Source organism: Artibeus jamaicensis, unplaced genomic scaffold (genome assembly GCF_021234435.1).
Source record: "Artibeus jamaicensis isolate MK-2021 breed Jamaican fruit bat unplaced genomic scaffold, CSHL_Jam_final scaffold_916, whole genome shotgun sequence".
Classification (NCBI taxonomy): Eukaryota; Metazoa; Chordata; class Mammalia; order Chiroptera; family Phyllostomidae; genus Artibeus; species Artibeus jamaicensis.
The window spans coordinates 51,855,419-52,143,776 of NW_026522059.1; the positions used below are offsets into that span (position 1 = coordinate 51,855,419).

Sequence of the window (288,358 nt, forward strand, 5' to 3'; positions counted from 1 at the left end):
CAGACAGCTACCTGCGGGAGAGAAAAAAAATGGCACAGACAGACTCAGTCCCTTGTCAGAATTCACCATTCAGGGAAGCCATGCCTCCTTTGGGGATAGTGAGCATGGGATAGAAGCAGAGCCAGATGTTAGAGTGATTTTAGTAGAAGAACCCCATATAAACAACCAAGGCATGAAGAACCTTCCATGGGGTTTCATTTCCTTCAACAGGCTAGTGGCTGATTCTGGATAGAAGAAATCAACAATTTTATGTTTTCTTCATCATCCTTGCTCCAGCTCTCAGGAAATGGGTGCCCTGACATCCAGGTTTGCCTGCATCAGATATACATCAGTTGTACCAGCATAGTTATTCACTGCATTCCTTCTGCTCTAGAAAAGCATTGCTATGATGATGACAATTCTTTTCCTATTCTATTCCTCATCCCTGGTCTTGCCAAGATATGTAGTCAAGTATAGATGTCCAGACATAGTACATTATAACTGAAAAACCAACTAAAATATGCCTATTATACAATGACAGCAAAATAAAAATGTTCCAACTTTCATCATTGTGAGTTCTTGTGTATTAATCCTTGAAGAAAACTGTCAAAGCAAATGGCAAGAACCTGGCACACCTCTTAACCACAGTGAAGTGGGATTTAACTTGGTCCTAGAAACAGACATCTTCTCCTGCAAGGGTCTTATGCACCTGATGGTCATGGCTTTGAAGAGTGTTTAGTCTTTTGTTAGGGCTGTTGGGACTGCGTGCTGCCAGAAGAACAGTGTTTCCATTATTAGTAGCTGCCATACCCCCTTTAGAAATACCAGAAGACATGGTGCAGCCTAAGGTTGGCAGTCTTAGGGAATTGAGGTGAATGATTTCTTCTTAGTTGAATATCCAATAGTTTATTTTGCTTTCCATAAATTTTTAGCAGATTCTTTGATTCAGCTATTGTGGTTTATACTTAATCAGAATTGAAAAATGAGGATAGAAATCATCCTCTTGAATTAAAACGAAGAAGGTGGCACCATCTGAGAGTCCTGCATCCATCCACTGGTGTGAGCACAGGCTTTGCAGAAGTGTTATGTAACTGCCATGGACTGAATTGTGTCTACCTGTCCAAACTGATATCTTGAAGCCCTAACCATCAGTACATGAGAATAGACTGTATTCATAGATAAGGCCTATAAAGAGGTAATTCAGTTAAGATGAGGTCAGTGGAATGTATCTTAATCTAATGTAACTGTTTTCTTATAGGAAGAAGAATTAGGACACAGAGACATCAGACATATGCACACAGAGGAGGAAGACCATGTAAGAACAGGGGGAGAACATGGTTATCGGCAAGCCAAGGAGAGGCTGCCAGAGAAATCCACCCTGCTGAAACCTTGGTCTCAGAGGCCTAGCTTCCAGAACTGTGAAAAACATATCTCTATTGTTTAACTCATCCAATCTGTGGCATTTTCTCATGCCAGCCTTAATAAATATTAATAACCTAAGCAGGTTCTCAAATAATATTGTTTTGTTTAACATTATTTCATTATGATGTTGATGAGGTGTTAGGAGAATTTAACTCTTGTTTATGTTAATTAACATATGTTAAAATTAGTTTCCTTTTAAGTCATTTTACTTAAAATGCCAGAAGCTATCAATTATGTTAAGTGAGGACTTCCTGTATTAAATAAACTAAATAAACACATACATTTAATTTTTACTTCTGAGTGGTATTTATAGTTGTTGTATTATTCTTATTCTTATTTTTTATCATTGCTGGTTCTCTTCACTTATTCCTGCAACTTTGAGTTACCATCTGGAGTCCTTTCCATAGCCCCGTACAGCTTCTCTCCCACCTGCCTCCTTTGTGCTGATAGCAAATATATTACACTTTTATATATTGTAGGTCCAGCAATACAATTATATGCATCTTGTTTTTGAAAGTGCTTTTAAAATCATTTAAGAGAAGAAAGGAGTTTGAATATACATTTATACTGTCTTTTATAAATACATAATTACCTTTATCAGACCTCTTTGTTTTTCGTGTGGACTTAAAATACTGTCACTTGCTCTCAGTCCACAAAAACTTTCTTAGTATTTCTTGTAAGTCAATTCTGCTCTCAACAAAGGCTCTCAGTGTTTGTTTATTTGGGAATGTCTATGAAGTCTGTCTGGAAAAAGTAAGGCCATTGTTAATATGAGAATGGTTTGCATGACATCGATATAACCTGGCAGCTCAGTAGGGTGGACTGGAATGCACATGTGTGGATAGTGACTTCACTGTATTAGTGGCAGTGGTAGACACTATTGAGTAAGTGTGTGTACTGTGTGGCCATTGCATTCAAAATGACTGAGCAACTAGACCAATGAATCTGCATCAAATTTTGTATTACATTTAAACATTCATCTGCAAAAACGATTCGGATGATTCAGAAGGCCGCAGCTATGGGCAACTGGTGAGTGGCAGCTTCATCGTGACAATGCTCCTGCTCATGCATCATTTCTCACAGAGATTTTTCTGAAACAGCAAATCACTCAGGTGACTCAGTCTCTCCACAGCTCAGAGTTGGCATCCTGTTACTTCTGGCTTTTCCTAAAACTAAAATCACCTTTGAGAGGGAAGAGATTTCAGACTATCAGTGGGATTCAGGAAAATACAATGGGGCAGCTGATGGCAACTGGGAGAACTGTGTGAGCTCCCAAGGCACCTGCTTTGAAGGGGACTGAGATAGTCCCAATAGTTTTGGACTATCATTGTCCTGTGTACAATGTTTCTTGTATCTTTTATTGTGTTTCTTCTTCAACAAATGCCTCTATTTTTTATATTACATGGCTGGATACCTTCTGGACAGAGCTTGTATATTTTGCCTTCATTTCTAATAGCTAACTTTGTTGGATATAAGATTCTTTGTTGACAGTTTTTTTCTTTGAGCACTTTGAAAATATCCAACTTCTTTTTGATGTTCATTATTTCTGATGAGAAGCCAGCTATAATTTTATTAAGGTCCATTTTAAGAACAATTTTTCTGTTTTCTTTCTGATTGGCAAAGTCAGCTATGGTTTTCTCAGTTTGCCTATACAGATGTGGAACCTCTGCCCTATAAGCCAAGATGGGCTGAGGGCATTCCAGGCCCCAGTATTTTCAGTGTCTGCAGCCACGATACAGTCTGCATCCCATAAATGAGGACTGTGTGAAAGTGGAGAACCCCTGTATCTTGGCTGTGCCCTTGTGGAACGTAGAAGGACAGAATGAGAAAAGCCATGATTTTACCCCTTCCAAGAAGATTCCTTAATCCTCCAACTGGTTGCTGAGGAGAGAGGGATCCCTGGGTTCTTGGATACACCCACCTGGAGTGAATTTTCTATTATAATGGGAAGGGAAATAGGGAGGAATGGGTCATAGTTTAAATACCATAGAATCTTGCTGTTTTTACTAAGTTTTATCAGGTTTTCATCAATAAATGTTTTCTCATTCACTGTTTAGCTTTAGCACTACTTCCAAAGCTTTAAATGGTTGACTTTTTGTAATTTTGACCAGTTCCTCTATGGTGTAGGTCCATGGAACTCCTCATCTTTTCATGCCAAAAGTGGAACTCCTACTCACTTTAAGTCTTCAATCTTTATTAAACCTCTATTTATGAATTATATTATAATTCATTTTAGACAACTGTTATGGACTTAATTGTGTATCCCCAAAATTAATATGTCGAACCCCCAACATTCCACAATGTTTCTATATTTGAAGATAGGACATTTAAAGAAGTAAATTTTAAGGTCAAATGAGAGTAAATGGGTGAAGCCCTAATTTAATGTGACTGGTGTCCCTAACAGAAGAATAGACACAAGGATGCTCGTGCACAGAGAAAAGGCCAAATGAGGACACAGCAAGAAGGCAGCCACCTGCTAACTAAGGAGAGAGGCCTCAGGAAAAACCAAACCTGCCAACACCTTGATCTTGGACTTCCAGCTTCCATAACTGTTGCTTAAGACATATAGTATTTGACATTTTGTTATAGTATCTGTAGCAAACAAATACAGTAACTGTAATGACTTTTCTTTCTGATATTTTTTCTTCAAAAACCTGAGCCATTATCTTCTTGTCCTCTCCTATTACAACTCAAAAATTCAAGGACACATCTTGGCGATTTTCCAGCCTGCAGTAGAATTGGTGAGCTTACTGCAGTGATGGTAGTCATTTCTACTTTTAAATAGTTTTGGACTATCTTTTTGGACTAGCCCCCAAAGAACAAAACCCTGTTAGCTCACTTTTCTGCAAATTGGGTGGTATTATTAAGATTTAGGAAGATTAATTAACTCGCCCTCTATCCCCCTAAACACTGTTTTTCTGGGTTAAGAAGCAAGATTATTAGCTACCTAAAAATCCTTAGTATATTTGTCTCTACTTATTTAATGTTGCCTTTTCAAAGATAATAAATAATGCAAAGTCATGCCCGTTCCTTTGGTGGAAGACTCCTGCATAGTTTTCATTGATTTTCAGGTTTACTTTGATCAGTTTCAGAAAAACAAGGTGTTGCTTCCCAGCTTCATTTTGTGATTATTTCATTATTTCACTGTGTCCCCTTGCTTCTGAAAAGCTTCTCAAATAAAAGAAAGATGATGCAAATGTGGGGCTCTTGAAAACCATCCTAAGAGGATTTGATTCTGTCCAAGGCAAACCTAGAGTTCTGAATTAGCTTCCATATTTCTGACAGTGGTCCCATGCATGTGTCACAACAGCCCCCTCTCCTGCCGTATGACATGACATCAAGAAATGTGGCCTTGTGAAAACTCTGCTGACCAGCACTAGTAACATAATCTACCCACCATGACTTAAATGTCTTAATTGAAATGAACAGTCCAAGGGTGGCAATGGTGTTAAATAGCACAATTGTGCCATCTGTTTCCACACCAGAGTTGTGGGATTTCCACATGATATATTGAAAGATTATTTTAAGAGGTGCAGTTTATGATGAAGACTCCTAATAGTGCCTCTTTACTAAACCAATTTGATATTTATAAATTCCCAAGGGGACAAAGCTACTGAAATTGCATCACCACCTTCAGAAAAAATTTAAAAGGGCTTCTTTAATATTAATGTGGTGTACAATTACTTTTGAGCTCTTGCCAAGAGTGCCAGGGTAATATAGGATATGAATGTCCCAGTGTGCCTGAAAATTATTTTAATTTACAAAACCCTACTCAAGCTGCTGTTTGTAGATTTAAACTTGAGGGCAGATTCTGCAAAAGGACCAGAATGTTTACAAAAGTATGCAAATATGCTTCAGAGTTAGGCCCCAGGCTCACAGCTCATGAAAGCACCTGAAATCACACAGCTTGGGGGACACATTATATAATATTCAAAAGGACGAGATCCTTTAAGACACTGCAGATTTCACAGGAGAGTTCAAAAATGGCTGTAGGATAAAGGGGAAATGTATTGTCTAGATGGCACTTCCTCATGGAGTCCCTGCATCCTTACCTTTTCTCTTGGTCTGTTTTACTCAATTTAGCTCTTATTCTTACTATCGTTTTTATAAAATTAGCTTTCTTTGTTCTCCATCTTCTTCCAGATTGTACCCTAGGGACCTTATATTTTTTTCCTAGAAAATATATATTTTTCAACAAAAAGCCATCTATTCTGAAATGAAGTATATATCTTCCCTAGTGTTTGAAATAGCATTTTTCCTTATATCATGACACCATATTTTCATGTTTAATGAGAGGTTTTGCATTAATATTGTACAAAAATGCAAATTATTATCAGACTGAAAGAAGGAAGTATAACATTTAAGATATAAATATGCACAGTTTAAATTTAAAACTCTGAACTGGAATTATTTTATCTTTGTTAATTATCTTTTGGATTATGCAGATAGCTTTTTGCATAGAAGCAGCAAAACTTCAATTGTCTCTGATGTCCTGCCATCTATTGGCTAATTAATGCAACAAGAATTTATTCTAACATTAATTAAACAAACAACCATCATAAAAAGTCTTTCTATTCATGAAATAGAAAATAGGTGCATTCCTTGTAAAATTATGTAATATTTTTTCAAAATCAGTTTCTACAATGAATAGATGAATAGAGATTTTAGTGCTAGTAATTAAGTACAATGATCTTTATTAGAAATATTTGTTTTCATAAAAGTAGTGCACAAAACTAAAGAAAAACTGAATAGAAGCCTGATAAATTACACAAGATATAATATCTGACAAAAATATAATATTAATAGTTATATGTGTATTATTATTCCCCATTTCACAAAATGGAAGCAGACTGCAGAGAAGTTAACATCCAAACTCACACAGGGAAACCAACAGAGCCAAGTCTTCAGTCCATGTTTATCCAATTCCAAAGTTAAAGGTCATGCCAGTGGAAAAGTACTTACTTATAGGTCCTATAATCTTAGTGGTAGTCAAAATAGTCACTGTAAAATATATGCACATCTAAAATGTATCCTGTGGGAGGCTATGAGTTCTCATTTTATGGCTGGGTAACTGGCCTCTTACAGTAACTCACAAACACCTATTGAACAGAGCCCATGTAATCACCACTTCTACCATCCAACAGTGGACACACGGGGGGAGAGGAAGACCCTCTGTCTGAGTCTCAGTTGTGGGAAGAACAACTGAAGAAAAAGCTTAGTTGTTTAGAAGATAACTCAGTGTTATTATTTTATTTAGTGCTCATCATAAGGCAGTGAAGCAATGTTTCCCATGACAATGAAACCTGAAGCTAAGGGGCTGGGTCACAGAACTAGTGTAGCAGAACTGGACTCTGATTCAGGCCCCTAGACTAATATACCTGTTTATCAGTCCAGTGAATGAATAACATTTGACTTCAATTCTGGGTGAAAAGGAAGAACTAGTTGGTAAAATAAAAATGAGTGGAGGCTTGGGAGAGTGGTTGTTAAAGGATATCTGTTGCTGCAAAACAAACTACTTCAGATCTTTGAAGTTCACATCATAATTGTTTTATGTACCCATGATTCTGTGGTTAGGAATTCAGACAAAGTTCAGCAGAGTTGTTCATCCTGCTCCATGTGTTCTCTTCTATGATGTCTTCATTCAGTTCTCATTCCTCAGTTAAGATGGCTCAACTACGGGGGTCTGATTGAGACCACTTGAGTGAAAGGGTATGTCTAGGGCTTTATAAGCTCTTTGTAGGTGTCATTCCTCAGTTCTCTGTATAGTCTCAGGGTTTCTCTTCTGCTCTTTTCTGCTTTCCTCCCCTCTTCTCTCTCTCTTTATCTCTCTTACTCCTCATTTCCCATGACTTCTGTACATAATCAGTCTCGCACAAAGTCTCCTCACATGGTTTTTCAGCAAAATTCTTTCACGGAAGCTCAGGACTCCCACAAATGCAAAAATGGAAGTTTCTAGAACTCAAGAGTAAGTATAATATGGCATGTCATCTTTTCTACCACATCCTTTTTTGTAAATCAAGTCACAGGCCCAGCCTAGATTCAAGGGGAAGTGTGAATACTGTGAGTGTGGTATTAAACATAAGTACTGGTTCAACAGACTACCATACTTCATCTCCTGACCCCTAATGATTCATGTCTCAGTCTGTGATATTATGACTTATAGAAAGAAAAATATATTTTGTCTAAGTCCTGTAACTGGCACAGAGCTCCTAAAACCCTGTGATAAGAGCCATAAAGTTGTCTTGTATTAAAATACTGAGCTGACTTTTGGACCCCACCTAAAGACAGGGTTGGTTACCTGCCAAGTACACCATGTGATTACAAGGTAGGAACTTTCAGTCCCCTCCACCCTAACTAACCTTCAGGAAGGGAGAAGGGTCTTGGAGATTGAGTCCAGTCACCAATGGCCAATGATTTAATCAATCATGCCTATATAATGGAACCTCCATAAAACACCAAAAGACTGGGTTTGGAGAGCTTCCTGGTTGGTGAACACATGCAGATGTATGCTGGTGAGGGCTTCACGCTGGAAGAAGGCTTGGAAGCACCATTTCCCTTATCACACGACCTTGACTTACACATCTCTTCCATCCGGATGTTTCTGAGTTACATCTTTTTATAATAAACTGGCACTCTAGTAAGTAAAATGTTTCTCTGAGTTTAGTGAGCTGCTACAGCAAATTACTGAATCTAAGAATGGGGCTATTGGAACCGCTGATCTATAGCAGGTTGGTTAGCAGCACAGGTGGTCACCTTCACTTTAGTACAGTGTCCAAAGTCGGGGAGCGGCAGTCATATAGGACTGAGTTCTTAACCTGTAGAGTCTGATGCTATTTCTAGGCATTGTAGGTAGTGTCAGAATTGAGTTAAATTGTAGGAACTCAGTTGCTGTTGCAGAATTGCTTAATAGTGTGTTAAAAAAAACGCACGCATTGAATTGGTATCAGAACTGTATTACCATACACACACACACACACACACACACACACACACACTCACTCCTGTAATGACTTCCAAATATATTATTCTATTATGACACAAGACTCAAAGTTTAGGCCCAGAATCTCCTTATCTAAATTAGGTTCAGGTTCAGATGAGGCCTCTTAAGAATAGGCCTTCTCCATCTGAAAGCCTGTGAACTTAAGATTCAAATCATCTTTCTTCTACTCACCCAATACGCATTGGTAAGATAGTAATAGAAAAATCAGATATCTCTGCTCAGAAAAAGAGAAAATAGTATGACCACAGCAGTCACCGATCCATAACAATTCTGAAATACAGGAACAAATTGCCGGTTCCTTGATTAGGTCCCAGGTCTATTCTTTTGTAGTATTTCTGCATGTCCCTTGGCTCTTCTCTCTGACTCATATTTCTTTTCTATGAGAAATGGCATTTGTTCAGAGCAAACTACCTTTCATGGCCTGTGTGTCAGGAGTTCCCTAGGCCACCCTCAGGTTTGATGATTCACTAGAAGGACATACAGGGATTGGGAGCTGTTGCACTCATGGTCGTGGTTTATTGTAGTGGAACGATACAGACTAAAAACAGCAAAGAAAAAATGTGCATGAGTGGTATCCAAGAGAAAGCAGTCACAAGTTTCCAGATATCTTTTTCCAGTAAATACACATAATACATTTAATTCTCCCAGCAATAACATGTTACAACATGTGTAAAATGTTGCCAGCTAGGGAAACTCATCTGAGCTTTGGCATCCAGTGTTTTTATTAGTATCAGTCATGCAGGCACAAAGCACCTCAGCTACTCAGACTCCAGCCCCTCAGAGCAAAAGCAGACATTCATCATAAGTCACGTTGTTAGCATGAACTCTCTCATCAAATTGGTGCAGCATGGCCCAAGACCTCAGGGATAGAGAATCACTCTTATCAGGCAGAATATTCTAAGGACTCAGAGTTTATAACACAGGAGCCAGTGAAGGCCCAGTTCTAAAGTGAGACCTTTCTTGGGAACGTACATGGTTTGAGACAACAGGGTGGATCTGCTGAGTCCACCAAGTTCTGCTCAGGCCAACCCTTGACCTTTGCCCTAAGCTCTCTTTCAGAAAAATGTTTATATTTTTATCAGCATGTATATTTAGTGTAACATCTGTGTGACAGATATAACAGTAGTATCTATCATATATTTGGAGAGACCAGTGTGGGATAGGCATAGGCTTAAACAAATATCTATCATGTAAAGCCATTATATAAATTTGCATATTGTTCTTTTGAGATTTTAAAAAAAGATTTTATTTATTTATTTTTAGAGAAATAGGAAGGGAGGGAGAAAAAGAGGGATAGAAGCATCAAAGCATGGTTGCCTCTTGAGTGCCCCCTACTGGGGACCTGGCCTGCAACCCAGGCATGTGTCCTGATTGGGAATCAAACCAGCAACACTTTGGTTTGCAGGCTGGCACTCAATGCACTGAGCATTGCACATTTTTGTTATAATTTGATTACTTGCTTTTCCTTCTGATCTACTATTATTTGTACCTTGTGATAAATTTGTGCAGAGCTATTTAAGATAGAAGTCAGCTGATGGTCTGCTAAATCTAGCACTTCCCCAGGCCAGTAATTTTCCAGTGGTATTACATCCTGAGGAGGCTTTAACTTGAATTCCCAATATATATATGATAATCAGTATCAATATTATTCTATCACTTATTATGTACATAAGGTAGTTGGGTTCTATCAACAATTCCAGTGTTATACCATATTGTAGTATCAATTTCATTACAGGACAAATCAGAAAGAATTATACAGGCAATTCCCAACAGAATTATTTCTTGCTTATATATGACATATCATAATAAACAGGCCTTGGTACAAATTGGCCGTGATTTTTTACTTCTGGGTCCCAAGTTAGCTGAGGGCTAAGATAGTCATCCTTCTTAGTTTATTGGCCTGTACTGAGACCAGTTTCCACTGTGTGCTATTATATAATGGGGACTATTTCCTACCTACAAAAACAATGCAGGTGGTATTCAGAATATTTTCTAACCCTGTTAACAGTACTACAGGATAGGTCTTATTCTGATTTATTTTAGGGGCGAAGGCAGTCACAATGCATTGAGGTTAATTACAAGTGCCCTCCCTCAAATAAATTTCCTAAGTGGGAATTACCATAGATTTAGTGGTCTATAAGTTTCCCACAGATGGTCCCTTGGGCCTCAGCTGCTAGGCTAGAGGTACATTGTCCCTTAAGGAACTAGCCTTTGTCAAGGCTGGGTCCTAGCTTCATGCATCATTGTTTGTTGAGTTTGCCTGACTCATTTCACTAAAATCTCATTATCTTTCAGGCTGACTCTCATTCATTTCCTACCTTCTTGAAGAGAATTCTGCCTAATGTGCTTATTCTAGTTAATAAAACTTTTTTTTGAAATGCTGCTCCTCATTAAAAGCAAAGTCAGCTTGACCTTGGATATCTAGACAAGCACCAATCTTCCCCTAAGTCCTTTTCTATCTTGTGAGACAGTATTGTTTACTCCATTATGCATGTTGTTGCCATTGTGTACTTGTGTCCTGAGAGCACTTGTTCTGTGTCCAGAAATGTTAGGTTCCCTCTACTAGGGTTAGGAGAGTGGTAACTATACTTAAATGTAATTTAATTTCAGTATTTTATAAGGCCACCCACAATCTTCCTTGTCTCAGGGTGAAGCCATTTCTTAGGGATCCACCTAAGATCCCTTAGGGTCCATCACATGGACCCACCATGTGATGCCTATGGCTTAACTTCCAATATTATCTTCTATTGTTTCATAGCTTTTTATCCACAGAAAAGCTGGTATATATTTGTGTAGAGCACATTGCATCATGCCAGACATGTAGCTGCTATGCTTTATCCATTTAACAAGGGACCTTTTGAGGCATTTGGTCACCAAGGTTTGTATTTACATAGATCAGTCTGCCAAGGGTTATATACTGCAAGGTCCAATGGCTATACGCAGGGTAGTTCCCAGAAATTCCTTCCAAAATCAAATCCTCTATAATAGATGTAACCTGAACCATAAGAGTCAAAAGATATTGGCCCATTACTAGAGTCCCATTATCATGCCTAGTTCATCATCATATCGTATGATAGAAATGTATCCCAGAGTGATGCCATTCAGGTTTTCAAACTTCCATTCAACTTTGTCAGATTCAAAACTAGGTGTCATCTTGGAAACATAAGGCTTCATCCTTTCAGGCATCTGGCATAAATGAACTAAAAGATGCTACCATTCTTTGCTTTGAGACTCTCTTGAGACAGAAATGTAATATTGGATTTCTCTTGTTTCATAGCTCATCTATACAATCCATAGCTCATCTTGTCCATTTCTTATAGATTCTTACACAAACTTCTTCAACTTTGAAAGGAACATTAGGCACCACTACTGTGCTTGTTCAAATTTCTGTCACTGATACTTGTCCAGCAAGTGCCTCCCTTCAGTCTCCTTCATTGATACGGAGGAAGTTTACATAGATATGGAAGTAATGGACTATCTCAACAACAAGGTGACACAGTTGTGGTACTATAACCTTAATTTTGCCAGATATGGTAAAGGCACAATCCACCCCATAAGGGCCTTAGGAATTCTACTATAAGTGTTTAAAGGCAAAGATCATCTTTAGGGATTATTTCTGCTTCTAGCACCATACTAGCAGCTCTGGTCCTGGAAGGCTGAGGTGGTGTGAGGAAGAATTGTGCATATTCTCCCACACCCTTTCCCCCAGATCTTTCAGAAAAGTATCAATCCAAACATGCTTCTCCATTCTACAATATTCAAAGTCAAACAGACTATGCCTAAATTAGTCACTTCAAATTCTATTTTAGTAAAGTTCTTTAGAAAGTTGATAGTATCAGTGGTTTCTTGGCTTTGCCTTCCCCCCACCACCTAGACTACCTTCTTGGTGATCAAAGGTCCTAGAGGCACTCTCTGTCATTCTGGCACACAATTTCTCTTTGGCAGTGGCCCTGAGACTGGAAGCTGTAGCTCAAACCAGTTAAAATCTGAATTTGGCACAGTGACAGGATCAACACATTTCTTTTAAACATTTTGCTATCACAAATTTAAAACAACCAACAATTTGTATATTTAGGTTGTTTTTCACTATTTTGCATTTCCTTATGTATCCAGTGATTCAATTGCTCAGGGATTGGGTTCAGACATTTCCAAATTCTATTGTTAGCTTTTACCCCCAGTATCTGACTGCAGCGCTACAGCTGTCTCATTCCACATGAATTAGTAGGTATTCTGGCAACAAATATTTGTCATCTTTCATCCTAAAATTATGTTTTTCCCAAACAATGCTTTTACCATGTTTCAATGAGTAAGGTAATCCTAACGAATCACATTTTTGATGCTCAACGTGTCAAAGGTACCCAAAACTACCTACATGTTTAATAATTTGTTAGAAGGACTCACAAAACATAGAAATGATTATACTCATGGTTCAGCTTATAATAGTAAAATGATACAGATCAAAGTCAGCAGAAGGACAATACCCAGGAGAAACCAGATGCAAGTTCCCAGGCTACCTGTCCCAGGAGTCATATGGGCAGACTAAATTCTCTCAGCCATGATGTATAACAACATACAAGAAGTGTTGACTCCCAGGGAAACTCACCTGAGTCTTGATTTCATGGTCTGTATTGGGGTCAGTCATGTAGGCTTGTAGTGCCTGCATAATTTACTTTAGCTATTCAAACTCCACTCCATCAGCAAAAACATTCACCATAAATCAGAGGTGTCAAACTTGTTTTCACTGGAGACCACATCGGCCTCATGGTTGCCTTTAAAGGGCCAAATGTAATTTCAACTTAATAGTTAAGGAGTAGTTACATTCATACCACTGTAAAATTATTTTGGCCTTTTGAAGGCAACATCAAGGCTGATGACGGTGAAAATGAGTTTGACACTCCTGCCATAAATCATATTATTAGTATAAACCAACCAGTCAAAAGAATACCATATATTCCAAGGCTGCAAGTATTCAAAATTATTCTTATCAGGCAGAGAATATCTGAGGGACACAGAGCTAATATCTCAGGAGCATGTTCTGAAGACAGGCCTTTCTTGGGGACATGAAGGGTTGAGTGTACCTCAGGTCTAAGTTAACCTCTTCTTGCACAACTTGCTCTCTCCTGTAGGAAGCTGAAGGCCTAGAATCCTCTTATCATTTTGAACAACCTTCAACCTTTTTAGTCCATATGGTATAAGCCCTTTAAAATGTTTAATAGATCATCTATGTATCAAATTATAAATCCACTCTATTAAATGAAAGCCAGGATGATGTGGGATAAATTAAGAGAAGCCCCAGTGTCCATTTGAGGAAATCAAAGAGGTACACTTTTAAGATACTTAAAAGTGATAGAAGATGATTTGACTTTGGGTGGTGGGCACACAATGCAATGTACAGGTCACGTATTGTGGAAATGTGCACTTGAAACCTTGAAAGCTACATGATCTTATTAAGCAATGCCACCCCAGTAAATTTAATAAAACATAAAAATATAAGAGCATTCTAATGTTAAAAAAAGATACTTAAAACAGAAACTTTTTGTATTCCTGAGAGAGTGTTTGTGGTTTTGTCTTAACTCTTTCTGAAGTCTTGATTGTGTCTTACAGTTTTTTCCCCCGGAGGCTACTTATTTATTTTTTACTGGTGGCTCCTAAATTTGATCTTTGCTCTGAAAGAATTTGGAATGTTCAAAATCTTTTACTACAAGACACTGAGGATGAAAAACAGTTGTACTTTGAAACCCAGAAAGTCCTGGTTCTTTATATTTCTTCTAAATTTTGCTTGAAAATAAAACAGTTCCTTCTTTAGCTCACTTTATTTCTCTCATATTTTAACAAAAGCAGCTAAAAAGAGCCAGTTGCATTTTGAACATTCTGCCACAGGAATTCCTTAGCCACATCTGTAATTGTATTAGGAATCTTTTTTATCATTCTGACCATACATCAATCAGCTTCCCATTGGTTCAGTGACATTTCAGCCTTCACCATCTTGTGAGGCATCCGCAGGCTTGTCTCACTGCCTGTCCCTGAAACCACTGTGGCGTGGCTTAGTTTGTGCTGCTTGATCTATCTGTCTCTAATGAAGATGTGTTACAGTCTCTTACCATGATGGTAGCTTTGGTAATTTTCTTTAAGGTCCCACAGGGTCTGGAGATTATCTGTCATCTCTATATCTCTTACCTCACAGGACTATTTGTCACCTGCATACAAGTTCATGATTTCATTATATCTACTGGTTCAGTTGTTCCTTTTCATTATTATATACCATCTCACTCCATCTGTCTTAATGCTTCATGCTCTATCCTCAAGCTTCTCTCTCTCTCCCTTTTTTTTTTAGCTTTTTTATTGTTGTTCAAGTATAGTTATCTCCATTCTCCTGCCACCACTTTGCCCCGCCCCACCCTCAATCCTTCTCTGTTTTGGCTTTGTCCATGGGTCCTTTATACATGTTCCTTGATGATCTTTCTCCTTCTTTCCCCAGTTATCACCCTCCTTTCCCCCTCTGGTTACTTTCAGTTTGTTCTTTATTTCAGTGTCTCTGGTTATACTTTGCTTGCTTGTTTGTTGTGTTGATTAGGTCTCATTTGTGTGTTATTAATATCTCTATACTATCTTCTAGTTTGCCTGGCATATCTTTTCCCAACTTTTTAGTTTTAGCTTTTCTGTTTCTAAGCTTTACATAAATATCCCTGTGTTAGAATCTTAAAAATCTCTTTCCAACAGTAATGATTACTGACAGATTTGGACACATTTCTAAGATTTCATTTGGGGCTGTTTGCCATCTCTGAGGACATGACATTTAATCTGAGACCTGAAGGATGAGACCCAAACTTCCAGGCTTGGGATGGGCCCTTTGCAGGAGGTCACTGTGGCTGAAGTGTAGCAGAGGAGTCCTCTGGGGGACAGTAGGTCAGGAACCCATTGGGAAAGGGTGTTGTAACATGCTGAGAATCAGGAGAGTCCTGTATCCCTGTGAAGGGAGCTCTCCGTAGGGAAATTCTCCTGCCTGCTTTCCATCCAAAGGGGACCCATGAGTTTGCCAAATGGTGGGACTGGGAGAAGCAGCAGAGCCTTTCTAGGCTCCCTCTTTGTTGGGGGAATACACCTGACACAGAAGGCCAGTGTCACATCTGTGCTGTCATGTAATGAGGTCTGCCTGCTCTTATCACAATACCTGTGGTCATCCAGCAATGACACTGTCCCAGTTCAGGGTTTTAGTGTCCATAATCCCACTTGATCCACACGCAGAGGAGCATTCTCCTAACAGTGTTAATGAAGTGAAGAATGTGCTTTCCCCACTGTATGCCTACTCCTACGTTTAGTAGAACGCGAAGATGCTATGCAAAAAGCCCATAGAAAAAAACCAGCATTAACAACTTAGTTTTTCAAATGATAATGGGAAGATTTTGAATGGTTTAAAGTCAAGGTTTAGTAGTGCAATGATCTAATTTTATGCTCTATAAAGATCATTTTGGATATAAGAGCAGAAGGGAGTATACTGGTCAAAAATAGAACCTTGTTAGTTTTCCAGCAGAGAAGAAAAGTGGGTTAACTTGAGATTTGTTTAGTTTGGATGTAGGGGATGGCTTACAGGGAGGTATTTAATGCTCTCCCTTGGTTTTTAGGTTTAGTAGTTGAGTGGAAGGTGCTGCCAGTTACTGAGATGAGAAGTCTGGGAGGATAAGATCTTTAGGGGCTCATATATAAGTTCTGTCCAGAAGGTATCTAGCCATGTAATATAAAAAATAAAGACATTTATTGAATAAGATGCAAGATACAAGAAACATTGTACATAGGACAATGATGCCTCAATCTGACTTCAAAATCAACACCTTGGGATATCACACAGTTTCCAGTTATCATCAGCTGCCCCATCGTATTTTCCTGAATCTCGCTGACAGGTCTGAAATCTTTTCCTGTTCAAAGGTGATTTTAGTTTTGGAAAAGCCAGAAGTTGCAGGGTGCCAAAGCTGGGCTGTAGGGGGGCTGAGACATCTGGGTGATTTGATGTTTCACCACAAAACTCTGCACTAGACATGATGCATGAGCAGGTGTGTTGTAGTGATGAAACTGCCAATCACCAGTTGTCCATAGCTGTGGCCTTCTGATTCATCTGAATGGTTTCCATGGAGAAATGTTCAAGCTTAATGCAAAATTTGATGCAGATTCATTGCTCTACTCATTCAGTCATTTTTAAATATATTTTATTGATTATGCTATTACAGTTGTCCCATTTTCCCCCCCTTTACTCTCCTCCACTCTGCACACCCCCTCCCACCCACATTCCCTGCTTTAGTTCATGTCCATGTGCCATACGTATAAGTTATTTAGCTTCTACATTTTCCATACCATTTTTACCCCCCTGTCTATTTTCTACCTACCTTCTATGCTATTTATTCTCTGTACCTTTTCTCCGTCTTTCCCCCTTGCACTCTCCTGTTGATAACCCTCCAAATGATCACCATTTCTGTGGTTCTGTTCCTGTTCTAGTTGTTTGCTTAGTTTATTTTTGTTTTTATTTTAGGTGTGGCGGTTAATGATTGTGAGTTTGCTGTCATTTTACTGTACATGTTTTTTAACTTCTTTTTCTTAGATAAGTCCCTTTAACATTTCATATAATAAGGGCTTGATGATGATGAACTCCTTTAACTTGACCTCATCTGGGAAGCACTTTATCTGCCCTTCCATTCTAAATGGTAGCTTTGTTGGACAGAGTAATCTTGGACATAGGTCCTTGCTTTTCATGACTTCAAATACTTATTTCCAGCCCCTTCTTGCCAGTAAGGTTTCTTTTGAGAAATCACCTGACAGTTTGATGGGAACTCCTTTGTAGGTAACTGCTCCCTTTTCTCTTGCTGCTTCTAGGATTCTCTCCTTCATTTTAATCTTGGCTAATATAATTATGATGTGCCTTGGTGTGTTCCTCCTTGGGTCCAACTTCTTTGGGACTCTCTGAACATCGTGGACTTTCCAGAAGTCTATTTCCTTTGCCATATTGGGGAAGTTCTCCTTTATTATTTGTTCAAATAACTTTTCCACTTGTTGCTATTTCTCTTCTCCTTCTGGCACCCCTATAATTTGAATCTTGGAATGTTTAAAGATGTCCTGAAGGTTCCTAAGTCTCTCATTATTTTTTTTAAAATTCATGTTTCTTCATTCTGTTCTGGTCGGATGTTTCTTTCTTCCCTCTGGTCCATTCCATTGATTCGCATCCCAGTTTCTTTCCCATCACTATTAGTTCTCTGTACATTTTCCTTTATTTCACTTAGTGTAGCCTTCATTTTTTCATCTAATTTGTGACCAAACTCAACCAATTCTGTGAGCATCTTGATTAATAGTGTTTTGAACTGTGCATATGATAGGTTGGCTATCTCTTTGTTGTTTAGTTGTATTTTTTTCTGGAGTTTTGATCTGTTCTCCCATTTGTGCCATTTTTTTTGTCTTGATGCCCTATTACATAGTGAAGGGTGGAGCTTTGGGTGTTCACCGGCCAGAGCAATCCGGTCACTGGGTTGTGCTGCTGTATGTGGGGCAGGGGTCTGAGAGGGAACAATGCCTCTTGCTCTGCTCTCTGCCAGCTTTCAGTCACTTCCCCCAAGCAAACTGGACCTTTCTGGTGCTGATTCTCATGTGCGTGGGCTTGTGTACATTCTAGGATCCTGTGGGTCTTTCCAACAAACTCTCCTGTGGGGCTGGGAGTTTCTCCTGGCACCGCAGACCCCCACAGGTATTTTCAATGGTTGTTTGAGGCTTTATTTCCCGGCCCTGGGACCCTGGGTTGCGCGGTCTCTCTCACTCCCCAGTTTTGCCTGGTTTATCTGTGGGCGAATATGGGACTGGTCCACCAGCTGCCTTGTGTGCCATGCCCCTCCACAATCCTCTGCCTTGCTGGGTCAACCCGCTGCCACCTGCGCACATGGGGTCTGCCAGCTGCTGCCTTGCTGTGAGTCCTCTCCACCTGGCTGCTCGATTCCACCTCTTCTATTGGTCTGAATGAATGTGTCTACTTTAACTCCTTGGTTGTTGGTTATCCATACAGTTCCATCTTCTGTCAGTACTGGTTGTTTTTTTTCTAAATTGTTGATGTCCTTATTTTGGTTGTGTGAGGTGGCAGTGTGTCTACCTACTCATTCAGTCATTTTTTAATTCAAAGAACCACACAGTTCACATGCTCAGTCAACAGTGTCTACCACCCCCTAGTGAGTAGTACAGCGAAGTTCTCATTGTTCACGCTTGGGCATTCCAGTCCACTCTCCTCGGCTGCCAGGTTACCTCAAGCTTGTGTGGGTATGGTCTTGTTATATTAGAAATGGCTGGACTTTGTCTGGACAGACCTTGTATAAGAACTGTGTTTGGGACTTGTTGAGTTCGAAATGCCCATTAGATAGTCAAGAATTGATATCAGGTATACAATTGAATTTGATGCTGAAGCTTAGGGTTACATCAGGACTAGTGGCATAAATTTGGGAGTTATCAGTGAAAGGTGCTATTTAATGCTTCTGGATTCTGAATAAAGCATGACAGGTGTTTCATAACTATAATTATGTGCTGGGTGAATGTGATGCCATAACAATACAAGGTAGGGCTTAAAGTAAATGGGAGAGCAAGTGTCACAATCACCAGGTGTAGAAATAGATGCTTTATGAGCTTAAACACTCTTCTCATAGTTGAGACATTCAGAAAGGAGTTATGGCATAAAGCTGGAAAATAATATCAGGAATGTTATCTGTAAGCAAGAGGATGAACCACATCTCTGATTTTAAAATTATTTCATTCTTTTATAATTGTTAGTATATAATTTTATAAAATTTCAAAAGACAGAAAAGTTTATATTTAAACCAGAAAGCACATATTTTATTTTGATGTTTAACTGAAAAAAAATATTCAAAATATACTGGAGGAAAAAACCCTAAAATCTAAAAGAGCTGAAGCAGCTGTAAAATTCCACAGAAAATATGAAATTTTTAATTTTATTATTAAAGAAAATTTTGACTCACTTATTATAATGAATAAAGGTACAAAGAAAATTTCCCAAAGTCTTTGCCATTATGAAATTGAAAGTTTCTGAAAACCATAAAATATTAGCAACTTAACAATAACATAAAATGATGAAACATTTTTTAAGTGATGCAAAGTGGACTAAAAGCATGGTAACTACAGCCAGAAAATTTTTTAATCAAAACAAATTGTGCTCCTATAATTAGATTGGTGTTAATAATAATGCAGGCGCCAAATAGCATTTTGGAGAATTGCTGAAAGACTTTCAGACAAATTCTTCCATTTGAGACATTCTGGGACTAAGAAATATGTGGAATTAAATTAAAATACTGGTAAAGCCACTTGTTTTCTCTTCTCCATTACAAGTAAGTTTATCTAGCATTTTGTTTGAGCCTCATGGCTGGAAGGGAGGGGAGAAAGGCAGTTGACTCTTACCAAGGCAGCAGGTGACCACCCTTATTCAGTCAGGGAGGATTCAGGGGAGTGAAGGCACCACTGTGCCCTCAGGGAGCTCTCACGGCTACTCTGTCTCACAACAGTTCCCTAGACAAACGCGATTGCTGTGGTTGGATGAGGGCACAAAGGCTGGGTGAGAGGATTCAGGATGGTGAAGGGAATTGAACACAATCTCCCTCAGTGTGAGCTGGCAGGGTTCTCGCCCAACCAGGCTGGTGGGACCATAGGGCCAGATGCAGCAGACACTGAAGGTTCGTGATATGTTTTATGGGTGGAAGAGTATCAAGAAGGCATTGTTATTCATTGGTTCATTCGTGTAACCAATACAACGAACTGTCAATGTCGCCTATTACTAGGCATATGGAGGGAAACAGAAGTATAGTGAGAACAAATATAGCCTGTCTTAAGAGTTTAAAATATAGTGGGAAATAATAATTATGTTGGTAAAGTGCAGTGTAGGGAGTGCTGTGACAGGAAATACCATCTGTGTCCACACTTCACTCCTTCACAACCTACTTCAGTAACAACTGCAGCAAAATCCTAGGCCCTCTCAACCTCATTCATCAGACTGAGTGAATATGGACTGCCCAGGGCTTATAACTGAACTTTACTCAATCAATAAGTCGATAAATACATAGTTGGTGGGTTATTTGGGGATATATATACATATGTACATATGTATATCTCAAATATAAATATATTTACTCTTATTCTAGTTCACTTACCATAATTCTCTAATTTTGTCAGGAACTAAACTGCTGAGACTAAACTTGGTAACTCATTTTTTTTTATGTATACTTGGTTAAAAAAAGAAGATATAAGAATAATATTTAAACTATCTCAGATTTCAATTTTTCATACCTTTGTTGGTTTTTCTTTTTGTTTCTAAAGAGGTTTATCTGCCTTTCCAATAATTGTTCTCAATGTTTTCATGGAGTAGGTACATTAACAGTCCTCATGGCTTCTATAAGATGAAATTGACTTGAAAGTTTTAAAATTCATTTTGAATATATAAAAATAGAAGTTTAGGGTATTAAAACTTAAAGTCCATATTAAAAATATATAAGTATATTTCAACAGTAATTTCACCAACCAGTAATAGCCATTGGTAATATTTTGTTATATTTTTAAATTGTTTTAAAGCTTACAATTTTTGCTTAGGAGAAATCTTTTCTATGTTAGTGCATACAATTGCAAATTATCTTTTAATGGTTAAAGCACCCTATTCTATGAATGTGCCATAAACAATCCTCACTTAATAATGAAAATACATTTTTTCTTAAAAAATGCTGCAATTAACATCTTTACAAACATTTTTATTTAATTAGGTCTCATTTTTAGAAATAAAATTGCTGAACCTAAAATACAAACATTTTTAAGGTTTTTTTATACAACTTGCTAAATTTTTCTCCAGACATGTAGCAATTTATGCTTCAAATAGCAGTATAATAGAAGGCATAGTTCCAAAAACCTTAGTGAGGACTAGTTTTAACATTTTTATCCTTATCAATATAATAAATAAGTTACAACTCACTGTTTTTCATTTAAAATATTTTGAACATTAGCACATTAAAATTTTAAGCTATAATCAAATATTTTATTTAAAAAAATTAATGCAGATGAGCACAAGACAGGAAAAATTAAACTTTCAGTATAAGCCCCAAACATGCATGGATTTAATTAATGACTTGAAGAAAAGATTTTTATTTGATTTTTATACAGAATATGAGGTGAGAAACACTAAGGATTAGGCTCACCAAGGCTGAGTAAAGGCAAGTAAAGGCAAGTAAAGGATCTTCAGCCGTGGTCCTCTTTGGCATGGGGCCTGTTTAACAGGGGATTTTTGTGAATAAATAAATTTTTGGTAAATCCTAGTATAAATTGCCAAGTGGTGCCTGAGGAAGTGGAATGGAAATGAGTGGAGACAGAAACATAGGATGAAAATCCAATAGGATATTATTACAGAGACTAGCAATAATGCTATGATAAAAACCATCAGAGGTTAAAAGAGAAAAGTGAACTGGTGTCTATAATCTTAGTCCTTTCTTTCATAGCTCTAACCATTGTCTTCCTACCTCCTTCATAGACCTAAACCACTGAGATCTGTGAAGGAAAGAGTCATTGGTACTTTATTTTTTGCTTATTTAAAAAAAGTACTATTACATAAACATCTTTAGATTGCCATTAATACAGGTTTCAGTGTACATACAATGCACCTAATAGAAGGTGGCTGTCCCTACTGAGATAGGAAAGGAAAGAATTAAAAATGGAACTTCCTCTTGACTTAGCAATACCACCTCTGTGAGTATAGCTTAAGATTCCCGTAATTGTATCACCATTTTGAAAGAATATAGGCACATTTATGTCCACTGCAGCATTATTTATAACGGCCAAGATCTGGAAACAGCCAAGTGTCCATCAGTAGATTAGGGGATGAAAAAGCTGTGGTACATTTATACACTGGAATACTCCTAGGCTGTAAGAGAGAAGGAACTCTTACCTTTTGGGACAGCATGGATGGACTTGGAGATTTTATGCTAAGAGAGATAAGCCAATCAGTGAAATACAAGTCCCATATGATCTCTCTTATCTGTGGGATCTAACAAAAATTATGAACAAACTTCCGCCAAGATGGAGGTATAGGTGGATGTGCCGTGCCTTCTCACAGAACCAAGTTTAGGGACAACTAAATATTATCACCAGAGAACACAGCCAGAACACGGAAAATTGAACTTTTCGGAAGTCCGTTAACAACAAATTCTTCAGCCCGATGGTAAGGGGCGAAACCGGCGTCTCGTGAGGAGTTGCACGGGAGGGCTCCGGTGGGACGACCCAGGCGCGGAGTCCAGACGCACGGGTTCCAGGCCCAGGGTTGGACCTAGTGAGCGACTGAGCGACCCACCAGGTGAGCGACTGCTGAGGAGACGGTGGGGAGGCGGTGCTGCGTGTTGACTGCGGTTGCCTGTCTGCTGGCGAGTGGACGGGCGAGGGAGTGGGCGGTTGGACCGGCCGCGGCGGTAAAGGGCGCCGCCATTTCCCCGCTCTGACCACGCCCCCACATACAGCGTCACAACCCAGCGACCTGGGAGTCCAAGGCGCCGCTTCTCACATTTAAAGGGCCAGAACAGACCAAAAATGTCGCAGGAAGACCTCAAAGCCCCAGAGATAAATCTAAGCGACGAAGAAATAGCAAAACTCTCAGATGCACAGTTTAAAACACTGGTCATCAGGATCCTAACAGATCTGGTTGACTATAGCCACAAATTAGAGAAACATATGAAGGCTAAACTAAGGGAAATTAATGGAATTCCACAGGAAACCCAAAGAGATGAAAAGGAAACTGGGACTCAAATCAATGGAGTGGACCAGAAGAAAGCGAATAATGGCCAAACAGAAAAGAGTCAAGGAGCAAGAATTCAAAGAAATGAGGAGAGTCTTAGGAACCTCCAGGACATCTTTAAATGCTCCAATATCCGAATTATAGGGGTACCAGAAGGGGGAAAGACACAACCACCAGTGGAAAAATTATTTGAACAAATAATAAAAGAAAATTTCCCCAATCTGGCAAAGGAAATAGACTTCCAAGAAATCCAAGAAGCTCAGAGAGTACCAAAAAAGTTGGACTCAAGAAGAAACACACCAAGGCATATCATAATTACATTAGCCAAAATTAAAATGAAGGAGAGAATCCTAGAAGCAGCAAGAGCTAAGGGGACAATCACCTACAAAGGAGTCCCCATCAGACTGTCAGCAGATTTCTCAAAAGAGACCTTACAGGCAAGAAGGGGCTGGAAAGAAATATTCCAAGTCATGAAATCTAAAGACCTACAACCAAGATTGCTCTATCCAGCAAAACTTTCATTTAGAATGGAAGGACAGATAAGGTGCTTCTCAGATAAGATCAAATTCAAGGAGTTCATCATCACCAAGCCCTTATTATATGAAATGTTAAAGGGACTTATCTAAGAAAAAGAAGTTAAAGAAACATGAACAGTGAAAGAACAACAAGCTCACAGTTATTAACAACCAAACCTAAAACGAAAGCAAACTAAAAGAACAGCTAGATCAGGAGTGGAAACATAGAAATGAAGATCTCAAGGAGGGTTAGCAACAGGGGAGTGGGAGGAGGAGAAGGGGGGAGAAGGTACAGAAAATAAGTAGTATAGACAGTAGATAGAAAATAGATGGGGGGCAAGAATAGCATGGGAAATATAGAACCTAAAGGACTTGAGACACATGGACATAAACTAAAGGGGGGTAATGGTGGGGATGGGGGGGCAGGGTGGAGGGGAATGAAGGGGGGAATAGAACAACTGTAACAGCATAATCAATTAAAAAAATAAACTTAATAAAAAAATTATGAACAAAATAGAAACAGAGGCATGGACACATGGAACAGAATGACAGCTGTCAGGGGAGAAGGGAGAAGAAAACTAGATGAAAGAAGTGAAGGGATTAGCCAAAGAATGTATAAGTATAACCCACAGACACAGACAAAAGTGTGGTGATGGCCAGAGGGAAGTGAGGATGGGGCTGAGTGAAGGAGGACAAATGGGGAGAAATGAGGACATCTGTAACAGTGTCAACAATGAAAATAAGCTGACTATGGAGAATGAAGAGGTCCACAGGACAAGAATAAAGAAGTTAAATGAACACCTATTATACTTGTTCATTACCAGGCAGTCTAGATTGTACATAGGAAGAAGTTTAGTCCAGGGCAACAGGGGCAGAAAGGCTTAAGTCAGCCTACGTCCTAAGTCAGCTTACATACTACAGGAAAAACACAACCACCTTTTGGAGAGGCTTGCCACTGCCAACCAACTAATAAAGAAATATTGACGAAGATGTAGTTATGGTTGTTCATGGATTTGTAGGTGGAAAACACACACACACACAAACCCTAACTAAGAGTAAAAATCGCTTCTCATCCCTCCTTTTTCTCCTCACTGTTTCCGTTCATCAATGACAACACAGGTAAAAGTCTAGAGTACTCTAGAGACTTCTGTAAACATGATTACTTCCCATTCCCTAGGAAAACAGGTCTGTGGGGTTGGAAAAAAAGGACTGTTATCTATTATCTTTAAATTAATCATATTGACATGTATTAACACGTTTCTCTGAAATATTTTTTTATTGTCACCTAAGAATGTATTTATTAACTTTTTGGGGAGCTGAGAGGAGGGGAAGGGAGAGGAGGGGAGAGGAGAGACCCTGCCATCTAGGTACGTGCCTTGATTGGGGGTCCAACTTGAAATTTTCTGGAGTGCCAGAAGACACTTCAACCAACTGAGTCACCCAAATAGGGCTTCTCTAAAATATTCATTGTGCATATTACAAAAATCTGTAATGCTTGTGGCCTTTTAAATATTAGATAAAAAAGGACTTGCCTATTGAACACCAATCAAATGTAGAACTATTAGTTGTACAGTGGCTCATCATTCTAGTCCAGGAGAGGTAATAGGGAGTGTTCAGAGCACTCTAAATGGTCATATGGTTACATCTTGAACCCTCTGTTGTGCTCTCCAAAAGGGGATGAGACTAAGAACCAGTTTAGATTTTTGAGAAAAAAAAACACAAAAGAAGAAATATCTCTAGCAGATGGCTTAATTGAGCCCAGCAGAAGGCTGAAACTAATGTAAATATCTAAATGTTTAATAGTATTTGGGATAGAAGATAAATGGGTAATATGAAAACTCTTGATGAGCTCAGTCTTTTATTGGTGTCCCAGAATGTCTATCTTCTAGTTTGTTTTCAAAGTAGCAATATTTATCTTAATTGAGAGAATTAAGATACAATTAATTTGACCAATACTAAAGGTGTCTAGCCATAGAACTTAAAAAACAAATTTATGATAGTTGAATTACAATATAAACGTTACTTTTTCTCTCCATAAATAATATCATACAACATAATTTTTTACTCATAGTAAGAACTAGAAAAAAATACCACTTGTTAAAGTTTACTCATTCTAACATTAGAAAATGCCCACCTTTAAGGAATTTCAACACACATTATATTGCCTACTGTAAATATGATATTCTACTAAAATCTGTCATTATCATAATGACTTCCCTTAGGCGATCTTAGAAAAGTGGCTGCAAATTCTAGAATGAAGCTGCTGATTTGATGTGTTCTGCTTTAAAAAGCTTTCATATGGCTCAGCCCCAAACCAAAAATGATATTAATGTGGAATTATTAGATTAAATAAATTTACGAGTTTCAGAAAAATTTTCTTGATAAACATAGAATTTCTTTTGTTTGTTTCAATGTTTTTAAAGCAAACTCTAACCTTTTAAATTTCATTTTGATTTGACTTATTTAATATAAACTGTATCCTTGACTAGATGACTTCCTTTATGAGTATTAGCTTCTATTATCAGTGCTAGTGTTAAAGAGGAGTCTCTTAGGGAAAAATACAAGAAACAATAGAGTAAAAATAAGATGACTGCAGGGGTTGAAATTGTTTCAGTAGAATTTTAATAATATAATTTTAGAAGAAAAAGATACCCAAGAGATCATCTAATTCAACCTCTTATTTTATTGTTATAGGACATCATGCCAGAGAAAGTAAGAAGCTTATCCAATGTTAGTTGCAGATCCAAGCCTAGAATATATGTTAATTAAATTTAATTCAGTTTTATTTCTAATCTGACTGATATCAACATCACCTCTCTCTCCCTCTCTATCTCTCTGTCTTTCTACAGCTACATCTACAGCTACATCTACATCCACAGCTACAGCTACATCCACATCTACAGCTACATCTACATCTACAGCTACATCTACAGCTACATCTACATTACAGCTACAGCTACAGCTACAGCTACATCTATGTATATGAAATTGTGGCTCCTTTTGTGTATGCATAATTTTGTTCTCTGAAAGTATGTACTTTTGAGAAGAAGTTTAAGTTCTCCCTAGACTTTATGACCTTGAGCTCTGACATAAACTAAGATTTTGAAATAATATGTAGCTTATAAAAATTTATTGAATTATTCTAAATGGGTTTTGAATTTTGTATCACCCATATTAACATATTTATCACCTTTATAAGTGATTAATTTTCTATTAATTTAATATTTTGTTGCAAAATCACCTAACCTGACAAAGAAATGAGGTTGTGACAGAACGATTGACTAAATAAACTACCTGTAGGAAAAAACGATTCAGGTTGAGGTATACAATAATATTAAGATTATAATAAGCTAATGATAGATTAATAAACCTTTGTTTAGCTCATATGTGCATTTCTCTCTGGCACAAATTAAGCTTTATTAATATGTTTTTATTTCAGATTTTATAAAGAATTTACTTCTCAGATCTATTTCCCTATGACATTAATAGTAATAAAATATCAATAGCCAAAGTACGGAGCACTTTTTTAATTACAGAATCAATTAAATTAGGAATAATAGAGCCTATGTTACTTCTTTCTGTTCCCCCAGCTTGATTGAGACATAATGATACATAACATTGTTGAAGTTTATGTGCAACATAATGATTTGATATATGTGTGTGTTGCTGAATAATCACCACAATAAAGTTAGTTAACACCTCCATCCTTTTACATAATTTCTTTTTTTGGGTGGTGAGAACATTTAAGATCTACTCTTTTAGCTCTTTCCAAGTATATAATACAGTGTTGTTATGTATAGTCACCATGCTGTATACTAGGTCTCCAAAACTTACTCATCTTATGACTGGAAACATGTACCCTTGACCAACATCTCCCCACTTCCTCTACTCCCCTGGCCCTGGAAACCAGTAGTCGACAATTCACTTCTATGAATTCAAGCCTATGCTACTTCTAAAACTCTGCTTTTAGCCGAGATATAGCTGTTTAGTTCTATTTTAAGAAAAAGCCCGTCTATGCTGGGTCTGCACCTCTAAGTCAGTCTATCACAGTCATGCATCCACCCATGGAGCTCTCCTGGCTTGCTACTTCATCGCCTTTCTCTTCTGATCTCATCTCCTCATGTTCTTCCATAACCCCACTCTCACCACTTTGAACACAGCATTGGATGCTTCTGGTGTGCTTAAGGATTTTCCTATTGCCTTACAAGATGCTCACTTTGGTCTGTGAAGAACTGCACAGGTCAGCTCTGTGCAATTCCTCCTGGCAGCATGTTAGTTTCATGCAAGACCCAAAGACTTGGAAAGCTTCAGTTAGTGGGTGATCAATGGTGGGACTCTTTCGGTTGCAATGAGAGAATCCCAACTCAAATAAACTCAAATAAGGATAAAATTAATGACTGGGGAGAGGGTTCTGGAAAAACCACAGAGATTTCCCTTTCCTATGTTTATCCCTGAATTGTGCATCTTCTCAGGTCTGTGGCTACTATAACTTGCTGAGCTTTTGGTTTGAGATCTTGGGTGCTACTGAATACACCTTGGCAATTAACTGCATAGTGACAAGCTAGGAAGTCAACTAGCTTGAAGTGTAGTAATAGGGACTGGAAGAAAGAAGACGCTGGGAGGATCTTGGAATAAAGGGATATGCAGGCACAAGGGGGAGATTGACATCAGCCCAGTGTAGTAAGTCTTTAAGGCTGGGATAATGCATGGAAACCAAAGAGTAACAAGCCTGGCCACTGGGGGCATCAGGACAGCAATGACAGTTTGCTCTGCACCAAAAACAAACAGTAAGAATGGCAGGGAACAGCATACTAGTGAGCCCAACTGACCAACTATTGGTTCAGGGAAGGGCCCAAGTAGAGTGAGGAAAAGTCTGTGGCAGGCATTCCAGGAAAAGCAGCCTCGCTCCTATGGGAGTGCCATAGAAAGAAGCCAACTGTCTTCATCATCTTGATGACAACAGGCCTGGAATCATTAGGAAAAATGATGATACTAGGAGAGCAGAGCGGAGAGGTGGGAGAAACCTGGCTCCTGGTAGAACTAATTGAGCCAATGAGCTAGCCAACCCTGAAGTTTGCCACATCTCTGCCTCTAAACATTGTGTTTTGTGAATAGCTTGTCCTTATGGTCTAATATAGGTGTAGCCAGGGCACTATGATCACAGCCCAGTTCAACCCAACTGATATTACTTGATATTGGATTACAAAGCAAATAAATTAAATGAGATGATTTAACTATAAAAGTAAAAGATGAAAGTGGAGAGAGAAAGAAAGAGATGGCAAGAAAATACAATTATATTAAATGAGAGAGAGGGAACAGAGATGGAAATGGACAACCTATAAGTATTTGTAAAAGTGGAGAGCATTAACAGCATGTACTTAAGAGAAATCATTAAAAGTTATATAGTAGAAGCATTATGCTAAGTGAAATAAGCCAGACAGTGAAAGGCAAATATCATATGATCTCACCTATAAATGAACATAATCAACAACACAAAAAAATTGAAAAAATAGAATCAGAGCCAAGGAAATAAATAATGAACTGACAATAACCAGAGGTGTGGGGGCAGGGGGATAATTGGGGAAAGGTGAAGGGACAAGCAAAGAAATAGAGGACTCATGGGCACAGACAGTGAGGGGGGATTCACTCTGGGAGTCAGGGGAGGATGGGGTAGAGGTGAGCCGTGGGGAAGAAGGTGGGACAACTGTTAAGTGAACAATAATAAAAAGAAAGAAAAAATAGTTATATAGTGGAATTTTGGAAAATGCGTACCACTAGACTCTAAAATTACTTACGTATGACACTTTACCAAAGACTATAGGGAAAAGTACCACTTCTTGAGTTACTAGTGATATTCTAATCTGTATAAAGAACATTTTTACATATGATACCTCTTAGTAATTTACTTTAAAATCTGCTTAGTGTGAAAATAATATGCTTAATAATAATTTTAATAGCAAGAAGAGGTGATTACCATATCTGTAACCAGCATCCAGTAAAATGGAATTTAGAAAAACTAGAAAATTTCAGCTTCTTAGTGAATCTTTTAGTATTTATTAAAATGTATCGCATTGAGGTGCATCGAGTGAGAACACCATGAATCACAAAATAGCAGAGCCTTCACTGTTTCACATTTTTAGATAATCTAATGATTTTCAATACTAGGATGAACTGATTTATTTCTCCCACTGGTTTTTAATAAGTTTGTCAAACAGGCATTTTTTTTCCACCAAAATTGTTTCTTGTACATCAGGCAAGTTTTGTAAGTTACCCAGAATTAATCAAATGCTCTTTTATACCGACTGAGAAACATGTGCTTTGTATATGCGTTCAGAACTGGTGCCTGGTGCTGACGCGGGGAACATTCAAACCTGTTACTGCTCCTGGCACTGCTGTAACACCCAGGCACTGATCTCCTCCTGGGGTGTTCAGTAACAGAGGTTACTGGGTGAAACAGCAACTCCGTGTGAGCAGTGCACAGATGTTCCTCTTAAACACTTTAAAAAATAGAAGCAGTAACATAATAATTAGTTTGTCACTTGCTGCTTGTCTCTCATATAATAATCAGCTTTAGAACTTTAGATAACTATTAACTTCAGGACTAACTTAAAGATTAGTTTAGAAAATCAATATGGTATAAGTTACACATTTTAAAAGTAAATGCATTATGGTGAATAAAATAAGCCAGGCAGTGAAAGACAAATACCATATGATCTCACCTTTAACAGGAACCTAAACAACAAAACAAACAAGCAAGCAAAATATAACCAATGACACTGAAATACAGAACAGGCTGACAGGGATGAGAGGGGAGAAGGGAGAGAATTTCAGGGGAAAAGGGGAAGGATTCACAGGAACAAGTATAAAGGACACATGGACAAAAACTAAGGCGGGGGGAGGGAAATGGAAGGAAGGTAGGGAGCACTGGGGGGGCCGGGATGGGAGTAAAGGGCAGAAAACTGTACTTGAACAATAAGTAAAAAAATTTTAAAAATGTAAATGAGATATTGTATTAGTTAGGTCTGCTACACCTAACAACCCCAAACTGGGTGGCTTAAACGATAGTAGTGTATTGTGTCATAGTTTTGGAGGCCAGAAGTGTCAGATGAAGGTGTTGGCAGGGTTGGCTGCTTCTGGTGGCTGCGAGGGGAGGATCTGTTCCAGGACCCTCTCCGTGGTCTGCAGGCCTTCTTCACATTCACATGGAATTCTGTTTGTGTGCCTGCATCCTATCTCCTCTCATAAGGACACAGTTGTACTGAGTTAGGGCCCACCATAACAACCTCATTTTAACTAAATTTTCTCTAAAGATGATTGTCTTCCAAGATCTAATCTCCAAATAAGGTCACATTCTGAAATAATGGATATTAGAACTTCAATATATAAGTTTGGGGTGGGGAGGATTTGACTTAACCCATAACAAGAATAACAAGCATTTTTATGTTGTAATTGGTACATGGAATGCAAAAAGAAAATTAAAATGTGGGCAATACCAGATTTAACTTGTTAGGTTAAAATGAACTTAAATTTCATGAGAAAAAAATATTACTGAAGTAATTTGGATATTTTTTCAGTAATTAGAAACTTATACCAAATAACAGATGACAGTAACAGTTCTTAGATAATTCAATACTGCAATATTTTTCCTTGAGATGTGTAAGAGTGGCCTGACGGAGTTCTCTGCTGAGCTGCATATCATTATAAAGCAGATAACTGCATATTCCCCCAGACGATCTATAAGTACCACAAACTCTTCCCCAAATCTCAGTTACAGACTTTGCTTGTATATCTCTGCCTCCATTCAGTGACACCAGACAGAAACCAGTGGTTATCCTAAAGGCTGTCTCCCTCATACCACATTTAATTATGCCTACTTACTTACTATACATTCTGTGTGACCTTGTCTCTTCTCTCTATTCCCCACTTGTATTCTGCCTTAGTTCAATGTCTTCACTTCTCATCCAAGACAGCAGTTAAGACTCCTATTCTGGCCATTTAAAATCTACTGGCACATAAAATACATCACGCTCACACCTACATGCACCAACTGAATACGGTCCTCAGTCTTTTCCCTTAATGCTGGTTAGTGAAAGTTAAAAAAGATGCTACATTATTTTTAAAACTGACTTTATGGCCAAGTGAATAAAAATTTGTATTAAATTATTTTCTTAACTTCAAAGATGGTTGTCAACAGTTATATTTCATCTAATTTTAGGTGGATGCTTTATTACATAAAAGTAAAATAGAATTCAACAAGTCAGCATAGTTGGTCTTTCATAATATAATGACAATTGCTGACTTGAAAAAATAAATCTAATCCAAGTGATTTAATTTTAAGAATTTTTAACAATGGTAGAAATGTATCACATCTAGATTAATTACATTCCTGAGATGATTATCAGTTTAAAAATACTGAATATTTAATACAGTTCGGTACAAGGGCTCATTCATTGAATGTATGCAAAATGTTTTGAATAGTAGTCTGACATCCAAAATTTTACATGTAATACGGTAATTCACAGTGTTAGAATTCCCTCCCTGGAAAAAAAAAGTTATGCCACTCAGGCAAATCTATCAAGCATATTTTTTCAAGTCTTTCTTGAGGTATAATTGGCATAGAATAAACTGCATATACTTAAAATATACAATTTGATAATTTTCACATTTTTATAATGTATGAAACTGTCACCTCAATCAAGATAAAGAAGCTATCCATCACACTGTGAATTTCCTGTGCCCCTTTAATAATCCTTTCCTCCTGCCTTTCTTCTCCATCCTCACCCCTAAGCCCAGTCAACCACTCAGAATTCAGGAGCACTTGAGCCCTGTGCTCCTGAAAAAAATGGCAGTGGTTAAGAAATTCCCTCATCCTTGTGTTTTCCAAAATCTCCTCACTATTTTGGATTACATAATGAGTGTAATTACCGTTAGGGTCTGCCTGCCCTTGTGTATTCTGAGATAAGACCTATACCTATTCTTTCTTATAATTTCCATCAGACTCTGGATGAATCTCTTGACTACCAATCGTCTCCATAAATATCCAGTGTGTTCTGCACAATACTTGACAATGTGGTAACAATTCCATATGACTGGATCTCTCCTGTGATTCCCATTTATATGACCTAGATCAGAAGGCATTCCAAGAGCCCCACTCCTGATTGGCTACCTACAGACACCACGGAGTGAACAACTTCTGGTCCTGTACTTTCACTCTTGTCAGAACTCTCCACTGGGGAGTGGGTTTGGCTGCTGCTTCTTGTGTAGTCACTTGCTCTTGGGTGCTAGCTTCTTTTGGTTTTAGGGGCTACCCATTTGGTAATCTCTCTAAATGAACTGTTGCTTTATAGAGCTCTTATGTCTGTTGGGTGAAATATAACAAAGAATCTGATTCATTAGTTTGTTGGCTTGGTCTATGTTAAGTTCAAATCAATTAAGGATTCAGACCCTTTGGGAAGAGAACAATTTTTTGATGTGAATGAGTGAGTCTGTAATTATGTGTTTACCTTTGACCCACAGTTGATATTCTGAGTAAAGCTGTAAGTGTTCTTTCTCTGGGTCACATGTCTTATTTGGAAAAACTTTACTTCTCATTTGGGAATGTATAACATTTTCTTCCTCCAGATGGTACTAATAAATTAGATGATCAAATCTCTTAAATGAAAGAAACTATACTCTGATTAGCTTAGAGATAGATAAGCACTTATATAAATTTCAAGAAATTAAGAAGATGTAACGCAGTTCTTTTAATGTTTTCAAAATTGAATTCTTATAAAAATTAATTCAAATAAACAGTATCCTTGTTGCAATAGTCTCAATAAGATCACACTGTTCATTGTCTAGTGGATTTTATCCTTGACACCACTTACCTACTTTCTGGGACTATAGATTAGTTTTAATTTGTTAGAGTTGTATATAAATGGAATTATACATAATGTACTCTTTCTTTTTGGTCTGGTTTCTTTCACTCACCATAAGGTTGTTACATGTATCAACAGTTCACACCTTTTATTGTTGAGGAGTATTTTATTGCATGAATGTACCAAATTGGTTAATTCATTCACCTGTTGCTGAACATTTGGGTTGTTTGCAATTTGGGACTATTACAAATAAAACCGTTATGAACATTTATGTTGAAATACTTTTATTGACATATGATTTGAGTTTTCTTGGATCAGTACCTAAAAGTGGGAAGCCTTGTTCTATGTAAATTTTAATCTTTAGCTTTGTATTAATCCTCCCTTGTGAGAACTTTTTGAAACTGTAAGACTAAGATCAAGATTTTAGTCAGAAACATTTCATGTAGTTTTCCCAAGCTAGTGAAATTACTTTAAAATAGTTTTCAAAAAAATAAAATAATAAAATTTAAAAATCTTTTTGGCTTCTTAAATTTTTGGTTTTTAAAGAGAGAAAATTAATGTTGCCTATAACATCTATAAGTTTCAAGTAATAGTTTCAGTAGCATAACATTATTATAATGAGATATCACTAAAAATTATACTAATGATTGTGATTATACACAAATTAATAGATCAAAAAGTATAATTGATGCAAGAAAACAGTCTTGTGAGTGTGATGGTAAGAGATAAGAAATAAAGATTATTGAAAAAAGATAAAAGAGGATAAAAAGGAAAAGAATCTAATGACATTTATTCAAGCATATTTCTTTGTAGATAATATGCAAACTGTAGAAACTGGTGTTTCTTACCAGTTCTTTTCCATCAGCCTATAATCATAGTAAGCTGTTTAGTGAGAAAGAAATTGAAAGGACTTGAACTTGCTTGCCATTCTAGCTATTGGCCTGTGCTCTTTCCTTTTCTCTTCTTCCCACAACTCTAACAGTGCTAATCCTCTGGAAAGGTCCTAAACAACCTATAGATGGCCTTATTCGAAACACAGACTTCAATTATGATCTTATTTGACCTGCTTGCTGCAGTGAATATTGTTCATCATATTTTTCCTATTTAAAAATTTCTGCTTCCCACCCTGACTGGTGTGGCTCATTTGGTTGGGCGTCCTTCCACAGAGTGAAAGGCCGCTGGTTTGATACATGGTCAGGGCACGTGCCTGGGTTGTGAGTTCAGTCCCAAGCCAGGGCTGCAACACATCAAAGTTTCTCTTCCTCTCTTCCCCTCTCTCTAACAATAAATTAATAAAATCTTTTTAAAAATGTTCTGCTTCCCTGGATTTTATAATACTGTTTTTCTCCCTGTGCTTCTCCACATTTCTTGGTCTTTTTTTTTTTTTTTTTTGTAGACCTCTCTCACCCGCCCCTAAAAGTACAGCTTTTTCACTGTTTATTATAGCTTTCCTATTTCGTCTCTTTAAGTGGATGAATTAGAAAAAGATGGCCATTTCCTCTCTGGCACAGCCTGTCACAGGGCACAGGTTCCTGAAAACTAGGTTGCACCCTTACTTATTGCTTTGTGGGCACCCTTGAGCCAGGTCACAAATCGCATAGCTGTGCGGTTGCTTCCTCTCACTGGGCAGTGTTTCTCACACTTGGGATGTTTCTTTGCTTTTTGCCAGGTCCCTTTCTTTGGGGAAATGCAGTGTAAAAGACAGAGGTAGGGTAAACATGTTTAGTTGCTTTTCTATTTTAACAGTTTAGTTAAAAGGTTTGGTATTGCTTTCTTGTTTTAACTCATCATCCTTTTATTCTAATCTGATAAATGAGATTGTCAACCATAATTAAAACAAGATTCACATCCACCTTGCATGTTATCTGAGAATAGCAAGATGTACAAAAGTACATAGTAATGTTTTCTGGATAAAATTACAGGTTTTTTTTTTTTTTTCTTCAGAGTAGTTTATCAGAAAGGTTTTAGCTCATACTATTTTTAACTCATTTATCCAATGATAAAATGTTTATGACATATAAATATTATGAAAATTATTGGGAAAAAGGTGAGAAGAAGGAATTTTTTAATATATTTTTTTATTTTATTGATTATGCCATTACATTTGTTCTATTTCCCCCCTTCATTCCCCTCCACCCTGCACACCCCTCCCCCACCATTTCCCGCCCCAATTTCATACAACTGGAAATGACTGCAGATGAGTAGTATGTATTTAAAGATTAATATTGGGGTGTAAAATCTCTTTAACATTTCTTTGTATTTCTCAATTTTTAGTACAATTTAAAAACATTTACTGTCTAATGTATTTGAATGTCAATGAAGACTAATTTGCAATAAAAATAGTCATATATTAAATAAATAATAATGAAACCATCATTATTTCTACTAGAGGTCAGACAAAATAAACATGGAAGACCCTTTCTTCCTGTATGCTTTATGAAATACAACAGAGCAGAGCTATTTCCAGTGTACATTAAAACATAGTCACACATTTTGCATTTCTCTCAACTTTTCCAGAAAGTCAAGGAAAATAAATCTATTTCTGTACATTATGTGGTTGATATTATATCAGTTTAGTACTTTGATTTCTAAAATGAAATGAATAGTTTATGAATTAGTAACAAAACTGTAAGCATTTATGTTACATTTTTATCCAATTATTATTAATGACTTATAAAGATAGATGAAGTATCATATATTTGAAAAAACAGACAATGTGAGTCAGAGAAAGGAATTTAATAAAATTCTTTTATAATAACTACATATATCTTAGTAATAAACAAATTATACAAATTATATTATCTTCTTCAGAAGATTTGTTATACATTAAAATTCAGTAAAATCTTCTACATGTACCAGGGGCTGTCTCTTCACCCACCCCTATTTTTCCCATTCCCTGTTCTTACATCCATTAATAAAAGATGGAATGGATAAGCTCGGGGTCAGGAAGATGTGGCTTTCATTCTGGAAAATGTGTGACCTCAGGTTAGCTTATTAACTTTTTTGGAGGGTGTGACTGGTGTTGGCAAGTGGAGGAAGTCATGTGGAGCAAAGCCAGCAGTTGGGACTGCACTGAGTGTCAACCAGATTTCATGCAAGAAGCAATTTAGAGTGAGAGGTCACCAGAAGAACTCAAACCCCCCGGGAATCCTAGTATGTACTGGAAAAGGTGCTGGAATTTCCACAGGATATGGGGGTCGAGACTTGCCACAGTTGAGATGGAAAGTCAATTTAATAAAGGCTGGGTTTCTGTCTCCGGTGCTTTTAACCTCAAACATGTTTAAAATGCCTGGGGAGCCTGCCAAAGCCGGCAGGGTAAAGTGGCTACAACACATCCTAGTGGACTTAGCATTAAGCATTCTGAGAGCAGCTTCATGGAACTCACTATTTCCATGTTTTTCTCTGATAGGGTGTTGTCATGTATCTCTTGACAGCTTTGTGGGCCAACTGTATGAGAGGAATTCTCCTCACTGTTTTAGGTGGAAGAGCAAGAGGGGAAATGGCTCTTCCTTCTGTCTTGAGAAGATACCCTGCAGAAGATTATCCTGGAGGAGGTTGAATAGTGAGGCAACGTCTGTTTGCTGATCCTTGGGACCAATGGGTTCTACAGTTGTAGGTTAAACTTTTGTCTGATCACTTCTTTGGATTCCCCAAATCTAATAAAAGTAAATTTTATTATGGGTATATTTAGAAAAAGCATTCAAATATTTTAAGGACCATTAAAGGACATTGTTAAGAGAAAATGTTTTGGGTCTACAAAATAGAGTGGGTATCAATTGATCATAAATCTACTAACCAGAGCTTTTGACAAAATTAAATCAGAGAATAAATTAGACTAATTTCCAAATAGAATATGATTCAGGCTTGACTGGAAAAGAATTATTAGAGCAAAAGAGGTGGAAGAAAAATAAATTAAAATGAGTTTTTCTTTTTTTTTAAAAGGAGATGAAACTACATCATTGTTGTTATGTATTTTATGATACATATAAATTCCCCTTCCCATTTTAATGAGTTCCTCGCCAAGGATCTTGTAAGGCAATCCTTTTACTAACAAGTAAACCATTTACGTCTACGTGACATAAGCCTTCCTCACACTGCGTGTCCTAACTGAATCAGGTGTTGGAGGAATCAAATACAGAAACAGCTTCAGAATCATGAGGGAACATTTAGAAAAATGATATACACTGTGATAGGAAATGAGTTTTGAAATTAAGAGCATCGTGGGAAATGTGTATAATTCAGTCATACGAACATGCTAAAAAAGGCCATTGAAAAGTTGATTTACTCATTGTTTAGTGCCAGTACCAAATATGACTGCAGTGGCAAAATTAGCATTAGATTATTGTGTAGCAGTTTTGAAAAACTGCATATTGGCCAATTTGTTTTTCTAAATCTATATAACATTAGCTAACATGAGTCAGACTGTAATATTTTTCAGGTTCTGTTTACTTAGTGCCAAAACATTTAAATGGGAAGAAAAAACTATTTATGCAAACATGAGGATGTTTTTACTTCTATACCAAACAGCATCTCACTTAAGTACCTTACAGTTTTTGGTAATACAAATCATAGTTTTACATGTTTCGGTTAAAAAGAGAAATAATAATTTTCCTGTTAAGCAGGACTTTACAAAATGTAGTGTAGAGGGTGACAGTCATTTAACTGGGCTGCCTGTGGGTGCCTCGCCCCTCTGATAGCCCCAAACTAAGAAGCCAGACATAGGCAGGACTGTGAATAAAACTTGTGTTTGGCCAGGTCCTACCTACCCTGCAACCCTTACAATTGTTCTTCTTATCCTTGTGGTGTCCTACTTGGGTCTTACATCCAGAAGTCACTGGTACTAGGATTTCAGTGAGTATGATATTAGGAAGTGTATCCAGGAAAAATTAGGGAAACTGGGAAAGGAGATGGGCCACCCTAGGGTGATATCAAGCAAAATCCACAGACCCTGGGGCTGCATCGCAGGTCCCAAAGGTCGCCAGGCTTGTGCAGAAGGCTGGAGCAGGTTAGAGGAGCCTCTGGTCATACAAACCTGGTGGTCACAGTGAGAGGTCGCTTAAATCCCAGGATACACATTTGGTCAGACTCAAATTCTTTCTTGCCTGCTGAGACCTCTGTACTCATTACCATCCCCTTCCTACTGGCCTCAGTCTGCACATTTTTCCGGAACTTTAAAATATGTATTTTCTGTATTTCATAGGAGAAAGAATTATGATGTCGACAAGATCCATGTTTTTTTTTCTCAAAGTTCACCTAGTATGATTATGGTGGAAATAGAAAGAAAACCCAGAACTTATGACTATATCACAAGTGTTAGGTATATGTCATACATGTTAAATAATATTTTTCAGGATGCCTCAAAGATTTCTAAAACTAAAAAGAATTAAGGTACTGAAAATTACTGGTAATCATAATTGCTATATAGTATAGTTATAATGTAATATAGCACCATATAACTTTACTTTTTAAATTTTTCAGGTATTCTCACATCTATTATCCTCCAAGAACTTGAGAAAAACTGAGTCAGATACTATTTTACATTTGTGAAAACAGACACAGCGAAGATCTAATGATATTTTAGATGTGGCTCATTCACTCAGTTATTCACTTATTCACTTATTCTTTTAGTCAGTTACTTATTCTTTTGGCAGGTTGCTTATTCCTTTAGTCAGTTACTAATACTGTTTGGGGACTATATCTTGCCCTGGGAAACAATAATGAACATAGTCTAAGTCTGAGGCCTCTATAGCTCACATTTCTACCACGTAAATAGTCATGAATTAAAAAGTGCCTGGTGTGTCTGATATGGCAAAACTTGTGCTCTTCCCATAGATGGGAATTTTAGGATGAGTGGAAAATGGAAGCCTGTGAGGTTGGTATCTGGAGAAAATGGGCTTTTTTGTCCCCTCAAACTGAGTCATATCAATAAGTGCACATCAATCTTTGGGCATATGCAATCCATTTAATGTGTCCAACAGCAGCGAGCATCCATTTTTTAGGAAGGAAAAAGATTTATCTGAATTTAAAAATAATAAAAAAAGGACTTCCGGCAAAGGTGGAGGCAAAGGTAGGCACACTTTACCTCCTCTTGCAACCATGAGAAGGATCACAACTAACTTCAAAACAAAAAACAATCAGAACTGCCAGGGAACAGAACTGTATGAAAGTCCAACAACCAAGGAGTTAAAGAAGAAACATTCATCCAGATGGGCAGAAGGGACAGAGATAGGGAGTTGGGGCTGAGAGGCCACAGTGTGACAGCAGCAAGGAAGTGGCAGAGAGGCAGTGGCGTGGTGGCCAGCCAGTGGAAGAAGGGTCCCATATTCATGTGTGTTAAATAAAAACCTGGAGGGAGAACTGAGTGAAGCACTGGGGAGCGAGTTATCCCAGCCCCAGGCTAGACCAAGAGCTCAGGGTTCCAGCACTGGGAAATAAAGCCTTATAACTTCTGGATGTAAAAACTAGTGGAGGTTGGGCCACAGAAGAAACTGCTGGTTTCTCAGGATAGTCCTTTTAAAGGACCAGCATGTTCTAGAGCATATGTGAACCAGCTCACTCTGGATTCAGCACCAAGGCAGCAGCTAGAAGGGCACCAGTCACGCATGGGAAGTGGGGGAAGATACTGGAAACAAGGTGAGAGCTAAGCAAGTGGCATCGTTCCCTCTCTAAACTTTCTCCCACATACAGTGCCACAAAGTGGAGAAGGGAATTTCACCCTCTCTGAACTCTCTCTCACATACAGTGCCACAAAGTGGTGAAGGGAATTCCACCCTCTCTGAACTCTCTCTCACATACAGTGCCACAAAGTGGTGAAGGTATTCCTGGGAAATACCTAAGGCCCCACCCTTTACAATGTAACAGGTGCACCAAGACAAAGTCAAAACAGCTCTACCTAATAGACAGCAAAAAAACACAGGGACTGCCAAATTGAGGACACAGGAAAATATGGCCTAGATGAAAGAATAGATCAAAACTCCAGGAAAAGAACTAAGTGAAATGGAGATAGTCAACCTATCAGATGCAAAGTTCAAAACACTGATGATAAGGATGCTCAGAGAACTCACTGAGTATGGCAAACACATAAGGGAAGAAATTAAAGCTACACTAAGTGAAATAAAGAAAAATACACAGGACCTAACAGTGAAGGGCAAGAAGCCAGGGTTCAAATCAATGATGTGGAACATAAAGGAGAAATAAACAGTCAACCAGTACAGAATGAAAAACAAGAATTCAAAAAACAAGAAGAGAATAAGAAAGTTCAGAGACATCTCCAAATATGTCAACATCCGGATCATAGAGATACCAGAGGGAGAAGAAGAAGAGCAAAAAATCAAAAACTTATTTGAAAAAACAATGAAAGAAAACTTCCTTAATTTGGCAAAAAAAAAAATAGACATAGAAGTCCAGGAAGCACAGAGGGTCACATAGAAGTTGGACCCAAAAAGGACCACAGCAAGACATATCATAATTAAAATGCCAAAGGTTAAAAATAAAGACAATATTAAAAGCAGCAACAGAAAAGCAGGAAGTTACCTATGAAGAAGTTCCCATAAGACTATCAGCTGATTTATCCAAAGAAACCTTCCAGACAAAAAGGGACTGTGAAAAAGTATTCAAAGTAATGAAAAGCAAGGACCAACAAACAAGACTACTCTATCCAGCAGTGCTATCATTTAGAATTGAAAGGCTGATAAAGTGCTTCCCAATGTAAAGCTAAAGCTCATCTTACCATGCCCTTTTTATATAAAATGTTAAAGGAAATTATTTAAGAAAAAGAATATCTAAACTATGAACAGTAAAATGACAGCAAACTCACAACTATCAACACCCAAATCTAAAAAAACAAAAGCAAACTAAGCAAACAAGTAGAAGAGGAACAGAATTATAGAAATGGAGATCACATGGAGGGTGTTCAGTGGGGATGGGGAAGGGGGAAATGGGGGAAAAGGTACAAGAATTAAGAAGCATAATTGGTAGGTATAAAAATAGACAGGGGAATATTAAGAATAGTACAGGAAAGGGCGAAGCCAAAAAACTTACATGCACAACCTATGGACATGAAGTAAGGGAGGGATTGCTGGAAAGAAGGGGGTACCCTATGGAGGAGGTGCAAAGGGGAAATATTGGGACAATTTTAGTAGCATAATCCATAAAATATACTCAAAATAATAGACAAAATGAGTATTTAAAATGACAGTTTAAAAAACTGTAGTGAAGAACTTTCACCCAATTCCATCCTGGATAAATGAGCCACACATCATTCTCAACATCATGTTGCTTCAGTAGCTGAGAACAAGAGGGGCCAACTTCAACATCTGTTCTCTTCCTACTGAGTAACAGAACTCTGCACATAATTATATAAAATAAAAGACTTCTGTAGCATTAGGTAAATCCATATGACTTACTTATTCAGGCCAATGAAGTAAGTACAAGTGTTATATGTAGTGTATGGGGTTGCCAGTTAAAGGGACCTGGCTAATCTCTGTGAGTCCCTTTGTTGCTCTTTTGCTGGCTTTTTTTCTTTTTTCTTTCTTCTATTTTTTCTCTCTCTCTTTCTTTTGCCATCCTCCTCTTAGCCTATGATGCAGGTGAGATGGCTGGAGATCTAGCAGCCTTATTGGTTCATGTGATTACCCTGAGGATGCAACCTAGTGATAGTATGATGATTAGAAAGACAGATAAAACTAGAGCCACAGTGGACTGCGTGCCATCCAAGATTTTGGAGAGAAAGAGAGAGAGGTCAAGTTTAGAGTTCCTCTTACAAGTCATTAAGACTCCTTAATGGAGTCTTACTGTCATGTTCAGATGAACCAAATCTGTCTAGTACAATTAAGTGTATTATTTCTATTAGAAAATCCTAAAATGATGATCAGCCATTAAGGTGATTGATATTATTTAGCGGCCATGGAAAGAAGTTCTGTGTATTTGGATTCAATATGGATCTAAAAGTAGAGGTGAGATTTCTCTCTTGCTACTAATTTCAGTGCTTCAGTGGAATTAAGGTGACAAATACCTCACACAAAACTCAGGTTTGTTCATTTGGACAAGCACTCTGAATAGATTCTTCATCCATTCCTTGGTTATATATGTTTATGAAAGCATATTAGAATGTATTGGATCTTAGTATAGTTTTTAAATATATCCAACAGTGGATATATCCATTGATTTCTTTCTTCACTGAGTTAAAAAAAATATCAAGTTTTGTGGAAGAACTTGAGGTGATCAAACTGTTTGATGATTTGTAGTTTACTCAGAAATTCTGCTATCTTTTCTTCAACAATAAAAAGTATAATATTTTGGCTTTAAAATTACAGGTTGAGCATATTTAGGACACTGAATATCTTTGAGATCCAAAACTGACAAAGTTGCATGAAATTTTGGAGATGGTTATAACAGCAATATAAGGTAATAAAGGAATAACAGGGGAACGAAGGGGAAGGGTCATCAAGGAACATGTATAAAAGACTTGTGGACAAGGCCAAAGGGGTGTAGAATTGAGGGGAGACATGGGTGGTGAGGGGAGTGGATAGGGCACAGGAGAGTGGGGGGGAATAGAGACAACTGTAGTTGAACAACAATGAAAAAGAAATATCTTTACTCATTTTTATTTAAAAATTATCTTGAATAGTAGTGACACCTTATCTTAATTAGAATATTTCAGGGTAAAAAAATACAAAGAGTGCTAAGCACATGTACATTCAGTGGCCCAAGATAATTATTTCAATTTCCACTATTTCCTTCAAGCCAGCACTGAGATCAAGAGGCATATTGCAATGCCAGCTGCTCCATGTGAATGAAATAGTTTGTGGATTGGCATTCGGGTTGAACCAGTTTTATTCCGGCACGAATGCCTTTCTTTGTCACACTTAGCAGGTGCTTTATTAGTACTGATGCTAAGTTTAAATTATGGCTTAAAATTTCTCATTAATTCAGCAAAAAAGAAAAAAATCTTACAGATTTTGGATGCTAATAGAACAAATCTCCCTTTTTAGCTGTGTGGCCGTGTATCCCAGCACTTACACTGCAGGCCCCAGGTCCTCAAAGGCAGTGTTCAAATCCAAGTTCTGTCACTTAAGAAGGTTGGAGCTTGTAATCTTAGCTTAAGAAGTCATTACATGCCTTAGTTTCCTCATATATCATTGGGGAAATCATTAGTATCTGCCTCATGGGAGTATGTCTTTCTAAGTTGGAATATTTGTGTTAGAATTGTCACTTCTTCATTTTCACTTTAATGAATCAATTTTGAGCCCTTGATTCATTTGTGTATCAACAAAACAAGGCAATGAGAATTTAATCAGCTTAAAGATAGGCACAACAGGCATGAAATTATGTTCGCTGAGATGAATTGCACCAAACAAACAACATTTTAGCTTGTAGTCATATAAATTAACCCTGACCATCCTATAACTTGCTTGCAATTCTTGTAAACTATGATAATTGGAATTTTGGTGAAAATAATAATTTCAAGTATATCAAATTTGTAAAATGCATTTAACAAATTTGTTTTTCTCGTGTTCTGAAACTGTCACACCTCTTACAGATTATGGTGCTGGCCTCCCGGCCTCTCTGTGGCCTGCTCACTATACTTTAGAAGTTTAGATGGTCTTATACGGTTAAGCTTCAAGGTTTTTGTTCACTTGGGGTTTAAAAAAATCCTAGCTATTAAGAGTACAAAGGAAACATAGGTGTCAATTTTCTCAGCTAATCTAAAAGTTCAATAGTTCTACTTTTTGAAATTTTTCCTCGACTTTGGCCTTCCTCCTAATTTTCCATAGAATTGCCTTTGCTCAGGCCCTTGCCATCTTTTCTGCTTTCCAGCTGGTCTTTCCAACTTCAACTCCACCACCTACTTCATCTCCCACCAGGTCTAGTATTTTTCTCTATCAAGTATCAGCATCAGTATGAAGTGGCAAGTGAACTATAACATTTGGAGTTAGATAAACTAATTTTTAGCTGCTTCGTTAGCCAGCTGGATGATCTTAGACAAGCTACTTACCTTTCTGAGTCTTTGGTTGAAAAAAATTATCAGTGTGGCTGATCAGTGTGGCTCAGTGCATTGGGCTTTATCCCACAAAGCAAAAAGTCCCATTTGATTCCCAGTCAGGGCACAGCCTGGGTTGTGGGTTTGGTCCCAGGAAGTGGTGTATATAAGAGTCAACTAATCAATGCTTTTCTCTCACTTTGATGTTTCTCTCCCTCTCTTTCTCCCTCCCTTGCCTTTTCCCTAAAAATAAATCAATAAAATCTTTAACAAAACAAAAAACAAACACATGCCTTGTGGTGAGAGACTTTCTAAGATCACTTGCATATGCTCAGCATTTGGCAGTGTTTGCTTTACACCAGACCTCTTTCCTTTGGTTTCTCTCCAGCCCTCTGCTCATCCATTTTGCCCATTTAAGGCACATGTGTCTATCAGCTAAGGGCAAGGGCATTGCGTATGCTGTCTGATTAGTCCCTTCCCAGATACATGCAGTAAAGGAGTGTTGATAGCACTGTGGTGTCCACACTGATACTGTAGTTACTAGCAGATAATGGGCTTGTTTATGCCATGTTTTGAGAACTGGTTCTGTCTCCATGCCTAGGAACTCCTGCTGACCCTAGCTACTGGGTCCTCACACCTTTTCTAAATCCATCCCTGTCAGCTCAAAAGCCTTAGGATTTCCTCAAGTCCACAGAAAAATCTCTGCAAATTTATCCTGGAAAGGAGAAACTATTTACCCTACACAGCTTACCATATAAAATATAACTTTACTATTATTGTGTCTTTATTTACACGACTTTATCATTGGAGAAAATTCTGCTCAGGAGGATAAAACTGTGAACAAGCGTATTGTTATTTCAAGATCTTCCCCAAAGTCCTTTTGAATGAATATCAGAACAGTCATCTTTCAATAGATAGCTTCAAACAGCTGTTTACTCTCCCAAGTCTCCCTTCCAACATCTCACCTCCAAACCTGTGTCCACTGCTCGTAAGCTATTGCATCACATTTCTAATTAAGACACTGCCATTGAAGGATCTGCCCTAAAACAGACCTCACAAACTGTGCGTAACCCACCACTGCCCTTCCCCTTCAGGAGGTGATGCTGTCCTTCCATGACAACAATGAACTCCGGTTTCCCTCACAACTGGAGATCTCTGTTGCAGAAAGGAAATCTATGTGGTGTTTTTGGTTTTCTAATTTATAATAGGCTCTCTGTTTCAGCCTTGTGTACTAAAACAATCATTCCAACTATGGCAATAATCTTTTGAAACAGAATTTGGTTCTGTAGATTGGTTATTATAAAAATAAAAAACAAAAAGCTAAAACGAGTGGATTCCAGAGCTCTGCAAGCATATTTGATGTGTTTATGGATTTTATAGTGTGATTAGCCATTTTGTTTTCTTGTCTGAACATATAAACATTATAATATCAATAGTTCTCAAATTTTGAGGATTTTTCCCCTCACGGAACAAGAAAAGGAGAAATAAAAGCATTGTGATTTCTGAGCTACATGTTCACAACAATAGCAAAAAAAGATTGCTGGAAATATTTAGAATTAAGCTTTTAGGTTTTCAATGATTGAAAATTAAGCCATTTATCTATCTGCTTACTGGAAACTGAGGATCTGGAAATATATCATGTCTGTGTGCAGCAATTACTTGGGTCTGTTGAGTGCTGCTTCCACAGAATATAGACAAAATAATCTGTTGATATACAAAACTAAGTTCAACTTGACAGAGCCTTCACATATGTGGAGAGGGGGCAGGCAAAGGTGGGATATTCGTGTGGCTTGGGAGTTCTGATTTAAAGGGGGCCTTGGAATGTGGGGGTGTGGTTAGAATTAGGCAAGTTCATAACATAACAATTTAGAAGAGATGAACACAACATAGCTGGGCGTTCAAGGTGAGTCTCTAAGGGAAAACAATCATTTCAGAGCATGTGGTCCTGAGGAGAGGTGTTTAGTCTGAGAGTACATTGAGTAGTTACCATCCAGATCAATGTACTTATAAGAAATTCCTGTAACCAATAATGAAGGCATTTTCAATTTTTCTTCCTAGGAAAGAATTTCCTGGAATAGTACACTCATGTGAATGAGGATAATCTGATAGGCAAGCACGTCAGAGGAGACAGCATGCTTGGCCTGCCTGCTGCCAGCTGTGTGTTTATGAATGCTTTCGGTCCTCAGGGTTTTGATGAAGCACAATGCTGGAAAGTTCTCTCAAGTACAGTAGTCTTGGGGATAAATATTCACAAAGATTTCCAGTGGTTAAAAGTTTGATCCTTTAAAACATTATGAGGGTGTCACATCCCCAAAGGACCATTCTTACTTCAAAATATCTAACCCATCCATCCAATACTGGATTTCATTTCAAACAGTAAGGTAATCAGTCACAGAAGGGAAATGACTACATTTACAGATGATCATACATATTTGAGTGGGAAAGTCTAAAACAACAGCTGTTTCTTAAGCACATATCTTCAAATCTTCTTCATGTTTTTAAGTATTTAATGGCCCATAAAGGTCAGCACTAAGTGTCCTTTTATTCATCAGAGGCCAACCTAAAACTGTCAAGCTCACACAAAGTAGTTAATGATAGAAAAACAATTGTGTCCTTTTGTTCTAAAAACAACAAAAAATGGGTTATTTGCATTTTTCTTTTTCTGCCTGTTATTACAACCATACTAAGATTTTCAGTACCAATTTGTCAAATGAATTATTAAGATGTCACATTTTTATGATATGACTTCACAAGAAAAATATATCATATTAGTGTGGTTTAAATGTAAAAATGCTTCTTTAAAGAACTTTATCTAGAGTGGTGATTAAACTGACCGCCTCTCGTCCAATGACTTTACTTGAGGCAGGTTAGGGTGATGGTCAGCAAGTCAGGGGTTGGTCAAAGATGGCAATGCTGGTTTGCAGCAGGGACAGAATCTTTACTCTGAGTCAGAACTGGGTTGAATCCTGACCCTGGCATTTAGTGCTGATGCTTGAGCCAAATCTGTATTCTCTCTAACCTTTGGTTTCTGTCAGTGTAATGCTGATCATAACACATTCTGGTGTGGCAGTCAAGTGAATGAGAGCAAATTCAGGGGCTCAAGGGGCACTATGAGGAGTAATGGGACTGGTGAGGAGCTCACCAGCAATAGGAGATGACATTGTTATTGTCATGATTTAAGAATGTTGGTATGTCTGGGCCCTAGTCTATATCTTAATCTTAACTACTCCCTGTTTTCTTTCCTCCAGGTGAGATGGTATCTGAAAGGTGACTAGACCGATTCCCCTGGATTAGACCTTAAAAATAATGAAAAGGGCTCAAATCTTAGCTGTACCTTTTCCTACTGTTTTTATTTTTGAATTACAGTTTATATTTAATATTATAATTTGTATTCATTTCAGGTGTATAGCATAGCAATTAGACAATTACAAAGTGGTCCCCCTGATATTTCAAGTACCCACATGGTACCGTACATACAAGTAGTTATTACAATCTTATTGATAATATTCCTTATGCTGTAAAATCCCTGTACCAATGTGTATACCTTTTAATCCCTTCATCTTTTTCACCCAGCCTCCCATTTCCGCCCCCTCTGGCAACCATCAGTCCGTTCTCTGTGTCTATGAGTCTCATAGTCTTGGGCAACTTAGTAATGTTCCCGAGGACCAGTTTCCTCATCAGTTTAATTGGACATGTTGATATTTGCTCTATAAATTGTGGACTTCATTAGATGAAGCATATAAAACATCATTAATTAAGTCTAACAATACAGACAGTTATTAGCCAATTAAATGTGATTACTTTGGAATTATCTGCTGAGTAATGCAAAGGCAGAGCAGGGTAATATTCCCAGACTACAATAAAATGGGCATAATGTATAGAGACAGAGAACATTAATTTTATGAATATTAATAAATTAATTATGTATCATAAATTAATTTTAAAACCTTTTCTCATGAGACAAAACGAAGAATCATTCACCCCTTCTTTTCAATCAGGACATTGGTTCAAGTAGAAGTATTTTAGTTTTGTGCCTTAGTGCTCCTTTCATGGGATAGTGACACTAGTTTCTATATAGGAGCCTGAACAAGATCACAGCAGAACTCAATGTCAATTTTTATTTCCTACCATACAGTAAAGGTACATCACTGAACGAACTTGTTGCTTTGATGTAAGAACTATTAATTGTTCGAATTGCTAGAATAAATGTTCTCTAATAAAAATTCGATCCTATAATTCTGATTTTAAATCTTTCTTTGGTATTCTAAAGTCTGCTTACGGAAATTAGATCTCTTTACCATGGCTCTTTATAAAATGACTTGCTCTCCCACTCACCTGGGCTTTTTACCTCTTATCTTCTCACCAGTTTTTCTTTTTCTCTTTTGTATTTTAATTACCTTACACTGCTTGGATTCGTCTCATCACCATGACTGTCCACATAATGTATCTGTTACCTGCAATGCCTTTCCTCCAACTTGCCCAGCTCACCTGTACCCGGCACTTCCCCCAGGAAATCAGAGTGTATAACCCTCCACATTGTTTCCACAGGACCCCATCTGTCTGTACCACAGTCATAACACCTACCACTCACTTTATAGTCCCCCCCAGGCTGAACTTACATGGAAGTCAAGAAGTGGGCCTGGCATAAATAATACCCTTGTATTAATCTTCTGTTTTGTGAATGTATGATTCTTACTCATTGTTCTCTTCTCATTTCCAATGGAACTGGTACTGTTCTTCTGACATGCTGGGTGATAGAAATGAAGACACTACTCATTGATGTAAAATCCCAATCAGTGCAAGATACATGTATTCTGCAAAGAGTAAGCTAAGAAGCTGGCTGAGCAGATTTGCATCTTGTGATCCAATTCACAGGATGCACCATTTGCACATGTCGTACAAATAAATTTGATGACCGGAAGCAAGCTATAGTGTGAATTGACTGCCTTGTGCTACCCCTGTTACAATAAAGGTCCATTCAAGTATCTTGCTCTCCTCTCGGGACCTGGGCTTCCCTTCAGCTGTTGTTGCTTTATTATGTGAATTATATGGGTTTTGCCACATTGAGTATGAATGGCATCCAGTCCTAAAGATGTGTAAATCGGAGCACAAAACAGAAATTTTTAAAATTAAATGTAATGGGAAACACTGGTTAGTAACATTATATAGATTTCACAAGTACAGCTTTATAATAGGACATCTGTATACTGTATTGTGTGTTCACTCTGTCATCTTTACCCTCTTCATCCTCCCCGAAGTCCCCTTTCCTCTGGTAACCACCATTCTGTCATTTGTATCTACAAGCTTGTTTTGTTTGTTTATTTGTTGCTTTTTTGTTTATATCCCACACATAAGCCACATTATACACTTCTTGATCCTTCTGCCTGACTTATTTCATAGTTTGAAATTAAATTAAAATGACTGATATTAAGTGAGAAAAATGCATAAGTAAAGCAGGTGCTATCAAGAATCAATCATTATTTTTTAAAATTTGAGTCCAATGGACTTGTAAAATATACAGCTATGACCCTAGCAATTTTTGAATCAGGAGGGTGAGGCCTGCATCTTATTGTTCACTAGACCCAGACGTATTTCCTGCCAGATGCAGCAAAGGTGCATCTTACACTACAGGCACCCATCTTTTCTATAGGTATGTGCTCAATCAAAGGCTGTGACCACTTTGTCAATGAGGAAGAAGCCCTGTCTACTTGTGATGGGAGGACAAGCCAAGCAGACGGGTTAGCAGAAAAAAGGCACATCAGAGATGCCCAAGGGCTCAGGGGTATTTGACCAGCAGAGGTCCTCTGGGCAGTGCTTTCCACGGGATGGTGAGAATGACATTTGTATAGTAGTCTGAGGAAGATCACAGCAAAACTCGTTATCAACTTTTATTTCCTACCATACACCAATGTACAGCACTGAACACAGTTTTGTTGCTTTGATGTAAGAAATATTAATTGTTTGAAGAAACAGTATACAAACAAACTACTTGAAATTAAAAATATGCATACACCATTGCCCTTTTGTTGTTTACAAAAGACCCAATTTACAGTGTTAATTAATAGAGCTGAAAGAAAAAAAAACTCAGTGCACATTACAAAACACATCAAGTACAAAGGAGGCAAATAAATATAAATGTACTTCACAAAACGTACTGCTCAAACTATGCAAACACAAATAAATTAACCCGAAGTCATAGTAAATTATAGTAATAAATACAGAGGTTGGTAAGAGATTTCTTTTAAATTAAATTAAATATATAACAAACATTTAGCAAATGTTAAAATATTTAGCAAATTAAACTTTGTAGTAAGTGAACTCATTTGTATGCATCTATTAAGTACTGTATAGCAAAATGTCTGCAAAAACATAACTTTAATAGGAAGTTTGGTCTGGTGTCCCATTGATAATAGACAGTACATATGGTAGCTCTTTTCCTTTTAAAACTGATTTTTAAATAAACACCATTCCTACCTAAGAACAGACATCTCATTTTCACTAAACTAAGATTCAAGAGTTCAAATGAACCCTGAACCCAAGATAAGCCCCACTTAATACGTGACAATGACTACAGTGGCATGGAAGTGGAATTACTGTTGATATTACTTTTAATTTGTGCAGGTAACAGTAATAACAGTGGAATAAATATATCAAGCCTGTGAGTGCCATCAAATTCGATCTACATATCCATGAGGCTAATAAAAAATAAACACTTTTGTTATAGAACAGAAAATTAAGCTCACACTAAGTTCAAGTGTCCATTTACACGGAGGCACATTGCACACGAGGTGTGTGTGCACACCAAAAAGGCAGTTTAGCTGGTTGTCTATACCTTTTCTTAAAAAAAATAAATATAAAAAAACTTTTGAAACAATGCTTAACTACTTTACAGTCCCTGAAATAGACATTGCCTTTACTATAGCAACTACTAAACTCTGATCCATCCAGAAATTCAAGATTTTGGGCTCAATTTTATGAGTGTGTGAGTGTACATACATGAGTGCGTGTGCCTGCATGTTGAGTGTATACACTTTGTAGCACTTGTAGTCTGAAAGATTTTAATCAAATAGAAAGTTTTACTGTTGCCTAAAGATGATAAGGCAATGTCACCAGTGTTCAAAGTAATTACTCAGATCAGAGTAACATTTTTTCATGTGTTACTATATTTTCCATTCCTTTCCAGTCAACCAAGTAAGATAAATGCTATTTCAGGGGATATGGTATCTACAAAATTTCCATTTGGATGTGTTTTTGTTTGCTAAGTACAAATCTACATTAATATTGTCACTTGGATATTGTACCAACATATGGCAGGAAAGCCTGGCTGGTCACATCAAGTCTTATTTCTCATCTTGGGGTAAGAGTTGCCAACTATCTGATATGACTTGAAAAACAGACAAGTCTGCATCACTAAAAATGTTTATGCTTCTTTAAAACATTTCAAATAAATAATTCATGTTAACCATAACCATACAGCCAAGTCAAATACTTTGCTGATTGCTATATTTAATTATCACGAACAAGTTCTGAACAGACTTTTGCAGTACCTGTGCTTCTGTGAGAGTGCATGGGCCACTAGTGGGCGCCATTTATCTTCTTTTTCCTTCCATGCACCTCACCTTACCACAAGCCCACTTATAAATACAAAGCCAGTGAAAGGGGTGGAGGATGGGGGAGGGGGACTGTGCAATAAAAATCAAACTGGAGCATAGTCCAGTCCTTAGACAAGGATTTCCTTCATACTATTTTTCTCATTTAAACCCAGCAAGATATGTGATTTGAGAATAGATTTCTATTTAAATTCTATTGGAAAATTAACAAACACTTGTAAAAATATGGCAGACTTCAAAATGCAGTTAAAAGATAAAAAACTCTTTGATTAGAAATAAATAAAATATAAAATGTCACATTAATTTACATATAATTTACAAATAAAAATTCAAAAGAGTGCAATGAAGAAAAAAGAAAAACATGAAAATAAATAAAATATAATATTTGACAGCATTGCTTTTAATTCAAAGTGTCTATCATAGTTTTTCTTTCCTTTTTATGACAGCTGGGGGGAAAATTAGTGCAATGTTGCAATTGTAAATGCAGTATGGCAACCTGCATGCCTTAGCAGCCCAGGAGCCCCTAGCAGATTCACCGGTCTTAAAACTGCTGTTGGCGATTTCTGTTGCCCGGCGGTGCTGTGGTCCTACACGTGGATGCCCTTCACTGCCTGTTTGATACTTTCTAGCAGAGCTTTGCATTCCGGGGAATAGTCCTGTTCCAGATTGCTGTACATGTCTGTGAGTGTATTTACATATGCTTCAAAATTCTGCTCACTGATAGGCCCCTAAATGAAGACAAAACACATTGAACCAATCACAGGGATTCAGGCTGAGGCAAAAGGAGGACCAAACCACATGAAAGCATGCCAGTGACACCAGAGTCTGGGAAGGAAGGTAAGGATGCATGTGGCTGCTGGAGTTTGGGGAGATGAACAGAGACCAAGTGTGTGTTAAGAGATTCATCTGCTTATTCTTTACTCAGCTGATGGGATCAATGTCAATGTCCAGTGTTCTGCGGTCAGTTTGTAGCACAGGAGGTAGCTGTCTGGCAGCTGAGTAGGACCCTTCAAAGCTGCCCTACTTTTCCGTTTCAATTGCATGTGCTCAGCATAAAACAGACCTCCGGTTTGTTAAGTCAGTGAGTCTGGGGGGTGGAGGAGGCTTTTTTGTACCAGATGCTTGTTTTGACAGCACTGGGTTAGATTACGGAATCTGAGATTTGAGCAAGCTGCTCACCGCCCAATTGTCTGGTGGAAAATGTTCCCCTTTTATTCTCAGCCACTTCACTGTGCACTTTCTCCTTGAGGCACCACTGTAATATACTTTACTTCTCCACCTGTCTTTCCAGGTAGTATGTGAGGTCCACAAAGTCAGGGTCTGCTCATCCCTTATTTCATGTGTGTATATTTTGGAATCTCCTCTGCCTAATGTGGTGCTTCAGAAAGAGCAGACACTTGCTATGTACAAATTGCATGCTGTATGAAAGGAAAGAAATGACATGAAGCATTGCAACCCAACCATTCCTTGGTGCCCCCATTTCCCCATATTTAAAAACATATGACGTGTGCCTTACTTACTTCACAAGATGATTAGAAGAAAGGACTTTTAAAAGGTTGAAACACTTTAGATATAAAGGATATTATTATTGTTGTTGCTATTTAGAAGATAAGCTTTCTAAATTTGAAGATTATTTTGTTGTACTCAGCAAAGTACTGATCTAAATTACTAGTGTTGTCTAACTGCGGATTTCTGTTCCTTTTTCTGCCTTAGTGGTGTCAGATGTTTCTTGGAGTCACATATCAGGACTAGGACCCAGGTGGCAGAGTGAACAAAGGCCACACTGTAACTCCGGCCCACCTGACTCAGGCTACTTTGGAACCTTCATCAAATTATGTAGATTCTCTGAGCCTTTATCTCTTCAACCTTGGAGTAAAAATGTCTTTGGTGTTTTTGTGAAACTTTAGTGTCATCAGCCCTAAAAGCCATCAGTGCCATCAGCACTAGAGTACCTTATATGGTAATTACACAAAGTACAAGTTATCTTGTATGGCAATGATTATTTTAGTGGCATTGGTAAAGAAAAATATATTAACAAATATAAATTTGAAGTATGAGTTAGACAAACCTTAATAAATAATATTATAATAATGTTCAGTAATTACCTCAATACTGGCCACAAGATAACCATTTATTTTCTGTTGTGTTTTATATTATTACATTATTGATTTTTTATTGCCAAGAGATACATTTGGAATTGGTTAAGACAAGGGCTCCATGCTGGGAATCTGGGTAAATCAAGAAACTTGCTGTTTTCAGGAAACTAATCCTATATCTTCATTAAATTGCTGCTTCCTTAAAACATTCTATAAATTCTATAAAACATTCATTTTATAGAATTCACTTTATAGAATTTGCAGCATTAGAAAACTTGTCCTAAAAATGTACACAGTGAGGAAATTAAAAGCATTCAACAATGCAGCCCCTCTTTTGAGTGTTTATTATATTTATGAACATGGAAAGGAAATGAATTTTCTAGAAATTTTAAATAGTTGCCATACTTCAAATGTGTGTTTGCATTTTAGAAAGAAGAATGCCTTACTCACTTTTGTGCTTTTCATTTTACATGAAATGGACTTCAGTATGTTCTTCACACTTAGTATAAAGAAAACACTGAGGTAAATTTTTTCTTTGGTTCTTAAATGGGGTGGATGATGCAAATGGCTGGGTTTCAGATTTTGTAAGCCATGTAAACTTTCTATTTGGGAAAACAACTTTAGCCAGGGGTTTTGGCCTCCAACTTTAATTACATTAAAAAACAATTTTCAAATAAACCTTCATCTTTAAATGACTTCTATAGTATCAAAAATCCTGGGCCTTCATGTAATTTAAATGTATGTATCTATAATGTTCCTACTAAACAAGGTTATGGTTACTGCATGAAGGAGGTTATTGCAGGCCATGCATGATGAAGCATGATACCTTGGTGACTGCTGACAGGTCCCCTCAGAGCTCGGCACTTCTGTCTCACAGCCCTGCTGGTGCCTGCACATTAGCACTGCAAGCACAGCGTGGAGCGGTTCCTTCCTGGCCTTGGACTTACCATCTGTGGGAGCTGGATGTCAGCAAGGCTTGAAATTAGAGCTTGGCTTAGACCTGCCAGCTCCTTTAGCAGACTTTCATTATTCTGTTCTATAAGTTTGTTCTCCGCCTCTATTGTCTTTAAATTGCTCTCCATAGATGTGATCTGAAAAGGAAATACATTGAGAATATAAGAAGTAGAGTTTGGAAGGAGTACAAAGATTTCTCTCTGGAGGAAAGGCATCAGCTGAACCTAAATGCCAAGGAATGTGCATCTGGCAACTTCTCTTCACAAACAGCAGCTCTAATGTTGGGACTCACATTCCCAAATTTTTATCTTTAGCCCAGACTTCTGCAAATTGCAGATTCCACCACCTCTCCACATGGTTATACAATGGATATCTCAAGCTCAGTGTTTCCCAAACGTGCTCCATATACAGTCCCCTCTTTCCCAGCTGGCAGCAACTAGAATGTCTCTCAGGCCTTCAAGGTATTCCTATTCCTCTCTTTCTCCCATAATTCAAATCCACTGGGATCGTCTTTCAAAATTTTCACAATGGGTGACTGTCCCCACCTGCACTGCTGTCCCCATGGCCTAGCCACCAGAGTGACTGCCTTCTCATGGGGGCAGTGAGTGTAGCTTTGCCCCCAGCAATCTATTCTTTTGGTCCATCTTTAACACAGCTACTTATGCAAGTCTCTTAAAATGCAGGTGAGATGTAGGTCAAATATAATCATGTTAATCTTTGGCTCAAATCCCCAAAACGTTCTGAGCTTATTCAGAATAAAAACCAAGGACCTTAAAATGGCCAAGGACACTCATGTGATACCCCTGGGACTCATCTCCTTTGATTCCCCAGATCACTCACCCGCAGCCACACTCATTCTGCTAGTTCTCAAAACTCTGGGCTTTCTCAAGATGTAGGATTCTTGGATTTGCTGTTTTTTACTCTTTGAAACACTCTTCCTCCATACTTGTTTGGCAAACACTCTCAATTCCTGAAGTCTTCGCCAAAATGTTTCCTTCTTTCTGAGGCCTAGTTTGTTTTATATTAAAATCTGGTTGCCTCTCTCCACCCTTTTCTCTTATGCAATTTATCATTTATGACTTTTTTGACATTGTCTGCTTCTCCCTTCTAGGCTTTAAGCTCCATGAGGGCAGAGGCCTTTGCTGTCTTTGCTATGGTTCTTCAGAGGAGTTTGCATGGTGTGTAACCTGAGCTCCTTTTGTAGACTCCAATCATTGTTAATGGGAGATCATGACCTTGGTAACGCTGGGTAAGGAGACCAGAGGTGGGTTTCAGATTAACTAAAACCTACTGTCTTAAATTGCTGTGAATGGCTTCTGAGAGTTGGTAATCCCTTTGCTCTAAACATCCTACATTTCAGGAGAGGAGAGAAGGGAAAAAGATACTGCACTTGTTGCAATAGAGTCATTATTAGTGTACAGAAAAAGTCCTGGACTAAACTTTTAATTTCCACTTGGATAAATTTAGTCAGAGATGGTGCAGACATTACAAAGGAGAATACTGAGTTAAGAAATTGCTTGCATTTTTGGTAAAAAAAGCTGTTCATGATAATCTCCAGAAAGATCTGCTTCTAACAAAAACTGATACAGTCAAAAGTGTTGTAGAAAATCTGAATGTAAAATGTTGCTCTGTTTTACTTGAATTTTAAATGAAATGAAGTAATCATGTCTTCTCACAACAGTTTTTCTAAAGCGCTACGTGCTCTGCAGGACTCCAGTTACAGGATGACCTGTTATATTTCCTGATAAAGGCTTTGATGCACCCAGAGCAGAAACATGAGAACCTTTGACTTTATGGATGGTCCATGTGACCCACCTATACATGTATTACAATAATTGTGTAATCCAGACATGCTTAGTATACTTATGACAAGATATCAGTGTATTTTATCACAAGGTTTAACAGTTTAATGTTTTGCCTCCATTAAAGATTATAACTACCATGAAGTTACCTTTTTTATTTGTCTTTTTTTTACCTGTGTCTGAAGTTTCATCATATCTGCTTCAATTTTAAGGTTGGATTCATTCAATTCCTTTATTTCTTCATCCAAATGCCTGATTTCTTCATCACTCTCTATACCTACAAAGAATCAGACTATCTTAGTTCAAACCGAAAATATAAGACTGTGACAAATCTCAATCACTTTTTATATTGCGTTTACGGTTTGTGGAGTAGAAATTAGACTTTAGTTTGAAATGTTGAATTTTTATCCAAATCCATGTTCAAGAGTCTAAAAAGGTAGGTAAAAGGAGTTGCAGGATTTAAATCCCTTGTAAGAAAAAAGGGAGTATAAAAAGTACCACCATTTAGTATTCCTCCATTATGTTCCGGGTGTGTTGCTGGACATGTTTGTATTTGTAAACGTTTTCTCATTTAAACTTTACTGCACCCTAGAGTCATGTTCCACTGTACCTTTTCCACATGTGAAGACACTGAGACTTAGGCCTAATGGGGTCATGCTAATCTTGGATAGAGGTCATATAACCTGCTCAGGTCCAAATAAGAGGCAGAGCTGGGACTGAATTTCAAAATGCATGCATTCTCTCATATGCAATGCTGCAAACACTGTTAAGATATAAGTTATGCTGGTTAATTATACACTTCTTAATGTATAATTAAGTGGGACTTAATGAGTGGGACTTTATAAACCATTGTAAAGGTAAAGTTGTCTGCTGGTAGTTGGGCTAGAGTCCAGGGACATACAATTTAAATTCTCTACAAGGACTTGGATAAAGAGGAACAAGTGTAATCTAGAAGGAACATGAGCTTTGGAGTTTTAATGCTGGCCTTGACTCTTGTTTTTGAACTTGGGAAACTTTGTGCTTCCATTTCCTTGTCTGTACACACAATCTATGTTGTGGGAATTAATGCAATAAAATATAGAGTTCTGAATACAGAATAAGCTCTCAAAGATCAAGAGTTACTTTTCCATCACTATTTTATAGAAGGAATATGAGTATATTTTTAAAGTTTTTTTTTAAAAGGTGGGAAAGTCAGTTGATATTAAGGATGCCAGAAGAATTATTTAAGGTAATCTCAACAGTCCATAGTGATTAATCTAAACCCAACATACAATAATTACGAGGGATAAATATAAAGTTTCACTTTAGATTTAATAAGATTGATGTCACGAGGAGATTAGGGAGACTTGACATTTATTTGAAAGAGATCTAGGCTCTAATACTTTCCTGAGGTCACTGCTTGGGAACAGTTTGTTATCTATGCAGGTGAACTTCACATACTTTGTGACCCGGCAATTTCAGTTGTAGGTACATACTGGAGACAAACAGTTGCAAATGTACAATAGGAGGCATGAACAAAATATACATTGCATACTGTTCACAAAAGTAAAACCTGAAAGCAAGCCTCCTAAAAACAAGGGTTATTAGGATAACTCTTCTTAATAAGGTGTCAAGAGAAAAAAAGTAAGCCTTGAAAACTCACATATGGCATGATAAAACAGGTGGCTGTTTTGTTAGGTACTTACTTCTTTATTATAAATAACTAAAACTAACTACCTAAATAAAATTGGGCCATGTATGAACCAATGAAGAGATTTCTAATACTAGGCTCTGAAAATCAATAAAGAAAAAAGCAAACTCACAACAAAAACCTAGGAATTTTAGTACCTAGATCAACTTGTGTATGAGTCAACAGTATGACACAGTTATGGGGAAAAGATTAAAAAGTTACCCATGACCTTAATAATGGCACTCCCTGGGACATGGGGATTTTTCTGCACTGACCTGTGGTGTTTGGACAACTGCACTGAATTCTCAACACCACATTTTATTGGCTGATATGCTGCTGATAGAGAAATCTTTTTCTAGACACCAGGGATTAAGACATTTGTTTTCAACAACTTCAGGTAGCATAGATTTTTCAATTAAGCAAGTATTTTGAGTGCTATTAGCACTTAATATTTTTCTGATTTGAGTAAAGGAAAGCTTCTATTGCTATATTTATTTCTGACATTACTGTTTTTTTTCCTCCTTTATGCTTCTTTGGAGTCAGCTTCCTTTTCAAGAAAAGTCATTTTCATACATAATATGTGGTGAGGCAGACAATAAGCAAGGAGATGCATAAAATATAAGGAGCTCTAAAGGAAACAAACAGGTCACATTACTCCCTGTTTATGAAGAGCCTCACTGGAGAAGCATCATTTAATCTGAGCCTTAACTGATTTGAAAGATGCAGGCATATGAAAAGCTAGTAGGTGAGATGGACATTCCAGGTGGAAGAAGCAGAAAGTACCAAGGTCTGCAGTGGGAGGGAGATATTCCTGGGACTTTTGTAAGAAGGCCCTCAGGAGTGAAGGTACAGTAAGAGGACCGCCCAAGGAGCTTGGGATTATTTTAAGTGCTATAAGAGCCTGTGAAGAATTTTAAGGAAGGAGTGATGTGAGCTGGCTGACTTTTTGAAAGCATAGCTCAGATTTTTGAGCGGAGGGTGGATTGAAGGGGATACAGAGTAGAAGCCAGAAGACTGCTTAGGAGATTATTGCTGGGGTCCTGGCTGGATCTAATGACCTCCTTGCCCCATGGCAGTGGAAGGAGGAGTAACAGAAGTGGACTCAAGATAAAACTTGTAGGTAGAATTAGTAACACTCATGATGTGTTCAAGGAAGGAAATGAGAGAATGGAAGAATCAAGGATGAGTACCTGTTTCTGTTGGGGAGCTAGTGATGTTTCGATGACGAGGTATACTCCAGGAGCAGCAACTCACCGCAGGAAAGTGAAGGGTTCAATTTTTGCTAAGTATGGGTGCTTGCGAGAGGACTTTTAGGTGAGAATCTGGATTCTTGGTATTGAGTTCTAGTTGGGATTATGTTCCCCTTATGTTCAATGTTACTTAAGACATTCAAGTCTCTTAATCAAATGCAGGAATTTGGAAGATGTTTAATAATCTTCCTATAGGTTACTGTCAGTTTGTTCTTGATTTCAACGTCTCTTGTTCTATTTTGCTTGCTTGTTTGTTTTGTTCATTAGGTTCCACTTATAAGTGAGATCATATGGTATTTGTCTTTCACCTCCTGGTTTATTTCACTTAGCATAATGCTCTGGACAAAACCAGAGGGGGGTAGGATCAAGGGTGGGAAGTGGGAATGGCTGAATTGGAGGGGAGTGGTGGGGAGAAAGTGGAGACAACCGTACTTGAACAATAAAAATGTGAAAAAATAAATAATAATACAAGAATAAAAAACATCTCCCTATGGGGAAGGACCTCATAAAAGGAACACAATGATGGAATCCTATACATAATAGACACTCCTTAAATTCTCATGAAATTAACAAATGAGTAAACTATGTTGTTATTGTTTCTGGGATTTGGGGAAATATTTTAGTTATAGGAGACAGCCAATGTTTTTATAATTTTTTTCCATGAGTACATTACCTTATCTATTTCCCTTGAGATACTCCTCTCCATCCATATACTCTTTAAAAGCCTTCATAGTTGAATGAAGTTGAGAGGATGATACTAATCTTGGATTTCACATTATACTTATAAGTGTTATATTAACTCATTTGATCCTCTTAAGGATCCCATGAGGTAAATACACTTATTTGCTCATTTTATAAATGGTAAAACCAAGGCACAAAGAGGTTAATTAGTGAGCTCATAGAATTCAGATTCAAAATACAAGATTTCTGGTTCTGGAATATGTTCTCTTTATCCATTATATTGCTACCTTTATTCACAGATAACTAATATTTTGAAAGTATCAATAGAATGTGTGCACTGATGTTCCTTTACAATATACTTACAATAGAATGTTAGACTAGCTAGGTATTGCAGATCAAGGAAATGACATAAATTTTGCACTAAATATTTTAGTGAGCTATTCAATGGCTCTATTTATTTATATAGTATACCTTTGTAAAAGTGGGAGAATATACTTCCTTTTAATTCAATGATTCTAATTTTTACTTGATATTAATTTAATTTACATAATAAGGGATTATATAATTTATAATATTTTCTTTATATTCCATATAAATATATGTGATGTATACATCTGTACTGAGGGGGTATACTCAACTTGCAAGGGGCTTTAAGTAGTTATTTTTTATCTTATACAAATAAAACAATACTATTCTATTAAAAATTATCTTATATTTTGGGGGTGAAACTTTATTTTTATATTTGGCATACAGACAAAAAATTTACTGCTGATTTTATTTAGGGGAAAATGAATTAATGTAAATTTGACTATTTTTGTTGCTAAAAGGGTGTAGAGATTTAATACAGAAATAAATGATGCTGAATACAGGAGCATATGTGAGTCAACCATCCTAACTTTTACTGGTCCCCACAAAGACTAGAAAGGCAGCCATTCATTCACGCACAAATGATCTAATTTTGTTATCAAGGACTAGTAATGGTCTTTAAAAATAAATATGTATGACAAGTTAATTATGGTAAGGATAGAGATTAGAAGATCAATTCTTCTAAAATTAATGTAATTTGTTTTGTATAGACATCCATGTTTTAACTTGTTTGTAGGTAATCGCCCAACATGTTATCTAATTCAACCAACTGCATGGATGATCTGCTCCTAGTTTAACTTAAGACAGTACACTAAGACGTTTAAACTGGTAAACACTATATATTTTACTGCAATTTGCATTTTTTAATGATTGAGGAAGTGTTGGGCCACACCTGCTTTATAAATCATGCAGAGAATAGTTATTGTTGCCAAGTTTGAAGGGAGGGGGCTGTGGTGGTGGACCAGTGTTAGAGGAGACTTTGAATCACTTTTGTTCTTCTTTGACCCTCAACTGACACCAACCTTTAACTCAGGTGGATTTTTCTTTATGCAAAAGTCATCAGAGCTTTTCGAGCTTCATGTGAGTATCAGCCCCTAGTTCCTTAGATCATAAAAATGTGTCACTTTGTGGCTTCCTGACCCACCTAGGATAACTGCACTGCAGACACTTGTTAGTGTGTTCCACCCATCTCACTGCTGCTCCACATCCTTTGAAAGCTCAGCTGAAGATGATGGATTTATAAAGGATGTGTGCTCAGTCTGGCTGCTCTCAGGTTTCTGTGACCTTCCACCGGAAGGTTCAGACAGACCAGCAGAGCCATGGACCAGGCCTGATAAAAACTTCATTGCAATATGCTGTAAAGTCACTGGCTTACTGTTTTGTTACTATCTTTTTAGGAAACAGGCTGCAATTTAGACTGCATTTACTATAGGGTGTTGTTGGTTCACATAATGAAGACTCATAAGAAGTATTTTTGTGAGCATTTTTGATTATCCGGTAATCAAAATCACAGAACTGATTGAGTTTGGTTGAAACATGAAATAACAAATAAAAGATACCCAAAATGAAATAAAGCAAAGTATTGAGGGAACCAATAGTGACAAGAAGGAAATTATGATTCAAAACAACACTTCAGAACAAAAGGAAGAAATAAACATCCAACTAGATCAGAAGAAAGAAATAAGAATCCGAATAAATGAAGAGAGGCTATGGATTTTCTGGGACAACCTGAAATGTTCCAATATTCAAATTATAGGGGTGCCAGAAGGAGAAGAACAAGAGCAAGAAATTGAAAACTTATTTGAACAAATAATAAAGGAAAACTTCCCCAATCTGGCAAAGGAAATAGACTTCTAGGAAGTCCAGGAAGCTCAGAGAGTCCCAAAGAAGTTGAACCCAAAGAGGAACACACCAAGTCACATCATCATTAAGTTACCCAAAATTAAATGTAAAGAGAATCCCAAAAGCTGCAAGAGAAACGGAGACAGTTACCTACAAAGGGGCACCCATAAGACTACCAGCTGTTTTCTCAAAAGAAACCTTATAGGCTGAAGGGGCTGGAAAAAAGTATTTGAAGTCATGAAAGGCAAGGACCTACATCCAAGATTACTCTATGCAGCAAAGCTTTCCTTTAGAATGGAAGGGCACTGCCCTGGCTGGTGTAGCTCAGTGGATTGAGTGTGGGCCTGAAAACCAAACTACCATGGTTCGATTCCCAGTAAGGGCACAGGCCTGGGTTGCAGGCCAGTTCCCAACAGGGGACGTATGAGAGGCAACCATACATTGATATTTCTCTCCCTCTCTCCTTCCCTTCGCCTCTGAAGATAAATAAATAAAATCTTTTAAAAAATTAATTTCCATGTACAAAAGAAAAAAAAAGAATGAAAGGGCAGATAAAGTGCTTCCCAGATAAGGTCAAGTTAAAGGAGTTCATCATCAACAAGCCCTTATTATATAAAATGTTAAAGGGACTTATCTAAGAAAATGAAGATAAAAAATATGAACAGTAAAATGACAATAAACTCGTAACTATCAACAAATGAACCTAAAAGAAAAGAAAAACAACAAAACAAAAACTAAGCAAACAATGAGAATAGGAACAGAATCATAAATATACATCACACAGAGGGAGGTCAGTGGGGAGGAGGAAGGGAGGAGAAGGTACAGGGAAGAGGAAGCATAATTAATAGGCATAAAATTGATGGGGAAAGATAAAATGGTGTAGGAAACAGAAGACTCAAAGAACTTACATGTACAACCCATGGGCATGAACTAAGCGGAAAGGAATGCTGGAGGGATGGGGGGCAGAGTAGAGAGGGGATAAAGGGGGGGAAATTGGAGAAACTGCAACAGTATCATCAATAAAAAATACTTAAATAAAAAGGAAGTATTTCTTCATGCACTCATTTCCAGAAAGAGTTTTGCTCTAAGTTTACTTACTGACAGTGCCATTTCTGTAATAATTATATTCTCCTTTTTGCCTTGGCTTCTCTAAAGCTGAAAGTTCAATTTGAGATCCTTTTTGACTTACTGTGAAATGGCTTGGTTCACATATTCAGCGTATTTTCCTCAGGCTTGTCCCATCATGCTTTCTTTGATATTTTTGGTCTCATTTTTTAATTAATTTTAAGTAGCTTTCTTTTTTCTAAATGTTTTTTCTAAACATTTTCTAAATGTTTTGTACATCCCACTGTTTAAATCTTTTTAAAATAAGGTGTTGTACAAATTAATATTAATTGTGCTAATTTCACTAAAAATGTGCAAAGATGCATTTGAGGCATGGGGAGTATTTTAAAGGAATGATCAAAGCATCTGGAGAAAGCATTTTGACTGAGCATCTGAATTTTGGAGAGAATGTAGAGGCAGACCCGTCCCTAACACCAGGGCTTTGACCCTCCTCCACAAGGCCCATACAGGGAGAGCACTTCAAATAACGTGTCTGAAGCAGATGAAGCCTCCAAGGTAAACAAACCAGTAGGAAGCCCAAGAGTGCTTTCCTCCCTGGGATACTCCATGTCTTTTTTAAAAAAGATTGAAGAATATTTTCAGAGAACTAAAATCATAATAGTTAAAAATCTCTGGCTCAATTCTAGTCATGTGCAAAAGATATTATCAATAAATACGCCAAAGTAAAATAATTACATTGCCATTGTTTTTCAGATGTTGTAAAAGGGCCATTGATGGAAAACAACGCATGCTGATGAGAAAATCTTAAGAAATGCACTGGAGAATCAGAAGGAAATTGGAGGATCCAAATACAGAGCGCAGAATATAATATAATTATTATATATTCATTATATTATATTATGTTATATTATATTATGTGCTATATATTAACTGTGTATTAATATTGATCAGAGATTGATAGTAGGAAATCATGTAGGGAAATACAGATAGATGCTAAATTTAAATCATCTATATTCACCATTGAACTACCATTTTGAATATAGAACAGAATCGAAGGATTCAAATACAGATGCCAGAAACTGTGTTTCCTGCCCTGTAATAGAGGGCTTACATGGGAAAGACACTCCCATGTCTGCACGCACACACACGTGCTCATGCACACTGTCTGAGGACTGAGGGGCAAAAGTTCCACTTGATTCTCCCTGCTGGAGATCCTTACTAAAAAGCAAGGGAAAAACCAAGCTACTGTTTTGAGATAAAGTTATAGTTTTAGTTCAAATGTGAGAAAAGCTTCCTTATTGTATATTAAAACTCCAGTTCATAGAGTGTAAAGCGGTGAGCACAGCCCCGTGAGGAGCCGCAGTCTGGACCTCAGGAGGGATGGTGACCCCTGGCCATGAGCTCTCACCTCCAGTGGCTTTGAGCTTGATGGTCATTAGTTCTTCTGAGACTTTGCCCTTTTTGATAGCTTGTGCATTTAGAGGACATCCAGATAGGCTGTGAAAATAGAAATTATACTTATGTGTGAAACATATATTATCTCTGATAAAAATTAAATTTATTTACTACTTACTACTTATGTGTTTCCCTGATTACTAATTATGTTATAAATGCAGTTCCTTTGTAGGAAGTAACAAGTAAATACCCATTAAAGCAAAAGCAAAGGACCCTGAAATAATGTAAAATGTTTTGTGTTGTTTTTTCCTAAATCAAAATACAAATAACTACCGCTGATATTATCATTTCATGCATTTTGTTAAAATATTTCTATTCTGCATTCATATAAGTGCCTTTCTTTAGTTCTGGTTACTTTATTTTCTATAAAAATGAAATTTTACTTATATTATGAATAAGAATTGTTCCAAATTCATCAAAATTCCATGAATAATAAAGCAAAATCTAGTTCTTTCTGTCTTTATACATGGTGCAATCTCATCTATACTGAATAACTCAAATTATTACAAACCCAAAATAAAAAACTTCCTTTCCCATGCAGTTTGGATATGAAAAAGTTTCTATTTTTAACTTTTAAAACATTATTTTTCATTAAAAAATTCTGTGTTAAAAACAAAAATAAAAGGAACCACTGTAAGTATATTCAGACACAATCACTACAGAAGCTGTATCATCCTGCGCTGGTTTTATACTCTGTTCCTAAATTTCATTCTTTCTCAATGCTTCTTTTTTTACATGTATCAGTTTTATGGAAACTTCACCAATATAATAATAACATTGAACAAACCTGTTTTCCAGAGTGCATAATCAGATGATTTTGTTATTTTAATCAATTATTAACTATTTTGTATTTTGTTGTATTCTTTTGTTTTTGGAGATATAATTTTTAAACAAAACAAAAATTATCACCACCAGTCATTTATAATATTTTTATACAGAAATTTGATTATAATCCATGTATAAAACAATCATTTTCTATCCATAGTTTAGGACACTCGGCCAATAGAAAATATTTCTGAAGTAAAGTAAATGTTTGCTGAATGAATGCATTGCTTTAAAGAATTACTATATGTAAAGATTACATAAAATATAAAATATTAGTATGTAATATCATACATTAAAAAGTTATGTAATTTACCAAGATTTGATGAATTATGTAACATTTTACACAGGAAAAGAAAATAATGAAAAAGCACAAACTGAACTTGAACCTGATTTTTCCATTTTAGAAGCTTCTCATTGTAAAGTGTGAACTATTTAGGCTTCATTTTTTCTTCCTGGAATGTTTACAGAATTCTGTCTCATTTTATGTCACATATTGTGTTCTCAGAAAATGGTCATGAACAGGATTAATTATTGTTGGTAAGTTCAGTTTTATTTTTAAGTTTTTTTTGAAGATTTTGTTTATTTATTTTTAGAGAGGGGAAGGGAGGAAGAAAGAGAGGGAGAGAAGCATCAATGTGTGGTTGCCTCTCAAATACCCCTTACTGGGGACCTGACCCAGGCATGTGCCCTGGCTGGGAATCGAACCAGCGACCTTTTGGTTCTCAGTCTGGCGTTTAATCCACTGAGCCACACCAGCCAGGGCAGTAAATTCAGTTTTAAAAGTGAACTACCGTAAGTCTGTTTGTAAAATAATGGAAATGTATAGCTCACGAGGACTGTGTCTCCTAACAGATCTACTTTGTTCAGACAACCCAGCAGTGAATATCCAGTTGTAACACACTGGTATGGGAACTGATCCACAACTATGTAACTTAGAACCAAAGGGTATAGTTAAGATATGAAAGGGAGACTTTGGTTTCAAAAATGCTGCTTGATATTTCGTATCTTTGAATGTAGCTGTATCTTCCGGAATATAACACAAATCCTAAATTTTAAAAAAAGTAGGTGGAAAAACACTTCAAAATTCTTTTTCCTTTTGAGGATGTCCTCCATGAGACTCCATCTTGCTGGTTGAGAAAGGAGAACGTTGTGGCCAGAAAAATGCGCCTTGTATGGTTTTGACCAAATTTGCAAGTCTATTAAGGCTCATCAGGACAGTTTGAAACTATATCTTCATCTACTTCGCTAAAGTAAAATGGCAACTTACATGGTGGACATCACTGTTTACAATATAGTAATAAACCTCAGAAAGTTACAAAGTTATGGCACAGCACTAAGTTCCATTAGTCACAAAAATTCTGCTTTTAAAGCTATAAACATCTACAATGATGTATGTGTAGTGTATCTGGGTATTTTAATACTAAAATATTTATCTTCATATTGCTATTTTAGTAAGTGGAAGTTTGTAATGTAAAGATTTAAAGCCAGGTTTTAAAGCAACTGGGATGTAAATATAATGCTGGTGCAACTCATGAGTTGAATATTTCTTAACCATCATATAAGGTAAGTTTTGTAATTAGTCCCATTTTGTTGAATCTTAAAATGGGAAGAAGTAGAAAACTTATCTTTAGACAATGGCTGAGGAAACTGAATGTGCGTGTGCCTGGCACATGGAAGGGCTCGTTAAACACGGTGATGCAGAGGATACAGCACTCACGGAAGGGACCTGGTGTCCCAGGGCTGCCTGCAGGGGCAGTCCCTGAACATCACTGTGTGTACGTCCATGGAAGGTCATTATAATACCTCTGTAGCTTGCAGGGCTTTGTCAACGTTTCAGGGAGCAAACCATGAAAGTTACATAGAGCAGAGCCCTGAGTAGGTGTTAGCTATTGTTGGTGATTAAGAATCCTGAACAATCTCAGTGATTTTATGTTCAAAATATATAGTACGTAGAAGTCTGTGGTAGGTTAGAGTGTGCTATTCCAGTATGTCTTCTTACTTTAACAAATTATGGTACAATACACGCATTAATATGTTTTTATGAAAGAGAAAGAGACTGGCCTGCATGGAACACCTGTGATGTGCCCAGAAGAAGCCAGGGATTTTTGCCCTATTATTTCATGAAGTTATACATGGATAGTAAGGGAAGCATTCCATGTTAAAGAGAATCCCACAAATTAAATTCAGTCTCTTAAATCTTATAAGCAGCAAGAGGAATCCCCAGTGGAAACAGTGAAATCTGAGTTATTCATTTGTCTAAATTCTTAATTGCTTTCCTTTTCCTAGAAGATGCTATCTTGTTATTAATCTTGCAGCCTGTATATTTTGAACTCATCATTTTGTTTTTCATATGATGAGATACATAATATGTACACAGACACAAATAATATAGATTTGCAGTTTAAAGAATATTCTTGAAATGAAAACATTTCCCTTCACATGCAGAGCATGCCTTATTAGTATATATGAAGCTCCTTGAGCCCCTCATCAATTGCTGTCTCTTGTCCCCCAGGGAAAACCATTAACTTGAATTTTAAGTATCAATTACCTAGCTTTTTGAAATGTAATTTCATTACATGTTTTAAACTCTTCGTAAACAGAATCATACTGCATATATTCTTCGGCAATTATTTTTCACTCAGCATGTGTTCTAAAATCCAGCCACGCTGTGCCTTCATTTTCACTACTGTGCAGCAGCCCCTGTACACAGAACTGTTTATTTATGCCCTTGACTGCCAGGGGGCAGGTAGATCCTTTCCAACTTGGAGGTAGTAGAGCAATGCTACCGCAGACTTTCTCAGACGTGTCTCTGAGCCCCATTGTGGCGGAGGATTTTCTGGGGCATAAGCGTACCACCTCTGTGGCCGGGCAGCAGGCATGTTCATCTGCTCTTTTTCAACTTGACTCCTAAAAGGCAACTTGCTTCCTAAAGTGGCTTTATCCACTACTAGTCCACCTGCAGTTTATGAGAATCTCTGTGGCTCCTCACCTCACCTGGGTGTCATCATTTAAAAGTTTCTTCATGATTTTTAGAGATAACTTGTTGCTAACTGAGGAATGTGCTCACCACAGTACAGCAGTAACATTTCATTATCAGTGTTAACATGGATATTGCTGAGGCCGTGATAAGAAGGTGAAGCTACTGTGCAGTACATGCGACACTAGGCACACTTGATTTGTGACTGTTGTTTCTAAATATGGAATGAAGATTAAAACTCAGAATAAAACAATTTGTTCCATGGTGGGGGTGATCATGCATTTAATGACTATAAACAGATAAACTCTTAAAAGTTTTCTCCATAAGCAGGTGTTGCTGTAAGTCCACTTAAATCAGCAGTTCCTGTCAGGTTTCATTTTTCTGATACCATTGATAAGTATCTTTGAAATGGAACAAAATATCAAAACACCCCAGCTTTGCTCAATTTGCATTCTGCTCATAAGCAAAGCAGCAGGGCTCACTAAAGCTTCGTTTGATATTAAATCCTGTGTAGTGGCCACAAGACTGGAAGCGCTTTACCGACTGAAGAAGTGTGTGCCGTGAATCTTCTGGCTCCTTCCTTTGGGTAGAATGTGAACCAAAAAGCTGGCTAAGATCACTGTACCACAAAGGACTCTTGAAATAAGGGACACGCAGTGATAAAGGAACTAAGTCATTGTTAAACTATAAAGGGTTTTCTGAATCTCATCCTATCATACACTTTGTAGACACGGTGTTATTTTCTTTGTGGCTGCTGGGGATGAGCCACATCTTCCCAGCAGCAAAAATAACTACAATTTGGCCTGAAATTGAGCCAGTTCATGAGAGGAAGGGAATGGCATGGATATGTAACATGACTTACATACGACACAACATAACAGAGTAGATATCACCACTTGGAACTGAACTGAACCATTAAAAGACCAAACCATTAAAAAACAGCAGGGTAAGCAATATTTTAGAATATAAGAAACAAATACACAGTTTTTAGAACACTTGATGATTGTATAGTGAATTTTCAGAAATAGAGAATTTTTTTTCTTGAAACTAGTTAACTATGTAACTGGCAATACTCATTGCTATCAAATCTGAGAAGCTATAACTTGTGACCTCAAGGAGGGCCCTATCCACCCACAAAGCAACCCAGGTGACAAATAATCACAAAAACAACACAAGAAAAAGAGAATAAATGTTACCTTCGGTGCGTGACAAAAACATTATTTACATGGCCCAGCCCATTGCAGCCTGGCAAAGGACAGTGTGGCAGTTCTTGTTTGTTCAGTTTCCAGGAGAGGGGGGCCCCATTGAGAGGATTTTCCTTCTGTCTCTTGGCAGCCAGGGGACAGCCAGAAGCTGTACGATGGGATGTGTATTTACCTGATATGTGACCTTGGCCGTCACACCCTATCACAGGACATCTAAAGAGATAGAACAGAGACATACGACCAGCTGGAAGACTAAATAACTCACATGACATGCAGTAACTGAATGAATAAGAAGGCCCTGGTTGCTCCATATTACCCAAAGGCAAATGGTGAAATGACAGAGTTTTACAAGAAGCACTGCCACTAGCCTAAGAGTGTTGTACTGGCAGTAATACTGGTCCGCAGGCTCTGGGCTAAACCATCTTCATGCATTATTCCCTCTAATCTTCACTGAAAATCTATTGGGCAGAGAGTGTTATTATCCCACCTCACAGGTGGGGAAAATGAGGCTTATAAAGCTTAGGTAACTTGCCATCCATTTTACAAAAAGTGGAGTCAAGTTCATGCCCACACTTTTAGCTCTACCCAGCCAGAAAGCCCTGTTTTTCTGCCTGCAAAGACCGTGTGTGTAAACTGTCAACTACCTTGCCCTACACTCTTACATAGCACATTGCTCACAGAACTGGGATACTGGTTCCCAAATGTTTAACTATTGTACTTAGAAATGCTGTCGAGCAAACAATTTAAATTTCTACATCTGTCTGCATATATCATCCTAGTCTAGGAAGCATGTGTCTCAGAGGAGGGAATTTCATTTATATAAAATTTCACCTTAAACAAAATTAAAAGTTTCAGGGGGAAATCCTGTCAATATGTTTTTCTGTAGCACTCTTACACTGCTACTTTTCTTTAAAACAATTGGAAAAAGTATGATCTCACCCCTTTCAATTTTACATTATCTAAAAAAAACTGTGAAAACACAGCTAGGAATGGAAAAGTTTTCTCAGATATCCAAACACTGACTGCAGCATCAAGGTCCTTGTGTTTCATAGGGTCACCTTCCCTGAAATGCAATCAATGCTCAGTTGCACCCCAACCAAGGTCCCACCCACTTGACCAACATTCTACTTCCGGCTCTCATGCTGCTGCCTCAACTGTCACACTTACTTGAGCTCAGGGTCTTCTTTTTCTTCCTTCGCAGCAGTCATTTTGACACCACCTTTCCTGGCACGAGGGCAGCCGGACAAACTAAAATATGCACCCAACAAAGAATAAAACCAAACCATGTGATCTCCATGGCCACTGCTGCTGACACTCTGATTTCATTTCACAGAAATAGTATGGATCCTACCTTCTGTGGGAAGCGTAGTTTCCAGTCACATGCCCTGAACCATCACAGCCTGGGGTTGGACACCTGGAAAACACAGGGACAGAAGACAGGCCACATGGTTGTAGTGGAGGAAGGGGGGTCACAACACATTTAAATAAGACGAAACAGAATCAGTTGCTTTCAGTAGGACATGTTTTACTTAAATATAGTTAGTTTTTGGCTATGACTTCATTAAAAAAATATTGGTAAGATATGTAACTCCTGTGTAAAGCTTGATAGACAATGTGTAGGTTATCCTACATTCTTTTTTCCTTCTTTTTCAAAATCGTATTTTGGAAAGATAAGATGTCCAAAATAAGATTGGAAATCTTATTTCCAAATTTCTAGGTTGGAAGTTTGACCTACAACTGCTGGGCTTCTGTCTACATCATGCAAAATTTTATTTTTCACGGAAGAAAAAAAAGTGTTCCAAATTGTGGTTGAGCATAATTTATTTTCTTTGACCTGCCCCCATAATAACCCATTAAATTCAGATGAGCAACAGTGGTGTATGTGAATTCTAGAAACTTGGCACATCAGGATGGTTGCCCAAGAACCTCCATCATTTGCACCTGGTCTGTTCTACCAAATGGCCCAACCTAAGTGGCCTTTTGGAAAATCTACCAACAGCTATTACTGACAATCATTAAATTTGGAATAAGAAAGGTGAAAGAGGAGAAAAAATCCAATTTTGCTTGGAATGCTAATTAGAGGTGGATTTCAAAATACAACAATTTATACAGCTTTTCTTCCTTTTGCTGTTTTTTAAAAATCCTAAATACTAATTAATATATATATATATATATATATATATAGAGAGAGAGAGAGAGAGAGAGAGAGAGAGAGAACCATAAAATGCTTGCTTTTCTAATGCTCTTGTAAAAATTAACTATGTTTTTATTTAGTTGTATACTCATCTAGGTTCAGATTTCTCTTGTTTTTTCTCAAATAAGAGTTTGAGAAAAATAACAACCTAAATAAAAATGTGAATACTTTCACTTTTCTTAAACTCTAACCCACTGAACTTTCATGCTAATGCTTTTATATTTAATTCTTAGGCAAAAATAGGAGTAAATCCTTTTTTCTAATGAGATATAAAATCAGCAAACATCTCTTTAAGCTAGGATTGAGTCTTTTATTTTTATTTTTTAATGTTTTAAATTAAATTTATTGGGGTGACCTTGGTTAATAAAATTATATAGGTTTCAATGTATAATTCTATAATACATCATCTGTATATTGTGTTGTGTGTTTACCACCTAAAGTTGAATATCCTTCCTGTCCATATATTTGATGCCCTCTCCCTTTCCCATCCCCCTCTCCCTCTGGTAGCCACCACACTGTTGTCAGTGTCTACAAGTTTTTGTTTGTCTTATTTGTTCATTTGTTGTTTTCAGTTTTATATCCTACACATGACTGAAATCAGGTTTATGCATTGAGTCTTTAATCAACCATTTTCAGATATGATATGTTTTCTATATTGTAGAGAAGGCTTGAATGCTATTCTTGTTCTATTAATATTTTATAAAATAGTGGCTTACTAGTATATTGCAATTATGGAAAAATCTGTGTTGAGGAACCTTGTTTTGGAATTCTCATTGAGGCTCTAAGGAAGAGGTCAATGAAAGGGCTCTTTATCTTCTATGAATGGAAAAGAATCAAAGCTGCGACTTATTAGATGACTGCATAAAACATAAGCACTAGACATTGTTATAGGACCTATCAACCTACATGTTTTACATTTACTGTCAACATTTTTCTCCTAGAAAGAATATTTAGAGAATATACTAAAGCAAACTGATAATTATTATGAAGGCATGGCAATGTAGAAGTTTAGGCAATTCTTTAAGATTAATTGAGTAACTACTGAGTAAGATTAAGTAAAAATGAGTAAACATGCATAGCTCTTCTCTTTTTTCAATCTGTTAATTATTAATCTTTACTTAGCATTCTGATATTTCAGTTTGGAAAAGTAGCAGTCAATAAAACAATTTCCAAAGTCTACACTTGTTGGGAACTGTCCTGCCTGATTTCAGGAGCTATAACCCCCCATGGTTAAGGCTGAGTAAAGAGACCTTGGGATCATAAGCCACTAAGGAGACAAACTTATCTTCCTGGCAGGGGCGCTGCCTCTACTCCCTTTAACTTTACTCTGCTTGGCCCTGGGTGGATGACTGGTTAGCAAATGATGGGTAAGATTCCTCAAGGGAGGGATAACCTAAGATAGCACAGTCATGCAGGGACCCTCAGGGAAGGACTTGGGGGACCCTTACCCCTCCACTTTGACACAGCTGGAGTCCTCCTTCTGTCTCCAAGAAGTCTCCTAATCTCTTGGCTGCCTGACTTTCCCCACCTCACTTAAACCTGAAATAATGCTGGAGGGCGGCCGGTACAGCCCTGGGCAGGAACAGGCAGTTCCCTGGGGCAATCAGGTTTAAGAAAGAATGTATAAAATCCTGTGAAACTTGCATTGCTAAAAATGTCCTGAACTTTCTGATAAGGGTCCAAGCATAAAGTAAGTTTGTTTCCCAAAGTTTTATGGCCCTTTAACTAACAGACCCTGACTCAGAATAAGCCTCCTAGTTCTCTGAATGTTATCTATTGTTTGATCATTACTGCCTGACAATGATGAATGAGGACGTTCCTTGAGGTAATGCTGTCAGAAAGCAGTAAAAGCCTGTTCAGACAAGGGTCGGGCTCTCTCTCACTCAGGGAGTGGCCATGCTGTCCCTTTTCTCCACAGGACTTCTGCAGTCCATGTGATTTTGTTTGCTGCATTCACAACGCTGTGGACACTGCTGGCTGGAGTCCACATCACACACTGATACAATCAATGAACTTTACACTTTGAAAGTGGGAAGACTTGCATATTTCATAGTTCCCTTTACTATTCATGGTACTAAAATTCTGAATTTTTATATCTCTTTAATATTCCATGTTCTTTCACAAACTTATTTTCTGAAATTTTTAGATAAAATTTTTAAACAAGTTAGAAAATGGAAATACTAACAATTAAAAAAGTAATATCTGAAATTTTATCTGTGACTTAGATACCACATGTTGATTCTACTAGTTACAGAAATATTGTTTTACTAAGTCCAGTGTTTTATCACTAGACCTAGTAACATTTATTTTTCCTAAAATATTATTATTTTCAAATAAAATTCATTAATTTTGTTTAATATTATTTTATTTATCATTTTAAAATTTATACTCTATTTGTAAAGGGTACAAGGTAGATTATAATTTTTAATTATTCTACATGTAATATAACAATATATGAAAATAAACAAGTGAGAATTTTGAGTAAAAAGGGATACAAGTGGGAAAAGTAAAATCAATAAGTACAAGTTAACATACACGTGACTTTGAGATTCTGTAGACTAGGTAAAAATGAACCTAAAGTGTCTAGCACCCAAAAGTGAAAGGCCATCATATTATTTAAAATGCTCATAAAGGAAAATATTATGTAGTTTTCTTAAAATTAGATGATAAAAATGGTTTGCCATACCTTTATAGGTCTAATTTATTATTATAAATTATGTAATTAACAGAAAAATGTATTTTTAAAGATTATATCATTGCTTTAAAATTATTATAAAAAACAAACCTCCAAAGCAAGCAAATTAATTAACTTACACTGATTTGGTTTTAGTCATTTGAACATTGGTGACAGAGTGTGTTGCTTATAATGAGACAGTTTACTACTTGTCGCCGATCACTCTGGTTCTGAGTGAGGAGAGCCCCCACCCAGTGAACCAAGGGCACGGGGTCAGGCTTCCCACACTTACTTAAGCTCCTGAGAGTTAGCAGCCATGAGGGATTTAAGAGTCTTATCTGCTAAAGGGCATCCAGAAACACTGAAAAAGGATAAGAAAAATAAAAAACAATACATACAACACTGAAAAATAAAAATATGACTTAAATAGCATCCTGAGTCTGTGAACATATGTTAAATTTACTGGTGACTGGGGATTGGGAGAAAAATAACTAAGTCTGAATCTGGCTTTGTTACTCTAGCAAGTCTAATGAGCCCCTCAATTATTTATGGTAGACTCAGGTTTGCTGTTTACCAAATGAAGGGCTTTAACCCACTGAGACTCCCTAATTCCAGAATTCAGTGATAGAATCATTACTGACTAGTAGCCCATTTCCATTGCATCACCGAAGGATAGTGGCTTAAAGGTTTAAATCAGCACCCAAAGGGAAAACAAATCACATCAGTGAGGAAGGTAAGTGGAAAGGTTAAACATAGCCTCTGTGACTGTTTAACCTTTCTAACACCTTGACTTTGTTACATGCCCAGGGCTGAGGATGCCACATCCACAGGGTGAATGGCCAACTCCAGTCACTCTGTTGTCTTATCTTAGTTTCATTTGAGTCCTAAAGCTAGACCCAACCAAAAGCCTGACAAAACTCCGACTTTGTAATCTGGGCTACAAGACCAGAAACCATTGTAGACCAAAATAATCATTTCTGTACTACATAAAAGAAAAGACTAACATTTTAACTTAGCTGTATTTCTGAAAAACAAAAGAAACCCCAAACCCAACTAACTAAATCGCCAAATCCTGATCCAGATAGCTTTCAGAATGGGCAAGAATAAGTGTTTAAATTAGAACAAGACGAAACCCCGACTGCACCCCAGGTTACTAGGTACCTGCGATGGGATGCATAGTTTCCTGTGACATGGCCACTGCCATCACATCCTGGGGTTGGACAGCTGGGTCAACAACAACAAGTAAAATGTAATTAGAGTCAAATACATTTTATGGATTCGCTTGTTCTGTCTGATTTGCCACAAGGTAGCTTCTCTTTTTCAGCTAACACAGTATAGGACATGTAGAAGCTCCTGAACCAAAGATGTATGTTACATAAGAACGAGTATACTAAAAGAAAACTGGCATGATCTTATTAGCTCTCAGCACCACATCTAATTTCTGATTCAAATAATGTAGGAAAGTGATGTTAAAATACATGTTGTAGTGATTCTGTGAGTCAATAATCAATGGCATTTTATTTCTTCAAAAGTGTGTTACTATAATAAATATTATAAGCCTATGGATTATGATAGAGGCTCTTAGGAATACCATCTCCAATTATATAACAGATTTCAGACAGGAATTTTTGTTAGTGTCTTAAGAGACAGGCAACATAGTAACTTCATAAACATTTTAGAAAGCATCTGAAAAATAAGAAAAATGTAAACTGACATTTTAGATGAGAATATTGCCGACAGGAAGAAGTTTAGTTAAAAAGCTTGTGATCGGTTTCATTCAAATCTTGAACCCAATAAACACAATTGCTAATTGACAATTAACCTAAGCAATAAGCTGTCAGGGCACCTGCCAAAGCTCAGAGTCTGTGTCTGTGCACTTTATTTCAGAAGCTGGTCGCATTCTGTGCATCTTCTGTGTGTTTTTAAAATAAGCTAACTGGATCGTTATTCTGCACTGTTTTACATCCAGAGTTAATAAGTTCCTCAGTATCTCAGTCATTTATTTTCCTTTGATGCCGCTCAAACGTTGTTAAATTGGAGTAAGCAGATTGACCTCAGCCTACTCAGCGCTATTTGTGGCGGTGTTAATAGTCAGAGGAAGAATCTACGTCATCGTGCTTCTGTTTTTTCTGATATCCTGACTAAAGGGAAGGCTTAGCCACATGTGCAGAATGCACAATTAATCCTTTTGAAGGGACATTTAGGGGGAGATCAACAACATTCAAGATTTTCTGAAATGTCACCTTCCAGGTTTTTTTTTCCTGTGAGCTATCTTCCAATCATTTTCAGGTAACCTAAAGAAACTGTAAGAGTTAGAACATTTCCATCTCTCAGAGAGAAGTTTGATTTTTCAGGGCTCGATCCAAAAAGAATGATCTAACTCTTACCCCATGGCTTTCCTAGATGGGATATCAGAAGGGAAAGTGTGGAAGCTATACTACAATATGTAAACAAGTAAAGAAAAAATGAACAATAATTAACATTTGTACAGAGTTGTCTTGCAAGTGTCATTCACCCACCTATTGTTTCTCTATTGTTTCAAAAGAGAAATAATCTTTTTCTGAATATTATACAAATGGAATACCAGAGGGTGGGAGATACCTTACAATTCTTTGTGAATTCCCACTTTGTAAACACATCGCCACCTAGTGTTCAAGACAGCATTGCAGTTACTTTATTTCTATTTTGAAAGTACTACTATTAATACTGCCAGGAAAGGTAAAGAAGCGCTAATCATTTTTACACTAGTCAGCTATAAATTACTTAGTAAATATAATAATAAAGTATACACTTAATTATCTACTGATCCATTTTTTTATGTTTTGTGGTATAGATAGGTCAAGCAATAAAGAAAGAATTGGGAGTGATGTTGTATTGGGAAAAGATTCTGTTTCTGATTCTGAGAGCTGGCTTTAATTACAAATCTCCAGTGAAAAAATCTTATACAATAACATTTGCCAATATGCTGAGAAGGTTTGCAAGTAAAAATATCAAAATTAGAGAAGGGAAATTAGGTAGTTCCCTTAGTAAGTACATTTAAACTTTAAGCAAATTTATGCTTATTGACATAAAAAATCCTATTTCAGCCAAACAGTTTTTAGAAAGTAATTGAGGTACATTTGTTTATGTGTTAGAGACATAAAACATAAGAAGGACAAGGTGAAACTGTAGAGGTGGGAGACTTTCACAAAACCAGTATGTCAACACAGATACGTATAAGTGGTTTCTAGCCATTGAAGCACTCACCTGTCTATAAAATGAGGTGAGAAACATGAAAGCTCTAGAGTGTTAATTTTCTAAGAATTCATAGATATATTCTCAAAATTGTTCAAAACTTTTTAGAATCCTTCCTTGTTTGTATTTCCATTTACACCAATAAGAATTACCCAGTATAAAATAAGCACGCTGATTTTTTTTCTGTCTCAAATAGTAATGTAGGTTAGTTATTACCTTGTATACTATATTTACTTTGGAATGATTCTATTTCCAAAAATCTACCTTAAAAAGAAAAATTTCCATTTTTCAAGATACTCAAAGTAATTTGTGGAAACAAAAATCCATAACCCTGTCTGGTCAATAGCAGTTGAGATGTGCTCCCTGATTCTGAGTCACTATCCATGCAGTTAGGGAAATAAGGCAGCACAGAAAATATGTGCCAACAGGGAGAACATGGAAGATAAGAAAATGGACAAAAGAAGCTCGCCCTTGTCTTCAGGGAGTCTCCATTCTAGTGGGGGAGGCAGACTCCCCCACTAGACAAGAGAGAATACAGGTGAAGCAAAATGTATAAGTATGTTAGCTAGTAATAAGTGCTGAAGGAAAAAATATATGGAAACGGAGGAATCAGGGCTGGGGTGGGGAAGGGGACTACAGTAGCCATGAATACCGCTCAGCTGAGTGACAGCTGAGATAGGAGCTGAGGGAAGGGGAAAGGGCATGCAAAGATCTGCAGGAAGAGCATTCTTGGCAGAGGAACCAGAAACTGTGAGGTCCTGAAGCTTTAGGGGAAAGGCAGAGAGAAGAGGGTAGCTGGTGGAGGGGGAGGGTGCTGCGGGATGGGGAGAGCTCACTGCCCACGTGAGCTTTTGGAAATGAGTCCAGTGGTCACATCACTACTGGTATTGCCAGCCTGGGAGTCCTCAGTGTAGCGATGGTTCAAACCCTGAGAACCTGGAGGAATGTGTGTAGATAGGGGAGAGAAGAGGTTCCAGGACTGAGCTCAGAGACGAATTCCCATCTTTAGAGGTTGCACAAGAGTCTATGAAGGGGTAACAGGAAAAGTGGTAAAAAAGTCCAGATGTGGTGTCCTACAAGCTCAGTGTAGAAAGTGGATTAGGAGGTGGAAGTGATCAGCTTGATCAAATCCTGCGGCATCAAATATGTCAGAGAGGACCAAGAACCAACATCCACATGGGAGTTCCCCAGAGAACTTAAGATGGTTTTGGTGGAGCAATGAGTGAAAACCTGTCTGGGGAAGATTTAGGAGACAAAATGAGTCACACAGTAGCAACAATCTTCTTGAGGAATCTTGCTGTCAAAGGAAGGGGAGACAGGAGGTTGGGTTGTAGCTGGCCCACTAGAGGGTTTAAAATATATTGGAAAAGTTTAAACATTTTTTATGCAGGATACAGAAGAGAGAGGGGTGATGATGGGACCTAAGTGGAAGGGTTACTCTTTGCTAGGAACCTTCAGAAATTGTCATCTTTAAATATACCTGGGTATGAATATACTTTAATATTTAATCATTTAAACAGGGAAAATATTTCTTGCATTTCACTCACTCACTCACTGACGTAAAACATAACCCAGCCAGAATGACATATGTGCTGTGGATATAAAGGGAAAATGCTAAGATTCCTGCCTCATCTGTGCCTGAATTGACTTCCTCCCCTCTACCCCTTGCCCCCTTCCCACTAATGTAGTCCTTGCTATCTCTACCTCCACTGTGCAATGGCTGGGAAGCTCAAAGCTCAGGTGCAGAAGGAACTCAAGAAGGCCTCCTGTCCTGGCAATGGCCCAGATAAACTCATATCTGCAAGGAACTTGTATGAATCACACTCTAAAATCCTAGCAACCAACAGTCAGAGCTTCAGGGTTAATACAATAAGGATGTGTGAACTGAGCTAAGTCCATAGACTTAGTTGTTACCGCTGCAGTAATTTGGGGGTGTCACCTGCACTGTTCTGGCAACGCAAACCTCTCTGACTTTCTTTTCCTGCCTCCACATGCCACCTACTGGCGGGCCTCCATTATTTTATGAGATTCTTTTCTAAAGATTTGTCCTGCCTTTTCCAGTTTAACCTCTTTGTACTTCTGCTGGCATCTGGTAATATCAAATACCCAGTTTTAGAATTTCCTCAGCATTTAGCTCCCATGACAATTATTCTCTTAGCTCTCTTCTAAGTAAACTCATTTCTGTATTCCTTTTCTCCTCTCAGGTCCTAGCAGAATGTGTCCTCCAGTCCTGTGCTAACCATTCTGTCCTTTTCCTTCTACACTTTTTCCCTCAACATGTCATCTGAATCTCTACATCAACATTTTAGATGATCTTCCTGACTACACACAGCCCCAAGTGCATCCAGTCTCAGCATAGTTTTGCACACCACTGTCCCCAAAATACTATATAATTAGTTCGTTTTTCTGTTCAAACACCTTGTGGCTTGTTCAGGTAAAACCTGCCACCAGACCACTCTTCTCAGGGCTGTGACGCTGCTGGAGTGCGTGCCTACACGCTCCCCTTGCCAGGTTCAGCTGGCCCTCAGGGCTCAGCTCAGGGCCTTCTGCTCCACAAGCCCAGTCCTGCTCAGTGTCCTGACCCTCTGTTTCAGAACTCGGTGGTTGTTTTAACCAGTGCTTACTGCCATTAGGTGCCCCGGTCTTTAAATTCTTCTGAATCACAGGACCCTTTGAGGATGTGATGAATAACATGAACTCTCTTACCCAAATAGTGATCTGCTTTAAGTTTGAAAAGGTTTGTATACACCTAAAGGCCTGACTTGGATCCTCTAAAGTCAATGGATCTCAGAGTAAGAACTGATGAAAATGTAAACATTTCTAGTTGCTTTATATTGCATTTTATAATCAATTACACTTTTAATTCTCAGTATAAGACCACGTCAAGTAGACTTTTTCCATAATGTTCTTAGTTCTACACATACGTTTAGGTATATATAGAACATTTAACTATCAAATGGTTGAAATTGCCCTAAAACATTCCTAAAGTCAACTATATAAGCCAAGGTATTATTATTCAAAATTATAACCTTGAGTCTTATTTCCAGAATCTCACAGAATGTGCTACTTTCAATCACTTACGTGATTAGTTCTTTTTTGAGATCTCTTGCATGGAGCTTGGGTTTAGGGCTTGGTATGGAGGCCTCTCCAAGAAACTTCTTTTCCTCTAAATTTTCAGAAGAGTTCACTGGGTCTTTCTAGAGAAAAAAAAAACAAACACAGAGCACAGAAGGCATTAGTGAATCCTGGCAAGACAGCTGTATTTGAAAATGTACATCAATGTCAAATATGAGTTTTGGCTTAAAAACTCAGCTAAAATTCCTCATAGGATTTGTACATAAAATAAATAATGTGTATAAGGCTACATCCCAATTGTTTTGTACATTTATCCTTGGTGAAAAATGAGAAATTAAAATTCATGGAGATACCTTTAAAAATTAACATTTTGTCAAATATATAACTACAGGGGCATTTATAGAATCCAGTAATTAATATTTTAATGTAGTTCAGGCTTTGTTATATAATAAATATTTTCTAAAGAATATGTGACTAGTTCTTTATATATTCAGCAGTCATTAGTAAAACAGAAGATATATTGCAAAAATAATCACAAAAATTTTAAATGGAAAAAGAAGTAAATTTAACAGAATGTTCCTTCTAATATATAAATAATTAAGATTTAAATTATTTGTTTGAATATATAATAACTGAGTTCATAGTATTTAGGCATTTAGTTAGATTTTCCTAAAAATGGCTTTAATTCTTACATCCCTTTTTAGTTTTGTTCATTTACTTTTTTGCACTAAATTGGTTGGCTTTTACTTACTGGATGGAATTTCTTGTTGTATTATCACTGATTTTCATGTCCTTCTTTGAAGCTTAAACTAATCTTGAATTTGTAAGAAACTCTCAGCAATCCTTACAAAATATTGATTTACCACCTGATATATTATATTACAGAAAACTAATGATGGTTTTTCTCAAGCACATAATTAATTTATATCTGGTAAATACAATACTTTCTGGATTTAATATTAAATTCAGACTAGTTGATGCAGAAAACTATATTCTAATTCTCAAAGTAGTGATTTAAATAAAGTGATAAAACTATTTCAAATTTGTAAGGCAAATTTTATTAAAATCAAGTGAATATAAAATATAATGAAAAATGTAATTTAAATAATCTGAGTCTGCATTCAAAGACAAAGGAAAAACAAAATTCCTGAATTTTTCTGATTAAAAAATAATACTAGACCTTGATCTCAGTTATAAAGGCAAATACATTTTCTTTCACTAATGACTTGGATAAGAATTCAATCAATTATTTACATAAGACCATACAGTGTAACAATATTGGTAAAATATCTCAAGTAAGATTATCTTCAGAACAAATTAATAAAATCTGTTTTGGCACAATTTTTTTCTTTATATTATTTACAGTGCTAAGTTTCCCATTTTGTTGGCAAGTGTTTGAAAATGGCAGCAGATAACAAACGCCATTTAAAAATAAAGAGAAATGGGTATGCAATAATACTTGCCTACTAAAATACAGAGAGAAGTGCTATTTTAGTGGCTGCTTCCATGGACTCTGAAGCAAAATAGATGAATGATGCTCATCCTTTTGAAGTTTTACAGTGTGAATGCCTAAAGTGAAGCAACTCCTAATTACAAAACTCACTGAAAGCTAATAATATAACCATCCATTCCATATCGTGTTATCTGGATTCAGCCTAGCTAGTATTTTCTATTATTTATGCTCACAAATGGTCTTGGTTTTTGGAAAGTAGATAGAAATGCTAAGTCCAGTATTAAGTCCCAATGTGAAATAGTCTTTGTTTTTCCATTTAGATGTTGAATTTTCCACAAAAATGGCATAAAGTAAAAAAAAGGCAGTTTATTATTTTTTTCATAAAGAGAATTGAGAACCAAGTATCTCTAAGAAGACATGTAAATTTGGAGACAAGTATGTAAAGGTCATCAACTATTGTCTGACTGCTGAATCTGTACATTATAGAAAGTGAGGGAATGAGAGACTTTAAAAGAAAATAGGTTATGAGAGTTTGTTATTTGACTAAAATGAATACAAAATAATAATCCAGAATATGTATCATTTAATTTGATATAGTAATATGTAGTGATTATCTAACAAGACTATTTTATTGGGTATGACTTTTTAAGTATTTTTTAATGTCTTTTAAAAACTATGGACTCTTATGTATGCAATTGCATTATAAAATAATTGCTCAGCATACTGCCCCTAAAACACTTGTAGAGAGCATAGGTATTAAAATACAGGTGGTCATTGCTAAGAACATTCTTAATTTTTATAGCAGCATTTTATATTAGATAAATTCTTTAAGACTTAGTAAAATATAAGGTAATATTTATAAGATTTTTTGAAATATAAAGTAACATTAAGTATTATAAAATATTTTATTTTCAAAAATACTATTGTGAAAAAAAGTTATCCTATGGGTATACAAGAGACAATGTGGCCTGTATGTGTGTTTTTAGAGAGTACATGGGTTCAGTGAAATTCCTCCAATGTACAGATGGAAGTTTATATTGATTTCAGTAAAGACCAGAACATAATGGTAACATGAATAACAGATAATAGCATCTGGCACTTTTAACATTTTAAGCCCTGAAATCTTTGGAGAACTGACAGTTGAATGAAACTGACAGCCCTAGTTATTTCTCAGTACTTTCCTTTTGAGATATTTTGAGTTTTTTCCAGATTCAGGATTTTTTTTTTAGGGGGCATCTGGACAGGCTATTTTACTGAGAGAGACAGACAATATTTTCTGAAAATTACTACCAAAATTAAGCGACTGTTGTGCATATGAACTAGATAACAATGAATTAGAAATAATGGTTGTGTGTATACATGTATACGTGTCAATTTCTGGTTGTGTGTAAGCATGTATATGTGTCACGTGGGTGGGGGTGGGGAGGTGGTGGTGGTGGCCATGGGAAGGATGGGGATGTGGGAGCAGAAAAGGGCCACAAGCCAGTCTTCAGTACATCACCTGGGCCGTGAGCAGCGACCCAGTGAAGCTCATTGGAAACGACAAACATAAATAAGTCCCTTTAACTTGTATGGTCACATCTTGCAAATCTGGGTCTTGCTATTCTGAGCGGTACTGTAGTTCACTGTTGCCTTCACTAACCTTGCCATATACAGTTTCTTCATTATTCTCTTTTTTAAAATTTTCTTTCTATTTTTTCAATATTCTGCAGTTGTCTTCATTTTTGGTATATATGTTTTTTTGTTTCTCTTTTTTCTACATGACCAAGGAGCAACAACTGTACCCCCTTGAGCCTCAACTTTCTCCTCTAAAATTTTTTATAATAATCTTGCCCGTCTTTATTTTTACTAAACGTGGTATGCCTCTGATAACTTTGCCATGAGGACACTGAATGCAATCTACTCTTTCAAAATGATACCTATCAAATATCATACTTCTCATTTTCAAGATTCAGAGCAGGCTATAAAAAATACTTTCTATTAGTTGATTACCTAAGCATGGATGAAGAAACAAAGAACAAAAGGTGAGAAAAACGTCCTCTGGAGTTACAATGATGCAGAAGCACTTCACAGAATGAACACAAGTCACCCATGACCGGTAACTGTGGCGATAAGCATTAAACTTAAAAAGTATTGTGTCAACTTATACCTCAGGCAGAACTTTGACTCTAAGAACTCACTCAGCATCTCCAAGTTCATTTTTCCTTATTCTTAGTGACACTGTATTTCTACACACTTTCTAAATTCCAGCTTTTATATTATTTACCATATTTTGCCATGTATAATGCAATGTTTGTGGCCCAAATTTTCAGGAAAAAAATCTTTCATTTTAATTTTTTAATTTGATTTTTATTTATTTATATTTAGATACTTGTTTTTTGTATTATAAAGGAATTTTAGCATTTATTTTTTAACATAATATGGTACATGAAATATTACGTAACAAATAATACAAAGCAAAGGAACAGATATAGGGTATTTTATATACTACCCATGTATAATGCACATCCTCATTTTTACTCTCAAATATTTGGGCAAAATAGTGTGCATTACACACAGCAAAATATGGTAGGCTGCAAACTGTACCAGTAAGTCTGTACTATCAAACCTGAAGTAAGCAAACCATTCTGAAAAGAACAGAAATCTATTCTAAATAAGTCCATCCCCGCCCATGCAAATTTCTGAATTTGCCAGAAAATAAAACATGGTTATAGATAGATATATAAGTCTTAGATAAGAATATACTTCTATTAAATCCATAAAGCTGTGAAGATGAATCCCCATGCTTTTTGGAATTATGCAAAAATGATATTGGAAAGATAAAATATTTGTTATAAAGACCTCATTTTCTGATCAAGTGATAGGAAGTGTAGCCAAGGGGGTCCCTGAGATATTAAGTACACAAAATGGGAGGTGTTTCTCAGAATACAAAGGGTAAAATGTTGTCCTTATTGCTGGGGACACAGAATTATAACCGGGGTCAAACAACACAAGACCCACTTGTCCAAAATTTGCTTCATTATGACACAGGACTACACTCATATGTCTGACTGCACTTTGACTACGGCCCATTTAAAACACAGTCACAAGGATGAGGACAGAAAGCCCGGGCCCCACCCGCACATGGCCTTGAGATCCTTTATCCTAGCAGGATTCATCCAAGAATAAGGATTCATTCATGCTTATTTTGCAAAGCACTGGGCTTCATGTGACATATGACTTTTACTGAACTGCCAACAACAGATCTTTTAACTCAGATCAGGATTTCCATTAGTGAGGTGGGGTGGGACATACCATAGTCCCATCAGCAATCGACTGGCTAGAGAGTAAGCAGACTTGTGAATTCGGGAGCAACCCTACCCCCCCTTTTCTAAAACTGACTTGAATGGACTGGGATTGAATTAACAATTTTGATCTCATCGTGATTGTGCTAGATCAGTTAATATGAACATCAACAGATTTCTGGGTTATAAAAATAGATGGAACCCCGCTAAGCGTAACTTCTGTTCTTGTGCACCAGCCTGAAGCGGCAGGGAGAATGTGGTGGAGGGAAGGAACACATTTGTCAGTTTGTTGTCATTGCTTGAGGTAAACCAGCTTTTTATACTTTTCAGGTGTCAGTTTTATATTTATCAAAGTCAAAAATATGTTTCAAAAGATGGTTTTTCTAAAATACAATTATGATAGACTAAGTAAGACCATCCCTCAATACTTAAGGTAAAAATTTAAAGGCCAAGCAGAATAAAGTCACTAAGACCAGTATGACAGAATCTAATCAGAAGGGGCTGGTGTAGAAATTTTCCATTTTTTTTCTTGTGATGGTGTGTGTGCTGGTGACACAGAGCAGACCTTGTGTCCTGGGGGGACTTGTCCAGGAACCTATCCCCAACTATGCCACATAGTGTAGGCCATTTCTTCTTTTCTACTTTGTGTGCCCACTCATGCTCTGTTTATCAGTGTAATTGGTTACATGTCAGTCCTCTACGAGACTGAGTGCACACGTGGCAGAAGGAAGTAACCTGTGGTGCTGCATCCTCAGGACCCATCTTTCTGCCTGGACATAGAGGTTACTGCCAGTGACCATGTGCTCCAGGGAGGAAGAACGGAAGGAAGGAAGGAAGGAAGGAAGGAAGGAAGGAAGGAAGGAAGGAAGGGAGGGAGGAAAGAGGAAGAGAATGAGGGAGGGGGAGAAGGGGGGAGGAAGGAGGGAGAGGAGAACTGCAAACCAGATAATCTTGTGATCACTGCTGTTTATGTTGACTTATGCTCTGAGATGTTAAAGCATATGCTGAAATCAAATTAGTCTTCCCCCAAAGTCTCTGAACTTCAAAAAGCTGAAAAAGGTGGCTATTTCAGTTCTCTAAACATGTAAAGTGGCAAGTATCAATAATTTTCCTGACAAAAAGAGAAAAAAAGAATCACTTACTATAATAATTAGGGTCACATTTGCAATGATATAGAATCTAAACCACAGAGGGTTCTGTCCATGAATTTTTTTGAATGACACTAAGTCATGCTAATCAGGCCAAGCCAGGTGGCTCAAACTATGGAGATGAAGGCTACATGAATTTCTGTACAGTCACAACATCTGGCTTTCAGGAGCAAAAACACCTCCAAGATAACCAAATACGTAAATGCATCTCCTTGACTTTGGGATTGAGACTATTCAGTCACCCAACAGTTTTGATCCAACACCTTAGTGATGACCCTATACAGTTGTGCCTCTGTGTCTTCAGGGGATTGGTTCCAGGACCCTCTTCAATAACAAAATCCACTGAGGCCAAATCCCTTATATAAAATGGAATTGCATTTGCATATAACCTACATACAACCTCTTATATACTTTAAATCATCTCTACATTACTTATAATACCTAAATATGTAAATACCATGTAAATTCTTGTGATGCTGTATCGTATAGTGGATAACAAGGAAAAACATACATGTTCAGTACACAGGCAATCATTGTAGGTTTAACTATACAGCACATGTAAGCAACAATGTAACTTTTTTCTGAGTATTTTCAACCCACGGCTGTTGAATCTGTGGATGCAAAAACCGTTGATAGAGGAGGATGACTGTTACACAGTTTTGCTAACACAGTTCCTTCACAAACCAAGTAAATAAATTTGAAAAAAAAATTTTGACATGATTCTTATTTGTCCCTGTTGATTTTGTCTTCTATTTTCTGTTTCAGAAAGAATTTGTAAGCTGGCATTTCCTTGTTGAGTGATACATTGTTCCCTACAGGCAGCTGAATCTAAAGGGATAATATAATCTTGTGTGCATTGCAAACAATTGTAGCCATAATGGCAATAAAATTCACAATAATAACAGATTATTTTAGGCAAGTGACAGTAAAAGGTGGATTCATTTATAAATTTCCTCTGAAATTTCAAATGATCACTTTATCAAAATCTAAAACAAGGTGCAGAATAATGTATTAACTAAACAGAAATGCAAAAAAAATAATTTAGGAGGAAAAAGCTAATAATACTCTCTATTCATGCTATCTTAAATTTATCGACATATTAAAATAATACCTCTTTCTCCTCCTCTGTCTTCCCATGAGTTTTGCTATAGTTGATAGGAGCATCCCAGCCCTCTTGATCACAGAGAGCCTGATAGAACGCTGCATTGACCAAAATGCTGCTTGTTTTGAATGGAGAAGAGGAAGGAGTTGGATTAGAAGTGTTAGAGGAAGTTAAGGGTACTGCTTTGTCCAGGATTCGATTTTTTTTCATGCTTAAATCCAATGTGCCATTTTCATCCACTTCTATCTCGGCTCCCTGGTACACATAGGAAAGAGAAAAACATTTAGGCAGTTTGCAGTTATACCCTAGCCATGTGGGCTTTTAAGGGATAATTTTAAATGCAAGCTTTTACGTAAGTGTATCTGATTTTAAATCTAGTCTAAATCTTTCTAATTTGTGTTAGTTAATGTTCAGTTCTTAGGCAGACTTTTAAAAGCAACCCCATTAATGAGCTTCGTGTTTCTGGGTTTAAACAAAGTAAGCCTAATACAAATAAGATGTTTCAAATACTAACTGTATGTCTACACCTGTGATAATATATTTTGAAGTTTTAGCTTTAAATCTTTCTTCCTAGTCTACAGATTATCACTCCCGATTCCTCAATTAAAGCATTAATGCTTGACTTTCTAAAAAGGCACAACATTCCCCTGCCCCAAAATCACAATATTAATCGAACATGAGAAATATGCAAAAATAGCCAGCTGGAAGAGAATTTTTATTGGAATGTAAAATGAATATAAAAATAACATTTTACCCTGGGTTACTTGAACCATAAAGGCTTTGTTAAATTGTGGGAGGCAGTTTGGAGGTAGCAGACATGCAAACCATAATTCACTCTGGGGGCCTTTAGGTTGTAGCTGCCTGAATGACTGCATGGGGTTTAACTTCTATCAAAAAAACTTTAGAAAGGGGGGAACAGGCAGAAAACTGTACTTGAACAACAATTAAAAATTTAAAAAAAGACACTATTTATAGTGTATGGAAGCAGAAGAAAGGAAATAAAATGTTTAGAAATAAAGCTGATCTGTAATTAAAAAACAAACTCCAGAATATAGGTAATTATTTTCCAGATAGTTAGTATAAAACCTAAAACTAATATCCTAACATTTACTTTTGGGATACTTTGGCTAAGTTTTTTTTGTTTGGGTTTTAAGGTTCATGTGCCAACAAATGGTGCATGTTTTGGGGATATTCTGCAGGTTGCATGCCATAGGATGGTCTCTAGGACTTCAGAAACTATGAAAATTGCCAGGCAAATAACTCGCAGAATTTGGGGTAACATGCTTGTCATTTTCCTAAGTAGATCAAATGAATACCTTTCTGGTATTTTTGCCATCATCTGTCAATTCATATATAACGTCTGGATAACTTCTCTACACATTGTCCTTTAGGCTGGCAAAGCAGGAGTCATCCTTGAATATGTTAGCAACATTCCTAACGTATGTGGTAGTCAGTTACTTCCCAGATTTATTTTAACTCCCCTCTTACACTGTGCCTTCATCCCCCCCAACAGCCCATCCCTGCACAAGAGCTGCCTCTGAGGTGTGGGCCACAGTAGCTGTGCTCACTGCTCACTCACTGCTTGTTCCTGATTTGGAAAATAAAAGCACCTCTAGTGTTTGCTTGTTTAAACTGCGAAGTCCCTATTTTCAGTCTCTCAGTATGAAATAAATATGCTTTATATTATTTGTGGGAGGCAAATACACGCCTAATATGTTTGTACTGAGATGCTTTGGCCATATCTTTCTGTCCTTTTTTAGTACATAGTTTAATCTCCTGTGATAGTTTTAAGCCCTGAATTTGACCATACAGCTTATCCGGGATAATAACTTAGTAACCACAACATCTTATGCCATCTGTATAATATCAAATACATTTTTATACCAGCATTAATAAACCTTAGTTACAAAAATCCAAGATATTAACCATATCAGTGCCATGTGCTCTCTCCTTGATATAACAATCCATTCTGTCAGGAGCATATCAAACCAGTTATTGGCTTCATAGCTGATGTGTAACTGTAGCAATGAAACAGAGCTATAGTAATCAAGTTTAATAACCAATGTAAAGTGAAATGCTGAATACCGTAGTTGCTGACATTTCTCATAAAAAAATAAAAACTTGGGTTAAGAATGCACAACCAATATTCACATAAAACTCCAGACCTCTGTGACAGATGGCTCAGGAAAAAGAAGCCATGTGACTGGGCTGCAGAGTTTTACAGTACAAAACCCATAAATACTGCAGATTTGATCTTGCTGAAAAATATCAATTATTCTAAGACAATACTAATATATATGTTCATTTTTACAGAAAAAAGTTCCAAATAGTAAATTTTTAAAAATTAGAGTTGCTATGAGTATACATCTTGAGTAATTATGTGCTGATTGAAAAAAAATTACTCCTAATGTTTAAAAGAGTTACTTTTCTATAGCCTAAGCCCCATCCGGCTGCTCCCGGCACCTGACTTCACTGGGAGGGAGCACGTTTGGGTAACAGGGTACAGATGGGCTTTAAGTGAGAGCACAGATGCATTCAACAATTACACACAGTTCCAGAGAAGGGTCCCTTTCTGCCCATAGATGGGTGGATCGCACGTTTACTGCATGGGTTTTTATTGACAGCAGTATTGATAGACATCACTTCTCTCCAGTGCTTGAAAATCCAAATGGCAGGATAAAAAATGAGGGGGGGGGTGTGTGTGAAGGAGGAGGCCATAGAAGGAGAAGAAAATAGCTCTACGGCTGAAATGGAGCCCCAGAAATCAAAATGTTCTGATTTCTCAAAGTACTCTTTGGGATCCGTATTTTCATTATCAAGTTTACATTTTAGTGAGTGAGGGCAGGTGTAAGGCTAATGCTGTCCATGCACTTTCCAGCTCTGCAGCACATTAAAGACCATCTATCCACACCAGATACTTTCAAGCTATAGATGTTACCTATGATTTATTATTCATTCGTTAAGTTGTTGATAAAGCATTTAATATTTCCAAGCCACTCTATTTTGGAAAAAATAAAACTGAAAAAATACATTGTTTCTGCCTCCAAGGAGCTTATTTTATATACATGAGAATTTTGTAGTAAAAGGTAATTTAATAAATGTGCTATAAATTATTAAACTGAGAATTGAGGTAATTATTCATTATAATTGCTATCTGTACTATAAAATAAGAAGTGCCTCAGTTGTCCACCAACAGAGAAATGATTACTGAAATTATGCTGCATGCATTTAATGACATATTATGTGACCAGTAAAATAATAATTATGAGGATTTTGTCACAACATGGAAAGGACACATCACCCAACACTGAAAGTGGGAAACTGCGTGGCATTTCCACTATGCTTACAAGTAGGAAAAATAGACAGAAATTTGTTTCCTGAAGAAGAAGAAGAAAAAAAGAAAATACAGAAATGATTGTACTTATGTTAAGGGGATAGGTTTGGGGCTATTTCCTCCAAAATTTTCCAGGCAAAAGATAATACTACATGCACTCAACAATTAAAAATTTTATTACACATTAAAGGTGGTGAAATTAAAAACAACAAAATCATAATTTTTACCTTAAATGTTCTGATTATCAAAATTATTAACTTTCAAAACATTGGTAGGATAAGTCAACATTGTTTCCTTTATTTGGCAAGTTACAAGATACATTGCCCACCATCTTTTCCTTTTTGACTTGGCTAAATGGCCTGCAAAATGAAATGCCCCTCAGCCTAGGTTTCAGCGGGAATTAGCCCCTCACTTTCATGTCCTGACTCATGGTCTTTCATTCTCACTTCAGAGTGTTGGTTTGGGAAGTACGTTTTTCTGCCTGAAAGCTATCTGAAATATGTTTCCAAAGCAGGCAGGGTATTAACACTAAGCAACAACAACAAAAAGAAAATATCTAATATTTACAAAATAGTAACTGAGTATTAAAATTACTACATTAAGAGTATAAACTTATAAAATGTACTCAGTATAAATAGAATGATGAAATTCGGTGGAGAAGTGTCTTCCATAAGGTAAATATTAAAACAAAATTTCCCCAAAATATTTGTCTGGGAAAGGTATAAAATTAAAACAGAATTTCCTAAAAATCTTTGTCTGGGACTCAGAGTCACGCTCACTCAGTAAAAACTACTGGGGTGGGCCAGCAGTGTGGATGCCACACAATGACAAGATGTTTAAAAAGATATGAAGTGAAGCAGGTATCAATTCAAATTTCACCTCCAACATTTATAGCTGTGCCACTAAGAAAAAATTATTTAATATGCCTGTACCACTGTTTTTCCATCTACAAAGTGAAACAATATTACGTGCTTTACAGAGTTTATAGGAAAATTTAAAAAGATAAGTGTGGACAAAGTGCTTATTTATAGTGCCTGGTACTTAGTAGGTATTCAATTAATGACAACTAATACTAAGGATTTGCCTGTGTTTTTGTATACAGAGGTAAAGTGTCTGTTATTAAATATCTATTTTCCCTACACATGTATTAGTCATTGATTCCTTGAGATCCTTGACCTGAGTCCCTTACACCATTTCACTCACAGTATACCGTGTAAAGTGACAGAAAAGTCTGCTTTGGATTCTAACTGTCCTGCCAGCTGCCTGGCTATTTCTGATATCAGGCAGCAAGAATGACAATGTGATATCATGTGGTTTCTAGGCCTTGTTCAAGCACAAAACAGACTTTGAACTTTAAACATTTCAAGCAAGTGTCATTTTCTGTTTTCTTTTAAGGCGCGCTGTACATATGCCACTTTGCCTGAACAGGTGGGGAAAACACCAAAACAAACAACAGAATGCTTGGCAAGCAGCAGTGATTAGGATAAAGATAGACTGTGAAGTGTTTCTACCTCTGTCGATGAGGGTGGGGGGAAGAAAGAAACCTGGGGAGTATTTCTGACACGTGCTGGCGCACGCTTGCTCAGGGTTGGAGGAAAGCATTCAGCAAACTCAACAAGCCAGGATGCTCACTCTGTGCCCGCCGCCCATTCTGACTGGATTCTCTGCTCAGATCAGTAGCAACAGTAGCCAGACTAAAGGGGGTGTTTGAAGCTGTGATCCATGTATGCTTTGCAAACTCATATGGATTCCAAATTAAAATGAAGGATATCACAGAAGTCTTAGAAAAAATGAAAGTATTAGAATCAAAAGAGGGCTCATACCACAGACAAAATTACTTTTAACTACAGAGTCTTGCACAAATAACACACCCTTTATTATTACAAAACCACAAGCATGCAATTCTGTAGCATAACCATATCACTCTTAAGCATACCTTATGACATTTTAGGTGCAATGTTCAAATTGCTGTCCACCCCATGTGAGGCATTCACATACCCTCCCTACCACACTCAAGCAAGCCTTACTTCTGCTGGACACTGTATTATGATATCTACTAAATGATATTATTTCTTTCTCCTAACTTGTTTCTTTAAAAAGATATTTAAAACACATACAGGCAGTTTTGGCAGTGTGGATATGTTACGTTCACGTCAGATTGTATTTTAATGAATAATCCCTTTGAAGACTATATTCAGGATATAATGAACTTGAGTTTTGGCAGTGATGTTAGCACTGATATCCTCAGTGAAGTGTTGGGAAGGAGATGATGAATGGAGTGTTTTAGTGTCAGTTAGCCTCTCAGGGCTGAGAAACTTCAGAAAGAAAAGAACACTCTAGAATATCCATATCATCCCTCACTGTTTTTAGTGTGTAGGAACTCAGAGTTCCCTTGCCTCTCTGAAAACAAGCTGTTCCTATTATCTTTCTGTGACCATGAAGGCAATTTTAAGGTTAATGTCCTTAGGCTTGATTTTTAGAAGGTTGTGACTAGGTCATATCATGATTGTAATTTTGTTCTTTTATTGGGCTCTGTAAGCTACTTCAGAGAATCTGATTATGTGAAAGAGAGGACTGGGCGGAGACAGAAGGAAAATAAGAAATTAGCTCTCACCCAAGTTCTTTTCAAGTTCTCTGCAAAGCCACCCAGGCCACCCTTGAACGTGAGGAATATTACTTCCGGAAACCTAGCCCTCTACCTGGAACAATCTTTTTTTTGTTTGTTTGTTTATTTGTTTTGCTTCTCTGGTAGCTCCTTGAAGGCAGGGTCTGTGATGGGATCTAACTTGGGCTTAAACAGTGCCATATAGCTAAATGCTTGGCTATGGAAGTCAAGATTAAGGAAAAACTATACACGTTTGCATCCTTTTTTCTAAATAGGAAACTCAAGAGATCTATGGATTTTTTTTTGCTACCAGTAATAAACATACTAACAACCTGCCATGGAGGAAAAAATATTATAGTGGAAAGAGAATCAGGCTCATATTCAGGGTGAAGGGAAAGATTGTTTATACTTAGTCCGATATTAGGTAAAAGGCACAGAGCAAAGTACAACACTGACAATAGAAATGGCCCACACTGGGCACTGGTTGATCAGAGGCCATTTTTTAGGGTTAATTACTTTGGCTTTCTCTCTCTTTTTTTGCCACAATAATCATTTTTTGTAGTTTTGGGAATTTACAAGTTTCTCTTCTATGTTCAGAACAGAATTCTACAAATTGTTAAGAGTTGTGTGCAAATGTGCACCTGGACAGATTCTGCAAAAAGTAGGTGTCATATTTATCCTGTTTTAACAATCGCTATGCCAAACAAGATTTTTTTTCATGGAAATGGTTCTTAAAACTGTTAGAAAGACTCTAAAAGTCTGTGTGCTTTCTGTCTCTTCCCTCTCCGTCATGACATCCATGACTTGGCTTCTGCAGTTAGGACTTGGTTGGCAGTTTGGAGGCCGAGTCTGCAGCTGAGTCCCTGTCCCTGGGCAGGCAGGCGTATCTGCTCCACAGAGCAACACCGGCACACAGGGCGCCCCCACCAGGAGCATAAGAACAGGCACAGGAAGTCGATCATCGGAATTTTTGAAATAAGGCAATTTAACATTCACTCATCTGACCAGAAATGTATTTTTAAAAGAGAAGAACATATATTGATAAGGAATAATGCCCTCAAACTTTAGTCATCATTGGTTGGCTCGCTGTTTAGCTTCAGCAATGAATAGAACATGGAGTATATTAAGGATAAATGTCAGAATTATAAGGGACAAAAATATCTACACATGCAAATGTAAAGCATTCAACCTAGAATCATTTACTTAAGTGATTTAACAGCATTGATGATGATAATATTGGTATTGGCATTTTCATAGAACAGCCTATACAAACAAACAGTAAAGCACTAAGAAAAGATGTTTTAATATTTCTCCAACTAGCTCCATATCAGAATATCTCTTTAAGAAGAAAAAAAATATTCAGGTTTTAATAACAAATTTACTCTAGATCATTTATGAATATAAATAATATCTGACTTGGATTACTCTGAATTTGTATACCTTTATAGTTTTTTAGAGAAAGTGTTTCCTTTGTTTAAGAACCTCATTTGTTTAAACATTGTTTTTGAGTGATTTTTGGCCACCAACTCTTCCTGGGGTTTACCTGGCTCAGATTTGTCCAGAAGCTAATTCTGATTCTTCTGTCAACGCTCTACAGCACTGTGTGTTCCCACTCTCCTGAAGGCCTGGCAGCCTCAGGTGAGCAGCTGACCACACCAGGGATGGGGATTCACTTAAAGGGAAAAACAGAGCTTTACCCTTTAATCAGCTGAGCCTTGGAGTAAGAGTTTAACCCAAGGCATCTTCCATTTGAAGCAGGGTTAAAACCTTTTCACAAATAAGCCACTTTATCTCAGCTGGCTTCAACCATACAGGTAGGGAAGTGAATTATTTTAACCGAGCCCTTTGTGTAGATAGGGCTTCCGGGCTCCCACCGATGGCAGGCACAGTCCTACTCTCACTCTGGGGAGTGTCACTGTTACCCTGCAGCCTGGCCTACCCAACTCCTCAAAAGGCAGGACAGAGAGAGTCTGTGTTCCTCGTTTTCATCAAGGTATCATAAACATGGATGTGGACTTCTCACTGTTAGTCAGAAAAGCAAGGTTTTTAGAGAAATATGATTAACTTCAGGGTCTTCACAAACTTCACAGAATTAGATTTTGGATTTGAATGCCCTAAGTCCCCCTCAACCATCTCTTGTTGATTTAACCTGTCCAGGATTTATTATGTGTCCTTGGAAAATGCTACAACTTAAGCTAGTCATCATGTGCAATAATAAAATTTCATGAGTTAATTTCATACATTTTACAAGTCACTGTTTAATCAAATATGTCCTACATTCTTTGATTTGCAGACAGCAAAAAGCTTCTATTGTTCAGAGTGATTTTAATGGCAATCCTCTTTTCTTGTGTGCCAAACTCCTCAAACAAAAAAAACATAGGTTTGAAAGCTATAAATCTCCCAAAACAGTCTCCATTGTTCACTCTTCCCCCAACTTTGGATATACGACTTTCAAGAAGAGCCACTCTTTCACTCCTCCATGAACCCACCAAGCTCATCCCTGTCAATGTACTCTGAGCCTCTTCCTAAGACAAGGAGGGGATGTGTTTTAGGGGTGGAAGCGGCATGGTAGTGAACGTGGTTAGGAACATGAAAGGCAGTTTATTCTCACAGTTCGGTTGCTGGCCCACCCTCCAGGCTCTTGGACTGGCCTACCTTGGCATGCAGGCTCTGTGGTTTGTTGGAGAGGATGTCTGCAGCTTCCCTGCAGCGGGTGGAAAGGTTCAGGATGGCAGCAGCTGCTGCTATGTGGGTGTCTTCACTACATTGACCATAGCTATAAGAGCTGGCACGGCAAGGGCTCTGTGTGTGGGCGCCTGCACTAGGCAGTCGATTAGGAAATTTCCCTGGATTTGAAAAATGCTTCGCTGTTGAAAAGAGATTTGATTAGCAATTGCATGTACATAGTTTTAGTCATTAAATAGATTTGTTTTAAAGATATAACTTCTTGCATTAAAATATGTGAAGAATAAATTAAAACATGATCCATTATGCACTGGTACATTAAATGAAGGTTATTCAGATTGGTTTTCACAGAAGTTCACAAATGATGTGGTTGTTGAGAAAAATGCATATTCTCCTAATACTTTTTTATATTTATACTTCTTATGACAAAACCTCCATAGCTAATGTTATGGGGCAGGTGCATTGGCAGCATTTGTGGCAAAAATTGTATATTAAAAACCACACTAAAGAAGACACATCAGGGACTGCAGAGGCTTAAGACCTGTACATCTCTAAGCCGTGTATATGTGAGGACCACTATTCCAGTAGAGGAAAAAATATATCTTTTCAATATTTGTTTTCATAATAACAAGTTATATTTAGATATGGAATTGCATTTTTATTATTTGATACACAGGTTTGCTTTGTAGCTAAACCAGTAGAAGTTGTTCTCCATCCAACTAGATGGAACTAAATAGATGGCAGAGTCTTTAATGAGCTGGCATTTTGCATATTCAGGTAGAGTAGGATGAGTAAAGGACAGAGAAAATGTTCTCAAGGTGAACAGAAAGGCAATTTAGATGTCAAAGCTGAGTTTCTGTTTAATGTTTCTGTTGTGGGTACCAAGGCATTGCTGAGAGATAGAATTAAACATAGTTCTCTTTACTCTGGATGTTTATAAACATCACTCAAGGTTATGGGAAAAACACCCAAGGTTTAATGCAGGATCTTATAAAAGCATTTAGATATTATATCACTGTAAATATTATTTAATTTAAATATTTGATTATTATTTTTCATAAAATAAAATTTGAAACATTACCAAATGTTATCCCTCTGTAAAAATACAAAAATGTCACTGAGTATTTCACATTTATAAACTAACATTTATATAAGTATACAGATTTGTTCTTAACAACTAGCTTTATCAGAATGAAACATGATCATATTTTGTATATTTTTAATAAAACTATATGAAACTGTACATAAAATTGTATAGACAGATAAAAAATACAGGTTTTCAGTGGTTATTTATGTTGGTCGGGACCTATTTTTTGGTATGAATAGGTAAAATATCTTTTGGAGTATAATGTACTTGTTGATGGGCAGACTCCTTTCAAGTTTGTTTTTAGCCACTGTTGGGTTTTATACAACATTCTAGTTCTTGAAAAGACAAGATCAATATCACAGAATAGAGCAAAATTCTGTGTTCTAAGAGCACTCAGCCTAGGTAAGTGGGCATGAGATCAAAGGAATTCTGCAGAATTACAGAATGTTGTATCAAATTCATGGTCTATGCAGGACTCAAAGTGGGAAATTACTTCACCTATTCCCTTATGATTCAGTTACCATAATGCAAAAGTCACTCCTGGTTTGATTGCCAATGTTTACTTTCTCTCCTTTTCATTAGAATATTAAAGAATAAACAACTTAAAAAATGCATTGGTAAAAACATCAAGTTTTATATGCTATAGCATCTCTGAGTTATGATTACATCATCTATAAAGATTTGTTAGCATTACAGTATTAACACATTTTAAATGTTTCTATATAAATTTTTTTATTTGTGAATAAACACCTCCATAGCCACACAATTTTTTTCTAGTAATATCTTGATTTATAAATTGTGTTTCCTAAACTTTTCCCTTTTTCTCCTACTTTCAGTCTGAACACTTAAGTAATGTTTTAAGTAGTATTTTAATAATTTACCTATTAATTACTATAATTTTATTATGAATCAAAATTATTTTAATAGCTATTTCAGTTTTTGATATATTTTCTTATTAGAGGTTTATTAAAACACAGAAAAGTATTCATTTGTGCTTTTTAATTTATATTTATTTATTTATTTAGTTTTCATTTTCTTATTGAATTTATTGGGGTGACACTGGTTAATAAAATTACATGGGTTTTAGAAATACACTTTTACAACACATCATCTGTACACTGTATTGTGTGTTCACAACCCCAAGTCAAGTCCCCTTCCATCACCATTTATCCCCCCTGTATTCTCCTGCACCTTCCTCCATACCCCTCCCCTCCGCACAGTATTCAATATATTAATACCAATCCCAGCCAAATATGCATTAAGTATTTCTTTAGAATTATTATATTTAGATTCAACAATGGTACCATACTTGTAGAATAATTCATCCATTAACTAATCATCATATTCAACGTAACTTCACATAAAATCAGTAATAATGATCAAGTTATTTTATTTAATTGTACAACATGTTATCTCTTCTCTCAGCAGTAAGTAGCATATCTGAGTACACACTCCCCCAACACACACATACACATTGTGCATATTTTTGGGATAAGTATTAGAATTCAAAGCTTACATTCAGGAAATGGTGGCGTTTTTTGTCCTTGACTTGTTTGTATGAGGGGGCGTTTACCAAAAACCTGTGCATCAAAGCTGGCATAATCAAATGGAACTTTTCCAAATTTCTCTTGATCTTTCGACATCGTGGCTCTGGAAGAGGTGACGGCTTGTGATCGGAAATTGAATTCTAACTGCTTCACCAAGCTTGTTCTGAAGAGTTCAAAAGAAATATGGTAAAACTACTGGTGAGCATATTAGCATCAGAATTTAAAGCAGATCAGATATGTGGCACCTGGGGGTGCCCACAGAGACACTTCACTGTGGGAAAGAGCTGTAGTAACTGCCAACAGAGCAGAGTGCTCTGCACCAAGAGGAATAAGACACAGGGAGGCACTTTGGGTTCTGGGGGGCTAAGGTGAGGTTTCATTTTCTGTGTCCGAGTCTCCTATCGGCAAAAGAGAGATGTACAATCTTCCATTCATCTTATGCAGATGCAATGAGAAGCAAGTATTTGATGTATATTAGCACTTTGAGCCCCTCAGAGAAAATTGCCATATAACTCTTATTAGGGCACTAACAAGATGTGGCTCTTCTGCTTGTTAGGGTTGTTAATCAAGTTAGCAGCGAAAAGTCATGATTGTATCTAGTGAGGGAAAGATATTATATTGGGTTCAGAAGTGATACTGAACACTCTGCCCCATTCAGCAGAACTGGCAGGAACCTAACACCTAAAAGAGGCAGCATAGGCACCAGAAGATTGAGTCCTGAATTGTGAGGGTTTTTTTAGGCTTTTCATTTGTCTTGATAACTTCAGTCTAAATGCTTTGCTAATTTAAATATTATTTTAAATAGTATTTCAATATTTTAGCTATTAAATTTCCATCATTTCAATATAAAACTAAATCACTGTTACTGTAGCTATCAATTTTTTTTCAACAAAATTATTCCAAACTAAGCTAAATGTGAATTAAATATACATTTTTAAATTATGGTATTTGGAGTAAGCAAGGGCATCGCATTTGTGTGGTACCAATTGCAGCCGACAAGAATACAAATGTTATGCTATGGGTTAATGGTAAAAGAACATAAATGAATATACAAATAAACCTTTCAGAATGTATCTGTATATAAGTATATACATGTGTATGTATGTATATCTTTGTGTATGTATATGTATATATATGTGTACATATATAAAAATAAAATCTTTAGTTTTCTACCAAAACATGCCTGACTCATTAGAATATAAAAGTTTTGATGGTATTTTTCTGATTTGCTAAAAAAATTTAGCTGAAACATAAAAATGTTTGAGAGATTAGTTAATCTTGTTATTATTTATGTGACTTGGTTTGTATCCCTTATTTGCACAAATGTTCTAGTCTAGAACAATATTTATTTTTAAGAAATGAGCAAAATAAAATGTAATACTATGTCTGATTTGATAAATAACCTACTTAGGGAAAAACTAGTTAGTATTAGAACTAACTAGGAATCTTATTATAAGATTTTAAATTGCTAGTTATTCAGTAAAATTCATGTTCTCGACATATTCTTCACTCATGTGATTTGAATACCTATTTGACTCTTTTGATTAAATTTATAGAAGCAAATATTAAGAGATGGCAAATCTCAAAAAGATTCCTACTACCTATCTTGCATTTCAGTGTGTCGGTAACAACAATAGATTTGATCATCTGTTTTAATCTTGAAGTTACTTTTCTTATGTATACAATTTTTATATTAATAAATATATGACTTCATATGAAGTGTCATCATATATAATTTACTAATTAGGTATAAGTATGGTCTTTTAAACTACCAGAGATTGTGAAGTACTTAGGACCAATAGGAGTATTTCATTAATAATTATCAAGTTAGGTGGAACAGAAGGATAAATATATAACATCTCATACTTTAAATGGTATGAGTGATTTATGACAGCATAGTCTCTGTGCAGAAAGGTCAAGTCAACCATAAGGAAGAGCATATCTGACCAGTGGAATAGGTTGCATTTGGTGATGCAGAATTTTTATTAATATGTGTTATTGTATACTTTATTTCTTTTAGATTTCTCCACATTATGTTAGCTTTGCACACAGATTAGTTTCAAGTGAAACTTCCAGAGGGTCTAGAAGTTCATTTAAGTGACAGTATGATCAACTGGACCAGCCTCTCAGATGGACATTGGGAGCTGAGAATAAAGCTCAGGCTACAGTGAACTAGCATATGAGAGGTGACAGACCCATTGTGCAGGAGCATGGCATGAGCAGAGTATCAGGGACACCATAGGAGGGCCATACCTGTGAACTTGGTCAGGACACTGCCCAGTTTGGGGAAAATCAAGCTGATTTTTTTCTTGGGACATTGCTAATTTTTCAGCTGCAGCAATTGGACAACCTGAAAGACTGTTTTCAAAAAAAGAGAAGGATTTGTGTTAAAAAGATGATACAGTTTTCTCTGGCAATATACCTCACAGCATACTTGGCATACACTAAATGTTAAATCATATTAATAGTTCACTTAGCACCATTCTCATACTGAGAGATCCCAAAGGGTTCTGCAAACTATAGTGTCAACATTTGTCCCTCAACTGTATCTCAGAGGTGGTAGATAAAAAACTCATTTTTAAAATCAAAATGTTATATAAGAGACAAATAACTAAATTATTCTGAAACTTCATAATATTTTAAGTGAAATGTGCTTGCTTCAATTGCAATGTATCCAACTAGAGGTGTTGCAATGATAACTCCATGATTTATGGAGTTAGGAAAGTTTATTCAGATCTTTAGAAAAATGTAAGGGACTTTGTGGGATGTCTTAGATCAAATTCAAAGAATAGAATATGAGTGTTTCTGACAATGTGGTTGTGAATCAAATAGTATGTCCCAACCACATAATTTACACCTAATATAAAGTATACATAAAACATTGGCATTTGTGCCAAAAATATTTACACAAACTCAATACATCTGTATATAAATACACATATGTTTTAAGTCAGGTAGAATCTCAATGAGATGAATGTCCCTGAAGTGTTACAATGTTTGGCTTCAACCTGATTTATAGTAAAAACTGCAGTATATTGAAACCCTTTTGGTGCCTTTTTTAATGCTTATAGAATGGGGTTAAGGATAAGTCCTAAGCAATATTTTCAATGTCAAAACAGCCATGGTGAGGTTCTAAAGCAAAAGAGAACATATTTTACTTGTAGGACTAAATGAATGTATAACCCTAGTCTTCAAAATTTAATGTTTTTGTTAGCATAATTGACTGCTAAATGAACTTTTTAAAGAAAGTAAATAGTGAGGTCATTTTTTTTGTTTACTTTGCACAAATTGAGAATACCTTTTATTCAAGTGGTAAGGGATTTGATATGGATGCAGTGATTTGCATAACACATTGGGAGTTTCTTATTCTCTTGTTGGAAAGTGACTCTCTCACTTCTTTTTGTAATATAAAAGGTTAACAACTCATGACAATTACCTCCTGTGGGTGTTGCGGTTGCTGTTCACGTGCCCCCTTCCTGTGCATCCTGGGGTGGGACACTTGAGCACATTTTCATGCATGGCAAGAACTAAGCACAAAATATCACATAAAAGAAAAAGACAGTATACCATAAATACATAACACACTAACAACTTGATTTCTCAATTTTGCATTCAAATAAATTTACTGAATCTATCATGCTCCTTTCCTATAGTTATTAGGGTTGAAGTAAGTGAACATTTAAGGATTTCAAAAATTAAATTCAGCAAATTTGTCCAAGTTTTGGGTCTTCTAAACTTTACATTATGGTGTTATAATGACTTAAATGACACGATTCTGCTTATATTTAACTTAAACTGAAAAGCCCATAATCTTATTATATGAGTATGCTTTTCCTTAGAATGAAAGGAAAATATTATTTGTCAAATAGTAGTTCTGTCTTTTGCCCACAGTGTGAACTTCTGAATACAGTCTGCTTTACTTTCTAAGAAATATTATTTTGATTCTTTGCCCATCACTTCCTGCTCCTCATTGCTACTGTCATTTAATTATTGGTGAAAGAGTATGGTTGAGGCGATCAGTTTGAGAAATTGCTAATCCAGTGAGACAGTGCTGAGCTGATTTGATACAGTGATTTGCAAAAAAAAATTTTGAGAAGGGTCATGTTGAGGCATCCCCATCACTGTGATTTGTACAACCCACGAAGTGTTTGAATAAGAGGTTCAAAAAGTAGAAGATATAACACAGAGATACTTGAAAATTTAGGAGGCAGTCTTTTTCTTTTCCTTCAGTTTCCTAGCTCACAGTGGGCATGTAGGTGGGGAGATCAACTCAGTTTTGCTCTTGTTCAGGGCCCTCAGCTGCTGTAGGATGTCCTGGGACAACATCACAGACAACACGTGACCCTAAGTGCAGAGGCAGGTAGGGAGGACATCAGTGAAGTGATGCACTTTCCATATTTAAATGATGTACTGAAGCTAACACTCCATGTAGGCTTAAGGAAGCCATGCCTCCAAGTAAGAAAGGACTGTGCAATCACACAGTGTACTAACCATGACTTTTATTTTCTGTATTGTGATACTTTGACATCCAGGGCCGGGCTAACCCTGGAGAGACTGCCCCTCCCAGGGCTACCTAATTCCTAAAGACAGTAAACACTTTTCAGATGCAAACCACCCAACTGTGAGCCCATACCCAAATGCCTCTTTCATTAGGTTCTGGTACTTCAGGATAATCTCAACCCACCTTAATCTTCCATGGCCAGGTATGAGACAACAGCAGACAGACCCTAAACCTCAGAGCCCACTGAAAGAATTCACACTAGCCAATCTTAAGTCTGTTTACTCTTATTCTTCCCATGACAAGCACAATAAAGGCTCTTGCCCACAATTCCCCCCATCCGCTGACTGGTTCTGGTACTTCCCAAAGTGGCCCTGCCTGGTGAGGCCTGCCCCATTCTCTTGGGAACTATGAGTAGCAAATTATCTTCTCAATGTGAGTCATCTCCTTATCTATGGGCCTGACTCTACCTACATTTTCTTTTAGCACACTAATATATATTTTAAACACCAGGCTAGATGAAAATTATCTTGATAAAATTAAAGAAAACTTTATGCTTCCATTATTAGTTCCAAATTAGAGGAGAAAGAAGATAACATTGAGATATGGTAGAATTTATAACAAGGCACCTACTTCCTTTAGGGCTACTCACTTTCCAAGGGGACCCGCACTTTGTGAGGGCACCCCGAAAGGCTGCGGTGGTGGGGGTAGAGTCCTGTCACATGTCCCGTGCCATCACACCCAGGGATGGGGCACTTGGTCTCCCTCTTTTCAGGCCTTGGTGAATCTACAGAGAAATAAAATTGAGAGATTAATTTGGTTATTCTTCTTTCCCTTCCCTTTCAATAGAGTGGCCTTGGAGGGTGACATTCTCACTTTATTCAGTTTTATCATAAACATTCTTTTCACATTACCTTGAATAAAGACCTATAACTAAGACCTGTGGAAACATAAAAAGTGTTTTCAATTTTCTTGGTTTCCTAAGCCAAGGCTGATACAGGGCAAAGGAGTTTTAAAATACAGAGATGGTTTCAAGTTGTCGTGTCACAGACTTGTAGTTAGAGCCTCATTATGAAAAAGCAATTGCATAGGATACACAAGCTCCTGAAAAGAAAAAAAAAGTGAGAATAAAGAAATTGTTTAAACCAAAAACTGTCTCCTATTGAAGGAGGCTGGAAAAGGTCAGGTTCAAAATTATAAAACAAAAAAGCCATCATATCTGAGAAAGATATCGCTGGCCTTGTCACTCACAAAGCAGGTGGCCGCAGGCTTCGGGTCCCAGCGGCTGCTCCTGGGTGTGTGTGTGGAAACTGCTTCCACAAGAGTTAGGACAGGGAATCAGAATATCATCTCGTATGTCGCCAACCAACTGGCAGGCTGCTGAGTCCCAAGGTTCCAAAACACCGATGGTTTGTCATTTTGGATCAATATGCAGGGGCTACAGAAAAGGAGCTGCAGATTTTACTCTGAATGCAAACTAAAAATGAAGGCAACAGGAAGAAGGTTTGACAAAGAAACATTCTTGTGGGAGACTTGGAAAGAATGGAAGTACAAAAAGCGGAGGCTGCCTTGAGTGGTCTGAGAGCGCTGCCAGGAATGTGAGGTGGGGGTGGGGACCCCAGAGGCAGCCAGGCAAGGAACAGGGACACTGTGTAAGTTATTTTGTCAGTCTTCCATGGACCACAGCCTAAAGGGGGAAGGCTGAAGACAACTCGGGGTTTCAACCTCCTGGCACACACATCGCCAAAGGTTAAAGGGTTATCTAAATGTATAAAAGAAACAAGAACACAAATAGTCACAGGGTTAGAGCTAACAGAGGGCTTCTTTAGAATTTTCATGTTCATGACTGAGATGGTAGATGAACTTAAATACATTGCTATAGCCCAAATTACCCCCTCACTGGTGCATGGAATGATACGCCAGTCACAGGGATGTGGCTGTCACTCAGCCTTCAGGCATTTCTAGGAACTGGAAGTAGAACCTAAAGGGGCCTCAAGAAAAAGGACCCGAGGGGGCTGGTGGCAGCTGTAGGCTGCTTAGAACATGAAGCATCAACAGGAATGAACACACTTGGTGCTAAGCACAAACATAATGTATAATTCTCACTAGAAAGCTGCCGGTGATGGGGCCGGGGGCAGAGGTCTGCCTTGGGAATGGGAATTGCACACGTGTTCCTCTCCACACCTGGCCCCAGGAGCAGGGTGGTGTGCAGCTGGCCTCAGCGGGGAGATGGTGGTGCACAGACGCAGCTCTGTGAGAGGTGCCACTCCAGTGGTTGGATTATAAATGGTCCTGGGAAGACGGGCACAACAGGTTGAATGTACTGTAATTATTTGGGGTCCTGGTTTCAGCAAAGAGGAGGAGCCAAGGATCCTTCAAGCTGCCATGCAGGGAGGGTGGGGAGCAGGAGGGAGGAGCAGAAAGAAAGCTCTAAATTTTAAGTGAGAAATGAACAGCCACTAGGCAGGAATGCCTTGAGTAGCAGGCATTTTTGTTTCATGAGAAACAGGATTTAAATGCAACGATAAAGAGAATATACTCTGTGTTCTGTAAGAGATAAAAGGGCATATTAAGAGCTTTGACATATATTCTATGATTTTTAAGGATATAGATTTTATTTAACTCAAAAATGTTGTCCAAGTTCAAATTGATTTGGGCACGTACAGTCTGTGAACTGTTAGTCAAATTCCTGGAAGTTTGATGCTAGTGAAATTAGGAGGCTTGACACAATGTGAGAGTGAATTAGAAAAAAGGAGAAGCAATGTGTATTTTGGTGCCTTTCCTCTCCTGGATCTCATCCAGGTGAGGACACATTTCTAAACCACACTGAAAGGTTTGGCGTCAAGTGTTTCTTCTCCTTGCCACGCTATTTGTCTACAGGAAGCCAGAGAGGGTGTGGGAGATAAGGCAGGGCTGGCACCTGACCAGGTGTGGTCCACTGACAGCCCATCAGGCACCTTTGCCAGCCTCTTCTCTGTGGGTGAAACAATGATGCTGATGAAATGCTCTATAGGGTAGAACCTGTTCGCAGGATAAGAAGCCAGAGCTCCAGTGACTCTCAGACCCCCTGGCTCCTCTTCTTTGATTTTCTTTGTGAAATGCTGCATAATGACCTTATACCCTGGTGACCTGATACACTGGTTTGTCTGGGACTGTCCTATTCATACCTGATATACATGTGTTGTTGTTCAAATCACTCCCCTTCATCCTAGTGCCCTGTGCTGTAATAAATTACATGATGACTCTACTTATATTGTGGCCTAAAGGCTCACTAGATGCTTAGTAGCAACAGGATAGCCAAACTTTTTTTTTAATTTTAGAATTGCTGACTCAACTGGATAAAATGCTATTTTAAAATCTTCCTGTTCTCTTATTAACAGTAGTCACATGCCCAACACATACATAAAACTAGGATGGTATTTGGAAGAGCATGACTATCATTTGGAAAAAGTGTTGACTTAGAAGCATGAAATGCATGACAGAAAAAAAGTGTCCCTTACCCTATTGCCTCCCAAATCTGGAAAAAGGAACAGGAAAGTGAATATTCAACTTGGACTCTGTAAGCATTCTCTAAGCTATGCCTATAGTTTCCTGAGTTTTGCTTTTTCCCCTCTATTTTATACTAATCTGTTCTGGATCTCCTAGCATAGGCTTTTAACATACCAAGGCAGGACCATGCTGCATATCATAAGATACACTATTGACTCATGCAGCCCTATGAGTAATTCAGTAAATATCCAACATGACCCATGTCTACAAGCACAGATTCTATAGACTTATTAATTTTCAAAATAGAAAATGCTTCAAAAGTTTTACAAAATTGACCAAAGGATCATCAAATATTTTAAGCTATAACACAAATAGTCAGAATTCCTCCAAATAATGGATTTCGTTGGCTGGAAGATTTCATTAATTGTAAGATGCAATATCATTTAGTGTACTAGTAAAAAAGAAAAAACAATTAAATTAAATTACGGCACATCCTTTTGATCTCAGAGATACTGAACTGGGAAACTCTATCTTAAGTTGAATGAAATATAGTATATTAGATATTATGAATTGGGGGAATTTGAAGTAAATTTCATTTTTTCTTATTGTGAGTTCATTTAAAAAGAAAACATGCAGGTACGTCAACAGTTGCATATTAGTGGAGTGCACAGAGCTAAGTAAGCATCCTGTGCCAAATCATACACTACTCATAAATATTCTGTCCCCATCCCAACCCTGGCTGTATGTTGCTTGGCATTATCTTGTTACTTACTACATGACATTATTTTATTCTTTTTTGTTTCCCCAGCTCTGAGCTGCAAGACCATATCAGACAAGATTTCAGGTGAGTACTAAAATAAACTGAAAATGACAAAATATATCACTCATTTCTGCATAAATATCAGCAACCAGAACATCTCTCATAAGCACAACTTTGTGGCCACAAGCCTGATCTTCCGTAATTCTGTGGTTATCAGACTTTAGGGTTTCCAAGTGTCTTCTGACACACTTGCTTTAAAAAAGTCAAGTTCTGAAGCAGTGAGTCTGATGGGATCCTGAAAGTATTCATCTTAAACAAGCCTCCTAGGCACTTAAGTACCACCATTTGTGAAACTCCACCTAACTGTAAGAATCATCATTGGGCCCACCTAGTGCAAGACTGGGGCTGGGGTGAGGAAAGGGTTTATCTTTAGGGAGGAGAGGACACAATTTTCCTAAAGTTTGAGGAACAATTTTAAGCATATTTACTGTCTTATTCAAGCTTGGCCCAGATATTTATGGACCCTAAGATAGAAAGCTTGCAAAAAGCATAGACTTATGAAAGGATTAACAGCCACTTTTATCCTGAGAAGGATCAGACAGATCATCCTGCCTGACTTGCAAGTAGTTGGACATTATTTTGAAGCTTAAAAACAGTCAGATAATCTCAGACAGAAGGTGGGAAATTAAAAATAAATTCCTGGAATTGATTTGACTAATACGATGATTTAAAATCCAATAAATACTAACATACTTCTACTATCCAATAAAGTACTTTTTAAAAAGTACTATATACTTTTAAACAGCAGTCAAATTTATAGAAATAGAGGCAATGATTCTTTTATCATGTGTGAAAACACTGTGAAACTGACCAAACTTGTTCTGAAAACAATTTAGAGGGTAGAAAAACAAAGTGAAATTGCTCATTTTATAATACAAATTAGGTTTTAAATTGTGTTAAGCTGTCGAAAAAAGCTACCAGGAAGAAGTAATCAAGTACTACTAATTTTTTTCCCCATCCTAGAGAAATTTTATTTCTAAAATAAATGCAAAAAATCATGTCTTACGTTTATTGGTAAAGATTTGTCTTCCACCCATGTCAATAACTTTGGTTTGTTTCTTTTCCCCTGCTAGGTGCTCCAGTAGAAGCCTGTCCAACTCTTTGTAGGTGTTATGGAAAACACAGCCACGCTCAGCCTGCAGAGCAATTGCCTGCTCCAGCAAACTTAAGTTCCCCTTCGCTTTCTCCAGGTCAACAGACTCTTCTGTCATTGCTGCCAGGCATTGGTTATCATCTTCCTCAGCCCCGGAGAATGAGGCCTGGACTTTGCCATCCAATGGTTCCATGTGAGCATCCTGTGGGTCTCTCCTTTCAGTTTCAGAATCACATCTATTTTCACAAGAGAGAAATTTGTCACCTTCAGTTTTTATTTCAGTAACTTCCAATATGTCTTTCCTATTATCCACTAAAATATACTTTGGGACTCTACGTGGTTTGGTTTCTTCTGAGAAGTTGGAGCCACTGTCCCAGCCATTCTCTGCACTTTCAGAGTTACTTTCATTGTCATCGGAGGAGCAGAATCTCAGCTGGGAGTCGTTCATTTTGTCTTTTCCATCATCAGAATGAATCATAAAGCACTCATCTACTTCATCACTCTCTGCTTTTAGAGACTGGATGCCGCTGTCATTTAAGTTTTCATTTACAGTCTGAATAGATGCATTTTTTTCAAATTTCCCCAAGTGCATTAAAGATTTGACCATGAGCTCTCGGTAACAGCCATATCTGTCTTCCTTCCCATTGGACTTTTCTTGTGCAGTACAATGAAAACTCTCATCTGTAGGTTTTATCATGATTTCTTCTATGGAAAAAGAAAACCAATATTTAAAAAACAAGAACAAAACATAGTTAAACAAGATTATTTAAATTTATTTAATAATTTTAAATTAAGAAATATTTTTTAAAATATTTTAAGGAAATATACATAAACATGCATATGTATATGTAATATATGCAATGTGTAAATATGAAGGCTCTATCAATTTTTAAAACATTAGGGGGAAAATGTACAACTTCTTAAAACAAACAAAACAAAACAAAGCTTAGACCTTCATATTCTCAGAATTACCTTTAAAGAAATGAGCTATTAGAATTCTCAGTATGTTAAGAGCCAATGGTTCTAGTGTGCTGAAATAGATATGTAACAGTAACAGAATGTTGAATGTGAAATCACTGTTACTGTACCTCTTATATTTTCATGCTTAGTCACCTAGAAGGAAATCAAATATGTACAATAATATACATTATGAAGGAAACAGTCATCAGCTTTCTCTGTTAGCATGGCAATATATTTTCAAAGTTTACTTGGTTTATGCTTTCTACCTTTGTAGTTTTTCCAATCTATTTTCAGATTTTATGGAATTTTAGTTAAAATACAAAATACATGTACATGATGAAAACCAAAAAAGTTCTGAAGACTTCCAGGACTTCTTGGCTACTTTCCTAATCATCATATGCAAAAATTCCATGCTGAGGGAAATACAAGTGAATGGGAAAATTAGCATGATCGAATAATATCTTAAATAGTAACACATTTTCTGGTCTGGTACTTTGTGCATGTGTATAAAGAGCAAATGAGACAAGAGATGGGGGATGGTCAGAGGATGTTGAATGTTAACTAGCTATTCTCAGTACAGAGCCAGCTGGAGTTTTGAGAGTGAAGGAGCCGCATGATCAAGAAAGAGGCTCCCAAGTGCTAGGCTGTCTAGGGCAGTCTCCTGGACCTCTGCTGTTCCATCCAGCACAGGTGTTAGTGTCACCCACTTTCATCTCGGCCATGGCATAATTTGGGTGATAAAACCTGTGTGTGTGTGTGTGTGCATCCCAGTGCAAACACACCAATTAATGGCACAGCTTCTTTGGTGACCTAATCCTTGCCCAGCATGAGGTATACTCTGAGGAGAAGGGCACCCAGCACACATTAGGCTGTGAAATGCACCAGACAACCCAGCAATGTTGCTCTTAATGAACACTATAACAAAAAAAGAAGAAGGAAGAGGCCCATTTCTGTGTCTCAAAAGGCAGGGTGGGGGAGGGGCAACACAAAATAATAAGCCACCTTGAAGATTGCTACAGACACCAAGAGAAGTGCATTCTGTGCTAATAAACATCTTTGGAGGGAAAGCAGAGCCATCCACTGTGAGGGCTGTGGGCGAGGGTGTCTGTGCAGAAGACAATGAGCCTTTTTTGTCTCATTTAATTTTTTTAATAAACATTGTCTCTGACAAGGACACTCAAAAATACATCTCCATCATCTTCCTTTCTGGTAATTATCTCCCTAAATCAACACTGGACTGCCAGGATCAAGTAAATATTGCCATAGTAACTAAAAGCATTTTTGGATGAAGGGAAGAATTTAGTCACAACACTAGCCCCTTTAAATAATGCTGATTATAGGGTGCAGTCTTTTGTTGGGATCTATTCAACATAAACTGAAAAATTTAACATTTTACTTCCTAGAAAAGAGGCTGTATAAACAAGCATGTAATATTTGACAGGATGGTCTATCCTCTTCTGAATTCATATCAGAGGGACTCCAGGTTTAAATAATATATTAAACATAGTCTAAAATGCAAATGAAGTTTTTCTCAATATCACGGTTGGTGATTAAGAGAAAGTGTAAAGGGTTATGATAATTTTAAAGTATTATGAACTACAGAAAACAAATAAAAAGCATTTTCAGTGAATATGCTCAATTCATTGAACTATTCTCTCACTCCACTTAACTACCCACATGTGTACAATAATGATTTATAGACATTATACCTAATTATGCATATTTGGGCTGTGGTAGAGTGCTAACAAAAGCTCTAGAAAGCAACAATTACCTCTGTTGCTTAGCTACATAGTTTAAAATATTCCTATTAAGTGCAGATCACCAGAGAGGCAGAAGTGACAAAAATGCACATGTGCACGACAATGCACTTCACTGTGTTGCTGCCAACTGCTAGCATTTTGGGTCATTTCCAGTTTACATAATTGCTTGGTTCAACTGTTTGTTATATGCTAAAAGAAAATATTTATTAATTATTCTTCAGAAAAAGAGGAGTCCTGCCGATAGCCGTGCCTACATGCATTGCAAGGGATAGTTTCCAGGGATGGTCTGCAAACCAACTTTCTACATACCCCTCCAGCTTTCACTGTAATTATATGGAAAAAAAAAGTTGAGTAAGCTTTCTAACTTGACAGATCTGTGACGAGACACTTGTTTCTTCTAGCTTGGTAATGGGCTGCCTACTTTTTTCCTGCTGGTGTGGTTCTATTTTCCCTGGTGAAAACAGAAACTAGTGCCTGTTGTGATTTTGCCACTGAAATCACTAAAAGACACCTGCCTTTAACGTCAGAACCACCAAGGTTTGATTCTGCACCTGGCACTTGTCTCTGTTAAAACTACACAGGGCCCTTAACATGTCTGATGTTGGCATCTTTGCTCATACAGTGAGGCATGCTGTAGATGTCACACTGTAGATGTCACACTGGAGCATGTAGAAAGCAGGTGACACCCAACAGGTACTCAGTAAATGATGCCTCTCTTCCTCCTTCACTAAATACTATTTTAGATGATAATAAAGGCAGAGAATATGCAGGGCTCACCACATAAATGAGGTGGGGCTTGTTTTTTATGTAGAATTAAGTAGTGAAACTAAGCCCTGTGAAAGGGTACAATATGCAGTGTAAAGAAAATTCAGCCTGGTTAACACCACACCACACATGCTATGGCAAAGTTCACCAACTGCCCTGATAAACTGCACAATGTGGGGGGAAACCTTTATGAGTATGAGGTCCAGAGACTTGGGATCTATGGCCAGCTCCCCTCCAGCTGCCTGAGTGACCTTATCAGGACCATGTCTTGTGAGTCCTGGGTTCTTATCTTTCCTTATCTTTAAAATGAGGATGATCCATGATTGGATTCAATTATCCAATGATCAGATGATCCTAGGACAATAAACTGATATGTTTTTGGCATGGTGTTCAATTCTTTATTTTGTTTCATCTTCATGATAACTACAAGAAAGGTACCTTCTAGTCCACTTTACAGAAGGAAAACTATGGTTTTAAAGAACTAAGGTGTATTCAATCACAGAGATAGCCAGTAGGAGCCTGAGATCTAGGACCATGGCCATGACCTCCTAGCTCCATGCTCGTCCCTCTGTAACAAGCAACCCCCAGACTCCACAGCTTGGTAATGTCATTGACATTGACAATGTCATTGTCATGGTTGACATTTACAACATACAGAAATCCTGAGGAGAAACTGTTCAGAATACTAGTAGCCTATTATTTTCTCAGGTTTAAATATTTTCAAGAATTAATTATAGAGAGGATGTTAGTATATAATTTATAAAGGGGTTATTAGGTAATTCACAGTGAAAAAAACAAAGACTCCAAAATTATAAATAAAAATATGAAAACAAATATAACAATAAAACAAAAACTAGCAAATAATTCCACCTCTACTCTCATAATACCACAACAATATAGGTCAGGAAATTCCTAAATTGCTCTTTTGGGAGCAGTCAGAGAGCTGGACAGTTACCAAGGACAGCCCTTTCTGGGTCTTGAGTACATTTCACAATGTGGTGAAGGTTGAAGGGGCTGGAGCTGGGACACTTCCTTGTAGAGTGAAAAAAATAATAAACAATTTTGCCTGAGGTGTAAAAGTTCACATTTGTTTATTTTAAACCAAAGTCTCTACCCTGAGGTACTGGTAATCCTAGAAGGTCTATGCTAATGGATTTTTACAAATATGTCAGCTCTTTTGCATCAAAACACCTAAACAAAGGAAATCCTCTGAAAACCACAACACATTTGTGTTAGACTCTTTAAGTGTAACTGGATTTTACTATAATTATATTTTTGTTCTGTTTCTATAACTAAGTTACTTTCATAGGTAAATTAGTTTTCTAGGCTTCTTTAATATATAAATGTTGCTGGAAAGAAGTCTCAGAAAAATAAATTTTGTTTTGTAACATTCTGAAATTGGAGTGGCTTTTCTCTTATTTGCTATTTGTTGAGAGATAATATATAATAAAAGTATTATCTTAGCCCCTTGCACTCCTGTAACTGTGACAGATTTCCTGGAATCATAAGTGGGGGTTCTACAGTGGGTTAATCTCACTCCAAGCTGACCCTTCTTTCCTTGTCTCCATTGAGAAAGTGCATGCTTGTCCCACCAACTGGTAGTTTTCTCTTTGCTTCAGTGAAAAAGGTGTATCTGCACAGCTTTGTCCATGGCCCTCAATATCCACCTGCAGCTCTTTGAAAAATAGCCAGTTGAGGGAATGGGGTATAGTTTTGCCATTAAATGGGTACAAGCTAATGATCTGAGCTTTCACGAGCTTTATACACTCTCTTCATCATCTGAAGTACCTAATGACAATGCAATTGAACACATACCTGGCCAGGTAAAGAACTTGGGGTACCAAGAGTCAGTGAGATGAGAGATGAAAAGCCCTTACACTGGTTTTGGGCACTGCCTTAGCTCTCTTTCCTTCTGGACGGTGAGGGGTAACTTCCTCAAAGGATTCAAGATAACTTAGAGTTTTGTTCTTTTGACCAGAGATAGACACACCTATGACCTGCCATTTCTGGGAATGTCCATTTAATTTTGGAGAACTTTGCCCAGTCTGATTTCTAAAGGTAGTCATAGCTTTGAGAGAATTAGATTATGAAGCATGGTTAGCTGAGAAATAATTATTTTGCTTGTCTTTCAACTGTTTTGTAATTGTGTTCTTTTTAATATTTTTAAGCTGCATTACTTTAAACATTAAATCTCTTTGGTCCTTAATGATAATATCTGTAAAACTGTGTCCATAATCATGCATATATCATGTCATTGTTGGGTAGATTAAATGATATAATTTATGTGCCTAGAATATATTAAAAATTCAAAAATGATGGTCTCCGCCGCTAGAAGTCTAACCACACTGATTCAAAGACTTTCTAGATTCAATCTGCAATTTTGATGAATCAACAAAATTCTAACCACCTCAAGGAAACAAAAAAAGCCATGGATGATTATAATTTACAGATGAGCCAACCGGCTCTAAGCCATATGTTAAACATAGAAAAGTCAGAAAATTTACTTAAACATTGACAAATCAGAACACAACTTAGTGTTAACTACAGAATCTCAAACTACTTGCAAACCAAGATTACTGGAGATCTGTTGGTTCTCATCTGAGATTTGTGCTCACTTAGGCAATACGCTTTTATACCTTTTCTGTTAGTATCTATTACTATAACTCCAAATATAATAGATATTTACAATCTAAAACCCATTACTTTTGGTCTGTATATTTCTTTTCAAAAAACAAATTATGTTGTACCTTTTGATTCATATAATGCTGCATTTTGAAAAAAAAGTTTATTTTAATAGCATATCCATACACCTGATTTCACTTTCTAATGTCAAAATCTAAGTTTGTATTTTCTTTTTCATGAATTTTTTTTAGATATTTTGCATGTCCTTCAATTTAAGCCTCACACATTAAGCGGTTGGTGGTATTCTGACTCCTAGAAGCACTGTGACTGTCAGGGACAATTGGGAGTAACTGATCTGGGGAGTAACACCTGAAAATTCTGAAGGTGTAACTACAGATCACTTAGAATGCAAACAGCATTTAATGAGTGACTGCAGAATTGAATTCATGAAACAACGTGTGCTTATAGGTAAATTAAAATGATCTATTTGAAAATAATGGGCATAGTGATACCTTTTCTATAATATATAATTTTCTTACGGAAGGAGATGCTAGACTGACGAATTTAGGTCCTTTCTTCAGTCCACTGTTATAAATATTTCTTTTTAAAATGTTGAAAATATTAAGATCATGGCTAACCTGCATGAGTCCATGTTGTTATCACCAAATATAACTAAATAATTTGATATATGTTTATGAAATAAAAACGTGTTTTATTTATGTATGCCATACCTTAAAAATCTTAAAGGTTAAATTTGTCCTTTTATTTTGAAAGGTTCTTTAAGCATTAGAAATCTACCCTATTTAGGAGTCAAGGTATTCTTCAGCTTTAAGGCTTAGTATCTTTTACATTCTTCAAAAGGAGGCAGAGTCTAACCCTGCAGTTTGAAAATGAACTCAGGGAGAGGACTCTCCGGTGCTTATCTTTCGACGTTCCATAGTTCCAGATTAGAATCAGCCCCCAGTAGCCCTGACCAAGTAGCTCAGTTCGTTGCAGCATCTTCTCATACATCACATGGTGTCAGGTTCAATTCCCTGTCAGGGCACTACCTAGGTTACAGTTTCCATCCCCAATTGGGGTGTGTCTGGGAGACAAGCGAAAGATATTTCTCTGTCTCTCTCTCTCATGCTTCCTCTCTCTCTAAAATCAATAAATATATCCTCGAGTAAGAATCAAAGAAATGAGCCCTCAAAGAATGGATTGTGAGTGAAATGAATGTTTAATTTTGTTCCTAAATTATAACATACAAGCTGTGTGTTCCACATAGGTTTGGGCTGCTCCTTGCTACCTGTGCTAGGGTGAGCGTCTGTGTCCAGCAGGCCATCCTCCTCCTCTGCCTCAGTCCTGGAGTCACGCTCTTCCTTGCCATTCATGTTTGGGCTGTAGTGTCGGGGCTTCATCAGCAAGGATTTTCTCTTGTTGACAGGAACACCCAAGGCTTGCTCTTCAGCTCTCCTCTTCTTCGCCATGGAACAATCGTATGCAGCACTGTAGTCATGGAGGCAAATTAAGAACATGGTAATATAGTTTATTGTTATTTGCCTTTTGATATTCATGAAGCTAACCCAAAATCTGTGGAAACCTGGGAATAAATGTTTAGGATTCTTCTTGGCACACAAACAAAAAACCCCAAACCAAACCAAACAAACAGCCCATCCATTGCATCAACTGTGGATTCTATTTTACTGCCTATTAAAAGAGTTAAAAAAAATCTTCCTTAATCCTGGGTAAGCATATGTTAATCTGTGCTTTGCTTGGTAGTACACTAAATACCCAGGGAGGGATGAAACAAGATTTACACTAGACTGCTAATCCTAAGAAACAGCTAATGTGAAAAATATACCACCGGATAAAAAAAAATGTCCAGTATGGATAAATAGCAAGGTTTTTCAATAGTTGTTTGCTACCCAAACTGCTTATCTCTGCCACAGTTGCACATCAGCTGGAGTTGCCACACCCTGAGCTTTAACTTGAAAGAAAGGAGCAGAAACAGAGAAGACAAGTTACGAACATTTCGTCAACCCATTTCTACTCACACACACAAATACACACACACACAAGTGAAAAGATGCTGCAATGGCATTCTATCTTTTGATTCTCACCCATTTGGCACACAGAACAAACATACAAAAGGAGGAGAAATAAGATTGGATTTTACAAAAATGGACTATAGTTTATTCGTACGCCTGTTCTCATATGGTTCTTTATTTGGAAATGCTCCTGAAGGGGGCTCTTTCAAAATAGATTTTCTACATACAGCTCACTCAGAATTTATATACATCACTCTGTGTATTGAAGTTAAGGCAAATATTGCCTTGGTGAGCAAGATTCAGGAAAACAAGAGTAAAGTTTTAGCTAATAGTAAGTCTATGAGAGATACTTATTGAGTGCTCTAGGAACAAAAATGCAACAACTTTAGGTGAAAATATCCAGAAGAAAGAATCCTAGACTTCAAGTAATATGGTATTACTTACTCCATCACTAAAAAATGATTAAGTACTTAGTAATAATACTAAATAGATAAAGGCCTTAAATTACTCTCTTAGAAACACCAATGCAAAGATTGTGGCTGATTAACGACAATTATTTGATTATAGTTATATGAGAATCCTTGGATTTAGAAGACTAAACCTTTAGAGGAAAAAACGTGGTACTCCAAGAAAAAAAGATTCTGGAAGAAAAAATTACTGAAGAGGGTTAAACAGTTCTCAAGAAATAATTAAAAATTGGAGAATTTAAAATTTTTCTGAGGAGAACAGTGTAGTTCCTAAATAAACTTTTGTGTTTTCACAAAACTTCTCTGATGAGCCCAAATTTAAAGTGACTATGTACAGAAGATAGAGCAAAAGAGAATACAACCAGATGACCATGACAGCAAAACATGTCTTTACAAGAAGGCTAAAGCAAACAAAAACTTCATGGCTTGGACCTACCGATTTGTCAAGGAAAACAGCCTGTAACATGTGGTTATGGTATAATGAGTGCAAGAACAGAGACAGAGAGCTACCCTTACACTTGCCATGTTTGTCAAGGGGATGGACCTTTGTAGGAAGAGGGACAGAATAATCATATTCAGGGGAAATTAACTTCCTAGTTATGTAAAAAGAGCTCAAGAAGTTCCCTAAAGTAGCTAAGGTTCAGAAAAAATATAAGACCATTATTTCAAACTAAGAAGGTTTATATAAAATGAAAGAGGTTCCTGAAAAATGTCATTCAGAAATTAAACCTGGGAAAAGTAAGAGGATTCTAAAAACCAATAGAAGCATAACATTGATATTGGGAAAGAAGCTGAGAAAGTTTATGAAGATGAAAATTTGTCAGTGCTGGAAATACTAATCAAGAAAATGGGGTGAAAGGGGTAGATAAAAAGAACTGGTCAGTCAGAAAAACGTCATTTCTTTCTTTGATGGTTGGGGTGATGAATGAGGCTGCACATCTACTACCCGTAAGACCGTTATAAACTTTGTATTGTTAACATCATTATTACATTTACTTATAAAGACAAATTACATTACCCAAATTACCCAACTACATATCTGGTAGTTGGTAGCGCTATTTGAATCCCAGGCTATAGGCCTCAAGGCTCTTGCACCCTCCTATGTGTTGCCAAATCGGAACAATGAACTTGGATAATTTCCATATCCATTTGACAACTGGGTGAAGCAGTACCTGGATAAACCAGCCACCTTTTTAACTAGAAAGAAGCTGCCTATCATCACAGGGCACTGCCCAATGCTTAGGGTGCAGATACATATGATGCTCATTAGCCCTGGAGAGTTTTGCAGCAATGAAAAACACATTGTGAAATGTAATTTAGACCCCAGAAGGTCCATATTATGGAGGAGTAGAGTGAAAGTAATGAAGTGATATTTAATGGCAATAAAAATCAAGTTTAGTATTTGGGTCCAAATAATAAGTACGCAAAGATAAAGGGGAAATACAAGGTTTTACTGGAAGTACAATTTAGCTTAAAATATGTTTATATTTGATACTGTGTATGACATTCCTTAAGTAATATTAGCTGTGTAATCTGTAACAAATAATTGAATGTTTTAGAAGACCAAATTCCACATCCATCAAAAAAGGATAATAATTTTGATATCACACGTTGTAGATAAAGAAAATACATCTTCTGCTAAGGACAAAAATAGGTCATGACAGAGCTGCTCTGGCTCCCAGGTAAGAGCTCACTGGACTCCATCCACATCAGGCTGATGTTGCCGCTGTGCAACATCACAAACTATCTCCCTGGCACACTCTGCGGATTTATGCATGCTTGTATGTCCATAAGTGCATTTTCCTTTTTTACATATTATTTATATTTACATAAATTACATTAGATTTATATATAACATTTGCTTTAAATCTCACACTCTGTGCACTTCTCCATTGCAAAGTAGCTGCAGTCCTGGCAGCATTTGGAGCTGAAATGAAAGGCTTTATAATAAATATTACCCTTTTTGTGTGCATGGAAAATGGTCCCTTTCCTAGTTTTCCCTGAGGGCACACTATTTTGGCTTTATTGTGACACTTCACTGTGACACTGCAATGAGGGAAAGCCATGCTTTACATGTCACTGAAAGAAATGCCACAAAATGCTAACATATCTTCTCAAGGTTGCCAGAAATAATTTCCACTGGGTTGTGTTTTCCCATCTGCAGAGCTCTGAAATGTTAAAGAAATAAATGAGCTCTATTATCTATATTTTTCTAGTAGATGAGAAAGAAAGAGAAAAAATACCCCTGCATTTATTGTTCTATTCAATCAAACTGTTGCTTTAAATATCCAGAGTCCTCCAGGGGACTTTATCAATGCACCAAATACTTTTTAACACCATATTTCAAACCTGTCATTGTGATTTTATTAAAATATCTTTAAAATATCTGAATTTTTACCCAAGGGAAATTTTTGGTTACACACTTGAGAAATACTTGCATTTAGAAACACAAATTTGAATTCAAAACGGTATCCCCTGTGATGACAATATATAACTGAAATTGCATTCAACAAATGATTAAAGAAACCAACACTTAGATAACATTAATGATAAACTCAGTGCTGGAACTATGTTTAGAAGTCAAGTTTATTAATTTTTCAGGTTTCAGGAAAAAAGTAGAACATATTAAGGAATTATAAACCCCTGAAATCTGTCCAATAAGCACTGGGTTCCGGAACACTGTTCCAGGTTATTTTCCACAGTAACAAATTCCAGTGCAAGTTTTCAAAAGATGTGTAATAGTTCAAAATGTGGTAGGGATGGAGGGATTAAGCAAAAAAGAAAAATGGCTTATGGACATGGACAATGGTATGAAAATTGCAACAGGGAAGGGAATATAAGGGGACTAAATGGTAATGGTAAAATATAATAAAAATTTTAAATAAAATTAAATTAAAATGTGGCTTTAGCCATGGCCAGTGTGACTCAGCTGGTTGGATGTTGTCCTACAAACAGAAAGGTCACAGGTTCGATTTCTGATCAGGACAATTGCCCAGATTTTGAGTTCGGTCCCTGGTCAGGACAATACTAAAGGCAACCAATCAAAGTTTCTCTCTCACCTCCATGTTTCTCTCCCTCTGTTTTCTCCTTCCCTTCTCTTCTCTTTAAAATCAACAAGCATGTCCTCAGGTAAGAATTTTTTTTAATGTGGTTTCAGCAATAAATATATTCTGAGCACTTTCCACCAAAAGTATATAACAGAAAAATGATTTGAAGTTATTAATCCCAGATTCCAAGAAAACTATTCATGTGCTCAAATATTTCTATGGAAAATCTATAGTAGGTATTTCTACTAATTTCTTCTAACTGGACAGAACACCACAGACTGATGGAAAGGAACCAGAAAGTATGAATTTGAATTAAAGAGAAATTTAAAAGGTATGATGATTGAAAAAGAAAAAATTAAATTGTTACTTTTTATAAAGACATGATTGTGCTTCAGAAAAACCCAAAAGAATCTACATTTAAAACATTAAAATAAGGAGGTAAACTTAGTAAATATGACTTTAAAAATTATTTGAACTTCTATAGTCAGCAATAAAAAAATAGAAAAATAATTAAAAAATAAAACCACTTATAATACATAGAAATAAAAACACCTAGGAATAAATATAACAAAAGATGTGTGAAATTTATGCAAAACAAATGACATTTTGAGAAAATTAAAAATCCATAAATGGAAAAATATTAAATGTTCATGGAATAAAAGACTCAATATTGTAAGATTTGAGTTCTACCCAAGTTTATCTATCAGATTCAATGCAATTCTTCAAAAAAATTCCAAGAAAAATTTTTTTCCAAATTAGCATGTTAATTCTAAAATTGTTATGAAAATGTAAAGACCCAGGAATAGCAAAGATTTCAAAGGAGAACTATAACAAAGTTGGAAGAGTTATAGTTTTGGTTGTCAAAGTTTATCATAAATATGTAGTATTTAAAATAGGTTATTACTGGGGCAAGGATCAACAAACAGACCAATCAAACAGAATAAATAGATGCTCCATCTATTAGGTCCAGAAATAGATACACATATATGTGGTCAATTTATGAAAAAGGTGTCATTTGGGAAAGGTTGGTTTTTTAATGAATAGCACTGGGTCAATTGGATATATCTATCTGAGGGGTAAAAAACATTTGACTTCTACCTTATGGTATACACAACAAAGAATTTCAGAAGGACTATGGATTCAAAAAGTGCACTATAAAACAATAATCTTCCAGAAAAAAATGTGAGACAATATCCTCATGACCTTAGCAAAGATTTCTTTAGTAGTTTACAAAAAAGCAATTATTTAAAGAAAAGGACAAGTTAGAATACATTAAAATCAAAAAGTTTTATTTACCAATGTACAACAACCAGTAAGTAGAACTTCCTATGAATATTCTGCTTTGATACGTTTACACAAACACATGCACCTTGTGAAGATTCATTGAGCTCTACTCCTATGATATGTATGTCCTTCTACTATGTTCTTCAGAACAATTTTTGAAAGATCAGTAAGCGTGAAAAAGTAAACCTCAGAGTGGGAGAAGTTATTAGCAACTTACAATACAGAATATATAAAAATCTTCCAAATAAATAAGAAAATAACAATCAATATAAAAATGGGGAAAAGATGTGGACAGGCACATCACAGAAGAGCTGATACACAAATGAAGAGGTGCTCTGGCTCTTTCATCTCCAGGGAAATTCAAAAATATGCACTGACTTCTTTATTAATAAAGTAGTAATTATAAGTGGAAACCTCTAAAATGTCTCCCTTCTCATCACCAAAATAGTAAATCAGGTTTATACTCTAGAAGGCATGGCAAAAATTAGTGCTACCCTTAAAACTTAGAAAATGCATGGTTGGTGGTCCTTAAAAATTTTTCCATTAAATTCACAAGTGTGGACCCCAATGAAATTGATCCTAGTGATCAACAGTGAACTTCCACAAACTCAAACAAATAATTGTTCTTTCTGCAGCTGCTAGACTAAAATATGTGATATTTACTTCAGTGATTAACAAAGACTCATATATGGGTTTTGCAATCACTAACGTGGCAAATATATTCTTTCCTATCCCTATCAGAGAGCAGAAGCAAGAGCATTTAGCATTCCAATAATAAAAAAAGAGGCACAGATCTATAGTCTTGCTCAAAACTGTGAATTTTCTGCTGCTCTCCATTATAATACACTCTAAAGGGACATAGATAACAGGACATCCCACAAAACATCACATTGGTATATTACATTGGTGACATCACATTAAGAAGAACAGATTAGCAAAAAGTGTCATTTTAGAAGCTTTGGCAATACATCATTGTTTTTGAGGGTGGGAGATAAACCAATGAAGATTCAGGGGCACACCATATCAGTGAAATTTTTAGAAGTTCAGTGGCCTGGGGCATTCTGGGTGTTCCCATCATAATAAAAGACAAATTATTTCATTTTACACTTTCTACCACTGAGAAGAAAGCACATGACAGATTGACCCATTCAGGTTCTGGGGACAGTGCATTCCACACTTGGAAAAACCACTCTGACCCATGAATTGAGTGATGAGGCAGGTGACCAGCTTCAAAACATCTACAGAGCAGGTCCTGGATGCACTATGCTGGTTGGACATAAAATTTGATAGAGAACATGGTATGTTTGAAGGTATTTGTAGTAAAAGGAAAAGATAACAAGTTATGGCAAGATCTAATGGAAGAATCACAACACAGAACCACAGGTTTCTGGAGCAAGTAAATTTGCAGTAAAGAATTATACATTACTCAATAAACAGCCCTAGTAGATACAGAACTCCTGTCCATGAAACCAGAACTGACCATCCTGAACTGGTTTGTATTAGATCTACCAAGTCATAATGTCAAGCAGAAGGAATCCATCATAAGATAAAGTGTCCAATATTGGGCTGAAACAAGTCTAAAGGTAACAAGTAAGCTGTATGAGCAGACCCTCATAACATGCACCACTCTGATGGCAGATACAAAGGTAGAAAAAGGATGAGCTTGGTAAGTACATTGGCTCAGGATCTAAGTACAATCTGAAAATAAGTTGCAGGTCACCACTTAAGGGTGTCTCTGAAAGGGATAAAGAGAAGAAACCTTCACAAATGGACAGAGCTACAGGACAGAGCAGGTGTGTAACTGTTCTTCCACTTTGCATGTATTGAAAACATGAACAGTGAAAGGACAACAAACTCACAGTTATTAACAACCACACCTAAAACGAAAGCAAACTAAAAGGACAGCTAGATCAGGAGTGGAAACATAGAAATGAAGATCTCAAGGAGGGTTAGCAACAGGGGAGTGGGAGGAGGAGAAGGGGGGAGAAGGTAAAGAAAATAAGTAGCATAGACAGTAGATAGAAAATAGATAGGGGGCAAGAATAGCATGGGAAATATAGAATCTAAAGGACTTGAGACACATGGTCATAAACTAAAGGGGGGGTAATGGTGGGGATGGGGGGTAGGGTGGAGGGGAATGAAAGGGGGAATAGAACAACTGTAACAGCATAATCAATAAAAAAATTTAAAAAATAAAATAAAATAAAATAATCCAAAAAAAGTAAAAAAATAAAATAAAAAATAAAAACAACATAAAATTCAAGATAAAAAAAAAGAAAAGTTGCTAAGTTGAGAAAATATATGAACTGATAAGCAAAGTGAATAGCTTACTCAGACAGGAACAAGAAGATGAATATGTTAATTCAAAGATAAAGGACAAGGAAGGCTGATGAAAACACATGTGGGTACATATGTGAGATGTGGAAGTCTTTTCCTTGAATGATGACACCCATCAGAGAGCATATACCAAGGAATTAGTATTAAATTACTATTCAAATGGAATGGCCTTATAAGGAGCCATCAGCCAGCCTCTATCTTCAGCTTTCCTATGCTGGCACAATGGTGTCATTATGGATTAGCCTTAGTGGCAGGGATTGAGATGTTTAATAGGCCCAACAGCATGGGCCCCTTCCAGGACTGACTTTGCTACTCTTACAACTCAAAGTTCAATCTTCCAGCAACAGAAATAAATGTCCTACACCCAATATTATACCATACCTTCGAAAGACCAACCAGCCATGGGATCCTTTTCACTCTTAATGGAATAGCAATTCAACTTGACTGGAATTTACATATATCCTGGATATGAATTTGTCTTCCCTGTCTTCAGAGACTCAGACAGACCACTACCTTAGGGCTTACAAAAGTTTATCTTACCAACAAGACTTTTCATACATCTCATTAGACCGAGGGACCTACTTAAGAAGATCACATTGAGAACAAAATGATTGGATACACTGTTTAATACGCATGCCAGAAATTGCCAGTTTGGTGGAGTAGTAGAATGACTTCCTGAAGGAATAGCTGAGTTGCTAGCTTGGAGATGATACCCTGATAAGATGAGGTATCTTCCTGAGAGGCAATATGTACCCTCGGTCATTACATAATGCTATATTCTGGATAGTCTGAATATATGTGTCCAAGAAGTAACAGATGAAATTAGGAGTGACTTGGTTTGCCATGACTCTCAGTAAACAACTTGAAGAATTTATACTATTCTTACTCAAAATCTTGGCTCTGTGGGTCTAACAACCATAGTTTCCAAAAAGAGAAAGCTTTCAACCAGGGCACTCAGTGTGAGTCCTAATAAAGTTTAAATTTGGACTGCCTTTTAGCCACTTGGGCTTCTTGTAGTTAGAGATCAGTAGGCAAGGAAAAGAGTCACTATTCTGACATGAGTAACACTCTGGCCATTGGAGGCAGTAAGAACACCATTAATATTTTGGGGACAGAGAAGAATATGTTTGATACCCAAGTGATCTACTGAGTTATCTCCTGCTTTTTCCTGGCCCACACTTGGCAGCAAATAAATATGTAGAGCAACCAGAAAATCTAAAGGTCACAGTGACCAGGGGTTCAGATCTCTTAAGGATGAAGGTCTGATTCAGGCCATCAAGTAAACCATTTAGATTAATAGAAGTACTTGACAAGGATAGAGGGAATGAAAAGAAAATTAAGTAGACAGTGAATTTCATATACAAAGCAAGTATATATGAACGGTGAAGGAGTACACTCTGCTGGACACTGTGGCATCCCACTATCTCTTTCCCACTTCAGGACTAAGGTATTCATTTTACGCACCTAATGAGAGTGCTGGAAGCTAATCGATTTTAGTTGAATTCATTTCTGGAAATTGCCTTCAGTCAGAGAACTATCTACCACAAAACCATATTCCTCTGGGGGCAGCCCAAACACGCCCTTGTCTTAAGGCAAATCATATTCTGAAGAGCAATCCCAGCACCAGAGATCTCAGGAGGAATGTCTGAAACTTCTGTCGCAACTGTATTGCAATTTAACTTCTCCCTCTGCCCAGTCATGCTTCCCTTCTGCTAACAGGTGGTATTCCCAGGAGCGTGCCTCCCAAGAATATTGTGTTAAAGTTCTTAGTCTTTTTCTCAGAGAATATAACATGGGGCAAGAACATGATGAGGTTAGTCCTGGGAGCCAAAGGCAGGTCCTGGTCACTAGGCTGGTAGTGCTGATAGCTGTGAAGCTCATTCTGAACTTACAGAACTCAGATATAGCTTTTCTTGCAGTCTTTGGTCTGAGAGCCTAGAGGATACATACACACTCTTGGCTGTAGTTTGTGGGTTTGCTCTTGACTCCATTTGAAACAAGAAGGTGAAGACAGAACTCATTATTATCCATTCAGAAAACCAAGAGCTACTCTTTTGACTTTAAAGACCAATGGTAGAAAAACATGTTAATTTATTTGACAACACAATATTGTTGTGACATAAGATTTCCATATTGCTCTAGTAGAATATACATTTGTGGTAAATCTTTATCATTAAATATTCAATTTCAAACTGAAAAAGTGACATATTTCAGTGATATTTCCAAGGAGCCTGTTTTAACTTGGTATAATAAAGATGTATAAAAGTGTGAGATGATGTTTACTTAGTAAGAACTGATGATCTAACTATGGAAAGAAGGTGAACACATGAGACAACACTAGTTGACAAGAGAGGATATTAAGTTTGAAATGAGTAACACAAGCAATATGTGAGAAAGTAGGTCAGAAATGAAGTAGACAGGATGAATACTCCTCTTCCTGTGTTTTAACATAAGCTTCCTTTTAATGATCTAAAATACCACCCACTGAAATCTAAAAACCTAATTTTTAAAAAATGTAATGCTAACAATATGCCTTAGGAAATTGAGTTTTTTAATATTTTCCCACTGTACATTTCACAAAATGAACCCAGTATCTTAAATGCCTAAATCATTTCTGATAAGAATTTAAGCAACGCATAGTCATTTTTTCCCTAAGACATATCACATTTGATGTTGTACTGTATTCTTGCTGCACATTTATTATTATTATTATTATTATTATTATTATTATTTGAAGAAATGTCACTTCTTTTTCTGAGACCCTCTGACCTGGGACTCTATGCTGTGGATTTCCATCCAGATACTCTGCAACAGCTACTTGACTAAACTTTTAGAAATTAAGAGAAAGGATCCTGTGAAAAAGCTAAAATCCCATGTTCATTTGAAATGAGCCTCATGATTCCTAAGACAGGTAGAAGCCATCACAAAGGACAAATTTACTTTTATGCAGTGAGCAGTATAGAGATACTCTTCATTTTTTTAGCACAGTCCCTGAAATTCATGAGCTAGCACTCTCACCAATGTCTAAGAATCGTGTGGCCAAGCTCATATTTACAGAGATATGTCAAGCTATAGTGTGCCCAACAGTAAACCTATAATTTAAAGCTTCTCCTCTTACTCATCTTATAAATTCAGCCTCTAAGTTGTTGCTATTTATTGATGGTTGGTTTGCTGTCAAGGAACACTGATTCCATTGACAAGGTTATTTGATAACACCAGGTTTATAAAAGGAGAGAATTTTTTTCCTTAAGGCCAGAGCTAATAGACATTTTTTCCTCACTTAATTGAGATTAAGTTTTGTGAATGATAAATTAATTGCATAATATTCACAGCAGTTTTTAAAAATAAAACAGTCAAGCTCTTATATGCCACATTACAATATTACTAATAATAATAATAATACAAATAAAAACTTGTTCTGAACTGTGTAGTAATAATCCGATGGAGTTAACCTCCTGCTGCTTTTTGATGCTGGGTGAACATACTTTCCCTTCATTGGGATGTCACTCCAGCAACATTATCAAAACACATTGCTTCTATTTCACCAGAGAGTTTGGCATTTACCATGATTAGACACCTTAAGCCTCTGAATTGTCATTCTTTCTCCTGGCAACCTGGAAAGTTCTACAAGAGGACAAAAACCATTTCTGGTTCATTTTTATATCTCCTGTGCATAATATAAGGCCTGTGTGTCTTAGTAATGTGTTCAGTAAATGTTCATTAAAGCCGAACTCCACTCAGGTGTAAGCATATAAAAATGACTTCGCTGCATACAGGAACATAAGGAATTGCCTTTCTCCAGGAGATGCTTCTAAAAGCTATTTATTGAATGTACAAATAATGTGGTTGGGCCACCCTCCTTGGAACAAGAGTTTACTGATCCCTGTAAGCTTTTGTTTCTAGTTCCCCTTACCACCGAGGGGGTGCTTTTGCAAGATAGACAAAAACGAGTCAGAAGGTAAGTTAACTGATCAATTCCAAACTCTGTCCTCTGTGGAGAACAGTTATGTAATTTAAAAGATAATTCAATCCTTACAAGAACCAAAATTTTTAAGCAAAGAGCTATTTAACCATTAATTAAAACATAAAATAATACACTGGCACTGGGAATACAGTCTAATATAAAGTTTAAATTTTCTCCAATTTATATCCAAAGACAAACACTGTATCTCAGTTAAATAATGCTGGTGCTATCAAACTCCTTTTAATTGCCTATAAATTGATTAAAGAATTCAACTCATATATGCCACAGCTTAGTCATGTAATATATATATATAGTTCACTGGCCTCTTTACAAACAGCATATGATAGATCATAGGAATTTTGCCAAAATAATACAACCTGAATAAATTAAGATAAAATCAGAAAATTAAAGACAGCAAAGAGATAGTTATTAGAGATTATAGAATCAAGGTACTGACACAATTCAGGAAGAACTTAAAAGAGAAGGAGGTTTATAATTGTATGCTGGTAAATTTGGAATCATTACATTAAAATTTCATCAAAGCCTGACTGTTTGTTATTTTAATTTATTCAGTAGTATTTCAAAACACATTCTTTCAAGTATATAAAAATAAAATCTATGTGGTTATATTAATTTTGTAAAGTGGCCATATAAAACTTAAAGTATTAAATAATTAAATATGTTATCTTATTTTGGTCATAAAGAAATACAAAAATGAAATTCAGATAATGTGAGTGTTTTCTTTGCCAAAATAATTATTATATTTGAAGAGGTATTTAAAATAAACCTTACTTTTAAAAAACTTTAAAGGATTATGGCATTATCTAAGTTGATCCATGACAAGTATCTTATTATAGATCAAATCTGCTAAAAATTAAATGTGATTGAGTAATAATAGCATCTTGATAATTCAAGTTAAATGTATTTGTAAAATTTAGTTCAAAGTGACTCTTTTTACTTTAGTCAATAATCTAAATTCTTTTTTTACTTGAAGCTTGTGTTATGAACCAGAAAATAATGACAGCTATGAAATTTCAAAAAAAGAGATGAAAATACTGTATTTTTGTATGTTATGTTAGTATATAAGACTAGATATTCATTTTTTGTGGAATCACAGATACCTAGTTTTAGAAGAAAATAAAGTGTGCCCTCCTTTAATTTTCCTAGGACAGTATAATTTTTTATAGAAACTGTATTACCAACAGAAATTTTGTTAGCATAGTATGCTTGCAAAAATCATTAGGTTTAAAAAAGCAAAACATTAAGGTACTTCTAGTAGGAGATTGGAAGTTTTTCTTCCTTTCCTGCACACCACTGCCTAAGGTTGGGTCTACAAGACTGCACAGGGGGCCAGAGTTCCTCCTACTGCCCGTAGGAGAGCCAGCCATGCTGCCTCAGCTTTTTCCTGGAGGAAACATTTTGGGCCCAAACCTCAAACTTGAAAGAAAAAGAAATACTAAATATAAATATCTTCATATTGTTTTCAAATCAACACATGAATGATGCAGAAAACCTTCATTTATCCTTCCATTTAGTAAACATTCTATTTTATTTGGTCTGGCAAATAATGACATCCTGTATGCCCTTCTCCCTAACTTCATACCTTACTTATACTTCCAATATTTGCATGTAGCACAGTGCTGAGGCTCCCTTGAGATCAGGGAATATTTGTTGTGATCACCTAGACCTTGTGCAAGCACTTCCTACTGTTGAAGGAGCAGCAGAACCCTTTCATGCACACTTTTAAAGAAAGAAGAAAGTTAAATTCATCATAAAACTTAAAGATTGGAGTGAATTGCAGCTATCTGCTAATCAGAATGAGAAATTGAAGTTTCAGTGGAGGTTGTTGAATAAAATGCAGAACCACTATCTAGCCACCGGCACAATACTATTTCAAAAATTCTCTTTCAGGTCTCATTTTTGAATGGGGATATCAGAATGGAGTAAGTATCAGTGATTATAAAATACACATAAACAACCCTCTGCTCTAAATTACTTTTGAACAAAAGTAACAAAGGTAATTAATTTTAATTCATGATCATGTGAATAACTTAAGATCTTTTGAATTAGACAACTCAGAGGGAGAAAAAGTTTACTGTGAACAATGTATAGGAAATTTAGCTCTGTTCTGTACCATATCCAAATCTCTCAAATACCAAGTTCCTATTATTTTTATGATGTAGACACATCCTTATTAATGAAAATGGCCCCATTCTTTCACAAAGTAAAAATCACTAACTAATGAAAAGCATTAACTTACTAAAATCATTAACTAATTAACTTAAAGGGGTTTGGAGTTTTTTTGTTACTGTGGGTCAATCATTCCCAGAAACACTCAAACCAGGGCCACATAACTAAAATCAAGTTAATTTAGTAGGGTTTCAAATCAAGATCACGAAACACAAAGGTCTAATTATTGCTACAAAGAATAAAGTATAAGTGTCTTTCTATTTTTCAGTCTGAACATTTATTTTTCTTTTTCCCAAGATATACATACATGAACTCTTTCTAAGGAGCAGCTTTGGATAGTTATTAAGAATGACAGAGAATGGAGCTAAACATAATTTTAAACTTTTCATGTAAGAACTAAGTATGTATACACGCAGCTGATAATATCTTGCATATTAGAAAATAATATAGTGGCTTCTCTGAAATTCACTGCTTCTAGGTAAAATTCATATATAGTTTTATCAGGTACCATTTATATTTATTATTATTATTATTATTATTATTATTATTATCATTTTATCCTCACCCAAGGGTATTTTTTCATTGCTTTTAGAGTGAAAGGAAGGGAGAGGAACATTGATGTGAGAGAGAAACATCTATCAATCGCCTCTCTTACTCACCCCAACCAGGAATCAAACCCACAACCTAGGTATGTGCCCTGACCTTGAACTGAACCTACCACCCTTTGGTTACAAGAAGACACTCCAACTGAGCCTCACCAGCCAGGGCTATATTTATATTATTTGATGGAGAAGCATGATATTTTTGTCATTCAGAATAGATTTCATTAATGTTGACCTTTTCAATATTCGCTGGCTTTTTTTCTGACAATTTCTGTTGTCATTTCTACTATAGATATTTCTCAATGTTCAAAAGAATGGGTTTTTTTTCCCAATTTCAAGTAAGGATATTTACTTGTATGAACATTTGGTCTAGTATTAACATTTAGAGTAGAAATTTGCTGAAGAAAAGATAGTATAAAAGAAGGAAAAGGGGAGATAGAGGGAAGAAGCATACAGGATTAAAGAGGTCAGAATGCAGAACGGCAGGGAGGAAAGAAAGAAGAAAGGAAACAGAATGTGAGTGTGGTGGGAAGGGCAAAATTAGAGAGTCGAAGATGAGCAGAGATAGGAACACTGCAAGCAACTTACAGAGGGAAGGACTAAGAGACACAGACACACCAATATGAAGTAAAGATAAACCCACTGAGGGAAAACAAAACAAAACATGCACATATGCAAACACAAAGGTAGAACTTCATCAGCAATCTGAGTAATATGGTATTTTTTTGGCTTTTAAAATTACTATGACAACACATTTACTTGAGGCAGATACATGGTCCATAAATCTAGGTTGCTTTCTTAATTCCCTGAACTAAAAAAGTAAAAACCTACGTATATAGACAAAGGCTACATATGAAAAAAATTATCTGATACTTGCAATGCTTCCATTTATCCTTCTCAATTTCACCAAAACATTATGTATCATTTCACAGAACTTGGTGCCATATTGGTGTAATGTTTAAAAGGGGATCTTTTGTTAGCCAGTGTTACCTCAATAAATTCAATAAAAAGGAAAAATAAAATTTTTTAAAATAAAAATAAAATAAAAGGAGCATCAATAATGAAGTGCGTACTGACCTAGAAGTCACCTACTTGATATATAATTGTAACTATATGTATATAAATATGTGTAATATCTCTCTCTATATGCGTGTATATAAGTATATGTACACACACTAATGTATGAAATGTTTTAGTAGTCAGGTACCCTACTGAATCAGAAATGACTTGCTTTTAACATCTGTGCCTGATTTAGAAACACTCAACTTAAAATGAAGCCAGAAAGTTCTATACATTCCTTCCTGTAACCCAATCCCTTCTATGTGCATGCCTGTGCTTCCCTTCCCATCCACCAATAGCTTCTGAGAATGTACTCCTTGCCCACCTCTCTTAGCCTCATCAAGTCAGATAGGCTTGGCCCCAACATAGTTCTGCTGTCTTCTAGTGCAGCAAGTTGACCACCTTCCTGGGTCACTCATGGAATGCTGCTATACTTGCATTCACCTTTGTGTGTAGAAGTGAGTGATTATTTCGCCAGTGTGTGCATTCTAGTGTAATATTCCATCATGTAAACTTAAAAAATTTCATATTCTCATTCAGGATATTATACACAGTGCTTTCTTGAGAAGACCTAAGCAACTAGAAACCCCATTCTGAGCCAGAGTTCACTTATCTAGACAAGGTGGACAGCAGCACATGTTCACATCTTATAAAATATTGCAGTGGTTTCTATAGTTCTTAAGACATAGACAGTGATTCAGGGAATAGAAGGACTCGGGATGCTCATTTGACTATTTGAGCTGGGTGGACTTCTGTGAGTTATCTTGTAAACATTATTTATAATGGTATTTCCATGAATAATAGGGATCATGAGGTTAAAAGCCTGTTTGCAGGCTTAGTCTACAGATTTGTCAAGAAATGTTCTTGCATCTGTTTTAAATATAGAAATAAAGTGAACATTAAAGCTTAATTTTTAAAGCACAAAACCGTAACATTGAAGACATTTGGGTCTTAGAAAATACGTTTTCTTTTGATTCATAGTTTTTCACTGCTTTTAAAAATGTGAGGCAATCTGAGAATCCTGAAACACCAATTCAAAAGAACCTATGTACCCCAATGTCCATAGCAGCATTATTTATAATAGTTAAGTACTAGAAACAGCCTAAGTGCCCATCAGTAAATGAATGGATCAAAAAACGGGCACATTTACACAATGGAATACTATACAACAGAAAGAAAGAACTCCTACCCTTTGTGACAGCATGGATATAACTAACATGTATGCCAAGTGAAATTAGCCAGGCAGTGAAAGATATATCATATAACCTCACCTATAAGTGGAACCTAATCAACAAAACAAACAAGTGAGCAAAATAGAATCAGAGACATGGAAATAAAGAACAAACTGACAGTGACCAGAAGGGAAGGGGGGTAATAGAGGAAAGAAGGGGAAGGGTAGTCAAGGAACATGTATGAAGGACCCATGGACAAAGACAAAAGAGGGAGGATTGAATGTGGGAGGTAAGGAGTGGTTAGGGTAGGGGAGAGTAATGGGAGAAAAATGGGGACAACTGTAATTGAATAACAGTATTTTATACACACACACATACATACACATACACACATATGAGGCAATCTTGCTAAGGATAGGCAAATGAAAATGGGCTTGAAGTAATGGAGGGAATTCACCTTTATATACATAAAGGGACAGTCTCTGGTCTTATCTATCCTCCTTGCTTGGCCCCATGCCCCAGCCACTCAAATGCATAGCAGGCCAAGAACTAGGCTACTGAGTTTTCCATTCCATCTCATTTAATTCATGTTTACAGATGCCCATAGGAGTTCCTTGGAAGGATAAGTTCTAAACCCTTCCTGAGGTCAAACAGCTAGCCAGAATTAACTTCTCATTCCATTGTTTGCTCCTACATAAAGCTACTTCTCAGGAATTAAAATATTGTGTTTTCGTGATACCTATAAAAAATTGTGAGTTTCTGTCTTATTCCAAACAGAATCTTCTATAATACTCAGAACACATTTATACAAATTTTTCCTTTTTATTGTTGACACTATTGCAGATATCATCATTCCCCACCACTTGCTCACCTCTCCGCAGCCCCTACTGCTTCCCTCTGGCTATCACCACACTGTTGTATGTGTCCATGTTCTTTGACAAATCCCTGTACTTTCTTTCAGCCAGTACTCCCCTCCCTTCAATCTCTTCCATATATCTATGCCTCTGTTTCTATTTTATTCATCAATTTATTTTGTTCATTAGATTCTACATATAAGTGAGATCATATGGTATTTGTTTTTCTCTGACCAGCTGAGTTCACTTAGCATAATAATCTCCAGATCCATCCATGCTGTCACAAAAGGTAAGATTCCCTTCTTTTTCACTGATGCAGAGTATTTCATTGTGTAATTGTACCACAACATTTTTAGCCACTCATCTACTGATGGGCATTTGGACTGCTTCCGGATCCTGGCTATTGTAAATAACACTGCTATGAATTTAGGGGTGCATATATTCTTTCAAATTGGTGTTTCCATATTCTTAAGATATATTCCCAGAAGTGCTATTGCTGGGTCAAAAGGCTTGCACTTTTAATTTTTGAGGACTCTCCATGCTGTTTTCCACAGTGGCTGGACTAGTCTGCATTCTCACCAACAGTGCATTAGGGTTCCTTTTTCTCTACATCCTCACTAGCAGTTTCTTGATTTATTGATGATAGCTATTCTTGGCAGGTGTAAGATATCTCATTGTCATTTTAATTTGCATTTCAAGATCCACCTATACTGCCACCATCTTGAATACCATCGATGGAAAAGTACAATCCTTTTGATATACCTCTTACAGAAAAATCTTGGAAGTTAGGTTATATGCATACTATAGGAGATTCAAATTTGAAACTGAACCATGCTTCTTTTGCTAACTCCAGGGCTCATCAAGGGCTGCTGGTCTGGCCTCCTGGTGATCCCTGGTGAGTCCACTGCCCACTCTCCCAGGCGCATCCAGGCCCCCTTCTCCCTGGTATTCAACAACACACTGACTGCACTGACTTTCACTCACTTGCTCATGCATGCACTTGCAATTTTTTTGTATTAGTTCCTTATATGTGTCACATATTATTCTAGATATTGCAGATATTATCAATGAAATAAAAGGTAACACTTCCTGCTTTCAGAAAGCTTACATTGACATGAAAGGAGACAGATTAGAAACACAGTAATGATTTTTAAAGTGATTTTTTACTAAGAATACAGAAACTAAAAATTAGGGCATGACATTTTAAAGGCTAAGGTCAGGGAAGGCCTTGCTCATTTGAGGCAAGTAAGGGAGAGATACATGCAGCTATGCAGGAAATGGTATTTTAGGCAAAGGGCTAAGGCATTGGCAGGTCTGGTCCAGGGAGGGGCTTCATGTGCTAGAGGCAATGAAGAAATCAGAGAGACTAGGCCAGAGTAAGGATTTTTTTCTTTTCCTTTAAGAAAAGGGAAAACCAATGGAAGGTACCAAGAAATGTTAAATGAAGTCATTCTGGCTGCTTGTGGAATAAAAGGTAGGTGCACAGGACAGAGGCAGGGAAATCAGTAAGGAAGTTACTACATTAATTCAGGTGAGTAATGATGGTTTGGGAGCATAGAAATAGTAATGCAGGTAGTGAGAAATGGTCAAACTGTGGGTTTATCTTGAAATTTGAGACATAAGAATGTTCGGAGTTTGCATAAAGGGTACAAAGAGAGGATCAAGGATGACTCCAAGGCTTTTGTTCTTCCTAATCTATTGACCTGGGAAAGTCTGTGGGTCTGTCCAATTTAGAAACTATTATAATTTTAATTTTGGATATAATAAGTTTGAGATACACATTAAGGATCCATTTGGAGATGCTGACTCAAACACTGGAGATATGTCTTTGAAGTTCAGGGAAGACAGGGTTTAGTTATATGTCAATGTATGAAAAGCCTGAATAAGATCACCAAGGGATTACCAGCAAAAAGGATCAAGGAAGCACCTGGAGAGTCTGCTGTTTAGAGACTGGGGACACTAGCAATGAGAAGAGTAGGTGAGGCAGGAGGAAATCAAGGAGCACATTATGATGGGAAGTCACACTTTTTTGAAAATAACCAAGGAGAGTGGGCTTACAAGTCTTGCATTTCAGAAACTCAGAGATGTGATTCTACAGGACAAATGGAAGGCTTTGTGTTGGCTGTCACCTACAAGGACACAGCATCCATAGAGGGTCTAGAGCAATTATCATGAATACTTTGACATGTCTAGGAGTCTGAAGTATCTCTATTATCAGAGAGGTAACCTGGAAGAACAGAGTCTACTCTGTGATTCCCACACAAGGGGATAAAGATGAAGAACAGCCTGCAGGGTCATATTTTAAATCATTTCCCTATACATGTTTCACTCCCCTGGCCCTGATTTTGAATAAGTTCTGAGAGACACACTCCCGACTCCATCTTTAAGAAAAATCTCCATGTGTACCTCTCACACAAATGGAATGAGTTCTCATGCCTCAGACTGAGGATCTTGAAATAAACCCCCCAAACTATTCTTTCTTATCTATACTGCTCTGCACTTAGCTGCCCCAGCCTTTGATTTATTTTAAGTGTTCACATGTCCAGCTGTGGCTTTACTCTCTGATCTTGTGGCAACAGGGCACTCCTACCCATAGACTTAGTTGGCTGATACCTTCATACAAGCAAGCTCAGAAAACAGCATTATGCACTTCTATTCCAGTTTTGGTTTCTCTTCCTGACTGAAAATGATCAAATGATACCAAGGGAGAAGTTAACAAAATTAAGAGTACTTCATTTGTGTATTTGATACTTTCATAAAATATATTTATAGAAGAAAACACTTACTGGTAGTAGAAAAATTCATTTAAAATGGTAATAGCAAGAAGAGGCTGGTTTGTAGTTAAGGGGCAGTGGTGGCTCTGTTGGGTCAACAGTCCTGATTCTAAAAGGTTAGAACTAGTGAAATAATCTAACAATCTGGAAGGAAAAACGTGCAGTTTCTTTAAAGATAGGTATAGAAAATCAATATATAAAATGAAAAATCCCTTTCCAATTAATTACTAATTATATTATTTATTCTCAAAACAAATACTGTTAGAAAATATGAATGAAATATTTCTCTAGTAACACCATGTACTAGGGATACAATTGAATAAAATAGATTTCTTGTCTTTATCAAAAAGAAAGAATTATATATGATTAATTAAAGTTTTTTCTTAAATACTTTGCTTTTTATACTGTTTTCCCAACTAAACTGTAAACTTAAAGGAAGAAATCTGCTTTCTTTTGAATTAGTGGACAGATGGATGAGTAAATAATAAAATAGCTATGGTTAAAAGTACAAGTGCTTTAAGACAGACAGAAAAAGAAGTGCTTTGGGTACACAGTGGAAAAAAGTATCATTCAGCCTGGGAGGTCACTGGGAGAATTAACAAAGGAGATGATATCAGTCATTAGCCTTAAAATGAGTACAAATCCCATATGGGGAAAGACGAAAAAGAACTTTACCAGGAATAGCCTGTAACAAAGTTGAGATGGAAAGAGCATTTTAAAAAAGAAAAAATAACAAGTGTCTTTGGGCATGGATTTCTTGCAGAAAACAGTATGGTGATGAGATTGGAAGAATAAAATTTGGGGTTGGGGGTGCTTAGCAAAGATACTTTCTCTTGCAAGGAAGAGAAAATAAGCAAGGAGAGAGATCATGCAAAGAAAAAACACGTGAAAAGATAGCAAAAGAGAGATTCAAAGGCAAAGAGAAACTCAGAAGATATGTTTGAGTAAAGTAAGAGGTTAAATTTAGCTATGTTTTGAGATGGGGAAGGGTTGAGGCAGGGGACAGAGTGGTGAATTTAGAGCTAGATATGAAGGTGCTTTATAAAATTTTTTTCATTAGTCAACACTTGACTTTCGAACAATTCTCTAAAGTCACACAGCTAGTCGTTGATAGAGCCCTAGAATCTAGGGCTGCTATTACCCTATTGTTCATTTCCCCACACAAACCAGTCAAATTCTAAACGAGGGTTTGCACTAGAGTTATGAAAGTCACCCATTGTGAGGAAATATTAAAAACTAAAGTATACCATATTTTGGTTGTAGGGAGTTAATTTGTCAACATTGTGGGACACTTATTTCAGTTCACACTTTGAGCTGGAAAATATTGCAGGATGTAAGAAACATTAAGTTTGCAATATAATGTAAGTAAAATAAGACTTCAAATAGTTATAGTTTACTTAAAAGATAACAATAAGAAATGAAGCATTCTGCTTGAGAATTAAAATTAGTACATTTCTATAATGAGGGTTGAGAAGAAACAAGAAATAATGTTAAATAATTTTGTGTTCAGTTAGGGGTACTCGAGAGCACATTAGGGTAAGAAGATACCAACGAAAACAACAAACAGGAAACTCAGCATATTGGTTACTAATTAATCAAAGTGGCAAGACAGTTGTGTGACATATAGATGTTGACCAATTTGGATTTTATTTGAGATATCAAAGTATTCTGAGAATATACTCTGGATGACCAGAGAGTCATCTATGAATGCATATAAATGGTGTTGAAAATGTCATTACATAATTTTTTTCTAATGGTCTTAGAAAAATGTTTAAGGAAGATTTAATTGATTTCAAACAATTTCAAGAGGTCAAACCAAAGACTTACAAATGAACAAGGCTTGTGCTTTTTGCTACACTACTGTCAAAATTGTTTGTTTGGAATTATGCTACTTTTCATCAAAAAGAAATGCAAACAATTATTAAAATGAACCCCAAAATTTACAGATCAAAATAAATCCAAGGGAACCCAGACACTTACTTTTCTGCATATTGACACCATTGAAAACTAGCTTTTCCAAAGAAAAGTACTGAAGAAACTAATGTTTCTCAAACTTTAATATGCTTGTTAATAGCCCACAGATCTTGTTAAAATGCAGGCTCATTAAAACTGGCATGGGACTGAGAATCTGCATTTCTAAAAAGATCCCAGAGTATGCTGACCAAGGTGATACTCTGGCTCCAGGGTAACATTTGATGCTCAAGTTGGAAGAGATCTCTCCCATTGAATGCCCATAGCACTTTGCTTATAACACCCACAATGATATCATTACAAAATTCTCTGGGTTTATTACATAGATGCTTTTAATTTTGTTCCCACTGCAATACCTAGTACTATGCAGGTACAGAAAAAACACTGAATGAAGAAATATTCATTTCTCAGTGAAGAGAGGCAAATTCTGATGTGTAAAAAGATTTATGTTATGAAAAAAGCTAGATGGATGAAAAAAATTATCTCTGTGGCTGAGCTCTGAAAACCTGAATGCCACAGTGAAGTAAATCTTCAAGCGCAGCCTACAGTGGTAGCATTTTGTCAGTTTTAGAAAAGGTCTGATTTCTAGAGATATTAGTACTTTAGACTGCTATAACTCATGGATGAATATCCTTGTGATAATGTTTGAACGTAGAAAAAAAGTAAAGTAAATACAGCATATTATTTCTTACGACATATTATTCTCTTCTGAGAAATGCCACTCTGGATAGTTACTCATAAGCCTATAGTATTTTTCTGAAATACAGACAAAATTTAAAACACAGCATATACAAGGAGTGCCCTCTCCCATGTAGTTATAATTACATATAATATATATTTAGTTATATATTAATTATATACATATGTATATGAAATATGGTATGCGTGCAAACTAGAAAATAGCTATTTTATTCTTGAAATTCGACATGCTATGAAGGGACAGGACCCCACCATTGGCTCATTTCTAAATGTCCATCAGTGGCTCCCGGTGGATGTTAAGTGGCACACAGCTCCCACACTAGAAAACTGGTCTCCGAAGTACAAGGCCCATGACAGGTCATCACATAAGAGGTAGCATTTTGAAAAGTAAAACAAATGGGGTAGACAGATATTTTCATTATCTTCACAAATTTCAATAAAGATTTAACATCACATAATGCATTCATGAAAAAAAATTTAGAAGGAAAGGACAATGGCCTCTTATAATTGGCAATGCAATGAATTAAGAAAATGTGGTGGAAGGAGTTTCTGTGTCTGACATGTTTCAACTTCATTTATTAATTTGTTGATAAAGTTTAAAGTAATATTTCCTTCACAATGTGAACAATAAAATTAAATGCAATTGTGTCAATGTGGATTATATAAGTGCACCAGTCTAGGAGGGAACATCAGTATCAGAAAAGGCTGTGTGTATATGTGATGGGTATCTGTGGGAAATCTCTGTACCTTCTGCTTAGTTTTCTGTGAACCTAAAATTGCTCTAAAGTCTATTAAAAAAAAAGATGATGAAGACTTCCAGTCAAGATGGCAGAGTAGATAAAGACTCCTCTCTCCATCCATGACCAGATCAAAATTACCACTAAATTATAGGACAACCAACGTAAAGAACCACCTAAAGCCTAAATGAACTAAAGTCCTATAACTAAGGATATGAAGAAAAAGTTACAATTAAACTGATACGAGGAACAGAGACTCTGGATGGGGAGGCCCCAAAATCATAGAACACAAATGCCAAGGAGAAGAATCTCCATAACATTTGGCTTTGAAAACCAGTGGAGGTCACATCTGAGTGAGATGGAGGGTTGCTTAAAAGGAAGAGCAACCTTTTGAGGGGTTTATGCATGGACTAGCTCACTCACAAACTCACTCTGGGCTCCAGTGCCAGGGCGGCAGCTCAAAAAGTACCAAAGACATACAGGAAGGAACTAAAGGGCAAGAGCTGGAGGGGAAGGGATCATGGAAGCTCTCTCTGGAGATGGAAGCACTGGCAGATGCCACTGCTCTTCTGTTGAGCCCTTTCCCCACCCAGCCAGCAAGTACGGGCAGTTTGCCAAATATGAGTTCTCTCTTAACTTGGCAAACACTGCTGACCCCACCCTGGTGACTCCCTGAGACCTTGCCATACACATCTCACCTGCTTAGCCTAAGCCTCTTTCAGTGGCTTTTCCATCCCAGTGGCCAGGCTCAGCTTGACCACAAAATTTCCTAAAACCTCTCAAATATCTACAAACTCCAAACAAGTAGTAAGTGGCTGTCTTTGGTGTGACCTGTACCTCTTGTTAAGTAGCCTTAAGCACAACAGAAGTGTCAACTGGTCTTGTATTCAATTATATTTCCCATAAGGTGGCCTCAAGCCTGGCATAAACTGCATTCAATGTTGGCTTGCAATGCAGCTTCAACTAAGTGGTCATAAACCCAGTACAAGTGGTGACTGGCCTCAGCTCACATTGTGGTGCCCACCAAAGTATGCCAAGTATAGCACTAGCAACAGCCAGCTTTGGTTCTTAACATAAGATCTGCCAAACACCTCTATGCCCAACACAAGCATCAACCAAACAAAGATCATTTTGTAGTTTTCACCAGATAGCCCCAAATTTGGCATGAATGGCAGATTAACTTGTTTTGCATCAGAGCCTTTCCCAAGAAGCTTCAGAACCAACAAACCTGGTGGCTGGCTTTAGACTAGCCCAGAGTACCAACCAACCATCATGACAGATGATAAACTTGAAGGGCAAACTAGGCTGTGGCCAGAGCTTGGCTACAGTGAATATTGTTCTCTGGGTTAGCACCCTAATAACAGTGTGTCCACTATAGTCATGATCAGCTGTCACTGTCATTCAGCCTTGTGAGTCAGTTCCACCCATTGACATACCATCAGCAATCAAAGTTTAACTACAACAGGAGGGCACACCCAAGCCACACCAGGGACACTCCTGGAGCACTCAGCTCAGGTGACCAGGGAAACTGTGCCACTGGCCCTGCAAACTGTACTTGAACAATTAAAAAAATTTAAAAAGACATAGGGTTAATGAGAGGAATGTCAGGATGAGAGATCCTCTTTGACTCTCCTCTTGAATTTCCAACAATTTAAACAGCTATCACTCAACCCATGTTTCTCTGTTAAATGCACAAACACATCTGAGAAAGCCATGGACTGAAACATCTAAAGGTGGGCAAGTGGGAGCAAACAGGGTGGCATAAGAGAGAAGGGTTAAGCAGCCAGGAGCTCCACCCAGAGAGGGGAGGAACCTGAGTAAGGACACAGCTCAGAGGTGTGGTCATGGCTGTCAGGCAGTTGGCATTCCAAATAGAGAAACAAAGTTACAAAGCTCTGCCACCTTATAGCCTCTCAGAGCTTGCCTCCCTTTGCCCTTGGTGTTGGGTTGAGAAGCACATTATCTGCAAACCCAAGAACTGATACTATAGAATCACTTTTTTTCTGAGCAAAGGGCTCACTCTATGACTAGTCTCAAGGTTTGGGCACAGAGAAGACCCTGAGGAGGACCAAGATCACCAATACTATAAGGGCAAAACAACAGAAGGTTGTTGGGTTTGCCCAGCCCACCCCACCCCACCCCCATGCATCACGGCTACACTGATGGCAGTGTCTGTGTGGTGAGACAGCAATGGGATTTCACAGAGGTGAAAAAAAAGCAAAAAAAAATTCCTTGTGATTCATTGCCACCCACTGGAAAATAATATAAAGACCTCTTTAAATTAACTGGCTAGAGAAGTGTCACTCATATATAGATGCCTAGATAGAGAAGAAATTGATCAACTATAATGCATAACCAAGGTAATGAGGCAGTTCAGAAAAAATAAAAACAAAAAATCTCCAGAAAAACAACATAAAGACATGGAAATATGTGATATAAATCACAGAGAAGTCAAGATTGAAGTTCTGAAAATACTCGATATCAAAATGTATAGGATGCATCAAAAGCATTTACAAGAAGAAAGTTTATATCATTACAGGCCTATATTAAGAAACAAGTGAAATCCTAAGTAAATAACCTAACATGACATCCTAAAGAACTAGAAATAGAAGAACAAATACAACCCAAGTCAACAGAAGAAGGGACATAATAAAAATTAGAGCAGAACTGAATGAAATAGAGAACAAAAAGACTCTCCAAAGAAACAATATAACAAAGAGCTGGTTCTTTGAAAGGATTAATAAAATTAACAAAGCCCTGGCTAGACTTACTAAGGAAAAGAGAGAAAAGACTCATATAAACAAAATCTGGGGGATAAACAAAATAAAGGGAGATAAGTTACCATAGACATCACAGATATGCAAAGGATCACACTAGAATACCGTGAAAGACTATATGCCACCAAATTCAATAACCTAGAAGATATGGGTATGTTACTAGAAATATATTATCCTCTTAGACTGAATAATGAAAAACTGATGAATTGAAATAGATCAATAAACAGTGAGGCAATTGAAACAACCCTCAAAAACCTCCCCCAAACCAAAAGTGCAAAACCAGAGGCTTCGCTAATGAATTCTACCAATTTTTTTTTTGAGTAGGAAGACTTTTTAAAAAAATTTAATTATTTTTCAAGTACAGTTTTCTGTCTTTTACTCTCATCCCAGCCCACTCCTCCCATTCTCCCCACCTCCCTCCCATTTCCAACCCCCTTAGCTGTTGTCCACGTGTCCTTTATACTAGTTCCTCTAAATCCCTCCCCTTTTTACTCTAAATTCTACCAAATTTTTAAAGAAGGTTTGGTCCTGTCCTTCTAAAATTCTTCCATAAAATGAACAGGAAGCAATACTTTCTAACTCATTTAATAAGGCCAACATAACCCTGATAACAAAACCTGGCGAGGAAAACACACACACACATAGACACACACACACACACACACAAGTACAGATTAGTATCTCTAATAAATGCAGATGCAAATATTCTAAACAAAATACCAGTAAATCAAATACAACAATATATTTAATAATAATACATTACAATAAAGTAGGGTTCATTCCAGGGACACAAGGATGGTTAAACATATGCAAAAATCAATCAATGAAATATACCACATTAATGATCAAAGGATAATAACCATATGATATTATCAATAGATGCAGAAAAACATTTGATAAAACACAAAATTCATTTATAATTAAAAGACTTAGCGAAATGGGTAAAGAAGGGAAAGTACCTCAACTTAATAAAGGCTATATATGACAAACTGTCAGCCAATATCATACATAGTGGTGAAAAACAAAGCTTTTCCTTTAAAATCAAGAATAAAACAAGGATGACCAGTCACTACCACTTGTATTCAACATAGTTCTGGTAGTCTGAGCCAGAGCAATCAGGCAGTAGGAAGAAATAAAAAGCATAGAAATTGAGAAGGGAAAACTACAAGTGTCACTTTTTGCAGATGACAAGATTCTGTACATAGAAAACCTTAAAGACTCCACCAAAAATACTCTTAGAAACAATAAATACAGTGAAGTTGCAGAATACAAAATCAGTGTGTAAAATCCACTTCTTTCCTATGTACTAACAATGAAACTTCAAAAATAGAAATGAAATTAACTATTCCTTTTACAATTGCAACCCCAAAAAAAGAAAGAAAAGAAAATACCTAGGAATAAATTTAACAAAGGATGCAAAAGACCTATAAACTAAAAACTACAAAAGATTATTGAAAGAGATTGAAAAAGACATAAATGGAAAGATTTTCCTTGTTCATGGATTAGAAGAATCAGTGTAGTTACAATGGCCATATTACATTGTAATGTATAGATTTAATGCAATCCCCATTAAAATCCTGTTGTCATTTTTTAAAGAAATCAAACAAAAAATCTTTATATTTATGGCAAACCACAAAACACCATAAACACTCAAAGAAATCCTGAGAAAAAGAATGAAGCCAGAGGTACCACACTATCTGACTTCAAATTATGCTACAGAGCTACAACAAACAAAACAGCATGGCACTGGCTGAAAAACAGACACACAGACCAATGAAATAGAATTGAGAGATGAAAAATATAGTCACATGTATATGGGCAAATACTTTTTGATAAAGGAGACAAAAACACACAATGGAGGGGGAAAATCCTCTTCAAAAAACAGTTCTGGGAAAATTAGAAAGCCACATGCAAAAAAGAAAATAAAACTAGACTACAGTTTGTTTCCATGTATGAATATTAGTTAAAATGGATATAAGACCTAAATATAAGATCTGAAACAAGAAATTACATAGAAGAAAAAATGGATACTAAATTTATGGATCTTCATAACAGAGAATATTTTACAAGTTTGATACTGAAGGCAAGGGAAGTAAAGGCAAAAATAAATGAATGAAACCATATCAAAATTAATAGCTTCTACACAGGAAAAAAACAATACCCTAACAACAAAACAAAAAGACAACCAATTGCCCTGGCTGGTGTAGCTCAGTGGATTGAGCGCAGGCCTGCACACCAGAGGATCATGGTTCAATTCCCAGTCAGGACACATGTTTTGGTTGCATGCCAGTTCCCAACAGGGGATGCACGAGAGGTAACCATTGATGTTTCTCTCCCTCTCTCCTTCCCTTCCCCTCTAAAGACAAATAGATAAATAAGTAAAGTCTTTACAATTTTTTTAAAAGACGACCAACTAAAAGGAAGGTGATATTCGCAAAGAACATCTCCAACAAAGGTTTAATATCCAAAATATATAAAGAACTCATATAATTCAACAGGAAACAAAGAAACAAACAATCCAATAAAATATGGGCAGAGGACCTGAACAGACACCTCTCCTCAAAAGACATGTGAATGGCAAATACATATATAAAAAGATGTTAAACTTCACTAGCTAGTTGAGAAATGCAAATCAAAAGTACCATAAGATACCACTTCACACCTGCTAGAATTGCTATTATCAACATGACAGGTAATAACAATTGTTAGTGAAGTTTTAGAGAGAAGGAACCTCCATTCACAGCTAATAGGAATATAAACTTGTACAGCCACTGTGGAAAACAGTCTTGTGGTTCCTCAAAAAATTAAGAATAGAGTTCTATATGACGCTTCTGGGAATATATGTGAAAAATGTGAAAACTTTTATCACAAAGATTTATACACCCATATGACCACTGCAGCGTTATTCACAGTGGCCAAAGCATGGCGACAACAAAAGCGTCCTTCAATAGAGAACTGGATAAAGAAAATGTGGTATTTATATACTATGGAATACTACTCAGTCATAATGAAAGATAAAATACTGCCATTTACAACATGGAGAGACCTTAAGTATACTATGAAAAGCAAAATAAGCCGATCAGAAAAAGTTAAGAACCATATGATTTCACTCATAATTGGGGTATGAAACTGAAATTCATAGACACTGGCAACAGTATGGTGGTTACCAAAGAGAATGGGGTGGGGCAAAAATGAAGGTTAAGAGGGACAAATATATGGTGATAGAAGATGATTTGACTTTGGGTTGGTCACATACAACACAATATACAGATCATATATCGTAGAATTATATACTTGAAATCTTCATGATCCTATTAGCCAATGTTACTCCAATAAATACGTTAATCCTTTCCTAAGAATATATTTTTTATTGATCTTAGAGAGAGAGGAAGAGAGAGAAAAAAAAGAACACTGATGTAAGAGAAATGTCAGTCAGTTGCCTCTTATACACATCCCTACCGGGGATTGCACCTGCAACCTAGGTATGTGCCCCCACTTGGTATTGAACCTGCAACATTTTTTGGTGTACAACTGAGTCACCCAGCCAGGGCACCCCAATACATTTAATAAAAATGACTTTTGGTGGCTAAATGGTTATAAAATAAAAGACCTATACATATGCTGCCTACAAGAAACCCACTTTAGATCAAAAGATATACACAGACTATAAGTAAAAAGATAGAAAAAGATTTCATGCAAACAGAAAAAATCCTGGGACTGAAATAATTATATCAGACAAAATAGGCTTTCAAACAAGGGCTGAAACAAGAGACAAGGAAGGGCACTTTATAATTAGAAAGTGATCTATCCAACAAGAGGATATAACTTTTGTAAATATCTATGCACCCAATGTAGAAACATCTAAATATGTAAAGCAACTATGGACATACATAAAGGAGAGATTGATACTATACAGTTAGAGTAGGGGAAGCTTAATACCCCCATTGACATAAATAATCACACAGAAAATCAACAAGTGAACATTAGCCTTAAGTTACACATTAAAGAAGATAGACTTAATAATATTAGGATATTTCACTCAAAAGCAGTAGAATATACATTCTTTTCAAGGCTACACAGAACATTTTCCAAAAGGGACCATATGTTAGGCCACAGAACAACTTCAATACATTTAAGAAGATGGAAATCATATCAAACACTTTCTCTCACTACAATATGAAACTAGAAATGAATTACAGTAGAAAACTGAAAAGCACACAGACATGTGGAGGCTGAGTAACATCTTACTAAACAATGAATGGTTTAGCACTGAGGTCAAGGAAGAAATAAAAAATACTTTGAGACAAATGAAAATAAAAACACAACAACCCAAATTTTATGAGACACAGACAAAACAGTTCTAAAAGGGAAATTCATGGCTATACAGGTCTACCTCAATGGGAGGAAGGTGGGGAGTACGGGGTGGGGTGGGCTGGGATGGGAGAAATAGACAGAAAACTATATTTGAAAAATAACTAAATAAAATTTTTTAAAAAGAAATAAGAAAAATCTCAAAGAGACAATCTAATCTCAAACCTAAAGGAACTACAAAATGAAAGATACCTAAATGAGTAGAAAGAAGGACATAAATATAGTAGAACTAAATGAGTCTGAAAAATAGAAAAGATCACTGAAATTATGAACTCATTTTTTAAAAAAATAAAGAAAATTGATAAATATTTAGTCATACTTATCACCTAAAAAAGAGAGAGGGCATGAATGTATACAATAAAAAGTGAAGTAGAAGTGACAACCAATGCCACAGAAATACAGAAGAATATAAGGAACAATTATATGCCAACAAATTAGACAACCTAAAATAAATGGAGAAATTCCTAGAAACAAACACTCTCCCAAGGCTGAATCAGGAAGAAATTTAAATATGGGCAAAAATAACCACCAAAGAAATTTATTAGTAGTCAAAAAACTCTTACCAAACCAAAATGCTGGACCAAGAGGAGAGCCAAGATGGCTACAGATCCATCAACTTGTTCCCAGACCTGGACTGGTCTTGCAGCTAAACCACAGAGCAATGGACTCAAAAATCCAGCTGAGAGTAAGTGAAAGCATGTGTGAGTGAGTGTGGTATATGTGGACAAGTGTGGGGCATGTGCATGAGTGGGCAAGAGCCTGCCCACCTGCAGGGCATTCTGGAGCAGGTGGACCGGGCTCTTCTAGTGGAGCAGCTGCCACTGCTACTGCCCAACCCAGCACTTCTGCCTGTGCAGATTTGGGGTGCAAGCCATTTTGAGGAATTTAAAATATCCTCCTTGGGAAGAAGCCTCCAGAGTGCCTGCACCTCAGTGACCAGATATGTCTCTGTGCCCTCCACCCTGGCAGGGCTGTGCACCTCTCACCACTGCCAGGAACCAGGATTCAGAGAATGTGGCACTTACTGTGGAAGGGACTGTAGCCTCCCTGACCCCAGGTGCCACAGGAACCATGAGTGGGACAGAATCTAAGGAGGCTACAGTTCATCTCAGGAGATACGAGCTAAAGAGAGAGACAGCCAGGGCAGTGCTGCCTGAAGAAATAGCATGATAGGAGGAGGCCCACCCCGAGGCTGAGAATTACTGGAGGAAGTGTGAGGATACCCAACCCTCACCCTGTGTTATAGTATCACTGTTATACTATCATCGATACTATAGTATTGTATCATATCACAGTGCCATCTGGGAGCAATCCAGAGAGAAACTTTATTTAAAACTGTCAGAGGGCCCTGGCAGGCTGTGGACAGCCCTGACTGAGAAAGACTTTGTGCTTTTTGAGAAGGGAGAGCATGTGGAGAACAGGCCCCCAGGGCTTGGTGCTACAGTGAGGGGGTCACACACCCAGCTTCAGTGCTTAGACAGAGCTGCTGTCTGCATCAAGCAGGAAAGAGCTGCCCCCTTTTAAATAGATTGGCCCCTCAAAGGAAATGGACAGCTAATTCACCAGAAACCATACATAACTAGAAAGATCTAAGACAGACCTAGACATGTGGTGAGGGATCAGGGAAACACTCCTATCATCTTCCCTGAAAATTGAACAGCACATCCCCACACCAGCCCAGGGGGATGATCTAGGGTTCCACCCTCCTAATCACACCAGAGGCTCCAACTGGGGACAAGTGGAGAAGGTACTGGCAGCCTTCTTGGGTCGTTAAATGAACTACTCCTGGGCCCTGGGCTAATGGAAAGCCGGTGGAGCAGAACACTGGGGACCAGGCAGATCTGAAGGAGACTGCCACAGACTGTGGATCATTTGTAGTCTCAAACAGACTGCCTAAGGCCAGACTAGGACACCACCTGACCTTGCCAAGGGCAGATCCAGAAAGAGAAGACAGTGGTAAACTCTAGATTCTACAGAGATGAATTTCACCATCGTCTTCTCCATGATTTGTGTTATTTTCTCTCCTGCATAGCTTTTTAGTGTTCATTTCTTTGTCTTCAAGTTTGTGCCTATTATTTCCACTAGACTTTTTATTTTAGTATATTTCAAATCTCATATTTTGCTCTTTGCTTCTGTTATTTCATTTTACCTTCTTTCTTTCTCTTCTTATTTTTGTTTTAATTTTTTTCTCTGTCTACAACTTATTTCTATTCTGCACTCTTACTATTTTTCCCCTCTCCGGCCTCCCCAAACCATTTTTCTTGTGTTTAGTCACCTCACATTTTCCCACATTCTTAGAATACCCTTATTCTCCCTCCACCTTTACCAATTTTTGTTCATTGGTTGTTGATATGATGGTTGTTGTTGTATTTCTTCAATTTTATTTCTAGACCATCACTACTTTTGTATTTCAAATCTCAAATTTTACCATTTCCTTCTCTTACTCCATTTTGCTTTTCTCCTACCCTTTCTCTTTTTTTTGTTATAAATTTTAGTTTTTCCTTTCCCTAGCACAATTTTCATACTTCACTTTTAGTATTTCTTTTTTCTCTTTCCTCTCAAAATCACTATTATTTTCTCTAGACATCTCATAAACTTTCTTTTCTTTCTTTTTTCCTTCTTATTCCCATTCCACTGGTATTAATCTGTGCTCACTCGTTGATATTGCTGAGGTGCATCTTTTTTCTCCAATTCAGTTCCTAATTTTTTCACTGTTGTTAATTTTTTAAATCTCATACTATAATCTTCATTTTACTTACTCCATTTCACCTTTTTGACCTCTCTTTTTAAAATTATAATGTAATCCTATCTTCTTTCTTTCTTCACCTTGTTTCTATCCCCTACTTTTATTATTTCTCTACCCTCTACCCTCTCAAAATCACTTGTCTTTCAATTAGTCATCTTATATTCATTTTTCCTTTCTTATAATAGTGATAACCTCTTTATAACTTTATTAATATTTGCTTATTTGCTGTTCATAATGTGGTTGTGGGTGGGGTTATAGCTGCAGATGTGGCCTTTTCTTCCTGGGTTGTTTTGTTTTGTCCTGATAGCACCTGTACAACAGCATATAAGACATGGTGAGCCAGAGGGAAGAACCCACCAAAGAATGACCCAACATCAACCAAAACCCACGTACAACAAGTAATACCACATAAACTGCATAAAGGGCATCACAAGAGCATTAAGTTATGGTGCTCAAGGAGACTGCAACACAGAGTCCCACAGATCTCCTACCACAGAAGATATTACCACAAAGACAAGGAATCAAAGCAGGTCAATCCAATATGCAGACACATACCCAAAGAGTCACCTAAAACTAGGGGACAAGGAAACAACCCCTAATTGAAAAAAAATGGAGGAATCCACAGAAAGAATGTTAAGGGACACTGAGGGAATAGTCGAGCAGACACTGAATTCAAAATAATGGTTATTAGGATGCTCAAGGAACTCAGTGAGAACTACAAGGAACTATGGAAGCTACAAGGTACTTACTGGGAACTACAACAACATGAAAAAGGACATAGAAGATATCAATAAGAACCAAGAGGAAAGGAAGAATACAATACCTGAAATGAACTATGCACTAGGAATTAAAAGCAGATTAGATGAAGCAGAGGATCAAATCAGTGAGCTGGAAGACAAGGTAGAAAAAAACTCTCAGACAGACCAACATAATGAAAGAAAGACCAAAAAAGAGCAAAGATAGTTTAAGGTGCCTGCAGGATAACTTTAAATATAATAATATTCATATCAGGGGGATACCAGAAGGAGAAGATGAGAGCAAGTGATAGAAAACTTGTTTGAAAAAGTAACAGAAAAACTTACCTAACTTGATGAGGGAAAAGCCACAGAAGTCCAGGAGGCAGACAGGGTCCCAATCAAGATGAACCCAAAGAGGTCTACTCCAAGACTTCTTTGGCATAATTAAAATGCCAAAATTTAAAGACAAAGAGAAAAATCTTAAAGGCAGCAGGGAAGAAACAGATAATGACACATAAGGGAGCTCTGATCTAGCTATCAGCTGACTTCTCCACAGAAACACTAAAAGCCAGAAGTAAATGGCAAGAAGTATTCCAAGTAATGAAAACCAAAGTCCTGCAAACAAGACTGCTCTATCCAGCAAGGCTGTCATTCAAAATGGAAGGCAAAATAAAGAATTTCCCAGACAAAAAGGCTGAAAGAATACATCCCTACTAAACCACTACTGCAAGGAATGCTAAAGGAACTGCTTTAAGATTAAGAAAAAGAGAGAGAAGAACACAGGTACAAAGGGGAAAATGGCAGTGAATAAGTTCTTATCACTAATAGCCTAATGTAAATGTATTGAATGTTCCAATAAAAAATATAGGCTAGCTGAATGGATAAGAAAATATGGCCCACCTGTCTATAGGAGACCAACTTCAGAACAAAAGATCTACACAGATTAAAAATGAAGAGATAGTAAAAAATATGCCAAGCAAACATGAGAAAAAAAGCTAGGTAGCAATACTTAAATTAGACAAAATAGACTTCAAAAAAAAAGGCCATAAAAAGGGACAGACTAGGTCACTACCCAATACTTAAGAGAATAGTCCATCAAGAAGATATAACCTTTGTAAACATATACGACCCAACATAAGAGCACCTAAATATACATGACCCAGCACAAATAATGCGCCTTTTTATTACAAAAGTGTTTATTACAAAATCATAAGCATGCAATTCTGTAATATAAAAATATCACACTCAAGCACATCATATGACAATTTATGTGATATCTTCAAATTAAAACGATAAATTATTATACACACATTACCCTACCAACTCCACTCAGCAGGCATTACTTCTGCTGTACCCTGTATAAAGAAAATCTTGGAGGACTTAAAGAAAGATATTGACAGCAATACACTCATCATTGGAGATTTTAACACCCCATTGCCAACAATGGACTTTCCAAACAAAGAATCAGCAAGGATATTGTAGCTATTCAACAGCACTTCAGGAGTATCCAACCCATGGCTCATGGACTGCATGCAGCCCAAGATAGAAGTGAATGCAGCCCACACAAAATCATGAATTTACTTAAAACATTATGAAATTTTTTTTGTGATTACATGTCATAATATATTTAATGTATCACAATGTATTTAATATGTGGCCCAAAACAACTCCTCTTCTTCCAGTGTGGTGCAGAGATGCCAAAATATTGGATACCCTTGCTCTAGATCAAACAGACTTAATTGATATTTACATAACCTTCCACCCCCAAAAAGCAAATTTTACATTGTTTTCAAATGCACAGAAACATTTTCAAAGGTAGGACACATGGTAGGATACCAAAAAAGCCTTAACAACTCAAAAAAATTGAAATGATTACCAAGCATTTTTTCGAGTTACAATGGCTTGAAACTAGAAACTAACTTCAAGGAAAAAACTCAAAACCATTCAACGCATGAAGACTAAATAATATGTTATTAAGTAATGAATGGGCTAATGATGAGATCAAAGAAGAAATAAAAAAGTATCTGGTAACAAATGAACATGAGCACACAACAGCATTAAACCCATGGGACACAGTGAGGGCAGTACTGAGAAGCAATTTATAGCAACACAGGCCTACCTAAAGAGATAGAAAAATCTGAAATAAACCACTTAACTCTACATCTATAAGAACTAGAGGACCAACAACAAAACCCAGAGAAAGTAGAAGGAAGGACAAAATCAAGATCAGAGCAGAATCAAATGATATAAAGAATTAAAAAAAATCAAAGGTTCAATAAATCCAGGAGATATTCATTCTTTGAAATGATAAATAAAATTGACAAGCCTTTAACCAGACTCCTCAAGAAAAAAAGAAAGAGGATCCAAATAAATAAATTCAGAATTGAAAGAGAAGAAGTCACAACCAATACCACAGAAATACAAAAGATTGTAAGAAATTCCTGTGAACAACTATATGCCAAGAATTGGACAATCTGGGTAAAATTTCTAGAAATATACAATCTTCTAAAACCGAATCAAGAAGAAGCAGAAAGCCTGAATAGACTGGTAACAACTAGTGAAATCGAAGCAGTAATCAAAAAAAAAAAATAGGCACACAAAATCCCTGGAACAGATGGCTTCACAGGTGAATTTTACCAAACATTTAAAGAAAAAACTAACTCCTATACTTCTCAGACTATTCCAAAATAATCCAAGAAGAGGGGAAGAATCTCAAACTCTTTTTACAAGTCCAGTATTATCCTAAATCCAAAACCAGGTAAGGACACAACAAAGAAAGAAATCTACAGGCCAATATCTCTGATAAACTTAGATGCTAAAATCCTAAACAAAATATTGGCAATCCAGATCTAGCAACATATTAAGAAGATTATGATCAAGTGTGATTCTTCCCAGGGATACAAAAATGGTACAACATTCATAAATTAATAAACATAATGTACCATACAAACAAAAGACAAAAATAATATGATCATATTAATAGATGCTGAAAAGGCATTTGGGAAAGTCCTGCACCCATTTATGATAAAAAACACACAATAAGGTGGGAGTGGAGGGAGCATTCCTCAATATGATAAAGACCATACATGAGAAATCTACAGTCAACATTATACTTAACAAGGGAAAACAAAAAACTCTCCCATTAAGATCAGGAGGAGGACAAGTTTGTCCACTTTCACCACTTTTATTCAACATAGTATTAGAAGTTCTAGCCACAGTGATCAGACAAGAAGAAGACATAAAAGGCATCCAAATTGAAAAGGAGGAAGTAAATCTCAGTATTTGCAGATGACATAATAGTGTTCATAGAAAACCCTATAGTCTCCACTAAAATACTACTCGACCTAATAAGTGAATTTGTCAAAAACAGTGGGACACAGAGTCAATTTTTAGAAATTGAAGGCATCTCTGCATACCAACAATGAAATATCAGAAATAGAAACTAGAAAAAAATCCCATTTACTATAGCAACAGGAAAAATAAAGTATCTAGGGATAAACTTAACCAAGAAGGTAAGAGACCTGTACCAGAAAATTACAGAACACTGAAGAAAGAAATTAAGGAAGACACAAAAAAATGGAAGCATGTACTATATGCATGAATTGGAAGAATTAACATCATTAAAATGTGCATATTACCCAGAGCAATCTATAGATTTAATGTAATCCCTATTAAAATATCAATGGCATATTTCACAGATATAGAGCAAATATTTCAAAAATTTATATGAAATGAAAAATGACCTTGATAGCCTCAGCAATCTTGAGAAAGAAGAACAAAGCAGGAGGGATCACAATACCTGATATCAAACTATACTAGAAGGTCACTACAATTAAAGCAGTCTGATACTGGTATGAGAACAGATGCATAGATCAATGGAACATAATAGAGAACTTAGACATAAACCCAAGTCTTTATCATCAATATTTCACAAAGGAGGCAGGAATATAGAATGGAGTAAAAATAGCATCTTAAATAAATGGTGTTGGGATATCTGGACAAGTACATGCAAAAAAATGAAACTAGACCACCAACTTATACCATACAATAGAATAAATTCAAGATGGATAAAAGACTTAAATATAAGTTGTGACACCATAATGTCCTAGAGGAAAATATAGGCAGTAAAATTTCAGATATTTAATGGGCAATATTTCTATCAATATATCTCCTATGGCAGGGGAAATAAAGAAAAAATAAACAAATGGGACTACATCAAATTAAAGAGCTTCTGCATGGCTAAAGATACCAACATCACAATGAAAAGGGAACCCACTATATGGGAAAATATATTGGCCAATGATACCTCAGACCAGAGTTTGATCTCCAAAATATATGTTATATGACTGAACACAAAGATAAGCACTCCAATTAAAAAAAATGGGCAAAGGACCTGCATAGACACCTCTGTAAGGAGGTTATACAGATGATACATAAACATGAAAGGATGCTCAACATCACTATCAAAATTACGCAGATTAAACCACAATGAGATATCACCTCATATAGGTCAGAATGGCCATCATTGGTAAATCAACAAACAAGTTCTGGCAAGGATATGAAGAAAAGTGAACACTAGTGCATTGGTGGTGGGAATGCAGACTGGTGCAGCCTCCATGCAAAACACTATGGAATTTCCTGGAAAAATTAAAAATGGAACTTCCTTTTACCCAGTGATTCTAATTCTGGGATTATACCCTAAGAATCTTGAAACATCAATTCAAAAGAACCTATGCACTAGATTCATAGATTTCCCCTATTTTCATAGCAGTGTTATCTATAATAGCCAAGTGATGGAAACAGCCTAAGTGCCCATGAGTAAATGAGTGGATAAAAAACTGTGGTACAGAGGGAAGGGAAGTTAAGGGGAAAAAGGGGAAGGGATTAGGAGGAACAAATAGGAAGGACACAGGGACGAAAACTAAGGAGGGTGGAAATGGGAGGGAGGTGGGGAGCAAGGGGTGGGGGAGGCTGGGATGGGAGAAATAGACAAAAAACTGTACTTGAAAAATAACTAAATAAAATTAATAAAAAAACGGTGGTACATTTATACAATGAAATACTATGCAGCAGAAAGAAAGAAGGAAATCCTATTCTTTACAACAGCATGGATGAAACTGGTGAATACTATGCTAAGTGAAATGAGCCTGGCAATGAAAGACAAATACCGTATCATCTCACCTATAAGAGGAACCTGATGAACAAAACAAATGAGCAAAATTGAACCAGAGGTATGGAAACAAAGAACACAATGACAGTGATCAGAAGTTGGAAGAAGGGGTTAAGGGTGGAAGGATGGGAAGGAAGAAAGTCATGGAACACATATGAATGACCCATGGAATGAACAACAGGCTGGGGATTGACTATGGGTATGGGAGTGGGCTGGGCAGAGGAGAGCAAAGGGGGAAAAATTGGGACAAGTGTAATAAAATAACAATAAAATATTTAATGAAAAATATTAGCAAACCAAATTCAGCAATACACTGAAAAGTTCACACACCATAATAAATTGGGATATATTCCTGGGATGCAAGATTAGTTCAATATCCAGAAAAACAAAATATGAAGGGTAAAAATTACATGATTATATCAAAAATGCATAAAACATTTGACAAAATTCAACCTCCTTTTATCATAAAAAACTCTTAGCAAAGTGGGGATAGAAGGAACCTACATCAACATAATAAAAGGCCATATATGACAAATCTAAAGATAATATCATGCTAAATGGTGAAAAGCTGAAAGCTTTAAGATCCGGCACAAAAAAGGGATGTCCACTTTTACCCCTTTTGTTCAATATAGTGTTGGAAGTCCTAGCCAAAAGAGCAATTAAAGAAGGAAAAGGAAAGTAGAAGTATCTGTATTGGACAGGAAGATGTAAAATGGTCATTATTTGTATCTGACATGATATTATATAGAGAGATAAGCCTAAAGAATCCAACAGGAAACAATTAGAATTAATAAATAAATTTATGGGGGAAATGCTGGGGGGCAAGTGGAGACAACTGAACAATAAAAAAAGTTAAAAAATAAATAAATTATTAAAGTAGCAGAATACAATATTAATATTCAATAATTGGTTACATTTTTATACACCAATAATAAAATATCAGGAAGATAAATTAAAAAACAATTCTATTCACAACTGCATGAAAAAAATTTAATTACTCCGTGGTCAGGTGGCTCAGCTGGTTGGAGTGTTATCTGGTCCGGTATACCAAAAGGTTTAAGGTTCAATTCCCAGTCAGAGCACATACCATATTTTGCCATATGTAATGCCCACCCACATTTTTGGGCCAAACTTTCAGGGAAAAAAATCTTTCACTTTAAATTTTAATTCAATTATTTATTTATTTAAATTTATATAATTGCTTTTTATATTGCAAAGGAATTTAAGCAATGATTTTAATGTATTGTGGCACAAGAAATTTGATGTAACAAATAATTACAAAACACAAGAACAAATACAAGGTATTTCAGGTACTACCCATGTATAATGTGCATCCTTATTTTTCCCCTCTAAAATTTCGGCAAAAAAGTATACATTATACATGACAAAATATGGTACCTAGGTTACAGGTTTGATCTCTGGGTGGGTTGTATATAGAAGGCAATTGATCAATGTTTCTCTCTCATATTAGTGTTTCTTTTTCTCTCCCTCTCTCTCTGAAAATCAATAAACATGTCCTCAAATGAGAATTAAAAGACTAATAATAAAAATTAAAAAAATAAAAAATAAATTTAAAAAAATAATAAATTACCTAAGAATAAATGTAACTAAGGAGGTGAAAGACCTGTAATCAGAAAACTATAAGACACTGTCAAAAAAAATCTTGAACACACAAATAAATGGAAATATATATTATGCTCATGAATAAAAAGAATTAACATTGTTAGAATGTCCTAACTACTCAAAGCAATCTACAAATTTAATGAATCCTTATCAAAATACCAATGCCATTTTCACAGCACTAGGACAAATAATCCTAAAATTTATATGGAAATATAAAACACTCCAAATAGCCAAAAGTAATCTTCAGAAAGAAGAACAAAGTTGGAGGTATCATGTTAAAGGATATCAAACTATACTACAAGACAATAGTAGTCAAAACCACATGGTACAGTTATAAAAACAGACACATTGATCAATGGAAAAGAATAGAAGGTCCAGAAATAAACTCGTGTATATAGTCAATTAATGTATGACAAGTGAGGCAAGAACATACAATAGGGTAAAATAAAGACAGTCAGGTCAAAAAATGGTATTGGAAACACTAAACAGACACATGCAAAAGAATGAAGCTGGATCAATTTCTTACATCTTAGACAAGAATAAACTCAAAATAGATTAAAGATTTAAATGTAAGACTCGAAACTATACAACTTCTAGAAGAAAAGTGGCAGTAAACTGAGTGACATTGCTCTTAGTTATATGTTTTTGGATATGTCTCCTCAGGCAAGAAAAACAAAAGAAAAAGAAACAAATGGAACTACATCACTTTAAAAAGTTTTCATAGTAAAAGAAATCAACAAAATAAAAAACCTACTGAATGGGAGATGTTTGCTAGTGATACACTGAATAAAGATTTAATTTCCCAAATATATAAAAAACTCATACAGCTTAACACCAAAAAACAGACAATCCAGGAAAAGAAGAGAAAAAACTCATGGAGAAGGACAACAGTATAAGGATTGCCAAAAGGAAAGGGGTGGAGTGGGTGTGGAGGAGTGTAAGTGGGGAATAAATGGTGGTAGGTGGAGACTTGACTTGGGGTGGTGAACACAGTGCAATTTACAGATGATATGTTAGAATTGGGCACCTGAAACCTGTTTAATTTTGTTAGCTAGTGTTATACCAACAAATTCAATAAATACAAAAGAAAACCAACTGACAGTGATTTAAACCTTTTTAAAAATTAAAATAAAAAATAGGCAAAGGAACTTAATAGAAACTTATCTAAAGAGACATATAGATGGCCAATAGACATATGAAAAGATCTTACTAATCATCACAGAAATGCAAATTAAAACCACATTGAGATATCATCTTATACCTGTCAGAATAACTTTCATTTATAAATCAACAAACAACAAATATTACCAGGATATGAATAAAAGGGAACTTTCATGTACTGTTGGTGGGACTGCAGACTGGTACAGTCACTATGGAAAACAGTATGGAGTTTCCTCAAAAATTTAAAAATAGAAGGACCTTATGACCCAGCAATTCCACTTCTGGGTATGTATCAGAATAAACCCAAGACAGTAATTCAAAAAGATATTTGCATTTCAATGTTCATTGCAGCATTATTTACAATAGCCAAGATATGAAAGCTACCTAAGTGTCCATCGATAGACAAGTGGTCAAAGATATGTGGTACACATACTTAATGGGATATTACTCAACCATAAAAAAGAATGAAATCTTGTCATTTGTGACAACATGGATGGACCTAGAGGGAATTATGCTAAGTGAAATATGTCAGATAGGGAAAGACAAATACCATATGATTTCACTTATTAGTGCAATCTAAAAACCAAAATCAATGAACAAATAAAACAGAAACAAACTCATAGATACAAAGAATAATTTGATGGTTGCCAGATGAGGGGGTCTTGGAAGTGTGAGTGAAGAAGGTGAAGGGATTAAGAAGCAAAAATTGCCAGTATTAAGTGAAGTGTTTAATTGGTATAAAGACTGTAGTAAGTAAAATAAGATACAAAAAAGCCATCTAAAAGTTACTAATTTTTTCAAATATTGTTATTAAAGCTATAGCTTTTTGATTACAGATTCACATTTTAAAACTTATTTAAAAAATGCCAGATGATAAGATTTTAAATAAATAAATAAATTATATAAAATAAAGTAAGAAATGATAAATAAATTTAAAATGTCATTATAAAACTTAAAGTAATAACTTGGAAAGTAGCAGCAAGATCATGGAAAAATAGTGGTGATTTGACTTTAAAATATTTAAGAGCATTGAATTTATTTTCGTCTCTAAGTAGTCACATAGGAAAGCCATTTCAGAAGCTAGACTATATTTTCTAATTAGAACAAAGGGGCTGAACTTAAGTAAAAACACTCTTCCAATCCATGAGGCAATTACCAATATTTGTGGGTGCAATAACATGAGGATCAGATTAAGGATAATAACAATGAAAGAAAAGACAAAAGGTAGTACAATAGTCTTAATTCAGAAAGAGTCAAGAGAGCCTTTTCAACATCACCTCTAACCTGAACTATGTTGGGGGAAAGACTGGAAATGCTAATAAAGATTATGATTAAAGGCCGACTGCGGTTATAAATTGCTTTTTTAATGGTGATGATAGTAGCTGACATAGAGTATAATAAGAAGATTAAAATGTCAGTATTGATTTTTATTAGTGTCATGAACAATATATAGTATATTTAAATCATCTTCTTTTGGATTAGTATTTTTGTAAGTGGTATCTCTAGAAGCAATAACATGCCCAATGCATTATAAAAAGAAAATGAAATAAAGTTGCCGATGTTCCTTACAAAATAGCCGTAACTTTTATACTGAGGAAAATATACCACATTAACTAAGATACTCAAATTTCAGGCGCAAAACAAACTCTAGGTTTTAGATCACAACAAATCTGAAGAAAATATTGGAAAAGTAATCATAGCAAATGAAGTTGTACAAAATTAAGAACATTAAAAATATAACCTTACATATAAAATTAGAACTTAAGAAAAGATTTAATACATAAATGATAAATAGGTTCTCTATCTGGGTCAATTTAAACATGAAACAACTGGGGACTTCTGGCCAAGATGGAGGTGTAGGTAGATACACTGTGCCTCCTCACACAACCAAAATAAGAACAACAACAATTTAGAAACAAAAAAACAAGCAGTACTGACAGAAAATTGAACTGTATGGAAATCAGACAACCGAGAAGATAAAATAGACACATTCGTCCAGACCAGTAAGTGGGGCAGATACCAGCAGCCAGAAGGAGAGGAGTCGCAGCACAAAAAGCAGTGGCACCAGGCAAGAAAGGCATGTTGGGAATGCAAGACAGCAGTGGGAGGACCATAGGCACCCAAGCGGTAGCTGGACGAACCTGGGCATGGGTTGGCAATGGCAAGACCCAGCAAGGTGGTGAACGTAAAGCAAGGCACTGTGCGCAAGGCGACTGAACATACAGTCCCACATTCGCACGCAGAAAAATGAGGGGAAAAGGGGGAGAGAGACAGACCATGCAACCCAGGGTCCCAGTGCCAGGAAATAAAGCCTCGAAACACCAATTGAAAACACCTGTGGGGGTTGAGGTGCCCGGAGAGACTTCCAGCCTCACAGGAGAGTTCATTGGAGAGACCCACAGGGTCCTAGAATGTATACAAGCTCACCCACACGGGAATCAGCACCAGAAAGGCCCAGTTTGCTGCTTGGGAGAAATGGCAGAGGAGGCTGAGATCCAACAGAGAGCAGAGCAAGTGCCATTGTTTGATCTCTGACCCACATCCCCACATATAGCATCACAACCCAGTGACTGGGTTGCCCCACCCTAGTGAACACCTAAGGCTCTGCCCCTCACTACATAACAGACATGACCAGAACCCCTCCCCCCACAAAAATGGCCCAAACAGAAGAACAGATCAAAGCCACAGAGCCAATACATCTAAGTGACCAAGAGACAGACAACCTATCAGATGCACAGTTCAAAGCACTGGTGATCAGGATGCTCACAGAATTGGTTGATTTTGGTCACACATGAGATGAAAAAATGAAGGCTATGCTAAGTGAAATAAAGGAAAATGCACAGGGAACCAACAGTGATGGGAAAAAAACTGGAACTCAAATCAATGGATTGGACCAGAAGAAAGACGGAAACAACCAAACAGAAAAGAATGAAGAAACAAATTTTCTTTTAAATGAGGAGAGGCTTAGGATCCTCCAGGACACCTTTAAATGTTCCAGCATCTGAATCACAGGGGTACCAGAAGGGGAAGAGGAAGAGCAACAAGTGGAAAACTTATTTGAACAAATAATAAAGGAGAACTTCCCCAATCTGGCAAAGGAAATAGACTTTCAGGAAGTCCAGGAAGCTCAGAGAGTCCCAAAGAAGTTGGACCCAAGGAGGAATACACCAAGGCACATCATCATTATATTAGCCAAGATAAAAATGAAGGAGAGAATCCTAGAAGCAGCAAGAGATAAAGAGACAATTACCTACAAAGGAGTTCCCATCAGACTGTCAACTGACTTCTCAAAAGAGACCTTGCAGACAAGAAGGGGCTGGAAAGAAGTATTCCAAGTCATGAAAGACAAGGACCTACGTCCAAGATTGCTCTATCCAGAAAAGCTTTCATTTAGAATGGAAGGGCAGACAAAGTGCTTCTCAGATAATGTCAAGTTAAAGGAGTTCATCATCACCAAGCCCTTATTTTATGAAATGTTAAAGGGACTTATCTAAGGAAAAGAAGACCAAAAACATGGATAGCAAAATGACAGCAAACTCACAGATATTAACAACCACACCTAAAAGAAAAGCAAACTAAGCAAACAACTAGAATAGGAACAGAACCACAGAAATGGAGATCACATGGAAGGTTAGCAACAGGGGAGTGGGAGGAGGAGAGAGGGAGAAAAGGTACAGAGAATAAGTAGCATAGATGGTAGGTAGAAAATAGACAGGGGGAGGGCAAGAATAGAATGGGAAATGTAGAAGCTAAAGGACTTGTGACACATGGACATGAACTAAAGGTAGAGGATGTGGGTGGGAGAGGGTGTACAGGGTGGATGGGAAAGAAGGGGGGAAATGGGACAACTGTAATAGCATAATCAATAAAATATATTTTTTAAATAAAAGAAACAACTCGGGACCTATTGAGCTTAAGCACAATCATTCTGTTGAATATAAGCAATTATCAATTTAACAATAATAAATAATTTTTATAAACTGGTTCTTATTAAAGAAAAATAGATGAATTAATTTTGTTTGTAAATTTTCCCAGCAATTATCACTAGGTTTCTGAGTTGGTCTAATGACTAAGCAGGTAAAACTAAATAACTGATAAAAGATAATTTTTAGAAAATTAGGAGAACAAGAAGCATTACTATTTTTATTTATATATTTTAAAGATTTATTTATTTGTAGAGAGAGGGGCAGGGAGAGAGAGAGTGAGAGAGAAACATCAATGTATGGTTGCCTCTTACACACCCTATACTGAGGACCTGACCCACAACCCAGGCATGTGCTCTGACTGGGAATTGAACTGGCAACCTTTTGTTTCATAGTGCAGTGCTGAATCCACTGAGCCATGCCAGCCAGGGCACATTACTATTTTTTAAAATAATTTTGTTCTTTCTCTTTTTTTCCAACTTTATTTATTTATTTTTAGATAGAGGGGAAGGGAGGGAGAAAGAGTGGGAGAGAAATATCAATGTGTGGTTGCTTCTCATGTGTCTCCTACTGGGGACCTGTCCTGCAATCCCCTGACTGGGAATCAAACCTGTGACCCTTTGCTCTACAGGGCCATGCTCAACCCACTGAGCTACACCAACCAGGGCTACACATTACTATTTTAATTAAAACATATTTTTGTTTAAATTTCAGAAAACTAAGCTTTGAAAACAAACCATCATTTTAAAATCCACCTGCCAAGGAAATGAACAATGAACAACTTTTTATTTTTTATTTTATTTTTATTTTTTAGAAATAGAAACTAAGAAAACAATGTCATTTACTGGTGCAACAACAAAAAAGATAAGGTACCTAAGAATAAATTTAATCAAGGAGGTAAAAGAACTATATTCAGAAAACTATAGGCCACTGAAGAAAGAAGTTGAGGAAGATACAAATAAGTGGAAGTATACATTGTTCATGATTGTAAGAATTAATATTATTAAAATGTCCATTCTACCCAAAGCAATCTATACAATCAATGCAATTCCTATTAAAATACCAATGGCATATTTCACAGAACTAGAATAAATATTCCAAAAACTTATATGGAATCCAAAAAGACCCTAATAGCCTCAGCAATCTTGCAGAAGAACAAAGCTGGAGGGATTATTAATTCTGATTTTAAACTATACTTTATGGCCACTGTAATAAAAACAGCCTGGTATGGCATAAGAACAGATGTATAAACCAATGGAGCAGAATGGGGAGCTGAGGAATACACCCATGACTGTATGATGAACTGATATTTGACAAAGGTGGCAAGCTCCTACAGTGGAGCAAAGACAGTCTCTTCAGTACATGTTGGGAAAACCGGACTGGCACATGCAAAAAAATGAAACTAGAGAACAAACTCACACCATACACAAGAATAAACTCAAAGTGTACAAAGGACTTAAATGTAAGTTGTGAAACAACAATAATCCTAGAAGAAAACACAGACAGTAAAGTCTCATATATCCAACATAACAATATTTTTGTTTATATATCTCCTAAGGCATTGGAAACAATGGAAAAAATAAACAAATGGGACTACATCAAATTAAAAGGCTTCTGCACAGCTAAAGAAACCATCAACATAATGGAAACCTACTTTATGGAAGAACATTTTCACCAATGATAAGGGTTTAATCTTCAAAATATACAAAAAAGTAATACAACTCAATGCCAGGAAGACAACACAATGCCAGGAAAGAGATCTGAATACACACTTCTCCAAACATGACATACAGAGGGCCCATAGACATATGAAAAAATGCTGAACATCATTAACCATCAGAGAAATGCAAATTAAAACCTCAATGAGCTATCACCTTACACCTGTTAGAATAGCTACCATCAATAAATCAACAAACAATATGTTGGCAAGGATGTGGAGAAAAGGGAAACCTAGTGCACCATTGGTGGGAATGCATTCTGGTACAGACACTGTGGAAAACAATATGGAGTATCCTTAAGAAATTAAAAACAGAACTCCCTTTTGATCCAGTGATTCCACTTCTGGAAATATACCCAAAGGATTCTAAAACACCGATACAAAAATATATATGCAGCCCTATATTTATAGCAGCACTATTTACAATAGCCAAAATTTGGAAACAGCCTCAGTGTCCATCCGTAGATCAGTGGATAGAAGAACTTTGATACATTTACACAATGGAATACTACATTGCCATAAAAAAGAAAAAATTCTTACATTTTGCAGCATCATGGATGGACCTGGAGAAAATTATGCTAAGTGAATTAAGCCAGTTAGTGAAAGAACAGCCTGATCTCACTTATATGTTGAACAAAATAGTAACAGAAGCTTAGATATACAAAACAGACTGACAGCCTTTGGAGAGGAGCAGTGGGGGATGAAAGATGGTGAAGTGATTACCCAAAGAACATTTATGCATGACCCATGGACACAGACAATAATATGGGGACTTACTTGGGGAGGGGAGAGAGGAGGGCTGGATGGAGGTGGGGAAGGAGAGAAAAACCAGGAACAATTGTAGCTGCATAAACAATTAAAATATAAAACTAAAAAAGAACCGTTTTTAAAATTTACATTCTAGGCAGTTACTATTAATTGTGCATGCCATAAAACATAGCTTGGTGACTGAGAAGCTGGACTCTGAGTCAGAAATCTGGATTACTTATTTTACAAGACACATCACTCAAAGGGCCTTCCCCTTCCCCTACGTTTGATTCCCTGCACAGAAAGACTCTGACTGAAACCACAATCACTTCAGCAGGTGAGAGGGTCAAATTCCCTGGGCACCCTGTTTCTGTTGCAGATCATGAGGAAGCCATTCCCTGCAATGACAAACGTCTCACCCATTTTGAGCCTTTAATGATTTAACTCTCTTTTGATCATTCTATAGAAGACATAAAGTCTCCAAAAAGAAATTTTGATTTTTTTCGGTTTCCTATACTGTTCTTAACATTTTCCCATGTATTTTGTTCCTATTAATTTATACTTTTTAAAAATATATTTTATTGACTATGCTATTACAGTTGTCCCTTTTCCCCCTTCATTCCCTCCACCCTGCACACGCCCTCCCACCCACACCCCCCACCTTTAGTTCATGTCCATGTGTCACAAGTCCTTTAGCTTCTACATTTCCCATTCTATTCTTGCCCTCCCCCTATTTTCTACCTACCATCTATGCTACTTATTCTCTGTACCTTTTCTCCCTCTCTCCTCCTCCCACTCCCCTGTTGCTAACCTTCCATGTGATCTCCATTTCTGTGGTTCTGTTCCTATTCTAGTTGTTTGCTTAGTTTGCTTTTCTTTTAGGTGTGGTTGTTAATATCTGTGAGTTTGCTGTCATTTTGCTATCCATGTTTTTAATCTTCTTTTCCTTAGATAAGTCCCTTTAACATTTCATAAAATAAGGGCTTGGTGATGATGAACTTCTTTAACTTGACATTATCTGAGAAGCACTTTGTCTGCCCTTCCATTCTAAATGAAAGCTTTTCTGCATAGAGCAATCTTGGACATAGGTCCTTGCCTTTCATGACTTGGAATACTTCTTTCCAGCCCCTTCTTGTCTGCAAGGTCTCTTTTGAGAAATCAGCTGACAGTCTGATGGGAACTCCTTTGTAGGTAATTGTCTCTTTATCTCTTGCTGCTTCTAGGATTCTCTCTTCATTTTTATCTTGGCTAATATAATGATGATGTGCCTTGGTGTATTCCTCCTTGGGTCCAACTTCTTTGGGACTCTCTGAGCTTCCTGGACTTCCTGAAAGTCTATTTCCTTTGCCAGATTGGGGAAGTTCTCCTTTATTATTTGTTCAAATAAGTTTTCCACTTGTTGCTCTTCCTCTTCCCCTTCTGGTACCCCTGTGATTCAGATGCTGGAACATTTAAAGGTGTCCTGGAGGATCCTAAGCCTCTCCTCATTTAAAAGAAAATTTGTTTCTTCATTCTTTTCTGTTTGGTTGTTTCTGTCTTCCTTCTGGTCCAATCCATTGATTTGAGTTCCAGTTTTTTTCCCATCACTGTTGGTTCCCTGTGCATTTTCCTTTATTTCACTTAGCATAGCCTTCATTTTTTCATCTCATGTGTGACCAAAATCAACCAATTCTGTGAGCATCCTGATCACCAGTGCTTTGAACTGTGCATCTGATAGGTTGTCTGTCTCTTGGTCACTTAGATGTATTGGCTCTGTGGCTTTGATCTGTTCTTCTGTTTGGGCCATTTTTGTGGGGGAGGGGTTCTGGTCATGTCTGTTATGTAGTGAGGGGCAGAGCCTTAGGTGTTCACTAGGGTGGGGCAACCCAGTCACTGGGTTGTGATGCTATATGTGGGGGCGTGGGTCAGAGAGCAAACAATGGCACTTGCTCTGCTCTCTGTTGGATCTCAGCCTCCTCTGCCATTTCTCCCAAGCAGCAAACTGGGCCTTTCTGGTGCTGATTCCCGTGTGGGTGAGCTTGTATACATTCTAGGACCCTGTGGGTCTCTCCAACGAACTCTCCTGTGAGGCTGGAAGTCTCTCCGGGCACCTCAACCCCCACAGGTGTTTTCAATTGGTGTTTCGAGGCTTTATTTCCTGGCACTGGGACCCTGGGTTGCATGGTCTGTCTCGCTCCCCCATTTTGCCTGGTTTATCTGCATGGGAATGTGTTACTGTTTTCAGCCAGCTACCTCGCTTGCCTCACTGGGTCTGCCCATTGCCACCCTGTACCTGGGGTCTGCCAGCCACCACCTGGATCTGCCAGCCATAGCCTTTTTCTGCCAAGACCTCCCTCTGCCAGCCGCTGACTCCACCCCTCTTACCTGTCTGAATGGTTGCTGAATCCATACAATTCAATTTTCTGTCAGTTCTCATTGTTTTTTTTATTCTACATTTTTGTACCCCTTAATTTTGGTTGTGCAAGAAGGCACAGTGTGTCTACCTCTGCATCCAGCTTGGCCAGAAGTCCCAGATAGGAATTTTAAATGAGAACAGATTTTAAACGCAAGAACTGAAGAGAGCCCAAGAATTCAATCTTTTAATCCTGTCTCAATATGGGGTATACTATATGTTCTGCTGTTATTGAATAGTTTAAAATGCAAAATTCTCAATAATAAAATTGATTGTGGAGGCGGGGCCATGGATTTCCTACTAAAATATTGCCTCATATAAAAGCATCAGCATGAAGGCTTGTACTCAATTCTGATAGACATGTGTTCCGCTAAACAGGTGAAACAAAACTGACGGAATGAATCATAGGACACAGAAGTAAATAATACCTCGCTTCAGGACATCACGAAGCATGGTTGCCTGGAAAACAACTGCGTCAATTCTTAATGCACACATAATAAAGTTCAGTGTGTATTGGACAGCATTATACATTCTTCAATTTTAAAATATTTTCCTGAGGAATACATACAGACAACTGTCATTTTAGTTAGTGGGTGTAGGACTTTCTGGAATTCCAGTAGTAAATAGAGAAGAGACTACGTACTTATCATGCTCCTGACATAATTTTGCTAAAATTATCACCAATACTGAAAATTCATTGTCAGTGTGTGTTTATTTTTAAATATGCACTTTAAAAAATTTACCTCTGTGAAGGAAAATCTAACTGTAGTGTATCCTGCAAAACCTGTTAAATTGGACTTTTCAGAATATTACCTGAGGTGCATTTACCACATCTAAGGTAGAAATGCTTGCATCCAGTACCTATCAGTGATATTATCTTCAAATGTCTACACTTAAAAATCACATGCTCACCTGATAGAATTATTTGAGTATTATTTAAAAACATAGAGAATTTAGGACTTGGGTTATCTGTTGGTCAAGTTCACAAATAATAGCTCAGTTCTTCACTTACCATCAATACAAAAACAAAACACAGGTGAGGTGTGTTCACAGAGGCAGCACACACTCCATGGAGGAAAGTGGAAAATTACTTACATTACAGCAAAATGTTGCTGGGTTTTGTTATCACAGTAGTAGCTTGAATTGTTTTGGATCAATTATCAATAGATTTTCTCTTTCACCACCTCTCTGGTGTATAGACAGAGACTACATGAAATAAGCCCATTGGCTTATTCCTCATACTAAAACAGGGACTCTGAATACAAGACATTCTAATAATTAAAGCAAATCAGTATTATAAAAATTAATGTAGGACAAATCTTACCTGAACTCCTGGATTAGAGAGTTTATTGGTACTATTAAAAAAAGAAAGAAAGAAAAACAGTGTGTAATTTTGAACATTGAAACCTTTCACCTAGCTAGAGATAATGACCAATAGATGATTAGCATAGCCCACACATAATTTCCTATCTGGTAGATTCATCTTTTCTGGGTCTGATTCTTTGGAGACAAGAGCACAAATGTATAGGGCTCACAACAAATGATTCTAGGTTTAGTGCCCAAGGTGACCTGGGAATTTGACATCATGGATTGTGTTTTCCAAATATCTGTATTTAAAGATACATTCAAAGAAGAATGAAGGACTTGAATTATTTTTTAAATCAATTTAATGCATTTTTTGTTTATAAAAATTTTCAAAAAGTATTCTATTTCTATGTCAACATTAAACAAGTATATAAATAAAACTAGCAGATTTATTAATATGTCCCAAGGTTTGTTTCATAAATTTTCATACATAAAGAAAGATGAGAATAAGCTTTAGCTATGTTGATATCAACATCACTTTAAAAGTAAGAAATTTATAAAAACAAATAGCTTTGATATTTCTTACTGAAATGATGGGAACTGAAGTAGTTGATGTTTATAAATACCCAAGGACATCATATGGAGAGAGACAACAGGTGGTTTTAAAGATTACTCATTCCACATGAGAAACAGTTGTTACATTTCTTGAGGAACATTTTAGTCTATTTAAGAGTACATATGTATGTGCTCAAGGAATTTGAAGTCCAAAAAATGTTAAGTTAAAGCAGCCACAATTTAAAAGTAGGCTAGAGTAGTGTGCTTCTAGGAATCTAAACAAGAGATTGAAATAATCCAAGTACAGTCTCTAAAACACTGATATTTAGAGTGAAGATATGAGTTTACCCTAAATAATTATAAAAACTTTTTTCTTAACTTGTATTCTATTAAAAAGTTTGTTGCATAAAAACTTAATGTTTTTATAATACTGCATTCCAAATATTAGACTAGGTGATACAATTACTTTAAAAAAATCACTTAAACTAAAATGGGAAAATAACATAGTGTAAAATTTCTATTTAGTAAAGCCTAATATCTCATGTAGTATCTCATGTAGTATTATTCTGTACTTTGTTTATTATGGCTAATGATAACCATAATTACATTTTAATTGAAAAAAAATTATCCTGGAATTTATTTAAAAATTTTTGGGATTTCTGAACTTTACTTAAGCTGGAATTATTTATCTTGTCTACAAATATAAACATAGCTAATGAAAGCATTCTATTTCATTAATCACTTTCAACTATAAATGTCAAAATGCTTCCAAAGTATTTCATGATTGCTACTTGACTCAGCCCTTCTCAGCAAGGCCGATGTGAAAAGAGTAGTGTGGAGAACTGCTACCCTGAGTATTTTCAGAGGTCATGGTGAGCCTATAGTTTTCCATTTAGAATTAAGGATCACAAAAATATAGTTAATTATATTAAAAGTTATTTTCCTTAAGGTGTATTAGTGCTGGTCAATCTTGTCTTCCAGATGTTTATATCACCAAGGGCCTGTTTATATTTCAATATTACATTACCATCTGTTGGTTACAAAAAGAGAGGGATTACCAGCAAGTTAAACCTTTCAAACATTTCTTGGCAGAGCTGCTGGAAATTTCCAGCAGGAACAGTAAAATAACAACAACAACATCATCATCATTTTGCTTGAACTAAGTTTAGATTGGGAACCACTAAACTAGATAACCTAAAAATCAAAACCTGCTTTGGCAATAAACTGACAATGTGGTCTTTTCCCTTGGCTGTTATGGGTCACTTAAATAATCTGAAGGTCTCCATGGAGCAGTCTTCCCTCAGGAATCCTTAATGTTATTTGCATGATGTCAATTTCACTCACAGTTGCATTTTGTAAAAATTAGCATTATATATCATCTGGACTTCTGGAGTCCTTTAACTCCTGGGTCATAATATTTTGCCTCTCAATACCATGATCCAAAGTTCTAACTTGATTTCCAAAAATAAGCCCTGCAGAAGTGGCAAACATTCTGAGTGAACACTAGGGCCTGAGCATGGGAACACCCATATTTCATGGTATGGTGGGCACAGTGTCCTGGAACCCACTTGCTAACTCACCCTTTGTTCCTTTAGAGCGGGTACGCAGCGTTTTATCTTCAGCCTCTGCATCCATCTGCAACATGAGCACAAGTCCTGAGGTCATTTCTTTGACATTGACCAAAATATGAAAACAAGTCATCAGAGGTTCTTGAAGTCATTATGAAAAACAGAGTAAACTTCCATGCTGTTGAATAGTGCCCTGACTCCAGAGGGGTAAAACTCTGAGTGACCTCACACTCCACGAGTTTTGGAAATACTTTTATAGATGCTACAACCAGCAGAAGCAGTGACAAGTAGGGCAGATGCCTTTAAGTGTTTCCTAGTGATTCAAATACTTCTGGCATTACAAATCAGGAAAAAAATGATTGTCTCATTAACAGTGGTTGTGAAAGAGACAAAATTTCAAATGCCAAAGCAAAATTTTTCAAACTAATTTACTAAAACCTAATTCCTTTGGATTTCTAGATGCTTTCTGATACATATTTCTTGCCAAATCAGAAAAAATAGTTCCCTGAGTAAAAAAAGCAACATGAAGGCAAACCCCTGAAATGCTCCTGTTTCAAAATACCATGAGAAATGTCGATCATCAACAATGGCATACATTTACTATAAGAATTCCAGAATAAATTTATAAGAAAGGTGAAATTTGAGAGTTGTGTATGTCAGCAAAAATCCTAAAACCTGATCACTAAATATTTTAAATATAATTAAATACATTATCAAAGGGATACAAAAACTTTAGAAGCCTGCTCTTTTTGTCCCTATGGAGACAGATCCTGATCTGAGTGCATTCATCCACTTCACTAGACTCCCCTAATAATTTCTTAGTTTAATTCACTTTTACACATTGTCAGAAGGGTTTCTGAAATAGAAAGAAGTTGCTTTGCTGGTTGAAAATCAGATGCAGGCAGAAGGTGCTTTCTGTGGCTCTCATCCTTAAATCCTGACTCTAGCATGGAAGCCATGTGACTGTAATGGTAATGGGAGACGCATCTCTGCTCTCCGAGGCTGAGTTGTGATTGAAGGCACTGACCTGCCATAGACTTATAATAGGGGAGCAGGTGTGGCAATGATGGACTTTAATTTCCTTTAATAAACCTTTTATGTGCCACACTTTTACTGCCATTTGACGCTCTCCAAGGTCTTGCACATAATAGGTTCATTACTTTTGATTACTATAGTCTATTGAGACAAACAACTCCAGAACATACTATATATTATGTTCAGTTAAACCAATATAGACTATTTATCCATTGTGCATTTTTTCACCTGCAACACTACAGACAAAATTAACGACAGCTCTCCTAAGCTAAAACTATTAAAACCACCAGCACTCTTTTGTCATCATTTCATAACAAACACCACACCAATCACACAACTATTTTCTAAATTAGAAAACTAAAAGTGTTTGTTGCTTTTGCTGAACAACAGTTGCTTTAGTCTAAATAAAATAGCTCATTGTTATGACTATTTTAAATTATATAAGAAAAAACAACAATAAAACAGAAGTGAATTTTTTCCTGTGATTTTTCTTCTCTTAAAACCACATGAATTTATGACAGATGTGACACTGCCTGGGATTAAAATGGCTTGGTTTACTCAGGATGGTGAGCACTGCATTGTGAAATCCTCCTTCTCTGCAAATATCTCTGATGCATATAAAGTGGCTGAACTCATGCAAACTCTTCTCCATGTGCTAAATGAGTAACTTGATTAAGAGAAATCAGAAGCAAGGAGGGTTAAAATGATGAAAACCTTCCACTATTTCTGATGAAGCTACTTCTGTGGGTGAGCATTAACTCACCTCAAGTCTAATGCTACCCTACCACACAGGCGCTATTAGCTCTTCCCAACCATTTTGAAAATTCTCCCCAAAAGGCAAGTGAAGGTTGAACTCCATGAGCTTCTTTCCCAAAATCAAAGCACAGACAGCAGAGAGTACCAGTAGGCACAAATAGAAGTTTCTGAAACCTACTTAAAAGTAATCTTCTTTGTAACAGCTTTAAGACTGGTTCTATTTTGCAATTCAGCTATCCAAGGACTCGACTGGTCTGTGATTACCCATGCAGCCGCCTCCCCATTAAAGTCATTGGAAGGGATTATAAATATTCATGGACCTCTGCCTGATTGTACTTGGAATGCTGGTTTATCATTGTATCTGAGGAGCCACTGCCCTCTTGTTGGTGTAGGATATATGTCCTATAAAAATATTATAATTTACTCATTTATAAAACTGAGTTTTCAGATTTAATATGTGGGCCAAGTTGTAGGAACAAGGTGGACCAAAGCCATAATATATAGCCTATCTATTTCACCTTTTTCCTTCCCCTCATACCTGGGGAATGATAAAAGTATGAAAATCAGAGTCTAATCATATCTCATAGTTTGTCATCAAATAGAAATATCAGAAACCTAAAGCACGTGTGCTTTCCTTGGGAGGGTTACAAGTTTATAATAGTTATGAGATATCTCAACTCTCCTCATAAATCTCAATTTGAAAATACATTTTAGTTCTCTAAAACTTTGAATGGGATTAGAAATTTCTAAGTGTTCTTTATTTGAACTTTTCTCACGAACTTTAATAAATTTCCAATGAATAGAATTACTTTTGTAAAATCATAACTCATATTCAGTGGGTAACTCATCTGGGTAGTGGTTGATTAAAGGCAGAAAGAGATTTGTAACTCAGTACATGTGTTGAGACCGGGGGGTTAGTGATGACCCCCACCCTTTCATATCCTCTCAGAGTTATAGAAGAAGCACATGATTGTGGGATGATTCAAGACATTGACATAAATAACATGTGCTGAAATCTCAAAAATGACATTTCCCATGGGGAACATTGTTCCTCCCCTCCATGGAAAAAGGAATCTTGATCATCTTTACTACTTAAGACACAAATGTAATTGGCAAGGATGTAATTTATTTTATAAAATTTAGTGAACCACTTTTTCTTTTTTCAAAACAGAGATATGGTTTTCTAAAAAGCTTTCCATCTCTCAACTTTTTAGGACCTTTATCTATCTCATTCTATTGTTAATGGAAGAACAAGATAAGATATTTTCTGAGATACCTATAATGGTTCCTGCTGGCTTTGCAGTCTACTGTTCGATAGAGTAAGAATACTAAAGGTAGGCTTTGCCATTCTCATTTTTCCTGATCTGAAACTACTTTAAAAACATTTTATTTAACTTATAAGCATAGGTATGTTCTTTCTTGTGATCTAATTCATAATAGAGCATGAAGAAAACTTTATTCCATAGTTCTCTGGGGAAAGGAGTCAATAGAAGGAGAAATTACAAGAGGTATTATAAAAGAAGAGGACAAAAGAGCAAAACTTGGAGGAAAGTCATGCAAGAACAAACAATGGAAATAAGTAGATCAGCAATGAAAAAAATGACCATAAAATAAAATGTAACTATGTAGCTGAATTTGGAAAGTTCTCATTTAACATCTTATGTACCTATAAACTTATAGACAGGTACACACAGTAATTTCTTAGTTACTTGTACTTCACCATCTTTTCTTACTAGTTCTTATACTGGGGACCAGTACTTGGTCTCCTGTCCACAGCACCCCAATGCACAGATCTGGTGCTTTCCTTTGTGCTGACAAGGGAGTCCTGGAATCACCAGTTTGTAGGATGGAGAGATTCAAGGAACAGGACACAGCATTCATAAACTCAATTTTACTTTTATTCACATGAGTAAATTACTGATGTATGAGGAGCTTTAGTTCATTTTAATTTTATTTTTCACTCATAATCTTATTTTAACTTAATGGTAAGAAAATCCAAATAAGTATATACACAAGGTCTCTCTGGAAAAAATCCAGCATTGTTAATATATAATGAGAATCGTTTGCATGACTATGATGTAACCTGGAAGCCAAGGAGAGTGGACTGGAATGTATATAAATGAACAATGATGACTTCACTATACTAGTTAGTGGGAGCAGTAGGCACCATTTAGTGAGCATGTGTACTGTGTGGCTATTGCATTCAAAGTGACTAAGTGAACAGAGCAACGAATCTGCATCAGATTTTGTGTTAAGCTTGAGTATTTCCTCCAAAAAACTATTAGGATGATTCAGAAGCCTGCAGCTATGGGCAAGTAGTGATTGGCAGCTTCATCACAACAGTGTGCCCACTCGTGCATCATGTCTCCTGCATAGTTTTTGATAAAACATCAAATTACCCAGATGACTAAGACTTTTTACAGTACAGATTTGGTGCCCTGTGATTTCTGGCTTTTCCCAAAACTAAACTCACCTTTGAAAGGGAAGGGATTTCAGATCAATGATGAGATTCAGGAAAATACTACAGGGCAGCTTATGAAGACTGGGAGAACGGGGTGAGGTCCCAAGGTGCCTACTTTGAAGGGGACTGAGGTATCATTGTCCTATGTACAGTGTTTCTTGTATCTTGTATCTTCTTCAGTAAATATCTCTATTTTTCATATTACATGGCTGGATACCTTTGAACAGACCATATATATGTACACATATATATGCATATATATATATTTTTTTCTGCTTCAATTTATTTTTTGTAACTTATTTTTCTTTTAATTTTATTTTGTATTAGTTTCAGTTGTACTGTTTAGTGGTTATACAATCATATACTTTATATAATGTTCCCCTCGATATTTCCAGTACCCCAGCACTATACATAGTTATCACAATCTTATTGAATACATTTCCTATGATTTACTTAATCACTTAAGAACTGAATAAAACAAATCATTTGGTAATGTTTAAGTTTTGTGTCTCCTTGAACAGAACTCTAGACACAGACACCCTCACTCCTTATTTATAAGTAGTCTTATGTTTCTTTTTTTAATAATTATTTTCTAAATTTTATTGATTATGCTATTACATTTGTTCTATTTCCCACCCCTCCATTCCCCTCCACGTTTCACACCCCTCCCTCACCATGCCCCCCCTTTAGTTCATGAACACGTGTCTCAAGTTCTTTAGATTCTATATTTCCCCTACTATTCTTACCCTCCCCCCCATCTATTTTCTATCTACTGTCTATGCCACTTATTTTCTGCACCTTCTCCCCCCTTCTCCTCCTCCCACTTCCCTGTTGCTAACCATCCACGTGATCTTCATTTCTATGGTTCACTCCTGATCTAGCTGTCCTCTTAGTTTGCTTTTGTTTTAGGTGTGGTTGTTGATAACTGAGTTTGCTGTTCTTTCACTGTTCATCTTTTTTATCTTCTTTTTCTTATGTTTCTTAATATGAATAGAAAAAAAACATGGTGATCATAATGTTTTGAGGACACTCTCTCAAAAATTTTATACAATTAATCTTAACACTTTCTGGGTATATATAGTCTCACACGGAAAGTTACTTTAAATTTGAAAGTCCTTTATATACATTCAACTTGTAATAATTCCCACTTTTAACAAGAATTTCTTGTATTCCTCTCCTGATAATTTGAACTAATAACATGGTTTTGTGTGTTGTGTCACATTAGTCTTGTATGACGTCATTTCAGTCCTGGAGATCCCAGGGTCTTCTCTAGAAGAGTCCTTAAGCCTCAGTGGGTGCTTTCCTCACAAAGATCCATTTAAGAAAATGACAGAGCAACTCAGGAAGTTGAGAAGGCCAAAAGCCCCCAAACGAATCAACAAGATGATGCCAGTACCTTGGGATAAAATTTGGCTAGGTTGAAGAACAAATAATCCTACACCGAGTGCCCTTTCTTTTGATAATTCTGGCATCATTTTGTTTAAACATAGCTTTGGATCAGTCCAAAATGACAACAAAAGATATTTCCCTGTTACACAGGGGAAAGATGAGGAAAATGAAGTATGATTCTAAAAGAATAGTTGACTTATTGAGAGGAACACTATTTAAGAATGTTTTTCCTCTGTTTTATCCTCTTTTTATTTTTCAGGATTTCTTTTCATACATTTATTAATTAAGAAGGATAATTCAGAAATAAACATTTAAAAAGTCTAAACTAATACAAACAGTATTTTTGTATAATTAGTGAAGACATGTGTATAATGTTCTGAATCTTTTTTGAATCCTTTTCCTAAATAAAATTTAAAACTTCTGAATCTTTTATTTAGGGCACACTGCCCCTGATTTCTACTTTCCATTCCTATTTGTCTCCTATTGTACTGTCTTCAACTCTGTGTAGAAAGCCAAAGAGTTGCACAATGCCTACCTTTTACATTTATGATACCTCTCCTTGTCTCCACTAACCCCTCTTACCACCAACAAACGCCATACTTAAAGGAAGAAGCAGATTCCATCTGCTGTCTGATTCAACACAGTTCTTGGGAATAGCGCTTCCTGAGGGCCAAATGTGTGCACTTTACCCACAGATGAAGTGATTTTCTAGACTTATGTGGAAATGCACTGCACTAGAAGAAAACTTAGACCTGAGACCTGAGACCAGTTGGGCAGCATTTTAAGAAGGTTGCTCTATTTTGATTCTCACTTCTCATTTCTGAGTTTTCACTGCTGTTGTACACTTTTTCCTGTAACTTTGCACAACTGGCAATGCTGAATATAAAGCAAAGCCATATGTTTGTGTCCTTTTGCCAAACAATTCCAGCAAATAGTTCTATTATTCCCTTAGGTAGCCAATGTGTGCCAAGGATTTCTATTAGTCGCTGTACATGGCCTCTGAGTCACAGCTTTGTACCATAAGAGGGCAATTGCTGGCTTTATGTTTTAGGAGACTGTTTTGTACATTTTTGTGTGTTCCCTGTTTAAAGATAACTTAGTAACACCTTAAAAGGGCCTTACATTTTTTCTTCCTAATATTTTGAAACATGTTGCAAAACATGTGTTAGCAAACAAGTTCCTTCATATATGGATAAACTATTTTAAATAGATTCCCCCCCAAACAAAAACAACCCAATTCCTTATTTTTCATTGTTTGTAGGAATTAACTCTACATATCACATAGTACTTTTTAAAACATGCTTTTAAAATATATCCCTGATTTATTTTTAATCCTTAAATAATTAATTTCTAATACAAATAAATTTAAATCAAATTTTTAAAACTATTTTAACTCTGAACCCTTCCTTAAGGGCAAATGCATGAACAAATAATACACACTAGTCAACATGCAAAAGGTTTGTAGGCTCAGAGGCCTTCTTCCTCTGTTTAATTTTTTAAATATTACAGTGACCATATTTCTGACAAAAATCACAATTCTAAATTCAGCACTAACAATATATTTCTTAAAGTAAATCCACAGAAATAAAGCACTGCTATACAGGAGAGCTTTTATATAAATGCTTTGATTGAATTCATTTTATTTTAATATATTTTTCTTTTTCATAAAAATGTTACTTTACCTCGCTTTTTCTCCAGGTAACTTGTATGCCAACTTGGTTTCCCTGCTTTGTCTAAGTGACTAAATGTCTTTGTCCACTTCAGTGAGAAATCTTAAAATTCATTCTATTAAGATAAAAAATAAAAGAAGGGAAGCATATCAGATATGACAAATAGAAGATCAACAATAAATACACTGTGAACAATAAATAATGTATTGATACTTTAACCTAAACTTTGGTTGTACTATGCCATAAACAGAATGAAATATTTTATGCTATACATCAATGGTAAATGTATTTTTTTACTTTTTTAAAGGTTACCCAAATTTATTTTTGTCTTTATTATCAAACTGCATATATTATGTCAATTTATGAGGGAAATTGGATAAGAAAGACTCTCTATTATTATTGTTATGTTACTCTTAACCACCAATAGAAAAAGTTCAGACAAAATTTGGAATGTGCTACTTTCAAGGCACAAAACAGATTCAAAATTCATCCTGTTGTTATTTAGGGCTTTCTTTAATGGGCTGTCATAAAATGCTACTAATTCTTCTTGCTAACGTTTTAACCTGTTTTCCATGGAAACAATTTGCTCTTGGTTTACTTTGCCTGCAGACATAATGCACAGAGCTGTAGCACCTCTATTTGGTCTCAGGGATAAGAACAGAATCTGTCTTCTGGCCACTTGACCCTTAAGAGGAAACTCTGAAATCCAGTGCAGTACACTAGAGGGGCTGTTTATAGAAATACCACCTATATCAATACAAATTTAAAATATTTATATCTGGCAGTCCTCATATTTTAAAACACAAACCACCAACCTTCCTTGCAGATTTCTGTTGTCCTGTTTTACCCTTTGCAGTGGATTGAAGTGCCTGGCTTTTTAACTGTAGATTTTTGTATTACTTGTAAGCTTTGAGCAGACATTAAGCAGATGCTTCTTCAACTCTAGTCACCAACTGTGGTTCCTGGGGAAAAACATGGATAAAACTTTCTCAAGTGAGAGCACATTACTACACATGAAGTAAAAATTGAAAAGTACCACGGGAGCTTGGGAATTCTTAGTTTGTGTTTCAGTGCAACTAAAAAGAAAGGCTTTTTTTCTGCAAATGTGCTTGGCTTAGTCTACTTCACCCTCAGTTTAGAAAGAGTTCTGAAGCCTTCCACCTGCCTATTCCCCTTTGTTTGTCACAGTCTAACCTAAAACAAAAGATCCTGGAAAACAGTCACACTGGTGAGCAAAGCTCTTTCTAAATCCTGAAAGTAATGGCTTTTTGTCTAATACCCTATCGTGTTATGTATTTATTAGCAATACATTTTCCATTTATTTTCTCAAAGATTGCCAATAAAGAACTGAATCACATAAGGGAGTAGCTGTAAACCCTCTGAGTTCCCTAATGTCAAACTCATTAGCATCCGAATAAGCACACAGCAGCACATCATCTGCACAATTGCAATTTTTTACTACTTTTAATAGCGTTTCTCAAAGGGCTCATTTTCAACTTTCTTCAGTGGTTAGTTGGTTCTCAGGGGAAAAGTAGCTTCCTGATGCTCGCAGCTTCCACTCAACAACCCGGCCGTTTGCTGTCAGACGCATCAGCCCTCTGCCCTAACCCCATCTGCTGTCTCTCCCCTCCCTGGGGAAGAGAGTTGAGGCAGCGCAGCTGAGATCAACTTGGAGAAGTGCGCAGAGGGCTCGGACAAAATACAACTTTAGAAATATGATTTGACACAAACGGGTTTTGGGCTTGAGAAATCCAAGTACACTGAGATACAAATGGAAAAATACAAGCTCTTCAGAGGCTCACCATTCCATGTGTCTATCATTACCAACTCCTCCCACCCTCTTTTGGGGAACACACTCTTGGCTGATACCACAAGGAATCTTCCACTGACATTGGTTCACTCCATCCCCTGTGTGTACCCTATTACTACATCAACGTGATTCTTTTAAAAGCCCACTTTTATTCATTGCAACACTTTAATCAGCTAACTCTTTAGCTGATCTTAAACCATTTTACAACACTTAAGGTCTTACTAAAATAGTTGTAAAAAATACACATTTTGGAAGACAGTTAACCTAAGACTTGGAATCTTGACCAAGTTTGCACACCTGGCAACAGTGTTAGTACTACCTATGCATCAACACTCATATTTTTATAAAACAGCAGTATTAAAAGGTAAAACTACATGCCAACCAAGGTATTAATAACCTAATGGGCTACAAAATCCTTAAGTGTTTTCTCTAATTAAGACATAGCTTTACTTGTTTAATAGAGTCATCACAAAGTACTCCACTTGTCTGTTTTAGTATATGCCAATAATTAGGGATTCTGTTTTTTACAGCTGCTTCATGGGTGAGTACCTTTTTCTAATGATACAATGTAATGAATCTACTGTGTTATTTTTTTAAATTAAATTATATTATATTTTATTGGGGAGGGGAGAAATGACCCAAAGTGATATAATGTATATGTCAATTGTATCCTTAAAGCAGAGAGAATGATAGATTTACCTGTGTTTCAAGAAAAAAGTGCAACATTTTTTAAAAAATCCTCCAAATAAAGTCAGAGGAAGTAACTTGATGAAAAAGCAAATGACTTTAATAATGAAATGGATATAGCACTTGTGGCCCTCTAATATAACTAAGATGAGCTCACCACTATCACCAACTGGTTTTTGGAATCTGCTGCTCTATTTCAGCCACTTTGGGAATGCACATCTGGGGCCTGTCAGAAGTGGTGTAAAGTTTATATATGCTCCAAGACTACTCTCAGATTTAGTTTCTTAAGATATAAAATAAAAGCAGAATAATGCAAGCATATTTACCTTAGCATTGAGGCCCTATCTCCACAACTCAAAACTGTCTCCATAACAGTTTCAGTCTCTTAATCACTCTTGTAACCTGAATATCTTTACCACTTGTTCATTAGTTGGAATGATGATGGGTTTATGTTTGTGAATGGTAAAGCAAGTCCTTCATAGTTCTAAGTTTCCAGATTTATTTTTATTTTATATTAATCAGTATGATAATTTAAATTAGAGTCAAATTTTGTATAGGCCTTAATGATATCTTTGCTCGGACAATCAAATTCTTTGGTTTTCCATTTGACATGTTGCTGTATTACATTTCTAATGAAAATTTAAGCACCTTATTTTGGAATTTCTAATCAATGAGCTACAGAATTTATTTTCCCATCATAGCAAGAAATAATATATTTAGAAATTGATTCATAAAAATTATGTAAGCCTATTGCCACTTTATATTTCTGCCATCAAATATGACTTTTTTCTGCTTAGCACTCCAGGTTTATATTAAGGGATATGCTTCACTGGCTGGAGCAGATGAAAAGAAGTAGTGAGTTTCATTTAAGTCATTTTAGGCCAAGAAAAATACTGTTATGTGCCACAAGCTTTACTTTTGCCGTTAGCCCTTAATTAGGCTCCTGATCACAGCAGGAATAGAAAAAGCTTCATCAAAACTGAAACTGTTCTGCAGGAACAACTTCTTCTATTTTAAAGTGAGCCAGTGGTATCCCTTACTTTTAGGGAGGATATGCTTCAGATTTTAAATCATTACATATTCAACCAGATTAAGTCTTTAATGTTAGCAATCGAGTTGCTTTTCATCATCCGTTTTGGATATTGTTGCTTCCCTGAGTGATCCTGAAGTTCAAATATAAATAAAATTTCTTGTTATTCAGTATAGTTTGTTGTTTTTAAGTAACAGAAATAAGATTTATCAGTGTACAAAATTTCCACTGGTGGATTTAATTAACTTTTACTGATTTGCTTAGCTTTTTGAAATTTCTGCCCTATAGAATCTTTCAAGGAATTTTAAGTACAAGGAATACTATGGCAACTCTGATCTTCCAGAAAATGCAATTTTTGTTCGCAAATTGCTGAAGTCATACTGAGCATCAAAATAACTCCTGGTTCCACTGTACTATATATGAAGTAATTGTACTTGTTCTAGCAGGCTTATAGTGTTTGTGTTTGTTCTTTCAGCCCCTGTAAAAAGAGAACACAAGCCTCTTCTCCTTAAATTCTGAAGCAATGCCAATGACTTGCACAGGGCTCATATTTCTCACCACCAGAGCATTTGACTTTCACCTGATTTAAGTAACAAAATAGGCCTCAAATATACTTAAAGCCTTGCTGCAGTTAACAAAACTGCATTTAGATGCCATTCATGAGTGATAATTCCAACACCTTGTGGGAAAAAAAGTTGCATGCTGTAAACATTATAAACATATTCAAATAAGCTTAACACAATCTGCCATGCTTATTTCTGCCTAGATCATGGACCAGTGAAATGGTTAATGCAAATGGATTTATAATTTGCTTTGGGGGGCCAGTTTCTTCTCCTTATTTATTAGCCCAGCTGATGGGGCAGATTTGATGAGGCACTTCTGGAATAATTGAGTCATCACACAAAGAAGGCTGCTAGCATTCAGAGTGGTTTTATCAGCAGCAAGCAGGCCTGATTACTGACAATTACACTCTGATCCGGTGATGGAGGAGAAAGAGCCAACGAGTGGGAAATGTCCGTGTTTCTATCCAGGAATAATTTCTACATTCATTTTACATGCTAAGTGTTTCCTATCTCTGCATAATAAACTGTAAACAGGAATAGATGGCACAATGTCCCTTAATATTTCCTGGTAATGAAGACACAAATGTACAGTGAGTGCTGATAAATATAGATGAAACATAAGCTATTCTCCTAGTCTGTATTGTTACCTTTAAAACAAATGCATTTTTGTGGTAAAAGCATAATCATAGCTAATGCAAAAAAATGACAGAAGATTGAAACTGTCCTTGTAACTACATAGAAACTTTGTAAAAGTCCTGTTAATCACTGCTGCTTTAAAGCCTGAGGAGCGAAGGTGAGATACTAGAAGCCACATCATTTTGTTTCTCAACAGTCAACTGTGAAGAACTCCTTGAATTAGATACAGCAAGAGACAAAGCTGAAAGTGACCTCCATTAACACTCAAAGAGAGCATATCTCAACACTAAACTGAGCAACAATAACCCTAGCGCAAAGAGACAGCTTCACCGTTGTGGATGTCCATTTCTCTTCCATCAGGCCTTTCAACAAAATGTTGCCCAAGAGAAATAAAGTTGGACCTAAGATTGCATGATTTTGTCCTGTAGAGGAAGGCATTGCTGTGTTCCGTGTTACATATTATACCACTTGTTTATGATATGGTTTATTAACTAAATACTCTGAACAAAAATGCATCTTTTGGAGATATCTTATTAAACTAGCTTTTTCTCTGACTCAGACTCTAGTTTGAAATGCCCAGAGGAAAAAAAAGCTCAAATTTCTTAATGTGCTGCTATAGATTTTAGTGGGAAAAAATTAATTTTCTGTAATATCAAAAATTTCCTTCAGAAAAACCCCCAAACAACAAGGTGTGGTGCTACACATAATAAACCCGCTTGAGTCTGCTGGCTTAATTCTTTTCCTATAGCTCCTTCCTGGCTTCCAAAGAAATAAAAGTTATCTTCCATTCTTCATGGTAACTATGGAAACTCTGTTTTATTAAACTAACCACTTAACTTCAAGGCTTGTGTTGCAACTAAATGTGCTATTTTGAGTAAATCTATACTAAACAATCATATAATGTCAAAACATTTTTAATAAAGTTTGAAGAGCACTTGTTGATTAAAAATGAGGCTTTTTATTATGTAAAGCGAAGTTTCTTTTTTAAGCTATTTTATTATGTAGATTGTTATACAACATGCTTGCTATCCTTAGTAATTTTCTATTTTTCTCATCCATTTTATGAGGTTTTTTTAGAATTTTTTCAACAAGTCTTCTGCTTCTCCCAACAGTAGCTGTTTGTTCTTTATTAATTTTTTTAAAAGTCATTTATTTGACCAGAAAATATGGAATGGAAGAACCTACAGAAATTTACAAAAAAAATAAAGTGATTCTCAGTTGCTGAGGACAATGAGGCACTGGATTTTTGCAGAATGAATGATCCTTGGATTCTAATCTCACTCCAGTAGTTAATTTAATATGGATTCTTTTAATATAAGTATTTTTTCTCCTAAAAATTACTTATATTGGTTCAACACACATTTATTAGAATAGATTGCTCTATGCTAGACAGTGGGCATTAAATATATATAAAGCACAACTCTTGCCCTCATGAGTATGAACCAGCAAACTGAGGATTTCATTAAGATGCGGGAAATATGACAACGGAGGGAGGCTGAAGGAGAAATGAGAGGCAGGCTTAGACAGACTGGAAAAGCTTCCAGAAAATGATGATTACTGAAGAATCCATCCCTTGAGAAATTCAGAAAACTTTAACTAAAATAAATAAATGTCCCCAAAGGCCAATTGGAAAGATACAAAGAGTCAAATTGTACTTGGCTTGGTTAAACAATATATTGAGCCATATTTTTATATAGTTACAAAAGGGTCAAAGAAAACTAGATGGTCAAAATTAAATGTGCAAAATTAAACGTTTAGAATTAATCAATTTAATTTGTAACTTTCAAAGAAACTTCTACTTCAGTGTCAGAACTTCAAAAGCTATCTGCTGAAATGAACTTATCATTCGGGTTGTGGTACAAGTGACAGTATTTCACAGAATTCTGCATTTCAAAAGTGTTTTGATGGCACCTTCATCTTAATTAATATGCATTATCCTATACTTACTTATGTCCACTGACTCTTCTCTGTACCAGTATAAGCCCATGGATGCGAGAGGCTGTGCCTTTTTAACCTTTTACTGCAACATAATGTTGTGGCCAGAGCAGGTGCTCAATACATTATGATTGAATTGAATTAAAATAGAAAAATATCCTCTTTAGATGCTTGAGATATTATTTTATTAATTGTATTTCAATACAAAACATCCTGGATATACAGCATCTTGGATTCTGTAGATTTAGTCTCTTTGCCAACTAAGAAGAATTTATAATTTTATCTTCCTTTATGTTGAAAACATCAGCTCCCAAATGCAAAGAGCAAGCATGAAGTGTAACAAATTTTATGGTCAGATTTTGTCCAGTGTCTACTTTTATTTAATTTATATAAAAATTACAGTTTATGATTTAAATTTGTTCTTCTGTGGGAAGACAATCCAAAGATAAAACAGGAATATAATTTTATTTTTTCAAATTCAACAAGAAAACAATCTAAAAAGATCTCCAACTCATTCAAGCTATATCCACTTCCCAGTTTCTATACCTCATTTCTACTCACAATGTATAAGAATGACCTAACAATTGTGCGCTCACATTTTATGTTAACCAAGGCACATCTATATACTCCAAACTAATGACTTTTGTATTGGAGATTAAATAGCATTAACCATGAAGAAAGACAAAAGTGATCTATTCATTTGATTAAAATAGTAAATGACACAGTATTTTCGAACCAAATATAGCTTACCTTTACTGAACTCTTAAAAAGAGGCATCTTGTAAAAAAAATGCGCTTTTTCTGTAGTCATAATGGCCTGCCTATGGGGAGGTATTACCAATTTTACATACGAAAAAAGGGACAAATGAGCTCACTACCTCACTCACTGCTCCCACAGGTAGCTAGATGTTCTAATCAAATGTACTCATTTTCTCCTTGGATGATAAGCCTTGTGTTTCCACAAATATTGTGAAGAATTATTTTTTCATATGGGGAGGGGCTTAGAAAAGCAGGAGACAGAAACTTCACAGTTGGTGATAATCACCATTAGAATCTACAAAATGAATATTTCAATTCCTAAAGACTATCCATCTGCCTTGGCCTCTCAAGAATTTTTTCTCCTATAGGAAATTCTTTATATACAGAATTCATATTGCCAGTTGCAAAATATATCCCATTTATTGGCTGGTTTATTTATCTTCTGTATTAATTTTATATTGTGGTTGTAACCAATTTCTACAAAATTAAAGACTTAAACAACACCAATATGTTAGTTTACAGCTCTAGAAGTCCCAAGTCTGGTACAGTCTCACCAGGCTAAATTTAAGTTAGACCACAATCTTTTCTGCAGGCCACAGGGGAGAATTTCCTTGCTCATCTGGGCTGCTGGAAGTTTCCAGTTTCTTGCTATTATAGGGCTGAGGTCCCTGTTTTCTTGCTGGCTGTAGGTTGAGAGTTGTTGCGGCTTCTGCATTTCTTGGCTCAGGGCTCCCTGTCTCAGTCTTCAAAGCCAGACATGGCGGATTGAGTTGAGTACTTAAATCGCATCTCTCTGATTCATTCTTCTGCCTTTCTCTTTAAGACCATGTGATTAGTTGGGCCTACCTGGATAATCCAGGATAATCTCTCCAGCTCAAAGTTCTTAATTTAATTACACTACCATATAAGATAACATATTCACAGATTTCAGGAATTAAGACATAGACCTTTGGGGGTAAGACCACTATTTTGTCTACCATATTCCTTAGCTACAAATGTGAATTCTGTGTTAAAGTATTAATGCTTCTTATATGAGACATGTAAAGTCATAAATCAAGGTGAAGAAAATATACACTCCTGAAAATACATATGAATGTAACTCAAATTGCCATGTTAACACCAATGTTAACAAAGTCAACGATCTTTGGTAGACCCCTAAAAACAAGTTCCTTGATGTTTCAAATTTTTGACAAGCATTGAAAAGCTAAAGATCACTTCTCTTTGGAGGAAATGTTTAGTTTTAAATAGTCTTCACTTACCTTCACAAATATTTATTGGATTTGAACTGAAGAGTTTCCATTGCTACTGATGAGAGGCATCATCAGAGAAAAAATGAAAAGAAAGAAAAGAGAAAACTCAGTTAAATGGTAATTATCTGCAGCTTATTGACTATATGAAACAATCCTTTCAAATAATTTACATACTGACTATTCAAGTATGGGTTGGGGTACGACCAATCTTCAATAGCCAAACATTCATTTGAAAGAACAGGTGTCTACTGTTATCAGGAAATGCTTTTTAGATTTGAGCCCTTTTGTATATAAATACATTTGAGAACCTTTTCTAGGGACACACCTGAGAGTGAAAGTGAAAATTATCAATGACACTCCTTTAAAAAAAAAAAGAATCAGTGGTTTAACACTAATTTCTAATCAGATCCTACAGAAAGGAACAGCCCGCACGGCAGCTGTACTTTTCCCAGGGTTAATTACCTTTCACTGCTCTCTGCTAATGAGTCAGCTGTTCCTGTCATCGCACACTACACTGGTTCATCTGGAGTTCTAGCTGTGGACAAACACCAAGTGACAGTCCTATTTACATATTGGGGTGTTTGTTGTGCAAAAATTTCAAGAGGATTTTTTAATCTTTTAATTTTCATGCTAAAAATATTTTACAAATCAGATTTTACTTGGTCAACTATTTTTTTCCTCCCAGGCCACCAGATTCACCACTAGTAAATGTAAAAATGCTAAGTGCTTAGAATGAAGCAAACTTCATTGCATCCACAGAAAGCTTTTTCTTACTGATCACTACATAGCATCATAACTATTAACCCTACCTAAGATAGAGCCTTAGGTATGTCTGTAACTTACTTCACTGGTTAAAAAGATTTTCTAAAATGACTCACTCTAAAAAAGTTAAACATAGAAAACAATCCAGCATGAAAAGACACAAAACATATCAGATTTAAACATAACTTAGAAAACTGAGTTTTTGAAAAAAATTAGATTTAAAAACTATGCCTTTATCTCATATGTCTAGATCACTGTGTGATATGTATACACAAATTATATATATGTGATATATGGAATACATATCACATACACACCCACAATTTATAATCCAGATAATAGCCCTGCTCTCCACATCATAACCTAGATAGTGTGCCTTTATATATTTTTGAATATTATAGCCAAGAGGTTGATACATCTCTTTCCCCCACCCCCCCCACCTTTTTTTTAAATTTCAAAGGGAACTGAGTGGGGTATAAAATCAGTAAAGTATCAATTGAGCTCCACTTTGACGACCTTCAAATTGTCTCTGAAAAGAGGCTACACTCCCACTGGTAACTAACTTTCCTGCTGTAAACCTTAGATCAGTGGCTCTCAGATTTTAATGTGCATCAGGATCACCTGGGCATCCTGTTACAATGTAGGTCCTGATTCCAGGACTCTGAGGTCCTACATTGCTAATAGGGCTCCAGGTGTTACTGCTGATCCATGCACCACACCTTGAATAGCAGTGTGAAAGCGGTGGTTCTCAAACTTTTGCGGAAGTCAGAGTCACCTGGAGGGCTTGTTAAAGTGCAGGTTACTGACTTGGCAGCCAGAGACAAGGCCTGAGAATGTACATTTCTAACAAGTTTTCAGATGATATGAGTGCTGATGGTTGGGGGACCAAACTTCAAAAATCGTTGCCTTAGATTTTTACTATTGAATGTGTTGGAAAAACTCAGTCTTCAAAAGCTAAATATTATCTATACACATGGATTGGAAGCACTTTCACTTTATTCTAGAATTGTTTATTTGTTTTGTTTTCACTACTTTATGATGGAAAGGAACAGATAAAAAAGTGAATGTTCTGGCCCATCATCAAAGTACATTCTGAGAACCACTTTAATAGTTTCCTGAACTTGATCTTCTCTTCAGAGGAAGCCATTGATGTCAAGAAAGAAACAGCAATTATGTACTTCTTCATTACAGGTGCCATTAGCAAATGTAAGCTCACAAATTACAAATCTAAGACTGCACAATATTTAAGCTTGCCAAAAGTAAATGAAATGTGAAAATGAATTAGTTAAAAATTATCATCATCCTGGCTGGTGTAGCTCAGTGGATTCAGTACGGACCTGTGAAGCAAAGGGCTGCCAGTTCGATTCCCAGTCAGGGCACATGCCTCAGTTGCTGGCCAGGTCCCCAGTAGGGGACACATGAGAGGCAACCACACATTGATGTTTCTCTCCCACTCTTTCTCCTTCCCTTCCCCTCTCTCTAAAAATAAATAAATAAATAAATAAAATATTTAAAAAAATTAAAAATTATATTATAAAAACAAATTTCAATTTCAATGTCAATCAAGGATGTAAATTTCCTCAAGCCGTTCACTATTGTACCAGTTATAGTAAATTCTGACTTATTTTCTACATGGCATGAAAACGTCTAATATGAAATATATTTTGCAGTGTTATTCATAGGAACACATATATTAGGAAGAGGGGAGTGCAACCATTTGGTGATAAGATAAATTACAGAATGAAATATTATTGAGTGTGTTTTAGCAAAGACATGGAGGATGATTTTCCAAACAGCAAGTTGCCCTCTGAGTAGAAGTTAGATGCTTCAGCACTGGTCAGCTCAGGCCAGGAAAAACTATTTATAGTCCTGAAACCTGAACTTATTAAAGAGTACTGCAGCAAAGCTGAAAGAATATGGCTCAAAGTAAGAAATATCAGTAAGCACGTGAGAATAAAGGAATAAATGCCTTTTCTGAATTCTCATTGCTCCTTTTTCGGCTTTGCTATCCCAGCAATACTTATTAACAATGCTATTTTATTTTTTTCTTTTTATTTTTTAATTGTTGTACAAGTACAGCTGTCTCCATTTTCACCCCACCACACCTCTCCAATCCCACCCATCCCTACCTCCTACCCTCAAACCTACCCCCTTTGGCTTTGTCCATGTGTCTTTTATACCTGTTCCTTGAGGGCCTTTTCCCTCTTATCCCCCTCCCTCCTCCTCTCTGGTAACTTTCAGTTTGTTCTTTATTTCCATGTCTCTGGTTATATTTTGCTTGCTTGTTTGTTTTGTTGTTAGGTTCCACTTATAGGTGAGATCACTTGGTATTAGTTTTTCACAGCCTGGCTTATTTCACTTAGCGACATGCTCTCCGGTTCCATCCATGCTGTTGCAAAGGGTGGGAGTTCCTTCTTTCTTTCTTCTGTATAGCATTCAGTTGTGTAAATGTACTACAGCTTTTTGATCTACTCATTTACTGATGGGCCTTTAGGTTGCTTCTAGCACTTGGCTACTGTAACTTGTGGTTCTATGAACATTGGGGTACATAGGTTCTTTTGGATTGGTGTTTCAGGGTTCTTGGGCTATAATCCCAGCAGTGGAATTGCTGGGTCAAAAGGCAGTTCCATTTTTAGTTTTCTGAGGAAATTCCATACTGTTTTCCACAGTGTCTGTACCTGTCTGCAATCCCACCAACAGTGAACAAGGGTCCCCTTTTCCCCACACCCTCTCCAACACTTGTTATTTGTTGATTTGTTCATGATGGCCATTCTGTCCAATGTGAAGTGGTATCTCATTGTGGTTTTAATTTACATCTCTCTGATGGCTAGTGATGCTGAGCATTTTTTTCATATGTCTCTGGGCCCTCTCTATGTCTTTCTTGGAAAAGTGTCTGTTCAAGTCCTTTGCTTATTTTTTAATTGGGTTATATGTCTTCCTGAAGTGGAGTCATGTGAGTTCATTATGTATTTTGGATATCAAACCACTGTCTGAGGTATTATTGGCAAATGTTTTCCCATTTGGTTCTCTTTTCATTTTAATGCTATTTTCTTTAGCCGTGCAGAAGCTTTTATTTTGATGAGATCCCATTTGTTTACTCTTTCCTTTATGTTCCTTGCTCTAGGACAGGGGTGTCAAACTCATTTTCACTGGGGGCCACATCACCCTCCCAGTTGCCTTCAAAGGGCTGAATATAATTTTAGGACTCTATAAATGTAATTACTCCTTAACAGTTAAGGGAGAGCTCAGTGCTGCCGCTGGGTAGAAACAAGGTGCCAGGCAGATAAAACAAGGTGGAGGGTGTGATTTGGCCCTTGGGCCTTGAGTTTGCCACCTGAGCTCTAGAGGACATATCAGTGAAAATATTGCTGTGTGGAATATCTGAGAATTTCCTGCTTATGTTCTCCTCTAAAACGTTAATGGTGTCACAACTTATATTTAAATCTTTTATCCACTTCAAATTTGTTTTTGTGTATGGTGTAAGTTGGTGGTAGAGTTTCATTTTTTTGCACTTAGCTGTCCAGCTCTCCCAACACCATTTGTTAAAGAGGCTATCTTAACTCCATTTTATGCTTCTGCCCCCTTTGTCGAATATTATTTTACCACAGAGACGGGTTTATTTCTGGGCTCTCTGTTCTGTTCTATTTGTCTATGTGTCTGTTCTTATAGCAGTACCATACTGTTTTTGATTACAGTGGCCTCGTAGTATAGTTTGATAGCAGGTGTTGTGATCCTTCCTTCTTCTTTCTCAAAATTGCCATGGCTATTTGGGGTAGTTCATGGTTCCAAATAAATTTTTGAAATGTTTGTTCTATATCTGTGAAATATATCATTGATATTTTAATAGGAATTGCATTGGGTCTATAAATTACTTTAATAAAACTATTTTAAAATCATCAATCTCATCTAAATATAAGAAGATGATAATGTCACAAATAAGGAGTTTGATTTTATCTGTGTAACCAACCTTTTTGGTATAGAACAGTATTATTTAATGAATTCATAATTTATTTACTCAAATCTTCATTAAGCACCTATTCTTCTGGAGAAGAGAATGAATTGTTTACATGAACAAGTAGAGCTTTCACTAAGTGAAGAGGGTTATGGTTCACACCATTCTAATAGGACAGACTTTTCTGTTGTAGAAATCAAAAACAATTCAGCAATATGAGTGCTGAATTTGATTGAAATCAAAAACAATAGATCAAGTATTTAGAGACAAAACAAAATTATCTATAGCATGTAGCAAAAGTTATACTGGGAACAACATACAGCTTAGATTACTTATAAGACTGATAAATGTAATATTTAAAGTAGATTGTTATTCTCTTAATTATATGTACATGAAAACTAATAAAGTAGAAAATAATCTTATAAACAGTTTACTTGTAAATTGAGATTCATTTAAAAATTTAAAAATTGGAAATCAGCACATGTAATACTGCTGTCCTAAACACATACGACTATTGACTTTAATACAAAGGAGGAGGGGTAATAAAATTTAAGAACTGTCACTACTGATTCAATCACATCTTAAAATTAGAAGAGTGACTGGCATGTTACAAGGGCCTAAAGAAACTAAATTGGGTAATTCTTAAGATACCAAGAAATAAAATAAAAAGATAGCAGAAGAAACACATTATTTATCACAAAAATACAAGTTAATGTGCTAAGAAACATACTGGCCTCAAATTAGATAGTGGCAGTGAAGAATAGAAAGTGGTAGGCAATGCTTTAGGTATCTAAAGGAGGCAAAAAGTAAAAAACAAAGTCAGATGAGACTTCCACCAATAGCTGCCAATAATTACACATGAATGCTGACTCAGGCACTAGCCTAGACATTGTATAGTTATCTTATTTAAGTCTCACAACTACTTAAGGAGGTCAACATTTTCATTTCCAATTTAAGTGGTGCAAACTTAGCTCACATTGTTGGGAAGAAGCAGTATTCAGAATCACGTCTGATGCCAATGTTTTCCTGCTCTGTAGCCCTGGCTACATGTCCATGTGAAGTCTGATGACCACATGCCTTTCTCTCAGCAAAACATAGAAAGACCCACAATGATAGAGTAGGAGATTAAGGGACATGAACTTTTATGCTGCATTTAGTCTGCATACAGACTGAATAGGATTTTTAGAAAATCAGTAATAAATGCTAAGATGATGTAGACACAAATATGATAACAATCATAAAACCAGTATGTGGAAGAAGACAGTGATAAATGACCTGGGAAATGCTTTGTTTTTAAACTAACACCAACCTGAGTTTGAATCCTGACTCTCACGTTTTCTAGTTCGATGATCTTAGAATTGTATTTAATCTCCCTAATCTTCAGGTTTTTCATCTGTAAAGAGACACAATAACAGAACCTTCCTCTAGAACTGTGAGAATTATGTGAGATGTCACATGTACACAGTACAAATTCTGTACTGCACACAGTACAAATTCTGTAAAATTTTATAATAAAAAAAGAGTTCAGCCCATATGCAAATCCCACAGCTGTAGGTACTATCCAATTGTGATCTTCAGGGTCATGGTAATGATGTGTGTTGATGAGATTTATTAAATTCTAGGAGATTAAACAGTTTGTTTTCTTCAAGGGAATATGTAGTTATCAGGAAAACTTGTTAAGTATTCATTCAAAAATATTTGTTGACATTTTAATGCTATGGTTTCTTCATGGTGGGTACTATTATAAATGCTTTCTGTAGGTTATATTAACTTAATATGCACAATAAATGTATAAATCAGGGATTATTAATTATTCCCATCCTTCAAATAAGGAGATTAAAACACTGAGAAGTACTTGTCCAGGGTCACAGAGCCAATAAGGATGAACAGCACAGAAATTATATTCCAGTGTGGGAGTCAAACCAAAAGCCAAGGAAACAATAAATATACACTGCAATTTAAAACAGTGATAAGTACTATGAAAAAATAATGTAGGCTAGAAGATGGGGGGTTATTTTAGTTTCAGGTTAAAATCACATTTCAATAAAGAGTACAAGAACTGTGTGTCTAGGGTGAAAATGGAGCCCTTGTTTCTAAAATATATAGAAAACAACTGCAACTCAATAATAGAAAGACAAATTACTCAATTAAAAATGGGCAACAGACTTGAATAGCCATTTCTTCAAAGAAGATATAGAAATGGCCACTGAGCACATGAAAATGTGTTCAACATCATTAATAACTGGGGGAAAGCAAATCAAAACCATAATGAGATACCTCTTATATCTCTTTATACTAACAAATATGGCTATAATAAAAAAGACAGATAACAACAAGTGTTGGTGAGGAGGTGAAGATATTGGAAATTCATACACTACCGGTGAGACTATAAAGTAGTGCAGTTGCATATGACACCAGGCTGGCAGTTTCTCAGATGATTAAACATAGGGTTACTCTACAATCCAGTGATTTAATTCCTAGGTACATACCCAAGAGAAATGAAAACATATGTCCACACACAGAAAAAAAACTTTACACACATATTCATAACATTATTAATAATAGCCCAAAAGTAGAAACAACCCAAATGTCCATCAGTTAATGAGTATATAAATAAAATGTGGTATGTCTAATCAGTGAAATATTATTCTGCAATAAAAAAGAATTGAGTACTGAGGCTTAAAAACATTATGCTAAGTAAAAGAAGCCAGCCATAAAAGACCTCATATTGTGTAATCTCATTTATATAAAATTTCCGCAATAGGCATATCTACAGAAACACAAAGTATATTAATGCTTCCTAGAATCTGGAGCAGAAGAGGGGATTGGATGATGATGGATAAGGGGCATAAGAGTTTCTTTTGTGGGAAATAAAATGTTCTAACACAGTGGTGATGTGTACATAACTATGACTACACCAAAGATATCCAGTTGTATACTTTTAAGTGGGTAAGTATACATTATGTGAATTATACAACATTGAAGCTGTTTTTAAAAGCACATGGAGTCATTTTATTTTAAGTGTAATGGGATGCCCTTGGATGCTTTGTGCAGAGAAGTGAAAGCAGAGAAATCAGTTTCTAGGCCATGCAAGTCATCTTGGTATAAGAAGGTGTCTTGTATCGGTTGGAGGTAGTAAAAGGAAAGAGAAGACTAACAGTTGGAGAATTCTATCTCCAGCATAACACAAGAAAAAATACAAAAAGAGGAGATTTTAAAAGCAGAAATGTATCTGCTCTGTGCTATGATACAAACTCATTAATCCCAATGCTCTGACACGTGTCCTTTATGGAGAGAAGCCAATTTCTTCTTTTTCCCACTCTTTGTACTCTTTCATCCTTATGGCTCCAGAAGGAAGGACATTCTCCACTTCCACTTTACCCTTCCTAAATATGTAAAAATCCAAGAATAAAATGCCTAGTGCTTCTGGTTCTCATTAGTTTTCTGAGTTTCAATGCCATTATGAATTATAAATAACATTTAAGAGTGAAGTAGAAGCTTTTGTTTTAATAATATGATATAGATGTAAAATTTAATAAAAACTGACAAGTTAAAAGCACTTTCAGTCTAAAACATCACAATTTAGGCCTGGCTGGTGTGACTCCGTTGTTTGGAGCATCTTCCCATGAACCAAAAGATCACAGGCTTGATTCCCAGTCAGGGCACATACCCAGGTTGTGGGTTCCATCCCAAGTATAGGCACATGTGAGAGACAACTGACTGATGCTTCTCTCATATTGATGTTCTCTCTCTCTTTCTTCTCTCTCTCTGGATTCAGTAAATATATACTTGAGTGAGGATTTGAAAAAGAAACTAAAACATTGAATAGACTCTGACTCTATTCAACTCAGAGTTGTATAGACTTTTGTTTCACAATTTTACAGAAAATTTTGAGGCTATCAATTCTGCTTTTTTAAGTATTGTTTTAATTTTTCAACTGAATTATATTTGTTTCTTTACTTGCTAATTATAATTATTATATTAGTTTCAAGTATATACCCCAGTGATTAGACATTACATAACTTAATGATTATTCTGATAAATCTCATACTATACATAGTTACTACAATATTATTGGCTCTATTCCCTAGGCTGTACTTTATATGCCCATGACTATCCTGTAATTACCAATCTGTACTTCTTAATCCCTTCACCTTTTTCACCCATCCCCCCAACTGCCCTCCCATCTGGCAACTTTCAAAACATTCTCTGTATCTATGAGTCCATTTCTGTTCCACTTGTTCATTTTGTTTTAGATGCAATTGCTGACAGATATGTATTTATGGCTATTTTTTGTTCATATTTTTACCTATTTTTTCTTCTTCTTAAATGATACCCTTTAACATTTCATATAATATGAGGCTATAGATTCTAAATTGTCTTAGTCTTAACATTTCACCTTTACAGTTAACAAACATATTTCTATCTGTATCCATTCTCTGGTTTTACTGAAAGAGGGTCCCTCCATTATTAAATAGGCTCCATTAATTTGCTTCCTATTTCATGTATTCTTCTTCCATATCTTCAAACTTTTCAAATTTCTTATCTCTTACAGTTTCTTCTTTTTAGTATATAAACTTTTCTCCTCTATATATTACTATCTTCGTTCTTCAGAGTCAAACTTCTTAAACTTCCCATAAACATTTTTGTTTCACCTACCTTCCCAATACAACTCATGGCCATTCTGCCTTCACTCTTAATTCCAATAAATTTTCTCTGGCTAATAAAATGAATAACCTCTTATTTGTTTTCTTACTGGTGCATTTTTAGTATATTTTCTGAGCAACAACACTATTGCTCAGCCTTTCCTAGAGAAACGTTTTATGTCTCTGTTTTTTTTTTTTTTCTGGCACTCTCGGCTTTCTTCAGCCTTCTCTAAATTTCTTCTTTGTTGGTTGCCCTTTTTTTACCTTTCATTCAATATTAGTACTCCCTGGGGTTCCTCACTTTGTTCCTTTTATCATTCGATGTATTCTCCTTGGAAACGACATCCAATGTCCACCTCTCTACCCCATATCTCACTCTTGAATTTCAGATCCATTGATTAACTGTATAGTCAACACCACCTGGTTGTTCTGCATTCAAGATACACATTGTCTTTTTCTTCTAAATAAACCTTTCCTTCTGAATGTCTTATCTTGGTTACCCATCCACCCTGCAATCCAAGCCAGATGGCTACCATCTATGACTCTTGACTAGTTTTCGGTTTCCAAATCAGTGTCCTTAGGCTTGCCTCTTGCACAGCACATAGTCCAACTCTATTATAAATGTCAGTTTGTTTGTGTCACTTACTTTGGTGTGAGATCATACAGTATTTTGTTTTCATCCTCACTGCTTGACACAGTTGCTCGAACATAATAGACTCTCAGTAAGTTTATCAAATAAATAGATTCAAAAATCTTTAAATGTTTCTCCTGTGAAATCTTCCAAATGCTACCTCTAAAGAAAGGTGGTCATTCTATTTTTAGGTCATACCTTTATCTCTTAGAGGAGAAGTAGAAATGACTATGCCTTGTGAGAATCTCTGGCCCCACATACATTGAGGCCAAGTGGCAGAGCGGAACTGCATGTGGCCAGAGACTACATTTTTTTTGCACGAGTATGGTGGTGCACAAGCTTCCCATATCCCATAGACAAGGCTGGGAGGTTCGTCTATACCAATGTCCTCTACAATGGCTAGTAAAGTCCTTGAGGGAAGATAGGTCATGTCTTATATCCATTCTCTATATTTCTGGTACCTTCTAAAAACATAAATATTTCTTAGTAGATTCATTGTACAGAACCTAAATAACCTCTTCATAATTTTCTAGTGATGATATTTACATTATTTTACTCTCTTGGCAACCTTGGTACGTATAAAACACAACCATATCTTAAATCACATCCAGCTGGAATAAAATAATTTCTTGTGAACCCGATGAGGTATCTATCTAGGAAGAGTTTATTGTGATTGAAACTCTTCATTCCTACATTCATTCTTTCTTATAACAAACATTTGTGTATTTCTCAATATGTTTAAACTTTGTATGCTAGATACTGAGAATAAAATAATTTAAAATACAGTTTATTTTCCAAAGGATTTTAGTCTGACCTCATTAACTTGACTCTTTTTTGCTTAGTATTATATTTTCAACCTGGTACTTGCAAAAGATTTAAAAAAACTTTCAGGTTAACTTATAATAATTTAGTGTAACTTTATGAGTATTATATTAGTAACTGCCTCATTAAGATCTAAAATACAAAAATAAATAATACGATATGTCTAAGCATTTTTAACCTGTAATCTATGCTTCCAAACTTTATTTTAAGCAAAGTGAAATAATCCCTAATTCACAGAAGCCAGAATTGTAGTGGTTAGGGCCATGGTGCTAAGGTGTATTCAGGGCTCTGACAATACAGCTATAGTTTCTCAGACAGACTATAGTGCTTTTTCGTGGTGTGGTCTTCTCATCTATAAAAGCAGGAAGATACTAGACCTTACCCTATAGCCTGCTGCTCTGGTCGTGTTTATTGTGAGAATTAGAAGAATTCACAGATTAAAGTTCTTAGAAGACTCGTTAGACCTATGTCAGCACTTTATTATTATTAATTATTATTATTATTTATTATTATTATTATTAAAAACATCTTCTGCTTTACACCACAACACTCAGAGGAAGAAATAAATTATCAGATGTTTCTATGTATCTGTGTTTATTGTTCACAGAGCTAAGATTTCTGGCTGTATGACCAAATGTTTAAGTTTTAATATGATGGAGCTAAAGCTGATATGGTTCTTAGAATGGTTACTTCTGATATCAAGGTTCATTGGTGTGCTTCATATGTATGTCTTTGAGAAGTATAATAAAGGCTTATGCTTCTCTGAGTTATTCTTCAAATTCATGGGATGTTTTAACAATAAAAAGTTCATAGAGCTTTAGAATTTGAGGAGATAAAAAGACTCCAGGTCCCACCTAGTGTAAAAGGGGCGGGGGAGGCTGGGATGGGAAAAATAGACAAAAAACTGTACTTGAAAAATAACTAAATAAAATTAAAATTAAAAAAAAATCTTTAATGTGACTGGTGTTATTTATAAGAAAAATAAAGAAATTCATTAAGTCACTTTATTAGGATCATGATATTTAGTAAATATCACTACTAAATGATATTTAACTTGTAATGATAGAATCCAGGTGTACTTAGGACACTATTTTTTCCTAAATTTTATGCCTAGAGACCTTGTAGCATAGGGAGAGATTACGAGCATGGGTTTGAAGAACAGCCGGATTTGTGTTTGAGCCTCTATCCTGCTGGTAACCTAAGAAGAAAACATCTTAATGTCTCTTGGTCTGTTGTTTCATCTGAAAAAAGGAGTATTGATGGCAATATTATTAACATTAAATTATATAATACCTGTAAAGAACATAGTGCTTAATACAGTCTAAGTACTCAGTAAATAGTTCAAGATTTATTCTTATTATTGTCATGTATATAGTCCTTCGGGAAAAAAGTTCATATGTATAATATTTGTACCAGAAATTCATTTTGTTATTTGCCAAACCATGGAAAATCATTCTTGGGTCAAAGATTTAAGTGCAGGTGTGGGTACGTCTGTGTGTGTGTATACATGTGTTGGGGCTGATCAGGGATGTATTTGAATGTTTATATTATTCGACAAAGCCAAATCCCAGGATCCTCTGGCTTCTTCAAATTTCCCTCAACCTACTGCAGTCTGCTGTGATATGGCCTATATTCCAACTCTAATCTGCAAAGCATGACCCTTGGAGGCCCCTGGTTGATAAGACTTATTATGGAAGGAACATTTCCAAGAAAGTGAGTAAATCAGGTATGAAAAGTCACCAAACTTCAAATGTTTGTGGTAGCAAAGAAGGGACACAAGAAGATACCTACTATGGGACATCTGGTCAGTACACAATGTCAAAAAAACCACTTAGGAATTCTACCCTTTAAACCAACAAGTCTGTATCACAACATACAAACTCTTCTACAATCTGAGATCTGTGGCTGGAAGGTTATTCAATTTAGTGTATGTATTTCAGAAAAGTAAAACCAATGGAATATTCTGTTAGTTCAAAAGTCTAGATGAAACACATTTAATTTATCTGTGGAAACTAATGTAAGCAATATTTGGAAGGGTTTTTAATCTATTTGTTTAGACTTAAAACTGACTTTTGGGAGTAAAATAATAGAGCTTTAATCCCTAGGAAAAAAATCCAAAATACATCATTGAAACTAAGATAATTCTTCATGAAGTCAGGACCAAAAAAAGAATAAAAGAACTTCCCCTATGACTGAAAATAAGCACCACAGCCACCCCGATCTTCATTCTTTTCATTTCCTCAGGTCTGACATTCTGCAGATGACCGCCCTTATTTGTCCCTACATGTTTTCCAAAATATAAAAGTGAAATAGAGTCCCAAGGGCACTGTACTTGAAAGGTTATGAGAGTTAGAGAATTTTAACCATGCCTGCCAAATCAGCAGATGGCTTGTGATTATAATTATATGCATCAATAAAACGAATAATCTTTACAAAATTTGAATTTCTACTAAAGTAAGGGATTTAGTAAGCAGATGCAACAGAATGCGTTTTCTTTAACCCTTTTGGTAGACGCTGGTATCTTTCACACAAAAAAGATTAAGGGCTCTATACACAATAGGTTGTACACTCTAATTTTTGCTCCCTTTTTACAGTAGTCATATTGTCAGCCTCAATCTTTTCTTGATTTCATTTTCTTCTTAAGCATATTTCATCCTCACCCCATTTTCATCCTTCAGAATAGAAATGTTAAAACTAATTCCCTATCATTCGATATTTGAAAGAAGGAAATTTAAAAAAGGTAAATACCTCCATTCTTATTCATACCAAATATACCATAGAAACAAAAGAGCAAACAGTAGACGCACCTTCCTAGCTGATGTTATTCTTTTACAAATTAGGTCAATAACAAAATTTTTCAGTTTTTGTTTTCTTATTCTTTTTAATCTATATCTCAGGAATGAAAATACTATTCATAGTATTTAAATAATTACATTTCATTTTGACCTGGTTCTGAATTCCATGACAAGTAAAGATAACTAAATTTTGTCTCATGCCAAGGATGAATTTATTCTAGAAATTGAGTACATATATGATGCATCTGATAAAAAAGGATGAGGAGAGGTTTACACATTGACCTTTAGCCATGTTTCCTTTATGAGGAAAACCTCAACATTTAGAAAATTAAAATAAACTGTTACTTTCAAACTTTGGAGAAGGTAGAAAAATGTACCACTCAAAAATTGCATACTTACTTTTTAATAAAATTATAATATAAACATGTTTCGTGTAATTACCATATGTAATTCTTCATTACAATCATATATATTCATATCTACATTTACTCTAATAAACCAACAAGCATGATATTTAGGAATATTTGGAGAACATATATTTTCTGCAGATATCTCTAGCCTCTTCATATTTTCACTATCTTAATCAAATAAATAAAAATGTTTTGATCTAAAAAGCTAGTTGATACTACTTAATAGTAAAAATAAGTTACTAGTGAGACTTAGAAGGCATTAGCAAATTCTTTGACCCAATGCAATTTACCTATGGATGTCAGAATTATGAGATCAGAAATTCTTAGCTACAGATTTGTTGAAAAGTTACAACTTAAAGGTATATACCAAACCATATTAAAACCAATATTCCCACAATCAACCTAAGAAGTTAAACCAAGAAAGTAATAAATACTTGCGTAAAAGCATATAAATTTGATGCAACTCCTGACAATATTCAAACACTTGAGAGGAAATTTGGGTATCACTGGAATGAAATTTTAAAATATTCAGCAAAAAGGGGAGTAGGATAGAGGGTGGGAGTGGGTGGGGCAAGGGGAGTGGTAGGGGAAATGGAGACAACGGTACTTGAACCACAAAAAAGTAGGTTCAAGTTTCTTTACGTAGTTGATAAAAAGAAATACTTTCCTTGAAGATGGATTTTTTAAACCAAATATAAGGTATCAAATAAGTAAAATAAGCTAGGCCAAACCTTTAAATAAATTCCAAAGGGACAAAATTAAGATATTAACTTTTAAAAAGCAATGAAGAGTAAACTTAAAAATTTTAGTAGATAAAAACCTTTGTTATAATTAAATACTTAACTTAGTGATAAACCATTTTGAAATTAAATGAAATTAATTATTCCTGCTTACAGAAAGTTTTAAGTTAAAGTGTAATGAAATTCTAATGAACATTTTTTTATTTCTGTTAATAAAACTATGTATAACAGGTCAATTTCATCACATATTCTTAATACACATTGAGTATTTTTAACTTATTACCTTAGACTTGAAATGAGCGCTCAGCCATATAAAATGGAATTTCCACAGTCCTTCAAGAAATCTCATAAAATGTAGGACTCTGAAAGCACAAATATGAGAAAGAATTCTGCACTGGTGGAAGCAAATGTGTGGGGAGTGTACATGATATGAGCCACTTGCTCTCTCAAACTCCAAATGCAAGCCAAAAAACTCCACTTTTCGAAAACCTACTATATACCAGGGGCTTTAAGCACATTATCTTCTTTAATTTTCACATGTCATAAGGCAAGATTTATCTACCCTGGCCCCCATCTACCAGACTGGAAAACCGAGGTCAAATAGTTAAATAACTTATCAAGGACCACAGGTTTAATAAATGTAAGACCCAGGTTTCACACATGAACTTAAGAAAGGAGTCTCATCAGTTCTCTTGTACTTTATGTGACTTATGTGGCTGGCACTTATAATGGCTATCTTATTATCTAGAAAATGTTTTCTAGTTTTTCTTAGGTCATGGATACTTAGGGGTAGGAGTGAGGACTTTATAGTACCTGCAGCCCCTAATACAATTCTTTGAACCAAGTCATTTAAATAATACTTATTTGTCAAATAAGTGAGTCTGAATAAAAGTTCAGAAATCCACTTTCCTTCTGTTAACAAAAATTAAGTTCCTCACATTTATTTAAAGAAAAAAGTTATACATTAGATAAAACCATTTCCTTAGTGTATTTTCATAGTTAACTTTTTTGATTTCTGAAGTTCAAGAACGATATTACTGAAAACAAGTTCATATAAACCAAAAATAATAATCTGGACCTTATCTTAATTACAACAGAGCTCTACTTTTTTCAAGAATGATGACTCCATATCTGTGAAAGTCATTCCACTCAGTTTTATATACAGTCTAAATAGTCAAGACTATTAAGTTTGCTCACCCTCTGCTGTACTGGTGAGGACAGGGGTAAAATGTGTATAGCCATCCAAAAGGATTGTGTGTTTTCTGAACAATTCACTCCTATAACATGATGAACCTTAGCAACTATAGAAACATAATTTATAATACATGAAATTCAAGCTTAAAATGTTCAGTACATAAAGGTAATCTAATATATCTGTAATGCCTGGAAGAGTGTGACTAGTTGCATAACTATGCCTTAAACTAAAATTGTTAGGTAGCAATTTTAGCCATTTCAGATAGCTTGCTTTTCCCAGGTATGATGATGAAATTACATATTAGAAAACTTTGAATTTAGTTAAATCAAAGTACACCTTCTCTATATTTTACTTGAAATTAACAAGACACTATTACACTACTTTCTTGACAAAATCTATTTCCTTCAGATTCTGGTTACTATAAAAATAATAGAGTTTGTGATACATAATATATGTTATATACTGTGTACACAAATAGACTTAAACAAATTATATAACAAATAAATGCTGGGAACAAATTTGGAAGAAAAGTACTTTAAGAAAAAAAAGAGAATATGTGACCTCTGACCACCCCCATCATAATATAAACCTCTATTATGAATCTCTCATGAATACTACTACTAAGTGATTTATTCTGTATCATAATGTCTATATTCTTACATAAATAAAAATATTTCTGGGCAAGTTATGCAAGTCAGCAACTGATCTCTATATGATACGTGGAATTTTAATTCTAGAACAGATGACTATGAAATGACATTTTAATATTAAATGACAGTATCTTTACAAATTGAATCCTGACACTAATATTATAAATCCATATATTTTAAAACACCACACTTATGTTAACAATACTTTTAAAGTGTTTTCAATGAGATTGTCGGGGTTCGTTAAACCGGTGACAATCAACTTAGCTGATAGTTTTAAAATAAAATATTTAATTTACCTGAATTTCTTGTAACAATATCATCCCCTCTTGAACTAAACATCCTCTGAGCACACAAGTCTAAGGCAGACGACATTTCAGCAAGGCAAATAAGGCTTTCTGGCAACTTCCTGTTGCCATATTTCTCTAAAAGGATCCTGCAATCTTATACTTCAATACTGCAAATGCATTTTTCCAAGGGACATAGTAAGCCAATGCTGCTCAGTGTCAGATAGCTTTGATTTTTTCCCCAAGTATAGCAAGCAAATAACCACTAATCCTGTTCAATATTACAGATTCCCAATGATTTTATTTGCAGATCCAAGAGAAATAGAACACATGAAGAAAAGAGAAGCCTTTATTTTATTTTTGTTTTGTTATGTTTGATTGTTAGATATTTAAAGATATTGATCAAGCAAATGGTCATTTATTTATTATATTAAATATATATTAGCAGATGGAACAATTTTATATTAAACAAGAATAAACTTTACTGCGCACATTCATGCCCCAAGTTTCCATTTTTTTTTAAAGCAGTAGGACTAACTAAAATCAAAGTTTCTGTATACATCTGAAAGTTTTAAAACCTGAACACACACCTGAATGGTAGTCACTTGTGAAAGCACCATTTCTCTGATAAATAGCCTACCTCTCAAATTCAAGTTCACTTGCATTTGGGAGTACACTTTACTTTTGAAATGTAAAAACTTTTATGAAATGGTAAAACAAAACAACAATAACAACAATATAAGAACATTAATCTGTGAAACAATATTTCCAGAAGTGATAGCAAAATCCTTTCATTCTGACCTACTTGTCGAGAAACGGACTTTCAGCCCCACGGTTAGGCTACGATTTGTTCTACTTTCTCCCTAGGGCTTAATTGCCAGACTGACTTACCGGTGCCTCCTAGCCTTTGTTCTGCCTCTCACGCTGACATCAGGGAAGCAGTGATGTAGAATAAAGCAGGGGTGGGCTAGGTTAGTCCAGTGTTTGTGTCGTTGTGTGGTGTGCAGGGACACTCTGTGATACTCTAGTGAGCTGCTAAGCTTTTTTTGTAGGCTTTGTGTCATTTACTTAACGACCAATCTCATTAGCTGCCAGGGTACAATGGGCTGATGCATTTTCTATGTACATACTCTACACAGTGACCCTCAAGGTTGCCGAAGGTCTATTTAATCAGTCAAATGCTGAATATATTTGCAGTAAATCACTAAAAAGAAAAAAGAAAAAAATGGGACTACCGAGGTATCTTACAGGCTTTCTATTTACAGTGGTTATTTGCAGGTAATAAAATGCATGCATATTTAGCCAAAACAAGGGTAGAGTAGGCAGATATGTATTATCTAGTTTGCACTGGTGACCTTAATTTTTGAAAACTTTCAGTATCAAAGATATAGTCTCCTTACAAGAAACCCAGATTTGAAATTTAATTTTTCTTAATTTAATCATATTAGCAAAGCAAGAAAGAATTGCCTTTTTTAGCACTTTCTTCTCACTCTGAAGTCACCCCTAACTCAGTCCTATGCCCTGCCTAAGCAGCCTCAGAACTGGCAAAGTTGCATTTATGCCCTCTTTCAGTTACAAGGTAAAAACCCTTTTAACTCTATGAAAAATGAAATGCTGAAAGCACTATGAATGACGACAGCTGTCCATAAGTATCAGGGAGAGTTCTATTGTCCAGCCTGTCCCTAGATAAAATGAATACTTTACAGCAGAGGCTGTTCAGCTTGGCTAAAGAGTATGGGGAGAAGGGGAGCAGGTCACTGGAGATTTCGCACACTAATTTAATCTGGGAAAAGGACAGGCTCTGCATCTCCCTTGAACAGACTGGCAGCAATCTGGGCCCCCACAGAACTATCTCCTTTTGCCTGTGCTCTATTTATTCCTTATCTCTGTTTACCAACCGCTAGGTCCCTTTCATTCACACCACGAGGCCGTTTTCCTACTATCAGTCAGCAGCTGACACTGTGGAAGAGCCTCAAAGGCAAAAAAAAAAAAGATCAAAACTAAACCAAAGCTGTATAAACAATGCAACAGCACAAGTAAATGCATAAACCCTGATTCTTAACCCAACCCACAGGGTGCAAACAGAACCTTTATAGTAAATCCAACAAACAGACCACAGCGAAGTATGGGCCACAGAGAAATAAAAGTCAAAAACCATTCATGAAATCATCATCCAAAAGGAATTGATAAAATGTACGCTGGCTGCTACAGCAGCCTTACTTCAGGGATGTTCTTATCTTAACCATGGATCAATTAACTGGCTACCAGAAAACATGTAGCTTGCCCAAAAAGGTGACCTATGCATTTTGAAGGGAAACCTCACTCTCATTAAAATGTTAGCAAATTAAAAATTCCACCAATATGACTATAAGTTAAAGGGAATCCAGCAGTAACTTCTAAAACCTCATTATATTGATTAACTGTAGACAAAAAATCCAAAAACTGGGCATCAAACCTCCATCATTTTTATATGAAACTACTAAACACCTATGCAATCCAGTGAACTAAATCTTTCTCCATGTCTTATGTCAATGTCAAAGTGATTAACATTGCAGAGGAGTTGGGAAAAGACTGTGTACAAGTTTATATCTTTTGAAATACTCTGCAGGGTGTGAATGAAAACAGACTGGAGCAACTAGTTTGAAGTATAGAAAGAGGCGAAAACAAAATAAGTGTTAGTGGAATCTTGCAACTTTTGAGGAAATATGTATTTTGAATCTGAAATTTGCTTTATTCATCTTGAAGGCTAAATAACTTTGAATATTTCAACAAATGGTTGAATGTCACTTAATGTAAGTAGTTCATTGATGTGATTTAGAATATAAGATTTGGAGAATATATATGTATATATGATAAGCATAAATACACACATGCTACCCACATATACATAAATAAAATGAGGAAGTGTGTAGTTTCTAGTGCCCCCAGTTTCCAGGATTAAAAAAACATGACTTACTTCAAATTTCCCTGAATTTTTTTTAAATCATTGAAATAATTGGAAACGATTGGTTATTGTCATAAAAATCAACACCGTATTGACTCAATCACTGAGACCTTTACCAAAACAGGAAAGACAAAATGTAGCTCATTATCTAAGATGATCAATTGGACCAGATTTCAGTTTGTATTTTCACCTATATGCACTATGAGCAATGAAGTCTTTACTACTTGGATCCTTTTTTCCAAATGAATTAATGAATTAAATTTATCCTTTCACCAGCTGCTAGGCAGCAGATGGAACCATTTCTGAAGCCTTGTTGAATTCAATCCATAAAACTCATTTCCTAGGATTAGCAGTCCAAAGTTTCTTTTAATGTTTATATACCGCTTGGGATTTTGAATTTCATGATGTTAAACTTTCAATTTAACTATTCTTTTTTTCATTTCATACCAAACAATTATGATCTTTTGGTTTTCTATAGCTGACATGGCAGGTCATGTAAGGACAAGAATTTCAAGAGCAATAAAGTCACGCAAGTTACATTTTTTTATGTTTGTTCACATTGGCCTACTACCATGGAAACTATTTGCACTGTGTTTTCATATTGTCAACCTAAAGAATTATATATTAAATAGCTTGTGATTTTTGTTTATTTACTCAAATGCTTAAAGCTGCAACCAGGAACATTCATTAACATTATGGAAATTTAAAGTTTTATAATTTAGTTATAAGAGTAAGATTGTACAATACCTGCAAATAACAACTGTATGTACAAAGTTAATTTATCTAATAAGAATTTAATTCTAACCTTTAAGAATGGTAATAAAGCCAATTACATAGATTATATAGATATGCATTTTATAACAGTTAACCTTTTAAAGAGTTACTACCATGGACAGCTCTAAACATTTCGATTCTATTTAACTTGCACTTACAAATGTCTAATTTAAGAAAAACCAGGAAACTTCAAATCCTACTGGTTGATTTTTATAACAGAATAGTAATGCCACCCTTCAGCAATAAAAAAAAAAGGTGGGGGCCTCCTTTAAACATAACTGAATTAGAATCTCATGTAAGTTCCAATGTACTTTGAAATGTTTTAAATACAACTACCTTATGCTCTCCAAGGTACAGTATATCCAAATTTAAAATATAAAAGCTTTTAAGCTAAAATGATGCTGCTTCTATAACATAAATACAACCAAAAAAGAGTGAATCACTCTTATGTGCAACAGTGATTTCCGCTAATTTGGCACAAGAAATCTATATTAATCTAATATTAGAGTAAGACAAGAAGGCCACATAATAATTACCACTGAGTAATTGAATATTTAGAAGAAGAAGAAAAGAGATCACTGGTAATCTTAAGTTACACTATAAAAGTAGAGTAATATGCAGATGATATTAGGCAAAAGAAAAATGTTAGGAAAAGTCTAATTTTAGTTTTAGACTATGAATCTAATTATTTCCTGGAACTTTTTATGCCCCACATAAAGATAGTGTACGCAATTTTATTTGAGGTTTCTTCATCATTTTTTCCTTTTAGCTTATTGGATTTTGTGGTGCTAGTTACGGCATAAGATACAAGTTGGCATAACTTTTTCTACAATAAGCTACTTTCTTTAAAAAAATCAGTACTGGAGAAAAAGTTATTTTACATACTTTGGCTAGTAGCTGTTTTATTCTTTGAGAAACATTACTATCCCCATTTAGGAGACTACTTCTATTGTTTTCACATGTATCAAAGCAAGCAAGTTTAATAAATACCTTGTTAGAATGAAAGGATTATGAGGCAACGTACTGTTTATCAAGGTGTTTGAAAATTTTCTCTCTCCTTTAGGAATATTTTATTGAACTCATCTTTCTACAAAATTGTGTTCAATGTTAGTCTTTTTCATTCTTAAGTCTTTTCCATTATTACTCTTTAACTTGCTGAAGAGTCTTCTGATATCTGCATGTATCAAAAGTAAACTGTATCATCTTCAAGAAGACTGCTTTTATTTAATTCTCTAAATATTTACAGAGCAGATTAAAATTACAATATTTACCATCTAAATTTTTTTGCCACTTGCCACAAATGCTTTCCCTATGTGTAGCCAGGGCCAGAATTTTACTTTCAAAAATAGTATATGAAACATCTTCTTGATATTGGTTATTTGTTTATACAAAAAAACTGATATTGTGTTCACGACACCACCCCAAAATATTGCCTCTGTTCTAGTGAGATTTCAAATTTGGGGTCTTGCTAGTAATTTCTGCATTCTCAAAAATTATTTCTACTTTAATTTGTAATGTAGAAAAAAGTATCTTAAGTTTCATTTCATGAAATGAAATGTATTCTCTGCTTCAAATTTAAACATTTCAAAAATGTGTATGAACAAAGACGTTACTGATGCAGTATAAATGCAATTGCATCATGACATTTTATTCTGAAATCCTTCTCAAAGCAGATACAACAACATCATTTTTATAGAAAAAAGAGACAGAAATATCATTTAAATTAATGACCAAGTGTCTATCAAATCACAAACCAGAAACAGAAGTTCAAAACACAAATCAGAAAAACCATCGACACACTTCTAAACTTCAACCTATAGCAATGTATTATTTTTCCAGAAACAAAACTGAATGTTATGACATAAGACATGAAAACTTACTAAATTTCTGAGTGACTGTAACATCAGTGCAAGCCATATGTGGTTCAAAAGTTTTAAACTTACTTTTTTGTTTGTTTCCAAAACTTATATTTCTCTTCTCCCTTGTGTGCTGAACGGAAACAGTAAGGCTGTTTCTTTGAAAGGTAGTTCCCATGATATGACAACCAGTGCCTTTGACTGCTTGGAGATAAGCACCTGCGTTTGTGTCCCCTCTTTACGTCACACCTCCCTATTCAGACCTTCTCACTATGATTCACATTTGCACATCAACAGCCTCATGCGCATACACAGATTTTTTTCGGCTCTGGGCCCAAAACTTTCACTTTAATTTTCATCACATGATTGCTGTGGCATATGTCCTTCCAAACCTCCCATATATCAGTCATCATGCAAATGAGATGGAATATCACTCCTCTGCAGCAGATGGCCAGGGATGATAACAATGGCTCAACAGAGGAGATTCAATGTCCCTGACTTTATCGCCACGGCAACAACAACCTAAAATATATGTAATGGAAGTGGTGCTTATTAATTTTGCAGGCTCGAGTGTTCTGATTTTGTGAGTGAATGGGCTGAGTTAAAAAGGGGGCTGTGTCCTCCTGCCTCTAGAAGACTATCTATAAAAGGCAGGGACCTGGAAATTATTTTCAGTGACTAAGAAGGCAACAGCCTAGCAATTATTTGAGTAATTAGGTGTAATTCCTCCCTGTAGGCCTTGTACCCTCCTGTGCTTGCTTCACAGAAGCTCACGAATTAGACAGGCACAGATACTGAAAAGAAAAGTGCCTCAAGATACAGCAGGAGAGCTTTCCGGAGCCCTGTCACTTGGCCTCCACCAGGCTTGGTAAACACAAGCCCCAAGCTATAAGTAAATAGAGGCCCCACTTCACAAACACAGACCAATTAAAATGACAAAGGCAACCACACTTCTGGGTGGAGCTTAGGAAAGCTTTATTCTGTGCTAGATTCCCTGTGACTCAGACACAGAAGGGCCTTCGGTGCAGACCGCCAAGCCCTATGATTCCATTCCTAGCTGTCATGACTGGACACCAGCTCACACTTCTCTCTGCCCACTGTGACCTTCTCATTGGGAAAATTTTTCATCTGGCTACTTGTGTCCCTAACTCCGAATGGATATTTGATAACCTCTCACTCCTTAGTATTAAATAAATTAAATAATGAAAAAACAATTCTTAGGAATTTGCAACAAGCCCTTTCACATTTTAAAAGAATGACTACCAAACTGCTCAAACAAGCAGAAGCTTTCATGAAACAACTGAATAATCTTGCCTCAAAATCTTTTCCTGAAAACTATTTTTTAAAACATCCTTTGCATTGTTTTCATGCTAACAAATTTAAAATTGAAGCTTTAACTTTTTGCTCATTTATATAGTTCAAATACATATTAATGTTTTTAAAAGTTTAAGGGTACTATTTCGCATTTTTTTAAAAAGTTGTAGAACTAGAGCCTGTATCCATAATAGAAGAAAAAGAGAGATGAAGAGACAATAAGAACTTACTGCCTTAGAAGAGATAGCTGTTTGAAAAGACTTAAAACTTTGTCACATCCTTTCAACACCCAACATAGACACTGTGATAAACTTTCTGTCCAGAGTGAAAGGTGTGAGATAACAGATCTTTGTTTTCTCTTCCAGCATGACCAAATAAGTTGGTTGAGACCCTTTCCACATGTTGTCTTCTTAGAGTGTATTAGTTTTATGACAGGCACCTCAACACCCTCACATCGACCCCCTCAACTCTCATTTTTCTAACTCCCCACCCCACCCCTGCACACCTTTTCTGGTTGGCCCCAGCATTCTTTCCTAGCACCTTCCTTCTAAGAACCTAGCATCCTATGCCAGGGGATAGGAGTCCTCTAACCTTTGGGTCTATATTAAACTAAACAAATATTCCGCTACTTGCTAAAATCGAGTTGTAAAACAACCTCACTTTAAAAGATAGTCCCATTTCCCATGTGAGGGGTATGTAGATTCATTTTCCTCCCTAACACGTGGGCTATCAATTCATCAGTGTTTTGTAATACACTGTAAATAAAATAACTCTCTAGTATAAAATGTCATTGTGCTATTTAAAGGTAATACTCAGATTCGAGGGAAATTAGGAGCAGCGAATGTCCTATCTGAAGGTTCCTACACTGGGTGTGTATAGTACTTAAACTCCACTGTTTAAATAAACGTCTTTACTGAGGTATCAGCTATATCAGCACAAGATGCAAATAAATCCACACAACATGCATATGATTTTGCCACAGGTACAGTATAGTAACAGTATGAATTTCTGACAGAGTACTTACCTGATCAATTTCAGTTACTTTAATAGATACTAACACTGAAATAAATCTAATATTGGAAATTTAAAAAATAGCAGTTTTACTAAAATATAAATGACCAAATTATTTATCTATTTAATGTATACAATTCAATGATTTTTACTATAATTTACAGTTGGGTCACCGTTGTCATAATTTTAGGACATTTTTATTACTCCTTCTAAAAAATGCCATAACCATTAGCGGCCACTCCCCATTCATGCCCCAACCCCCCATTTCCCTCCCTTAGATCAACTCCCTTCTTCAGGCCGAGGCAACCACTAACCAGCTTTCAGTCTCTATGAATGCCTAATTTGGACATTTTATAATAACCATACAATATCTTATCTTTTGTCACTGCCTTCTTTCACTTAGCATAATATTTTCAAGGTTCATCAATGGTATAGCATGTATCAGTACATTTGTCTTTATTATTGAATGATATTTCTTTGCCTTCACACAGTACATTGTATTTAACCACTCACCAACTGGTGGGCATCTAAGAATAATGCTGCTATAAACATTAATATACAATTTTTTGGGAAAATATGTTTTATCTCTCTTGGATACATACCCAAGAGTGAAATTGCTAGGTCATTTGGTAGCCCTGTGTTTAACTGTTTGATCACTCCCCAGATTGTTTTCCAAAGTAGCTGTACCATTTTACATTCTTATCAGCAATGTGTGAGGGCTCTAATTTCTCCACATTTTCACCAACACTTGTTATTGTCTTATGTTTATTATGTCCATCCTAAGGCAAATGAAATGGTATCCAGCAGTTTTGATTTGCATTTTCATGTGCTTACTGGTTATTTCCCCATCTTTTTTGGAGAACTGTCTATTTAGGTCTTTTGCCCATTTTTAAAATGGGATATTTGTCTTTTATTCTTAAGTTGTAGGAATTCTTTATACATGTATTCTAGATAAAAGTCTCTTACTAGATACATAATTTGCAAAACTTTTCTCCCACTCTATGGCTTGTCTTTTTACTTTCTTGACTTTGTTCTTTAAAATACAAAGTGTTTAAATTTTGAGCAAGACCAATTTCTCTATATGTTTCTTTGATTGCTTGTGCTTTGTTGTCATATCTAAGAAATATTTTCAAATTCAAGCTCGCAAAGATTACACCTATATTTTCTTCTAAGAGTTTTCTAGTTTTAGCTCCTACATGTAGACCTTAATTTACTTTGAGTTAATTTGTGTATATGGTATGAAGTGGAGGTCCAACTTCATTCATTTACATATGAATATCCAGTTTTTCAAGTGTCTTTATTGAGAAAGTATCTTTTTTTCTTTGAATTATCTTGCTATCCTTATAGAAAATCAATTTACTAAAGAAGAGGGGACTTATTTCTGGACTCTCAATTCTATTCCATCAATCTATATGCCTGTCTTTATGACAGTGCCACACTATCTTGATTACTGTAGTTTTGAAGTGAGTTTTGAAAGTGGGAAGTGTGAGCCTTCTAATTTTGTTCTTTTTTAGGAATGCTTTGGCTATTCTAGGTCCCTTGAATTTCAATATGAAATTGGAGACCATCTTGTCAATTTCTGCAAAGAAGCTAGCTGAAATTTTGATAGCAAATGTGTTGAATCTGTGGAGCACTTTAATTAGTATTGCCATTCTTTATTTTTCTTATATTTTATTTATTATGCTATTACAGTTGTCCCAATTTTCCCTCATCCCCCCCACACCCAAAACCCCCCACTCCATCAGGCAAACCTCATGCCATTGTTCATGTCCATGGGTCATGCATATAGGTTCTTTGGCTACTCCATTTCCTATATTCTATTTTACATTTCCATGGTTATTCTGTAACTGACTATTTGTACTTCATAATCCCCTCACCTCTTCACCCATTCCCCCACAACACCCTCCTATCTGCCAGCTATCAAAACCCTCTCTGTATCCTTGATTTTGTCTCTGTTCTTCTTGTTTGCTTAGTTTGTTTTTTAGATTCAACTTTTGATAGATATGTATTTATTGCTATTTTATTGTTCATAGCTTTTATTTTCTTCTTTTTCTTAAATAGGCACCTTTGACATTTCACACAATAATGGTTTAATGATTATGAATTTCTTTAGTTTTTTTCTTGTCTGGGAAGCTCTTTATCTGCCCTCTGATTTTAAATGATATCTTTGCTGGGTAAAATAATTTATGTTGTAGGTACCTGCTTTTCATGAATTTGAATATTTCTTGTTAATCTCTTCTAGCCTGCAAAGTTTCTTTTGAGAATTCAACTGATTGTCTTACAGAAATTCCTCTACAGGTAACTGCTTTGCTCTTGCTGCTTTTAAAATTCTCTCTTTATTTTTTTACACTTTGGCACTTTAATTGTGATGTGTCTTTGGGAGTGGGCCTCTTTGCGTCCATCTTGTTTGGAACTCTCTGTGCTTCCTGGATTGCATTATTATTTCCTTCACTAAACTAGGGAAGTTTTCTTTCATTATTTTTTCAAGTATTCCAATTTCTTGTTCTTCTATTCTCCTTTTGGCACCCCTATGATGTGAATATTGGAACACTTGAAGTTGTCCCACAGGCTGCTTATGCTATCCTTGTTTTTTTGTTTGTTTGTTTGTTTGTTTGTTTGTTTTGATTCCTTTGCTTCTTCTTGTTGTGATTGCTCATTTTTGGCTTCCTTATGTTCCAAATCATTGATGGGATTCTTGGCTTCATTCACTCCACTGTTGCTTTCCTATGAATTATTCTTTATTTCAATTACTGTAACCTTCATTTTTCACTGTATCTCTGTGGAAGCCCTCACCAAGTTCTTTGAATATCAGTATAACCAGTGTTTTGAACTCTGCATCTGAAAGATTGCTTATCTCCCTTTTGTTTAGTTCTTTTTCTGTGTTTTTGATCTGCTTATTTAATTGGGGCCACATTTCTTTGCCTCCTCATTATGGCAGCCTCCCTGTATTTGTTTCTATGTATTAGGTAGAGTTCCTTTGACTCCCTGTCTTGGTAGTGTGGCCTAATATAGTAGGTGTCCTGTAGGGTCCAATGACCCAGCCTTCCCATCACCCAAGCTGGGTACTCAAGGTGTACCCTCTGTGTGGGTTGAGTACATTCTCCTCTTGTAGTTGAGCCTTGGTTGCTGTTGGCAGGTCAATGGGTGGGATATACCCAGACCAGTCAGCTACAAAAACTAGCTCTGACCACTGATCACCAATGTTTATCCTCTGTGGAGGATCATCTGTGCAGGGACAAGGTGGTGGTGCTCTGACATGGTCTGTAGCTGTTCACTTGGTATGCAGGCCCTGGGGTTTTCTGGGTGGTTCAGGCCAAGGTCAGTCCCCATCTATGTTTTTCCTGGGGCCAGCTGCCTGAGCTATAATGCAATCTGAATTAGTTTTTACTCATAATAGGCTTGGAGATTCCCAGGCTTGGAGAAGCCAAGCTGCTAAAACAGATTGGCTGCTGCTAGCAGCATCCTTGGGGCCACTTAGCAAGAGGTATGGGGGCTAGGGGCTTGCTGAGATCAGTTGTCGTTCATTTGAGAGTATTTAGGAAGTTTTGAAGCATAAACCAAGATCAGCCATTCATTGTAAAAGTTTCTTTTAGTAGCTTGGGTGGGCCCATGAGTTAACTGTGATGGAGTCTCTGGAGATCTCCAGGGCAGGGCAAACAGTTCTAGTCAGGTTAATGGAGAACTGCTTGAGATTCCAGAAGTTTCTTCCACTGACTGTGTTCCCACTGGTTTTTGCAGCCAGAAGTTATAAGGAATTATCTTCCTGTCACTGGAACCCAGGGCTGGGGTTCTGGTGTGGGGCTTGGACTCCTCTCTCCTGAGATAACCCCTCTCAAATTTTTATCCACCACAAGTGGGTATGGGACCACCCCATTCTACATCTCCACTGCTCTTAGCAGTCTGGATGGATATGGTTTAATTACACAGTTGCCAGACTTCCATTCAACTCAATTCTGAGGGTTCTGAGTGATGATTGTTCTATAATATAGTTGTTATTTTGATGTGGTTCTATGAGGAGGTGAGTGAGCTAAGTTTACCCCTATCCCACCATCTTAACTGGAAGTCTAGGCTCACACTCTTAACCATAATACAATAATGCCAACTTTATGCATATCTACACAGCATATCAGATTAGTGAAAACCACCATGGGTCTGATGAGGAAACTCTCCAGGAAGAGTTTTTTTTCTTTTATTCTTTGGCATTATAACAAGAAATTGAAAACAGTGAAAAAGGTTTCTAATTACATTTCCTAACCTTTTACAAAGCTGTTATCATTTGGGAAAGTGAAGAATTTTCATGTAAACTTGATGGATTCAATAAGAAGTTTTTAAGCTTGCTCTTTTATCTGGTGTCTATTTTCACAGTAACCACACAAACACTAAAACATAGTTTAAAATATAATAAGGTGCAGAATATTTTTTGATAAGCATTATATATCATATACTACTATATATAATGTTATATTTATATATATCTGTACTTCTATACATATCTTTTCCTGTACTTATACCTCCACCTATACCGGTATGTATATTTGTCTCGATATCTATTATATCCATATCCGTATTTTGGCAATATGGCTTTGAAATCAGATAGATAAAGTTTTGCTTCAATGCTAAGTACATGAATTGAATACGGTCCATGCACTTAGTGGCTAGTTCATTAATATTCTTTATCTACCTTGTTCTCATTTATGAAGTGACATGTAGCACCACTCGACTGTATAAATACTGTGTATGCCTTCATATACTTTACATGTTTGGTGAAATGGTGGCATTGGATCATGGACTCAGGTGATCTGAAAGGTCAACATAATGTACTCATCTGCTTTATTTCTCAACATTCTTGCTTATTCTGTAGATCACATTTTCATAGCTGAAAGTCCAGCACTGTGAATATATTGGGCATATATAAAGTCATTCTAGCTGTGTAAGTCCTCGATTTAACATTTCTCTGCATATGCCTTTTTCTACACACACACACACACATAGCAACTATTCCATTTAGATATATTTGTGCTTAATCTTAGCTGGGGCTGCTAAAACAAAATATTAGAGACTGGGTGGCTTTAAAGGCAGGCATTTATTTCTCACAGTCTGGAGGCTAGTAATCTAAGATCAAGGTGTTTCAGTTCATGGTGAGGACTCTCTGGCTTTTACATGGCTGTTTTTCTCATTGTGTTCTCACACAGTGAAGAGAGAGAGCTCTGGTCTCTTCCTCTTATAGGGGCACTAATTTCATCATGAAGGCCTCACCTCAGTGAATGCATCTAAATTTAATTAACTCCCAAAAGCCCCACTTCCAAATACCATTATATTGGGAGTTAGGGCTTCGACATATTTGGAGAAGGACACAAACATTTAGTTGAAAACAAGTAGCCTATTCCCCTTGCCACAGAAAGGCAAATCAGGCCTATTATGATTCTACTTAGGAAAAAAACTCACATTTTCTAAAAGATAATTTGACTTCCAGGTTTACTTCTAGCTGTGATTTAACACAATAAATCACAATGCCTTAAACAAAGAATTCTCTGTGGTTTCTACAATTAGTTTTGTAAATGTGCTTGAAAGAAGTGTTTTCATGACTAAATAGCTAGCATTTAAAATAACAAAAAGAAAAGACAGAGGAAAAGTGGAGAAATGACACAAGCAAAGCAGACGAACCTGTGAGTTAACAATGAACTTCCTGGGATTGGAGGTGAGGCTTACATGGCACTTGGAACACTCAGCTGCTGCCACTGACTTTTAAAGAGTTGAGAAAAAGAGTAAACATGACAAAATAATTAATTTACAATGACCTTTAAAATTCTAAACATGTTTCCAGAGATTGCAAAGTATTTTTCTTATACTTTGCTGAACAAACATGGTGAACAGAGACAATTCTAGATCTAATCTTAGGAAATGAGGTAAGGATGACAATTGTGATATTATCTCCAGATGTGTGTCAGGTTTGCTGGGTCTCCTACTATTAACTCTTTTTTTAATTTAAATTGTTGTTCAAGTACAATTTTCTGTCTTTTACTCCCATCCCAGCCCACCCTCCGAATACTCCCCACCTCCCTCCCATTTTCATCCCCCTTAGTTTTTGTCCATGTGTCCTTTGTACTTGTTCCTGTAAACCCTTCTTCCCCTTTTCCCCTGAAATTCCCTCTCGTTTCCCCTCTGGTCACTGTCATCCACTTCTCTATTTCAGTGTCTTTGGTCATATTTTGCTTGCTTATTTGTTTTGTTGATTAAGTTCCTGTTAAAGGTAAGATCAATATGGTATTTGTCTTTCACCACCTGGCTTATTTCACTCAGAATAATGCTCTCTAGTTCCATCCATGCTGTTGCAAAGGGTAGGGGCTCTTTTTTTCTTTCTGCTGCGTAGAATACAATTGCATAAATGTACCATAGTAAATATGCCATTCATTTACTGATGGGCACCTAGGTTGCTCCTAGCACTTGGCTATTGTAAACTGTGCCGCTGTGAACATTGGGGTGCACAGGTTCTCTGGATTGGTGTTTCAGGGTTCTTAGGATATACTCCTAGCAGTGGAATTGCTGGGTGAAAAGGCAGATCCATTTTCAGTTTTCTTAGAAAATTCCATACTGTTTTCCATAGTGGTTATACCAGTCTGCAATCCCACAAACAGTGCACTAGGGTTCTCTTTTCCCCACAATCTCTTCAACACTTGTTGTTTGTTGCTTTGTTCATGATGGCCATTCTGATCTGTGTGAAGAGGTATCTCACTGTGGTTTTAATTTGCATCTCTCTGATAGCTAGAGATATTGAGCATCTTTTCATGTGTCTCTGGATCCTCTGTATGTCCTCCTTTAAGAAATTTCTGTTCAATTCCTTTGCCCACTTTTGTAATGGAGTAGCTAGTCTTCTTAGAGTCAAGTCCTGTAAGTTCTTTGTGTGTATATATATATATATATTTTTTTTTTTAATTTTATTTAGTTATTTTTCAAGTACAGTTTTTTTGTCTGTTTCTCCCATCCCAGCCCCCCCTCCCAGCCCCGTGCTCCCTACCTCCCTCCCATTTCCTCCCCTCCTAGTACTCATCCCTGTGTTTTTCATACTTGTTCCTCAAAATCCCTCCCCTTTCCCCCCTTAAATTCCCTTCCCTCTCCCCTCTGGTCACTGCCCACTTGTTCTCTATTTCAGTGTCTTTGTTTTTATTCTGTTTGCTTGATTGTTTTGTTGTTTAGCTTCCTGTTAAAGGTGAGATCATAAGGTATTTGTCTTTCAATGCCTGGCCTATTTCACTCAGCATAATGCTTTCCAGTTTCATCCATGTTGTTGCAAAGGGTAGTAGCTCCTTCTTTCTCTCTGCTGCATAGAATTCCATTGTGTATATGTACCACAATTTTTTGATCCTTTCATTTACTGATGGGCACCTAGGTTGCTTCCAACTCTTGGCTATTGTAAATTGTGCTGCTATGAACATTGTGGTGCATAGGTTCTTTGAAATTGATGTTTTAAGACTCTTGGGATATAATCCTAGCAGTGGAATTGCCGGGTCAAAAGGCAGGTCGATTTTTATGTTTCTGAGAAAATTCCATACTGTTTTCCATAATGGTTGTACCAGTCTTCAATCCCACCAACAGTGAACTAAGGACCCCTTTTCCCCACACCCTCTCCAACGTTTGTTGTTTGTTGCTTTGTTTATGATAGCCATCCTGACTGGTGTAAAATGGTATCTCATTGTGGTTTTAATTTGCATCTCTCTGATAGCTAACGATATTGAGCATCTCTTCATGTGTCTCTGGATATTCTGTATGTCCTCCTTGGAGAAGTGTCTGTTCAAGTCCTTTTCCCATTTTTTAATTGGGTTGGTTGTCTTAGAGTGGAGTCGTTTAAGTTCTTTGTATATTTTGGAGATTAAACCCTTGTCTGAGGTATCATTGGCAAATATATTTTTCCATATAGTTGGTTCTCTTTTTATTTTAATATTGTTTTCTTAGCCATGAAGAAGCTTTTTATTTTGATAAGATCCCATTTGTTTATTATTTCTTTTATGTCCCTTCTCTAGGGAACATACCACTGAAAATGTTGCTGTGTGAAATATCGGAGATTTTCCTGCCTATGTTCCCCTCTAGGACTTTAATGGTGTTACAGCTATATTTAAGTCTATTATCCACCTTGAATTTACTTTGGTGTACGGTGTATGTAAGTTGGTGCTCCAGTTTCATTTTTTAGCACGTAGCTGTCCAGCAATCCCAATACCATTTGTTGAAGAGGCTATTTTTACTCCATTTTGTGTTACTGCCCCCTTTGCCAAATATTAATTGACCATAGAGACTTGGGTTTATTTCTGGGCTCTCTTTTCTGTTCCAATAGTACAAGGCCTGTTTTTATTCCAGTACCAGGCTGCTTTGATTACAGTGACCCTTTAGTACAGTTTGATAGCAGATATTGTGATCCCTCCTAGTTTATTCTTCTTTCTCAAAATTGGAGCAGCTATTTGGGGTCATTTATGGTTCCACATAAATTTTTGAGGTATTTTTTCTATGTCTGTGAAATATGCCATTGGTACTTTAATAGGTATTGCATTGAATCTGTAAATTGCTTTGGGTAGTATGGACAATTTGATTATGTTAATTATTCTAATCCATGAACACGGTATATACTTCCATTTGTTTGTGTCTTCCTTGATTTCTTTCTTTAGTGTTGTGTAGTTTTCTGAGTATAGGTTTTCTACCTCCTCGGTTAGGTTTAATACTAGGTGGTGGGTTTTTTTTTTTTGCTATATCAAATTGAATTATTTTTCTTGATTTCTGCTTCTGATGTTTCATTGTTGGTATACAAAAATTCCTTAGATTTCTGGATATAGACTTTGTATCCTGAATTTGGCACTGTTTTTGCTGAATTCATTATTAGGGCAAGCAGTTTTTGGGTGGAGTCTACAGGATTTTCTATGTACACTATCATGTCATCTGCAAACAATGACAGTTTTATTTCCTCCTTTTCAATTTGAATGACTTTTATTTTGTTTCTTGTGTGATCGCTATGGCTAAAACTTCCAATACTATATTGAATAGATGTGGTGAAAGTGGACATCCTTGTCTTGTCTCTAATCTTAGTTGAAAAGCTTTTAGTTTTTGCCCATTGAGTATTTTGTTGGCTGTAAGTCTCTCATATATGGCCTTTATTATATTGAGAAATGCTCCTTCTATTGCCACTTTGCTAAGTGTTTTTATTATAAATAGGTGTGTACCTTATCAAATGCTTTTTCCACACCATTTATATGATCATGTGATTTTTGTCTTTGCTTTTGTTTATGTGGTATATTACATTTACTGATTTGTGAATATCAAACCATCCTTGCATCCCTGGGATGAATCCCACTTGGTCATGGTGTATGATCTTTTTAATATATTGTTAGATGTGGTTTGCTAATATTTTGTTGAGGATTTTAGCATCTATGTTCATCAGCAATATTGGCCTGAACTTTTCTTTGTTGTGTCTTTATCTGGTTTCGGGATGAGGATGATGCTGGTTTCATAAAAAGAGTTTCAGAGCCTTCCATCATTTTGAATTTTTTGGAATAGTCTGTGAATAGGAATAAGCTCTTCCTTAAATGCTTTGTAGAATTCTCCTGTGAAACTGTACAATCCAGGGCTTTTGTGTGTTGGGAGTTTTTTTAATTACTGCTTCAATTTCATCCACTTTATGGGTCTGTTGAGGCTTTCTGCTTCTTCTTCATTTAGTTTTGGAAGATTAGATTGTCCATTTCACCTAGGTTTTCAAATTTCTTGGCATATAGTTCTTCATAGTAATTTTTTACAATCTTTGTATTTCTGTGGTGTCAGTTGTAATTTTTCCTCTTTCATTTCTGATTGTGTTTATTTGGGTCCTCTGTCTTCTTTTCTTGATGAGCTTGCTTAAAGGCTTGTCTATTTTGTTTATCTTTTTTAAAAACAGCTTCTGGATACACTGTTCCTTGGAATTGTGCTTTTAGTCTCTATGTCATTTAATTCTGCTCTGATCTTAGTTATCTCCTTCCTTCTACTATCTCTGGGTTGTCTTTGTTGTTGTTCCTCCAGTTCTTGTAGGTGTAGGGTTAGGTTGTTTGTTTGAAATATTTCTATCTTTTTTAGGTAGGCCTTTATGGCTATGAATTTCCCTCTCAGGACTGACTTTGCTGTGTCCTATAAGTTTTGGCTCATTGTGAGTTCATTTTCATTTGTTTACAAACTTTTAAATCTCTTTCCTAATTTCATTATTCACCCATTCATTGTTTTATAGCATGCTGTTCAATCTCCATAATTTTTAGTTTTTAGGTTTTTTTCCTTTGGGGTTGGTTTTTAGTTTTAGTCGCTTGTGGTCAGAGAAAATGCTTGGTATGATTTCAATTTTTTTGAATTTGTTGAGGCTCATTTTGTGTCTTGTTATGTGGTCTATGTTAGAAAATGTTCCATGTGCATTTTAAAAGAATGTGGATTTAGCTTTTTTGGGATGAAAGGCTCTCTATATATGTATCAGTTAAGTTCATTTGACCTAGGACATCATTCAATGCTGCAATATCTTTGTTGATATTTTGTTTGGAAGACCTGTTCATTTTTGACAGTGGGGTATTAAAATCCCCTACTATAATTGTGTTGCTGTCAATATCTTTCTTGAAATCCTTTAAGATTTTCTTTATATATTTGGGTGCTCCTATGTTGGGTGCATATATATTTACAATGTTTATGTCTTCTTCGTGGATTATTCCCTTGAGTATTATGAAGTGACCTTCTGGGTCTCTCTTTATGTATGGCCCTGTTTTTGAAGTCAACTTTGTCTGATATGAGTATTGCTACCCTGGCTTTTTTTCTCTGCCCATATGCTTGGAAAATTTGTTTTCAGCCTTTCACTTTTAATCTGTGTAGGTCTTTTGTCCTGAGGTGGGTCTCTTGTAGGCAGCATATGTGTGGGTCATGCTTTATTATCCATTCAGCTATTCTATGTCTTTTGATTGGAGCATTTAATCTATTTACATTTACAGTTATTATTGATAGATACTTATTCATTGCCATTTTTTGGAATCTGTGTTCATCTCTCACTTATTCTTTTTCTTCCTTTTCTTAAAGCAGTCCCTTTAGCACCTCTTGCAGAGCTGGTTTGGTGGAGATGTATTCTTTTAGACTTCTTTTGTCTTGGAAGCTCCTTATATGGTCTTCCATCTTAATTGAGATGCTTGCTGGGTAAAGTGGCCTTGGTTGCAAGCCTCTGGTTCTCATTACTTGGAGTATTTCTTGCCATTTTCTTGTGGCTTGGAGCATTTTCATTGAGAAGTCAGCTGCTAACTTTATCAGGGCTCCCTTGTATGTTACTTCCTGTTTCTTCCTTTGCTGCCTTTAAGATTCCCTCTTTGTATGTGAATTTTGCCATTTTAATTATGATGTGTCTTGAAGTGGGCCAGTTTGGGTTCCTATTCATAGGGACTCTCTGTGTTTCCTGGATTTGTGTGACTTTTCCTCTCATCAAATTAGGGAAGTTTTCCATCATTACTTTTTCAAATAGGTTTTCTATCCCTTGCTCTTCTTCTTCTTCTTCTGGTATCCATATTATACGAATATTATTACGTTTCATATTGTCTTGCATTTCTCTTCATCTCTCTTCATTTTTCTGAGCCTCTTTTTCTTTTCTTGCTCTTTCTGGGTGTTTTTTTCTACTTTGTCCTCCAACTCTCTGATCTGATCTTTTGCTTCATTGATCCTGCTTTTAATTACTTCAACTATGTTCTTCAGTTCAGAAATTGTATTCTTCATTTTCTCTTGGCCCTTGATGATAGTTTATATTTCCTTTTTCATGTTGATATAGTTTGCAGTGAGTTCATTGTAGTTTCCCTGTAGTTTCTGGTAGCTCATTATGAGCTCATTGAAATTCCTGATAACCAGGGCCTTGAATTCAATATCTGATAGTGCACTTGCCTCTATTTCATTTAGCATTCTTTCTGATGCTTCCTCCTTTTTTTTCATTTGGGTTGTTTCTTTGTCTGCCTATTGTTTGTGAGACTCTTCTTGTTATCTTCAGCTTCTTAAATTGATCTGTTCTGGCTCCCTGAGTTTCTGGTGTGAACTTCTATCATATAATACCTGTGAGATTTAGTGGTGTAGTCTCCTAAATCCTGAGGTCATTGGTCTTGGGTTGTCCTTTAAGTTGGCTCTCTGTATGTCTTTGGGTTTTGATTGCTGTTGGGACTTTCTTTGGTGGGTCTTTCCCTATAGCTGGTTAACTGAGGGCCACTCCATTCACCGTGTCTTGTTCTGTTGTGCAGGCGTGGACAGATTATGTTGAAGCTGATTCTTGTGTGTATACAAGGTATTGAGGCTTCTCTCTCACTCTTGTTCAGTTGTTTGTACAAGGCAGCTTCTCCGCTATTTAGTTGTATTTCCAGAAAAGTCCTGGATTGAGGTTTGTGTGGTTTCCACTCCCTCCTTCACCTTCTTCTGTTGTTATCTATTGGTGGTTCTTTTGTTGTTGGGTTTTCTCTTTCACTGGGTATCCTGGTGTTCACCGCTTCCACCTACTCTTTTTTTGTGATCAGTTGGATGGGAAGGCAAAATGGTTTAAGACATCAGGAGACTATTCTATTATATTTACAGTAGCAGCCAGTAGAGAAGAGATGGGAGATCCTTTGGCTATCTATAGTGTTAACCGTGATCTTCAACCCAACTAGCCACTTTTAAGAAAGAAATGAAAGAAGATAAGGCTCTTTTTGGGGATGGAACAATTGTGAGTTGGATCTAGAAAGCAGTGAGGTTGTAGGATGTCAGATTCTGAGGTAATGTGAGAGTAAAGAATAGTAAATAGTTGTAGTGTGTGAGAGAATAGAGTTAACCACTACAGTAATAGAGTTCAGGAAACTGTGAAGTGGGCTAAGATCTGAGAGGGGTGTTGTGAAGTATTTACAATTGTATGGAACACCTATTATTTACAATAATATTGGAACGAGAATCACATGACAGAATCTATGTGATCTGGATAACATAAATAGGGGGTATAGGACCTTTAGTAGTGTGCTAAAGGAACACAAGTGACATGAAAGACAGTAAATTAGCAACACACTGTAGAAGAGAGAACAGGGGAAACATGTCAAATGATACAATATATTCAGCCAAGCAAAGACTAAACAGAAAGAAGAGGAATGCAAAAATACTATTAAAATAAAAGATGTAAGAATAATGAAAAAATAACACTACAAATATTCAGTAACTTATAGTTTCTCTGCAATAGCAAAGTGAAATTTGTCTCACTAGCTCAACTGTTGGATGCCCCTCTTTGGGTCCAACTCTGGTCCTTTCACAGTTCCAAGTTTTTTCTAACACTTGTGGGTGTAAAAAAAAGGCAGGAAAAGGGAGAAAGAAGAGATAAAATTGGAAAGGAAGAAGAAATAAAACAAGAAAGAAGGAAGGAGAGGAAAAAGGTATTGAAAGATTAAAAAATAATAGAATTTAAAAAATAAAAGATTACTTAAAAATACAAACAAACAAAAAAACACCTCTTGTTGGTTTTAAACTGGATAAACCAGTTTTTCTGGTCTCACTGGCTGCAGCAGGCTGAGAGGCTATTGGTGTGGCATTGCTCTCTTCCCAATGTATATTCAGCCAGTCTTGCAAGCACTCTCCCAAGAGCTAGTCTGGTGCCTCACCCCAGTGCCTTAGGTGGAGGATACAGGTCTTCTTCAGAGTGCTCTTTCCCCAGGGTTATTTCTATAGGCTGAGGTGCTGGCCCTTGCTCAGTCAGGCTTCCCAGTGCTATGGGGGAACACAGGGCCTTCTGCGCAACCTCCTAATCACTGCCCAGCTGGGTAGGGAGTAGGCTGAGTGGCTGTCACAGGAGAATCCCCCAGACAGTTTTATTTTTAGAGCAATTCCTCCTACTCAAGCCTGCTACTCAGTATAGCCCAATTTTCCAGCCAGACCGGTGGCTATCAGGGTCAGCGAGCATCAATGTGTGACTCTTTTCTCTCCCAAGCCAGCAACCACAGACTCCATAGGTGATCACAGCCCCTGTGTGTTTGCCTCTTTGTCCTTATTCCCCTCCTTGCAACTTCAAGCATCCAGGTCTCTCCTGGTGCTGCTCAAATCCTGCTTGGCTGGGGAGGGAGGGAGGGAGCAGTTGACCTGGCTCTCTCCCAAAGACTCTGTGGCAGGCTTGCAGCTCCCAAGGAGTCTGTGGTAGACCCAGCACTGGTGCTGGGGCTACAGCCACCCTTGTCCTCATGCTGGTCCCTGGGACCTTATTGTCCTGAAGCACTCTCCTTACCATCTGGTTTTTCAGTGTCCGCTACAATTTTTGGTCTCTTATTTTCATATATGCTGGGGTACTGTTGGCTGTTTGCTCTGCTCCTCCGTAGGTCAGCCGGGTTTTTCTCCCATGTATAGGGGGGAGTGAAATCTGGTCCCTCCTATTCCATCACCAACTTCCAAAAAAAAAAAAGGCCGACCATTCACTCTTCATCTCTGGTCCACAGCACAGTTAAAAGATCTCAACAATGTGGAAATGAACAGTTTGGTTAATGAGCTTACCCAGCCATTTTGCTGGTCTAGGATCCAAGGTACTTTTTTTTATTCTCATGTTGGGTTAACTCTCAGGTATGAACTTTCTCAATCTTAGCAGAAAGTTGATATTTTAAAGTTCCAGTCCTATTGAGTCATTGACTACTCACTTTGCTGACTACTTTCTATACTTCCAATTATCTCTATACAACATGTCCACTCACACTATATCAAGACCTCCAGGTTCTAACAATGGCTCCATTATTCCCACAACTACCCACAGTTCTTTACTAACTTTTTTAATTGTATTTTTTCAACCTTTTTTCCATGCCTTGTTCCAAGCTCTCACCATCCATTATCTGAGTTCCTAACTTATCCTAGTAGCCAATCTGTTTGACAATCACAAGGAAACATGCCTTTTCTCAGGACATCTATTCCCCTGCCTCCAACACTTCTTCTTCTAAAAAGAAGTCTAGTGATGCCCATGCTATGGCTTTCCTGTTCTTTTTGCACTATACCCAGTCTGTGCCTCCCACCCTCATTTGAAGTTAGGTGTGGCTATGTGCCATGGCAGGGGAGCAGCATGATATATCACTTCCAGCCCATCCATAAAACCCTTCTAAACTCAATCTCCAAGCTTTGTACTCTTCTGCCAACTGCTCAGAAATTACCCTGAAAGCCACAATGCTGAATAAGACAGACCTCCAGTCACTCTGAATCGTGACTTGACTGCATTGGTCCAAAGACTCCAACTTCCCTTAAAACAAAAAAGTTTTAGGACTATTTGCATGTTCAAAAATTAAACTATTCTTGTGTTTGTGTTGCACTTTTTCTGTGGATTTCTTATATAGTACAGGTAGCCTGATAAATATATATCTTGCTTAAATCCTCTTTTTAGGATTAAGTTCAAACTTCTTAGTGCTACTTGGACTTTTTTCAAGTTTTATCTCAGGCTAACTATTTGGCTACCTTACCTACTAAATATTACACGCAGACTTTGTAGTTAACTTCTCCCCATTTATTGAATGTCATGTTCATTCTTGCCTAGGAATAACTTTAACCGCTAGATGTCATTTAAAAGAAGCATTAAATGTAACTCTGTCTCTCAGAATTCTCCTCTCAATAGGGGCCAAGACTTTTATTACTGCTATACTCAGGCCTTTGTATAGGCTGTAGCTTTTCCCCAGACACCAAAATACATAGAGCCAAGTTGCTTAAGGCTTCACTGCCTCTGGGAAAGGCTTCTACTGCCTTCATGGTCTTTAGCTGACCCATGTGAGTGTCACACCTAACAGTTTAAATTTCCTGCTGGTTTCCATTTGCAGTGCACATCCCGGTTGGTGAATTAGTAAATAATGAACACATTGCAATTTGGAAAGGCTGGATTCTTCTATCACATACTGAGACTAAGTGTGTTTGCTCTTTCTTCTCCACATGAATCATCTCACTGGTAGATATGTAGCTTGAAATACATTGAGCTTTGCAGAGAAAAGAACACTAAATTACTCAAAATCTTAAGACAGATTCACAAACCACTGACACTGGAAGTAGATTTTTGCAGTTATATAAGGCAAGTACTTACCCAGACCTGAGTTTCACAAAACAATATCTTTGACTAAGATATACCCAAGTGATTACTGAGAGAATCATTTCATCTTTGCAGAGCTCTTAGCGTTGAACATTGTTCCTCATATTTAATTATCACTATGATGAATAAACTTGGTGCTACTGTTTTGCTGTGTATATTTAATTCTTCTAATTTCTAATAATAGCATACATATTTTTAATCAATGAAACCCAACATAATTCCCTTTAGTTATTTCTCTTTCCTATTTTAAAATAGTGACACTCTCCAAATGAGTTTATGTCTAGTATTTTGTGGTGGGGATGTCTTATTTCTTGAACATTAATAAATAAAATACTAAGAAAATTGATAGCCACATGGAGTTCATAAACAATAACTCTCCATAATATTCTTATAAATGGAGAAGGCCATGTTCATTAGGTGATTATTCTCCAATTTAGTCAATAACATTAAAAGTTCAAAATTTCAAAAGGCACTGATCCAAAATGAATACATGAAATGATAATACTTGAACTCTGAATGGAAAATTATTTTTAAAATAAAATAAAATTTTGAACGATGGAGGCATAAGTTGTAAACATGGGTCACCTCCTCACACAAGAATTACACAGCAAGAATTACAATTAAACTACAAAACAAATATCAACCCAAACCACCAGAAAATTGAGCTATATGGAAGTCCAACAACCAAGGTATAAAGGGTGTCGGAAAGGTACCAAGTCACATTTACTCAGATGGATGAAAATTTCAGAGATGTGGAGATGTAGAATGGGCTTGTCCCACACCAACGTGTGGTGGATAAACATTGAAAGAGATATTTCAGGAGCAAGTGATCCCAGCCCCACACCAGACCACACAGCTCTGGGATTCAGTGCCAGGAAGATAAGTCCCCATAACTTCTGGCTGTAAAAACCAAGCAGGTCAGGGTAGAAGAAGAAACAGTAGGATTCTCAGGTATCTCCTCTTAAAGGGCCCACAATGGACTTAGGACTTACTCAGATTCATTCCCTCTGGGCTCCAGCACTGGGCCAGCAGCTTGAAGGGCACCAGTAGCATACAGGGAGAAGCTGAAGAATTTAGCATCAAGGTGAGTGCCAGGGGACAGCTTTCTCCTGTTCACAATACCAGAGGTCAGGCAGTGTCCATTGTCTCTTTTCAGAACTCTCCCACAAACAGAGCAACAGAGCAGCTGGCAGCATATCTGAAACTCCATCAACTTGATTCACATGGGTTGCCCCACCCTGGAAATTACCTAAGGCTCCAACCCATCCAACTTCTGATGCACTTTTGTACATTAGGCCATACTACTAAAACAGGGAGCTAAAGCAACTCTACCTAATACATAGAAACAAACACAGAGAGGCTGCCAAAATGAGGAGATAAAGAAACATGGCCCAAATGAAAGAACAGAACAAAACTTTGGAAAAAGAACTAAACAAAATAGAGATGATCATATGCAGAGCTCAAAATATTAGTTAGCAGGATGCTCAAGGAACTCACTGGGCACTTCAACAGCATAACAATGACCCAGGAAGGAATGAAGGTTACACTAAGTGAAATAAAAAAAATTTTACAGGGAATCAACTGAGTGAAGTGGACGGAGGCAAAAATCAAATCAATGGTTTGGAATTTAAGGAAGAAAAAAAATTTCAATCAGAAGAGCAAGAAGAAAAAAGATAATCTCCAAAATGAAAGTAGGATAATAGCCTCTGGGACTATTTGAAATGTACCAACATTTGAATCATAGGGGTGCTGGAGGGAGAGAAAGAGCAAGAGCAAGAAATTAAAAACTTACTTGAAAAAATAAAGAAAATTTCCCTAATTTGGTGAAGGAAATAAACATACAAGGCCAGGAAGCACAGAGTGTCCCAAACAAGCTGGACGCAAGAAGGACTTCACCAAGACACATCATAATTGAAATCTCAAAGGTTAAAGATAAAGAGAGAATCTTAAAAGCAGCACGAAAAAAGCAGACAGTTACCAACAAAGGAGTTCCTATAATAATGTCAGCTGGTTTCTGAAAAGAAACTTTGCAGCCTAAAAAAGAATGACAATAAGTATTCAAAGTGATGAAAAACAAGGACCCACAATCTAGATTACTCTATTTAGAAAATCTATCATTTAAAATTGAAAGGCAGATAAAGTGCTTCCTGGACAAGGTAAAGCTGAAAGAATTCATAATTACTAAGCCATTATTATATGAAATGTTAAAGGAAGTTATTTCAAAAAGAAGATAATAACTATGAACATTAAAATGGCAATAAATTCACAACTGTCAACAACCAAATCTAAAAAACAAACTAAGCAAACTAGTGGAACAGAAACAGGATCATAGATGTGGAGATTACTTGGATGGTTACCAGCTGGGAGAGGTAATGGGCAGAATATGGAAACAGGTACATGGACTAAGAAGTACAAATTGGTAGGTACGGAATAGACAGGAGGATGTTAAGAACAGTATATGAAATAGGATAGCTAAAGAACTTATATGGGAACTTCCAGCCAAGATGGAGGCATTGGTAGACACACTGTGCCTCCTTGCAGAACCAAAAGAAGGACAACAACAAATTTTAAAAGACAACGACAACAACCGGAACTTACAGAAAATTGAAGTGTATGGAAGTCTGACTACCAAGGAGATAAGAATAGTGGTAGAAGGGGCTACCAAGGAGATTCATCCAGAGTGGTAGAAGGGGTGGAAATGGGCAGGTAGGGTAGAGAGGTCTCACAGAAAGGCAGTGGCTAGAGGACCAGGTGAGGCAGTGGATAGCGTTGCATGTGGACCTATATTTGCATGCAGATAAAACAGTAAGAACAAGTGGGGAGCATGACAAACTCCACAACCTAGGCTTCCTGTGTGGGGAAATAAAGTGTCAAAACCTCTAACTAACAAAACTTGCGAGGGTTGAATCAGTGAAAAAAAGTCCACCCACACAGGAGAGTTCATTGGAGAGACCCACAGGGTCCAAGAATGTACACAACACCACTGACCTGGGAATCAAAACCAAAAGGGCCCAATTTGCTTCTGGATAATGAAGGAAGTGACTAAAAGCAGGCCAAGAGCTGAACAAGCTGCAATGTTTCCTCTCAGATACCTCCCCCACATACACACGACAATGCACGGATGTGGGTTGCTGCACCCTGATGACTACCTAAGGCTCTACCCCTTACTACCTAACAGGTGTGTCAAGGCAAAAAAAATATGGCCCAAATGAAAGAACAGATCAAAGCATCAGAAAAAATACAACTAAGCGAAAAAGAGATAGCCAACCTATCACCTGCACAGTTCAAAACACGGTTAATCAGGATGCTCACAGAATTGGTTGAGTATGGTATCAAAATAGAGGAAAAAGTGAAGGCTATGAAAAATGAAATAAAGGAAAATGTACAGGGAAGCAAGAGTGACAGGAAGGAAACCAGGACCCAAAACAACAGTTTGGACCAGAAGGAAGAAGTAAACAATCAACCAGAACAGAGTGAAGAAACAAAAATTCAAAAAACTGAGGAGAGGCTTCGGAATCTCCAGGACATCTTTAAACATTCCAACATCCAAATCATAGAGGTGCCAGAAGGACAAGAGTAAGAACAGGAGTTGGAGAAATTATTTGAAATAATATTGAAAAAGAACTTCCTCAATCTGGCAAAGGAAATAGACTTCCAGGAAGTCCAGGAAGCTCAGATAGTCCCAAAAAAGTTGGACCTAAAGAAACACACACCAAGGCACATCATAACACATTACCCAAGATTAAAGATAAGGAAAGAATCTTAAAAGCAACAAGAGAAAAGGAGACAGTTACTTACAAAGTAGTTGCCATAAGACTAGTAGCTGTTTCTCAAAAGAAACCTTGCAGGCAAGAAGGGGCAGGAAAGAAGTATTCCAAATCATGAAAGGCAAGGACCTACCTCCAAGATTACTCTTTCCGGCAAAGCTATTATTTAGAATGAAAGGGCAGATAAAGTGCTTCCCAGATAAGGTCAAGTTAAAGGAGTTCATCATCACCAAGCCCTTATGAAATGTTAAAGGGACTTATTTAAGAAAAAGAATATCAAAACTAGAAATAATAAAATGAAAAGACACTCAATATTGCTAGCTATCAGTGAGATGCAAATTAAAACCACAATGAGATACCAATTTACACCGGTCAGAATGGCCATCATAAACAAAGCAACAAACAACAAATGTTGGAAAGGTTGTGGGGAAAAGGGGCCCCTAGGTCACTGTTGGTGGGATTGCAGACTGGTATAACCATTACAAAAAACAGTATGGAATTTTTTAAGAAAACTAAAAATGAATATGCCATTTGACTCAGCAATTCCACTCTTAGGATTATATCCTAAGAACCCTGAAACACCAATCCAAAAGAACCTATGCACCCCAATCTTCATAACAGCACAACTTACAATAGCCAAGAGTTGGAAGCAATCTAGGTGCCCATCAGTAAATGAATGGATCAAAAAACTATGGTACATTTATACCATAAATGCTCCTATCCTTTGCAACAACATGAATGGAACTGGAAAGCATTATGCTGAGTGAAATCAGCCAGGTGATAAAAGACAAATATCATATGATCTCACCTTTACCAGGAGCCTAAACAACAAAACAAACAAGCAAGCAAAATATAACCAAAGACACTGAAATATACAACAGGCTGACAGAGACCAGAGGGAAGAGGGGAGAGAATTTCAGGGGAAAAGGAGAAGGATTCACAGGAACAAGTATAAAGGGCACATGGACAAAAACTAAGGCAGGAGGGGGGGAAATGGGAGAAAGGTGGGGAGCACTGTGGGGGGGTGGACTGGGATGGGAGTAAAAGACAGAAAACTGTACTTAAACATTAGTTAAATTAAAAAATGCTTTAAAGAGAAAAAATAAAACAAAATGACAATAAGCTCACAACTATCAATAATCGAACCTAAAAAACAAAAACAAACTAAGCAAACAACTAGAACAGGAACAGAGTCACAGAAATGGAGATCATATGGAGGGTTATCAGTGGGTAGGGGGAGGTGGAGAAAGGGGGAAAAAGTACAGGGAATAAATAACATAAATGGTAGTTAGAAAATAGACTGGGGAAGGTTAAGAATAGTATGGGAAATGTAGAAGCCAAAGAACTTATATGTACAACCTATGGATATAAACTACAGTGAGGGGGTCGAATGTGGGTGGGAGAGGGTCTGAAGGGTGGAGGGGAATAATGAGGGGGAAATGGGACAACTGTAATAGCATAATCAATAAAAATATTAAAAAATAAAAAATAAAAAATTAGAGTGTTTTAGGTTCCTAGAAAAATTGAGAAAGTACAGAGATTCCTTCTATACTGCCAGTCTGTCCACACACAGCTTCCTTCATTATGGACATCCCCCACCAAATTGAACATTTCTTATAATTGATGAACCTCCACTGACATATCGTTATCACCCTAGGTATATAGTTTACATTAGGGCTTACTCTTGGTGTTTTATAGTCCATCCGTTTGGACAAATAAATAATGGCATATATCCCTGTTATGATATCATACAGAGTATTTTTGATTGCCCTAAAAATCCTTAGTGCTCCACCTAGTCTTCTCTTCCTCTCCAACCCCTTATAACTACTGATAATTTTATAGTCTCCATTGTTTTTGTGTTTTCCAGAATGTCATGTAGTTGGAATCATGCAGTATCTAGTCTTTTCAGATTGTCTTCTTTCACTTAGTAATATGCTTTAAGATTCCCCATGTCTTTTTATGGCTTTTAGCTCATTGTTTTTACTAAATAATATTCCCTTTTATGAATGTACCACAGTTTGTTTATCCATTAACCTACCAAAAGGTATCTTAGTTGCTTTCAAATTTTGGCAGTTATGAATAAGTCTGCTACAAATATTCATGTGCAGATTTTTGTAGACATGTTTTCAGCTCCTTTGGGTAAAAAGAACAAGGAGCACTACTGGAGAAATGGATTGTAAGATTATGTTTAGTTGTACAACTATCAAACTACTTTAAAAATTGATGTACATTTTTGCATTTTCACCAGAAATGAATGAGAGTCCTGTTGCCTCACATCCTCACCAGCACTTGGTGTCAGTGTTCTGTATATGTCTAATTTTTTAGTTGTTAAATAACTAAGCTATACTAACTTCCATGTCTTTAAGCCAAGTCCTATATATGTGGATGCATGTAATTAGTCAAGTTTATTATACTTCAAGCTTTGTCAAATTGTTATTAAAATAATAGTAGGAAAGTATTGTTACCATGTAGTACCCCAAATACAGTATATTAAAAGGAAACATTATAAACTTTTCCTGGGCTAATAACCATATTATTACTAACAATAGCTAATATATATTTAACACTTAGTGAGTCAGGCACTGTGATAATCAATTTATTTTCCTAACGTTACTCGATTCTTACAAAAACACTGAGAAGTACAATTTCGATAGTACAGAAAAAGAAACTGAGGTTTATATTGAATAAGGAAAAATTTAGTCAAAGAGATGAACCTCTTGACCACCACATTGAGTCAGAAAGAACTGGGGCCTAGCTCTGACAGTAAATCAATATATGAAGGATAGAAGCAAATGAATAGGAAGTATAAGATGTTGAAGAAACAAAGAAAACAAGATGCTCTCAAGGATTGTTAAAAAAGTTTCTAGATTTCAAGACTAAAAAAAGGTAGTTTCAGCCTAACTTTCTCTTCCTTTTCATACATTTATTATTGAAAAGACTGTAAGAAGAATAGTAGGATAAGTTATGCATAACCAGAAAGTTATTTCATAACCAAAAAATAAATAAGCACAAGGTAACATTTGTGAATTAAATAAAGCAGAGCAATGGGGAAAAGAATGTGTTAGTGTATAGGGGTCAAATTTATAATAGAAGGCATCACTGAAAACACGGTGTTTAAGTTTATATCTGAATGACTACAAAGAATCAGCTGGTGGAAGATCTGAGGGAAGAGAATATGAAGCACAGAGAGAGGAAAGTGCAAAAGCCATAAGGACACAATAATCCTGGTATGTTTGAAAAAAAACAGGAAGGTCATATGGTGGAGCAGAGTAAGCAAGGGAGAGAAAAGGAAATAAGGTCAAATGATTCAGGGCTTAAGCTCTGGCAATGTGTTTAGATTTGTTCTAAGTGCAATGGAAAGTTATTGGTTTGCTCCAACAAGAAGTGAGACACACCTCGACTCATATTTTTAGAAGATCACTCTATATTCTATACGGAGAATAAGTTAAAGGAAGACAGAGGGCAGACAAGAAGAAAAATTAAATGCTATGAAAATAATCCTGGCACCCATAAGGTGGCTTATGTTCCAAGAGGGGAGCAGTGGAGATAGAGAAATATAGTCAGATTCAGAAAATATTTTGGAGATAGAATCTATAGAATTTGTTGGAAGTAAGAATTACCTCTTATTTGGAGGCCTAGGCAACTGTATGGAAGGTAGTGCATTTAGTGACAAAAACAAACTGAAAGGAACAAACTTTTGGTAGGGTTATGAAAATAAAAGAGTTGTCTTTTGGCCAAGATAAGATTAAGATACCTATCTTGTCTCCACCCCTAGTGAGTATTATGCTAAGTGAAATGAACCAGGTGGTGAAAGACAATTAACATATGGTCTCACCTATAATTGGAACCTAACCAATAAAACAAACAAGTGAGCAAAATAGAACCAGAGACACAGAAATAAAGAACAAATTGACAGTGACCAGAGAGCAGGGGAAGGGGTGTAATAGGGCAAAGAAGGAGAAAGGTCAAGTCAAGAAACATGTGTAAAGGACCCATGGACAAAGACAATGGGGGGAGATGATTGAGTGTGGAAGGTGGGGGTGGGAAGGGCAGAAGAGAATAATGGGGGGAAATGGGGACAACTGTAGCTGACAATACAAAATTTTTCTAAAAATTAAAATACCTGTAGGAATAATCTTGGATAATAGTGGAAATAGTTTAGAAGATATAAATCTGGGTGTCATATCAATGAAGATAGCATTTAAAGCCAAAGGGACTAGATAAGATTATACAGGGAGAGTATAGCTATGGGAAGAGTAGGAATCCAAAGACCACAAAATGAAGCAAAATAACACTTAAGGACAGGCACAAGAGGAGTAGTCAGTAGGAGAGGCTGAGCAGGGGCTGTTACAGATGTCAGGAGAAGAGAGTTTATTAAGAAGGAGCATGTGGTCAACTGTATCATATATTGTCACTTAGTCAAATAAATTAAGGACAGAAAATGGACCATTTAATTGCAATTTGAAGTCAATAGCAATCAGGCAAGAGCAGTTTTAGAAATGCTAAGGATAAAATAAAATGTACTGATGAGAAAAATGGATGCACATCAGTAAACATTTGGTTCTTTCAAGATGTGTTACTGTGACAATGAGCAGAGTGATAGGAATATGTGTGGTTAAAAATGGAGCTCAAGGAAAAGTTTGTTTAAAAATGATATATCATTTTGTTCTTATAGGAATTATATACCAGAGAAGGGCAAATGGTGAAATGAAGGGAGGATATTGTAACAGGACTGAACCCTTAAGGAAGTGAAAAGATGTGAAATTCAACTGCACAAAGGAAATGTATAGATTCAGAATGGAAGCATTTTCATGGGAGAGGAATGAGAGAATTTCTATATGCCACTACTACTGAGAAAGGTAAGGGAGTGTTGGTCCCTGCAGAGGAGTAACACATAGTCTCTTGTCTTCTAGCCCTGTCTATATGCTTGTCTGGAAGGGGAGTTGGCTATAACAAGGATTAATTTGTAAGCAGGTGAATACAATAGAGTGGGGTGTTCAGGCTGTGTGTGGTTTCAATGCTATGTGAAAGAGAAAAAAGTAATCAAAAAGGAATGAATACTTAAAATGTAGACTTCTGAGACACTGCAGGTATTACAACAAGTTCAGGTATGAAGTGAGAATATGCTCTGAGGGGACTTAAAGAAACGATCACTGAAGGTGGAGAGGTCAGGAGAATGGGAGCCAGGTGTTATGAGAAGTGTGACCATGTGGTCAAGAGTGGTATTAGGTGAAGTATGGTGAAGTATTATCAAGTATGGTGAAGAGAGTAGTGAACTGGGACTGGAATCATCTGTGACTACATGGGGACAGCAACAAGGAACAGCAAGGGGTGCTTAAGGTAACATGAACTTTATATAAATTGAAATTTTCAGAATTTAAAGAAAAAGAAATAAATTGGAAGTAGCAATGGGGAGCAAGACTGCAATTCTCCCTCCAAACTTAGAGGAAAGAAGGAAAGGAAAGCAAGCAGGCAAGCAGGAAGGAAGGAAACAATAAGAACAAAAACCCTTAAAGATCCAACCTCCCACTGGAAAAGATTCAGGAATGATGGTGTATACTCAGAAGACAGAACACTAGAAGTCCCATGTGCTTAAGGACTTTATAATCGAGGAGGGATGAATACCTATTACTAATTAACAAAAATGGCAGAATAATTATTATGCAGCTTATATTTAAGAGCAGTATTGTACATCCTGCTGAATAAAAATTTTAAGCAGGGTATTCAAGTCAACACACTTCACCTGGGAACCAGGAGGTAACACAAAAATGTCAGCCTCCATGGCAAAGAGCAGAAACATCCTCTGGCTACCAGACCCTGACCTTATCTTGGATGCATTCTCTCTGGGATCCCCTCCACTGCTGTTTTGTTCCACCTTTCACCTCCCAGCTAATTCACAGAGACATAGAGATGAGATCAGAGCAGGATTAAAAGGAAGCAGTGTATGAAAGTAAGCACAATCATAGCTCACTCTTAAATATAAACTCTGATTTACTGTTAGTTTTCACCCTCATCAGCAAGCTCCCTTTGGGCAGGATAGAGCTCACTAAAGATTCCTACCTACATATTTGCTCATTATAACAAAATAAAATATTGAGAAATAGCAGAGAGCATTTGATCTAGTGTGAATGTGTCTGTACACATAAAAATGAATGCCCATCCTTCTTCATTACAAAAATTGCGTGTTAATTTGGACAGCAACCACAAGCAGCCTTCCTAAGCCTCCTCGTATTCATTTTTTTAATGTGTTTCACTTACTGACTGCACTAAATATTGACTAAAATATAGATGAGTTCCTTCCTCTAGAAATCTTAAAATATGAAGCGGACCAAGGACAGGCATAAGGGAAGAGATGTTGCCCAACATTCAACTGGCCTTGCATCTTCCCACACCTCCTGATTGCTCTCTGAGAAGAAAGACTATTTATTTATTTATTGTTTTCTTGTTTGTTTGTTCCAGAAAGAACTTAAAGCAGCTTGTAAGAATTCATAACATGTATAATAAATCAAAATAAAGGAGGAGTAAAGGAAAGAAAAGCCAACTGTGGAATATAAAATTGGGCAGGGACATGGCTGAAGAATGTGGAGCAGAAAGCCCTATTCTCTTGCTCTGGGTATGGAAGGGACATTGCTCTAAGCTTCTTAGCACCCATGCTTTCAAGACAGCAGTCACACAGCTCACAGTACCTTTGATGTCACAACAGGCCTGACGTACAGCTCAGGAGAAGTACAGCTACAGACAGTGTACTCAGCAATATCCTTACAGGACACACAACGGCTTTTTATGCTGTCCCTCAGTAGAGACTGATGACATTGAGCTATTGTACATGGAGTCCAAATTATATAGAATTTTGCTGCTATAACTCAACCTAGGAATAGATTTTGGAATGTGTAGAATAGGGGTGTCAAACTCATTTTCACTGGAGGCCACATCAGCCTACCAGTTGCCTTCAAAGGGCCAAATGTGATTTCAACTCCTTAACAGTTAAGGAGTAGTACATTTATACAGTCCTACAATTATTTGGCCCTTTGAAGGCAACTGTGAGGCTGACATGGCCCCAGGTGAAAATGGGTTTGACATCCCTGATGTAGAATGTCCTCCAAGAAACCACGACTAAATATTACTTTCATTAGAGAAGATTGAGACCAGTGCCAGTGGTGATGGCTTTGGCGATACTCTCTCATAGAACACAGCTCTGTAATCTATCAATTAAATATAGACCCACACTCTGGAGGAAAACCAAAATTTAACCATGGCTGTGTACCTGGAAAGATGACCCATAGTTTCACTTTAATGTGAACTGGTTTACTCACAGAAAACCTTTAAGATAAATTCTAATGCATAGATAAATGGGTGAATGCATTTTCACTCAGAATGACTGATGATTTTCTCCAGGAAAATGGTGAAGACATGTATAATCTAATGCCCAATTCTAAGGTATAAGACTAGCATAGTCTCAGACACCAAGTTTCTGAAAGATCTCAATTTCTTAATAGGATTTCAGAACTACATGAAGACACATTTGTATCATTGCTACAGACATTTCTGAAAAAATACTGTCTGTCCTTTGGTCCACTGAACAGCTCAACTGGTGAGTTAGTTCAGTGTGAACATATGTGGTTGATGCAATTGAGATCATGTCTTAGAGGGTGTTTGGTCTCAGTAGAGAGGGCAGTGGACCAGCTTGGATCCTTCTTGGAGTGACTCTCCATCAGTATTTCACATGTTAGAAGAGAGTAACTCTTTTGTCTGTCTGCACTACCCATTTCATGGTAGGATCATGGAATGAAAATGGGAGATGTTTAAGGGTCCTTAGAAGTCACTTAGCACAAGCCCTTCATTTCATAGATGAAATTGACAGAATTTGGTTTTGGCCAAGTTTACTGAATTATTTATTAAATCTCTGACTCCAAATCTGATATTCTTTCATACTGGCTCTCTCTTTAGGAATATTCACTCTTACAAGTTCAAGAATGAAAACTGCAAGTGAATCTGTGAAGGCTCTTAAAAACCTACTGTTAATCATGGTAAAACTATATTTTTACCTCTCATGGATGATCTTTATTTTTAATATTTTCCTCCCTGAAAAATGTAATGTATATGTAGAGAAAATTTAGAAAATGTTTCCAAAAATAGAAAGATTTTTGTAGAAAAATAATAATTTGTAGAAAAATAATAATTTATTTTCCTCCAGAATTTTTTCATGGGGGGAAAAGGTTTATTTCTTGTTTTACATTATTTGAACATAGGTATACAAAATTTGGTCTCTTTCTCATTTCACTTAACATCCTAGCATTTGGCATTTTCTGAATCTTCTAAAGTCTTTATAAAAATTACTTGAGTGAATGGAATCAACCATCTTAATTTCATCAAATGTTTGTTTCATGCTATGCTCAAACTTTTCCTATTGTACAATGGAGATTTTTCAGAGATTCTCCATTATAAACAATGCTGTGGTGAACACCTTTTTGAAAGTATTTTTCCCTATTTAAAGTTTTTACTTCAGAAATAAAAATACTCCATCAAAATATCTGAGCATATAAAGCATTTAGTACCTCCTTCCAGATTGCTTTCCACTGTAACAATACCAATACATGTTGTCAGCAATAATACAAAAGAGCCCGTTGTCATTTTGTTCATCCAGTCATGAATCAGTAGTGGTGTTGAATATTTCTTGAATCTTGTTGAAGCACCATTCCCTAAATGCTTACTATCTAGTAGTTTATACTCAATACTACCACTTTTCATCTTTTCCCCAATCCCTTGTCCCCCTTCAAAGCTCATGGATTTCTTACATCTAAGGTTTTTGCAGAAAACAGATTTTTAAAAAGTCCTGTGAATGACTATTATGTAGTTTATAACAATAGTTTTTCTTTTAGGTTCTCTTTTCTTCACCAGCACACTATTAATATCTCAAAATAACATTCAGCCTACTATTTTGTCATTTATCTTCCTTCCTAGTATATTCCCCATTATGTCTTCATCTCCCTGAGAACAAGAATTATCTTTTACACAAATCCTGTGCTTAGTACAGTGTATGACAGCAAGCAGAAGCTACTCAAAATAACCACAGGGATGTAAAGTACAGCACAGGGAAAAGAGTCAATGATATTGCAATAACTATGAGGTGGTATTGGAAATATCAGGGGAAGCACTTTGCAAAGTATATGATTGTCTAACCACTATGTTGTACACCTAAAACCAATACAAAATAATATGGAAAGTAAACTATAATTGAAAAATAATAAAATACAAAAGCAGGAGCTACTCAAAAATACTTGTAGAATGCACAAATGAATTAACAAATGCTTTTTTTAACTTTGAAAAGAATGTTTATTCTATTACAGTTGTCCCAATTTTCCTTTTTTCCCTTTTGCTCCTCTCTACCCAACCCACCCCTCCAGCCCACAGTCAATCCCTTCTCCATTATCCATGACCATGCATCATTCATACATGTTCTTTGACTAGCCCTTCCTTCCACCATTCTCTCCTTCTCTCCTTCCCTCCTTCAGCTATCTGACTGTTCCATGTTTCCACGTCTCTGTTTTTATTTTTTCTTGATAGTTTACTCCATTAATTAGAACTAGACCAACAACTCACACCATTCACCAGAATAAATTCAGAATGGATTAATTATGTCATGATACCATAAAAGTCCTAGCAGAAAACATAGGCGGTACAATTTTAGACATCCCACATAGCAATATTTTTGCCAATATATCTGCCACCAGGGGTGTCAAACCCATTTTCATCAGGGGCCACATCAGCCTTGAGGTTGCCGTCAAAGGGCCAAATGTAATTTTACAGTAGTATGAATGTGACTACTCCTTAACTAGGGGCAAGGAGCTCAATGCTGCCACAGGATAGAAACAAGGTGCCAGGTGGGATAAAACAAGGTGGAGGGCTTGATTCAGCCCATGGGCCTTGTGTTTGCCAACTGTGTCCTAGGGCAAGGGAAATAAAGGAAAAAATGAACAATGAGACTATATCAAGTTAAAAAGTTTCTGTATGGCTAAAGAAACCATCACCAAGCTAAAAAGGGAACTGACAGTATGGAAGAACATATTTGCCAATGATGCACCATATAAGGGTTTAATCTCCAAAACATATAAAGAACTCATACAACTCAACACCAGAAAGACAATTTAAAAATGAATGAACAAATGGTGTTATAAGTAACTTTAAAATAAAATTTTAGTCTATCAACATTATAAATGTTAAATTGAACTTTATAAATCTAGCCATCAAATGGAGAGGAGTAAAATGAAACTGCTTAAAGTATATGCAAATTAAGGCAGAAAAGTTTTCAATAAATTTTTGAATATATGAGCTAAAACTAACTGAAAAATTTTAACATAACAAAAGAAGATTATCAAAAGTTGTGACTAAAAACAGGAAGTTTTGATGAAAAGCACTTTGAATCCTGGCACTCACTTCCCCAAATGCCATAATGCCATAATGAATTGTATTTCTAGAGCACAATAGAATGAGTAACTGAAAATACTCTACGATTCCTTGTGTCTAAGAGTTGCAGCTCAACTCTAACATCATACACATTCAGTATTTTAAGCATAAAAGGATATAAGGATCTGTCAACAGAAGCCCTTTATATCTTACAACAAGAGAATGCTGTTTATAATGTGACACCAGCTGCTCAGGCAAAATGGGTTCTATTAGAACTAATTTAATTTTACATAAGTTGATCTATTTGCATTTTGAGTCCCCAGTTAGATCACTAGGTACTACTTTACAGACAGATCTTGTTTCAAGCTTCAGTGTGTGGACAATGCTTAATCAGTGTGTACATCAGAAAATAAACATAATCATCAAGTACACTAATTAAGCCTAGAAAATGTTGCAACATGCATACAGTGTATGGATTAACAAGGCAATTCATTAAATATCTTAATTATGAATACTATATTTCTCAAACATTTTATTCCACAATGCTTCAGATGAGTTTAGCAGTTCTATAACCCATTGACACTACTCTCTTAAGTGAGTTTCTTAAATCATGACACATCTGTATATCCTCCTTACATTGAGGCCTCTATAAAAATAATATTTCTCACCTTAAACCACATCTTTCCTTTGAGGAGCTAAAACAACCCTCAACTGCTGGCAGACACATCAAAAATAATTAAAATTATAAGATGGAAATGTATCAAATGCCATAATCACACTAAGCAGTATCCTACTTTTTCACATTCACTCTTGAAATGAAATGACTGATGTTTATGTGCTGTACAGACTTTCTTTAGAAAAAATACATCCAAAAGGTTAATGTAAAAAAATATATATAAAACACACATATATACATGTATATGTTTTAGATACTGTAAACACGTATATGTTAAATATATATATATGTATATGTGAAATATATATATGACTTTTACCTGTAAACTCAGTTTCAGAAGTCATCATTTCTAAAACAAATTTCCATAGATGAGCATAGCACAGGCAAAAGGAAAGAAGAGCTTAGGGTATTTCAGTGACACAATCTTTTCGTTCTCTCAAAAAGCAGATCATTTCCAATAACATGTAATAGAGGAAAGGAGGTGAGGGATGGATCCTGTTTACTTCATCTTGTTAAACACCTTAACTATAAATATAGAAACCCAAAACATTAGTTCCCTGTCTCATGGCAATAGTATATTACATTCTATTTGCACAGTTTTGATACATAATAAATCAAATTTCAAAAAAATCCTATTAAAAATAACAATTCTTTTTTTAAGTATTTTTAAAATTTAGTTATTGTTCAAGTACAGTTTTCTGTCTTTTACTCCCATCCCAGCCCACCTCTCTCCCATTTCCATCCCCCTTAGTTTTTGTCCATGTGTCCTTTATACTTGTTCCTGTGAATCATTCCCCTTTTCCCCTGAAATTCTCCCCCCTCTCCCCTCTAGTCCCTGTCAGCCTGTTCTATATTTCAGTGTCTTTGGTTATATTTTGCTTGCATGTTTGTTTTGTTGTTTAGGCTCCTGTTAAAGGTGAGATCATATGGTATTTGTCTTTTACCACCTGGCTTATTTCACTCAGCATAATGCTTTCCAGTTCCATCCATGCTGTTGCAAAGGGTAGTAGCTCCTTCTTTCTTTCTGCTCCATATAATTCCATTGTGTAAATGTACCATAGTTTTTTGATCCATTCATTTACTGATGGGCACCTAGGTTGCTTTCAACTCTTGGCTATTGTAAGTTGTGCTGTTATGAACATTGGGGTGCATAGGTTCTTTTGGATTGGTGTTTCAGGGTTCTTAGGATATACTCCTAACAGTGGAAGGTTGTGGGGAAAAGGGGACCCTAGTTCACTGCTGGTGGGATTGCAGACTGGTACAACCATTATGGAAAACATTATGGAATTTTCTAAGAAAACTAAAAATGAATGTGCCTTTTGACCCAGCAATTCTTAAAAGTTGTATAGATACATAGCCATGCTTTTAAGTCTGTAAAAACTGGTCCAATTTTATAGTTTAATAATTGGTATATTATTATATCTCTTCTGAGGTTTTTGAATTCATAGAAAATTATTGATTTAGTTATGAATAAATAAAAATTTACATATTTACTTGTCTAAATAAATAAAATACACAGAAAAATAGTTAATTTTTTTATTTAAAGCCAAACCATATGCAGAGCTTTAAAACATTTTAATTCTGGTATTCTTGTACTAAAAATGTTACCCAATTCTCCAGATTGAAAACTTGGTGATGCTGGCAGGTTTGATTTCTATACTATTTATAGTCAAAATCCTAGATATTAACTGATTTAAAATTTTAATTCAAATACTTAAAAAAATTAATGGTATATGTTTCTGTGTATTTTTTGTAACTACAAGTGAAAATTAAAATAATCCTGATGAACCTGGAAATAGGGAAACTACATAAGTTAATCAAACCTTTCAACCTTATGATAGCAGTTCTGCACTGTCTTCTACTATGTAGAATATAATGCTGTCTCTTGTTTTCTTTTAAAAAGAAAATTATAACTAAAATAAGATGGGTGACTTTTGTTAAAGCTCACTTCAAATTTAAATTCATGTGTCTCATATTATCAACTTGGAAGCAATGCATTCTTAATGCATTTGGTGTATCATATCAAGCTTTGCCAAGTTCTATCCATTATCTTTGAAGACTAAAACAATAATTTTTTATTACTAAAATGCAAGTACAGTGCAACTAAATACTTATCTGTGGTAAGTTATTATTCTTTTAACTAAACAGTTGGAGGAATTATATAAAATATGCTATGATTTCTAGAAACTAAACAGACTTCTTTATAAGATAGGCTATTATAATAAATCATTTAATATATTTTTAGGGGGAGGGTATCACAAACCATTATGTGAAGCTGATAAACACTGTGGACCCTATTCCTCAACAAATTGCAAATAATGATGAACATGTCTTTCCATAGCACTGTAGCACAATGCTTCTTATCCTAGACCACATAAGTAAAATAAAAGAAAAAACTAGAAGTCTCTAAAATTTAAGAGGTCCAGCCCACCAATGTAGCAAGAAACTACATGAGAAGCATTTTTTCAGGGACCCATGATTCCAGGAAAACACCCCCACCCCCAAACAAGATGCTCTACAAGAATCCCCCAAAAGTTATTTTTCCAGTTTGTTTAGGTAAATTATGACTGACATTTGACATTCCAAGAGTCTATACTTTGTGGCAGGAAACAAACACTTTTCCCCATGTGAGGAATCCAGCCCTTTTCTTGGCCTTTCCTTCAGGTTGTCTCTCAGAATCCCTGCCCATAACTCCAGTATAACTATAAGCTCAGTCACTGTTAATAAAAACAACTCCATAGTTTCTAAATCCCCAGGGAATTAGATAATTTATTTTGAAAATAGAAAACAAATTATTACTAATTATGTTTAAAGTTATAAAATTTCTTATGTTTCGGCTGTATTTGAAACCTTTAGATCAAAGATTTTCTGAGGATAGATGAGAATTGACAGAAGTTTCGTACTAAGCAATATATATCAGAGAGTAGTCTAAAAGGTTTGGGGTATGAAAAAGGGAGTCCAGTAGAAAAAAAATTGTTAAATTTTGTTCCTACTCATACTGAGCATATTTCTGCGGCAACCTCATTAGGCCGCTCGAGGCCTTTCCTGCTTAAACTCCCCTAAATCATGGAAACCACTAATCTTTTGTTTGCCCTAAAATAAAAAAATACCCGGAACAGCAGAAAATAGTACTTTCTCCTGTTTTCCTATGCCACAATGTTGAGACTTTCAATGAATAAAAGGATTCTCAACTTATGAAGTTCTTAAAACACAGAAAAAATTTACTCAATATAATTTAGTCTATATTTATGGTTTTGATTATATGTGCTGTGCCTCATCCCATACAGAATTTGAAGTAATTATTAAAGTCTTTTAAAAACATGCTAAACATACCAAATAGTGTATTTATTCATCAAGGTTAATATTAGGAAATTAAAACTTTATTAGTAGAAATAAAACTAGGTTACTAAACCCTTACAATCAGTAATACTTAGGAAATATTAAGTAACTAAAGCATTTTAGGTCATCCTTGAACTTCAAGATTACATTTAAAATTGTTATTGATGTGTTTAGGGTTTGTTGCTGAGATAAATATATTCTCACATAAAAAAAATGTTCTTTGGAGATCATTTTTATCTTGCAACATTTAACTTTGTCTGTTACCAGGACAACCACACAGAATTAACAATGCCATTATTGAAGTGAACATGACACATTATCAGGTTTTGCACAATATTATATAAATACATAAAATATTATAACACTAATTATTTTGTAAAGATATTATATAAACTCAACTTCCTAGCCAATAATATCAATACTATATCTACTAATGATTGTGATAGCTACAAATTTTAGATTCCTTATCTTGAGCTGAATGCTATGAATTTTAATTTAATGTTGTCAGCATATTACTAACTAATTTCTGTCCAAGATGAGTATGACTATCCTCTGGCATCATAAATTCTGGGAGAATTGTTTTTATTTTCCATAGAGGATCAGAAGATATGTAGATTACATTGGTTGAGAATATTTAGAATCAATAGTATGAAAAATAAATACATTTTCTTGTAAAACAATAAAAAATAATACAGAATATTTTAAACATATGAAAATGATTAAACAAACAAATAACATAAATATGTGAGCAAGACAATGACGACAGGTGTTTGGGGACATCTGCCAATATCTGGTTCCCTAGAGCTTTGGTTTTTAGTTAATTATACATAGAATAGGGGTAAAGCCTTTGGATGTGCAATTTGGGAAGGTGTTTGGAGATAATAGACCATACCTGCTTGGAAAGCCTTAAGACCCATGGAAAGAAATACCCATGGTAAAAACACTGACTAAAAAAAAAATGTGCCCCATCAAGAGTAACTGAAATAAACTTGTCTGTCTTGTACCTGGCTCTGGGAGAAGGTAAAAAATAACCACTAACTTAGATATTCAGGGTGAGCAAGTTTACCTTTAAACATAACAGTGACTTGTAATAAGAATTAGTCCCTCATGTGGGTTTGGTACTAAAAGCCATCTACTGCTGTGGCTCCTAAAAAAACAAATTAAGAATTGAGTGGTTTGAGTTGCCTTCTGGTAGAAGCAAACACACATTTTCCTGAAGAAAAAAACCTTCAATAAGTCCTCAAGACTCTCCACAGATATGGCTTCAAAGCAATTGGATGCACAATTTTTCAAAGACAATAATAAAACAAACGAGTGAGAGATGATCAACAGAAGAAAAAGAGCACTTTTAAACTCATAAAGATTGACAACTTTGAAAATAATGGCTATAGAATGTAAAATATATTTAGAATAGTTGAACAAATGAATATATCTAGTCCATGATAAGTACAGAAGAAACTATCAAAGCTGATTAGGCAGATTTGGTAAAAATAAAATATAATATAATATAATAAAATAATAAAATAAAACAAAACCTGGGTATAACTGTAAGAATGAAAAACTAACAAAATAAGAACTTGGTAGTTGGACTAAACACCAAATTAGATACATTTGAGCAACTAAGAGATGCAACTGAAAAAATTACTCAGAAAGCAGCACAAAAAGATAAAGAAATTAAAATATTAAAACAATTAACAAATACTGAGGATAGAATGAGAAATCCTACCATATACAAAACAGCAATCTGACAAGAAAATATCAGGGAGAATCACAGAACTACAATTTTCAAAGAGAAATTGGGTGAAAATGTCTTTACGTTTCTGAATCACAATGAATTTCAGTCAGAATAAATAAAACAATTTATATCTTCAAACATGATAGTGAAAATTCAGAATATTTAATAAACAAACAATATCTAAAAAAAACAACTGGGGACTCCTTGAAAGAAAATGCAGCAAAAGAGCAAACAAAGTAATCCAGGAGTTAGCACCTCCAAAGTATAATGAAACTGAGAGAAAATAACCACCAAGCTAGCCATTTAGGATGAGCAAGTTTATCTCAATAAGTAAAAGAGAAAAATATGTTCAGACATATATGAATTGACTTTACTACAAATAGGCATGCCCGTAAGTGGTCTTCTAAGAATGTACTTTAAGAAGAAAAAAATACATATAAAATGAAAGTCTGACATACAAAAGACATTATAAATAAAAGGGTTAATATGTGGCAAAACTAAACAAGTATTTACTTCATAAAGCAATAATAATAACATCTAATTTGGGTAAGAATCATTAAACCATGTTTTGAAAACAGCAGTGAGGAGTGGTGGGTGTGATTTAAAGAAACCTGTGACTGTACTGTCTCAGAGGATAAAAGTTTAATTTTAAACTTTATAATTTTAATTTTAAAGTTTAATTTTAAACTTTATAAGCACAACATAGACATAAAAGTTTCTAGGGTAACAAATAAAAGAATAAAGTATTTATGGAAGAAAATATTTTTTCATTTTAAATAGGCAAGAAAGAGGAAGAAAAAAAGCAGAGCAAACAAAAATCCTAAGATTTCTCCCCATTATTTGACATTATATAATGACAAAAAAGTTAAACAGGAACATATAACAATTCTAGACTTGTAAGTATCTAATGACATAGATTTGAAATATGAATATTAATAAAAATGAACATATCTACTACATGTCAGTATGGACTTTAAACTAATTCTTCCATAACTGACAAAGCAAAGATCAGTAAGGCTGCTGATGAGTTGACAATAACTAACTTCAGCCAATAGACATATATAGAACCCATTCTTTAAAAATTTACATGGAGGACCTCTGGTCAAGATGGAGGCATAGGTAGATATACTGTGCCTCCTCGTACAACCAAAAGAAGGACAACAACAAATTAAAGGGAAAAAAACAGAACTGACAAAAAATCAAACTGTATGAAAATCTGATAACCAAGGAGTTAAAAAAAAAACATTCATCCAGACCAGTAGAAGAGGTAAAGAAGGGCAGCCGGGCAGAGAGGACTTGTGGCAAGGCTGTGGTTGGTGGAGCAGGCAGTCCTACATTAATTGCAGATAAACAAACTGAGAGAAACAACTGGGGAGCAAGACAGACTATGCAACCCGGGGTTCCAGTGAAAGAAATTAAAGCCTCAAAACCTTTGACCGAAAAAATCTGTGGGGGTTAAGGCAGCAGGAGAAACTCCCAGCCTCAAAAGAGGGTTCACTGAAGAGGTCCACAGGATCCATGAAACCACCCACCCAGAAATCAGCACCAGAAGGGCCCAATTTAATTGTGGCTAACAGTGAAAGTGACAGAAGCCAGCAGAGAGCTGTTAATCAGCATTATTTCCCCTCAACCCCTTTCCCATATACAGCACCACAGCACAGTAAAATGTGGGTTGCCCTGTCCTGGAAAATACCTAAGGCTTTGACCCTCACTACATGACCCTTACTTGGTAAACCAAGACCAAAAATAAAAATGGTTCAAAAGAAGAACACATCAAAGCTCCAGAAAAAATGCAACTAAGCAATGAAGAGATAGCCAATTTATCAGATGTATATTTCAAAACACTGGTAGTCAGGATGCTCACAGAATTGGTTGAGTATGGTCATAAAATAAAGGAAAAAGTGAAGGCTATGAAAAGTAAAATAAAGGAAAATGTACAGGGAACCAAAAGTGATGGGAAGGAAACCAGGACTCAGAACAACAGTTTGGACCAGAAGGAAGAAATAAACAATCAACCAGAACAGAATGAAGAAACAAAAATTCAAAAAACTGAGAGGCTTAGGAACCTCCAGGACAACTTTAAATGATCCAACATTCAAATCAAAGAGGTGCCAGAAGGACAAGAGGAAAAACGGGAATTGGAAAACTTATTTCAAATAATAATGAAGAAGAACTTCCCCAATCCAGGAAAGGAAATAGACTTCTAGGAAGTCCAGGAAGATCAGAGAGTCCCAAAGAAGTTGGACCCAAGGAAGCATCCACCAAGGCACATCATAATGACATTAGCCAAGATTAAAGATAAAAAGAGAATGTTAAATGCAGCAAGAGAAAAAGAAAGAGAATTACCTACAAAGGAGTTCTCACAAGACTATCAGCTGCTTTCTCAAAAGAAACCTTGCAGACAAGAAGGGGAAGGAAACAAGTATTCCAAGTCATGAAATCCAAGGACCTACAACCAAGATTACTCTATCCAGCAAAGCTATCATTTATAATGAAAGGGCAGATAAAGTGCTTCCCAGATAAGGTCAAGTTAAAAGAGTTCATCATCACCAAGCCCTTGTTATATGAAATGTTAAAGGAATTTTTCTAAGAAAGAGAAGATAAAAATATGAACAGCAAAATGCCAACAAACTGACAACTATCAACAATTGAGGCTCTCACGGGGTGAGGAAGATGGCGGCAAGATAGGTGGGAACAGAGTCCACTTCCTCCTGGGCACAGGAGAAACACCTAGCCAATCTTGTGAGGAACAGAGCCAATAGCCAACGGTATCCCAGCATATATAAAGATTGGAGACCAAAAATTGTAAAGGAGATTAAAAAATTAGACAGTAAAGAGAATGCTTCAGAGCAATAAGGTCCCTGGGATCAGCGCCAGATGAGGGCAATTGCAGGATTCTTGGGAGAAAGCCAGGTCAATAGCTCCCTCTCCTACCAAACAAGGTTTGAGCAGCACCAGGAGGGACTTGGATGCTTAAAGTCACAGGGGGTGAATAAGGATGAAGTGAGAAACACACAGGGGTGGTGTGCACCATTGAAACTGGATGCAGGCTGGGAAGAGTTGAGCCTTGATGGACCCTGACCTAGTCAGTCCCTGGTCTGGTTGGACAGTTGGGCTGTATGAGAGGTCAGGCACTTGTCTGAAGCAGCAGGCTTGAATAGAAGAAATTTTTCAAAAGGAAAAAGAGGCACTCAGTGGCTGTTCAGGGAATTCTCCACAGCAGCTTCTTCCGCTTCACACCTGAAGCCCCAAGGATGGTGCACACTGAATCCTGCAGGCTAGCGGCTGCTGGTCCAAGCTCACACCTGCAGCCCTGGGGACAGAAAGCACTTGACCATGCAGCCCAGCGGCTGCCAGTCCTGCCCCAGCAACAAGGCTGAGTGTTCAGGCCCAGGCCCAGCCCGTAGACCCAGGACAGTGTATACCTGATCCCACAGCCCAGAGGCACCTCTCACTTGGCCCCTGTGCCCAGGGCTCTGCAGAGACAACTGGGTCTCTAAGAGGAAAGTGGAAACACCCCCACAGAGGAGAGCTGCAGGCCTCAGGGAGTCAGCAGTTCTCAGAAAGACTTCACTCAGTGAAGGGGACTGAACTACCCTGAAGGGGTGCTGAGAATCTCTAGCATCTAGAACAGGAAAGAGTGAGAAGGTGATAAATGAGTTGCCCCTAATTGGTGCACCTCAAGGACAGCACAACTGGTGGACTGAAGGTGTAGGCTGGGTGCAGAAGGGCACTGGGGCCCTGCAGCGAACTGAGGAACGGAGCTAGAGGCTGGGCAACTGGGAAGAGTGCAGCTCAGGAAGGAAGAAAAGCAAACCCAATTCCCCCTAAGCCTGCTGCAGCCCAGGAAGACCAGCAGAACTGGCTTGACCAGTTTAAAGCCAGCAGAACACTTTTTTAAAAATTCCCTTTGCTTTTCTTTCCCTCTTTCTTATTTTTATTTCTTCTTCCTTGCTTTCCTTTTTTATCCTTCCTTCCTTCCTTTTTTGATTTTATTCCCACAAGTGAGACAATAAAACCTGGAGCTGTGAAAAGACCAGAGTTAGACTCAAAAAGGGGTCATCCCAACAACTGAAAGAGTGAGAAAAATTTCACTTTGCTACTCCAGAGAAATTGTAAGTATTGTATATTTGTATTATTATTACTTTTCATTATTCTTACATATTTTATTTTATTAGTATTTTTGTATTACTCTTTAAGTTTAGTCTTCTTCACTTGGTTTGTTAAATTGCATTGTTTGACTGGTTTCCCTTGTACTCCCTTTCATAGTATATTTTTATTTTTCCATCTTTCGCTTCACTTGTGTTCTAATAGCACACTACTCTAAGTCCTGTACTGCCTATTCTGCTTATTCAGATCACATAGATTCTGTCATATGATTGTTGGTCCATTACTACTGTAAATAATTGCAGTTCCACACAATTGTAAATATTTCACAGCACCCCTCCCAAATCTTAACTCACTTCACTGTTTCCTGAACTTTATTACTGTGGTAGTTAACTCTATTCTCTAACACACTACACCTATTTTCTATCCTTTACACTCACTTTACCTCATAATCTGACCTCCCCCAAGCTCAGTGCTTTCTAGATCCAACTCACAATCCTTCCGTGCCCCTAACAAGAGTCTTATATATTTTTTCCACTTCTAAAGAGTGGCTATTTGGATGAAATATCACAATTAACACTATACATATCCAAAGGACCTCCTATTGCTTCTCTACAGGCTGGAACTTTAAATTTCATAGAATATACTCCTGCTATCTTAAACCATTTGCCTTCCCCCTCCAAGTGATCACAAAAAAAAAGAGTAGGTGGGAGCCATGAATACCAGTATACCTGCTGGAAGAGAAAACTAACTAACAAAGGAACCACTAACAGATAACAACAGAAGAAGGTGAAGGAGGGAGTGGAGGCCACATTAACCTCAATCCAGGACTGATCTGAAAATACAACTAAATGGTGGAGAAATTACCCAGAAAAAACAACTGAACAAGAGTGAGAAAGAAGCCTCAATACCTTGTACACAAACAAGAATCAGCTTCAACATAATCTGTCCACGACTGCACAACAGAATATAATACATGGTGAATGGAGTGGCCCTCAGTTAACCAGCTAGAGGGAAGGACCCACCAAAGAAAGTCCCAACAGCAATCAAAACCCAAAGACATACAGAGAGCCAACATAAGCAACGGTCCAAGACCAGTGAGCTCAGGAGATCAAGGAGACTGCACCACTAAATTTCACAGGTCTTCTTCCATAGAAGTTCACACCAGAAACCCAGGGAGTCATAACAGATAAATTTAAGAAGCAGAGGCTAACAAAAAGAGTCTCATAAACAATGGGAAGACAAAAAAACAACCTCCAAATGAAAAGAAAGGAAGAAGTTTCAGAAAGAATGCTAAGTGAGATAAAGGGAAGTCAACTATTACATATTGAATTCAAAGCAATGGTTATAAGGTAGCTCAATGAGCTCACAGAGAATTACCAAAAACTACAGGGAAACTATAATGAACTCACTGTAAACTATATCAACAATGAAAAAGGAAATAAAAACTATCAACAACGGCCAAGAGGAAATGAAGAATACAATTTCCAAACCAAAGAACACAGTAGAAGGAACCAAAACCAAGCTAAATGAAGCAGAGGATTGGATCAATGAGCTGGATGACAAGGTAAAAAAAAAACAAAAAACACCCAGAAAGAAAAAGAAAAGAGGATCAGAAAGAACAAAGTGGGGTTAAGGGAAATGGAGGACAACTTGAAATGTAACAATATCTGTATATTAGGGATACCAGAAGGAGAAGAAGAACAGGGGATAAAAAACCCATTTGCAAAAGTAATAATGGAAAACTTCCCTAATTTGATGAGAGCAGAAGTCACACAAATCCAGGAAACACAGAGAGTCCCAATGAAGAGGAACCCAAAGTGGCTCACTTCAAGATACATCAAAATTAAAATGGCAAAATTCACATACAAAGAGGGAATCTTAAAGGCAACTAGGGAGAAACCAGAAGTAACATACAAGGGAGCCCTGATAAAGTTAGCAGCTGACTTCTCAATGGAAATGCTCCAAGCCACAAGAAAATGGCAAGAAATACTCCAAGTAATGAGAACCAGAGGCTTGCAACCAAGGCCACTTTACCCAGCAAGCATCTCAATTAAGATGGAAGACCATATAAGGAGCTTCCAAGACAAAAGAAGTCTAAAAGAATACATCTCCACCAAACCACCTCTGCAAGAGGTGATAAAGGGACTGCTTTAAGGAAAGGAAGGAAAAGAGGGAGACAGAGAGGAACACGGGTACAAAAATGGCAATGAATAAGTACCTATCAATAATAACCTTAAACGTAAATGGATTAACTGCTCCAATGAAAAGACAGAATAGCTGAATGGATAATAAAGCATGACCCACACTTATGCTGCCTACAAGAGACCCACTTCAGGACAAAAGACCTACACAGACTAAAAGTAAAGGGCTGGAAACAAATTTTCCAAGCAAACGGACAGGGAAAAAACAGCCAGGGTAGCAATACTCATATTAGACAAAATTGACTTCAAAAAAAGGGCCATAAAGAGAGACCCAGAAAGTCGCTTCATAATACTCAAGGGAATAATCCACCAAGAAGACATAAACATTGTAAATATATATGTACCCAACATAGAAGCACCCAAATATATAAAGAAAATTTTAAAGGACTTCAAGAAAGATATTGACAGCAACACAATTATAGTAGGGGATTTTAATACCCCACTGTCAAAAATGGACAGATCTTCCAAACAAAATATCAACAAAGATATTGCAGCACTGAACTATGTCCTAGGTCAACTGAACTTACTGATATATATTGAGAGAGCCTTTCATCCCAATGAAGCAAAATATACATTCTTTTCAAATACACATGGAACATTTTCAAAGATAAACCACATGATGGGACACAAAAGAAGCCTCAACAAATTTAAGAAAACTGAAATCATATCAAGTATTTTTTCTGACCACAAGGTACTGAAACTAGAAACCAACCTCAAGGAAAAAACTCAAAAACACTCATAATCATGGAGATTAAATGGCATGCTATTAAACAATGAATGGGTCAAGAATGAGATCAAGGAAAAAAATAAAAAGTTTCTGGAAACTAATGAAAATGAACTCACAACAGTCCACAACTTACGGGACACAGCAAAGGCAGTTCCAAGAGCAAAGTTCATAGCTATACAGGCCTGCCTAAAAAGAAACAGAAACACTTCAAATAAACAACCGAACCCTATATCTACAAGAACTTGAAAAACAACAACAAAGACAGCTCAGAGTAAGTAGAAGGAAGGAAATAACCAAGATCAAAGCAGAACTAAGTGACATAAAGACTAAAAGCACAATTCTAAGAATTAGTAAATCCAGGAGCTGGTTCTTTAAGAAGATAAACAAAATCAACAAGGCTTTAAACAAACTCATAAAGAAAAAAGAGGGAGGACACAAATAAACACAATCAGAAATGAAAGAGGAGAGATTACAACTCACACCACAGAAATACAAAGGATTGTAAGAAATTACTATGAAGAACTATATGGAAAGTAATTTGACAACCTAAGTGGAGTGGACAAATTTCTAGAAAAATCTAATCTTATAAAACTCAATGAAGAAGCAGAACGCCTCAACAGACCAATAATAGCAGATGACATTGAAGCAGTAATTGAAAAACTCAAACACACGAAAGCCCTAAACCAGACAATTTCACAGGAAAATTTTATTAAGCATTGAAGGAAGAGTTAACCCCTATCCTTCACAGACTATTTCAAAAATTCCAAGAAGATGGAAGATTCTCAAACTCTTTTTATAAGGCCAGCATCATCCTAATCCAAAAACCAGACAAAGACACAACAAACCAAGAAAACTTACAGCCCAGTATCGCTGATGAACATAGATGCTAAAATCCTCAACAAAATATTGACAAACTGCATCCAGCAATACATTAAAAAGATGTTATAACATGATCTGCTGGGATTCACCCAAGGGATGCAAAGATGGTACAATATTCACAAATCAATAAGCATAATAAATCACACAAACAGAAGCAAAAACAAAAATCACATGATCATATCAATAGATGTGGAAAGGGCATTTGATAAGGTACAGGACCCATTTATGATAAAAAACATTCAGTGAAGTAGGAATGAGGAAGCATTCCTCAACATAATAAAGGCCATTTATGAGAGACCTACAGCCAACATCAACATCAATGGGCAAAAAGTAAAATATTTCCCAAAAATATCAGGAACAAGACATGGTTGTCCACTTTCACCACTTCTATTCAACATAATATTGGAATTCCGACTCACAGCAATCAGACAAGAAAAAGAAATAAAAGGCATCTAAATCAGAAAGGAGGAAACAAAACTGTCACTGTTTGCAGATGACATGATAGTGTACACAGAAAATCCTATAGACTCCACCAAAAAACTGCTCAACCTAATAAATGAATTTGGCAAAATAGCAGGATGCAAAGTCAATATTCAGAAATCAAAGGCATTTTTGTATACCAACAATGAAACATCAGAAGCAGAAATCAGAAAAAATCTCTTTTGATGTACCAACAAGAAAAATAAAATATCTAGGAATAAACCTAACCAAGGAGGTAGAAAACCTATACTCAGAAAACTACACAACACTGAAGGAAGAAATTAAGGAAGACACAAACAAATGGAAACATATACTGTGTTAATGGATTAGAAGAATTAACATAATCAAAATGTCAATGCTACCCAAAGCAATTTACAGATTCAATGCAATACCTATTAAAGTACCAATGGCATATTTCACAGACATAGAAAAAACACTTCAAAAGTTTATATGGAACCATAAACGACCCCAAATAGCAGCTGCAGTTTTGAGGAAGAAGAGCAAAGTAGGAGGGATCACAATACCTGATATCAAACTGTACTACAAGGCCAGTGTAATCAAAACAGCCTGGTACTAGAATAAGAACAGATATATAGACCAATGGAATAGAACAGAAAGCCCAGAAATTAACCCAAGTCTCGATGGTCAATTAATATTCAACAAAGGGGATGGCAGCATAAAATGGAATAAAAATAGCCTCTTCAACAAATGGTGTTGGGAGAGCTGGACAGCCACATGCAAAAAAATGAAACTCGACCACCAACTTCCACCATACACAAAAATAAATTTGAGGTGGATATAAGATTTAAATGTAAGTTGTGACACCATTAAAATCCCAGAGGAGAACATAGGCAGGAAAATCTCAGATATTCTACACAGCAAAACTTTCACTAATATGTGCACAAGAGCAGAGGCCTAAAAGGAAAGGATAAAAAAATGGGTTTTCATCAAAATAAAAAGCTCTGCACAGCTAAAGAAAACAGCATTGAAATGAAAAAGAGAACCAACCATGTGGGAAAACATATTTGCTAATGATTCCTCAGACAAGGGTTTGATCTCCAAATTATATAAAGAACTCACATGACTCCACTCTAGGAAGACAAACAACCCAATTAAAAAATGGGCAAAGGACTTGAACAGACAATTCTCCAAGGAGAACATACAGAGGGTCCAGAAACATATGAAAAGATGTTCAGTATCACTAGCTATCAGAGAGGTGCAAATTAAAACCACAATGAGATACCACCTCACAGCAGTCAGAATGGCCATTGTAAACAAATCAACAAACAAGTGCTAGTGAGGATGTGAACAAAAGGTAACCCTAGTGCACTGTTGGTAGAAATGCAGACTGTGCAACCACTATGAAAAACAGTAATGAAATTTTCTCAAAAAATTAAAAATGGAACCACCTTTTGACCCAGCAATTCCACTGCTAGGAGTATACCCTAAGAACCCTGAAACACCAATCCAAAAGAACCTATGCACCCCAATGTTCATAGCAGCACAATTTACAATAGCCAAGTGCGAGAAGCAACTTAGGTGCCCATCAGTAAATGAATGGATTCAAAAACTGTGGTACATATACACAATGGAATTCTATGCAGCAGAAAGAAAGAAGGAGCTACTACCCTTTGCAACAGCATGGATGGAACTGGAGAGCATTATGCTAAGTGAAATTAGCCAGGTAATGAAAGACAAATACCATATGATCTCACCTTTTACAGAAACCTAATTAACAAAACGAACAAGCAAGCAAAATATAACTAAAGACACTGAAATTGAGAACAGGCTGATAGTGACCAGAGGGGAGAGCATTTTAGGGGAAAAGGCTGAAGGGTTTGCAGGAACAATTATAAAGGACACATGGACAATAACAAGGGAGGCTGGAAACAGGGGAGGGATGTGGGGAGGGGTGGGAGGAAAAGGCAGAAAACTGTACTTGAACAAGAATTTTAAAAATTAAAAAAATTGAATCTAAAAGATAACAAAACAAAAACTAACTAAGCAAACAACTAGAACAGGAACAGACTCACAGAAATGGAGATCACATGGAGGGTTATCAGTGGGGATGGGGAGGGGGAAATTGGGGAAAAAGTACAGGAAATACATTGCATAAATGGTAGATGGAAAATAGAAAGGGGGAGGTTAAAATAGTATAGAAAATGTAGATGCTAAAGAACTTATATGTACAATCCATGGATATGAACTAAGGAGGTAGAATATAGGCAGAAGGGGGTGTGCAGGGCAGAGGAAAATAAAGGGGGTAAATGGAACAACTGTAATAACATTATCAATAAAATATATTTAAAAAATAAAAACATACATAGAATATGATGATAATGACGGTATACTAGAAAATAAATTTTAAAGAATTAAAAATCAGTAAGAAAAAGTCACTTAAAAGAAAAACATACATTAGAAATTTGAAATTTAAAACACTTCTAAATAACTCATTGACCACATGGCAATTAGAAAATACTCTAACAGAAAGATAAAAATATAAGGTATTAAAACCTTTAAGATATGGACAATGTTATCTATCTAGGCCTTAAAGATGTATATATTTTACATGAAAAAGAAGAAAAATCTAAAAATTAATTACCTAAACAGTCAGTGTAAGAAGTTTATTTTTTAAAAAAGATTAATCAAGATCTTGACCAGTTAGCTCAGTTAGTTAGAGTGTCATCCTGATATGCCAAGGTTGCAGGTTAAATCCCCAGTCAGGGTACATACAAGAAGCAACTAATGAATACATAACTAAGTGGAACAACAAATCAACATATCTCTCCCCCTCTTCTCCCCCTATGGCTACAAATTAATTGAAAAAAACTAATTGAAAAAGAAAAAGCTCAGGTAAGAATGATCAAGAAAGGGTTAATGTAAATGAAAATATTAGAAATGAGAAAAGGGAAACACTTTTAGAAGCATTAGAAATGTAAATACTATGAATAATTTTATGCCAACATATTTGAAGACAGGATAAACAAATTCCTCCAAAAATATAAATGATTAGCCTGACTTGGGATTATCTAGATTTCTAATGGTCTCACAGCATTAATTAAATTGAAATGACATGTAAAATTATCCCTTGAAAAACAAACAGTTTCAGATGGTTTAACAAATAAATTTTACCAGAGTATTAACAAACAGATGATTACAATTATATGCATACTATGCATATGAGAATAGAAAAAGAGGAGATACTCTTCAATCATTTTATAAGATTAAGTTGAATAATGATATTAAAACAAGGGAACAGGAAGATCCAAGATCACTGCAGAGTAGCTGGAAGCTCCATGCACTTGTTCCCAGACCCGGACCAGTCTTGCAGCTAAACCACAGAGCAATCAACTTGAAAATCCAGCTGAGAGTGACTGAGAGTTTGTGTGTACACAGATGAGCGTGGGTGTGGGTGTGTGTGAGTGTACGGATGCCTGTCCACCTGCAAGGTACTCTGGAGCAGGCATCTCAGTTCCCCTGGTGGAGCAGCTGCTAATGTTGGCCAACCAGGCACTTCTGGCTGTGCAGATTTGGGGCAGGAGCCATTTCAGGGAATTTTAAATATTCTCCGGAAGAATCCTCTGGAGTGCCCGAACCTCAGCGCCCAGATATGTCTCTGGGCTCTCTGCCCCAGGCAGGGCCATGCACTCCACGGCTTCCAGGAGCCAGGATTCTGGAATTCTGTGATACTTACTGGGGAAGGGGCTGTTGCCTCCCCAACCCCATGAGCCACAGAAACCACAAATGGTTCGGAATCTGATTGAGGAGGCTGTGGATCAGCTCTTCAGCTGTGAGCTCCAGGGACAGAGAGACAGCCAGAGCAGTGCAGAGACAGCATGGTGGGAGCAGGCTCACTGGAGGCTTGAGACTCACTGCAGGGAGCAGAGAGAGCACCTTGCCACCACCCCATGTTATGGTATCTCTGTTTAACTCTTCCCAGTGCCATCTGGGAGAGATCCAGAGAGAAACTTATCTAAAACTGTTGGAGGTTCTGGCAGGCTGTGGTTAGCCCTGACTAAGAGAGAGTGTTTGCTTTTGGGGGAGAGGGATCATGGAGAACAGATCCCCAAGGACCTGTGGGAGGTACATAGAAACTCTTTAAAAGAGGAGTGAGGTGAGCATCAAGACTCTGCAGGAATCCTGTATTTGTGTGCAAAGAACCCAGAGTGACAGTGCCAAGTCTCAGGGACTGTGGGACCTAACCCAAAATGACCGGTATCGGGAATGTGCAGAGTAGAGAGTTTAGGCCCAAGTCTCCTGTGAGAGTGGCAGGCTGGGGTCTAGACAGCCAGGGACTGAATGCCTGAGATTCATTGCAGCCAAGCAGGTCCCCTCACAGGCAGGGATGCCTATCCTTCATCTGCAGGACTGCAGGCTCTGCATATCAGTGAGGCCAGGCTCAGGAGTCCTCTGCTGGGTACATATCCACAGGGGAAAGCAAAAAGCTATGAAAGGGACCTTTCTATCAGACACTATGAGTGACACTGTTCCTTGGGCCCTGATCCATTAAAACCAGAAGAGCAAAGAGATTAGAAACAGGGATGATCGGGGCCCTGATCAGCCTCGGTGCTTACAAAGAGCTGCCAACAGTGCCAAGCAGGAAGAGCTGCCCTTTTTATACAGATTGGCCTCTCAAACGAAATGGACAGCTAATTCACTAGAAACTATATATTACTGGAAAGAATCTGGGACAGGCCAAGATGTGAGGTAAGGGAGTGGGTAAACACTCCCACCATCTTTCCTGAAGACTGGACAGAGACCCCCCGGGGTGACCAAGGGTTCCTACCCTCCTGATAGCCCCAGAGGTCTCATCTGGAGGCAGGTGGAGAAGGTACTGGCAGTCCTCTTGGGTCATTGAATGAACCACTCCTGGGCCCCCTGCTAATGGAAAGGCAGCAGGGCAGAACAGCGGGGACCAGCCAAGACTGAAGAAGACAGACACAGACTGTGGATCACTTGTAGTCTCAAACAGACTGCCTACAGCCAGATTTGGAGACCATGCAACATTACCAGGGATGGATCCAGAAACAGAAGACAGTAGTAAACATTGAATTCTACTGATATGAATTCCACCTCAGTCTTATTCATTATCTGCATTATTTTCTCTCCTGCACAGATTTTTAACATTTATTTCTTTTCCTTCAAGATTGATCCTATTACTTCATTAGTTTTTAATTCTAGTTTATTTCAAATTTCATATTTTGCTCTTCCCTTTTCTTTCTCCATTTTGCCTTCTTCCTTCCTCTTATTTTTACTTTCAATTTTATTTTTACTCTTGCTACAACTTGCTTCTTCTATCCACCCTTACTATTTCTCTCCTTTCCAGATTCTCAAAACCATTTTTTTGTTGTCATTAGTCATCTCTCACACAATTTTTCTGGTGATAAAACACCCCAAATACCCTCACTTTTATTAATCTTTGCTAACTGGTGGTTCATAGGGTGGTTGTTGTTACATTTCTTCAGTTCCTTCTTTATTTCTAGATCTTCACTATTTCTGTGTTTCAGATCTCAAATTACACTCTTCTCCTCTTCTACTCCAATTTGCTGTCCTCCTTCCCTTTGTTTTCTTTTTCATTTTAAATTTTACATTTTTTTCTGTCTTAGCCAAATTTTCATTTCTCATTCTTGGTATTTCTTCTGCCTCTATACTTTCAAAATCACTTTTATTTCCTCTACACATCTCACAAGTTTTTTTTTTCTTTTATTTCCTTCTGATTCCCATTTCACCAGTAGTAATCTTTGCTCATTTGTCACTGATATGGCTGTGGTGAATCTTTTTCTCCAATTTGGTTCCTATTTTTTTTCACTATTTAAAAACATTTTTTAAACCTCGTATTATACTCTTTCTTTTAATTACTCCATTTGCTATCCCCCCTCCTTTTTATTTACAATGTAAATTTTATTTTCTTTCTTCACCTTGTTTCTATTCCCTACTCTGATTTTTCCTCCCTCTACCCTCTTAAAATCATTTTTTCTTTCAGTTAGTCATCTCATATTCATTTTTACCATCTGATAATAGTCTTAATCTCTTTAAAACTTTATTAATATTTGCTTATTTGCTGTTGTTAGTTTGGTTGTGGGTTATTAGTGTGGCGATAGGTTTTGTTTCCAAAATTGTTCTGTTTTGTTCTGTCAGCACCTGTACAAGATCGTACAAGGCATGGTGGGTGATGTGACTCTCAGTCAGCCAGCTGCAGGGAAGAATCTGACTGAAACTCAATTACAGCAAGAAAACCTGCATAAATGGCATAAAGGGAATCCCAATGGAATCCAGCTCAGGAGATCAAGGAGACTGTACCAATGTGTCCCACAGGTCCCCTACCATAGAAATTTGCCCTACCAAGACAAGAAATTGAAGCACATCAATCTAATATGCAGAAACAAACAAGAAGAGTCACCTAAAATGGGGAGACAAAGAAATAACCCCCAATCAATAGAAAAGGAGGAATCTTCAGAAAAAGTTTTAAATGAAATTGAGTCAAACAATCTATCAGACATAGAGGCCAAAGTAATGGTTATAATTTTGCTCAAGGAGTTCAGTGAGAACTATAAGGAACTGTATGGAAGCTACAAGGAATGCATAGGAAACTATATCAGCATGAAGAAGGACATAGAAACCATCAGTAAGAGCCAAGAGGAAATGAAGAATACAATATCTGACATGAAGAAACACTAGAAATAATTAAAAGCAGGCTCAACGAAGCAGATGATTGAATCGGTGAGCTAGAGGACAAGGTGGAAAAAACTTTGAGAGAGAGTAACAAAATAAAAAAAGATTCAAAAAGTATAAAGATAGTTTAAGGGAGCTGTAATACAACATGAAACATAATTATTCATATTATATGGATACCATGAGGAAAACTAGAGGATCAAGGGACAGAAAACCTGTTTGAAAAAGTAATGACAGAAAACTTCCCTAATTTGGTGAGGGAAAAGTTCATGCAAATCCAGGAAGCACAGATGATCCCAATCAAGATGAACCCAAGAAGCCCACTCCAAGACACACCATAATTAAAATGGCAAAATTTAAAGACAAAGAGAGAATCTTAAAGGCAGCAAAGGATAAACAATGAGTGACATACAAGGGAGCTCCAATCAGGCTATCAGCTGATTTCTCAACAGAAACACTGCAAGCCAGAAAAGAAAGGCATGAAATATTCCAAGTAATGTAAAGCAAAGACCTGAAACCAAGACTACTCTACCCAGCAAGGTTGTCATTTATAATGGAAGGAGAAATAAGGAGTTTCCCAGAAAAAAATGACTAAAATAATACATTGCAATCAACCAGCAATGCAAGAGATGCTAAAAGGACTTCTTTATGAAGATGAAGAAAAAGAAAGAAAGCACACGGTTACAAAGGAAAAAAATGGCAATGAATAAGTACCTATCAAAAATAATATTAAATGTAAAAATATTAAAGTTCCAATCAAAAGACATAGGGTAGCTGAATGGATAATAGACATGACCTGCATATAAGCTGTTATATGCTGTTTACAAGAGACCCACCTCAGAACAAAGTATCAGACTGAAAATGAGGAAATGGAAAAAATATACCAAGCAAATGTACATGAAAAAAAAAGCTGGGATCATGATACTTATACCAGACAAAATAGACTTCAAAAAAAGGCCTTAAAAAGGAACAAACAAGGCACTTCATAATATTTAAGGTGGTAGTGCAGCAAGAAGATATAACCCTTGTAAAGGGTTATATGTGCCCAACATGGGGGCACCTAAATATATAAGAAAAATCTTGGAGTACTTCAAGAAAGATATTGACAGCCACACAGTCATTGTAGGGAATTTTAACACCCCACTGTCAACAATAAATAGATCTTCCAAATAAAGAATCAAAAAGGAAATTGAAGCATTGAATGACACACTAGGTCTAATGGACTTAATTTATACAAACAGAAGTTTTCACCCTCCCTCCAAAAGAAAAGTACACATTCTTTTCAAATTCACATGGAACACTTTCAAAGACAGACCAGATGGCAGGATACAAAACAAGCCTCAAAAAAGCCACAAAAATAAAAAGTATATCAAGCATCCTCTCAGATCACAATGCTTTGAAACTGGAAACCAATCTTAAGGGAGAAACACAAACACATTCAAATACATGGAGACCGAATAACAGGATATTAAATATTGAATGGGTAAATAATGAGATCGAGGAAGAAATAAAAAGTATCTGGAAATGAACACACAACAATCCAAAACCTACAGGACAGAGTGAAGGCAGTCCTGAGAAGGAAGTTCAGAGCAATGCAGGCCTATGTAAAGAAGATAGAAACATCTCAAATAAACAATCTAACTCTACAACTATAAAAACTAGAATAAAAACAACAAACAAAGCCCAGAGCAAGTAGAGGGAAGGAAATAATCAAGATCAGGCAGAATTAAAAGACACAGAGGCTAAAAAAATCCAAAAGACCAATGAATCCAGGAACTGGTTCTTTGAAAAGATAAACAAAACTGACAAACTTTAAACCATGCTCATGAAGAAAGAAAAAGAATCCAAATAAATAAAATCAGAAATGAAAGAGAAGAAGTCAGAACTGATACCACAGAAATAAAAAGGATTTTAAGAAATTACTATGAAAATCTAAATGCCAAGAAATTGGACAACCTGGGCAAAATGGACAAATTTCTAGAAACATGCCATATTCCAAAACTGAATGAAGAAGAAGCAGAAAGCCTGAATAGACCAATACAACTAGTGAAATTGAAGCGGTAAAAAAAAAAAAACAACTAAAAACTACCAACACATAAAAGCCCTGAACTGGATGGCTTCTGGTGAATATTACCAAATATTTAAAGAAGAACTACTTCCTATCCTCCTCAAAATATTCTAAAAATTTCAAGAAGTGGGAAGACTCCTAAACTTTTTATGAGGCTAGTCTTATCCTAATTCCAAAACCAAATAAAGGCACAACGAAGAAAGAAAAGTACAGGCCAATATCTTTGATGAACATAGATGCTAAAAACCTCAACAAAATGTTGGCAATCTGGATACAGCAACACATTGAAAAAATCATACACCATGATCAAGTGAGATTCATCCCAGGGATGCAAGAATTGTAAAATATTGGTAAATCAATAAACATAATATACCACATAAACAAAGTGAAAAGCAAAAACCACATGATCGTATCAATAGATGCTGAAAAAGCATTTGGGAAAGTCTAGCACCCATTTATGAAAAAAAAAACTCAGGAAAGTGGAAATAGAAGGAGCACACCACACCATAATAAAGACCACATACAAGAAACCTGCAGCCAATATCATACTCAGTGGGTCAAAACAAAAAGCTTTTTCCTTAAGATCAGGAACAAGCCAAGAGTGTACACCTTCACCTCTCTTATTCAACATAGTACTGGAATTTCTAGCCACAGTGATTAGACAAGCAAAAGAAATAAAAGGCATCCAAACTGGAAAGAAGGAAATAAAACTATCATTATTTGTAGAACACATGATAGTTTTCATAGAAAATTCTATAGTCTCCACCAAAAATCTACTCAATAAGTGAATTTGGCAAAATACATGATAAAAAGTCAATATTCAGATTGAGAGCATTTCTGTATGCCAACAATGAAATATCAGAAACAGAAACTAGGAAAGAGATCCCATTTATCATAACAAGAAAAACAAAATACCAAGGAATAAACTTAAAGAAAACTACAGAACATTGAAGAAATAAATTAAGGAAGATACAAATAAATGATATCATATACTGTGTTTATGGATTGAAATAATTAACACTAATAAAATGTCCATACTACACCAAAATGACCCTGAATAGCCTCGGCAATCTGCAAAAAGAAGAACAAAGTGAGAGGAATCACAATGCCTGGTACCAAACTGTATCACAAGAACACTGTAATCAAAACAGCCTGGTACTGGCATAAGAATAGACAAATAGATCAATGGTACAGACTAGAAAGCCAGGAAATAAACCTGTGTTTCTATGGTCAATATTCGACAAAGGGGGAAGGGGCAAATAATGGAGTAAAAATAGACTATTTAATAAATGGTGTTGGGAAATCTGGACAAGTATGTGCAGAAAAATGAAACTAGACCACCAATTTATACCATTCACCAGAATAAGCTCCAGGTAGATAAAAAAAATAATTATAAGTCGTGACCCATTATAAAAGTCTTAAAGGAGAACATAAGCAGTAAATTTCAGATATCCCATGTAGCAATAGTTTTGCCGATATATCTCTAAGGACAAAGGAAAAAAAAATAAACAACTGGGACTATATCTAATTAAAAAGCTTCTGTACAGCTAAAGAAATCATTGAAATGAAAAGAAAACCAACTACATGGAAGAACGTACTAGCCAATGACACCTCGGACAAGGGTTTGTTCTCTAAAATATATCAAGAACTCATATGACTCAACACCAGGAGGTCAAACAATCCAATTAAAAATGGGCAAAGGACATGAATAAACTTTCTTCAAGGAGGACATACAGATGGCCCAGAAACATATGAAAGGATGCTCAGCAACACTAGGCTACAGAGAGATGCAAATTAAAACTACAGTGAGATACCACTTCATACCTGTGAGAATGACCATCATAATAAACAAAGCAACAAACAAGTGTTGGAGAGGTTGTGGAGTAAAGGGAACCCTAGTGCACTGTTGGCAGGAATGCAGACTGGTGCAGCCACTACAGAAGCAGTATGGAATTTCCTCAGAAAACTAAAAATGGAACTGCCTTTTGACCCAGCAATACCACTACTGGGATTATATGCTTAGGATTCTGAAACACCAATTCGGAAGAACCTATGCACCCCACTGTTCAGCAGCACAAATTACAATAGCCAAGTGCTGGAAGCAACCTAAAAGCCCATCAGTAAATGAGTGGATCAAAAAACTGTGGTACGTTTACACAATGGAATACTATGCAGTGGAGAAAAAGAACCCCTACCTTTCATGATAGCATGGATGGAACTGGAGAATATTAAGATAAGTCAAATAAGTCTGTCAGTGAAAGACAAATATCATATGATCTCGCCTATAAGAGGAATCTAGTGAACAAAATAAACCAATGAGCAAAATAGAACCAGAGACATGGAAATAGGAAAGACTGACAGTGACCTGGGGGTGGGCGAGGGGATTTAGGGTGGAAAGAAGGGGAAGGGACTTGGCAAGGAATGTGTATAAATGACCCTTAGACATGACAACAGGGTGGGGATTGACTATGTGAGTGGGGGTGGGTCTGGGTGGAGGAAGGCAAAGGGGGAAATATTGGGACACCTGTAGTAGAATAACAATGAAATATTTAATAAAAAACTAAAGGAATAAAAACAGAAAAAATAGTGGGGAAGATAAAAATTTAGGACAATCTTACTTGTGGACTTAGACACAAAATCCTAAACAAAATATTACTAAACTTATCTAATAATATACCAAAAAAGCTAATATGTAAAAATTGGGTTAATTAATTTAAGTAATAAAAGGTTGATTCACCATTGAAAATGCTAATAATGTAAGAGCTTAAAATATAAAAATAAAGTGTGTGCTGATCTCTGGCTTACCCCTGTGAGCAACTGAGGTTCATCTTCACTGGAGACCTCTGACAGATTGTGAGAAACACACCCGAGAATAGCCCCATTAAGGTGTGAGGAGGCTGGAGTAATACTTCCCTCTTTCATTTGATGAGCATCCCTTGTGCCCTGCCCTGTGTAGGCTTAGTACAATCCCATGGCCAGAGAATAGCTCTTCAGTAGGGAAACTCAAGTGTTTGAGGAATGGATCTCCTGTCCACATGCTCCACAACTTTAAGTGCCCTCAGGTTGGGACATCTGGTAAGGGTTGATTTAATACAGCATCTGCTACATAGGCAGGGAGCACCAAATGTAGAGATGCCAAGAAAACAGTGTATTTAGTGTATCCAGCAGGGTAATTATCTAAGACCTTGCCTTGTAAGGAATTAGTCTTTACTCACAAGGAAAATAGGAGAGAGACATAAGTGATTTTTGAAATAAGTACTCTGACTGCTGAATTGTGAAATGTGTATACTGTACTTGAACCACAATAATAAAAAAAAAGAAGCCAGACAGAGAGACTATATACTGTATGATCCCATTTATAGAACATTCTAAGGAATATAAAATGAATAATAGTGACAGAGAGTGGACCAGTATTTGTCTTTCAGGGTACAGGGTAAGGGAGGGATGGAGAGAATAGGTTATAAAAGGTAGGAGGTATTTCTGGGGGTGATGATGTGTTCATTATCTTGATTGTGCTACTGTTTTTACAGGAGTATACATTTATCAAAACATCAAATTATTCACTTTATTTTTTTAATTTTTAAAAGATTTTATTTGCTGGGTTTTTTTCATTTTTATTTTAATTGTTCAAGTACAGTTTTCCGCTTTCTGCCTTTTACTCCCATCCCATCCCACCCCCAGCTCTCCCCACCTCCCTCCCATTTCCACTACACCCTTTGTTTTTGTCCATGTGTCCTTATACTTATTCCTGCAAACCCTCCCCTTTTTCTTCTGAAATTCCCTCTTCTCTCTCCTCTGGTAACTATCAGCCTATTCTCTATTTCAGCGTCTTTGGCTATATTTTGCATGTTTGCTTGTTTGGTTGATTAGGTTACTGTTAAAGGTGAAATCATAAGGTATTTATTTTTAATGTTTTTATTTTAAAATATATTTTATTGATTATGCTAATACAGTTGTTTCATTTCCTCCTTTATTTCCCTCTGCCCTGCAAACCCCTCTCACCCACATTCCCCCCATTTAGTTCATGTCCATGGGTCATATATATAAGTTATTTGGCTTCTACATTTCCTACACTATTCTTAACCTCCCCTATTTTCTACCTATCATTTATGCAACTTATTCCCTGTAACAATTCCCCCTTTCTCACCCTCTCCCTCCCCACTGATAAACCCCATGTGATCTCCATTTCTGTGATTTTCTTTCTGTTCTAGTTGTTTGCTTAGTTTGTTTTTAAGGTTCAGTTGTTAATAGCTGTGAGTTTGTTGTCATTTTACTGTTCATATTTTTTATCTTCTTTTCCTTAGATAAGTCCCTTTACCATTTTACATAATAAGGGCTCGGTGATGAATTCCTTTAACTTGACCTTATCTAGAAAGCACTTTACCCGCGCTTCCATTTTAAATAATAGCTTTGCTGGATAGAGTAATCTTGGAGGTAGGTCCTCGCCTTTCATGATTTGGAATACTTCTTTCCTGCTGCCCCTTCTTGTCTGCAAGGTTTCTTTTGAGAAAGCAGCTGATAGTCTTATGGGAACTCTTTTGTAGGTAACTGTCTCCTTTTCTCTTGCTGCATTTAAGATTCTCTCCTTATCTTTCATCTTGGCTAATGTAATTATTATGTGCCATGGTGCATGCTTCCTTGGGTCCAACTTGTTTGGGACTCTCTGAGCTTCCTGGAAGTCTATTTCTTTTGCCAGATTGGGGAAGTTCTTCTTCATTATTATTTCAAATAAGTTTTCAAAATCTTGCTCTTTCTCTTCTCCTGGCACCCCTATGATTTGGATGTTGTAACATTTAAAGTTGTGCAGGAGGTTCCTAAGCCTCTCCTCATTTTTCTGAATTCTTGTTTTTTCATTCTCTTCTGGTAGATAGTTTATTTCTTCCTTCTGGTCCAAACTGTTGTTTTGAGTCCCAGTTTCCTTCCTGTCACTGTTGGTTCTCTGTACATTTTTTTTTCAGTTTTATAGCCTTCACTTTTTCCTCTATTTTGCAACTATACTCAACCAGTTCTGTGAACATCCTGATTACCAGTGTTTTGAACTGTGCATCTTATAGGTTGGCTATCTTTTTGTCACTTAGTTGTATTTTTTCTGAAGCTCTGATGTGTTCTTTCATTTGGGTCTTTCCTTTTTTGTCATGGCATACCTATTACATAGTAAGGGGTGGAGTCTTAAGTATTCTCCAGGGTGGGGCAACCCACATCACTGTGTTGTGGCACCACATGTGGGGCAGGTGTCCAAGAGGGAACGATGCTTCTTGGTATTCTCTCTGTTGGCTTTCAGCCCCTTCCTCTGCTACCCACAAGTAAATGGAGCCCTTATAGTGTTGATTCCCAGGGTGGATAGATTTGTGTATGTTCTAGGACCCTGTGGGTCTCTCCAACAAACTCTCCTGTGAGGCTGGGAGTTTCTTTTGTCACCTAACCCCCCACAGGGTGTTTTGGTCAGAGGTTTTGAGGCTTTATTTCCCCATGCTTGAAATCTGGGTTGCTCAGTTTCTCTTGCTCCCCAGTTGTTCCTCCTGGTTCATCTGCATGCAAATGCAGGATGTGGGGAAGGATGGGGAGGAAAGGCAGAAAAAGAATAAGAATTTATTCTCTTATTTTCCTCCTTTTTAAGAATGTACTTGAATACGAATTTAAAAAATAAAAAAAACCAATTGAATCTAAAAGATAACAAAACAAAATTTAACTAAGCAAACAACTAGAACAGGAACAGAGTCACAGAAATGGAGATCACATGGAGGGTTATCAGTGGGGAAGGGGAGTGACTGGTGCAGCCACTGTGGAAAAACAGTATGGAGTTTTCTCAAAACTCCAGGTTTCTCAAAAAACAGTATGGAGTTTTCTCAGGTATATCTGACTCCAGAATTCATGCTCATTCCACTCAAACACACTGCCTCACAGCAACATTATCTGGCTACTAGATATTTACCAAGTCTATGGTCCTAAAAGTTTGGCCTATGGACCAGCATCATTTAGGAACTTGCTAGAAATTAAAATTCTTGAGCCCTGATCCAGACTTACTGGAAATGTAACTGCCTTATTACCTAGCAATTTTATTTCTGGGAATATATTCAAAGAAACTCAAAACACTAATTTCAAAGAAAGTATGCACCCCTATTACTGCAGTACTATTCATAATAGCCAATATTCGGAATCAGCACAAGTGTTCACCAGTAGAAGATTGGGTTAAAAAAAAAAAGCTGTGCTACATTTGCCCAGTGGAATACTACTTAGCTGTAAAAAGAAAAAAGAAGGAAATCTTACCATTAGTGACAGCATGGATGTCTCTGGAGAGTATTAGGCTGAATGAAATAAGCCAGTCAGAGAAAGACATGTAACACATGATATCACTTGTATGTGAAATCTAATGAATAAAACAAAGTGACAAAGTAGAAACAGGCATGGAAACATGGAAAAGACTGACAGCTGCCAGAAGGGAGGTGGCTTGAGAAGGAGGCTGAAGGACAGTGAAGGGATTAAGCAAAAACACACAAATATGCATATAACACATAGACGCAGACAACAGTGTGGTGATAGCCAGAGGAAAAGAGGGGGTCCCAGCGAAGGTGGGCAAAGAGGAGATAAATTGGGATGAAAAGAGACTTTTCTTAGGGTGATGGGTGCACGATGTAGTACGTAGATTATGTTTTGTTGAATTGTACACTTGAAACCTGTATGGTTTTGTGAACCAATATCACCACAATAAATTCAATAAAATTAAAATTAAAAATAAAAATAAATATTTATCCTTGTATTCATCATTACTGTGATGCTTGATTTTGGTTGAAAATAAAAACTATGATCTTGGTCAGTTACCTTTTGCAGTCTGGTTGCTACTCTTAGAAATAAAAGCTAGAAATATGATTCCTTAAAAGTAATGGAGAGATAGAACTCATTCTGTGTATCTAATACAATTCTGTAGTTCAACTTCCTGTTGCTGAGAAATTTGCATACCTCAACATCAGAATTACCTTATATTTTCTCACTCTATATGCAGTCTTACCTCCTAAAAGTAAGAGGTCAGATGCCAGCCTCTAAACTGTACTGGCCGGATTAGGGTTGTAGAGCAAACAAAACTTATTCCTAAATCCTGGAAAAGGTGGCTGTCAATGATAAGAAATACACAAAGCTTTCCATCTGAGAGGGTGGGGGGAGAGCAATACTAGATTTCAAAGGCACACAGAAGCAGAAGGGGAAATCACAGAACCTGCTAGGTGATTCAGGGACATAACCTAAAATAATGAACCTCCCTCTGATGCAGAAAATGCTATCAAAACATGTGCATATTTTGGAAAATATGCAATTGCAAAATATCTGCAACATTTTTCTATTGACCTTATTTAAAATTAATATTGAATACAGTTGTCTCCACTTTCCAACCACTATTGATCTTTTTTTGCTTTTTTCTCAAGAAGCATTCCTTCCTTATATATGTTCATTCACAACTCAAAATACCACATTTGAGGTTAAATCTTTTTTTATTCCCCCAAATTATAAAAATTGTGTATAAATAAATATCCTTTCACATGAAGCTTATGTTTAGTCAATTTCTAAAGTGTTCACACTTAAAAACAGAAAACTGTGAGCTTTAAAAGGAAGTAACATGATATTTAGTATCAGAAACAGTATGAAACTGGCATTACTTTATTCCCAGTGTACATGTGAAAAATAATAGCATTTAAGAGATGAAATAGCTTGCCATATGGTTGTGTAGAAAACAGCAGATAGCAAACCCAGGTACTGGACTCAATTCCATAACTTTCCTGTGCTGTACTGCCTCTCTGTATATGATTTTTTAAAGTTGTACAACCCACAGAGGTATAAAGTACTTTTTATTATCTATGTTATCATTTCTTCTGCATTGCAACTTATTTTATTTTAACATGCTAGAAAGATTATAAAAATTTGTGACAGCTGACTGTCCTAAACCAATTATACATGGCCAGGCATTCAAGATTTTTCTCACATTTGAACCAGGTATATCTGACATATCTGACTTCAGAATTCATGCTCATTCCACTAAAACACACTGCCTCACAGCAACATTATCTGGCTACTAGATATTCACTGAGGCTATGGTCCTAAAAGTTTGGCCTCTGGACCAGCATCATCTAAGAACTTGCTAAAAAGTAAAATTCTTGAGCCCTGTTCCAGGCTTACTGAACCAGAAACTGGGAATGAGGCCTGAAAAATCTGTGGTTTAATGAGTCCTCGAGGTTGCAGTGTGGTGGTCATGTGTGGTGCATGGTCAAGTTGGAGAACTAGAGTCCAAGGCAGAGCATGTTACTGATTTTTATAAGAAAACTGTTCAGGCCCTTGATTCCTTGGTTAGAGCACTAGCCCATGAACTGAGGGGCTGTGGGTGTGATTCCTGGGCAGGGCATATGCCTGGGTTGCAGGTTCGGTCCCTAGTTGGTGCATGTTTGAGAGGCAATTGATGTTTCTCTCCCTCCCTTCCTCTCTCCCTCTCTACCCTTCTATATACAAAATAAAAGAAAGCTGTCCATATTAAAAAGCTGGCACTCTAGCAAGCCTTTTAAAAGATTAACATCAAAATATATAAATGTCCAGATAAAATGGAAGAAATTCAAAATTTATGTGTGTATACAGTTTATAAAAGATACCAAACACTTTGCAAGGATTGTAGAACCTTGTTAATAATTATATTATATGCTAAGATTACAGTAAAATAGTCTGGATAATGTTTTGCTATATTAACTAGTCTCTTATTCTCCTTGTGTTTCATCACATTGAATAAGGTGATATCGCCATGCTCCTCTTAGAGATGACCCATAGAAGAATTGAGAAAGTAGCTTACAAGTTTTTGTAACTTCATTTTGCAAAACAATAGACAAACATACAAAGATGCAACTTAAAGGAATAGTCTGTAAGGAATTTTAGACACAGACAACATCTAGAATAAACTCTTAACAGAATTTCACTCAGAAGTGGAGAGAGAAGGAGACATGATAGCAAAGGAAAACAAAGAAGGGAGCTGTTGGCCTCAGGGTCTATGCACAGAGTTTGCTGTGTGGACTGATAACAAGTGCATTCTAACCACAAACCTTGGCATTGAATAAATCTGAGAGGTTGATAATGCCAGGTAGCACTGAAGTTAAGTTCTTCTGGTAATCCAGCATAATGCATGCTCAGAACTAGTAACTGAGGCACTTTATAAAATAAAGTTAAATTATCTGAGTTAGTGGGTGAATTCCTATCTATTACAGCTGAATTCACACTAATTTTGTAGGAGTCAAAAATCAGTCCCTCTGGGTTTCAGAAAAGGACCAAAAACCAAGCTGAAGGCTATAAGCAGCAGCAGCATCAACCAGAGACAGGATGGGCTGTGGGCTGTGGGCTGTGAAGAAAACTCTGGCAAAAATGTGGCCAACTACCCCAAGGGGAGAAACAAATGTGGAGCTGGTAAGTTTTTTTACACAGAGGGCCATGAAATATCAGTCACAAGTATAAACTAAAATATGCTTTATAAGCATTTTCCAAACCTTTCTTCCCCCAAATAACCTGCGACAAGTCTGCCACAAACATTATGAAAAAGTTCTACGTTAAGTGACCACTTGGTCACTCAGATCTGTACCTAATCCATGACTGTTGTAACTAGATCAACACTCTCTTCCAAGAGACAACTATTTCATCCTCTGTTATCACCCTTGATAAGACTGAAGACAGAAGTGAGGAAAAGTTAAAAAAGAAAACCTTGTTTAAAATGGCATCGGGAAGCCCTAAAGGGGCTTAGCTTTAGGATCCCCAGAGGGTCTTGTTTTAAAAGAGCAAACTCTAATGAGTTTCACTGAGGAACAAATAGGGAGGGGTTCAGAGAAAAATGGAAGTTTAGTGGAATAAATTGCAGGGTGCCACCCAGACAACAAAAAGGAGGACTTGCCTATGGTTTACCATAACTGGCTTGTCCTGAATTGCAATTCCTCTCCTATTCCACAATAAACCAATTTTGCTGGTAAAACAATTGACTGTTTCATTTTTCAAAGTCAACACATGATCAGAAGTGGAATCTAAAGAAGACCCCCAACAACCCCATGGCTGGTGAGAAAATAGGCGCTGGAACACACAGTGCTTATTAAGTTCACTACTTCCTTGCTGACTCTGGAGTTTGAAGGTAAGTCTCTTCTGCATCTGATCGCCTTTCTCTTTGCATTTTGAGTTCTTTGGCTTTATTCAAGATCTGTTTGTTGTTATTGTTGCTTTAAAGAAAATATCCTTTCTGGTGAATTTTCTTCTCTTTTCTAACCCTGGTTTTAAGTAATAGGATCCCAATCTGCAGGAGGGTCTTCCTTCTGGGACCCCTATTGTTTTTATATTTAAAAACAAAGGACCCTCCTCATGCACACTTTCAAGTAACTGGGTGAACTTAGCCAAAAATAATTTAAAACCCTAGTGACCATTATGGGGAAATTTTTATCTTCCCAAACTTATTTTTTTAAGATTTTATTTATTTATCTTTAGAGGAGAAGGGAAGGAGAGAGGGAGAGAAATATCAATGTATGGTTGCCTCTTGTGCATCCCCTGCTGGGAACTGGCCTGCAACCCAGGCATGTGCCCTGACTAGGAATTGAACCACGATCATTTGGTTTACAGGCCTGCACTCAATCCACTGAGCTACACCAGCCAGGGCGCAAACTTATTTTTTAATTTATTTTTATTGTTGTTCAAGTATTAATTTCCCACCACTAATTTCTCCCACCCCACCCAAACTTTTTTTCTTAGAATTAAGTTAGAAGAATGCAGCTCTAATATAAAACAAATGCCTATGTATAAAAAAGGCATTGGAGGCTTCTTTAACCCCTTCTTCTCCTGCTGTGCTCCTTTGTACCATGCAATTCATTCCACTGAACTTCCCTTTTTCTTTGACCCTCTTTTTACTTCTTCCTCAATCAAAACTCATTAGATTTTTTCTCTTTTTTTTAAGGACAGCAAACTCACAGTTATTAAGAACCACACTTAAAATAAAAGCAAACTAAAAGGGTGGCTAGATCAGGAGCAGAATCATAGAAATGGAGATCACATGGAGGGTTAGCAACAGGGGAGTGAGAGGAGGAGAAGGGGGAAGAAGGTACAGAAAATAAGTAGCACAGATGGTAGGTAGAAAATAGACAGGGGGAGGGCAAGAATAGTATGGGAAATATAGAATCTAAAGAACTTGTGACACATGGGCATAAACTAAAGGGGGGAATGGTGGGGGAGTGCAGGGTGGAGGGGAATGAAGGGGGGAATAGAACAACTGTAATGGAATAATCAATAAAATATTTTTAAAAAAATAAAAAATCCTTACCTAAAAAAACCTCATTAGAGTATGCTCCTTTAAAATAAGACCCTATGGGGATCTTAACACTAAACCCCTAACATTTCATATGTCCCTGGACTAAGGCTGAAATAAGAACCATCGTCAAAGACACTCCTAGTTGCTGAAGATCCTCGTCACCTGGACTTACCAACCAGGTTTCTCAGAGGTATATATGAGCTAGTTCACATGCTCATTGGTGAAGGCCAAGCCCAACGCAGGGTGAGAACAGCTAATTGGGATTATCATGACAAATCTCTAGAACTACAAATAGAATACCACCCCCCTCCATCAGGCTCAGGCAATCACAAAATGACTTCATCTGGCAATCCTATGATCTTTCTCAGAACCAGCTGATTGAAGTAAGATTCAGACTTGTCCTCAGAAATCTAGTGAGCCCATACATAATTATAATAGCCAGCTCCAAATTGTTTTTATGGAAAATTCTGGCCTTTGATGTTGAATCCAATCAAGTAGCCTTTAAATCTATGTCTATAAATGAGCTGAACCAGGATCTTTCCCTTCCAGGTAAGAGGACCAGGATGGAATGGGAGGCCATGTCTATTCCAGATTTAGATAGTTAAGCAAATTAGCTTTCCTGTACCTAGATCAGGGGTATCAAACTCATTTTTACTGGGGGCCACATCAGCCTCGCGGTTGCCTTCAAAGGGCCAAATGTAATTTTAGGACTATATAAATGTAACTACTCTTTAACAGTTAAGAGACAGCTGGGTGCTGCTGCCTGGTAGAAACAGGGTGCCAGGCAGGATAAAACAAGGTGGAGGGTCAGATTCGGCCCTTGGGCCTTGTGGTTGCCACCTGTGGCCTAGATAATTCAACTAAAATAAAGACCACAAAAATCCTTAATTTTCAACTGCAGTGAATGGAGGCCCTCTGAACAAAACCAAACCTCTCTTGGACTTCTGTACAAACTTTCACACTCTAGGCGCCTTCAGCCATCCAAATTCCCAGTTATGAGACTCTGAGAAACTACAGTGGCTGTTCCCAAATGGCTTGAAGAAACAGCTCTCTAGATGGGGGATCAATCTGTAAATCCCCTACACTGAAGTATTAAAATGGTTAGGATTTGCTACAGTAACCATCAGCAGCTGCCACCCTCTTTGTACGCAAAATTCTCAACTAATCTTGTTAGTTTCTCTCAAAAAGGGAAAGAGATATTTCAACTAGACAGCCAACCAAGTAAATCAAATGACACAACTACATCATTTAAAAACTCTTCCCCTCCAAGCTTAGGCCATCTGAGGGTGTTTAGCTTTCTGGAAGCAGTTTATTTTGTCGAAGATTTGTGGCAAATCGCCCATGCTGCTCAAAATGGGAAGATCACATGATGTTTTGAAACAACCGTTGGAAAACATGACCCTCTCATAGTTTCACTGAAGGGCACTCTGAGCGACTCTACCAGGATTGCGATCTTCTTTAATAAAAAATCTCTGGCCATCTGATCAGGTGACTTTAATTTAGTTCATCTTCCACAAACTATTTGGATCCAACTATTCTTCTGAGTTTTTAATCTCTGTTTATATCACTCTATAAAATAAATAAATGAAACCTTATTTAAAATGGATCTGGGAAGCCCTAAAGGGCACGCTCTCAAGCCAAAGACCAGACAAAAACAGGACAACATACAACTGGAGGAGGAAGAAAGAATTTCTTCTTGCCCAGGAAAACACCTCTACGGTTGTCAATTGTCACCTGAGACCCTTTAAATGTTTTCCTTCATCTTTGGGCTCTGGTTACAGCCAAACCAATGAGATGCCATTACCACCCTGAATTCTTCAAAACAGCCCCTCCCAACTGTCTTTTTCTACAGTAAAAGCAAGTTCCTCTCCTCTGTTATTTAGACTTGCCTATGGCTTGCCATAAACTGTTTGTCCCAGATTGCAATTCTTTTGCTAGTCCCATATAAACCCATCTTTCTGCTGAAATAACTGGTTCTTTTTGTTTTATCTTTTTTTCTGAGGTGAACAGAAGTAATAGAAAAAGCCAGAATGAGAAAGCATGATGAGAAAAAAAAACTTTAAAGAAACATAGATTATCATTCAGCATAGTCCATGAAGAGTATTAATATCACCAGAAATTTTAGAATAAAGGTTGTGATGATTAAGTCTCAAAACAGCAAAATGACCATCAAAAATATTGGCCAAAGAAGACTCTGGGGAATACAGATGGAATTCTCACTGAACAGGTCAAAGAAAAGAACAAAGGTAAGGAAGCTGGGGTGCAGGGTGGCAAGGACAGGACGGCAAGGTGACCTGCATAGATGCAAACCCCAGCTCTGGCCTTCTCCCACATCTGCACAGCCACGTCCTTGGGTGAGAGGTCCTAGAACCTTTCCCTGCTGTCCTAGATGATTGTCAAAGCCACTGTTAGGGAACCCGCCTGTTGGCTCCTACACTGCAATAAAACTTACAATTGCAGTCACGTTTCCTAAAAATTAAAGAATTCCAGCCCTGGATGGTTGGAAAGCATCTTAGAAGCTACCTCTCTACAGATGACAAAAACCAATTTGACTTCTGAAAAAAAAGCTCATATTTAAGCCTAGATTTTTCCTTATATCTTACAAATAAAATAACCTTCAAGAAGTCAAAAACTGTGCCCATCGTACTCAAATTTAATTAGGCTGTCACAGTTCCCAGGAGGCCTGCTACTCTGGCCACCTAAGTCAAGTGTTATGAACTTCTTTCTCAGGAAATAATAACCCCCTGGATGGGACGTTCACAAGGGTGAAAACATGCATTGCCGTTCTCTCTGACATGCACTCTCCCACCTCCGCCACTGCAGTCATAAAACAGCTTCTCTTTTCATGCTTCTAGTGATAGGAAATGGTGGGCCATTTATGTGGCTACTACGCTGTGTTAGGTCTTTTACAAAGTTTGCCATGTGATCCTTGTGAGATATAAGTATCTTTTTTACAGAATGGGAAATAAAGCCTAGGATCATGGAGTTAGTAAAAAAAAATGGAACTAGGATTGCAACACAGGTTTTATGGCAGAGTGTTAAGGTGTATCCCTGCTTACTGGTATACCTAGTATATCTCTGGGGGCTACAAGTTCCCCTTTAAGTGAGACCATCTAGTTCCCTGAAACTCTGATCCCATGCTGCCCTTTGCCTGGCCCAGAAGCAACCACAAATCTTCCTCTTCTGTGTAACCATCTTCATGTTATGTACAGGGACCTAATGAAATGTTCCCACCTGAGTATTCCTTTCTCCAAGATAAGCATCCTGAGCTCCTCAGTGGTTTCAGCTTTTAACATAATTTGGAGACTTCTCATTTTCCTGATGGCTTTTAGTGAACACATTAATTTTTCCCTTAAAGGGAGATGAACTTAACATCTCTGATGTAAAGAATGTTTCATGAATAAAAAGTTGAATTAATGGAATGTTTATTTATTATAAATAAAATTGTTGATATAACTATCAACAATTGAATCTAAAAACAAACTAAGCAAACAAACAGAATCATTAATATGGAGAACATTTGGATGGTTGCCAGGTGGGTTTGGAGAAATGGGGGAATGATGAAGAGATTAAAAAGTACAAATTGGTAGGTACAGAATAGGCAGGGGGATGTTAAGAACAGTATAGCAAATGGAGTTGTCAAAGAACATATATGCATGACCCACAGACATAAACAAAGGGGAAGGGCATTGCTGGAGGGTGTGGGGGGTACTCAGGAGAGGGGGGCAAAGAGAGAAAAATTGGGACAACTTTATAGGCATAATCAATGAAGTATGATTAAAAAACAAATAAAATTATATTTAAAATATCAAGAATAAAAAAGCAACAAAAGATTCATAAATATTTGGCCCATTTGATATTAGAGAGAAGATTAATCTGTTAAACTTCCTAAATATGTTAATTTACTAATAGAGAATTTGTGTAAAAGGCAAGGACATTTAGTGTCATTCCTCAGTGTGTCTCCAGGGAAAAGCATGAGGTGTAGAAGACTTTTCTCTACCTTCAGTATCTATTAATATACCTTTATGCACAGCATCTAGCTCAAAGAAGCTTTTTTAAATCAGCCCCCAACCATGGATATCCCCATCCAATGCCCACCAATCAAGTTAGGTCAGAATTTCCTCATAAAGAATTTTGTGACTTCCAGGACCTTTTTCCTTAACACTTCTTCGAAACCACTCTGTTTGTGCCCTCTTCTACACTGTTTTCATTCTAGAGCTTTGTGCTAACCATTCCTTCAAGGGCTCAGTGTATTGTGGCTGGATACTGTATCCACCCAACCTGGCATGGATAGCATCTCTGCAGTGAGGCCTTAACAGCATCACTCCCAAGTCATCTCTCTCTTTCTTTTCCATTAGAGCACCTGATCAATCACAACCAAGTATCAATCACTGCCTGAAAGTTACTGCCTACTTAGAGTCTCCTTCCCCACCACAATATAAACCCCAAAAGAACAAAGGCACTCTCAGCCTTGTCTACTGCCCAGTTCCCAGTGCTGAGCACCCAATTGGTGCCATCAAATATTTGCTGAATGAAGTGTAACTTTTGGCAAATGACTTTTTTTCTCCAGTAGGCAGGTCACACATGCCCTTTCTCTGAACTGTCCCACTACTCTCTTCCTACAGTGGCTGGTGAAACCTGGAACACTGTACAAGCTCATTTAGTTTGTTGAAATATTGAGTAATTGTTAAGGCTTATTACTGTTGTTGTTTGCTTTGGAAAAGCAAAAGTAATCTACTACTACCTTTAGCTTGATTATTTAACAAAAAAAGTTTATGATTGTCGGAAATTAAAACACATAGTAAAGTGATCTTGAGTCTTTCTCTTTTGAAATATTATTTTAATAGTATAGCTGATTCATACTTTATGTTAATTATAGTCTAGATAAATTCATTGATTTTAGAGTTCTACAACTATTCAGTTTTGTTCAAGATATATTATGTTTTCATCTTTTGACTTACAAATGACCCTTATTTTATTGCATCTCCTTTGTATTTCTCACTTTTTAGTTTCATTAATTGGTGTGTTCTCCATTGTTTCACAAAGCATTCATACAATGCCTGAAAATGTATATAACTTAAGTATTATTTACTAAAAATCACTAGATTTAACTCTTCTCACAGAATAATATTTAACTTGCAAAGTTTAGAAATATGCTCACTGGTACTACTTCAAGCACTCCATACATTAATCTGAAAAAAATGTTTATTTTTGCACATTGCTGAAGAAGTACCTATTCACATGGTTTCATAAAGCATCATCACTTCACTTAGTCACAGAAATGCACTAATGTAAGCGGTTCTGATGTTTGGAAGCCAGGTGGTACTATATCCTATGACAGTGCTAAGACAAATAGAATTGGTTACATTTGTGCATGTATATGTATCAGTGGAAGAAATGTTTGATTAAATAGATTCTGTGTGCATGAAATAGCTTCTAGGAGATGTGATGGCAGTGGAAAAAATTATTTCTTACAAGTTTATTCACCTAATGCTTTGAACAGCCTCAGGTGTGTATCTATCGAACAGAATCTTCTCACTCTGGACTATAACATATTATTAACATAAAATGAATAAGCTACCAACACACTATACTGTAGGGAAAAGTCTTGGCTCAGCATTGCCTTCAGTGATCACTGGGAATACTGAGAGAAGCATTTAACTCCAATGTGTGTCTATTGAGTTTAATTGTTTTTACTTTTATTCAGATTTACAATTGAGTGTTTTTAAATGATGGAGCTCATCTATAAAACCCCTTTCCATAGCAAACAAACACAAAGCCTTGGTTTTGTAATATCCAGACACTAATGCTTAGAAATTAGGTTGTCAATCAACTCTGTCTCCTCCCTTTAAATAAAGGAGGAAAATCTCAGATATAGAATCTGTGTATAATGAAGTTATTTTGGCCTCTTTCCTATGAACAAATCAGCACACAGAACTTGCCAAATTAAATATCATCCTTTGATGGTTTCAACAATATTTGTATGAGGTTGGAAGTTAATAAATCATAAGAATTATGTGTGTTCCCTGTGGGCCTTGAATTCTATGTGTGTAGATATTTGTATATCTGAGCAGGTCATCCCCCAATGTGGTTCTGCTTCATGTATGAAGCAGCAGAAGCCTCGGTTCTGTTATGTTATATTTGAAGTATTTTAATTTTTCATTTACTTCATGATCCTTTAGAGAGTTACTAAAAAGGTAATAAGGGATAGTAGAATGGATAAAATTTAGAGTCAGGAGGTACAACTTCATATTGTATTCTTCAAGGGATGCAGAATCTGGCACCCCAAAATATGCTTGTTTGCTATGAGGATTATTTTGAACTAAAAACAGTCAAAATCCAGATTTAAAAAAAGCTCTTTGCTTCTTCTTAAATTCCTAAATTTACATCATAAAAAGGGCCTGTACAGTAGGAGAGCTATTACCAGAAACACATGTTTACCTAAGAAACTTTTCACAAATGGCAATGTTTGTTTTCCAAACAGTTCCTCTCTCTTCCTATAAATGGCTTTTCTTCCCTCAGTATCCCCTGACCCCTGCCCCTTTCCTTAGCTCAGGATGTTATAAAACCCTCAATTACCTGGCTGCCCTTTAAGTCTTCTTATCCTTATGGGACTCCTGTTCATATGTAATTAAATTGGTTTTCTTTCTGTTAATCAGTCTTACATCAATTTAATTATTAGGCCAAAGAACCCAGAAGGGAAGAAGCGAAATTTGTCTGCCCCTAAATTCTGCAGGTCCTGACCCAGCTGCACGAACCAGACCTGGCTTTGATGACTGTCTGAAGGTAAAGGAGAAAGCAAGTAATATGCACAATCTGCCATTGTGATGAGTAACTTATAGAACATATTTAGTGTTGAATATGTCCATTCACATTTGCTTAGTGTGAACACATCTTTCTCCTGCCCCATGCTCAAAGTCAAAGTTAAAAGCAGGTGTTTTGGGCCCAGTGTTTCTATACACTGGGCCAGTGACCAACACAATCTTTGTGACACTTTGCCTTTTCATTTTTGCATTCAGAATTAGATTGTTGCTGAATTCTTTACATAATTTTTGCTATGTATAGTTCCTTTATTTTATATATGTTGTCTTTGAAACTTTATTAAACTAATTGGAGACTTAGTTTCTTCATTGGTAAATGAGAATAATGCCTTCTTTGCATGGTTATTATGTTGATTAAATAAAATATTATTTATAAATGACATATCATACTTAAACTATAATGCACTATATAAATGTTAGTAATCTTCGAGATGGTACTACAAGAACTTATCAATCATTTGTTGTCCTCAAATGAAATCTGAAGCCTTACTTCAAAGTGGAGAAAAAATGTTTCCTTGAAATTCAGATTTAAATGACACTAAAACCTGACTTGGAGTTTTGAACGGTGGCCCCTGGCCCAGTTTCCCATGCGCGTTTGCACATGCTGGCCACCCCCTCACTGCATTATGTTCCTAGGTTTATGACTTCGAGTGTCCAGGGGAGCCCTACACATAGCTTATTTGTTTAGATGGATTTCTATACAATGTGAATAGTGCCTCGCAGAAGCACTATAAAAGGATATTTTCACATACTGTAAGTGTGATGCTCTTTAAACAGATTTGCTGTAAATAAACTGGCAAGTAGCATTGGCCCAAAATGAAACTAACCTGAGATCCTTCATTTGTGTCTGACCCTGAATCAGAACGGAACTGAAAAATGAACTGGTTGAACTCCCTGAAACAAATGATGCTTGAGTGGTTTCATGCATAATAACTGCCTTTGATGTAAATGGGGCCATCCGTCAGCAGCCACCTACGTGCAGTCAAACCTCTCTATTTCTACAAGGCCCCTTATGCAGGAACCAAAGCCCGCCAAGGAACTTGCTATTTCATTATGCCCTCGGCACCAGAAAACAAGCCAGAGCCCCTTGAGACCAGTGACTCTCTCTAAAGAGAAGGTCCTAAAGATTTAGAGAAAACTCTGATTGGAGGGATCTGGCATAAGTCCCTTCCTAGAAATATTATTTAGGGAGTTTTAAAGCTTAGCATTCACAGGCTTACCCTCTGTTCATTACAAAAATAAATGAAGTGTTATTTTCATAAAACCTGTGAACAGGTAGTGTCTGTCAACACCATCACAAAGACAAAACTAAAACAAGATGCCTTCAGCCTCAGGTCTTCCTGCAGCATAAGATTTGTCTGAACACTTTACCCTCTCATTTCTTATATCCAACACATGATTCTTCACAGGGCAGAGCCTCCACATTTAGCCTAAATCTCTGGACTCAACTCTACTGTGTAGAAAGGATGTATTGCCCAGAGTTACTACACAGAGCTCACTGCCTGCTCACATATATTAACAAGTTGCCATGTGCTATTGAGCTTTATTCCTTTTAAAGCAAATATATGCTTATATGCCTAAAGTTTGTATGATGAACATAGAATGCAAATAAAAGGAGATGGATAGGAGTCATTTTCAGGCAAGATTTACCTCTAAAAAGCCCACAAAGCAGCAATTCATTTAATCACCTTTAGCCTGACAACTACTGACATTAAAGTCAAAGGCATGTCCTAATCGTCATGCATGTAACCACTTTTTTCTTTTTTTCACATTTGTATGCTAATCACGAGAAGCAAAAATAGACTTAGATTGGAAATCAAAGATTGGTTGTATACAGGTAATAGAGTGCTTGAATGCTTTATTTAAAGATAGAAGGCTCTTGAACCAGGCTTTATTATTGAACTAAGACTATCTATCCTTTTTGACACTTTTTAAATTAAGTTCTTCCTCTAATTTATGTTTTTGTCAGCTTTCTTCTCTTACCTGGTTTTAAACTGCTTTCTCTCCCCCCTTCTAAGTAATAAACTACTCCAAAGCAGAATAAAAAAATTTTAATGATCCTGGAAATTCAGATTAACAAAATGGATCATTTATATATAGTCACAGAATTATGAATCCTTTTGAAATATCTGTGCAGAAATTTTGCCTGATACAAAATTTTGTTTTCTCTCTTTGACACCTTTCTGACTTTGCCTTTTAAAAAATAGAATGGTTATTGTATCTTTTTAGTAAGGTCAAACACTGAAAAGTAAAGGGGTTTGGGACAATTTTGAGGCTCAAACAAAAAAGTTTTTTTCTTTTGAATTAAGAAAGACAAGCTCCCATGTATTAGCATATCAGACAGAAAATATTTTGTAGGAGCTGGACTTGCTCCACCAGTTTCTGCCTCCCTTCCTGCTGGATGCTCAGCCTGCCTCCTTTTATATTCTGCATCCTCTCTGACTACTGCAGAGTTTGGGAGAGCTAAGGACAAACAGAATAGGGGAGCAGCTGCACAGTGATGAGTGGTGGCAGCCAGATAATCTTCTATGATGTCTTGTTGGAAAAATATTGGGACAATGTAATTTCCCCAACTTGACACAACCTCTGCCTGGAAAACACAAGCCAAACTTAACCTGAAAATTCTTCTACTGTGTGGCATCATTTTTGTTTTAATATTGTGTGTAAACATATACAGCGTAATGCTAGGGAAAAGTAGAACTTCAAATTGTTTACATTCAATAAAGAATTGGGGACCAAAAGATATTTTAAAAGTGACAGTGGGTTTTTGCTAACATATCCACTCCCTACTCCAAAATTATTTGATTTCCCAACAGATACCTGCCATTGAAGTCTGGTTGATTTCCATAAATGACATGGTTCTTTTTTCCCCATGTTATGAAGTTGTTTCTTCTGTTGAGAATACTTTTCCTCCTTTACTCAGTCCAGAGGTATTTTACCATCCTCCCAAGTGTAGTTCTAGGGCCTCTAAAGGAACTTCAAACTCCACCGGTGTAGTCATTAGAGAGCCAATAGCACAATAAACACAGAATATGCAGGTCAGAGGCAGCCTGAGCTGGCTGACTCTGTCTAGAATGCAGCAATAATTCTGCCTTACCAAGTAATATGCATTAGAATAAAGTCTGGCAAAGAGTAGGCACTATAATCATATGTGTTATATAAACTAAATTTAATTCATATGATCCAATTTAAAAGAGTTAAATAAGACAATTATTTATTGAATAAAATTGAGAAATCACAGGGTAGGTGTTATAAATAAATATGTCTTGAAAAAGACTTACAGGATGTAAGACAAAGAAGTATTAAATAAAATAAAATGAATATAAAAATTTTTCAAGAATGAATTTCAAAAGAAAAGATCAGAATATAATTAAAATTCAAAGAAAAAATGTAGTTGCAATTAGTTGAGGAAATGCTAAAGGCTTAATGTAGAATTGCATTTAATGATTTCTTTGAGCATTACTAAAATTTCAATAATAACATAATAATGTATGAGTTAGAGAGATAAAATGGAGCAGAACTTATACTCCACAAACAGACCTCAATTAATGTAAAAATTTTGTCCAGTAAAAAAAAGTATCACCTTGACTCTACAGATATCATCTTCATGCCCAAATGAAAATGGTGCTGTGCAGCACAAGAGCCAAGACTGCAGCCTTGGGCTAGTGGAGTATCTGGGGAGGCATTGGAGGGCCTGGGAACAGGCTCAAGAACACTGGAGATCTGCACATATTTCACTGGCCAGAACACGGTTGCTATCCCAAAAGTAATGGTGGAAAAGCTGGGCAAAAAAAAAAAATGTGTGCTCAAGAATAGGAAATGGAATTGGTAAGCATCTAGCTGGTCTCAGATACATTATGGTACATTCAAACAATGGAATGTTTGGTAGTGTAAAGTGATATTTCTGGAGAATATCAATGACATGGAAAAACCCTCATTCTATAGCAGTGACTCAAAAACATTGGGTCACATAATCAGCATGACTCTAATGAAGTAAAAAGTATAAGTAGATAAGCTAGAATATATTAAAATATCAACAATTATAAATTATGCACACCTTGCATTATTTTTTCTATTTTTTCTCTTTTTCTGACTGTGTGCAACAACCATGTATTGTATTTACTTTCAAAATAAAAACAAGTGAAAAATTTTCCTTTTAAGATCAAGATATGAGCATAACATTCAAATCCTCTTACTGCTTTCTAGAAAATAGAAATGCATTGAGCCACAAAATGATACGAAAATGTATCTATCCATTTACTATTACCTTTAGACATAGTCCTTTTTCACCTCCTATTCTTCATTTGACATATCATTTATACTTGCAATAAATAATTGATAATTGTCTTAATCCTTCTCAATCTTGAAATATGTTTTGCTGAGTTTTTTTTTCTCTCAGCACACAATACATTATTCTCTTCTTTTCTGGCTTCCATTGTTACCACTAGGAATTCACTTGTCAGTCTAATGTCTATTTATTTATAAGCAATCTATTTTTTCTAATTGGCCATTCTTTTTTGGTGTTCTAAAGTTTTACTACTGTGTGTCAATGTTTTGTTTTTTAATTGGCTTTGGAGTTGTTGGCTTTTCTGGATTTGAAATTCAGT

At 36.5% G+C, this 288,358-nt stretch overlaps 1 protein-coding gene across 1 annotated transcript; it reads right to left on the reverse strand.

Moving 5' to 3' along the window:
• Positions 1–52,532: 52,532 nt before the first annotated feature.
• Positions 52,533–179,967, reverse strand: LOC119039362 (suppression of tumorigenicity 18 protein). Its single transcript, XM_037132081.2, has 22 exons — positions 179,877–179,967; positions 179,074–179,176; positions 171,763–171,817; positions 169,647–169,677; positions 117,060–117,259; positions 109,578–110,369; positions 104,915–105,049; positions 103,201–103,291; positions 102,018–102,122; positions 99,734–99,927; positions 97,101–97,312; positions 88,516–88,761; positions 81,526–81,641; positions 76,372–76,434; positions 75,503–75,571; positions 71,694–71,756; positions 71,510–71,590; positions 70,334–70,555; positions 65,289–65,377; positions 57,181–57,284; positions 55,199–55,342; positions 52,533–52,883 (listed from the first exon to the last, which is right to left on the reverse strand). The coding sequence occupies exons 3-22, from the start codon at positions 171,815–171,817 to the stop codon at positions 52,743–52,745; spliced, it is 3,153 nt and encodes a 1,050-aa protein (XP_036987976.2). The 5' UTR covers positions 179,074–179,176; positions 179,877–179,967; the 3' UTR covers positions 52,533–52,742.
• Positions 179,968–288,358: the final 108,391 nt, after the last annotated feature.

What these genes read in the sequence shown, in the direction of transcription:
- LOC119039362 (XM_037132081.2), bottom strand. Translation starts at nt 171,817, where the DNA reads ATGGATGCAGAGGCTGAAGATAAAACGCTGCGTACCCGCTCTAAAGGA. An exon ending in ACAAATCTTTACCAATAAAC is followed by an intron (nt 105,050 to 109,577) that starts GTAAGACATGAT and finishes ATTTCTCTGTAG; the next exon opens with ATTCACCAAGGCCTGAAAAG. An exon ending in AACTATGCATCCCATCGCAG is followed by an intron (nt 75,572 to 76,371) that starts GTACCTAGTAAC and finishes ATCCTTTTTCAG; the next exon opens with TGTTTCTGGATGCCCTTTAG.